General features: G+C 40.7%; 13 protein-coding genes and 1 long non-coding RNA gene across 19 annotated transcripts in view; 3 read left to right on the top strand and 11 right to left on the bottom strand.

The window, feature by feature from the left end:
• Positions 1 to 3,610, top strand: part of LOC137609370 (ornithine decarboxylase-like) — a 3,696-nt gene extending 86 nt beyond the window's left edge. Inside the window, exons 2-6 of the mRNA XM_068336353.1 lie at positions 107 to 280; positions 393 to 565; positions 637 to 853; positions 2,471 to 2,554; positions 3,428 to 3,610. Of these exons, the coding sequence (XP_068192454.1) occupies positions 107 to 280; positions 393 to 565; positions 637 to 853; positions 2,471 to 2,554; positions 3,428 to 3,610 (831 nt within the window). The remainder of the gene's footprint in view (positions 1 to 106; positions 281 to 392; positions 566 to 636; positions 854 to 2,470; positions 2,555 to 3,427) is intronic.
• Positions 3,611 to 15,176: 11,566 nt separating this feature from the next.
• On the top strand, positions 15,177 to 19,250 carry LOC137609371 (ornithine decarboxylase-like). The gene is made up of 9 exons (XM_068336354.1): positions 15,177 to 15,289; positions 15,462 to 15,583; positions 15,709 to 15,882; positions 15,995 to 16,167; positions 16,239 to 16,455; positions 17,187 to 17,270; positions 18,065 to 18,227; positions 18,682 to 18,803; positions 18,993 to 19,250. The coding sequence occupies exons 1-9, from the start codon at positions 15,259 to 15,261 to the stop codon at positions 19,248 to 19,250; spliced, it is 1,344 nt and encodes a 447-aa protein (XP_068192455.1). The 5' UTR covers positions 15,177 to 15,258.
• A 14,171-nt stretch (positions 19,251 to 33,421) lies between these two features.
• LOC137610074 (uncharacterized) lies at positions 33,422 to 40,581 on the top strand. The gene is made up of 3 exons (XR_011038407.1): positions 33,422 to 33,497; positions 38,863 to 38,932; positions 39,707 to 40,581. It is a non-coding gene; the product is annotated as an uncharacterized lncRNA (long non-coding RNA).
• A 5,956-nt stretch (positions 40,582 to 46,537) lies between these two features.
• LOC137609372 (ornithine decarboxylase-like) lies at positions 46,538 to 54,947 on the bottom strand. The gene is made up of 8 exons (XM_068336355.1): positions 54,846 to 54,947; positions 54,549 to 54,722; positions 51,139 to 51,311; positions 50,829 to 51,045; positions 50,217 to 50,300; positions 49,062 to 49,224; positions 47,478 to 47,593; positions 46,538 to 46,801 (listed from the first exon to the last, which is right to left on the bottom strand). The coding sequence occupies exons 1-8, from the start codon at positions 54,945 to 54,947 to the stop codon at positions 46,538 to 46,540; spliced, it is 1,293 nt and encodes a 430-aa protein (XP_068192456.1).
• A 2,670-nt stretch (positions 54,948 to 57,617) lies between these two features.
• On the bottom strand, positions 57,618 to 62,125 carry LOC137609373 (ornithine decarboxylase-like). The gene is made up of 9 exons (XM_068336356.1): positions 62,104 to 62,125; positions 61,806 to 61,864; positions 61,507 to 61,680; positions 61,226 to 61,398; positions 60,915 to 61,131; positions 60,228 to 60,311; positions 58,366 to 58,528; positions 58,077 to 58,198; positions 57,618 to 57,875 (listed from the first exon to the last, which is right to left on the bottom strand). The coding sequence occupies exons 1-9, from the start codon at positions 62,123 to 62,125 to the stop codon at positions 57,618 to 57,620; spliced, it is 1,272 nt and encodes a 423-aa protein (XP_068192457.1).
• Positions 62,126 to 64,556: 2,431 nt separating this feature from the next.
• On the bottom strand, positions 64,557 to 75,497 carry LOC137609796 (ornithine decarboxylase-like). 2 transcript variants are annotated; one of them, XM_068337097.1, is made up of 10 exons: positions 75,255 to 75,497; positions 73,555 to 73,595; positions 73,248 to 73,375; positions 72,953 to 73,126; positions 72,691 to 72,863; positions 72,383 to 72,599; positions 69,458 to 69,541; positions 68,068 to 68,227; positions 67,292 to 67,407; positions 64,557 to 65,870 (listed from the first exon to the last, which is right to left on the bottom strand). In XM_068337097.1, exons 2-10 carry the CDS (start codon positions 73,583 to 73,585, stop codon positions 65,616 to 65,618), a joined length of 1,338 nt encoding a protein of 445 aa, XP_068193198.1. In that variant the 5' UTR covers positions 73,586 to 73,595; positions 75,255 to 75,497; the 3' UTR covers positions 64,557 to 65,615. The 2 variants fall into 2 exon arrangements, with proteins under 2 accessions (XP_068193198.1, XP_068193197.1); XM_068337096.1 differs by having other exon boundaries at positions 68,065 to 68,227.
• A 12,185-nt stretch (positions 75,498 to 87,682) lies between these two features.
• LOC137610257 (ADP-ribosylation factor-like protein 4D) lies at positions 87,683 to 92,728 on the bottom strand. Its single transcript, XM_068337779.1, has 3 exons — positions 92,591 to 92,728; positions 90,112 to 90,755; positions 87,683 to 88,534 (listed from the first exon to the last, which is right to left on the bottom strand). The coding sequence occupies exons 2-3, from the start codon at positions 90,553 to 90,555 to the stop codon at positions 88,370 to 88,372; spliced, it is 609 nt and encodes a 202-aa protein (XP_068193880.1). The 5' UTR covers positions 90,556 to 90,755; positions 92,591 to 92,728; the 3' UTR covers positions 87,683 to 88,369.
• An 8,863-nt stretch (positions 92,729 to 101,591) lies between these two features.
• On the bottom strand, positions 101,592 to 106,254 carry LOC137609512 (transmembrane protein 106A-like). Of its 4 annotated transcripts, XR_011038346.1 has the most exons (9): positions 106,126 to 106,254; positions 105,166 to 105,339; positions 104,884 to 104,947; positions 104,459 to 104,612; positions 104,197 to 104,337; positions 103,686 to 103,768; positions 103,509 to 103,552; positions 103,116 to 103,169; positions 102,393 to 102,416 (listed from the first exon to the last, which is right to left on the bottom strand). XR_011038346.1 is itself a non-coding variant. In XM_068336583.1 (8 exons), the coding sequence occupies exons 2-8, from the start codon at positions 105,335 to 105,337 to the stop codon at positions 102,302 to 102,304; spliced, it is 744 nt and encodes a 247-aa protein (XP_068192684.1). In that variant the 5' UTR covers positions 105,338 to 105,339; positions 106,126 to 106,254; the 3' UTR covers positions 101,592 to 102,301. The 4 variants fall into 4 exon arrangements, 3 of the variants coding, with proteins under 3 accessions (XP_068192684.1, XP_068192686.1, XP_068192685.1); XM_068336583.1 differs by lacking the exon at positions 103,686 to 103,768 and having other exon boundaries at positions 101,592 to 102,416; XM_068336585.1 differs by lacking the exon at positions 103,686 to 103,768 and having other exon boundaries at positions 101,592 to 102,416; positions 106,002 to 106,137.
• Positions 106,255 to 107,641: 1,387 nt separating this feature from the next.
• nbr1b (NBR1 autophagy cargo receptor b) lies at positions 107,642 to 129,788 on the bottom strand. 2 transcript variants are annotated; one of them, XM_068337393.1, is made up of 24 exons: positions 129,435 to 129,788; positions 126,545 to 126,607; positions 126,384 to 126,402; positions 126,253 to 126,275; positions 125,080 to 125,268; positions 124,535 to 124,612; positions 124,122 to 124,383; positions 123,815 to 123,869; positions 123,412 to 123,537; positions 123,042 to 123,245; positions 121,102 to 121,261; positions 120,836 to 120,919; positions 120,477 to 120,662; positions 119,568 to 119,684; positions 118,507 to 118,582; positions 118,309 to 118,419; positions 116,781 to 116,957; positions 115,462 to 115,734; positions 114,672 to 114,849; positions 114,325 to 114,579; positions 113,895 to 113,980; positions 113,636 to 113,714; positions 112,701 to 112,794; positions 107,642 to 111,662 (listed from the first exon to the last, which is right to left on the bottom strand). In XM_068337393.1, the coding sequence occupies exons 1-24, from the start codon at positions 129,534 to 129,536 to the stop codon at positions 111,489 to 111,491; spliced, it is 3,171 nt and encodes a 1,056-aa protein (XP_068193494.1). In that variant the 5' UTR covers positions 129,537 to 129,788; the 3' UTR covers positions 107,642 to 111,488. The 2 variants fall into 2 exon arrangements, with proteins under 2 accessions (XP_068193494.1, XP_068193495.1); XM_068337394.1 differs by lacking the exon at positions 123,815 to 123,869 and having other exon boundaries at positions 124,118 to 124,383; positions 129,435 to 129,787.
• Positions 129,789 to 130,853: 1,065 nt separating this feature from the next.
• On the bottom strand, positions 130,854 to 133,606 carry g6pc1a.2 (glucose-6-phosphatase catalytic subunit 1a, tandem duplicate 2). Its single transcript, XM_068336357.1, has 5 exons — positions 133,383 to 133,606; positions 133,147 to 133,256; positions 132,962 to 133,067; positions 132,779 to 132,924; positions 130,854 to 131,362 (listed from the first exon to the last, which is right to left on the bottom strand). The coding sequence occupies exons 1-5, from the start codon at positions 133,598 to 133,600 to the stop codon at positions 130,854 to 130,856; spliced, it is 1,089 nt and encodes a 362-aa protein (XP_068192458.1). The 5' UTR covers positions 133,601 to 133,606.
• Positions 133,607 to 138,365: 4,759 nt separating this feature from the next.
• Positions 138,366 to 165,813, bottom strand: LOC137609378 (sodium- and chloride-dependent GABA transporter 3-like). Its single transcript, XM_068336366.1, has 14 exons — positions 165,729 to 165,813; positions 165,140 to 165,277; positions 164,229 to 164,340; positions 159,904 to 160,036; positions 147,170 to 147,304; positions 146,182 to 146,285; positions 145,611 to 145,735; positions 145,369 to 145,481; positions 143,716 to 143,853; positions 143,496 to 143,598; positions 140,968 to 141,068; positions 139,192 to 139,281; positions 138,583 to 138,753; positions 138,366 to 138,461 (listed from the first exon to the last, which is right to left on the bottom strand). Exons 1-14 carry the CDS (start codon positions 165,811 to 165,813, stop codon positions 138,366 to 138,368), a joined length of 1,644 nt encoding a protein of 547 aa, XP_068192467.1.
• Positions 165,814 to 207,951: 42,138 nt separating this feature from the next.
• Positions 207,952 to 232,924, bottom strand: LOC137609379 (sodium- and chloride-dependent betaine transporter-like). The gene is made up of 11 exons (XM_068336367.1): positions 232,732 to 232,924; positions 223,877 to 223,988; positions 222,614 to 222,746; positions 216,855 to 216,989; positions 215,898 to 216,001; positions 215,379 to 215,503; positions 215,137 to 215,249; positions 213,486 to 213,623; positions 213,266 to 213,368; positions 209,134 to 209,223; positions 207,952 to 208,034 (listed from the first exon to the last, which is right to left on the bottom strand). The coding sequence occupies exons 1-11, from the start codon at positions 232,922 to 232,924 to the stop codon at positions 207,952 to 207,954; spliced, it is 1,329 nt and encodes a 442-aa protein (XP_068192468.1).
• A 4,987-nt stretch (positions 232,925 to 237,911) lies between these two features.
• LOC137609380 (sodium- and chloride-dependent GABA transporter 3-like) lies at positions 237,912 to 260,679 on the bottom strand. Its single transcript, XM_068336368.1, has 14 exons — positions 260,550 to 260,679; positions 250,018 to 250,152; positions 249,429 to 249,566; positions 248,873 to 248,984; positions 248,085 to 248,217; positions 247,225 to 247,359; positions 245,330 to 245,433; positions 244,724 to 244,848; positions 244,495 to 244,607; positions 241,313 to 241,450; positions 241,093 to 241,195; positions 239,459 to 239,559; positions 238,146 to 238,316; positions 237,912 to 238,052 (listed from the first exon to the last, which is right to left on the bottom strand). The coding sequence occupies exons 1-14, from the start codon at positions 260,677 to 260,679 to the stop codon at positions 237,912 to 237,914; spliced, it is 1,779 nt and encodes a 592-aa protein (XP_068192469.1).
• Positions 260,680 to 273,341: 12,662 nt separating this feature from the next.
• On the bottom strand, positions 273,342 to 281,153 carry LOC137610064 (sodium- and chloride-dependent GABA transporter 3-like). Its single transcript, XM_068337490.1, has 10 exons — positions 281,024 to 281,153; positions 280,576 to 280,710; positions 279,504 to 279,607; positions 279,007 to 279,131; positions 278,777 to 278,889; positions 277,030 to 277,167; positions 276,810 to 276,912; positions 275,697 to 275,797; positions 274,397 to 274,567; positions 273,342 to 274,303 (listed from the first exon to the last, which is right to left on the bottom strand). Exons 1-10 carry the CDS (start codon positions 281,138 to 281,140, stop codon positions 274,163 to 274,165), a joined length of 1,248 nt encoding a protein of 415 aa, XP_068193591.1. The 5' UTR covers positions 281,141 to 281,153; the 3' UTR covers positions 273,342 to 274,162.
• Positions 281,154 to 288,358: the final 7,205 nt, after the last annotated feature.

The raw sequence follows: 288,358 nt of genomic DNA on the forward strand, positions 1-288,358 counted from the left end.
GGACACTTTCTTGACTATGAATCTATCATTATATGAAAGTATTGAGGGATGAATGTCTTCACATTTTAATTTTCAAAACAAATTATTTTGTCTTTATCCCATTTAGGACAGTGACGAGCCATTCTTTGTAGCCAGTCTAGATAGTCTGTATATGAGGCACCTCATGTGGGTCACTAAGTTACCTCGAGTCACACCTTTCTATGCAGTCAAGTGTAACAGCACACCAGCAGTTTTGAAGATGCTGAGAGCTCTGGGCACAGGTTTTGATTGTGCTAGCAAGGTATTATATGTTCTGTTTACTTTTTTCTCCATCCTCATCATAGAGGAAGATTGTTCCCCCAACATTTTCCTTCTCAGTTTGCTCATTTAATTTTTGTATTTTGTTTTAACAGGGTGAAATTAAACTGGCCCTGTCCCTCGGAGTGACTCCTGATAAAATCATTTACGCACACACCATCAAACCACCGTCACACATCAGATATGCCTGCGCTCATGGAGTGAATGTGATGACTTTTGATAATGAGGATGAATTATTTAAAATTTCTCATTGTCATGCCAAAGCCAAGTAAGTGAAACACTGCTAATATTTTGCTCTTTGAGTGTAGATTCATGCAAGTCTTTTGAATCGTGTTCCAGACTGGTTCTCCGCATTGCAGTGGATGATTCCAAATCCCTTCTACCACTCAATTCAAAGTTTGGAGCCAGCCTGGAGACAGTTGATAAACTGCTGGAACGTGCTAAAGAACTGAGCTTGGAGGTCATTGGCGTCAGCTTTCATGTTGGAAGTGGGTGCCTTGACAGTTTGGCATTCACACAGGCCATAGCAGATGCCCGCCATGTGTTTGACACTGCAGTAAGTCATTATCATAGGAAATTAACACTACAAATAAAAATGCATTTGAATGTTTCACACGTATAGTTATTGATCTGTTTTACTGTGATGAGTTAGGGTTATAACTGGGGTGACTTAGTTCAAATTATTAATGTCATGTATTACAAATTCATTCGTTTTTATGTTCCGCCGCTGCATCCGCCGCAGTGGGACACGGGGAGCTGGAGCGTATCCCAGCTGGCATAGGGCGTGAGGCGGGGGACACTCCGGGCATGACGCCAGTGCACTGCGGAGCCACACACAAACACGAACACACACACACACTCCTACGGACAATTTGGGACAAAAATTGTTTTACTTAATGTGACGGAGCGGTAGAGACCGCTCCGTCCATCTCCGTTCTGCGCGCCTCTCTCCCTCACCCAGGAGAGCGACCGCAGCAGCGCTCATTGTTTCCTGACAGGACCGCAGGAGCGCGGTCCCGCTCAGACTGTTGTCATTACATTCTCGGGTCAAACTGTCGCGGTAGTGCGTTCGAGGGTGCACACTCGGCGCCTACGCGTTCTCCACACCACCCACACAGAATGTGATGAGACACTCACCTGAGGATGCTGCGTTAGTCCGTATCCGGTTCAGGGGCCAAACGGAGCCACTACCTGGGGTGTGGCTTAAATCGCGTAAAGTGGGGCGCGGTCAGGCCAGCCGGTACCTGGACTAAACCATTTTGTGGATTACTGGATTGTTTTGTATTTTGCAGGCTTGTGATAAATGTTTAAACAGCCATATGATGGGCATTTATGTTTTATTCTGTTCTGGTTTATTTTGTAAAGCAGGTTTTTCCGTTTCGGGTGTATTATGTCGTATAGTGTAAAATCAACCCCATTTAATTATTGTTGGTTTGCCAGGGGAGGGGCATGGGGTATTTAAGGAAAGCATTTCTGCTTTATGGGGGAGAGTTGAGAGTTGGAGCTGGGAGTTGAAAGTTGAAAGGTGGAAGTTGGAAGTTGGAGTCTAGCGTTTTTGAATGTTATGCATGATTGCCACTGGTAGTGTCAGTTTTCTCTGTATATACTTTCTTTTTGTTGTTGCACTAGGTTTTTGTTTTTGGGAATTCTGATCTGCACTGTAAATATTTTTTCACTGCTTGTTGGTGAAAAATAAAAACCCCACCAAAAACGGATCTTTTGCGGCTGCGCCATCAATTTTCCCCCCACTACATTCACGGACCCGTGACACTTAAAAAACGTGAGCTGGTGAAATGGAGTGATAACTCCATCAAACTGCAGCAGTAAAAAATATGAGATCAATGGTATACAGTATTGTTTTATGCAAGGAGTTAATAATGTGATTCTCTAACAAAGACTTGTCTAAGCAGTACTCCTGCACTACATCAGGGCAGGATATTAAGGGTGACAGCACCTCACTAGTTAACTCGTGACCACCCCCAAGCACCACACACCAAATGTACCTGTGTTCGTCATCACATAACATTCAGTTTGTCAACATTTCTTCATGACCAAAATGATAAAAAGCTTAATTTACCCAGTAATTTGGATTTCTATTCTTTAAAGGTCATGTTTGATCAACTTGTTAAGACAACTGCATTTTTACTTTTGTTTTGTTTTGCTTTGTTAACAGAATTTACTGGGCGTCCAAATGAATCTCTTAGATATTGGTGGAGGATTTTCTGGGAGAGACGACCACCAAGTGAATTTTGATGAGGTAAAACTAAATATTATGCAAAACAAAAGACATAAATATGTGAAGAGTGGTGATGAAGCTACATCCTCTTTTTTAAATTTTTTTTATTTTATATACTGATTTGATCCCTGAAGGGAAATTAAGAAAGCACACTCTAGTTAGTGGTTCAAACGCATGCATGCTTACATATTAGTGAGTGCAGGCCCCTATAGCACACACACACACACACACACACACAAACACACACACACACACACACACACACACACACACACACACACACACACACACACACACACACACACACACACACACACACACACACACGGGGGTCTGTAGGCATGCAAGGGGAGGTACAGTGGCGTGCAGCTCCTTCATGGTGCATCCCAAATGAGAAATTTGTAAAGGTGGCGGCGCCTCGCTCAAGGGCGCCTCGCTCAAGGGCGCCTCGCTCAAGGGCGCCTCGCTCAAGGGCGCCTCGCTCAAGGGTGCCTCGGCAGTGTTCTGGAGGTGAGCTGACACCTCCCACTGTAAACTCACACTCCAGGTGTTTTTGGGCAGCAGCGGGAATCAAACCGCCAATCTTGAATCATAGGACGACAGACCCGCTCTAGCGCACGCTCTACCACTGAGCCACCGCCGCCCCCTTATGCTCACTAATGACGAATAATTCATATTTTAATAAAACATCCAAACTGGACAATATAAATTTTATTAAAATCATTTTCATCCTTTATAATTACAGATTGTACTGCATACAAACAAATGGAAAGTTGTATAATCAGTGAATTATGATTTTAACATAATATATTCACATCCCGGTCCTTGCGACATGAAGAGAGTGTAGAAAATGAATGAATAAATGAATGAATGAATGTATTCTTGTCCTCTTAGCTTTCAGATGTCATTAATGCAGCACTCGATAAACATTTCCCAGCTGACAGTGGAGTGAAGGTTATCGCTGAACCAGGTCAATACTTCGTGGACTCAGCCTTCACACTGGTGATGAATGTTATTGCCAAAACAGTCATCACAGATGATGTGGATAAACATTGTGGTAATGTATACCGGATTTGAAGCATATGATACATCTTCTAATGTTGGTAAATTCAAAGTGTGGTTTTCTATTAATTATACAGGGTGGCTGATAACAGAAGGATGCACAACATGTAACTACTAGAGATAAACTAATCCTCAGACAGCCATGCTGTTCAATATAGAGACCACCAAATCTTGATTTACAGGGCTCTCATTATTCATGTGGTGATGTTTTTTAAACTGAGTTATCAATTTTGGTGTTCTCTCTTTTGTAATTTTGAATTTAGTCTTCAAAGAACCAAATGTTTTTGAAATAGTTGTTTTTGTACATTATATCATTTTGAATTATTTTACCAGACATGAAGAAAACCACACCAAACAGAATGATGATGGACTTTGTCAATGATGGAGCATTTGGGTCCCTTGGGATTTTGAAAATTCATCCTAAATATAAGAAGTTTGAACCCTTCCTCCACAGGGTAAATATATAATATATAATCCCTGTCACCACAACACAGTAATGAGGTGTAGAATGTCAATATGGACGTAAGTGCTTGAAAAATCTTGTCTCTAAATTAAGACCAATGACCCAGCTTGACCTCTACATGTGAATATTATGGGATTGAGAAAACAGGAGAACCAATTTGATTTGTGGTTTTAATGTCATCACTTTCATTTACAGGCTGTGGAGACCAGTGAGCAGAAATACCTGTCTGTTCTCTGGGGTCCAACCTGTAACATTCATGACAAAATAACTGAGAGTTGCTGGCTTCCTGAGTTGCACATTGGAGACTGGCTCCTGCTCGACAACATGGGTGCTTACACCCTTTGTATGCGCTCTGACTTCAGTGGATTTGAAAGAACACGCATTTACCCTGTGGTGACAGCTGAGACTTGGCACACCTTAAACCTCTCTCACACCTACAACATTATACTGTCATGATCTGGTAGAAATCCTTTAAGGCTGATTTTTCTGATTGGGTTGTTTGACACTAATTATTATTGATGTAGTTCAGACACTGGTTGGGTCCCCAGTAAGATATATAAAGTTGCTAGATTTAGTGTATTATAGATGAATGGAACATTTACTCTGTGGTCTCAGATGAGATATGACACACCTTACAACTCTCTTTCCTTAAACTTTGTAATCAGGTAACCTGACAAAAATCCTTAAAAACTCAATTTACTGTGATTAGATTTAAATTAATTCTAACAATAATTACAGCATTCGTGATGATGGTTTTATTTTAACATCCTGCTTCAAAGTGGTGATGTATTGTAATTGTCTGTGTTCGTCAATTTGTCTGTCCGTCCGTCCGTCCATCCGTATATCCGACTGTTCGTCCGTCCGTCCGTCCGTCCGTCCGTTCGTATGTCTACCAAAACATCATCAATGTTAAAAAACATGGATTTCTATGGTCTTACTCACACTGTCCTTCTCCATATGCACTAGTCTATGCACTACCCTACCCTGAAAGTAGTTCAGGGTAAGTCGTGGGATGTTGCAGTCTCTGACTTTTTTGAAATTATTTTTGAGCTATTTTAAATTCTGTTTGGGTTTTTGGTCAGGTCTGTGCACAGCTTCCATTTTGTGTAATAGTGAAGCAATCTTTATAGACAAAAAGAGAAATTAAATGATAGTGAAAGTAATTCCTCTGCAGCAGGAGTAGAGGTGGGGAGATTTATTAACAGAAGTGAATTGAAATCAGTTTGTGGTTATAGAGTACAGAATTCATACATTACACGGAAGCAAAGAATTATTGAGTCAATCAGATGATATGATATATGTAAATTTATGACCTAGAAAATTAAGGGTATCTGTTTAATTGTATCCTTCAATTTAAATTATTGCATATTCTAAAAAAAACTTTAAACTTTAATCATATATGTACTGAAAATCAACTTTATTGATCCCCATAGTGAAATTTCTTCTTTTCACTTGTATCTAGTGTTAGTATATGTTGTTAATCAATTTACTGTGATTAAAAAGCACTAGCTTTGATTGATAAATTAATTCTAACAATAATTACAGCATTAATGATCATGGTTTTATTTTAACATCCTGCTTCAAAGTGGTGATGTATTGTAATTGTCTGTGTTCATCAATTTGTTCGTCCGTCCGTCTGTATGTCCGTCTGTTCGTATGTCCGTCCGTTCGTATGTCTACCAAAACATCATCAATGTTAAAAAACATGGATTTCTGCTTGGAGGGATAACATTAAGTTTGAACATTTCAAGAGCATGTTGATATCTTTTGACAATGTAATAGAATGTGTAACTGTTAAAGTGTCTGTAAAAAACTGGTTAATTCTTGGATAAACACTGTCTGCTGGAATAGGTGAATATGATCATAATATTCTTGTGAAGAAAACTGGCAATGTCAAATTCTTTTTTTGACTGTCTACATATGATGTTACCAAACCTTGTTGTCCCTAGGAAGAATGTAAACATGGTCATGCTCTAGGTTATATTTGGGACAAAGACTAATATATGGAAGTGGATAAGAGTATGAACGCCTGTCAAAATTCAATGTATGAACTGGTTGAAAACATTTAAGGTCTCAGTTGTTGACTACATATTGTAATGAGAGAGATGATTGTTGATTCAGGGGGACAGAAATTTCACAAGCCTATTGGCTTCCACCTGTCAGCCCTGTTTTTTGCAGATGTTGTTGATGTTGTAAATGTGATGAAGGTGTGAAGTCTGTTATATTAACTTGTCCGAAATAAATAAATAAATAAATAAATAAATAATTTTTCAATCGTTGCTGATAGGAAGATGAAACAAAAAGCAAATTACTCGGACAGCAAAGAGGATGAAACTGAGATGATGACCTTGACCTTGAGGAAAGTAGGTCAAGGTCAAATTTCAACTTTTGTACACTCAGGAACCGAATAAGACAGAAAGATGAGGGGTAATGCCAGTGTGAGTAAGACCATAGATCAAAGCTAGTGCTTTGATCTACCTATGTGCTACCTTTGATCTATGGTCTTACTCACACTGGCTTTCTCCATATGCACTAGTCTATGCACTACCCTACCCTGAAAGTAGTTCAGGGTACGTCGCGGGATGTTGCAGTGTCTGACTTCCTTGTTTGATATTATTTTTGAGCTATTTTATATTCTGTTTGGGTTATTGGTCAGGTCTGTGCACAGCTTCCATTTTGTGTTATACTGAAGCGATTTTTATAGGCAAAAAGAGAAATTAAATGATAGTGAAAGTAATTCCTCTGCAGCAGGAGTAGTGTTGGGGAGATTTATTAACAGAAGTGAATTGAAATCAGTTTGTGGTTATAGAGTACAGAATTCATACATTACACAGAAGCAAAGAATTATTGAGTCAATCAGATGAAATGATATATGTAAATTAATGACCTACACAAAATAAGGGTCTCTGTTTAGTTGTATCATTCAATTTAAATAAAATTTTGAATTGTACTGAACCATAACCAATAACTTTAAGTAATCATATATGTCCTGAAAATCAACTTTATTGATCCTCATAGTGAAATTACTTCTAATCACTTGTATCTAGTGTTAGTATATGTTGTTAATCACATGAATAGTATACTGTGTATATGTGTACTGGCCCGTGACACACACATCATCCTTTTATCAAAATTTCAATGCTTTCTGAGGGGGAAATTGCTTTGTGTTACAGTTGCTCCGTTGCAGAACATAAGGACGAAGAGTAACGATAGATGATTTACAATTAAGAAAAAAGAGCAAAGGAGATCATAGATAAATAAGAGACTAAATAGCATAATATATAAACATATGTACAGATATACACATTTACTGCCACTTCATTCCTCCTCATCACTGCATGTCAAAGTGAGGCATTGTACAGCTTGATGGCCACAGGTAGGAAAGATTTCCTATGGTGTTCCATATTTCTACATAGAAAATGTAGCCGCAAGAGGGCACAAGCCAGTGTCTTATTGTGCCGGTCCCAAGCCCAGATAAATACAGAGGGTTTTGTCAGGAAGAGCATCCGATGTAAAACTTTTGCCAAATAAAAAATGCGAATCAGATTTATGATTTCCATACCAGATCGGTCAAGACCCCGGTTAACCAAGTGTTGCTTTCTCCAGCAACACATGGATAAAGCTGAAGCAATTTCAGGGAATGTGTGGCAGAATGTCAGTGAGATTTTCTTGCTGACAAAAAAGGAGTTCCGGTTCCTGAGTGGGAACATTCTCTTGTGGTACTTCCTCAGGATTGTCTTCGTGTTCGAGGAGAACCTCAGTTGGTTCAGATTATTTTCTGCTGTCATTGTCACTGTTTTCTTGCACACTGTTCACCAAAGCTTTTGTGTGTCACAGAGAAAACACAAGGATTTTGGACTGTCAGCTTGTTTCATGATTGTTAGCTGGTGCTTAGTGCACTGCTCAATGCAGTTACCTTAGTTTAATTTACTTTACATACATGTGCATTTACTGATTAGAAAAAGATAAATATGCTATACTTTGAAAGTAGGAGAAGATCAAATGTAACTCAGTGAGTGGAACCACTATGAAAATAATCTGTGTGGTTAGACAATCAGACCCTCTAATTGTCACCTTGTCTCAGTACTCTGATCCAATTAGAGCTCAGATGTTAAATCGGTCTGCCCATAAATACTAAGCCTACAATGTGAGGAGCAGGAGATCTGTTTTTTGGGGTTTTTTTTAGCTCTGTCTTTAGTCTTCATTTAAGCAGAGTTGTGTTGGAGGTACAGGCAGAAGCAGGGGGGTGGGGAGGGGTGCGTTGAACACAAGGAGAATATTTTTGTTCAGAGTCAGAGGCTCTTTCTGCCTCTTACGGCCCTGCTATGCATACTGTAGCTTTTGAAGGCTTTATCTTTGTTTTTTGACAACGAGAGCCTTGGACCCAATATGAAACACTGAAAAATGTGTTATGACGATCACAGAAATCAGGCTACACCTGATAACTCAGAAGAGTTAGCCTGCCCTAGCAGGTAGTACAGCTCATTGTCATGAAAGGAAGAAAGAAGATTACAAAATTTGTGAATGACTCCTTCTTCTTCTTTTCCTTTCGGCTTTTCCCTTCAGGGGTCGCCACAGTGAATCAGTTGCCTCCATCTAACCCTTTCTTCTGCATCTTCTTCTGTCACACCAACTACCTTCATGTCCTCTTTCACTACATCCATAAACCTCCTCTTTGGTCTTCCTCTAGGCCTCCTGCCTCGCAGTTCAAAACTCATCATCCTTCTACCAATATATTCACTATCTCTCCTCTGGACATGTCCAAACCATCTCAGTCTGGCCTCTCTGACTTTATCTCCAAGACCTCTAACATGTGCTATCCCTCTGATGTACTAATTCCTGATCCTATCCATCCTGGTCACTCCCAAAGAGAACCTCAGTATCTTCATCTCTGCTACCTCCAGCTTTGTCTCCTGTCTTTTCTTCAGTGACACTGTCTCTAGACCAAACAACATCACTGGTCTCACCACAGTTTTGTACACCTTTCCTTTCATTTTAGCTGAAACTCTTTTATCAAACATCACACCTGACAATTTCCTCCACCCGTTCCATCCTGCCTGTACACACATCTTCACCTCTTTTCCACACTCTCCATTGCGCTGGACTGTTGACCCAAGGTACTTAAAATCCTCCACCTTCTTGATCTCTTCTCCCTGTAACCTCAGTCTTCCACTTGGGTCCCTCTCATTCACACACATGTACTCTGTCTTACTACGGCTAACCTTCATTCCTCTCCTTTCCAGGACAAACCTCCACCTCTCTAGCTTCTCCTCCACCTGTTCCCTGCTCTCACTGCAGATCACAATGTCATCTGCAAACATCATAGTCCATGGAGATCCCTGTCTAGCCTCATCTGTCAGCCTGTCCATCACCATAGCGAACAAGAAGGGGCTCAGAGCTGATCCCTGATACAGTCCCACCTCCACCTTGAACTCCTCTGTCACACCTACAGCACACCTCACCACCGTCATACAGTCTTCATACATGTCCTGCACTGCTCTAACATACTTCTCTGCCACTTCAGACTTCCTCATACAATACCACAGTTCTTCTCTGGGCACCCTGTCATAAGCTTTCTCCGGATCTACAAAAACATAATGCAGCTCCATTTGGCCTTCTCTCTACTTCTCTATCAACATCCTCAAAGCAAATACTGCATCTGTAGTACTCTTTTTTGCCATGAAACCATACTGCTGCATTGTATGGCTCATTAGCTTAATTCCCCTGTAGCTGCTGGAACTCTGCACATCTCCCTTGTTCTTAAATATATCCAAAAGCTGTTGAGTCAATCCACTGGATGTTAAGAAAGTTCTTGAAGACGTTTCATCTCTCATCCAAGAGACTTCTTCAGTTCTAAAGAACTCAAGAACTTTCTTAACATCCAGTGGATCGACTCAACAGGTTTTGGATGACCTGGATGACTGAGAAATACACAGACTTCTTAAAAATAGGCACCAGCACACTTCTCCTCCATTCCTCAGGCATCTTCTCACTATCTAAGATCCTGTTGAACAACCCAGTCAGAAACTCTACTGCCACCTCTCCTAGACACTTCCATACCTCTACAGGTATATCATCAGGACCGACTGTCTTTCCACTCTTCAACCTCTTCAATGCCCTCCTCACTTCATCTAGACTAATCTTTGCTACATCATGGTTCACAACAGTCACCTCTTCTAGTCTTTATACTCTCTCATTTTCCACGTTCATCAACTCTTCAAAGTACTCTTTCCATCTTCCCATCACACTACTGGCACCTGTCAAGAGACTTCCGTCCCTATCCTTAATCACCCTAACTTGCTGCACGTCCTTCCCATTGTGGTGGAAAGTTTTTAATACAATAAAATAATACAATAATATAATAAAATAATATCATTTCATAGAACCAAAGATCTGGATTGTTGTGTGTGTCAAATTATTCAGCGCTCGTGAAGGTGGCCCCAGGATGTCTCAAGGTCATGAAGATGTTGCATGAAAATAATTCCTGTTAGACCATATTTGGAAATGCTTGCATGACTGTCGGTATCCTTGGAAGTAGTTAGACACTGACAGAAGCAGCAAGCCAGATCATTTCATACACTGTACTTGAAATTAGAATGTATGTTTCTGCACAGGGTCATCTAAAGAATGTCTTCAGCAGATCCTCACAGGGCTCACGTGACTGATTATATTATGTCATCAAATAGTTTTGTGAAACTGTCGACTTGATACTTTTGGTAACGTCTGGAGGTCATGACGTACCAACTGAAAGCCCATAAAGAACTGGTTGAAAGCAGATGTGCCGAATTAATACCTCCCCCTAGTCACGCCTTTAGAGTATATAAAGAGATGTGATCCATTTCCTAGTTTGTACTTGAAGTTTTTCCTGTACCCACAATATTTTGTAACAACGCCTCAATGGACCATTCATCATCTCCAGAGTTCTCATCATACTTAGATAAGTATTTGTTAAACTTGTCTGTTTGTTGAACCTGTCTGTCAATATCATCGATGTCATCGGGATTCCTCTTTGCTGAGACTGTTTTTTCTGGGATATTGCTGCCATTCTGTGCGAAGCTTCAGAATAAACTGTTGGACTATTCCTGCTCTGGTCTCAGTCTGTGCTGTACTTGGGTCCTACCTCAGACCTGTTACAGTACAATCTGGCCATAAATGGATCCAGCACAGATTGATCACCAGATCTCCCGGATGGAGGACATGCTTAACCAGCCAGTTGCGAATTCCGTTGCGGCTACTGCAGAAAACCAGCAGGTTCTGGCACAAGTTCGGTGTGATGTGGCAAGTCTCCATGCCCGCACCCAGGCCCTGGGGCTCACACCGTCTGACTCACCGGGCCTCTCGTGGCCTTCTGGTTCCCACTCCATCGCCGCCCTCCTCGATTCTGGGGCTGATGGGAGTATCATGGATGAGAACCTCACTCTTCAGCTGGGACTACGCCCGGAGCCGCTGCCGTCGCCCATTGCAGCCAGAGCCCTGGACGGACATGTGCTGGGGAGGGTAACTTCTCAAACCAACCCGGTGCGCATGCTCCTGCCAGGGGGGCACGGTAAGAGCATCCAGTTTCTGCTTCTGTCCACACCTAACCAGCCCGTCATTCTGGGGTACCCCTGGCTCCGCCTGCACAATCCCAACATTGGCTAGAGGGGGCCGAGGTGCCATTCATTGTGTGGACTGATCACCGCAATCTGGAATATATTCGCTCTGCCAAGAGACTGAACTCAAAACAAGCCCGCTGGTCACTGTTCTTTGACAGGTTTAATTTCACGCTGTCCTATTGGCCGGGCTCCCGTAACACCAAGCCAGATGCACTATCACGCCGGTTTCCTGAGAGCCCGGATGAAAGACCTGAACCCTCAAACATTATCCCAGCCTCCTGCCTCGTCGCTTGCGTCACCTGGGAGATCGAGGAGAGGGTGCGGGCAGCCGCTGACGATCAGCCCGGTCTTGGTTCCTGTCCTCCTTACCGCCTGTTTGTTCCAGCTAGGCTACGTTCCGATGTGCTCCAGTGGGGGCACGCCTCCTGGCTCACCTGTCATTCAGGCATTCAGCGCACCTGTGATGTCCTGCAGCAGCGCTTTTGGTGGCCTTTGCTGGTGGAGGATGTCCGTGGCTACGTCAACACGTGTCCTGTTTGCAACCAGAGTAAGACCCCTCGTCACCCACCAGCCGGCCTCCTGCACCTCCTGCCTGTCCCTCATCGCCCTTGGTCACACATTTCCCTGGACTTTGTTACCGGTCTACCCCCCTCCAGTGGTCACACTGCCATCCTAACAGTGGTAGACCAGTTCAGCAAGATGGCACACTTCATTCCCCTTCCCAAGCTTCCTCCTGCCAAAGAGACTGCCAGTCTGGTCCTCTGACACATCTTTCGGCTCCATGGTCTGCCCACCGACATCGTCTCCGACCGGGGCCCCCAGTTCACGTCTATCTTCTGGAAGGAGTTTTGCAGTCTGCTGGGGTCCTCAGTCAGCCTCACCTCTGGTTTTCACCCCCAGTCCAACGGGCAGACTGAGAGAGCTAACCAGAACCTGGAAACCACGCTTCGCTGCCTCACTGCTGACAATCCTGCTTCCTGGTCTGACCAGCTCATCTGGGTGAAATATGCCCACAACACCCTAACCTGACCACCCCCGTGTCTTTCCCCCTTTCAGTGTGCCTATGGGTATCAGCCGCCGCTCTTTGCTAACCAAGAGAGGGAAGCTGCCTGCCCGTCGGCTCAAGCCTTTGTCCGTCGTTGCCGGCGCACCTGGGAACGAGCACGCACCGCCCTCCTGAAGTCTGCTGACCACTATGCTGCTGCCGCCAACAAGCGCCACAAGCCTGCTCCCGCCTACCAGGTCGGCCAGAGGGTCTGGCTCTCCACCCGTGACCGGCCCCTCAAGGTGGAGAGTCGCAAGCTGGCTCCCAGGTTTGTGGGGCCCTTCCCCATCACTCGCATCATTAACCCGGAAGCGGTCTGCCTGCCGCTTCCAGGGTCCATGAAGATCCACCCGACATTCCACGTCTCCAAGATCAAGCCTGTCCGGGTGAGTCCTCTTGTTCCCCCTACACCACCCCCTCCTCCTCCTCAGCTTGTCGATGGTGGTCCTGTGTATGCTGTCAAGCGCATCTTGCGCTCTCGCCGCCTTGGACGTGGTATGCAGTATCTGGTGGACTGGGAAGGTTATGGTCCGGTTGATCGTTCCTGGGTTCCAGCCCGGTTCATCGTGGATCCTCTGCTCATCGCAGACTTTCACCGCCTGCATCCAGACCAGCCTGCTCCGTCCTCCATCCTGTCCCCTGGGGGACCTGCTGCTGATGGACCTGCCGACCCACAGGAAGATGGTGGCTCAGATGTGGACGCTTCCTCCAGCTCGTCTTCCTCTTCTACAGATGAAGATGTGGACTCCGCTGTCTCAGAGGAGTTTTAGCCCCCCTCCGGCCTACCCCCTCCCTCCCGGTTCAGGCTAGGACGTCTGGAGCCGTCCCTTGAAGGGCGGGGGTCCTGTCACAATCCGCTCCTGGTTTTCCTCTCATCTGCCCAGCTCTACCTGGCTTCCACTCCCACCTCATCAGTGCAACTACCTTCACCTGTGTTTCCTCACCTGATTATCACCTGCCTGTTCAGTACATATACCCTCCCATTTCTCTCGGTCTCTGCCAGATTGTCTTTGTATCATGCATAGCTCTCTCGCATTTATCTCCAGACTGCTCCCTCGGTTTCGACCCTGCCTGTGATTGACACGTCTTCCTCGTCTCTGCCCCGGTAATCTGACCAGTCTTCTGTCTTTGACTGCCCTGCCTGCTCGTTCCTTGTCTGCTACCTGTCAGCTGGGATTCCTCTTTGCTGAGACTGTTTTTCTGAGATATTGCTGCCATTCTGTGCGAAGCTTCAGAATAAACTGTTGGGCTATTCCAGCTCTGGTCTCAGTCTGTGCTGTACTTGGGTCCTACCTCAGACCAGTTACACATCATGTATGTGTATGTAAGATGTTTACGCCTAATTCCGATGAACACGATCAAGCTCTGCACAAGTCACATAATGAAGAATTTTATCAAATATGAGGATGCATCTAGTGGCTGGCGAGCTGATGACATTGCTGCTCTTATTTTTCATTTCTCGAGAAATATTGTCTGGATAAAGTTATCTGAAGTGGAGATACACAAAGAGACCCTTTTCATTATATTGCTGTCACTGCCACGAAATAGCCTGTGTTATACACAATTGAGGTGGTGCAACATCTAGGAGTGTGTTTATCTATCTATCTATCTATCTATCTATCTATCTATCTATCTATCTATCAGCCGTTTTGTTCTGTGACATCTATAAAAGGTGTGAACGTGGGGTTCTTTTGTGCCAGTGACAATTAAATGAGTCGGGTTGATGCCACTCGCAAGGGCCGGTTTTTCTCCCATTCGATGGAAGTTATAAACGCCTCAGTCCTGAATGCTACATTGGTGGCACCTGTAGAACCTGCTTACAGTATTATGAGATGTATTTATGCAAGTTTGCCTAAGTAGAACATCCCTGAAGGCCTTGCTGTGAAATGCATGGCCCGCTACCAGAAAGCAGGATATCTGTACGCATAGTTAGCACGAGAATACACATAGATATTTGACCTTGATAATTATTACATTGTTAAATTACAATTACTAAATGCCACTGGCTCAGACAATTTCTGCATAAACAAACTGTATCAATGGATATGGATAATTCTGGGATAACTTAAGGGCAAGATGTGAATTTTATATTTTTCTTACTACTATCTTTTGTTACTTGCAATGTCTTGCCATTTGCGTTTCAGTGTATGAGATGTTGTAGTAGTGTCCACTCTATTGGCAGATAAGCAATGATGCCATAAAAACTCAAGCATTTATAAGAAAAAATCTTTTCAATAGATTTACACTGTGGTGAAATCTGCATGAAAAGGTTGACGTTAGTGAACATAAATTAAGTAAAAGATAGCTGCAATATTTTTTGTTTTCCTCTTTTGTTTGTACAAAAGTAATTAAAATGAAAATCAAACACATTATAAAATATTTTAACACACTTGTCCTTCAGCTGGACATGAGCTTCATGAGTCAGTACCTTATTAGATTTTTAAGGTATAATGTTTGTTATTGTAGGTGGAGGGAGTATAAAGGTGTGAATGCAGGTATTGATTGTCAGACGTATTTCCAGCTTCAAATTGACGTTTTCAAGCTACAACAGATTTTAAAGATGTCAAAAACGGAGGATCGGATGGGTCATGGTAAGACAAGCAAAATACTTATCAAAGCTTATTTTGTAAAGTAATAAATGATGTATACATTTAGAAATAAGACAGGGGAATATGTGTGTGTTTTTATTTCAAGATCCAGCATTACAGTATAAACTGATGTTATTTATGCTACGGTTTTGTCATTTCTTCTCATCTATTGCAGACCCATTAACTACAAACACATCTGTCGTACACAATTTGTCTCCAGAAGATTGTGACATTGACATTTTAAACAAAGGAAGAACCACAAATGATTTTATAGATGATATGATAAAACATTCAAAGGTGAGTACCACAGACATCTACACACTTTCTTGACTATGAATCTATCATTATACGAAAGTATTGAGGGATGAATGTCTTCACATTTTAATTTTCAAAACAAATTATTTTGTCTTTATCCCATTTAGGACAGTGAAGAGCCATTCTTTGTAGCCAGTCTAGATAGTCTGTATATGAGGCACCTCATGTGGGTCACTAAGTTACCTCGAGTCACACCTTTCTATGCAGTCAAGTGTAACAGCACACCAGCAGTTTTGAAGATGCTGAGAGCTCTGGGCACAGGTTTTGATTGTGCTAGCAAGGTATTATATGTTCTGTTTACTTTTTTCTCCATCCTCATCATAAAAGAAGATTGTTCCCTCAACATTTTCCTTCTCAGTTTGCTCATTTAATTTTTGTATTTTGTTTTAACAGGGTGAAATTAAACTGGCCCTGTCCCTCGGAGTGACTCCTGATAAAATCATTTACGCACACACCATCAAACCACCGTCACACATAAGATATGCCTGCGCTCATGGAGTGAATGTGATGACTTTTGATAATGAGGATGAATTATTTAAAATTTCTCATTGTCATGCCAAAGCCAAGTAAGTGAAACACTGCTAATATTTTGCTCTTTGAGTGTAGATTCATGCAAGTCTTTTGAATCGTGTTCCAGACTGGTTCTCCGCATTGCAGTGGATGATTCCAAATCCCTTCTACCACTTAATTCAAAGTTTGGTGCCAGCCTGGAGACAGTTGATAAACTGCTGGAACGTGCTAAAGAACTGAGCTTGGAGGTCATTGGCGTCAGCTTTCATGTTGGAAGTGGGTGCCTTGACAGTTTGGCATTCACACAGGCCATAGCAGATGCCCGCCATGTGTTTGACACTGCAGTAAGTCATTATCATAGGAAATTAACACTACAAATAAAAATACATTTGAATGTTTCACACGTATAGTTATTGATCTGTTTTGCTGTGATGAGTTAGGGTTATAACTGGGGTGACTTAGTTCAAATTATTAATGCCATGTATTACAAATTCATTCGTTTTTATGTTCCGCCGCTGTGGGACACGGGGAGCTGGAGCGTATCCCAGCTGGCATAGGGCGTGAGGCGGGGGACACTCCGGTCAAGACGCCAGTGCACCGCGGAGCCACACACACACACGAACACACACACACTCACTCCTACGGACACTTTGGGACAAAAATTGTTTTATTTAAAAAACGTGAGCTGGTGAAATGGAGTGATAACTCCAACAAACTGCAGCAGTAAAAAAAAAATTAGATAAATAGTATACAGTACTGTTTTATGCGAGGAGTTAATAATGTTATTCTCTAACAAAGACTTGTCTAAGCAGCACTCCTGCACTACATCAGGGTAGGATATTAAGTGTGACAGCACCTCACTAGTTAACTCGTGACCACCCCCAAGCACCACACACCAAATGTACCTGTGTTCGTCATCACATAACATTCAGTTTGTCAACATTTCTTCATGACCAAAATGAGAAAAAGCTTAATTTACCCAGTAATTTGGATTTCTATTCTTTAAAGGTCATGTTTGATCAACTTGTTAAGACAACTGCATTTTTACTTTTTTTTTGTTTTGCTTTGTTAACAGAATTTACTGGGCTTCCAAATGAATCTCTTAGATATTGGTGGAGGATTTACTGGGAGAGACGACCACCAAGTGAATTTTGATGAGGTAAAACTAAATATTATGCAAAACAAAAGACATAAATATGTGAAGAGTGGTGATGAAGCTACATCCTCTTTTTAAAATTTTATTTTATATACTGATTTGATCCCCGAAGGGAAATTAAGAAAGCACACTCTAGTTAGTGGTTCAAACGCATGCATGCTTACATATTAGTGAGTACAGGCCCCTATAGCACACAGACACACACACACACACACACACACACACACACACACACACACACACACACACACACACACACACACACACACACACACACAAGGGGGTCTGTAGGCATCCAAGGGGAGGTACAGTGGCGTGCAGCTCCTTCATGGTGCATCCCAAATGAGAAATTTGTAAAGGTGACGGCGCCTTGCTCAAGGGCGCCTTGCTCAAGGGCGCCTCGGCAGTGTTTTGGAGGTGAGTTGACACCTCCCACTGTAAACTCACACTCCAGGTGTTTTTGGGCAGCAGCGGGAATCAAACCGCCAATCTTGAATCATAGGACGACAGACCCGCTCTAGCGCACGCTCTACCACTGAGCCACCGCCGCCCCCTTATGCTCACTAATGACGAATAATTCATATTTTAATAAAACATCCAAACTGGACAATATAAATTTTATTAAAATCATTTTCATCCTTTATAATTACAGATTGTACTGCATACAAACACATGGAAAGTTGTATAATCAGTGAATTATGATTTTAACATAATATGTTCTTGTCCCGCTACTTGCGACATGAAGAGAGTGTAGAAAATGAATGAATGAATTAATGAATGTATTCTTGTCCTCTTAGCTTTCAGATGTCATTAATGCAGCACTCGATAAACATTTCCCAGCTGACAGTGGAGTGAAGGTTATCGCTGAACCAGGTCAATACTTCGTGGACTCAGCCTTCACACTGGTGATGAATGTTATTGCCAAAACCGTCATCACAGATGATGTGGATAAACATTGTGGTAATGTATACAGGATTTGAAGCATATGATACATCTTCTAATGTTGGTAAATTCAAAGTGTGGTTTTCTATTAATTTTACAGGGTGGCTGATAAGAGAAGGATGCACAACATGTAACTACTAGAGATAAACTAATCCTCAGACAGCCATGCTGTTCAATATAGAGACCACCAAATCTTGACTTACAGGGCTCTCATTATTCATGTGGTGATGTTTTTAAACTGAATGAATACAGAATGTATTGATTAGCAAATACTTTTATACAATTCCAAATTGATTTATATTCTTTTTTACCAAGTTGTACTCTGTTCGAATACAAAGAGAAACCATTTGTTATTTTTCTAAATGATCAATTTTGGTGTTCTCTTTCTAATTTTGATTTTAGTCTTCAAAGAACCAAATGTTTTTGAAATAGTTGTTCTTGTACATTATATCATTTTCATGTATTTTACCAGACAAGAAGAAAACCACCCCAAACAGAATGATGATGTACTTCGTAAATGATGGAGCATTTGGGTCCCTGGCAATTATGAATAATAATCCTAAATACAAGAAGCTTGAACCCTTCCTCCACAGGGTAAATATAATCCCCGTCACCACAACACAATAAATTTCAATCAATTTCAAGTGCTTGTAATTCTTGTCTCTAAATTAACCTCAATGAACCAGCTTGACCTCTACATGTGAATATTATGGGATGGGCAGACTGAGATAACAGGAGAACCAATTTGATTTGTGGCTTTAATGTCATCACTTTCATTTACAGGCTGTGGAGACCAGTGAGCAGAAATACCTGTCTGTTCTCTGGGGTCCAACCTGTAACATTCTTGACAAAATAATAAGTTGCTGGCTTCCTGAGTTGCACATCGAAGACTGGCTCCTGCTCGACAACATGGGTGCTTACACCCTTTGTATGCGCTCTGACTTCAGTGGATTTGAAAGAACACGCATTTACCCTGTGGTGACAGCTGAGACTTGGCACACCTTAAACCTCTCTCACACCTACAACATTATACTGTCATGATCTGGTAGAAATCCGTGAAGGTTGATTTTTCTGATTGGGTTGTTTGACACTAATTATTATTGATGTAGTTCAGACACTGGTAGGGTTGCCAGTATGATATGTAAGGTTGCTAGATTTAGTGTATTATAGATGAATGGAACACATTTACTCTGTGGTCTCAGATGAGACATGACACACCTTACAGCTCTCTCACCTTAAACTTTGTAATCAGGTAACCTGATAAAAATCCTTAAAAACTCAATTTACTGTGATTAGATTTAAATTAATTCTAACAATAATTACAGCATTCATGATGATGGTTTTATTTTAACAACCTGCTTCAAAGTGGTGATGTATTGTAATTGTGTTCATCAATTTGTCCGTCTGTCCGTCTGTATATCTGTCTGTTCGTCCGTCCGTCCGTTCGTATGTCTACCAAAACATAATCAATGTTAGAAAACATGGATTTCTGCTTGGAGGGATAACATTAAGTTTGAACATTTCAAGAGCATGTTGATATCTTTTGACAATGTAATAGCATGTGTAACTGTTAAAGTGTCTGTAAAAAACTGGTTACTTCTTGGATAAACACTGTCTGCTGGAATAGGTGAATATGATCATAATATTCTTGTGAAGAAAACTGGCAATGTCAAATTCTTTTTTTGACTGTCTACATATGATGTTACCAAACCTTGTTGTCCCTAGGAAGAATGTAAACATGGTCATGCTCTAGGTTATATTTGGGACAAAGACTAATATCTGGAAGTGGATAAGAGTATGAACGCCTGTCAAAATTCAATGTATGAACTGGTTGAAAACATTTAAGGTCTCAGTTGTTGACTACATATTGTAATGAGAGAGATGATTGTTGATTCAGGGGGACAGAAATTTCACAAGCCTATTGGCTTCCACCTGTCAGCCCTGTTTTTTGCAGATGTTGTTGTGGATGTTGTAAATGTGATGAAGGTGTGAAGTCTGTTATATTAACTTGTCTGAAATAAACAAACAAACAAATAAATAAATAATTTTGCAATCGTTGCTGATAGAAAGAGGAAACAAAAAGCACATTACTCAGGCAGCAAAGGGAATCAAAGCACATAGGTGCTTTGATCTACCTACCTATGTGCTACCTTTGATCTATGGTCTTACTCACACTGGCTTTCTCCATATGCACTAGTCTATGCACTACCCTACCCTGAAAGTAGTTCAGGGTACGTCGCGGGATATTGCAGTGTCTGACTTCCTTGTTTGATATTATTTTTGAGCTATTTTATATTCTGTTTGGGTTATTGGTCAGGTCTGTGCACAGCTTCCATTTTGTGTAATAGTGAAGCGATTTTTATAGGCAAAAAGAGAAATTAAATGATAGTGAAAGTAATTCCTCTGCAGCAGGAGTAGAGGTGGGGAGATTTATTAACAGAAGTGAATTGAAATCAGTTTGTGGTTATAGAGTACAGAATTCATACATTACACGGAAGAAAAGAATTATTGAGTCAATCAGATGATATGATATATGTAAATTTATGACCTACACAAACTAAGGGTATCTGTTTAGTTGTATCCTTCAATTTAAATTATTGCATATTCTAAAAAAAACTTTAAACTTTAATCATATATGTACTGAAAATCAACTTTATTGATCCCCATAGTGAAATTTCTTCTTTTCACTTGTATCTAGTGTTAGTCTATGTTGTTAATCACATGAATAGTATACTGTGTATATGTGTCCTGGCCTGTGACACACACAACATCCTTTTATCAAAATTTCAATGCTTTCTGAGGGGGAAATTTCTTTTTGTTACAGTTGCTCCGTTGCAGAACATAAGGACGAAGAGTAATGATAGATAATTTACAATTAAGAAAAAAGAGCAAAAGAGATCATAGATAAATAAGAGACTAAATAGAATAATATATAAACGTATGTACAGATATACACATTTGCTGCCACTTCATTCCTCCTCATCACTGCATGTCATTGTGAGGCATTGTACAGCTTGAAGAACACAGGAAAGATTTCCTATGGTGTTCTGTATTATATATAGAAAATGTAGCCGCAAGAGGGCACAAGCCAGTGTCTTATTGTGCCGGTCCCAAGCCCAGATAAATACAGAGGGTTTTGTCAGGAAGAGCATCCAACGTAAAACTTTTGCCAAATAAAAAATGCGAATCAAATTTATGATTTCCATACCAGATCGGTTAACCAAGTGTTGCTTTCTCCAGCAACACATGGATAAAGCTGAAGCAATTTCAGGGAATGTGTGGCACAATGTCAGTGAGATTTTCTTGCTGACAAAAAAGGAGTTCCGGTTCCTGTGTGGGAACATTCTCTTGTGGTACTTCCTCAGGATTGTCTTCATGTTCGAGGAGAACCTCAGTTGGTTCAGATTATTTTCTGCTGTCATTGTCACCGTTTTCTTGCACACTGTTCACCAAAGCTTTTGTGTGTCACAGAGAAAACACAAGGATTTTGCACTGTCAGCTTGTTTTATGATTGTTAGCTGGTGCTTAATGCACTGCTCAATGCAGTTACCTTAGTTTGATTTACTTTACATGTGCATTTACTGATTTAAGAAACATAAATACGCCATACTTTCAAAGTAGAAGATCAAGTGTAACCCGGTGAGTGGAACCAAGTCTCTGCACAGCCTTGCAGTATCTTTAAGTATTTAAGTGAGCCATCATGTCACAGACTATGGAAATAATCTGTGTGGTTAGACAAGGCTCACCAATATCACGCCACACAAAGAGCCTTCAGGCTCTCTAGACGATGCATGTGACCTCTAATGAACCTGAAATCACGGCTGTCTGGGCCTGTCCCTATCATAATACATTAATCCCACAACTCGTAAAGTGAGGGACCCCTGCCGTGGACTATGCCATGGTTTTATAACCACTAAGGAATAACGCCCCCTAGTCTCCTCTCCAGCACTTGACTCATTGTCTCAGTCCTCTGATCCAATTAGAGCTCAGATGTAAATCGGTCTGCCCATTAATATTAAGCCTGCAATGTGAGGAGCAGCAGATCTGTTTTTTTGTTTTGTTTTTTTGTTTTAGCTATTTCTTTAATCTTGATTTAGGCAGAGTTGTGTTGGAGGTATAGACACAAGTAGGGGGTGGGGTTGGGTGAAAAAATGTCTTGAACATAAGGAGAACATTTTTGTTCAGAGCCAGAGGCTCTTTTTGTTTGTGTGTGTTTTACACACTGGCAAATCCTCACCATTATCTAATTTAAACTCCTGCAGTTACTGTTGGCTCAGCAGGAGGTGCCCACCATGTGAGCGGTGGTCAGACACATGGATGCCTTGTGAGAGGAGGATGAGAAGAGGAGGGAAGGATGAGTCACTAATTCCTCTCACATTTGCAGTCCTTTTTCATTCAAGCAGAACTGTTGCTCCTAATTTTGCCTCACTGTTCACAAGATTCAAAAAGTAGTTTACAGTAGGTGCATTCATACAGTACAGCTTGTAGAAACAGTTATGTTATCAGTACAGGCTGTTGTAATTCAACTCTTGAAACAAAATGTTTACTATAAACATTTAAATATTAACAAGATTTAATATTTAGAATCTCTGCCGAATCATCATTTACTAGACTTTATCTGAGATCTGAGCCATAACTGAGCAAACTCAAACACGGTAGCAAGTAGAGTCAAACTGCTAAACAATAATATCTTCTATAGAGAACTACCTGCTAAAAGTAATATTATTTATTAGACCAATAAAGTCTGGGGAAATACTCTGAAAGTCCAAATGCAAAGTCTATATCCAGATAAAGCATATAGTTTTAAAGTTTCAACTTCACACATGTACATTAGAGTTCCAGCCTTATTTGTATATTCAGACAGCAAACTATAGACACAACAGCAAAAAAATGTCAAACTGCTCATATTTGTTTGTGCTGTGGACTCTGTCGACTTTATTTTCTTTCCTCTACCCAGTGATCTTCTGTTCTTTAGAATTTGAAAGGTTACACTGCCACCTACTGCCCTGCTATGTACACTATAGCTTTTGCAGGCTTTACATAGCTTTATGTCTGAACATTTCAAAAGAAAAAGAAAAAGACTTGATTTTATCACAAAAATTCTCATATAAATAAGGTCTTAAATGACCTTTTCCGGAAATGTTAGCATCTAACTCAGAGAATGAAGAAATGGAAAATAAATTGTGAAAGCTCTGCCAGTTTTGTAGAAATAAACAAAGGTGATATAAAGACAGGTTTTATTTGCAATGTTGTTGCCTGTTCTCTGTATAAAAAAAGATTCAATTTTTACAGTGGTTTGCAGGAAGCACAGACTTGGCAGATTTACAGTGTATAAAGATCTATGATGAACTCTACAATTACCACAAACCCCGAGATTTCCCCTGGAAAGACAGAGAGCCTATAAATGCAGTGTTGGCATTAACGCTGTGGTGATGTCTACAGTCACTGAAATCTGGTTGTCTCAGAGCTGTTAAACTTAATCCTGATATTCCACGTGTGTTCAACGGAGCCTCCACCTGTGTTTTCTTTCTTTTTCTCTCCTCTCCGCATCTCCCATCCCAGCAGGACCAAATGTACACATTTTATGGGGTGATGAATAGCCTCACAGAAGGTTCATAAACAGTAACCGTTCACAGAAGGGCGATCGCTGTGCATCATCAGCATGATGTATGAAACATTTTCAGTCCACACACACACACACACACACACACACACACCGAGCACAAATTGAGCAAGATTCCGTGAATGGCTACTTCTCGGATGCCACGAGACGAAAGCAGTCATGGGGAACCCGGATACCACGTGCTGCAGCTCCACACAGTTTAGGAGAGAATAGTGGGAGCAGAGGTCTGATAAATCACATGCACACAGGAACTAATCAGGAACAGGCATTGTTACCCACACTGAAAGAGCACTTTTTTTTGGTCACACCACATAGACACCAGATCAGATTACAGATTATGTTTGGCACACCTCAGATTGACAAAATCCCGTATATACTATAGAACATTGATTTAAAATGTATGACATGCCTCTGGGAAGTGTAGCTGTACTACCAGCTCTGTGAGACTTTAACAAGCAGGTATCAAATGGATAATAATGGCCCATGAAGGGTATGTTTTGTGTAAAGCAAGCCATTACAAATTTTTACCACACATAAATTTGAAGTTATAGTTTAGTTTTATGCAGGCAAACCTCTGCTGAAACAGGTTGTTTGTGTTTGAACAGTAGCCTTTGCATTCATGTGATTGGCTGACATGTCCCTTGACATAATTTAAAGCAGGATGCCGATTTTACCAGTTCTGAAGTCTTCTCTGAAGCCTTCTTGTTTTCTAGGTGCTAAAAATGAGAAGTTTTAAGTAAAGATTTTTAACCAACTGCAGCGGTGTGAGTTTTTTTCTGGCATGATGCAGTTAGATGTAATGTTTCTGGCTATCAATCATTCATAAGTGGTAGAAAGCACCAGAATAGCAAAGAGAGGACTTTGCTTAGCAACAGCTCAAATGGACATCCTCTACTCACTACATATATTTGTTTATCTTTCATTTCACTTTTAACCAGTTTATAATCAATTCAAGTATCTGAAAGGTCATGTTGATAAATGAGTATAAGAAAAAAATGACAATATAAGAATATAAAACATACAGTTTTGTGCATACGATTATCAAAAATCTGCTTTTGAATCTTCTGTTACATAGCAAATCAGCAAAAATAAAGTACAATAGTCCTGCGCTGTCTTTTGATTTTAAAATGCACGGAAAGTAATTAGGGGAGTATTTTCACAGGTGATGTAAAACAAGGAAACAAGAAACAGTATATTGTGTGAAAAAGACTATGAAAATGATTCCAGTACATTAAATTGTTACTCACTGTAACATTTCCATTGGACAAAATATTAAATAATATATGCAATGCATATTTTTTGAAATATTTTTTACCGCAGGAAACATTTTGTAATTAAATTCTGATGTCAGGGTGGCAAAAAAACACAATATGTTTGAAATTGTCATTACTTGACTGAAGAGGAATGCTGTGGTATTTTGCTGAAAAGGTAGAGAATTTGTTTCACTGAAGGATTCTTATTGCGTGAGATCTGAGCTTCTTAGTTCCTTGTTTGGTAGCTGATTGGGCAGCTCATTAATTTTAGTGCAGGAGTCCTTCTCTGCCCTCCTTACATGGATGCTTAGTAGGAAGGACCTCTTTTAATATGTGGTTCTGAGACATCCGATCGAACTGTTTCAGCCACGGCCAAACAATCATGCTCCTAATGCTTTGAGGTTCGCTGACATAATGGGGACACTGACACACTGCCTGTGTAGAGGTTAAGCTCTGTGAGTGATGTCTAGTTATATAATGGTGTTGCTGCAGAGTAATTTTCCTCTTTTGTACTGGATGCCAACAAACGTGAGTCAGGCACTTCTTATTTTCTAAATCTTTGCCAGACAAACTTTATACATGTTGCACAATTTCTGAGGTGAAGGAGTACTGACTTTAAAATATTGAACCTGGTTGAGTAGAATGCCTTGGCCTCAGTCTGGTTTATACATCAGTCTTGTGGAAAATGAACCTCTGTCATCCAAACTGTCTAGACTATCGTTATTATATTCACTCCTGATTGAACAAGCAGATGAGTGCACAGGACAACACACACACACACAGACACACACACATGCGCGCACACACACACACACACACCCGCGCACACACATACAAAACCCGTGAAGTTGGCACGTTGTGTAAATCGTAAATAAAAACAGGATACAATGATTTGCAAATCCTCTTAAACATATTCAATTGAGTACACTGTATAGACAAGATATTTAATGTTCGAATTGAGAAACCTCTTTTTTTTGCAAATAAGCATAAACTTAGAATTTAATGGCAGCAACACATTGCAAACAAGAACCAATGAAGTCAGAGTCGGCAACATCCCGCGACACGCCTGAAATCAAAATTTTACCCTGACCTACTTGCACAGGTCAAAGATCAATGCTAGTGCTTTGACCTACTTTCATAGATCAAAGCACTAGCTTTGATCTAGTCTTACTCATGCTGGCCTTCTCCCTCGTCTTTCTATCTTATCTGGTTCCTGAGTGTTTTCTCAAGGTCAAGATCATCATCTTATTTTCATCCCTTTTGCTGCCCGAGTAATGTGCTTTTTGTTTCATCTTTCTATCTGCGACAGTTGCGAAGATATTTGGTGGACTAACGGTCTAACGGAAGAACAAACGAACACTGACAATTACAATACATCACCGCATTGAAGCGAGATGTAAAAGCTGTCACAGGGGCACTTTTACCACTGTGTTACATTGCCTTTCCTTTTAACAACACTCAGTAAATGTTTGGGAACTGAGGAGACCAATTTTTGAAGCTTTTCAGGAGGAATTCTTTTCCATTGTTGCTTGATGTGCAGCTTAAGTTGTTCAACAGTCTGGGGCCTCCGATGTTGTATTTTACGCTTCATAATGCACGACATATTTTCAGTGGGGGACAGGTCTGGACTACAGACAGGCCAGTGTACTACCCGCACTCTTTTACTATGAAGCCATGCTGTTATAACACGTGCAGACATTGACTTGGTATTGTGTTGCTGAAATAAGCAGGGGCTTCCATGAAAAAGATGCTGCTTCAATGGCAACATATGTTGCTCCAAAACCTGTATGTACCTGTCAGCATCAATGGTGCCTTCACAGATGTGTACACAGATGTGTAAATTGCCCATGGCTTTGGCACTAATACATCCCCATACCATCACAGATGCTGGCTTTGGACCTTGCCCGGATGGTTCTTCTCCTCTTTGGTCCGGAGGACAAGACAACCACATTTTACAAAAACGATTTGAAATGTGGACTCGTCAGACCACAGAACACTTTTCCACTTTGCATCAGTCCATCTTAGATGAGCTTGGGCCCAGCGAAACCGGCTGCATTTCTGGGTGTTGTTATAAATGACTTTTGCTATGCATAGTAGAGCTTTCATTTGCACTTACAGATGTAGCGATCAACTGTAGTTACTGACAGTGGCTTTCAGAAGTGTTCTTGAGCCCATGTGGTGATATACTTCACACAGTGATGTTGGTTTTTGATGCAGTACTGCCTGAGGGATCGGATGTCACGGGCATTCAGTGTTGGTTTTCGGCCTAGCTGTTTACGTGCAGTAATTTCTCCAGATTCTCTGAACCTTTTGATGATATTACAGACTGTAGATGATGAAATCCCTGAATTCCTTGCAATAGCTTGTTGAGAAATGTTGTTCTTAAACTGTTCGACAATTTGCTCACGCATTTGTTCACAAAGTGGTGACCCTCAACCCATCCTTGTTTGTGAATGGCTGAGCATTTCAAGGAAGCTACTTTTATGCCCAATCATGGCACCCACCTGTTCCGAAGTAGCCCGATCACCTGTGGGATGTTCCAAATAGGTGTTTAATGAGCATTCCTCAACTTTCTCAGTCTTTTTTGCCACTTGTGCCAGCTTTTCTGAAACATGTTGCAGGCATAAAATTACAAATGAGCTAATTTTTGTAAAAAATAACAAAGTTTACCAGTTCAAACATTAAGTATCTTATCTTTGCTGTGTATTCAATTAAATATAGGTTCATAATAAGTATGTCAGTACGTTTTCAGCACTTAAACTTAAGGTTGATTGAGATGGAAGGGATGATCCTGGTTGACGACCCTGTGAAGCTGGTAAATGGTTTACTCAGCTGAACACCTTTACTAATTAGTTGCACTGAAACAATATTTTAACGTATCACTTTTATCTACACACACAACATCACACAGACCCTACTATACTATGCTACCAGATGCTTTTATATCTTTCCTTGTTTGAGACCATAACAAACACATATCATGCTATGAAAACAATTACACTGATCAGTGTGTTCTGCTGGATTTGCTGTGTCATTGCTCTCAGCTGTAATATGACGCTGAACATGAACCTCTACACCAAAGAAGAACAGTGTACTCTCATTGTAGGAAGAAAAACTCTATTGATAAACAGTGCTTTCATGCAGAATATTGACCCCATTTCCCAGCAAGTCTCCCTACAACTTTGGTGAATACAGGTTGTACTATATTACACTCCACAAAAATATAAACGCAAAAGTGCTGTGTTCATATTTTTGTTGAGTGTATAACAGTTCCGGTTGGTAGCTGAGTGAAGTTATAAGCATCGTGTTGAAACGTGATTCAAACCTGACAAATTTCTGATTAACTTCTCTCAGTTCATTCTCTACAACAACTAATATACAAATGTGTCTTTTTCTACTCATGATCAGAGATCATGCTGATACACAAATTTTATAATCTAGGTCACAAACTGTGAAATTCTTGTTAGAAATAATAATCATAGTTTAATTGCACACAGCAAGTGATAATAGTTACTGTACCTGCAACTAGCAAAAAGTGGGTCATCCTACTGAAGATGTTCACGTTGTTCCTCAAGTAGTTTCAGAGTAATTTGTTGATCTCAAATGTAACTCTACTTTTGAAGTAATTCAAACACAATGTTTTAAAGGCTTTTCCCCAATTTTCTCCCAATGGTTGCTCCATTGATGCACATATGATTCTGTGAATGTTTGTTCAGGTCAGTCCAGGGATGGCTTTCTCCACATTGTTCTAATTGCAGCAGATACTATTTACTGCTGCTCAAGTTACATTTAAATGTATTTACAGCTGCTTCGCAGTGCTTATTATACATAGTAGCACTCTGCAATTTACTGCCTCTGTGTCCAATATCATTTTCATGGCTCTCTGTTTATGTTCCTGAAGCTGAAAAATGAAAATGAAGTACTGTAGAGTGAGTAACGGTCATATTTTTCCTCATCTCTTCACTGCTGATCATGTTTTGCTCATATGTCTTCATCTTTAGGTTCTGGATTAAAATCATGTTTCCAATTGAGGTTACCCATAAAAAAAAAGAGAGATCATTCAGTTTTAGAACTCCCTATGATTTATTTAAACAAAAAAAAAAAGAGTTGTACACAAAGAAAGAATTCTTAACACTCATGATGGTAGTACTTTTTGGGTATATACCAATATATGAAAATATATCAATACAGCATGTCCTGATAGATATGGGATTGTAATGGAAATTAACAAATTTATTTTGTTCATTTTACTATAACTCCTTGTCCAAATCTTTATAGTGTTGCAGATGATGAAATCCTGCTAGTCAAGAAGATAGACTCCTCACATATGAAGAAATGCGAATGTGAGAAGGAAATACAAGCAGTTTAATTTGTGGTCACTCTAACAAGAAACACAAACTAAATCAATAAACATGTGGAGTTTTACAATGCCGAATCAATGTCACACACTCCTGTTTTTGTTCCTTGGAGGCAACTTCTTCTCAGATTCAATTCGATTAAAGGGTTCACAATGTGGTCGGGTCAATCCAGCTAACCACTGACATCCTTTTCCTAACGAGGTCAGCAGCATGTCAGTCAACATTTTTATCTTTCTGTACAACGGGATCTCGGAACTTTTAAATGATTTACAGGGACACTAAGTGCACATAAGCAGTGCCATGAAAAGCTATGGCATGCTTTATTCAGGAGCACCACAAAAGTTGAAACATCTCTCCTAACCACAGATTTCAAGTGTCCAAGGCCATGAGAAACAAACACTAAAGTGCATAAAAACAGACTGTCTTCTTTTCTTCTCTTTCTCTGTCTGCATAATTTGTGTGGTTTGTGATTGTGTGTGATTTGTTGCCCAGACAGGATTCTCTGCTCTCTTTGCCACAACAGAACTCTCCTTGTCTGACTCACCTGGCAGAAAAGGAGATGAGGAGAAGTGGAATGTCTTGACCAACAGCACACAGACACTGAACATAATACAGACACACTCCATTGTCCTCCAGTGCACCGTCTTTCAGGACCAATTATGTTCTAACATTACCTTCCCTGTGATCATGTCATTAGCTTCCCGCCCCTTTGGTGCCAATGCAGCTTTTGTTGCTACTTGACGCATATTTTCACGTCTGTGTGGTGAGAAAAGAGGACTGTACACATCTGGAGTCACCTATCTCCTAGAATGAATAACTACTGTGTTTTAAAGATACCATTTGTGTATGTCTATTATTGGAACAACACATCATCAGTAGGGTAAACCTTACCTGTCTCACGACGGGCGGCTGCCTACTGATGACCGGGTTTAAACCAACAGACTGAGGACTCTGTTGTCTGAATGTTAAGACTAAAGGGTTAGCTTTGACTCAGTTTAAATTGGACTAAGGGCACTTCCTTCTGATGTTAAAGATTAGGGGTAGTGTAAGGGTATTAGTGGTTATAATAAGGGTTATCTCAAAGTAAATGCACATAATCAAAAAGATGACATAACACAAAAAGGCAGGTTGTGTTTGGACAAAACAATTATGTGTCAGAAACAGGCTCAGCAATGGAGATCAGCCAGAGTAGGTCAAAGTTCCAAGAAATGGCAACAACAACAACAACAAAGAGAAAGTGGACCAAAGTGAGATGTAAGTGAGTAATGTACATATCAGGCACATTATCAGAACCTCCTGTACTGCCACAACACATGGTACGGACATATTTGTGCACAAAAATAGAGTACAAATGAGCTGTCACTTTTGTTGCTGGGTATAAGCATAACTGTCATTAGAAACATGGACTGCAGCTAGCCTTTATTTTATGTTATTCATTTATTTATTTACTTATTTTCAGACATGTTATTACAACAGACTTCACACCTTCATCCCATTTGCAACATCAACAATATCCCCCCCAAAAAAGGGCCTGATGGGTAGAAACCATTAGGCCTGTGAAAATTCCTGTCCCCCAAAATCAACGAACATCTCTTTCATTACATCCTGTGAAGCCGTGATGTCATTGTCAGCGGCAAAGGGGGTGAAAATTTGACCTTAAGAAAACTAGGTCAAGGTCAAATTTCAACTTTTGTACATTTTTTTGCACATATCTCAGGAACCGAATGAGTTAGAAAGGTGAAACAAAAGGTGGCAAGGGGATGAACATTATATTACAACCTCAACCTTGAAAAACTAGGTCAAGGTCAAATTTTCACTTTTATACCATTTTAGGTACACATCTCTGAAACCTGATGAGATATAATCACAAAACAAAAAGCAACATTTTCAGGAAGCCAGAGGCATAAAAATGTGATGATGACCTTCACCTTTGGAAAACTAGGTCAATGTCATACTCGGTAATACAATATAGAATTCTATGCTGCGACTGTTACGAAAGTAGGCCGGGGTAAAGTTTTTAATTCAAGGGTGTCGTGGGATGTTGCAGTCTCTGACTGCCTTGTTACAATATGTTTTCAACCATTTTATACATTGAATTTTGACAGACGTTCATACTTAATATTTAATATTTCAATGAATGATTGTATCACACAAACAAACACACACACATACACATGCATGCGCGCATACACGCAAACAAAGAAACACTATACGAGCTTGTGAGGACTTTTTGTGTACAGTATGAACTTAGTCGCTTTAGGCAGCTATTCAAAATTTCCTCTTGTGACTTTTAAGATTCCTCCCAGCGTATGCAGAATGCACATATTATCCACTTAAAAAAGCTCTACATACAAGAAAAAAAGGGATCACAAGATTGTGCAACGATTGACGTATAATAATAGGATTTTTTTTCTTTTTCTTAGCTTCAGGCAGGGTCACTACAACGTTAAATGCAATGTCATTTTTTTTCAAGTGAAGTTCTTTTTTCCGTAGAAAATGAGAAAGAAGGAGGAGTTGTAATTAAGAGGAGAGCGGAATGCTAAGAATAGCTAAAACATCAATTTGGAGGAGAAATAAACAAGTGAGGGAGAATGCAAAGGGGAAGCAAGGGGGAAAGGAAGAAGACAAGAGGATGCTGGGGGGAGAATACATCACATACAGAAAGAGAAAAAGAGAAAAGCAGGGAAACCACAAAGGCAGAGCGGATGGATGGAAAATGATTTAGTGAAAAGAGAGTGAGAAGCACTGAAGGAGAGAAGAGAGATGGAAAGAAAGACATGGAGGGAAGTGAAGGAAGGACTATTTGGACATGACAAGAAGTAGATGAGGAAATTATGAAAAAAAAGATGGAATGGTCCGTTTTATGTGTTTTACTAGATAATGTTAGCTGGACCATGCTAGCATTAGCCACTGACTGGATAGGAATCAGGATTCATTGCTTTTTGATTTGATTCATTTCAGGCAAAGGAGAGGACATAAAGTTCAAACGAACATTTGCTTTTGATATGCTGCATCAGATTGTTGGTTCAAGCTAATTTGCATCTGTTGTCCCACAGAAACTCTTAACAAAATAAACAAAAACACAAAAAGACACAAACAGTGCAGAAAGAATCTTAAGCAATTATACAAAATGTCACCAAAATTACAAGGTGGCCAAAAGCAGCATCTGAGATCACATTGAATAGGATTTAGGAGTCACATCTCTCATCCATACCAAATACTATACTTTGAATGACATGTGTCTCCACTGAAGGTTAATAAAGTTCCCTCTGATGGCTTTTACTACTTTTATTTATGCCAATTCTGGCTGTAGTTTCATCATTTTGTTCATTTTATCTAAGTGTAGCTTATTTTTTTCAAAGAAATGCTGGTTTTACATCCCATTTTTGAGCTGATCTGCTCTTTTATGTCTGCTAATTACTTTTGTTACTTGTAGTCCTTTTAGCCAGACATGAATCAGAAGGTGGGTTTTTTGATCTCTGGTTCTGGCTTCCTGTCTAGTTATGCTCCATCAGCTTCATGTATTAAAATGCACATTATGAGGGAACACATTAAATTCAGACATAAAATCTCACAATAAGCAACAGAGGAAGTAGGAAGGGGAAGAAACCCCCACACACTCCTACATCATCCTTAGTCCGTCCTTTTCAACAAGAGCAAAAATAACTCTGCTATGTTTGTGTACAAGATCAACTTTTCCTTCATCCCTCCAATTCCAAAAATATCATTTCCCAACAGTGTTTAGACCGAGGGCGGGAAGTCACTCGTGTCTCTCTGTGATTAGACCCCTCCGAGGCTCCACTGCAACAAGATAATAACTGGGTGTGATCGTAATGCTTGTGTGTGTGTGTGTGTGTGTGTGTGTGTGTGTGTGTGTGTGTGTGTGTGTGTGTGTGTGTGTGTGTGTGTGTTTGTGTGCGCGCGTGCGTGTAAATATTTCAGTCCCCTGCTGTCAGACCCTGTGGCAGAGTAGATTACATTAGTGCTGACAGGAGAGAAAACCAACTGTAGAGATGGAGTTATCCTCCCAGGACCTTCAGCTGCAGAACCAAGGGTAATAAAAGTCCCTATGCTAAACAGTATTGTGAGAAGATAAGAAATAGAAATAAAGGGTTGTTTCTCAAAATGTTAGCATTTCTGAGTGACACTTTCACTTTGATCCTTTTGATGGTACTTGGTGGAATATGACAAGAAGAACAAATTATGAGTCAGGATTCTTTTTTTGCCTTTCAGCCCATGCAGTGAGACAGGAGACATGATCAGTGAGATGTTGGTTCTTTGTTAGTGGATTGGTCAGTTGATTGGTTGGTCGAATCGTTCATTGTTTCGTCAATATCCCAGCAAACCCTGCCAACCTTCTAAATCTGCCACCATAGCATGTTTTTTGAACATACAGCACATAAGAAACATTTTTGTCCAACGTGGTTAAGCAGACCTTCAAAATTAGGTTATAATCAAGTCAAATGAACATTTATTAACTTCATAATTGATTAATTTCATTATGTTAACAAATAATACACAAAATTATTCCGCAGTTTGGAGTTTGCATTTCTTATGGGTAATCAATCAATTCATTTGTGTTGCTGTTGTGTGTGCAATTCACAGAATGCTTGAATGTGTGAAATTAAATGTGCAGACTGTACCTAAAAAGAAAACAACAACAAGCAATCCAGTTTGGGTGAAAACAACCAGCGAAACGGAGCTTACCATAATGCATCAGTTATCAGAGTGTCACACAAAAATGTGTCTGGGTGTGTGTGAGTTTTTGTGCTTATTTATGTAACATGCTCCCAGTGGAACAATGAAAATTGAAAAAGATGGATATTTACTTTTTGTTGAAACACAGTTTTTGTTGTGATTTACTTTTACCATTAGTGAAGGTGTTTAAACAAACTAAGCAGAGTTCCGTGGAAACAGAGGAGCTATTAGTGTATTCTGAGTTTGTCAGCTTTGCCACAACCAGACAGGATGTTGTAAACAGAATCTGTGTCACCAGGACAGACTTTCTAAAAGTCTGAAGTCCTTTGGAATGATCCCTGTTATGGTCAGCACTTTGCTACCCCAGCTTGTTACTTACTGACTTTGCCCACTAATGTGTGTCTCATATCCAGTTTGTTAAACCCTCCCATCACTGCCTAGCATGTGTTTAACACAGGAAGAAAAACATCACCATGTTAAACTAGTCAGAAGCAGAGTAGGGTGAGTCATGGTGTCCCCATAGTAGGACCTGTGAATTTGCACAAGGTATGTGTTGTCAGACTGAACTGTAGTTTTTTTGTCTGTGATACCAGTGGTGTGAACAGAGACATGCAGGACATACACAGACAGATGGTGGATAAAGTCTTTAAGGTCTTTGTGTCGACTGAACTCAGGAGACTAAATACTAAGCAGTACTGGACACATTATGAGTAATACACACACGCACACACACACATACCGAGGTCACGTCCTTTATTTTATAGGTGACTCATTAATGCAATAGACGTCTCTTTATGTCACCCCCCTTGTCTCGTCTCACACCCTTGTTGCCACCCTCACACCTTCTGTTCATCCTGTTTATTCTACGCTATGCTGGCATGACCTCTTACCTGTACCACACAACCACACATAGACAAACACCCTGACTGACCATCTGAGCCTCATCATTCTGTCCTTTCCTCTCAGAGTTCCCCTTGGGTTTGTGTTCCCGTATGCCATCCACATCCACGTCTTCTCCTCCTGTGTGCTGGTTGCACTAAATGCTCTCAGGTTTAGCGCAGAGGATCATCTTCATCTTCTTGAACATCACCATTGCCACCATTGCCACCATTGCCAACGACCGTTAACAGTTGACCAATATACAGGCTTTGCGTTTCAAGTCTTTGTATTCTGTATGTACCACGTACGTATGTGACATACAAAAAAGAAATTTGGTTAGGTGAATAAATTTATCCAGACCAATATGACACAAGATACTTGCTTCTGTGTACATCTGGAACCAGATCCAGAAATCAACAGCTCAGGCAGAGAAAAATGACAGCCTCTATTAAGATGAAATATAAAGTTTTAAAAAGAAAAATGCAAATTATAGACTGTAAAAAACACGTGCACATGCATACATGTACAATGCATTTACTCCTACACACGCACACGCACACGCACACGCACACGCACACACACACACACGCACACACACACACACACACACACACACACAACACACAAATCATGTCCATGTCTTCTCAGAGGCCACGATGCTGATGTTTTCTAATGGAGTTCTGACATTGATGCTTACTGTGTGCTGTGTGCTTGTGATTCAATAAAACAAACAACACTCAGTCAGTTCAGTTCAGATGGCCTAATGGCAGAGACACCAATGTTTAAATTCCATAAACAAGTGCTAAAACTTAGAGAAAAGAACTGAAAAGGCTAGCAACCATATGACAGTGAGGCAGTGACTGGAAGTTTGTTTTTATGGTGATGCTCTTACATAGCAATATAAAGCAATAAATCCCTGGTGTGAGAAGTCTTTTCAAACAGCGGTAAACCATTCATTTCATTTGTGTGTCTGGATGAGATGAAAAAGCATGTGATAAAATGTCTGTGTGTGTGAGGTTGTGCTGCCACAGATATGGGATGAAATAAAATAAATCAGGAAACCGAAATCAACAGCCACCAGGGGAAGGATCACCACATAAACACTGAGGATTTAAGTTTAGCTGGAGGGCCAGTGTTTGCCAGCCCCAACAGCATAAACACAGTCACTCAGTCAGCAGTGCTATAAGTTATAACCCAAACAATAGGAACACAAAACACACGTCAGAAAATACATTTGCAGATGCTGCCACACGCTTCCTCCAACATGTTTGTCATTGTCCACGTGTTAGCTGAAAGGAAATTGCTTTGCTTCATTTTGTGTGTGTGTGTGTGTGTGTGTGTGTGTGTGTGTGTGTTTGTGTGTAGTTCTACATGTGAGTAAATTCCTGTGTTTGCCTGTCTAAAATAACATGAAATAGAAGTCAAAACAAAAAACAAAAAAGTCACATGGGCAAACATTCCAAGTAGCACAGTCTCATGATGGCCCTAAACTAAGACCTGTGCCTTGAAGACTGTGCTCTATTCTTTCTTATTCTTTCAAAATAGTTTTTCTTCAATAATTGCTGAATAGCTATCTGTGTCTCATCATTGAATTAATATGAAAAATAAAAATTCCACGAATTTTAGCAAAGAACATCCTGTCGTTAGGATCTAGACCAAAAGTTATTTGTTACCGACTGTCAAACCAACCAAACAGAAAACAGGAATAGAAAAGGTGAAAATTTGATTTATTTTGATATTTTTAGAGTGGGTATCTTAATTGTTTTAGGAAGAAAAATAACTAGTAGCTTTTATAAATTAAAGACAGATTTGTTCCTTTGATACCTTACTCCCTTTCTTTCCATTTCTTCCTCTAATATGGTTGATGTCAAGCAATTGATAGAAAGGATTGATGTTTAATGAAAGGATTGATGGTTAAATGAATGGATTGATGGTTAGGTAAAAGTTAAGCTGTATAGTTTACTTGTCGTTATCATTGATCCTTAGTCTAACGCATGCCTCACTGCACCATTTAATGTCTCTTTCATTTCCTCTTTATCCAGCTTTGCATCTGTCTCTGTTGTCATTCACTCTAATGTCATCATTGAAATCACTCTCTCAGTGGGAAAGCTGCTATACGTGGTTTTCTTTTCTTGTTCCAGTCAGTACACAAGTTGCAGTGTTTTTGATCAGTTGGAGGATTTTTATAGATTTATTAGTGCATCCCAAAAATAACGAGTTACCAGTGTTCTCATTTGCGTGCGTCCTGTGTCTTTGAGGCACACTTTTTGACAGGGACGCAAGATCACAAGACAACATGCGTCACTGGGATGCAAGTTTTAAATACTTACAATAAAAAAATCAAAGCTACCTTTTATGTGATATAATATTGAGAAAAAGTGCACTTCCATTCAACAAAAATATTCACAATTCATCCATTTCTCCACTTAAATTTCAAACTCAGAAATCTCCATTATGTTTTGATTTTGTGCGAGTTTCTTGTCACGAGACTCATCTGTTTGATTCCGGCACGGTGGCGCAGTGGGTAGTGCTGTTGCCGCAAAGCAAGGCGGTTCCAGGTTTGCGTCCTGCTCTGTGTGGAGATTGCATGTTATGCCCATGTCTGCATGGCTTCTCTCCGGGTTCTCTGGCTTCCACCCACCTCCAAAAACATGTGCTTCAGGTTAATTGGCTGTTCCAAATTTTTTTGTTTGTTTGTCTCTTTGTGGCTCAAAGGACAGATCCTGATCAAAGATTACTCCTGGGATTTGTTTTACACTATAACTATAGGCTAAAGTGATCCATTTTTTTGGTGTTGCCAAATTTCTACAATCTTCCATTATAATCAAAGGAATCCCTGAAAGGTTGTCCTTAATGGAGTAATGTCCAGATGATAATGAGGAAACAAAAGCCTGTAAATTGTTCCCAGCACAGAGGCACCACTTTGCTTTAAAACACTTGTCTTTGCATTTGGAGCTACTTTGATTTCTTTCGTGGTTTTCTCCGAGTTGTTTGACTTTGATATGTGAAAGAGTAACAAGCCAGGTTCATACTGGGAGGAAGAAAGAGAGACATCAGAATCAATGCATCACAGACTACAGAAAGAGAGCAAGGGGATGTAGGAAGGAAAGTGATGAGATCAGATAGTGAGATCTTCTCACGGGACAGTGACCCAGTTTACTATTTCCATCCATGCATCTATTCATCGATCTGACAGTAATGACATCAATGACTGCAAGAAAGGAAATAGAAAAAGTGGAAGTCATTGCAGTGAGACAATAGACTCACTCGTACTTTACTGAATCGGTCTTAATGAAATGTAAATGTGTTATAGCTTTGTGTTACATTTTGGGTTTGTCAGCCTTTAATGATAAGATATTTGAGGAGTTAAAAAATTACATTACTGAACAAAACCAGCAAATACATTTACCTCTACTCAGAAATTGTATAGCACCGGATATAATTGTTTTTGAGACATGATAAGATAAAGAATTGTAGGCTTTAGGCCCAGCATGTAAGTGAATGCATGAATGAACCCTGACAGGTTTCTGTGACAACAAATTCATGTTTGAGATGTTTTGTTTAAAAGGTTTTTACAATCACATGCATGAAATATGGAAAATGTTTTTAAAAAAATGCTTGATCATAAATGTTTTTTTGTTTTATTCACCTGCAACTAAACATTAGCTAAGAGTAGCTGAAGTTTAAGCTGAAGCATTGTGGGAGAACGCTTGCTAAAGGACTGAAAGATGACTATGGTTATTGACTGTCTGCTAACAAGATGAAGTAGGGTATAGCCTGTGAAACAGTGCATTAGAATTTAGTGGTGGATTATGGGAACTGACCCGTCTTCCTCTTTGCAGGTAAAATGGGAAGTTTCATGAAGTGGATTTACATGTGCTGGAAATTATGGCCATATTTGACCCAATGCAAGTGAGTAATCCTGCAGAATTGGTTTCAGTTTGCGACACAACATATGGCGACCCCCGGGTTTGATCAGCTTCTCCCTGTTAGTCTGTATGTGACGGAGGAATGACAAGCCATAGCCCAGATCTCCACATTAAGCTTTTCATACCTTAAGGCAGGGGTGTCAAAGTCAAATACAAGGAGGGACCAAAAAAAAAAATTGCTAAGGGGAACACTGGTTCAATATTTATTAAAACGAATTGAAATGAACCTATTGAACCAAAGAGCTAACACAGCGTATATCATTTAATGATTAAATGAATATAGCAATATTTTGTTATGGCTCTGTCAGTAACCTCAAGGAGAAAATTTTTTAACCTGCAAACAGCAAAAAAATAAATGCCCTTCAAAAACAAAACGTGTTCCTTAATATCAAGATGAATGCATAAATACAATTACATAAAAATAAAAATAAAATGTATTACTGTGTTGCTCTGATCCTACCAATCACTGCTTTCAAATAGTAAAATAAAAATAAATAAATGAATAAATCAAATCAGTTGGATCGTTTCTCCTGGCTCTTATCTGCAAAAGTCCATTTAACTGAAATAAATATGACATAAAATTAAAAAAATCTATGGCAAACAGACAAAACGATACTTCCTTCAAAAAGACATCACGTCTTGTAGAAACAAAAGTAACCATTCAATTGAATTTAAAACTGAAAATACGTTACTGCTCTGTGATGCTCACTTTTCTGCAGGCTGACCCTGATATTTGATGGTGTCTCATCTTTGGTAGAAGTTCATCAATGTTCAGGGTCAGGCTCTGAGCTGAGGAAATCCCCAGGATGGAGTGAAGGTGTTTATCTGAAATGGCTCCTGTGTGATGTTTTGTTCAGCTTCATCAGAGAGAACAGTCGTTCACACAGGTATGTGCTGCCAAACGTAGAGACTGTCCGAGCAGATTGGATGCACAGCTGGGGCATTGGGTCGGGGATGAAATGTGCAAAGTCCACAGAAGACACACAGGTTTACCTTTTACCACTCTGAACATACACTCTCCCACCTGGCTTGAAACCCCCTGCTCTCAGCGTCCACCTTCCTTTTAAGAGTAGACTAAAAACCCTCTTTGATAAAGCTTACAATTGAAGTACACACCCCACTAGATATGCTGCTATAGGCCTAGGCTGCTGAGGGTATTTTTCTCCATCTATCCCGTTAAAGGGAGATACTCTGGAGCTTCTGTCACTTCTTTCTTTATCTTTCTATGCTCCTAGAATGTATTACTACTGTCAAATCACACTCTTTGCCTGCACAATACTGCCGCTGTCTTTGTGCCACTGTTTCACAGGTGGAGAACGCGGATGGAAGACAGGATATCCAAAGGCATAGAAATCCTGCCCCCAGCGACAGCGCACTATGGACATTATACTCAAACTGGCCTATCTGCCACTCTCTCTCTCTCTGTCTTTTCCTTGACCTATCTCTGTCCCCAGTGTATTTCTCTTTCCCAACCAACAGGTCAAGGCGGATGACTGCCCTCCACAGCCTGGGTCCTGCCCGTAGTTTCTTCCTCAATGAGGGAGTTTTTCCCCACAACCGTCGCTTATGTTTGCTCTGGAGGGCATTGTTGGCATTCTATCTGTAAAGTGCTTTGAAATGTCTTCAGATGTGATTAAGTGCTATATAAATAAAACTTGATTGATTGATTTTAGCCTTTTTTGAGGAGAGGAGTAACTAAATTCAACCTTTGCTCTGACTGCTGATAAACAATGAAGCCAAAGCCCACTTGATGCCGTGCTGTGACTTCCACTATCGTTGCATTGTGGGGAATGTAGTGTTGGTGCACGCAAAACACCAGTGGGCGGATGTGGCCTGGGAGCTGGTTCTAATAGTTATTAAAAATCATCCAGGGGGCCATAAATAATCCGCCACGAGTAATGACTTCGACATACAATATGTGCCTTAAGGAGTTTGAGCATACAGTAAAGGCATTAGGTCTGCAGTCTTAGATACTGGGACCAGAAAGGGTGGATGCCTAAAATTTAAACCTTGGACTGTCAAACAAAAAAGACTGTTTAACCTCCTCTAGACAGTGCCTCCATTTATCTAAAACCAAGACCACAGCCAGTAACCCAGCATCAGGCAATGGGAGAAAAATTGCAGGGATGCAATTTCCCTCTCAGACGGTTCTTAGGAGGAACTCCGCCTCAGAGTCAGAGCCATTGACCTCAACCACAAACTACAGGAAAGGATCAGGGTAAGAGGGTTTGTGGTGGCAAACAGTTGCTGGAGAGCACTGAATGCTGTTTCTGCCTTAGCTGCCTAAGGGGTGGAGGGTTTTAATTAGCTTGGGGATACAAACTGGCAATAATATCATATAAAATTGGCCAATTCAACAAAAGGCTCTAGCTGCTTCTTGTTGATGGTTTTACTCACACCTTCTGAATGATGAAACCAAGTTACGTGGAAGTCACATTTTTTTTATCCTTGACAAAAAGAACATATATTTTCTTGGAAGAAACAGACCTGCAGCAACATCAAATTGCTGAGGAAACCATCATAACTCCATCTGAACAAGTCAGATTTTCTAAAAAATTTGATAAATCTTCAAAACTTACCAACAGGCCACCATATACAGTCAGTGGTACCTCTACTTAAAAAATAAATTGGTTCCGGAAGAAATTACGTAAGAAGAAAATTTCGTAAGTAGAGACGCGTTTTCCATGCAAATGCCCTAATCTGTTCAAAGCCCCCAAAAATTCCGACATATTTTATAAAGCATAAAAATGCATCAAAACATGTATAAAATACATGTTACAATTAGATTATTACAAAATAAATGAGAGCTGTGCATAAATTAAAAAACAAAGAATAAAAATGGTCATTTACCTTTTAACTGCTGTCCCCATTGTTTTTTTGTCCTCTTTGGTTCATGCGCTCCTGCCTCACCATGCAGAACAACAGAGTGGATTCCAGTCCTCCTTCTGAACTTCTCCAACCACCCATGTAATGCCTTAAACTCCTTAAACTTCCTTTTGTTTCAATAACGTGGTGATTGTAGATGCATTTCGGTCATATTCTTTGCCTGATCAACCAAACGCATCCCTTTCTCATGCTTTTCTATGATCTCTTGCTTTGTTTGTATGGACGAAAATACTCTCTTTTCTTCTTTTCTCCATCACTTTCTTGGGGTCCATAGTGAATACTCAAAAAGTTATTATATTTGCGCAAAACTATCAGAACACCTCCTGGGTCAAGAATTTCGTAAGTATAAAATTTCGTAAGTAGAGACATTCTTGAGTAGAGGTACCACTATACTCTGCAGGTACTCCACATGCACAATATGACACATTTTGCACTTAATAGTTTAACTTTTGCAAGGGAGGTCTTGTGTGTGCAAAATTATGTGATTCGAAGAAGAATTACTTGGGTGAAGTTTAATATTTTCTCAACTTTTTTTTCAGTACCTCATTAGAGAAAATAATGATTTCTCACAGGGGGAGATTTTCATACTTATTTTCCTGCAAGAATATCTTGCTTTTTATGTTCATGCTTCGATAATAATACATCATCCATCATGTTAAGACTCAAGAGAAAATGAGAATAAAGAATAATGTGAGATCTAATCCCGTGGGTAACAACATTTATGCAAATGTTTTCTAATTAGTGTATTCTGCCACCACTGAGGCGCAGGCCCTCCTGCAGATAATAGAAAATTTGACATTACCTGATACTAAAGGTGACTCCAGACAATAAAAATTGTCATATTACATGTGTCGTGTAGTGATGTTATTAGAGGGACTGCAGGGAATGAAAACAGAAAGAGTAATAGCCTTCACAAAAAGCCAGACAATAACACCACAGTGATTAATAAGTATAAAACCTCTCTACAACCAGTCTAATGTTTAATAAGTAGTCTGATGCTCAGACTGTAAATAGAAGTAGAAATATATTCTTCATGATATACTTAAAATAAAGGCATTGGTGTTGTATTTAATGCTGAACAGAGTTGATTAACAATTCCATTTGGGTGACAGCAAAGCTAGTGACGAGTCATTCACCGAAAAAGGGAAGGATTTTAATCACCATGCCATTGAAATGCAACCCAACAGAATTCTCAAAGAGCAAACAGTGGCGAGGAAAAACGCCCTTTTAACCGGCAAAAACCATGAGCAGACTCCTGGAGCATGGCTAATGCCATGCCGCTATTTGTTTTGAATAATTATTGTTAGTAACCTTTGCTAACTTTCGGAAACACCCGCTGTACAGTCTATGAGCTGACCGTAACAGCATAATTTTTGTAGTAAAAATACGAAACTTGTAATGGATATAATGAATTAGATATTCATACCTTTTCAATTTTAAAATCTAGCCACATGTGTCTGCTTGGACAAAATCTGACCCTTAGATGTTGTACCCTTAAACAGGGGAAATGATAGTGAGAGAACTGAGGAAAACCACACGCAGCTCTGTCCTTCACTTATTATATTGAACCATTTTTCACATCATACTAAATTTACTCATATTTAACAAAAACAATAATACATTCAATAATCCAGTGTCAGTAACACAGATATCATTAGAAATATACTTTTGTTTTAAACTAAATTATTTCATGGCCAGCATATTATGAAATATGTTTTTAGCTTACCAAATTTCTTGTAATGACACATGAATTGCAAAATTAGCATTTTATCCTCAATGTAGAAGTGCTAGCTAGCAAACCTGGAAAGGCAAACAGTCCAATATGGTGGCACCACGATGCCACCTCTAGCTTAAAACTTAACACATGAAACTCTTTAACCAATAAAACTAAAGGAAATATGTCCTTTCTACCAACTAAAATCACACTAACACAAAAAAACCAAACCCACACGCAGCTCTGTCGTTCACTAATTCTATAGAACGAGGCAGCAGAGCATGTCTCCCCCTATCAGAGCCCTGAGGCATTACCAACAGATCACTGAACAATCGATCTAACTAGACACAGCTCTGAGGCATCACCAGTATATTACCGAATAATCGATCTCCTCATGTGAAAAAAAACCAACATTAACAGTATTAACAACGTTAACAAGGAATGATGGCATTGCCCTTGTATATTAAATTAACTATGGGGTGAGTGATTCACACAAAAACTTTGAATATAATTTAAGTATACTATGTACCTATGATACTTGTATTGAATCAAGTTTTTGTTGCACTAGAATCTAGACTTTAAGACAAGTAACACTTGCAGCATTTTTACCCAGCTGAATAAATAACGACATGCTTGGTAACGTCTTTTGGTAATATCAGTGGGCTGGTGTACTTCAGTGTTGTGAGATCAAATATAGACTGTTTGGTGCACATGGGCATCAAAAGTGACAGTAACCACGAAGGGCACCAAACACCTCTGTGAGTTTTAAAGAGAGAACATTAAAGGGAGTCTGCCTCCCAGCTGTACTTGTCAATGGAGCTACTGTGAATTTAAATGAACTAATTATTATTAACAACACTTACAGTATGTAGTCATAGCCCAAGGGGTTCCTAAAGTTTGGCAGCTTGAGATCCACATGGTATAAATTGAAGTCTTGGCTTTTGGCCCAGGCATGAATGGAGTTTTCGCTATGTAGGATTCATTGTGTTTTTCACACTTTGGTATAACTTCATTTTTATTCAAGGTTGCCTACCTAATTAAACTTTTTGAGACTCTTGATCCACCTGCTTGTCTGTCGTGCTTTTGGGTTCACCACCAGTGTTGTTTGAGCCGTGACATTTTACAAACAAACACCCCAAACACCAAAGTCATGCCTTTGTCCTTGATTAATTTTATTAAAGCTGTGAACAAATTCATTGACTTTTTTTGAATCTGGAATAAACTCACTTACTGACCATCAATATGGTAACAGCATAGAAAATCTCGTACCACACATAAGGCTGGTGATCTATTTATTTTTTTAAAAATATATTACATGTGATGAAAGGGTCTAACATGTGCATGCAGGTAATGAAGAGAGAGAGCAGGTTAGCTACAGCCAAGCATCACATCAGATGTTTTGACCCTCTCACAATGACAATGTTGTGTGTGACTGAAAAATTATGCTAATGCTTTAGCTACATGCAACCATATTTTTACACAATTCTGCCATGGTATCCACACATGGACCAGACTGGATTCCCAAAGAAATGCAAGAACATGTACAGATAACAATGCATGGTCACTGAGGATAAAAATGACAAATGCTTTGCAGACTGACTTCTGTGCTCTGGAAAACTTGGCGCCAAGAAGAAAACTCTAAAAGAACCCTGATACTATGTCAAAAACTCCTCACTGAAGGATCTTTTTTGGCAGATTATCAGTTCAGATCAGCCCTGAATTCAAAACACACCATCTATGTAGAGACATGCTGATAAAATTCTATCATATGGCCAGCAATAGTTGTGATGCTGTATTTATTGTTTTGCTGCCATGGTGAACTGTGGTTTCTCAAAGAACCACTTGAACCGCTCTTAAAAGTAGCCACAAAAACATGGCTTTTCATGCAATGATTAAGCCAGATGAGCAAAAGTGCTTACCATCATCACTTTGTTACTCTGCCTGCGGCATATATCCACCCATCCTTGAAAATAAGCTGCTTTGGATCTGGGCACAAATTCCCTGAAGAGTTTTACCACAGCTTTGAACGTGGACAGTGTTCAGAGCAGAGGTTCACTTATGAAACGGATTTAGATCTCGAGAAACCAATCTTGATTTCTTTCATGTGGCCTTTTTCCACAGTCACACAAACATGGCTATACAGATGCTCAAAATCTTTCCTGTGTGCATTTTTGCTCATGTATTGAATATCTACACAGGGATGGATGAGTGATTCCCAAATTGTGGTAAGACGGTAGAGGTAAATGTGTTCATGAGTGGGTTACTTCACAGATGTAACATAGCTGCTCTGCATGATTCAGGCCTGTATAGAGACTCTGGATGCATTTGAGGTTCCATGACTGATAGACTGACAAAGAGATGGAAAGTTTTAATGCTTTACAGACAAAGAAAAAACTATTGTGTTTTGTTAGACCGAACTCATGGCACTTTGTCAGCATAGCTCTTGTTTTTGAAACTGTTTGCATGTGTGCAAACAGTTTCAAAAACCTTGAACCTTCAGTGTGAAAACAATCACTGAAGGTTCAAGTGTTGAAGAAAAAGAGGAAAAGAGAGGGGGGGGGGAAAGAAAGAGGTATTGGTGTAATAAATTAAAGCACAGAAGTGCTGTTTTTCATTACATTTAAATGTTGTCAGGAAACTCAAAGGTGTTCTTCCACTTCATATATTTACATGGCTTCAACAGTCTCTCCATCCTATCCTTTAAATCAGTCAAAAGATGGTGATGGGGGGCGAAGAGAGGGACAAAATGATGGAGGAGAGGCAAGAGAATGGAAGACCCGCAATGCAGAAAAAGTGACTGCAGACGAGATGATTGCAGTCACTCGTCTTCAAGATAATGGATAGATGGATTCTAGGCAGAATGTTTATAAATTATGAATTTTTTTCTTATAAAATAGTTATTTCTAACAGCTGTGGAAATAGAAGCTGACCAACCAATGAATAATTTTTGGCCCATGTTTTATCTTCATGCCAATATTCCATGTTGGCTCACACAGAAATATTATCAGTGGTGTTGTGAGAGAGTTTTAAGGTGTGCCAAGTCTCAGCTGCTACAAAAGAAAAAATGTGTGTTCTTTCAAATCCATTGAAGTCAGTAGATAAACAAGTAGAGTAGGCACCAATGTTGTCAAAAATAAGCCAATCCCCAATGTGCAACTCAGGTAACCAGTAGGTGTTAGATAATTTGTCTTTACTGCCACAGGTTGGACCCCAGATAGTAGTCTTGTATTTCTCCTCACTGCCCTCCACAGCCTGGAAACACAAACATAAAATATAAAAGTTGCTGTGTGTGTAACTAAGATCAATAAAACGAAGTTTACCGGTATTACCAATCACATCTACTAACTGGGTGTGGCAACAAGTTGATGTGGAAAAGAAGGTAAATTAAAGAAGGGGCGTCTTGTGAACACATGTAGAATGAATTATATATATAACAAGGCAGTCAGAAACTACAACAACTCGCCACTTACCCTGACCTTCTTCCAGGGTAGGTCATGGTACCCTATAGCTTTGACCTTTCGGGGTAGGTCAAAGCTATGCACTAGCTTTGACCATAGATCAAAGCTAGTGCATAGGTAGATCAAAGCACTAGCTTTGATCTATGGTGTTGCTCACACTGGTCTTTCTATCTTATCCGGTTACTGAGTGCACAAAAGTTGAAATTTGACCTTGACCTAGTTTCCTCAAGGTCAAGGTCATCATCTCATTTTTCTCCCCTTTGCTGCCTGAGTAATCTGCTTTTTGTTTCATCTCAGTATCTGCAACAGTTATGAAGATATTTGGTGGGCATACAAATGGACGGACACACAAACACCGATAATTACAATACATCACCGTTTTGAAGCGGGATGTAAAAATAGTTTTCACTAAATTAGGCTATAATAACTCAGGATTGGCATTTATTTGTAGCAAGAAGGTTGATATTTACCCTGTGGAGGTATGGTTCAATTTTGGCATTGCCATTGATAATGCAACTCAAAGAGCCATGTATTCCATCATTAATGCAGTACATCATTCTTCTGTTGCATCTCTTTTTCTCACCATCTGGAAAATACATTAAAATGAAGACAGTTTGTACAACATCCACCAATGTAAACAAACATTAATTTTAAAATTACATGCATGCTTGACGTGTCCTGTACAGGTATTTAGTCTGCCTGCAGTGAGCCCTACAAATTCAGTGAGTTTAATTTCATGTTGTTGCAGTTGTGGTCTAATAAAATGATAAATAATAATATATTCAATAAATTATAGGTGACATGGTGGTGCAGTGGGTAACACTATTGTCGCAAGGAGCGAGTATTGAAGATGAATGAATAAATAATTTATCCTCACATCACTACGAATCAAAACAAACTCACAATGAAGAAACTTATTGTAGAAAAATGATAAAGGGCACCATGGGTAAACATTCTCAAAGTCCATGTACACTCCTGTGATCATCTCTGACCAGAACGAATTCTGGTGTACCAAGTGTTTTCTGAATAAATGTCTTATTACATTATTTTTCTTTAATTGTGCCTGAAGTTTTTAATTTCTCTTATAAATATCCATCAACTCAACAATTAATTTGTTAATCTGTATGATATTTATTCCCCGTTTCCTTTAGGAGGTAGAGAAAGTTAGCTTGTTACTGAAATATCTGGGGTCTGACAGAACAAATTCCATGCTGCGACCATCATTGATCATATGAGCTCCAGCAAAAGACTCTGCATACTTAAAGCTCCAATTTCCAGTTTAAATACACATCAAGTCATTAAAAAAAGATACATATATATTTAAATCAGAACATAACAGCTCTCTTTATATAGAAAATGGAAGGCAATAGTATAAATCCCTGATGACCAGTCATTACAAAGTGCAACTCTTGTGATGAAACTGTATGTAAAGAGGTCTATAATGCTTAAATGTAATGTTTACAATAATGCTACTACTGTATTAGCCATGTTGACTATGCTAAATCTGTTAAACATACTGTTAAAAAAGTGTAAAGGTAGCTATTTATCAGGTTGCTTTATTGCTAATTATTACAAGTTTCCTAATGAGGACGAAAATACTGAATGAATAAATAATCATTTTCTCTCCACACTCTCTCACATTTTGTTTCTGTGTGTGATTAAGCTTTTTTTTTTAATCAATTCAGCACATGGTGTGTGTCCTTGCCCCTGTCTGAAATATAAACAGGGTTTCTAAAGCATAATACCTTCGTAGGAGTCTAGAATTGTAAAATGAGAACTATTTATAGATTATCAAACTTTTTTTTAGAGAACAAAGCTGAAAACTGCATGATAGCACAGAAAGCAGGTTCTTTGGAACCTGCTCATAGTTGAACCCTTTGAACTATGATTAGGCCATCTCTTCATGAAACAGCTCTGCTAACCCGAATGTACCCTAATGAAGAAGAGCGCTAGCATGCATCTAGCATCACCACAGTATACATAATTTGAGAGTAAGTGTATGATAACTGAAAGACAACGTTCCAATAGCTTCAAAGTAATTTTCTGTGATTTACCACTTTGTTCATCCACATCATGTGTAATGACCCTTTTGCCAATGACGTTCGTCACCAGCGTGAAGGATGATTCCACGTAGTATCGGCCTGGTTCAGCAATAACCTTCACCCCACTGTCAGGTGGGAAATATTCTTCTAATGCTGCATTAATGACTTCTGAAAACTAGGAAGAAAAAAGATAAGTTTTTTATATTGAATCATTTAGCAACACACAAATTTGTCAAGTAGGACAACACTGTGGCCTTCCTGTTGAGTTCATGTACTGTCACATCACTTAAACAGTCATTTGTCAACACATCACAGTATCAATATCCACATACAAATCAGCTAAAATGGGAAACTGTACAGTTACTTCAAAAAGGTTGTTTTGAAATTTGTGATTGGAAGCCATTTGTTTTCTTGATCTCAGATTGTGGGTGGTTGAACCCCAGTTTCATTCCCACTCTGTTGCATTGGGATTTATTTTCCAGTAAAACTGAAAACTTTCAATAAAGATTTTAAAGTTATTTATTATCATAAATAATATGTTAGTGTGTGTATTAGTTTGTATAAACTTCTGTGAATGACAATTATTATTTAAGAAGTAAATTACTGTATATTTTGTTAAATGTGACATTTGTTAGTACGTGTGTTTAGATCTAATCTGTCCAGGATTCTAATAAAATCAAATGAATGATTAAATGAATGTTTACACTAATAAAGCCATACATTACACATAATATAGAAATATAAAGACTATTAGTTAAAGGTTGAGTGTCAAATGTAGTTGACATTAAACACACAGTAAAGTCACTGGCTCTTCTATTTACAGATAAGGATTTGGTTGAAATAATAATTATGAGCATGCATTACAAATATTAAGCCATAATATTTTTCTGTAGTAGTTTGAAGTTACTTAATTTGAATAGTTTTCAAAGTTTATCAGGTCTTCACCAACTTAAGTCACAGTCATAATTTCACGTTTCCTAGTTGCAATCGATTTAAAACAATACACTCCTGCTGAATCGGCAGGACGACACAAGGAAAGGAAATGAGATTTGTCAGGAAAAGTTCATCAAAAGCTGAACAAGTCAAGTCACTAATGATGAAGTTGTGGTTACACTGAAAGTATTCATGTATTTACTGTTTGCTTTTTCAAAACATGTTGTGTTTTACCTTTTCAAATTTCTCTTGGTAGTCATCCCTCCCACAAAATCCGCCACCAATATCCAAGACGTTGAACTGGAAGCCCAACACATTCTGAAAAACAATGTGAACAGGTCAGAGTAGCCGTAGCTGAGGTACACAAATACTCTTAATACAGGAGCAAAAAAATGTTGAGCCTATCAGTGTTAGTTGTTTAGTAGGAACACAAATACATTTGCTGTATGGACACAACCCATTTACTCTGGAGCTGTTTGACTTTAGATCTTGCCCTGACAAAGTGCTTCTGTATGTTTTGACAACTGTACTACTGTGAGTCCTTGTTAATCTGCATATTACAGCACTACATAACTGTCTAAGATGGTATGAAAAATCTGTTGTTTTCTTTTTGTTTGGCTGCTTGGTTTGCTGCAGGTTGCTCTCTGAATTAATATATGTTTTTGGGGTAGCTATGCTTCATTTTGAAGCATCAATACATCCTAGAAAACACAGACTTCTACAAGGAATAGCACTACTGTCTAGAGATTCAGCTCAACTGTGCAAATCATCACAACAAAATAGATCGATGACTGTAACCAATCATACTTTTCAGTGTGGTTTTAATTTCCTGTGACAATGACTTACTGCAATGTCAAAGGCATGCCGGGCATCTGCTATGGCCTGTTTGAATGCCAAACTGTCAGTGCAGCCAGTGCCAATATGAAAGCTGACACCAATGACCTCTAAGCTCAGTTCTTTAGCACGTTCCAGCAGTTGATCAATTGACTCCAAGCTGGCACCAAACTTTTTACTAATTTTGTATAAGGCTTTGGAATCATCCACTGCAATGCGGAGAACGAGTCTGGAAGACGATTCATAAGAATTGCATGAATAAATTATCATAGGACAATTTTAATCTAATTTGGAAGGAAAATATTAGCAGTGTTTTACTTACTTGGCTTTGGCATGATTTAGAGAAATTTTTTGCAGTTCATCCTCATTATCAAAAGTCATCATATTCACCCCTTGAGTGCTGGCATATCTGATGTGTGACGGTGGTTTGATGGTGTGTGCATAAAGGATTTTGTCAGGAGTCACTCCGAGGGACAGAGCCAGTTTAATTTCACCCTGTTAAAACTCAACAAGTCTAAAATTAATACACTTGGACAACTAACATTTTAAATAAAGAAAACTGATTATTTTTATGTTACATTACAGCACCTTGCTAGCACAGTCAAGACCTGTTCCCAAAGTTGTTAGCATCTTCAAAACTGCTGGTGTGCTGTTACACTTGACTGCATAGAAAGGTTCGACTCGAGGTAACTTAGTGATCCACATGAGGTGTCTTGTATACAGATTATCTAAACTGGCTACAATAAATGGCTCCTCATTGTCCTAAAAGAAAAAGGTAACAATTTTTTAAACAAATCTCTCAAATATCTCACAGGATATTCAAAAAATTATAGATTACAGTTCGGAGAGTGTTCTGTTGTCTCTGTTACTCACCTTTGCAACAATCTGTTTTATTTTATCACTGATGAAATCATTCATTGTTTGTAACTTCTCTAAAATATCAACGTCACAATTATCAGGAGAAAAATCGTGGACGACTGATGCATTTGTCATTGATCGTGCTGCAGAGGATGACAAGACATAAAATCTTTATAAACAGTATGTCCTTTCTTGTTTATAGCTATTTGTCAAAATAATATAATAGCATTGATAGACTCATTTTTCTCACTGATTACTTCACATCAAATGGTCCAGTAAGAAACATTTTGTCTTACCACAGACCGCGTGATCCTCCATTTAGTATCCTTGAAAGTCTTTATTTGAAAAGAGTCAGTGAAGAATTTTAACTGGAAATAAGTGTGACAGTCAGTTCCCACATATTTATACAGAGTCCACCCCTTGTTTGAATAATATCAACACATCACTTTGTATCTCCAGTTATTTTCCCTAACAATTAAACATATTACATTAATTACACTGAGATAAACTGATTAAATGTTAATCAGTCAGAATGGAAAAACTATCATTCTATTTGTCACTCTAAAAGTCATGTAATTGTGTTTTTGTACTGGTGTGTTTCTAGTGACCATGTGGAAAAAGGTCATGACTTGCCAATGTTAATTTTTCTAATTTAAAATTTTTCTAAATATTACCATTTTTGGAGAAAAACATTTGTAATCATTAGTGTCACTGATGTGATTAAAAACTTGTGTGAAGGGTGAAGCACAAAGTGCATTTTGTTTCTCTTCTCATTCCTCCGTAGGCTGTGTTTTGCATGTGTCGGAAAACTGAACAGTAAATGACTCGCAGGTCCGGCAACAACATACGTACATGGTTAAATACTCACACACGAGGCTGGTAGCACAAAAAGAACAAACCCAGCTCAGGTGAATAAATTATTCTTCAAGTACCAATGATGAAATTTTTTTTTCCAGTTTTCTCATGTTTGTTCTTTCTACACCCTATTCCTAGAGATGTTAATAATTTTAAAATTACTTTGGGTATTCATGTATCATATTCACAAAAAAGCTTCATGATGGAGATTATTTTATTTAATTGTCAGGATTATTTCTGTCACATCTCGACGGTCCTTTTAAAAGTAATAGTGTTTTCTCATGTTACTTATGTCAGGGGGATACTCTTTTGCAAGTTTCAATGTCCCTCACTCGCCTTTCAGGTTTTTCTTTATGATTTGTATCAAGACCTTCATTGACTAAAAATCAGCTATAATAAACAGAAAAATCATTTTTTCTTTGTCTTAATTTCCAGAAGAAAAAACAAAACAATATAGCAAACAAAAGAAAACAAAGAAAACAAACATGAAACTAACTAACTAACTAAACTCAGGCAGCTCATAGTGTTAATACCCTTTAAAGTTAGACTTTTCTCTCCTCCATCCTTATAATGCATTGGACAACCACAAACAAGTTCAAAAAGCTGTCATCTTACCATTCAACAAACAAACGTGTACATACAGTTGTGGATTCAATATTAAACTGTTTCGTCATTGAACGTCATAGCCTTGTGGAATTGTCAAGGCTGATTTGAAAAGAATTGTAGCTAGGTTTCACAGTTTCTGCTTAATTTCCTGTGTGTCTTGCCAATCCTGCACATTCTTTATCGATATGTTTCTTCCCTTCCCTTGTTTCTGTATTCATTCATTCATCTTCTACTGCTTTGTTCGCTGTCGCGGGTCGCGGGGAACTGGAGCCTATCCCAGCTGGCTTGGGTGTGAGGTGGGGGAAACTCCAGGCGCAACGCCGCGGAGTCGCACATAGAGACAGACGACTACGCACGCACACATCCTTACTTATGGTCATTTTGGGACCGGCCAGTTAACCTGAAGCGCATGTTTTTGGAGGTGGGAGGAAGCCAGAGAACCCGGAGAGAACCCACACAGACACGGAGAGAACATGCAAACTCCACACAGAGTGGGACTCGAACCTGGAACCACCTTGCTGTGCGGCGACAGCGCTACCCACTGCGCCACCATGCTGCCCATGCCGTGCCGTGTTTCTATATTTCTGTCAAAATAGGTTCTAGCAAGAAAATCTCAGCGTCCACATTTATGGACACATTAGTGATTAAGATGGGACATCGCAATAATGAAGGAAGATCTATGGGATTGTTTAGCAAGCAAACATTGTGAAAGAACTATAAACAAGTTTTATTCATATTGTTACCTGTTGTACTTCCTGTAGTTCAGCCTGTGTTGTACGCCTGTTGTATTGCCTGTTTACCGTGGGTCAGAGAGGACTGCAATTTCATTTGTGCTGTATATCGTGCATATATGGTACACTTGACAATAAAGCTCATTTGACTTTGACTTTCCATTAGTGTCAAAATTCCGTCTTCATGGATTTTTACCAGATCATGACAGTATAATGTTGTAGGTGTGAGAGAGGTTTAAGGTGTGCCAAGTCTCAGCTGTCACCACAGGGTAAATGTGTGTTCTCTCAAATCCACTGAAGTCAGAGCGCATACAAAGAGTGTAAGCACCCATGTTGTCGAGAAGAAGCCAGTCTTCGGTGTGCAATTCAGGAAGCCAGCAACTCTCAGTTATTTTGTCACAAATGTTACACGTTGGACCCAGAGAACAGGTCAAAGTCATTTCATTTTCATCCCCTTTGCCGCCCGAGTAATCTGCTTTTTGTTTCATCTTTCCATCTGCAACGGTTATGAAAATATTTGATGGAATAATTAACTGATGGATGGACTAACAGACGGACGAACGCACAAACACTGACAATCACAATACATCACCACTTTTGAAGCAGGATGTAATGTGCAAACTGAGAATTAAAACAGTGAGGAAACAATCTTGAGGAAAAAAGTAAACAGAACATATAATACCTTGCTAGCACAATCAAAACCTGTGCCCAGAGCTCTCAGCATCTTCAAAACTGCTGGTGTGCTGTTACACTTCACTGCATAGAACGGTGTGACTCGAGGTAACTTAGTGACCCACATGAGGTGCCTCATATACAGACTATCTAGACTGGCCACAAAGAATGGCTCTTCACTGTCCTAAATGGGAAAAAGAGAAAATAATTTGTTTTGAAAATTAAAATGTGGAGATTCATCCCTCAATACTTTCATATAATGTTAGATTCATAGTCAAGAAAGTGTCCAGATGTCTGTGATACTCACCTTTAAACCAAGATGTTTTATCTTACCATCTATAAAATCATTGGTAGTTCTTCCTTTGTCTAAAATGTCAATGTCAAAATCATTATGAGGCAAATCATCCATGACGGATGCATTTGTAGTGGATGGGTCTGCAATAGATGAGAAGAAATGGCAACACGATAACATTTGTAGCATCAAATTATACTGTAAAGGTTGGACCCTGATAAAAAAACAAACATTGACCTGTCTGATTCCTAAAGCCATACGGCATTTATTAATTCACAAAAAAAGCTCTGATAAGTATTTTGCTTGTCTTACCATGACCCATCTGATTCATCACCTTTGACATCTTTAAAACCTGAAGTAACTTCAACACGTCAGTGAAGAATTTCAAGCTGAAAATACATCTGATAATCGATGCCTACATTCACACCTTTATACACTCCCTCCACCTACAATAAGAAACATGACACCTTAATAATAATAATGATATTTAAGAATTAAGAATTACTGACTCATCAAGCAGAAGTTAGGCAGAAGGACAAGTGTGCTAAAATGTTTGATAATGTATTTGATTTTCATTTTGATTACTGTGAACAGACAAAAGAGAAAAAAAGAATGCAGGCCTCTTTTACTTAATTTATGTTCAGAGATCTTAATCTTTTTATGCATAGAGTTCACTACAGTTTAATGCTATTGACATGCTGAGTTGTGAACTGCCAGGCGGGAGGCCTAGAGGAAGACCAAAGAGGAGGTTTATGGATGTAGTGAAAGAGGACATCAAGGTAGTTGGTGTGAGAGAAGAGGATGCAGAAGACAGGGTTAGATGGAGGCAATTGATTCACTGTGGCGACACCTGAAGGGAAAAGTCGAAAGGAAAAGAGGAAGCAACAACAACAACCACGCCAAACATGAAGTTTCGTTACTTAAGTGTATTGGCAATATCACTGTCTAATAGAGGTGGAGAAAATCTCACACACACCAGATGTCATCAAATTCTTCTTCCATTGTTTACCACTCCGTAATGTGTTACGCTCTTCCTTCTGGTGCCTTGCTCTCGCGTCGCGAATATGACGTCAAGGTCCGCTGTATCCCATCGGAGTGTTTGGAGCTGTTCAGACTGCAGACGCATCTGTCCATAGCCGACACGAAACTACCTCCAGAATGTGGTTTCAATCCGTCCCGCAAAAATCAGATTTCATGTGGTATGGGACTGTTCAGACTACAAACGATATACGCGACATCAATCTGGATGGGCTAAAAATCAGATATAGGTGACTAGTCAGAACAAGGTCTAAGTGTCGTGCTATCTATGTTTTTGTAAGAAGATGTTATTTGTGGCCATTTCTTTTGTTTAAATGGAAATTCCCACCACAACATAATACTGGGTCTACTGTAAGCAGTTAGTCATATTCAAGTTCCTTCATATGTTCCTTCATATGATTAAAAAGAAATGTTGTAGTGACGTCATTCTTAGTTTTGAATATGTAAGGATCTTTTTCTTCTTAGCAGCACTGTGGTTATATTAACTGCTATATTCGTGACACGATTATAGATATAATTGTGTGATAATAATTTTTTTTATTTATTTTAGTCTAAGTTGACATCAAATTTAATGTAACTCTGCTTGTCTTACCTGTGTTGTGTGTAAACTTCTTCGGAAGAACTAACCAATGTAGGAATATTTATATAACACGTTAGGAAAAGTGAAAATAAGGGGGAAAAAACAAAAAACAAAACATGGATCAGACCATGTCCGTGATCAGTACTCTACAATAACATGTAACCATACATCAGTCAGATCAACAAAAAAGATTAAATCATTTCGCATTTAGTGAAGTGAAGAACATTGTAAAAACAGAAAATGCTTATGTCCATCTAGACAAGACGTTTGTTTTTCCTTGCAGTTGTCAAAACTGCCACCTTGGCTTTGTCTGTTACAGTTCATCTTCACAATGATATTTGAAAGGAATCATCTCGAGCTTCTAAACTGATTCAAACTTATCTCTGATTATCAATTTACCACACATTACGTATGTGTGATGATCTGCATCTGCCATGTTCTGTTTTGCCTTTTCCATACGTTCCTGACTTCCATGTATGTTCTGTTTTCACTACCACGTTCGTTATTCTTTGCACCTGGTTTGTTCTCCCCTGATTGTTCCGTTTGCTCTTTAGCCAATCCGTGTTCAGTTCTTTCCCATTCTTCACTTAGTTAATTAATTAATCTTCAGCTCCACATAAACCTAGTTTTGCACCCTGGTCTATTTAAGCTCCTTCATTTCAGTTAAGCACTGTCGCAGTGTAGATTTGTGTTTGACTAATCATTATTTCTTGACCATTTCACTTACGACCATCGAGTTTTGCCTTGCCTTATTTGTGATTTTCCAGATTGTGACCTCTGCCTGTTTTGACCACGAATTTGTCTTTTATGCCCCCGTGAATGACCTGGACCTGTTTGTTGCATTACGTTTTTTGCCTGCAGTCTTTGTACCGTCTTTGTCCTGAACTTCTGGTTTTGACCCCTGCCTGTTCCTGACTTTGGACTAATTAAAAGTTTATTATTAATTGACACTTTGACTCTCGCGCCTGGTTCCTTTGGAATCCATGACAGTATTATTTAATTTCATACTCCTTAATCCCCTCCATTATTACAATAAATACAAATATCGAAATCATACAAGGTGTCACTGGCAAACCAAGCAGGATTTAAAATATATCAATAATAATATAGTACAGTGGTATCAAACAGCCAAATCAGAAAATCCCCCTTAAAGGATTTCTACCAGATCATTACAGTATGATGTTGTAGGTGTGAGAGAGGTTTAAGGTGTGCCAAGTCTCAGCTGTCACCACAGGGTAAATGCGTGTTCTTTCAAATCCACTGAAGTTAGTGCGCAGACAAAGAGTGTAAGCACCCATGTTGTCGAGAAGAAGCCAGTCTCCGATGTGCAACTCAGGAAGCCAGTAACTCTCAGTTATTTTGTCATATATGTTACAGGTTGGACCCCAGAGAACAGACAGGTATTTCTGCTCACTCGTCTCCATTGTCTGTAAATGAAAGTGAGGACATTAAAGCCACAAATCAAATTGGTTCTCCTCGTTATCTCAGTCTGCCCATCCCATATTATTCACATGCAGAGGTCAAGCTGGGTCATTGTGCTTAATTAAGAGAGAAGAATTTCAAGAACTTATGTCCATATTGAAGAAAACACATCATTATTGTGCTGTGGTGACGGGGATTATATTTACCTTGTGAGGGAAGGGTTCAATCTTCTCATGAGCATGAGCAATATTTACAAACGACAAGGAACCAGATACTCCATCATTTACGAAGTACATCATCATTTTGTTTGGGGATGTTTCCTTAATTTCTGGTAAAATACATCAAGATAATATAATGTAAAATAACAACTACTTCAAACACATTTGGTCCTTTGCAGACTAAATTCAAAATGAGTTTGAATTGATAGAGAAAAAATGTATTTATCAGTTAGGATGAGATGACTTAATGTCATTCTATTTAGAGAATTATGTTTACCGCTAGGTTTATCCACATCTTCAGTGATGACAGTTTTGGAAATGACATTCATCACCAGTGTGAAGGCTGATTCCACAAAGTATCGGCCTGGTTCAGCGATAATCTTTACTCCACTGTCAGCTGGGAAATGTTCATCGAGTGCTGCATTAATGACTTCTGAAAACTAAGAGTAAACATATACAAAAAAATTAAAGCATTACATGCATCTTTCCATGTGTTTCTATAAAGTACAATCTATGTAATTATACATGATGGATGAAAACCATTTCACAACATTTAATATTTCAATCTTAATATTTTCTTAATGGTCCCCTATTATGTTTTTTTTTCTAATTCATGTCATTCATCTGCCAGATGTCGGGCTACACTGTATTTGAAATGTCTTGCCCCAAACTGATCTGTGGTCCTCAATATCTTTGATTGAATATTAATAAAATGACTTCCACCCAGAAACCCTCCATGTTAATGGGTGTGCTTCTGACCTCTCTCTCTATCAAAACTTCCCTCCCCCCTCAGTTTCACGTGCATTTTGTTTACAAGCACCACCCGATTCACACGTGCTACCGTCCACTTCTTAGTCTGGAACTTTCAGTAACTTTGTTACTACGTATTTTGCTCTTATTCTACTCGTGTTCTTCGCTGTTCCATGATATAACTGCTGATATTAAGCAGAAGCGTAGAGCTGCTTTCTCAGTCAGCTGAACGTAACTCGTGACTCATTGTGTAAACACATGAGACTGACCCTAGACAAAGACCCAATGTTACCAAATGGGACAAAAATCAGTGGAGACAACAACAGATGATTACAGATAGGTGGTAATTTAAACTGTGTTTCCTCTTCTAATTGCATAGACAACGAGATATTGCTAACAACATGGGGGAGCTAAGGTAACGCTAATGAAACAAGGGATGTTACTGGAGAGGTGGCAGAGGGATATGCCTTACGCGGACATACACACACACATACACACACACACACACACACACACACACACACACACACACATACACACACACACATATGACTGAAGCTGAGGTAACTAGTTAGCCAAATGCTTGCTGACTTCAACAGCTTGTGAGGAACTTTCAGTGTGTAGTTCTGAGCAAGGTCATTGTCACACATTGCTACCGCAGCCTGAAAACAAACTCCATCTCGGGGATGACCACGCCCTTATCTGGGTGGACAATTAAATATGACTCAGGATAGGTCAGTTAATCTGTCAATCACACCTGGTGTGATGTCACACACATCGCTTTATGAATCGGAGCGTATTCGATGTGGATTTTTCATTTTTTAATATATCTTTTGATGCAGGAAGCGTTTGTTTTCCAGATTCTAGGGTTTGATAGGGTTAGGGAGAACCAATGTGCATATGTAGAGACCTGAAAAAATGTGTTTTTCATAATAGGACCATAATAAATAATTCACCACTAGTAAAAGGAAGAGGGTGTCGCTAAATTTCCAGTGTACACATATTTATGTCTATTTTGTTCTGTATATATTCTTAGTGTGGCATGGCGGTTGCCAACGGGTGGCGCTGTTGACACACAACAAGGCAGTTCTTGGGTCGCGTCCAGCTCTGTGCAGAGTTCTCTCCATATGGGTTCCCACCAGGTTCTCCTGCTTCCTCTCACCTTCAAAAAAGTGCACTTCAGGTGAAGTGGTCGGTCTCAAATTGCCCGTAGGGGTGAGTTTGTGGGTGCGTTTTGTCTGTCTATATGTGGATCCGTGGAGCATTGGCGTTGTGCCCAGAGTGTACCCTGCCTCACGATCCCTGTCCGCTGGGATCGGCTCCAGTAACCCCACAACAGCGGAAGAAGTGGTATTGAAAATAAATGAATGAATTTATTCTTAGTTTTACCTTGTTAAATTTCACTTGCTGGTCGTCTCTGCCAGAAAATCCTCCACCAATATCTAAGAGATTCATTTGGAAGCCCAGTAAATTCTGTACACAAACAAAAAGCAAACTAAAGGTAAAAATTCAGCTGTTTGAAAAAGGTTGATTAGACATTGCCATGAAAGATCAAAAAATAGCTAAATGAAGCATTTTACCATTGGAATCATGAAGTAATCGTAACAAAATGGATTTCAAGTGAGGATGAACAAATGTACACACGTTGCTTGGGTGTGGTCACGAATTAAATAGTGAGTAAATAGTACTTTTTCATGATAACTCCTGTCCTGATGTCGTGCTTCAGTATGAACAAACACTAAAAGTGTTCAAACATGACAGTAGTACTACTGAGACAAGGTTTTTGTCAGTTGGAACCTTAAAGATCAAGAGAAAAAAAAAGCACATGTAGAAAAAAGAAAAAAAGCGACGTATCATCAAACTCTTACATTTGTTTTTTTGCTTGTTTTAACATTGCAGTAAACTTTTGCATTTCAGCAGTTCATGTTATGCAAAATTAACATTAATAAGTTGAACTCAGTTGTATCACCTCAGTTCTAACCATAATCATCACAACAAAACAGATCAATGGTTATATACGTAAAACATTCAAATTAAGTTTTCTGTTCATATAAATTTCCTGTGATAATAACTTACTGCAATGTCAAACACATGTCGGGCATCACCTATGACCTTCTTGAAGACCAAATTGTCAGTACACTCACTGCCAACATGAAAGCTGACACCAATGACCTCTAAGCTCAGTTCTTTAGCACGTTCCAAGAGTTTATTAACTGTCTCCAGTCTGGCACCAAATATTGAATGGTGTGTTGTCATGGATTTGGAATCATCCACTGCAATGCGGAGAAGTAATCTGGAACACAAATTAAAAGACTTGAAAGAATCAATACTCAAAAGACCAATTTACATGTAATGTGGAAAGAAAATATTATCAGTGTTTCACTTACTTAGCTTTGGCATGAATTACAGAAATTTTTTGCAGTTCATCCAAATTATCAAAAGTCATCACATTCACTCCATGAGTGCAGGCATATCGGATGTGTGACAGTGCTTTGGTGGTGTTTCCATAAATAATTTTATTAGGAGTTGCACCGATGGATATGGCCAGTTTAATCTCACCCTAGCAAAAAAAAAAATTTTTAAATCAAATGATCAAAATGGGACGTAAAATGAAACAATCTTCCTCCATGGTAAAGATGGATAAAAAAGAACACAGAACATATAATACCTTGCTAGCACAATCAAAACCTGTGCCCAGAGCTCTCAGCATCTTCAAAACTGCTGGTGTGCCGTTACACTTCACTGCATAGAACGGTTCGACTCGAGGTAATTTAGTGACCCACCTGAGGTGCTTCATATACAGACTATCTAGACTGGCTACAAAGAATGGCTCTTCACTGTCCTAAATGTGGGGAAAGCAAAGCAATTTACATTGAAAATTAAAATATTCAGTAATTGGTCTTTCAATACTTTCACGTAATCAAAGATTCATAATCAGGAAAGTGTCCAGATGTCTGTGATACTCACCTTTGAACCAAGATGTTTTATCTTACCATCTATAAAATCATTTTTGGTTCTTCCTTTGTCTAAAATGTCAATGTCACAATCATCCGGAGGCAAATCATGTGAAACTGATATGCTTGTAGTTACTAAGTCTGTAATGGATGAGACGAAATGACAAAACCATGTAACATTATAGCATCAGTTTGTACTGTAGGGCTGAACCATGAAAAAAAGCATTCACCCTGTCTTTTTACAGCCATACACTTAATACTTCTTAATTAAAAGCATTTCATTTAGTATATAAGTATTTTGCTTGTCTTACCATGATGCATCTGATCCTCCATGGTTGATATCCTTGAAAATCTGTAATTGCCTGACAAGAGTTAGTGAAGAACTTCAGTGACAAACTGGAAATACGTCTGACAATCTATATCCGTATAGACTCATCTATACACTCCCTCCCTCTACAATAAGTAACACGATACCTTACGAATCCAAGTAGGTATTGATATATGAAGCATAAATCATCCAGATGGGCAAGTATGTTGATTCATGTTTGACTGACATGTTTGATTTTCATTTTAATTACTATGTACAGACAAAAGAGGAAAAAAAGGATTGCAGTAACCTTTTTTTAAAATTTATGTTCACTGAAGTTAACCCTTTCATGCATAGAGTGTACAGTGTAAAGCTAGTGAAAAGATGTTTTTTTTTCTTTTTATTAATGCAGGAATTTTGACAATAAAGTAGCATATCAACCAATAGAGTGGACATTATTATATCATATCAGACATAGAAATACAGTAGAAAAGACATTGCAGGTAAAAAAAAAAAATTACAAAAAAGGAGAGTGAAACAAAGTTGGTTGATAGACAGCGGGAAGTTTCTCATAGTTTTTAGTTTAAGCTGTCTATAAAGAGTATTGATTTTATATTGAGAGGAAATTATGATAAAGATAAATCACATGTCCATTGAACTGTACATCATACATCAGTGTCTAAATTTCAACAAATCATGTTAAAATTAGCCGATTAATGAAAATACTTCATCTGTAGGGTCTTTTTTGGGCTGTGTAGGTGAACATTTCAGGTAAGGTTTGATAGGCCCAATCAGGCAGTTGATGGTTCTACCCTTGATGCCTGAATTTACTTTTAATTATATAAATAAGTGTTTTTGCTTTCAAGATAATGATAAATGAGGTGGAGACTGTTCACAGAAAAAGAAACAATACAAATAACAAATTTCACAGAACAAATTGTTCAGTATACCTTTGTTGGATGTGTATTTCTTGAAAAGAAAAGGAAGCCTCTCCTAAGAAAAATACAAGGTGTTGGAAGCTTGTGCTTATCAAGGGAGTACAAGTGTCCTGACCACAGTTACAGTGACGCAGGCTGCAATAAAGTTAGTTCTTGCAAGCCGGTCATCGAAGCATGACGTGAATCTGTTGTGTAGGATTAGATGTTCATATCCCTCTAGAGATTAATACTTACTGCAACAATGAGATTCTATGGAGTTCAAATGAGTGATGGCATCCTCTGGGTTGTCAAGTGGGCGCCGAAGGATGTTTCGCTGATCAGTCCACAACACCTCAAGAGGGTTCAGCTGTGAGTCCCAGTGTCCCAGGTTCAGTTCAGTTCACTTGAAGGCCCAGATCAGATCGCTTCTTTTCATTCACAGCCATTGGCACCCCTATCAGCAGCCCTAGAGAGGTCCCTAACCACTTTCCAGAGGGCCTTCCCTCACACTCCAATCTCCCTGAGTAGTCTGGATGCTGAGGTGAGTTCAAATCCTCCGCAGCCTACCTCCACTGGGTGTTCTGTCCGTTTCCAGCCTTGTTATTTAACATCTGCATACCTCAGCTTCTTCCACTCATAGGCCTCCTCCCATGCACTCTCCCAAGATACTGTGAGGTCTATGATGTCAAAGAAGCTTGAGGGACGGTGACCTCAGAACACACTGTTAGGTGGTGTGACAGTTTGAATCATACTGTTTGAATCATACCTCCATAGAGTTAATATCAACTTTTTTGCCTTAATCATCTACATTTGTGCTCATCCCCTGGATTCTTGTTTTTCTGCAGACAAGTTATGGAACGTTCTTTTCCTCCTACTTTATTTGGTAACAAATGTTAATATTAGTCAGAGAAAAAATGCAATTTAGGTCAATTGATCATTTCTAAATTGAATGTAGCTGTTAATGTGTGCATGATTGGTTGTCAGTCCTTCATGTGTTTCCATGATGTGATGGTGTCCGGAGTGTACTCCACCTCTCAAACATTAGTCAGATCTATTTATAAAAGGATGGATGGATGGATGGATGGATGGATGGATGGATGGATGGATGGAAAATTGTGCCTAGGTTTTTCACAAAAGTACGTAAGAGAATTAACTGGGGGTGGCAGTAGCTCAGTCCACTAGGTCTTGGCTTGGAGACCGGAGGGTGGCTGGCTCAAGACCATTGTTCACCTACTGAGCACTGCCAAAGTTGCATTGAGCAAGGCACTTCATTTTGACCATCTCTTTCTCCGCCAACTTCCATACTTACTTACAGGCTGTGTGTGTGTGTGGGTGTGTGTGTGTGTGTACGTGTATGTGTGTATGTGTGTGTGTGTGTGTGTGTGTGTGTGTGTGTGTGTGTGTGTGTGTGTGTGTGTGTGTACGTGTGTGTGCTCTGGCCTTTATAGTGTAGAATATGCAGGCATCTGAAAAAAAACTGGGACACCCTATTAAATGATCTACTTTTTATTTTCGCATATCAATGTACAATCTTGTTTTGATTTCTGGAAAAGACAGTGATTTTAACATAAACAACAACAAATAATATTCTTTTACTCAACAAACAAAAGAAAATGAACAAAAATGCATCTTTTAATGGAAGAAGAAGCTAGGACACCCTACCCCCTAATAACTAGCGTTGCCCTCTTTGACTGAAAGAACTTCATTTAGACATTTCTTACAGTAAGTCCAGTGACTGTAAGATCCATGCATGTATACAAAATCACCATAATATAGAACAGGGGTCGGCAACTTTAAACGTTCAAAGAGCCAAATTGATTGAAAAAAACTAAAATGAAACCTGTCACGGGCCACAAAAAAATCATAAGCCTTATATGAAGGCAACACAGGCTGTAAGTGTTTCAAACAAGTATTACCTATATTAGCCTACTATCAAATTGAGTAACTAGGCTACAAGTGCATAGTGACATTCATGATTAAATGTTTATTTTCGATGTAGCGCATCCTGGAGAGAATGCCGACTCCCGATCTACAACATAAACATAGCAAAGGCAAGTCACCTTTTTGTCTCGAAAGAGAGGTGCAGCAATTCTGGAAAAAAAACCCCCAAAAACTTTAATGTTAGTCTTTGTTAGATGGACTATTGGACACAGAGCCCCAGAGTTGCCCAGTTGGTCTCCTGTCAAACTACCAGAACTTTTATTCTGGTCGAGGTGGAAAATCAATGAAGCAAATGTTACAAAAGAGGTTTTACTAATCAATTGTGAGGAAATCGATCCTGAGGTTCTCTCGCAAAGAATTACAAAGAACATTCCAGCGTATCAACTTTTAAGAGTTTCATTGTGCTCTTCCTTAAGGGAGGGCTTGATTATTACCCTATCATTTGCCAAACAAGTATCATTTGCGACGTGTCTATTATACAATCAAGTGTGATGTGCCCTATGTGGTCATTTAACATGATCAGTAGTAATCAAATAAAGCATGATCAGTAGTAATCAAATAAAGCAAAATGTGTAAGCATGAGATGTGAAAATTATGGAAATATCCTAAATCTTTTAGCTGAAGTCGCTCAAGATGCAGTGCGAATTAGAGAGCATCATTAATTATTGTTGGAGGTTTGAGACAGGTTTAAGGTGTGCCAAAGCTCAGCTGCCACAACAGAATAAATGTGTGCTTTTTCAAATCCATTGAAGTCAGTGGATAAAGAAGTAGAGTAGGCACCCATGTTGTTAAGAATAAGCCAATCCCCGATGTGCAACTCAGGTAAGTAACAGGTATCACATATTTTGTCCATACTGTCACAGGTTGGACCCCAGACAGTAGTCTTGTATCTCTGCTCACTGTCCTTCACAGCCTGTAAGAAAAGAAAGTTTAACAAAGTTTGTGAGATGTCATGTTATTCTTCATATTTAATTTCATATCTATTGACAGGGACATTACATTATTATAAATCAGTTGACTGGTTTTATGCAGCGTCAGGATGAACTGGGTGTGGCAACAAGATGATGTGGAAAGGTGGGAAAGTCAGTGGAGGGTTGTCTATCAGACAGGTGTAGAGCATGAATTTGTTTCAGGAAGTAGACTTTAGGATTGGTAGATGGACATAAATAAAACAGGAACAGACACATTTTTTAAAAGTCTTCACTGTTTGAGTTTTAAATCACTGGTATTATTTAAAAAAAACAAAAGTAAAAAAGATATTACCACTAAATTATAATTTAGATAGTCACTATTGGTGCATGTTGTGTCTGCGTACTGAGCCCCCTCCACTTCATTCTGCTGAACCACAACTGCACACCAACTTCCAGCTCCAACCTCTTCATAAAGTTTGGAGTCGACACAACTGTAGTGGGTCTCATCAACAACAGCAATGAGACAGCCTGGAGAAATGAGATGAGGTGCCTGGCTATGTGGAGAACACGCAGGAGATTGTTGTGGACTTCAGGAGAACACGCACCCAGCATGCTCCAATAACCATCGACGGTGCTGCAGTGGAAAGGGTCAGCAGCACCAAGTTCTTGGGTGTGTACATCTCCAAGGACCTGTCCTGGGACTGCAACACCGCATCACTGGCCAAACAAGCCCAACAGCACCTCTACTTCCTCTGCAAACTGAGGAGATCAAGAGCCCCATCCCCCATCATGCTCACCTTCTACAGCGGCACCATTGAGAGCATCTTAACAAGCTGCATCACTGTGTGGTACAGCGCCTGCACCGTTTCCTGCCACAAAACTCTACAGCGCATTGTCAAAGCAGATAAAAAGATCAATGGTGTCTCCCTTTCCCTCACAAACGTCTATAACACCCACCTCAACCGCAAAGCCATCGCGATTGCAGGTGATCCCACCCAACCCTCTCACAGCCTTTTCAGCCTGCTGCCATCAGGTAGGAGACTGCAGAGTCTGCGAGCCAGGACCAAGGAAAGTTTCTGTCACCAGGCGGTCAGGAGGCTCAACTCCTTCCCTGTTCTGCCCCCTGCCACAACCCTGAACTCTACTCTCACCCTGTCCTGCCCCACCCCCCCAAGCACCAGACAACAACTCTGTCTCTTTCCGCACCCCGCCAACTCAGAGACTGCGCACACGTCACTTCCCCCTTAAGGGATTAGAGAAAAATTTGTGTATAGAAATGTTTACCGTCCTGTTTTGTGTCACACTTTGTGTTGTTTGCACCATGTGTCTGAGAGGACTGCAATTTCATCAATGTATGTCGTCCATGTATGCTATGTTTGACAATAAAGCTGACTTTGACTTTGACAAAAGGGCTGATATTTACTCTCTTAAGGTGTGGTTCAAATTTGAAATTGGGATCCAGAGAGGCATTCAGATTTCCATACACTCCATCATTCATGTAGTACATCATCCTTTTGTTGCATTTTTTTCCCACATCATCTGAAAAATACATAAAAAGGTTTTTTTAAAAATGTTAGCAAAAAATGTAATTTCACAAAAATAACTTGTCTCTGTGCTATTTGTTAAATGTCTTTCAAGGGCGTGTTATTAATACATTTTTGCAATGCTTCGGTCATCTGTAAGATTATTCTGTTATTCCCAACCTATTGTGTATTCTTAGTAACTTAACTATTCATAATATTATAAGTCGTATCACTACGTATCACGTAGCCACAGTTACAGGCTTTATGATGACCGTCAGTGACTCAAGGTTTTTTATTATAGCAAGGTACCGCTGTTCTTTGAAAAAGGCTAAATAGATCAAAAAAATAAATATTACCTTTCTGAAATCACTGTTGCCTGCTGAACTGAACTGTAGCAAAGAATGGCTGCCCTCATGAAAACATTACTGTACTTTTAGGCAATTTCAATCTCATGCAATGAAGTCTGTAAGTCAGTAAGACTCTGGGAGCCAGGATTTGGCCATTTTGTCATAAAACAAAAAAAAAGAGGAATCTTAATGAAGCCCTAGCATGTAGCACATCAGACAACTGACTTTTGTTATCACCTACCTTGTTTACAAAGTTACAATACCACCACATTATGAAAACTTTAGGAGTTAGTGTATGATAACAGATTGGCAAAATTCCAATTTACCACCTTGTTCATCCACGTCATCTGTAATGACCTTTTTCCCAGTTATGCTCATCACCAGTGTGAAGGATGATTCCACGTAGTATCGGCCTGGCTCAGCAATAACCTCCACCCCGCTATCAGGTGGGAAACATTCTTCTAATGCTGCATTAATGACTTCTGAACACTAGGAAGACAGAAGCACAATAATTTTAAAGCAAATTTCACACACACACACACACACACACGCACACACACACACACACACACACACACACACTCACACACACACACACACACACACACACACACAAACACAGGTGTGACTACGATAATTAGTCCACTACAATGAACAATCGAATTTCTTTGTTAGCATAATGGCAGAAAAAACTAACAAACAATTTAATATAAAGCTGAAGGTGTGAAAGGACTGAACCAACTGTGTAGATGGTCTTCACACAACAGTACACATATTCTACATGGACATCTGTAAAATACCCACAGCCAAACATACAACAATGGTAAACATACAGAAAACATCTAAACTTGCTCAGGGCCGAAAACATATCATGTCAACCATTACTAGGACCCCCCCCCCAAGCAATTTGTATCAAGTAAATTACTTTGTCTGGGGTTCCACAGGGACCAGTTCTTGGTCCATTGCCCCTCAATCTGCATCCAGTTGACAACAACATAAAGGAAGATATCATGTCCTACCATGACATACTGTGTATACAGTATTTTCCGCTCTATAAAGCGCACTGGACTACAAAACGTTTTTTATATAAGACACACTGATTATAAGGCATATCTGATTATAAGACAAACTTTCAATGAATGGCCCATTTTAAATTTTTAAAATTTTTCACATATAAGGTGCACTGTTGGTTTTTGAGAAAATTTAAGGCTTTTAGGTGCGCCTTATAGTGCAGAAAATACTGTATATATCTCTTCTCTGATTTGAATCCTATCAGCAACATGGTAGACTGTATTGAAGACATCAATTAGTGACCGTTGAGAAACATTTTGCATCAGAATATAGACAAAATTCAGACACTCATAGTTGGCACTGAAAGTAACAAAAAATATTCCAAGGATTCTGATGTGCTCATTCTACATCACTATCCCTAACGCACATTTTTAATAATATGACCAACATCACAAGGACAGTATTTTTATCAATTAGGAACACTATGTGCAAGTTGTCTGGCTAAAACCAGCCCTGCCTCTATAGAGTACAATGAATGAAATTACAGTCTGAAGGAAAAATAGCTGACAAAATTTCATATTTCCAACGTTTCAGGGCAAAAGATTTTATCAAAAGAAAAATAACTCAACCACTGATGGAAAAGATGAAGCTACATTGTCAGCTTTCTTATATAGTATTTATCTCTGGGGGTTTTTTCTTTTTTTTTACCTCATTAAATTTGTCCAAACTTTCTTCTCTCCCGAAATATCCTCCACCAATATCCAAGACACTCAACTTGAAGCCCATCATATTCTGAAAAAAAGAAATAAATTTAGAGCAGCTGAATAGTTATATCAGACCGAGTCATACCAATGCACTTTCATTTGTGTGATTCTTAGTACAGTGATACCTCTACGTAATAATGTTTCTACTTATGAAATTTTCTGCTTACGAAATTTCTCAGCAGGAAAATATTACCTCTAGTTACGAAAGAAATTTCGACTTACGTAATGTAAAAACACAGTATCGGCTGATACTTGATTCTCCCACAGGTTCCTGAACGCAACATTCTCATAGCTGCTCTGCCATTGGCTATTACCTATTACGTATCTTCCTGGCATCCCATTGGCTAAGAGGGATGTCACTCCATCTCTGTGTGGAGCTAGAACGGTCCTTATGCAGTGTGTCGGCATTCAGCACTCGACCCGTGAGGTAGTCTGATAGTTTTGAGCAAATATAATAACTTTTTGAGTACGTATTCGCTATGGACCCCAAGAAAGTGACGGAGAAAAGAGGAAAAGAAAAGACGAAGAAAAGAGTTTTTTTTGTCCGTACAAACAAAGCAAGAGATCATAGAAAAGCGTGAAAAAGGGATGCGTTTGGTTGATCTCGCCAAAGAATATGGCCGTAATGCATCTACAATCACCACGTTATTAAAACAAAAGGAAGTTTAAGGAGTTTAAGGCATCGCGTGGGTGGTTGGAGAAGTTCAGAAGGAGGACTGGAATTCACTCTGTTGTTTGGCATCGTGAGATAGGAGCACATGAACCAAAGAGGGCAAAAAACAATGGGGACAGCTGTTAAAAGGTAAATGACTGTCATTATTATTCTTTATTCTTTGTTTTTTACGTTATGCACAACTCTCATTTATTGTGTAATAATCTAATTGTAACATGTATTTGTTACATGTTTTGATGCATTTTTTATGCTTTATAAAACATTTATGTCAGAATTTTTGGGGGCTTGGAACGGATTAGGGCATTTGGAAAACGCGTATCTACTCACGTAATTTTCTACTTACGTAATTCCTTCCGGAACCAATTAATTTTGTAAGTAGAGGTACCACTGTATATATTATTGCACTGATTTCATACCAGTGCAATAATTTATTTTTTGACCAATATCTATTATAAGCATTGAGATGTAACAATTGGAAGAAGCATGTTGTAAATTAGGTTACCATAACATCACATGTACATAAATTAGTTTCACCACAAGAGCAATGAAGAAACGATGAGGAAAATTATATTTGATGATGAAAGTCATAACTACATTTGGTGTGTGCTGCTTTTCAGTACATGAACTAACCGGAGCAATGTCGCCTTACTTTAGCTACTGCACATTTTAAAGTGTTGTACTTTGGACCATCTAAAATGATGACTCTGCAATGATTCTTTCAGTTCAAATTAGTCTTTCAGAGTTTATAGCATTAGAGTGCTTTAGAACTCATAGACACATCTGGAACACATGCTTTTAAACAGACTTTAAACTTCTGTGAAATTACTATTATTATGTTAAAAAAAATGTGTTGAAAAAAAATGTACGTGTTTTTCTCAACTACAGTAATCCCTCGCGCATCTGTGGATCAACACGCGCGGCTTCACTACATCACTGTTTTTTGGAAGGTAGTCACGTGATACCGTACGTGCATCCTATAGGCTGATGACATCAGGAAGTGCGCTACGTTCAGTGAGTCTCGGAACGCAACTTACTTCCGTGAGACACAAAAGTGCTTTAAACAGTCTACAGTATAAGAGTGTGGGAAAAGGGAATTCAGATAAAAGGTGGTTTAATATCCTGGAAAGCATTAACGAGGGATTACTGTATTTTATTATTATGTTACATCAGTATTTTATACTTATTTGTTTTTGGCAGCAAAACCCAGCCTCTCACATGTAGTTAGAACCCAAAACCCGTAACTTCAGAGAAGTGGTTGAAGATGAGACAAATATGGTTAAAATGAATGAATGAAAATATTTTCTAATGCAAGAAAGTGTGAACAGACAGCAAGCCTAATGTACAGTACAATCACTGATTGTGTTGGTGAATCACATCAACAACACAATGGTTGATTTGTCCTGCTATTTTTTGCTAAATTTGTTAACAGTTCTTTTTAAAAAAAAAAATTCTATTTTGAATGGTAGTCAAATGCTACTATTTTTCAGAACCACTAATCTAATGTAATTAATCATTTTTTGCTTTATTACAATAAATTCAGAAATAATTAAGGGACAAATGAAAAACATTTCCACCACCATTCTTACTAACTGGTAAGAATTTAATTTCCACTTCAGGAATGCAAACCCTTATCTTAATTAAGTTGGCTATGATTTTAAGTTGTTGGGACGTTCAATATATCACTGAGAAACTGTTTGGTATAGTTTATGGTAAAAGAAAGTATGAGTATTACAAACTGTGCAGATAATCTAACAGCAGGTTTTCAAGTTGCTACAGATAACTATGCTGTGATTGTAGTTAAAACCATGGGAACACTGATTTCACTCTGCAGATTCCTTATCTGAATTTATAAATTATTCTTATTGTGTGACTTTCTTTGCGTATGTCACATATCGCCCTGGCTATCAGACCAGTCCAGATTTTCTGCTCATAATTTTATGTATTAAAAGGTTATGCATTTTGCATGGCTGACCAACAGGGGCCACTTCTGGCAAATCGGATCAGGGCCATAAAAGTGCCATCACTCTTTGAGGCATGTGGACCAATTACAAATGTATTGTGTGTGCAAGGACAGGGCTACACAAAATTTTCTGCATCTGTTAATGAGTTAGCCAAGCTCTAATTGCACATCATCACAACCTGTAAACAAATGTAAACATACTTTTTCAGTTTTATTTTGTCATGATAATAACTTACTGCAATATCGAAGGCCTGTCGGGCATCTGCTATGGCCTGCTTGAATGTCAAACTGTCACAGCATCTGTTGCCAACATGAAAGCTGACACCAATCACCTCTAAGCTCAGTTCTTTAGCACGTTCCAGCAGTTTAGCAACCGTCTCCAGGCCGGCACCAAACTTAAAATTGAGTCTTGTTAAAGATTTGGAATCATCCACTGCAATGCGGAGAACCAATCTGGAACAGGTTTCATAAGAGTTGGATGAAATAAAACTCAAAAAACAGTGTACATGCATTGTAGAATGAAAATATGAGCAGTTCCACTTACTTAGCTTTGGCATGATTTAGAGAAATCTTTTGCAGTTCATCCTCACTATCAAAAGTCATCATATTCACTCCATGAGTGCAGGCGTATTTGATGTGTGACGGTGGTTTAATGGTGTGTGCATAAATGATCTTATCAGGAGTCACTCCGAGGGACAGGGCCAGTTTAATCTCACCCTGTTTAACATGTTTAAAATGAGCATTGAAGAACGAGAACAATATTCTGAGTAAAGAAGACAGATTATTTGTTAAATGAAATACAGCACCTTGCTAGCACAATCAAAACCTGTGCCCAGAGCTCTCAGCATCTTCAAAACTGCTGGTGTGCTGTTACACTTGACTGCATAGAAAGGTGTGACTCGAGGTAACTTAGTGACCCATCGGACGTGTTTCATATACAGACTATCTAGACTGGCTACAAAGAATGGCTCTTCACTGTCCTAAAAGAAAAAGGACATCTATTTTCAAATTGCAAAAGTAAATAATCTCAAATATCTCACAGGACATTCATAACATTATAGATTATGGTGAGATGAGTGTCCCGATTTCTCTGTTACTCACCTTTAAACCAAGTTCATTTATTTTATCATCTATGAAATCAGGAATTGTTTTTCCATTGTCCAAAATGCCAATATCACAAAACTCAGGAGAGAAATCTTTCATGGTGGATGCATTTGTAGTTAATGGGGCTGCAAATGATGTTGAGAAGACACAAATACGTAAAAAAGGAATGTCAGTTTGCACTCTAAGACTGGATCAGGATAGAAGCATTTTATTGTCTATAACTATTTGATAACTATTGATCGCATTCACAAACAGATTCATACTTGTTACTTCACATTGGAAAAAAAATAAATTTATGTCTTACCATGGCTCTTCTGATTCTCCATATTTGACATCCTTGAAATTCTAGAAAGTTCAGAAAGACTCGTTGAGTAATTTCAGCAAATACAGCTGGAAAAAAGGTATGACAGTAAGTTCCCCTTGTATTTGTACGGGTACTGCACCCATTGTTTGAAACTTAATTTTGTAATATCAACTTGGAAATTCAATTTTCCATGTCAGTTAGAAATGTGTTTCTGTAGAACAAACTGAACTGGAATTCTGAGATTTTTAATTTAATCTGATAATCAAAAAATGACCATTATGATAATACAAAATTATAAAATGTCATTATTTAGAGTTTAAAGTAAATTCAAAATGTTTTTTTAATAAGTGTAAAGGATGGAATGTTCTTTTTGTCAATTTTGAAATATTATATGGTATGACCTGACCTCAAAATAAAAAGAAAATTGCAAAAACTACAGGAAACTTTAGGGACCTTTCCAGATTAAACTGACTGGGGTTGCCAATCAGGCCTGGTAGTTCATTAGATGGGGCTTGTCTAGGTACAATGCGAACTGTGTGTTGCCAAGGAGATAGCTATTACTGTTTGGTAGTCTTTGGCAACCCAAGAACCTGATGAATGGGTGATGAGGAAAGATTTGGAAGGGAAGACAGGCTGTCTCAGAAAAAATGGTCACTGTGCACGAAAGCAAAACAGGCATAAAATAATCAACCAGCAGGACACTGAGTGATGTGCAAATAGGGCCTTCACCAAAGCTCAATAGTTCTTTATAACTGATCAAACCTAATGTGAGGGTTTCTCCATGCGGGATAGGAGTCTAATCATTACCCATCACTGAGTTTGGCTTTGTATGAGATCTTACCTTACAACAGACATGTGTGATCACCTTAATCCAAAGACCAGATGTGAAATACTTGAATGAACCTAGAAACACATTACCATTTTGAGAGTATAGGAGTGTGTAATGTAATGTAAGTATTTTCCCTGAGTTGATTAATCATCAGATTCAAAGCTGAAGCAGAAGCCTTCATTCCAATTTCATTCCTCCATCTGTTGTGTTTTGTATGTACAGACGACTGATTAGGACATAACCTGTTTTGTGTGTTGACAGCAGGACGAGAACAAATACACCCCAGGAGTGTAAATCATTTAAAGGGCAATTATAATAAATGACCCCACTTTTCTTATGTTCATTCCCACTTAATGCCATCTCAGGCAGTCATGATTCACATTTGAAACACATGTTACGATGGATATGGTTGATTTCAATAGTCCGGGTACGATGCCAGTGTGCCATGGAGCCACACACAAAGATAGACAACCACACACACACACACACACACACACACACACACACACACACACACACACACACACACACACACACACACACACACACACACACACACACACACTCACTCCTACGGGCAATTTGGGACTGCCCAATAAACTGAAGCCCGTGTTTTTGGAGGTGGGAGGATGCCGGACAACCCACGAGAGAACCCACGCAGACACAGGGAAAACGTGGGTATATAGTATATATATAAAAAATATAAACATATATATAGAGAGATTTACTTATATTCTGTATATGGGAAAGGAAACAAATTAGACCAGAAGACTCTGCACCATTCTGCATCTATTATTTTACAACAGACAGTTGCAATATAAAAGATGATACATAATGAGCAAAGAGAAGGACGGTCAGCATAAGTACATACCTTCACCACAGCAAATCAGTCTGGGAGTGCGCCAATTCAAACTCCAATAAGCTGTTGGCAGAATGGATATCGTCAGGGTTTTCAAATTCAAAGAAGTTTTAAATGAAAAGATCAAGGTCTGACTAAAATGTAATAGTTCCTTCTTTCGAATATTGAAGTTTCATGAACTTTCATCAAAATTAGTTTAGGAGTTTACGAGAGATTTAGATAAATTCTGGGAAAATATCCTCCTGTCTTTCAAATTTAAATGACTTAAAAACATCCTGGATGTCCTCCTTTATTTGGATGCTCTCCTGTATTTCATCAGTTCATCCTTGCAATGTGAGTCATTCTGCCATCCATATTCATGAGTCAAGTAATTATGGATAATTGTATGACTTCGTGTGATAACTGTATGACGAAAGAATAAAGTCACTTAACATTGAAATCCATCATTATCCGCCATTCTGCTACAAAAACCAACACAAGATTAGAAGCTTTTTTCTTCTGCTCGTCTAATGGACTGTTGTATCGTTACTTTTTGGATGAACTTGTGTTGTTCTCTTTTTGATGCCATCTCTCATTTAAAATGATCCTTAAAGCTGGAGACTCCACTCAACCAGTCAGGCATCAAAACCATCAAAAACCACGTAGTTCTGTATAATTACTGATTACTATTCTGGAGGAAGGAGGCAGTGAGTCAATTGATGTCAACTGATGTTGACTCACTACTCTGCTTTGTACAGCGCTCAGGAAATTATAGGAATAAATGGTAACTGCATAAATTGTGTCAATTGAAGATACCTAAAAGAAAGGTGTTACAAACATAACCAGGTTAATGAAAACATGGTGTTTTCCCTATGAACCTGAGTGAAGAGGGAAAAGAGAGAAGTAAGACAGGGTTAGATTGTGGTTAAAGATTTGACATTTGATTCAAATTTGGTCCTGATCCCGGCCTTGTAGTGAATCCAACTTGAATCTTTACTTGCCATAAAAGAGAGGTTAACCCTGAACCAAAAAAAAAAAAGTAGACCACATACCATTGCTGGATGAAATCCTGATTTTATCCAGATCATTCTGAATAAGGTGTTTATGGGTTCTATTTAAACAGAAAGCAGAGGAGGCGTTGGGGAATGTGTTAGTTATTCTTTCATTCACTCATTCATCGTCTACCGCTTTATCCGCTGTAGTGGGTCACAGGGAGCTGGAGCCTATCCCAGCTAACTGAGGGCGTGAGGCGGGGGAAACTCCGGGCGCGACGCCAGTGTACCACAGAGCCACACAGAGAAACAGACATGCATGCATGCACACATTCACACCTATGGGCAATTTGGAACGGCCAGTTAACTTGAAGCACATATTTTTCAGAGGTGGCAGGAAGCCGGAGAATCAGCAATTATTCCATTAATTACACCAATAGATTCTAAATCCATTTTTCTATGATTCTAAATTCTACAATTAGCTCATAAAGGAAATTTAAATGATATTACAGTTTATTTAGCATTATTTTTTGTGTAAACACTGACAGAGAAACAAAGAAAGGACACGGGTAAGAGACACAGTTCAACCTACACCAATGTAAAGGAATACGAGAGTGTGGTGACGCACAAACAGGATATAATGAGAGAAACAAGACTCTTTCGAAAAATTTAAGATTCAGGCAGGAAAATAATCAAGAATGAGTTGCTCCGGCAGGCTAAATAGTTTGAATGTAGATGGTTTTCCTGTCCCTTCTGCTGACTCACTAATCCTGCTTCTTATCGTTCCGACAGGCGAGTAACAGCAGCAGGGGGTAGCCTCAAATCAAGATAATTGGATTGACTGAGCAGTGGCATTGGAAAACTAGAGATTTAACAACCCATTTGGCTTAGTAAATGTCATTGTATATTTCTCCAAACCACAGATATGTTTAAATATCACATGTTAATAATGTGGAAATATGTGATTTTAACATTTATATTGTACCTAGGCTGTGTTTAAGGTCAGGTTGGTTTAAGTACAACAATGTTATGTAGAGGGTAAGAAAAAAGAAAAACAGACCTGGAATATTTTCTAGTGTCTTGCTCAAAAGAACCTGTGTTTTCCCTACAGCAAGCCTGAACCAATGTGTGATGTTGTAATGACATATCCAAGCAAGCCACAACTGGGGCTTTTCTTATGCTACAAATGTAGGAAGAATTTAACATATGTTTAACATAAACATAAAACGGACAGTAAATGATTGTTCATAGCATTTTAGCCCACCATTTAGAGGCTGCTGTGTTATATAGTATGTGATACCTCTTTAGTTTACTAGCTAGGCCCATTCTGAGGTTGGTCAGTCACAAAAGGTTCTTAAATCAATCCGGTTTTAGACACCAAGGTGTCACCCCTTCATCTTCCCCACCCACTCAGTCATTTGCAAAGCAATTGAGTGTAGACGTCATTGTAAAAGTGTTGAAATGACACTATGAAAAATTTACATTTAATACAGCTGACCACCACACAACTATGAGAACAGTCCTGGATTTATAGATCATAGTACGCTACAGACGACACTCTGTAACAACATAGCATAGCATAAGAAATTCTGAACCACTATTTCCAGCAGCAGTGGTCAAATTTGCATCAAAACAAGAGACCTACCATTTTATCCATAATAACACAAACCACTTGAAGGATTAGCTCTCCTTATCTCCTAAAAAACATACCAAAATATGGAACATGTCGTGAAACCAACTACCTTCACAATTTATGTTTCATTTTGTTTCATTTGACGACTAGTTTAGTAGTAACACCTATAACATTAGGCTCTTTGTGTACAGTAGATGTAGGGATTATGTGTTGGGGGGAGGGGATACGATCTAATCTTCAGTGTCTGCAGCTCTGATTTTGTGGATTAAGCAGCCGTGGGGTTGTCACTGTTATACCATCACAGTAGTTATCAATGCTCCATTGATTGCTCTACAATGAGAAGAGATCACAGGAAAATTGCAGAGAGAGCATTTGTCTCAACAAAGCAAAAATATTTGATAGGTGGAGATAAGCATTGTCAAAAGCGCTTCTTGATTATGTTAGGTTATGTAGAGTGTGTTGTCGCATACTGCGTTTCAAGTGATTTCCCATGATCTCTCTGTCTACTTCCTAAATATACACATACATGAACTTCCCATTTATGTCTACAATTACGTTAAAAAAAAAAAAAGTCAATATCCCGATGTTACTGGTCACAAAGCAGTATGAATACTGTAAGTGAATAGTGGGTTTTAGAGTTCCAATTATTTTATTGACAAGATGAACATAATTAGCTTAGCATCAAACAAGACCATTATCGAAAAGGATAGCCTATCTTCTGTCATATTTGACCAAGCAGCTGTTTCAGATAGGCGGAATATATGGATTGGTCCCATAAGTTTTTATGGCCAATCTTTATGTAGAATTTTGATTTTAAATTTTGAGTGTACAAATCCAGACATGACAAGAATGTGGCTAAAATGGTAAAAGACAAACAAAATAGGCCAACTAGGACCAGCTCACAAACAGCCTTGCTAAGAATGTAAAATGAAGTAGGGTTTTTATATTCATTACCAATTGATTCACCAGTAAAGAACATGCAGTTCAGTTTTTAAAAAAATGATAAATCACTCGTAAAGTTGATGGACCATAAGATTATTAACATAACATTTGTGTTCACATTTCTGTATTGAGATTTAAAATGGTTGCATACTATTATAGATAAAAGGCTAAATTAACACAGCTAAGACAATGTAATCATGGGTTAACTCATAGTAGGACTTAAAATCACATGCATTTAATGTTCACATGTTTAATTATAAAATTGGTTTATCCATGAGAAAAGTATGGCTCTGACCCTGATGATGAGCCATGGGTTTGAAGTTCACAATCATTTACCTTTATTTAACAAGCCATGACATTACAGGAAATTCCTTGTTTCTCGCAAACTTTTTTCCTCACCCTGTAGTGGAATATCACACTTAAGCTTTACATTGTTGACCAAAGTGTGTCATGGATCAGCTATGATGGTTTACCATAGTGCTAACAAATGAATCACACCATAAGACTCAGGTTTTAAGACTGATATTTTAAGACTGATTTTTTTTATTTCTATACCTATTTATAATTTTCTATTTATATATTATTGATGGGTTATTTATTAATCTTTCTATTTGGTGTTGTAATACTTTCTATGTGCTGGTGCTTTCTGTGTGCTTTTTCTGTGTTTTGTGTACTTACTATGCTGTGTGCAACAGAGAAATTAATTTTGCTGACGGAACCTCCTTAAGGGACAAACACAGTTATACTCTACTCTATATAAATATGAATATATATATACACACACATCCTTGTGTTGTGTGTGTGTGTGTGTGTGTGTGTGTGTGTGTGTGTGTGTGTGTGTGTGTGTGTGTGTGTGTGTGTGTGTGTGTGTGTGTGTGTGTGTGTGTGTGTGTGTGCATGCGTGTTTGTGTGTGTGTGTGTGTGTGTGTGTATATATGAATTGAGAATTTGGTGAATTTTTTATGAAAATGAATGACATCATAAACTGTGCTTGAATTCACACAGGTACCTTAGTATTCAAGACAGCAAATATCATGTCAACTCTGACACAGCAAATATTTGAACTGATTCACCAAGAGGGAACAGACTTTAGCCTGTGGCATAGAATCCTTACTTTCTATGGATCTCCTGTTCTGAGGGGTTAACTCTCCATGTTAAATAGATAATTGTTTGTTTGAAGCATACCCCAACCATAATATTACCTTTATTTCTACCATCGAATATTCTTGAAAGGTCAAACCTATCACCTTCGACTCCTTGTGTTCTTCACACAAATATTTACACAAACCCACAGGCTAGAACAACTAAACCTGATTGTGTCGCAAAGAGAGCACATACAGTCTTATGATGTCTTAATTTTGTTTGGAAAATTACCTCCACTAAGGACATTATGCTTTCACCAGTCTGTCAGCAGGACTGTTCAAAACTCCTAAATTTGTGTGTGTTAGGGGTAGCCAATGAAGAAATCATCAAATTTGTGGATTAAGTGACATATTGATGGACTTCCTATAACATTGTGACATAGCTGTGATCATTGTGAAGTACTCATTCATCATTACCCACTTGACAGTTTCATGAAGCTAAGTCTGTGTGAGGTGAATCCATTATTTTGAAAAAAGAGGTGCAATGTTGATGCTCCTCATCCCTACAAGCCTGGGATTAGGGTTTATTCATTCATTCATCTTCAGCCGCTTATCTGCATGGAGGATCACAGGTCTGCTGGAGCCTCAGCTGGCTATGGGTGTGAGATGGGGTGCACTCCAGATGGGATGCCAGGTCATTGTAGACACAAAAGTGGACACAGTGGTTAAGAAAATGAATGAATGAATGATTATTAACTTGATACATTTTTCCATTCTTTAGTAATCGGCAGTAGAACATAGGCTGGTTTCGCAAAAAAAAAATGTTTTGACAAAAAAAGGTGAGAAAAGCAGAATGACTATTTTGATACAAATATTTTCTTTTTTATATAAAGAATATTTTATTTAAATACGTAAATACGTTCAACATTTACATTTAACTAAACTGTACGATTTTTTTTTTTTACCTTTGCAGCTTCAGTCAATCTGTTGAGCTTCGCGGCAGCTCTCTGGGATTAAGTGCTTTCAGTTAAGGGGGTGAGATTCAAGCTCCATCCGTTCATCTTCTCAGTCATCTGTACACATGTTCACAACACTCTTACTCTGTGAACTAATGCAAGACATGCTCTGTACGAGTGTGAACTGCCTGAATTTCTCCAACTCCTAATGTTTTGCCATTTTCTCTCTCGGCTCTTCCCGTTTTCTTCTTACAAAGTATATGGTGATCTCTCTCCCACAAGCAGCAATCCTGCCACCTTCAGGGGATCAGTTTGTCCTTACAGTAGTGTAGAACTATGATAGTGGTGGAGCCCATCCCCAGCTGACTCTTCACACAGACATCGATGCTCACAATCATACCGGCGTATAAATGAACATGTCCAATTCAACTAACTGGCATGTTTCTGGAAGCGGGAGAAAGCCGGAGGACCACCCACGCAGACACCGAGAGAATGTCCAAACTCTTGACAGAAAAGACCTCGGGGAAATGCAACTAGGACAACTGTTGCTGCGAAGCAATGGTGCTACTTACCGCGCCACTATACTACCCAGTTGTGTGAATGGGTGAGTGAAGGAAGGAAAAAGAGAAGAGAGAGAAAGAAATAAAGGCAAGGAGAAGGAAGATGATTTCAGCAATCGTGCAATGACGGGTGTGTTTATAACACCAACAACTCACACTAATAAATATTACACTGCTCAATAATCACTTCACCATTGCATCAGACCTAATGGCTTACTTTGTGCAGTTTGCTGTGTAACCAATAGATCAAACCACAGCCTGGAAGAAGACAAATATTCCGTTTCTATTTGTGCTGTAAGGAACCACACCTTGATCACTCAAGAGAGTTGCAGCTGGATGCACCCATATGTTCTTCAGGAAAAGCAGAGCAATGAAAGAACATTCAATGTTTTATTTATAAACTAAGGCTGGTCATAAAAATGGGACGAGCTTTTTATCTCATTAAACAATGAGATCAGATAGGCTGGGTGGCAGAATTACGCAATTACGCAGCCTTGTTGTCCCAGTGTTTGCTTTGGGATATCACCCCCCCCCCCCCCACAATCTGAGAAAGGGTACCAAGCCCCAAGAGACATACACAGCCTCAATACAAGAGCTGCTGACCTGAGAAGGAAGATTGTGACCCAAATGGAAACCTGGAGCTTCCGACAAATACCTTCTGTCAAGTACCTTCAGAAGATCTGCTACAAGATGTGAATGCTGCAATAAGAACCATCCCCACAGGGAACATAACTGAGACCAACAAGCTGATCCACAGTACAACAACAGTAATCCTCGAGATGGTGGGATATAAGATCAACAAAGGGCATAACAAACAAGACCCTCCATGGAAGAGACGGTTAGAGGCCAAGATAAAGGCGACACGGAGAGAAGTCAGCCAGCTAGCTGAGCTACAGAAGGGGAACATGGTGAATAAAGGGGTACCCAGGAAATACAGCAAGCTCTCCATACCTGAAGCACTCGAAACTGCCAAACAGAGGCTAACGGCTCTGGCTACCCGACTGAAGAGATACACCAAGGAGATTGGGGCCAGGAGAATAAACAAGACCTTCTCCACTCAACCAGCAAAGGTGTACTCTCAGTGGCAGGGAAAAATACTGCCACCATATGGAAAGAGAAGCATCACACAACACCGATGCCCAGTGGCTAGTGGACCTGAGGACTGACCACAGCTGCCTCCCAGAACAAGAGCCAGTAACCATCTCAATGGCAGACATCCAAGAAAGAGTGTCAAAGATGAAGAGTTGGTCAGCACCGGGCCCGGATATGATCCATACATACTGGCTAAAGAAGCTGACAGCACTCCATGAGCGTCTAGCAGCACAGATGAACCCATCCAACTACCGGCCAATAAGCTGTCTCAATACAACATGGAAGCTCCTGCCAGGCATAATGGCGGCTAAGATGAGTAGGCACATGGATCAATATATGAGCGGGGCACAGAAAGGAGTTGGTAGTAACACCAGGGGAGCCAAGCACCAGCTACTGGTGGACAGAGCAGTACACAGAGACTGTAAGAATAGGCAAACCAACTTGTGCACCGCCTGGATTGACTACCAGAAAGCCTATGACTCAATGCTACACACGTGGATACTGGAATGTCTGGAACTGTATAAGATCAACAGGACACTAAGAGCCTTCATCAAGAACTCAATGGGGAAGTGGAAGACAACCCTGGAGACTAACTCCAAGTCAATTGCCCAAGTTAACATCAAGTGCGGCATATACCAAGGGGATGCACTATCACCACTGCTGTTCTGCATAGGCCTGAACCCCCTCAGTCACATCATCACAAAGAGTGGCTACGGATACCGATTCCGAAGTGGGACAACAATCAGCCATCTCCTCTACATGGATGACATCAAGCTGTATGCCAGGAATGAGTGAGAAATTGACTCACTGATCCACACCACCAGGATCTAAAGCGATGACATAGGGATGTCATTCGGATTAGACAAATGTGGCCGGATGGTGTCAAGAAGAGGCAAGATGATCAGAACTGAAGGGGTTGACCTACCAGGGGGCAGGATAGAAGACATCAAGGACAGCTACAAATACCTTGGAATCCCACAGGCTAATGGCAACAATGAGGAGGCCGCAAGGAAGTCATCCACAGCCAAATACCTCCAGAGAGTAAGGCAAGTCCTGAGAAGCCAGCTGAATGGTAAGAACAAGGTCCGAGCCATCAACATGTATGCACTGCCGGTCATCAGATACCCCGCTGGGATCATAAGCTGGCCAAAGGAGGAGATAGAAGCCACAGACATCAAGATAAGAAAGCTCCTCACCATGCATGGAGGGTTTCACCCCAAGTCCAGCATCCTGAGGCTGTACACTAAGCGGAAAGAGGGAGGCCGAGGACTAGTGAGCATCAGGGCCACTGTCCAGGATGAGACATCAAAAATCCAAGAGTACATCATGCATGGAGGGTTTCACCCCAAGTCATTTATGCTCTCGCGGGTCACATAAAATGATGTGGTGGGCCACATGTGGCCCCCGGGCCTTGGGTTTGACACATGTGCCCTAGATGATAATTTACATTTGTTTTCCAGTTCCCATGCAGCAGACTTGTTTCTAACTTCTGGGACAAAAATGACTTGATTGTGTGTCTGTTATCTCAGCATACTAAAGAGCTGCATTTGGGTAGATTTCAGGCTATGTTATAAGAACGGTTACACAACATATTTGATGTGTCACCTGTGACATAAAACTTACTGGTAGTTGTTGTTGTTGTTTTGGTTTTTTCTCCACAAAAATGGGAAGGTGGACTTGTGCATGCAGCCGACAGAATTCCTGAGGAAACTGAGAAAGCCTTCCTAAAATTGCTCAAAGACACTGGTGGGGCTCCTCCTCTATTCACAAATTTGTCAACCAGTGATACAGTTTCTGGCCCCGAAGTGCTTCTATAGATCACGTCATTCAAAACTGACAAGTAAGTCTTTTCCTGATGTATTTTCTTTCTTTCTTGACAATATATTTATCAGAAGCAGTTCACTGTATCAGTACAGTCAATTCAGGTTTACTTCATATTTCTTATTACTTAGTTTTATCAGGCCATTCATGCAAAGGTTGGTGCACCATTCAAACTCATGGAGTTGTATTGGACTGGCTATGCCAGCCCTAAACAAAGTAACCGTCAACACACACACAGACAGCAACATAAGTATGGAAGTGTTTCTGTAGCTCAGTGGTAGTCTGGCAGTGGTTGTACTAATAACATCTAAAAAATAACATCCTCATGTGTAACACATTGAACTGAAGTGAACGCGACTGTTCTGCAGAAGAGAGGCTTACTGACTTGAATAAAATGAGGTTTGTGTCACGCTAATTCGTGCTTAATGGCAATGTTAGTGAGATGCCAGGTGATCCCAACTCACAAACAGAAATGCCACGTAGGTACTTCCCTAGGTGTATCCTGGTTACATCAGTAGTACAGAGCGACTGCAATGCGGATGCATATAAAGACAAGTAACTCTGCATTGTTGAATTCACACCCATTCATTTCTCCTTGGGTACCGTGACCTGAAGCTAGTTAGTTAAGTTTTTTTCTATTTTAAATCAATGTGTATTCATTTAAAGCAGGGGTGTCAAACTCATTTTCCCCGAGGGCCACATACACATAATGGCCCTCAAAGGGCCAAATACAACTTATAAGTGAAACTACATGAAAGTCAATGTAATGTAAAATAAATGTAACTACTCCTTAATGTTAATAACTTAGAATTTATTACTTATTCAAGTTACAAACATTACAGTTGCGCAAAAAATGTGTTTGCTTTTTGCGCCGTTATATTTGTCAGGTTATGAAACCCTAAAAACTCCATCAATCAAGAATCTATCCAAGTGAACAAAGAAAAATAATATCAAACACAAGTTAGGACATTAACTTTCTTTTCTTTCGGTTTTCTTTGGCTTTTCCCCTCAGGGGTCGCCACAGCGAATCAGTTGCCTCCATCTAACCCTGTCTTCAGCATCCTCTTCACTCTTCTCTTTGAACTTTGTTCAAAACGTTTTTGTCAGAGTTAAAATGGGCTTAATTATTTCATTTTAGGAAATAGTTTTGTTCAAAGCACTTTGAACTATTTATTTTTAGAAAGTGACTTTTTATGCACTCGCAAGCTACATAAAATGATTGTGGTGGGTAACATTTGGACCCCGGGCCTCAAGTTTGACACATGTGATTTAAAACAGCGGTCTCCAACCTTTTTTGCGCCACGGACCAGTTTCATCTAAGCCGATATTTTCAAGGACCGGTCTTCATTTGCTCGATAATAGTTAATGATGCCAGGACAGCTGTAATCTAATAATAAATCATCCGCAGTGGTTTAATGTAAAATGCAGATATCAACAGATAGTAAACAACCGCTCCACCATCATCCCGGTCCCCAAGAAACCCTCCACCACAGGACTAAATGGCTTCCGGCCTGTCGCTCTGACATCTGTGGTCATGAAGTCCCTTGAACGCCTCGTGTTGAGCCACCTGAAGGACATCACAGGACCCCTGCTGGACCCCCTGCAGTTTGCCTATCGGGCAAACAGGTCAGTGGATGATGCAGTCAACATGGGACTGCATTTCATCCTGGATCATCTCGACCACCCAGGGACATATGCACGGATCCTGTTCGTTGACTTCAGCTCGGCGTTCAACACCATCATCCCTGAGCTGCTATCCTCCAAACTTCACCAGCTCACAGTCCCCTCTGTCATGTGTCAGTGGATCACCAGCTTCCTGACAGACAGGACACAGCAGGTGAGGCTGGGGGCGATCACCTCAGACACTCAGACAGTCAGCACCGGTGCCCCCCAGGGTTGCGTCCTCTCTCCGCTACTCTTCTCCATCTACACCAACGACTGCACATCTACGCACCCAGCCGTCAAACTCCTGAAGTTTGCAGATGACACAACTGTCATTGGACTCATCCAGGACGGGGATGAGTCTGCATACCGACAGGAGGAGAGACAGCTAGTGGACTGGTGTAGTCGCAACAACCTGGAGCTGAAATGCTCGAGACTGTGGAGATGACAGTGGACTTTAGGAAGTTACCCTCCCCTCTGCTCCCCCTCACCATCGCAAACAGCCCTGTGGACTCGGTGGAGAGCTTCAAGTTCCTGGGGACTACTGTTTCCCGGGACCTGAAGTGGACTCTCCACATCAGCTGCATCCTCAAGAAGGCCCAGCAGAGGATGTACTTTCTCAGGCAACTAAGGAAGCACGGTCTGCCACAGGAGCTGTTGGTCCTGTTCTACACGGCAGTCATTGAATCGGTTCTGTGTTCCTCCATCACAGTCTGGTCCGGTGCTGCCACCCAAAGGGACGGGGACAAGACTACAAAGGACAATCAGGTCTGCTGATAGGAAAAAACTGGGACCTCCCTGCCCTCCCTCCAAAAGCTGTACTCCTCAAGAATTAGGAGTCGGGCAGGGAAGATCATGTCAGACCCAACACACCCTTGACACCGTCTATTTAAAAGTCTATCCTCTGGGAGGCGCTACAGAGCCCTCCTCTCAAAATCAACCAGACTTAAAAACAGTTTCTTCCCCCAAGCCATAAGACACTTGAACAATAAATGTTAATTATTTGTCCCCAAATCCCTGCAACATGCACTCAGCACCTGCACATTGTGCCCCCCCCCCCCCCCCCCCACCTATAATATTTAAAGTATTTAGAATAGTTAAGTTATGAATGCAGTTTGAGACACCACCTGCCGGAAACAAATTCCTCGTCTGCTTTCAACAAACGATGGCCAATAAAACTGATTCTGATTCTGATTTTGTCATAAATTGACAATCAACATTTCTGTTAACTAAATAATCTTAAGAAATAATTATATTAAAAACTCAATTCAAGTGACTGCACTGATGAGGTTTATTTTGAAATATAGCGACATACAATCGGTGCATTCAACGTAGGAGATATACTGATCATTTCCAATAAAAGGGTGGACACATCAATCAAATAATAATAATTAAAACAATGAGAATTAGTGGTTGGGGACCGCTGATCTAGGGGTAACGGGAGACAATGACACCTGAAGTGTGTTCCGGACGTTCGGTCGCGATTTGGTACCGGGTCGCGACCCGGTGGTTTGGGACCACTGACGTAGACGGATGCACAGAGAATTGGGAAATTTTTCAAAGTAAAACATCTTTCAGACAGAAATAAATAAAACGGAAGTAATGTAAATTATTTTCTCTTTCTGTGCGGCCCAGTACCAAATGGCCCACGGACCGGTCCGGTCCGCAGCCCGGGGGTTGGGGACCACTGATTTAAAGGAAGAGACGTGTATACTACTACATCCAAATTTGCTAGACTTTATTCATATTTTGACATTTTAACAAAAAAGAGAAGAAATTAAAAAAAAACAACTTGTATGAACTTAACCAAACAGATGACCCTGACTGACAGGGACAAGATGAAGAGAGAAAGCAATCAAAAAGTTGCACAGCTAATGCCATGTTGGCATAACTAACTTAATGTTGGGTAGTTATTATCCTTAAGTAGTAAGTCTTATCTGAATCAACAGATCTGTTGTCATAAGGTGCCCCAGTGGGTATTTAGGTAAACATCATGCAACACTATCATCTAGAGTAAAGCGTGACAATGAAAACTAAAGGAACAGGAACTATAAAAGGGCAATCTACAAGTTTGGACAAGTCCTCGTACAAAATATCCTTCAGTATCGGAGTGTGTGCATCAATGTGGGTCCATCATGCTGTATAGTGCAGGATTTCCTCTGGTATTCATTCTACTGCTGCAGGCGTCACCGCTGTTGTCCTTTAAGGGTGGAGATACGGCGAGCGCTCTTAAGAGCAGGCACAGCCCCAAAGCAAGCAGGTCAGCCTAAACGTCTACAGAGTGCAGGATGGTGACAAGCTTTGTGCAGCATCACCCACTGAAGTTCAAAAGTGTCGCAGATATGTCTGCTGGGTAGAGCTTCAGACTAGTGGTTGAGTACAGGTAAGTCGCTGCTTGATCCTTTGCTTCATCTCTTCTTCTTGGTGTGTCGGAGTACCTTCTTCCTCTTCAGGATCATCTCATAGAGTTTCTCCAGGCCAGGCTGCAGGCCCTGGCCGTCCAGAGCTGAGCAGCCCTCAGTGTGGTGCAGCGTGGATGAGTTCAGCTCGTGCAGAGCGAGCACCTTCTCTACCTGAAACACAAGACAATGACGGAGGGATTCCCAGTCAATTAAAAGGGATTACCTTTAAACAAAGAATCAATGCACAATCAATGGACCAAGGACATAAATGCTGATCTGTGGAGACTAATTTATGGGCAAATTCTCAACATTTGGGTTGTTTTTCCAAAAATGGGTCTAAAGTATAACTTTTTTAGTAAGTCTAAGAGAGAGTATTTCCACTGAGGTTTAGCAAACCAAGGAACCTTTAACCATTTTGACTGAACTTTTTAAAGCAGTTCTTCAACTAGAACATTCAAAGTTTAGACGAAAAAATAACAGAGAGCTGATCAGTCCTTCAACACAAACACACACCCTGAAAACAAGCAATCACTTGTTGCTTTGTGTGTGTATATTCAGGCCTGTGACTGTCATCTGGATGATGAAGACACCTCTCCGAGTTTTGCTGATGAATCAAGAAACAACAAGTCAAAGTAGTTGCTGGCTGGGAGCAGGACAGGTGTACAGCCATATTGTCAGACGTACGGAGGGGTAACAGTATCTAGCGATGCTTGGAAAACCACAAAGTCATCGGTTAGGATAGACACTCAACTACAGTCAGATTTTAAAACAATATTGTTGTTTTATACCATCATGTCTGCATGTGATCATATACTGTTGGTTTCTATGTTGGACAGTTTTGTGGTTTTATCTCTATCTTTTTTCTTTATAGTAATGGTGTTTTGAGTTTCTTTGAGAACTGATGATGGTTCATCGCTGTGATGTCTTTTCATTGCTGTCAGAGACGTCCAAGACCAGAATGTAGACGAACACTTGTCCGTACTATATCCTCAAGATCAATGAAAGAGTTGAAATCAATATACAGACAAGTAAAGAGCATGAAGGAGCTCCACTCGGCAACATGCCAACTGGCTCCTAACGGCACCAGTGTTCTGATCTACTCACAAGTGAGCTCAGGACAGCTTTTGAACTTGAGAGTGGGCTGGGTAAAGCTGAGGTAACACCTGGTTTACATGATTCAGTTTGATCAGGTAACATCTAGGAAGGATTATTACAGCAGTCATATGAACATGCTTCGGGATTGGATTTTGGGATTGTTTGGTCTGAAAATGGACAAATTCCATTTAAAGATTGATATTTCAATATCTTGTTTTTTCTTCATCGTGCAGATCAAACCTCAAAACTACAGTATTTTCTGCACTATAAGGTGTACCTAAAAGCCTTTAATTTTCTCAAAAATCAACAGTTAATCTTATAATCCAGTGCGCTTTAAAATAGGCCATTCATTGAGTTCTCAGATGAGTTGTTAACTCTTAGCTGTAACCTCAATCCAATGTGCCTTGTATGTTAATTTTTTTTTGAAATGGGTCATTCACTTAAGGTGTGCCTTATAATCCAGTGCACCTTATAGTGAGGAAAATACTGTACTTTAATGTTGAATGCTAAAAGACGAACTCAGTAAACTAAGAAAATGCAACATTCAGCAGTTCTTTTTTTCATTCATATTTACCCATAAAAAAAACTCTTGTATTTGTAACTTTTCAGCTCTATAGAAAACAACATTGAGGCATTAATCTGAGAGTAACTACCTCTGTAGCTGGCATGGCTCCATCCCGGTCCTGCTTGTTTGCCAGAACGAGCACTGGCACTCCCTGGTTCTCTGCCAACCGGGTGATCCTATGGAGTTCCACTTTTGCCTCTTCCATGCGCTCCACCTCGGCTGCATCCACTACAAACACCAGCCCATCCGTCCTCCTGGTGTAAGACTTCCACAAAGGCCTCAGTTTTTCCTGGCCTCCTACATCCCACACCTGGAACGTGGTGATGGTGGTTTTGGAGTTGCCAATATTGACTTTAATCCGCTCCATGTTGAAACCTTTGGTGGGGATCGCCTCCACAAATTCCTGCAGCTTGAGTCGGTAAAGGAGAGACGTTTTCCCTGCAGAATCCAAACCAATCACGACCACATGTAAAGACTGGAAACTGGGAAGGAAAGGCGTGTTGGGGGCAATGTCTGTTAACTGGTTCCCCATGTTAAGGTCCTGTTAAATGAAGTAATCCCTCTAAATAGTCTGATCCGCCTGGATCCTCGTGCTGTGTCCCCGGCAGTAAAACCCTGTTGAGAAGCTGTGATCGTGGCAGACAGACGGGAAACCAGTTCACACTCCTGGTCTCACTTCAAAGGTTGGTTCAGGAAGACAGTGGGGGACAAAGAACTGTATTCACTGAGCACCTGGGGGAGAAAGGAAAGGAGGGGGGCATGAGTAAGCAAATTTAAGATCAGCAGTGGGATGTCAGTATTTGGATGAGGTGAAACTGATTCCTAGTTCACGCAAAAAAAAAGTTCTGGTGAGGAATTTTTCTTTTGGATTCCAAAACAATCCTGTCTTTATACAATAATGTTTTCAAAATCATACTGAAGCACATAGATCTGCTAAATGCATTGAAATCAGTGACGTGTGGTGAGGTTCATGGCTGGTGAGGCACTGTCTTCATCATAATCAGATTTAAAACATGAACCTTCAGTGTAGCTTATTCACCATTTAGTAAGCAACAGTGATCAAGTCTTATAGCAGAATTATAGACATACAAACTGACACACAAATAAGCACATTTGATTAAAAAAATGTTATGTTGTTGTCTACATGTTTGTTTATATGTTACGTTTACTTATAAATGAAGTCAATGCGCAGCTCCTTTTGACCAAAAGCATAGAAAAAAATTTGAGTAGAGATATGTAATCCTCCATTTTTATAGTAAGGCAAGGTGAGTGGAAAAAACGAATGGCTGCACTCGACTTGCTGACAATAGATTGGAGCTTGCTGTCTCTTAATCTGTGGCTGAGGAGGCCCAAGAAGAAATCCTGGGATCACCAACGTCCCCTACCATGAGGCAGGAAACATGTGTGCCTCACTTAGTGCTTCTTCCCAGCCGTTTTAGGATTGCTCAACTCAAGAAAGACGTTACACACATACAGTTGTTGACAAAAAAACACTGTACATTACATACATTAGCTAAACTATGGAAATTTAGTTCATATAGCAAACGTGATTGAACATTTTAATAGCGACATATAGAGAGATAACATTATGGTGTTACTATTTATCTACCAGCACAGCTAGCCAAGCCATTGCACAATCCATGGTGAGGCTCGACTGGCTGGTGCCTCACCACAGGTCTCTTCTCAGTATTCAGCGGTAAATGTGAAAATTCAACAATCTTGAGTAAAAATAATCTCAAATTGGTGGCGTTAAATAGAAAATAACTTCATAATAGTCATAACTGGATAAATATAATGATTTAATTCTGTCATTTTCCCTTTTTCTTTTCTTTCATGATGGCAGGTGAAGCCGTACTTGATTTAGTCAACCATCCTGTGGAGATGCTGACCCATAATCTTTCCAAAAAAATAATAAAATAAAATACATTTTTTTTAAAAATTACAAAACAGGATTTGTAGAAAACTGTTTAAAGGGTAAATTATGATCCCATCATGGCTCCTATGTGTATAGAGTTTGGTGAGGACGAGTTTGCTTAAATTTGAGTTTAAAGATCACATTTCAAAGGAAACAAGACTACGTATCGTGGTTGGATTATGTAACATCGTTGTCAAAACTAAACAGACATGATGCACACAAAATAAATTCAGATGGACAGATAGTCAAAACAAATCTTCCGCTGCTCCCATCATTATTATATAACAGTTATAAACGGTAGATTCTATTCAGGCTTGACCCGCAAGAAAAAAAGTCAGCACAGCAGCTATAACCATGTTATTACACATCAGTCAGTTTGATCCGCTGTGCATGAACGACTGGGCTGAATGAGTGAGAACTGGACAGACTGGGATCACAATGAGACCCAATAACAAGCTCACACCGCGAGCAACGACTAGTCAAAAACATGTTAGCAGATGGGTTTTGTTTTCTGTTTGTCTAAGATGACCGTAGCTCCACTTTAACTCCCGAGGTGGAATATTCAAAGAAAAAGTCGTTGGTCCGGTGTCACAAGTAGAACCCACTCCGACAAAGTAAACATGTTTAGACTAAACTGGTTTCCATGTCTCACCTGGGGTCTCAATAAACCCGTCGGCATTGTTGGAAAATGACGATTCTGCAAACAAAATTAAATAAATAAAGTAAACTAAATAAACGGTAGTTTAAACAGAGCGCGTCCCGACTTGACTGTCCCCTTAGCCGAACTGACCAACTCTGACAGAACGCTCGGGGCAGCGCCGGCAAAACTCCTCCCCTTTATGACGCAACAAGTCGGGTCCTTCTGTGACCCGCTCTATCCAGGCTCTGATTGGCTCGCTCTTTTCCCGGCTCCCTGTGTTGCCAAGTTTTTTTAAAATCAGTAGAGGGTCTTTAAAGATTGAAAAACTTAAGTTTTAAAATATAGGAAGTGATAAAAAAAATGCCTGCGCCAATTATGGTGAGTGAAGCCACTTGTAAATGGTTTAAATATTGAAATCAGTCCGTTTGGGCTGGTTGGTTGACCGGTTTGTTTAGCTTGTTTATCTCGTATCTGGCAAGAAACAAACCCACTGACGTCACCACCCAACAAATACTTCAGACGGTCGTCGGAATGCCGAGCCAATCAGAGGCGGAGCAGAGCAGGTCACGGCGTGGCCATAGTAGGATTTGTACAACAGGCAATGTGACGAACACAAGTGGAACGCTGCTCTTCACGCTAAAACATTCCTGACATTTCACCGCGTTTCACATTTTTTCCGTAGAACCTGGAGCCGTTCTTTACTGATGTGCATATTTTTGTCCATTATTATGTGTCACGAAAACACATGGAATTTTACAGTAAACCTAACTTTAAAAGTTAGAAACACAAAAATACGAGCGATAAATTTGAAATACTAAGTTCAAATAATATGCCTGACTTTTTATTACTATTTTCAGGTGACTCCTGACTACATATTTAAAATGAAATAAAGCAAAATCAATAATCGCAAAAGTATAAAGTTTTTTTTCCTAGAAACTGCACAACCTCATGACTAGTCGTGATTGTACTGACAGACATCATAGATCTGCAGATGTTATCGAGCTGCTCATGACGGACAGTAAAAAAATGTGTTAAACAATGTAAATGAAATGAGAGCTGAAAATTCCTGCATGACTTGTTTGAATTTTTTAGCCATAGACCAACAGATAATACAGTATAACATTATAACCTCAACCCCTGGCCCCTAAAGTGTTACCAAAATTTTAAACCTAAGTTAAAAAAAACAAACAAATTCCTCAAAATTCCTAAAATCCACTTCACCAAATCCAAAAAAATTTCATCTTTCACAGTAATAAATATGATTTTTAACTAAATCTGATACTTTTAATGGAAACTATTTCCCACAGAGCATGACCACATCAGTGAAATGATATTGCCTATATGCAAACTATAGTAGAAATCTGGTTTGTGTCATATTATATGAAATAAACCAGAGGGGAACAGAGATAAGGCCAGACAAGACTCACCTTTTTGGATGTCTGTGTAGGTTCTCAGTTATCCAGGTCCTGGTAATCCAAAGCGGTTTAAGTCAATCCACTGGACGTTAGGAAAGTTCTTGAAGACGTTTCGTGTCTCATCCGATTGAGTTCTTCGGTTCTGAAGGTGGCTGGTCTTGTCCCACCTTATAAGCCCGTGGGGTGTGGTCCATGCTACTCAAATTCCAACGACCGTCGTTGAAACCCGTCTGGCTCCTCAACAATTGTTGATGGGGGTGTCAAAGGGGGGGTCGTTGAAATGCGAGTTTCACCTTTGTATGCTAATCAGGGTCAATAACATGACACATATCACCTGGGTTAATCTGCTGAGACAATCTTTTTGGGAGTTTCGAAACGATGTGACTGTAATTGGGAGAAAGGCAATGTCGCAGACTACCCCCCCTGTTCAGAGATGGCTTCTCCACGTGGATGGTTTCTTTCAATCCTCTTTCACTTCTATAGAACACCCTCAACGACATGACAAACCTCAACCCTGACCAGATCTGCCAACCTTTGCACCTCTGCCTAAACACCAACTATTTACAATACAGAGGAAAATTATATAGGCAGAAATACGGATTTTCCGTGGGCTCGCCGGTGTCTCCTATCGTGGCCAATTTTCACATGGAAGAGGTGGAACACAAGGCCCTTACCTCGTTCAATAGAACAACACCACGTGGGTTAAGATCAAAATCCACGAGGTGCAACCTTTCACCGAATACATCAACTCGGTGGAAAACAACATCAAGTTCACCAGAGAGGTGTAAAGAACAACAGTTTGCCCTTTTTGGATTGCGAGGTCGGCATGAAAGATGACAGAAGTCTGTATGTTGGGGTATACAGGAAACCAACACACACGGACTAATACCTGCTTTTTGACTCTCACCACCCACTGGAGCACAAGCTTGGCATCATCAGGACCCTGGAAGACAGGGCTGATAAGCTACCAACCAGCACCCAAAACCAGGTGAAAGAACACCAAAACTTGAAAGGGGCACTGAAAACCTGTGGATATCCTGAATGGACCTTTGTGAAAGCTCACACAAGATCTAGAAAGGAGAACAACCCGGTGAGGACGGAAGCGAGCAAGCGTAATAATATAGTGATCCCATATGTGTCTGGAGTGTCGGAAAAGCTGAGGAAGATCTTTAACAAACACAAGGTTCCTGTGTATTTTTAAGCCGGGCAACACCCTCCCATTTACAATGTCCTTTTGAAACTCCCAAAAAGATTGTCTCAGCAGATTAATCCAGGTGATGTGTCTCATGCTAATGACCCTCATTAGCATAAAAAGGTGAAATTCAAGTACATAACAGACAAAAGAAGAAATGGCTTCATCACTAAAAAAAATATTGTTTCTTGTTAGCATTTTGAAACTAATGCAAGAATTATACCCAATTTTAGGTGATAAGGCAAAAATAAGTTTTCATACTTACTTGTAAATGTATGTATGCATGTAAATCATATTCATTTCCATAAATCATATTTATTTCTATATATCTATAAATCCTGTTTTTTTTCTTCCCAGTTTATGAGGAGCTCAAAAAAGATCTGAACGATACCTTCGTGAAGTCCTAATGAAATAACTAAGCTAAGCACATTTTTAAAATTACTTCGATAGTTTTCAATGACTTGCAAAATCAAGAATTTGCAGAGATGGTCCATATAGACAGTCAAAGAGGAAGTCATTTCTCATTTTATAGAATACTAGTGCTCTCTGCTGTTTGGAGGAGGAATAGCAATAATGGGTGGCAAAGACCCTGGAAGGAGGTGATATGCTGCATCAGATCACATTTCAGACACTTTACTGAAGTCTGGAAGCGCAAAAAGGAGCTGAGGACAGAGAGGAGTGAATGGTCCAATCACAGTTCAAAGATTTTTATTGTCATGCTGCCCAATGCAAATGCAATACAAACACAAACCAGAAACTAAGACACGGGTTCTGGATTGAAAACCAAAACTACTATCTAAAAGAGCAGTGATTAAAAAAAAAATCATATTCAGAACTAAAATTGCAGTAATGCAGTGAATTTTTCATGTTTTTTTCAGTAACATTTATAACATAACAATACCAATCATTTTCATTTTCATTTATTGATTGACACTTAAAGCTTATTTACGCAGAAAGTAACAGTCACTCCAAAATCTCAAAAGATCTGTCTTTGCTGTAGAGTCATCCTTCTGGAAAGGTTCACTGAAATCGTGTGAGGACTCTTTGAGATATCTTTGGACACAAACAGATTAACAGGTGGACTGTATGGGTGTGTCACTTTCATCTTGATGAGTTCTGTCTGATATTTGACACTGAGAGTCCATGAGATACATTGAATAAATAAAATGTCCAAACACACAGTCACACATTCAGTGATTGTTGTTGTTGAGCTACAGGAATCTTGTCATTGTGTTTCACACCAGCTCCCCAGGAGAGCGTTGTGTTGCCTGGAAACTCCACTTAACAAGGTCAGAGATGGTAAAGAGAGACGGACGATCAGCCGTCAGCAGTCCTCCACTGCTGCAGCTTCACCTCCAGGACACACTTCAGGTACGTAAACACTCACTGCTCACCCCCACATGGTCTGAATCTACACGAAATACTCCAGGATTAACTTGTGAAAATGATAGGTTTCATAAACATAACCTAAACATTCAGATTTGTAGTTGAACCTCTGCCACCAGAGTTGGGTGCAGATATGTGATCATCTATAATTATGTATACAACATGTTTCAGTAAGTTATATTTCTGTGAAATGTATGAAATTAGATTAGGAGACAGATCAGGATCATTTTTTTCTTCCTCCTGTTAACTTTAAAGGAAACACTTAGAGAGACCCTCTATAGCTGGACCAATCAGGGAACTGTTTTCAAAAGACGGCTTAAAAACAGCTGCTAATAAGGTCCATCTGAGACATCAGTTATTTAAATATGCTGTATTACATTTCTGAAAGCTGTTGTTTTACTAGACAGACGCCTCAAGTCAGGTAGCTGATATCGTTACAGTAATTTCAATTTAGAATAAACGTTCATGTGGCTCTGCGTTGCACTGGCATCGCACCAGGAGGGTGTCCTGCCCCATGCCCCAAATCCGCTGGGAAAGGCTCAAGCAACCCTGCAAACCATGACAGTGGAAGAAGCAGGTACTGAAGATGAATGAATGTTTTGCAGAGGCCCAGTTGAACAGCAGATTGAGATTATGAGTTGATGAAATGTTGAAATCACCAATCGGACATTCAGAGACACTCATAGAGGGTCATGCTTGTCTGTCCAGGATATGGTCTATTTTTACTATTTATAAATCATCTCATCAAAAACAACCAGACAGAATTTAATAAAATATAAACACTTGGTTGGAGCTTGAAAGGTTTTTATCTCATAACTAGTTATCTCAAGGGCAGCAAACTGGTGCAATGGGTAGCGCTCTGACCTCGCAGCAAGAAGGTTCTGAGTTTGATTCCTTTCTGTACAGTTTGTATGTTCTCCCTGTGTCTGCATGAGTTCTCTCCAGGTTCTCCAGCTTCCTTCCACCTCCAGAAACATGACATTTACATGAATTGGTCACATGAAATTGTGACCAATATGTGTGTGGGTGTTTGTCTTTCATGTGGCCCCTCAATGAGCTGGAGTCATATCTTGGGTATACCCAGCTTTTCACCCATTGCCAGCTCCTGCAGATTTGTGACCTTCAAGGTGGATAAGCAGCTATAGATGAAGAAGACGGATAGATGGATGGGTGGATGGATGGATCGTTTCTTCAAATGTGTTTGTTTGCATTTTATCACACATTTTAATTTGTTTAATTTTCATTTCAGTTGTTTCACTTTCACCAGTGATAGAGACCGTAGTCTGTCCTCAAGTAGTAATAAAGTCATGTCTTTTTATACAAATCATCTACTTTCTACTGTGTCAATAAAAACATGTGTATATATTCATCTATTATTTATTTATTTATTTATTGTTTGTTTAAAGTCAACTATGAAGAAATATTTCATTAATGGATGTTCTTGTTAATAGTATGTACTTCTACACTGTGTGGATAGCATGTCTAGATGGTTTATTATTGATGAGTAGAAATTTGCACTGGTTTGATCTTTTTAACGATGTGTCGGCGGAGGAGTCGTCTCTCGTGTTGCCTTCCAGATCAGTTTGCTGATACAGGATTAATTATGGATTAATGTTATCTGTGAGGGTTAGAGATTATGGTTAATGTGTGGTAAGAGATTAAAGGTCTAAAGCCTATTAAAGGCTATTCTTCAACCTTTGGTTCAACTGTATCATTGAAACAGGTATGTACTGCTTTCTATATCTGGTTTACGTTCGTTGTGAACCCATAAGCTGGATCACAATAATCACATTAATAATTATCATTAAGTCTATAAGATGGGTCTTAATGGAAGTTGTAGCGACAGAGTGTGGGTCAGATGACCGGAGATCTGTAGTCAGGGGAGCTGATGGCTGAGGTTGGGAACGTATCAGGTTGTTCTATTATCAGATCAAGCTATAGACAGATAAAGGAAGAGGGTGTGCTTCTAAATATTCTTTTGGTTTGTCATCAACTGTCCCTCATGAAGTGCTAAAATCAGCAACTTGGTAGTAAGTTTGAGCTTTAAATATTTTTGTTTTGCAGATGTTTTTTTTTTTTTAAAATTCACTATTATTGCTGTTCATTAGCTGTGACATAAACTATCAAATAAATTCAAATATATTTTGTTGTTTACCAGCCAGTGTCTTCAGACGCAACAACAGTTTGAGTCGATGATGATTGTGAACATGGATCTGTTTGTGTCTCCAACCGCTACACATCAGCATGTCGGCGATGCACTGGGAGGCCAGACGACGTCAGAGCGCTCTAGACCGCAGGACGGCCAGAGACCAGCAGCAGGTAAATAATAACAATAAAACGCACAAACAAAGAAATGAACAAAGAAATAGATATGTGAATGCATGAATGAATGAATGAATGAATGAATGAATGAATATTATAATGTACTGATCTATAAATCAGTGGGCTACAAGATGATGGAATCAGGTACATATTCTCCACTAGCATGCTTAAACAAACACTTGTCATCACCCCATGCCAGTGAAAGGCAATGCCAAAGCACTTACAGGGTCACGTAGTGGTGGCTGGTCTGGGTGTGAGCAATCACTAAAGGTCGATACGAGTCAGGGTCCTGTTCAGTCTGTGGTGGATGATTGGTGGAACTACAATCTAATGGGTTAAACTAATAATGGAACTTTCTCAATGGATGGAAAAACTTAATGTGTTATAAAGTCAGATAAACTGTGGTACTGATAGAGGTCCAGTCCTCTGGACGTCTACTTCATTATTAAACAGCAGGACTGATGGAAACCCAGAATGGACATGTGACACCCCAGTGTGAGGTCTAATTGGTTTCCTGTGTGAATCTGTCAGGCTTTATCCTGTTTTAGATTTCCAGAAGGTGCCAGATAGACATTTTTTCCCCCATTTTTTCACTTGTCTTTTATTACATTACAAAAAACAACCTTTTTTAGGGCAGGTAAATGCCACATTTTAGGTAACTGACCAAGAGAAGTCATCTCTACTGTAGGTTAGCATTTATTTACTTCAACTGCTTCCTGATTTCAGAGAATTTGAAAGTTTTTCTTCCACAAAGTTGAATTTTGCTGACGAAGCTGAAGGGTTAATGTGATAAGTTCACAAACCAATATAATGGGATACTAGTGTGGGTCACTGGGACACACTGGGCTGCAGCTCAGATGTCTCACTGGATATTTTCTGTTGGGGATCTCAGAGAGCCTTTAGCTGAATTACAGCAGCAATTAGAGCTTCCAGTAACTGTTTTTTAACCGAATAGAAATCCGAGCCAGTATATCTATGATATCATTTTGACCCATATCACACATAGTAAGGAAAGGAAATGTAACTGGTGGAAGTGTGCAGCTACTGAATACTGTTTTAATTGTGTAAATTAACATGTGAAACAAAAGAACATGAATCACTGCCGTCTTGTTTAATATTCTAAAACAAAACCTGCCAAATTTGTCTTCTCTGTTTATTTAATGCATTTTTTATTGTTTATTTCACCTGACCTCCATTTACAGCTGCAGCAGACAGATGCAGAGACCAGCAGGAATGTGAACCAATCAAACGCAAGTAAAGAACCAACAGGTATCAGATTCTTAATGCGAATGTATTCCAATGATGCCCCCTGGCTTTACTTCGATGGTACAGCTACCCAGACAGGCTTCCACAACAGTACATTAGTGTATATATATATATATATATATATATATATATATATATATATATATATATATATATATATATATATATATACTGCGTTACGTATATATAGTACATATAAAATGCAGTAGGAGGTTCTTGAAGTCATTTCCTTAAATTTTCAGAAAACTGCCAATGTTTGTTATTAGAAAGAGCCTTGGATGGAAGCATGTACACTAGCAAGCACCCTTCTAGTTAATTACTTGCTATCTACTTCGCGTAAACAGGATTGGAAGGGGATACAGCCAATAATCCACAGATGTTCCACAGACCTATTGGTTGGTCCGCTTTGGAAATGATGCAGGTTTGCTAGGTTTGCATCATGTGATTCATGTCTTTTTTCAGCTGAAGGCCGCTGTCCCCACTGTCAAGGGGAGCTGAAGACACCTGTCCATCACAGCGCCAAGCTGCCCAACCGGTACTCGGTAAGCATCAGCTGGTCCCTTATTTGTCTGGATTGTTACTTTACGTCCCCTTATGCATGGTGCTCGTACTGAATGTACAGTCAGTACTTCTGTCTAACTCATGTGTACCTCCAGGCTTTGCAGTACAAACAGCAGTGGTGAGGAAAACGAGTGAAGCTCTTCATCGCAGCCCTCACTGGATTACTGGGCTCCATCAGTGTGAAAATATCTTGATCATATGTTAAGGGTATGAATGTGTTTTGTTATTTATCAAAAATGTCATTATATGCCATCCATCCATCAATTTTCTTCATCTTGTCTGGGGTCGTAGTGGCAAGCAGGGTAAGAAAGGCATTTCATACATTTGTCTCCTGAGCAACACTGTCCAACTCCTTCTGCTGTCTCCACCCTGAGACCTGCCCTGATTAGTGGTATAACATGACTAGGTAGCACAATACTTTCATGCTACCCATGCTCCTATCTGATATTAGGTCATAGTTAACATCAGCCCAGCTTTTTGTCTTTGAACCCGAGAGATCATCAGACTTATAACAGGTCTATAAATCATAAATAATTAGTTAAATATCGAGGGCTAAGGTTAGTGAGGGCAGGTGCTGATGTGAGAGTGCATCCCTAGCAATCAAACAGATGCAAGAGCATAAGTCAGGGTGTCTTTCCAGCCCCATTTAGTGAAATTAACCCTACATTTTCTCTGCTGTCAGTTATGTTGGTGCTTCATCAGATGTTTGCCTGCTTCCTGCCGGAAACAAGGTTTATCAATATATTGGCTAAATTATTGGGAAAAAAATCTAGGAAAAAATTGAGACTTTTCTTCTGATATTCCACTAACACCATGTGTCACTATGTAAATCCATCAGAAACAAAATAGAAAAATAACAACTGGATTGTGTTTCAGCTTTTTATTGGAGACTAAACACAATCATGTGAACGTCGACACTCTGGTAGCATCCACAGCTCAATGTGCAGTAACAGTAAAATCATTAAAAAAAGCATTTATCGATGCTTTTCATTTGTTTGCATTGAGCACAAAGCAGCGCTATGCTGAACAAGCTATGGTGCAATTTTCATTTAGACAATATATTAAAACAAATTTTCACAAGATAAACCAAAACTGACTCATATTAGACACAATTACTGAGCATTGATTTTAAGACACTGATGGACAACATTTTTTGGTCTTTGGTAACGGGAGGGAAGGGGGGTGGCAATTCTGCTCCATCAGTACAGCAGGACTGGATATGGTTAGTCACAGTGGGGTGGGCTGGTAGAAATTGTGTAATTCATTTGTAGATGTTGGGGTAGTAAATGGTTACTGACGTCTGTCAGGGTTTCCTCCAGCATTCACTTTTATGTGTTACCCTGTCAAACATGGGGGGACAGGAGCATTTGAGCCCCATCCTTCCTCCGTTCATTCATTCAGATCTAATGCAAGGTTGAAAAAGTCCTCTTTCATTCATCTTGTCGTAGTGCATTGTCATTCATTAGAACTGTTCAAATATTTTAGCACAGCTGTGGAAAAACAATAAAAAGTAATTAAAGGCTCAGCTGTTCCACATCATCGTGGCTCCTCAGTGATCATTCGTCCGCTTCCATCCGTCCATCATGACGGTTGCACTACGCGCGGTACGGTGCTGTTTGCACCACAGTTAATAAACTCAGATGTCTCCAGTGAGAGCTGCTCATAGTGTGTCAAGTAGTACACCGTCATAGACGTCCTGCGTTAAGAAAACATTGTACAAATACATGCTGTTAGCGAAAAAAATAAAACATGAAAGTCAGATGAATGTATGTTGTGCATATCTTGTAGCTTTCTAGTACACGTTTCATGATGAAATGATACTCACATTCCTCTCCCAAATGGTTATTTAAATGCAACATTTTGGAAAAAGGACATGAATTATCAGTAATGTTAACTAATCAAACTAATTCTGAAATCACATTTAAAAAATATTTATTTACACTGAACTCTTAACAATCTGAGGGCATTAACATGATTTTCCATCCATCCATCCATGGGGAGAAATGGAACCTAGAACCTTTTTGCTGTAAGGCGACAGCGCTACCCTCAACGCCACTGTGGTAAACACACTTTTACGTATTTATATTCATTCATTCATTTTCACAACCGCTTCATCCGCTGTCGTGGGTCACGGGGAGCTGGAGCCTATCCCAGTTGACTGAGGGTGTGAGGCGGGGGGAACTCTGGGGGTGACGCCAGTACACCACGGAGCGACACAGAAACGCACACAAACACGCACACACAATATTTTTAGCATTCTTACAAAAATAAACCGACTGGATTTTTTCTGCTGTAACTTGAAACAGTTTTCTCAATTTTTGAACAGTGACTCCACACATTTGAGAGCATCCTCATGTCTATGAAAACACATTAGTGACCATATAGTGAAACTCACTGTAAGTGCAAGTAGAGGATGTGGACAGGCAGGGTAGATTTCTCACAGTAGTTCCTGCAGACAAGAGTTAGAAAACAGTCACTGACCTACATAGTATTTATACATGAATCTGAGTTCTACTGCAGTAAGATTGTATAAAATATTGCTTTTTTTGAAGTGACTGAGTAAATGTAAAATGCCGACATGCTCCTATTTCCCCATAATACTTTTGACAGACTAACAACAGACAAGATGACAATGTTTGAAAAAAAAAAAAAAAAAGGAAAGGAGCAGTGCTGAGCAGGACATGTTACTTAAAATTTGGAACCAGTTAGCTGCATCACGCATCAAATCAGTCCTACGTCTTCCTCAGTACCCAAACAAAGCAGAGACAGAGTGACGCTGTTAGCTTACATTATGGCTATGTCCGTCAGCTTGATGGGGAGCAAGAAGGAGACCTGGAAGAGGGAAAACAAAAGCATATCATTAGTATCCCTCACCGTGAAGTGTTTACACCTCCTACAGCTTACACTCATTAACATCGCCATTATAATGAGAGAACTTCTGGAGATAAGAAGGTCTGCAGACTACCTGATATCATTTAACCCTCATTTGTGATGTTGGTAGTGGCTGAGGTGATGGAGCCGGCACCAGCTGGAGGTCAGGCTTATTATCTATTAACAGTCGCATATTGGCTAACATTAGCAAACAATTCTCATCAGTCACTCCAGGAACACGTCTCTCACTTTAGGAGTTGAGAAATCCCTCTGGAGAATTTTACTTGTAATTTGAGATATAAATTTTAGTAATATTAATTTTACTGTTCATCCTGCATTTATTTATTCATTACAGTGCATGACTTAATAAGCATGACTGTATACACACTCTACATCACACTGTTGATTGTATGATCCAGGATCAAACCAAAGACTTGATCAAGTCCACTTCTCTTTCATTACTTGTGGGAACAAAATTAAATAAAACAAGAGCAGGTTTTATCTTGATAAACAATAAACCATCTTTGTTTTGCTAAAACAGAGTATACAGGTACAGTTGGTCGTGCTTCGATGATGCTCTGCTGCTGTGACGTTGTGACACTCACCGTTGCATTAGACAGAGGTTTGACAGAGGTGACGTTCCTAATGGTGACTGTTCCCACCACCAGGTCAAAGATCACGGCCTGAACGGACAGATTGTAGGCCTGCACTGCCACATAGTTGTGGTTGGTGATGTTCAGGTCGTGCTAAAAAAAACACATTTGTGATTTTGTTACATGAAGGACACCCACCTCTCATCATAGATGTTCTAGTGTTATTAAAGATTATAACGATCAAAATATTTCCGTCCACTCCCTCTCTACCTACCATGATGTGTATTTGTATACTGCTGTTCCTGAAGTAAACAAGGCTCGACTTAATGGTGAATGGAGAAAGAAGGACGTAGCGAGGGAACAGGAAGAACAGCACCAGGAAAACGACTAGGAGGCAAATCCCAACAGACATGAAAACATACCGTTTCCTGCAGGAGACATAAACAGATCAGACATCCAAACATCATCGATCCTCAGCAAGTCCAAGACTCTCAGCTCAGACTGTCAGGTTACAGAATGTCTTAAAGTATTCCTCTTGTAGAGATAAATAGTGAGGAATCACTATTCATCCAAAATTACATCACAAATCAAGAATCACACTCATATGTGAGTGTGTCCAATGCAGGATGAACAACGTGTCGGCCACGCCACTGGTGTTAATGACACATTTCCACAGATGTTCAATGTGTGGATTCTTACGTGTGTCTGGGCTTCAGCCTCTGGTCCGTACAGGGGATGACTGACACCAGCTGGCTCTGTTGATCTATAACACATATGGATGCCCTATCAGAGGTGTCCCACAGGGAGGGGGCTCATAAGAATACAACACCTCTGTTCACCATTTTCAACTAATCAGTTTCTGTATCGATAACAGAAAACATTGGAAGCATCACTTGTGCTTTAGTTACCACTAAAGTCTGACCTAAATTAAAATCTATGTTCCAAATAAACAATACACGTGTGTGTATGTGTCCCCGCTACCTCTGGGTATGACTCCAGCACCCCTGCAGGTGGGACAGTCCACTGTATCTGCTGCGCCACGTCTTCCCATGAAGCCTCTCTCCCTGTCATCCTTCTCTATTATGGCCTGGTTGTCGTCTCCTCTGCTGCGCTGCCATCCTTCACCGATGTATTTACCGACAACAGCACCCATAGCTGAAAAAGCACAAAACATTCAGAACCATTCATTCATTCATTTTTTCTAACCGTTTCAACCGCTTGCACGGAAGATTATATTATTACATTGTATAGTACTGTACACATGTTCGAATGCTTTTTACCCACACAGACACATTCTATTTCTATTTTACTTTTGTAAAGTTTTCCTCAATTAATTTTGCAAAATTATTTTCAATTTTCAATATTGAATCAGTTTGCTTGTATAAAATATGCTGGATAAAGTTACACTTTAGCCAATTTAATAATGGTAATTATCATGTAAATACACTTGCAGTACCAAGCCAAAGAACCATTCATGTGTAATATGTTTATTGAAAAAGGCTGATAAAGATTTTTTTTTGTTATAAACCAAATAAACAAAAACAATTTAAGGTTTGAATAATGTGTGAATATGCAATTATTTTAAAACATTTTAAATACGACTTCTTCAGTGTTTATAGTTCAACAAGAGCTGCTAACGTGACGTCACCCGCAGAGTGACGTCTGCACAAACTACGCACTTTGTTTAATCAGGGTTTATCTCCATTACGCGTAACACGTTCACGTTTCACACGTAGGAAACACGATGAAAACATGAATACCTGCGCGACAGGTGTGGAGTCGCTCACGGCGCCCTGAGGAAAAAAGTTCACACTCACTCTCACGTCCCCCAGACTCCACGTTTTCGTTAGTGGTGAGGAAACAGGGTGGAACCGGTTCTGTCCGACACCCCCCCACCACCCCCACCGGGCCTCTCCGCCCGTGGAGCTGCCCCCCACTCACCTCTGTCGGGGCGGCTCAGTCTGAGGACGGCGTCTTCCTCCAGCGTCTACCACCGACTCATCTTCGCCTGTCTTCAGGCTCGTGCGACTCGCTGACAGCTGCTCGACCGGATACGACACAAAAGCACTTCCTGTCGCGGCTTTCAAAATAAAACTTCTGTCATAACATGTCTGCTGGTGAAGGAGTCAGAAATGAGTGGGTTCTGTGCTGCTGGAGCCCCTCACTGTAAAGTTGATGGGAAAAGTCTCTGCCAACTTTCCTTAATTTTTTTTCTGCTTCTCAATGACATACAAACGTCCTCTTGATTCTCCTTTAAATGATCGCTTAATCTAATGTACAAAACGTCTATAAACTGTGGACAGCTGATGAAGGAGTCCATTGCAGTCACTTTTTATTAGACAGGTCACATTTTGTATGTGGTGAGGCTGCGACAAGACTTTATACTGGCTCAGGCTTACTAGACATGCGTTGATACGATTGATCACTGACTGTGGACACTTCATACTGAACTTCAAGTACCTTGGATTCTGTGCCGCCCCACTCTTGCTCCAGACTGGAACCCGGATTTCTGACTGAAAACAAATGGTGCAATTCTTCTGCTTCTGCTGCGACCACGGATTCAGGCGTGACTGACTCTTCCTGGACACGTCTGAGTGTGGGGGCTCTTGGTGCTTTGACTCCATTCTCCGTTCACTCTTTCTGAAGTTCCTGAATCAGCTTCACTTGACCATCTTCTGAAGGCTGCGGTCATCCCTGCTGCTTGTAAACCTTTTCTACCAAACTTAGTCCTTCTAGTCAGCTTTGTATGAACAGGCTTTGATGCAGCTGTCAACAGCCAGCCCCGTCAGTAATAAATCATCTGTAGCTTTCCTTCATCAGTGGTTAAACTGTTGAGTCAGAAGTCAGTTGATTTTGAAACGTGTTTTCAATTTATTTCACCTTAACATTGAAAAAAGATTTGTTCACATGTAATGCATGCGCAATATACAGTTGTCACCTTCTGAAATAACTAAAAAACTTTGCAGATGGTCTGATGCCTCTGACCTATACTCTGCTATTTGAGGAAGTAAAGAAAATCACAAATGAGACTTTCGTTGTTTAGTGACAAAGAAAGTAGCAGTCAATTTTGGCAGCAAGTGTGGGTGAACTGAACGATATTACACAAGTGTAGTGACTCCATTAGTGGCACAAGTGGAATTATGGACGCTAGTGATAGTATGGAGTAGGGTAAATGGAAGATCCCGTTCAATCTGCTGTGGGACTGAATCAAGAGGCAGATCCAAGATTTATGGTTGAATTTCACTAACATTATGAGATAGAATTCTGAACAGTTTTCTGGAAGGATGGGACATGGAATATCCGGCAAAGCTAGACAATCGTTGAATTATTCTTGTGGGAAGCGTGTTCTCTACTGTGTGCCATTTTAACTGAAAGCGTACTTCCTTTTTACCATTTGCCCATCCTTTAATACTCGTGATTTCATTTCACTGTAAAAGAAAAATAACAGGAAATCCTCATGACTGTAGTGAATTTAATCAGAGACAGAGTGATTTGTACATCATAACAATGCTCATAAAGTGCAACACAGAAAAAAAGCTCAAGAAATCCAGCTTTTCTCTTCCTCCTTCCATACATCTCTTGTATTCATACTAATAAATTAAACTATTCCACAAAACAATCCCTCATGGAACACATACACACTAATTTTAAAGGAAAACAGCCTAAAGTACAGTGTGCAACACATTTCAGCAAGTGCACATCAGTTATAATCCATTCATCATACAGGAGTTTGGATCAGAGAAACACTGGTTTCAGTAATTACCTGTGGGTGATCTGGATGCCATGACTGTAATGAACCACAGTAAAAATAAGGTAACATATACATGCAATGGAAATCATATCAAACAATATATTCTTCTGAAGTTTCCAAGAATTTTTAATTTGACAGAATTTGAAGATAAATGAAACTTTACTCACATTTTCATTGTCAATTGCAGTTTTTAAACACGTCAATCTCAACTTTGTGCCTACTTTTGGAAAACTTTGGTTAGTTAAACTGAGCACGCATGAATGAAATATCCAATTCAAATCTCAATCATCATTCTGCCTGAATCAAGTTTGTCAGGAGATTAAATATTTGGTTTATGACCGAGCAGCAAAAATTGAAATCTCTCAGTTAAGCTTCCACTTGCAACCTAAAGCAGTAAGTAATAGTTTGACATTATGGGTTATACGCTCATTGGTGGTTGAAGAGTGGTTTCAATATCATCCAACTCTCAACAGTAAATACCAAATGTCAAACTTTAAAGTCATCACAAAGACGCTGTGTAATTGTGCAGTTTTGCGGAACAAAAAAGCAGAATTAGAACCTTTGCAGGTTTTGATGAATCAGTGATTAATGAATTGCAAATGCACAACATGAATCATAATCCCACAACAAGGGCTGTCTCATTAAATTATGTCTTCAATTCTAACACCAAATCCTTCAAGTCCACTCATTGGCAAACAAAAAGACAATATTCAACCAACACTAACACACATACAGCAGAGCAAATTTAACCACCACAGTTAGCCTAGAAATACAACATCTACAGCTCTATTTTATGTATCTCCAAACAGCCTTCAAGCACTCAAAGCAAAACACCTTAAAGAATCTTAACTTAAACACATGAAATAAAATGATAGTCATTGCTTCCATCATGGAGGATCTTCATATACTCATACATTTGTAAAAGAGGAAAATAAAAATTCACATTGTTTTTTTTCCCCCCACTTAGAGTCTGGAATAACCTTCTAGGCAAACGACTCTACGTGTTCTAAATGTACTTCATCCAAAGAAGTCCATTTCCTTCAGGAGCATCAGTTCCTCCACCTGTTCTCTTAGAGGAAGCAAAGCACAGATGACAGGAATGTAAAATGACACAAACACATGAGCTCTGCTGAGAGGGTTCAACTTAACTTTGGACATCAAACTCAGCTCGATACTTGAAGAGGTGATGTCAAAGGCAGGCTCAGTACGCTTCAAACAAAGAATCTAATGGACAGGAGTAAAGTTCCCATTGGCTGATGGCCAACGCCTCCATCCAACAACACTGCTTACTGCTTTTAGGAAACATTCTTATTAACACCAAGAGGCTAAACTTAAAATTCATTAGGAGTGTGTCCTAATGAATTTTAGGAATGTGAAAACCTATAAATACTCCAGTGTTTTGGTCACAAGATAAAATGTAATATAAAAATAAGGAACGATGATGATATTTAACCCAAAATGAACATTGATAACCACTTTACAGCAAGCCGTACAGTATTTTCCGCACTATAAGGCGCACCTAAAAGCTTTTAATTTTCCCAAAAACTGAAAGCGCACCTTATAATCCAGTGGGCCTTATTTGTGAAAAAAGTTCTGAAATAGGCCGTTCATTGACGGTGCGCCTTATAATAAGTGCGGAAAATACTGTAATGCTCATGATATACTTGCTTTTCACCAACATTAATGTGTGATAAGAGGCTTTAACACAAATAACAATGTTCTCTAGCCTGCAGTGTGATTAAGGGCTTATCACAATACCACTTCATATCACAAGTGAAAAGAACTGATGCATACAATGCCTGGAAATTCATATGAGAAACTTAAAAAAAAAGACATCACTACAAGGGAATGTAAACGTCAATAAGATTAGTACCTGAGGCTCACACACACATCACACTTCACACAAATCAATCACCACAAATCAGTCCTGCTCATTGATTTGAAACAATGCACACAACAGACACAGTCCTCTGTCCTCTGTGTCTGTTGATGCTTGATTGTTTTTGAAATGTTACGTTGAAATATTAAGATTCTTCATTTGCACACATCCAGTTAAGTACATATTAGTCCCAATTTTATTGCCAAATAAAGTAGCAGTGCTAATAAGAACAATTACTATAATTTTTTAAAATCATTTAAAGTCAAAAAAATTTTGATCCTTGTTTATTTTCATTTGAAGATACTTGAAGAATTTCAAATATTGGTTCTTTTGTGATTGGATCTTGTTATGTCACACTTCCCTCAAGGACAAGTTGGAGACTTAGTTTTCTTTGGGTTGTAAATGTTTTTCTTTTGCAATTCCTTCAAAAAGGTTGACCATGTGATGAACTGGCGACTTGTCCAGGGTGTACCCTGCCTCTTGCCCTAAGCCAGCTGTGATGGGATAGTTCTCTCTGTTTGATTCCACAGGGAGGAACTCTGAATTCTGCTCTGGCCCTGGACCTGAACCAGGTTCCTACCTCCACCTTGGAGGAAAGACCCAAATTTGTCGCAAAAGACTTCAATCACAGGCAAAGTGAAAAAGAAAACACGCTCTTAATAAAAACATTTGAATATAAATTTAAGATTACTTAAACGAATTATGAAGTTTAAAATTACTTCAGGTTTAGGTAAGTTTATGCCTGCATAGCAAAACTTTAATGAAGGGTCCAACCACTGAAAAATCTTGTATACATTACCAAAAACTTTCACACGCATTCAATGTAAGATATCAATGATTATTTAAAGACTCGTATCTTTCTTTCTGTTCATGAGCTTTGGATGGAAACAACAGACATCCCAAAGGAACACCATGCTCACACAAACATGGTCAAAAGCAAGTTTATCACCGCTCTGCACTGTGTGGTAAAAACACATCATTAGATTCAGCGTAGATTTTTTCTCCAGCACCTGAACACACGCTCTGACCAAAAGTTAGATACCAAACCAGTCTGTGGTGTCTTCACTGCTCCTCAGTTCAGATATTAGTGCTAAATATTATCCAGTAACTTTATACGTCTTCACTGTCCGGGACAAAAGGGTCAAACAGGAAGGTGCTATGTGTAGCATTTAATGCTAGAAAAACCACAATCACATTTTGTGGGTAATGTTGTGTGTTCCATTAGTTAACAGCGTGGGAGTGGACTGCAACGTTTCGGCACACCTTTCGAAACGTTGCAGTGAGGCTCATTGGGTATGTGGTCGTCTTTGAGGGAAATGCTAAATGCTACACATAGCTTCTCTGAGACTGAAGGAACATGTCTGCTTTTACATCTGTCTTAAATCCATAATAAAGACAGCTGCTGTGGCACGCTCAAGGCCTCAGCTGAAAGTAATACTACAGACAGTAGGTGTTGGATGGTCGAACAGATATCCCAGAGTTTGATGGAATGTCACCTTATATGGTTCAGAGAGAGGACCGTTCAACTGGACCATTCAGAAGAGAGATAGGCAGGAGGAGGAGGTTAAAAAAGGTTAATGAGCAGAAAATCATTTCTCTCTTTCTGTCTTTCCTCTTTTCTTTCAAATTATTTTCACTCCGTCTTCCTACACTCTTTCCTCTCCCCCCCCCCCGTCAGTAGCGCGTGGAGTACCAGTCATTGTCCGTCATCTGAACCAGCTCGTTGACCACATCTAACAGGTTGTAGTTGTATTTGCTCAGCAGCCGCTGGTTCAACGGCCGGTCCCCGAACCCCATCTCCACCAGCACAGCCATCATGGTGTCCTGGGTGGACGCGTCCACTGGAGGCTGCAAAAGAACAACACCTCAATCCATGAATCCCACAATTTCTAAGAATGGCGTATCTCTAGATTATTGGATTATCTCTGTATGAACCAGAATACAGCGCAACTTTACAGTGGAAGTGTTTTTACATTCTTCCACTCGAGCTATACAACACCATGTCTCTGATGTAAGTCAGAATAGCTGTTGGCCATGTCTGGCCAACTGCCTTATTACCCTCAGAAGCATCTTTAGCAGCAAACACATCTACTTCTGTAGTACTGGCTCTTGTGTTAACATAGATTTTGTCAGATTTGAGGCTAATGCTCCAAGCCCTGTTTTATACTGTTGAATTTAGAGATATTTGTCCATCCAGTCAGCTAACTGTCTACTATGATCTACAGTAGCAGGGTGTAAGACATTATTGGGGTTTCAGGTGAAGCAAAACTGTGTATTCTTCAAATACAAGGCTAACATCAGCAGCCCTGAACAAATTCTATTGGGTTTGGATGTGTTTCTTCTGTAGATAACCACAACAACTCCTACTCGATAAAGTCGGTCCAAAAGTGCTTTTCTGTTGAAAATGACCAACAAGTCTTGTAAAGAAGCTTAATACTTACTTCAGCAACCTATGCTAGCATAACTTTGTTTTTGTATTGTGTTACACATTATGGAATAAAGATCTGATCATAGCCAGCATACACCCTCATGGACATCTGGCTGCTCTGCGAAAGTCAGTCTTCCTGAAGCTAAACGTTAGATGAACCGTCCTGTTCCGTTGGATGTGGTAATATTTATATTCCAGCAGGCTCCTAGACTACTTTTTTGTTTTCAAAAGTGAACTAAAATACATCCCTAATCTATGTCTCCTTATGGCCAAAGGAAAAGTTTGCAAAGTTGACCGGATTGGACTCATTGGGCTTTGAGATTGAGCAGGGTCAAAACAATCACAGTATTGGAAATTCCAAAATTTCACATTAAGAACTTTTTGAACTTCCCACAGAGGTAGACATTAACTCTGAAATGAAGATAGTGAAATTAGTGAGATAGAAAGTCTTTGCTGACCTGCGTAGGGCCTTGTCCAGTGAACAGGGCTTTGTAGGCAGAGGCAGCAACTGACAGAGCTCCTTTCATCAGGCCGCTGGTGATGCCTGGGTGTCTAAGGATACACAACAGAACCTACATTCAAATTATGGAAACATTGGAATCATGTTTAAAAGATAAAATGACTCCTCCAGCCACCATTGTGGTAAAATTCTTTGTTTTCCCCAAAAATAGCGGGATTGTAGGAAGCTGTAAAGCAGCTGTCTATTCATGTATTCAAAGACGTTTAAATAAATCCACTGATCTTTATAAAAGTTTTTTGAAGACGTTTCACCTCTCATCCAAGAGGCTTCTTCAGTTCTGATAATCAAGAAATACTGATATGGCCGTCTAGTCCATGTTTACGCTCTACTTTCAGTCATGCAGGCATTACATGATAAAATATATTCACAAGGGGCAACTTCATCAGTATCAGTCTAATTCAGGAGCTCCGGATTGGAGATTGTTGGACGACTAAAGCCTCAACAAAATAACCACTTCAGAAAATAAAACGGTACTCAGAGCACATAGCGTACATAGAAGGCTGAGTAATCCTCCAGATCCGTTAAGCTTTCAATGCCCGAGTCCTCCATCAATGTTTGTGGAATTTTATTAAGCAGCTATTAGGTAACTGATCCTGTTATGATGTGAAACGTATAAATTTCTTTTATAGGTTGTTTCTATTTTTTTTGGAAAACCTTTTGTCATTAATTCTGCTCACAAACCAACCAACCAAGGGGACATCAAGTTTCCACCATAAGTGGACACACTCTTGATGATAAAGTACAGTATATGTGTAATTTTATGTGTCAAGTTGAACTTGACACAACAACTTTCTCTTATTTTTGCCATTTTCTTTAATCAAAGGGCCTTTTTTTGAATTGTTGATAGTTCGTTACAGTGTGTGCATGTTTGACCTGGGGTCTTCGGTGTTTTCTTCTTCCTTGTCTTCAGTAGTTTCAGGTTCATCTGTGTGTGGCTGTTCAGGACCAGAACCTGAGGGACAACAAAACACCTCATTTTCCTTGGCTCCGTCACATATTCGTATTCAAATAAAACTCACTCTTGACATAGATATCTCTCAGCATCTACCAAATGTTTGTCGGAAACAAGTTAATGAGGATAAGCTAAAAGCTACCACGCTGAATTAGCAATGTACTGTACTAATGCTCTCACCCTCTTCGGTTTGATACAATTCAGGGTCCTTTGTGTCCTCCCCGGATGCAGCAGGGTCATCATCTGTTTCTCCACGGCTCTCTGGACTATTCAACATAAAGAAGAAGACAATTGTTAGTTATTTAAAACTAGTACAACTAACAGCAGTGCAGCCAAAAACACCTATTATACACAAAACAATGATTAAACGATGATTATAATATTAGTGTGCTGACTGATAGAGAGCTTTCTCACATGGTGTTATGACATTCACCTGACATTTAATATGAGAAAACCAATGAGCATGTGGTCAGCTACAACTGCAAGATATATGGATGGTGATGCTTCCTAAATATCTTCATTCTGGATCAGGTTCCACGTCCGTTCAGCCTGTTCTTAGGATTTAAGAATGTTCACAATGTTGTGTTTTTATGCCACCCTTCACACTAACCTGGGTGTGAAGACGGATTTGGGCGGCGCCACCACTTCAGGCATCAGAGGCTCGTCATCCAGCGTCTGAGACGTACAGAGCATGTCGTTGGCGCTGCTGGTACCTGACATCCCCGTCCCCAGAGCCGCTGCTGCTGCTTCATCCACCTCACTCAGCTCCCCCTCTGTGGTGGCGTTGCCTGAGTGGTCAGGGGATGCAACCTCTTGGTCTGTGAGACTCTTGGGTGGGATGTCACCCGGCTGGGACAGGGCAGAGCTGCAATGGGAGAAGGTATAATGGAGGGCGTTGACTAAAGTTTGTAACAACAATGAATAAATAAATTAATATGCGTACAACAGGTCATGTACCTGTACATGGACTCCCCCAGGGGCCGACTGGTGTCAAAACAGTCAGGGAGGATAATGATGTAATCCTCTGAAGAGGTGGAGGAGGAACGACTCCTGGTCCCTTCTCTCTTCTCCTCTCCCTCTTTCTCCTTCCCCTCCTGTGGGCCCTTCTCCTCCCTGTAGGACGCCTGACCTTCATCTGTGATGGGATTAAAGAAATTGATAATAGGACACACCGCAAAAAAAAAAATCACCAACAGGGTTACAAAACTCAACACAATTTCTTTGAAGTTTAACAATAAATTAGAGACTGAAGATAAAGAGGTTTATTCTGTGCTAATTAGTAATAGCAGACTGGAATGAAAAACATGTTGATGCAACAGTAAATAGCAGTAAATGATGATCAAAGATTGTGAATTTCTCGTTCACAGGGTGAGATTATGCATAATCTGAAAAATTCATAAATTTCTCAAAAACTTAGTTATAGATGTAAATTAAATAAAACCCACATTGAACACTGAAGGGTATTTATGAGTGTGAATCTGGATAAGTATCCAGGAAAAGGCAAAATACAAAGATAGTTTTAATTTACTCATTAACTGCTCCCAAAATGATTTCATGTAGTTATTTTGCAGTTTTGACTGTTTTCTATTTTTATGTATTTGATAAATTAAATCTCTACATAATTAGAGTACATGAATACTTTCTGAATTTTATCAAATAGTCACATTAAATGACAATATATGCACTGTTTTTTCCTCAGAAAAGTGCTGTAATCATGGACTGGAACTCATCTCATACACTCCGTCACCTGTCGATTTGCGCTCCTGCAGCGTGGAGGCCCTGGGCGGAGCGTGGAGCAGGATTGGTACCGAACTGGGACCAGGACCCAGGGTCAAGGTCGCAGACTGGGGAGCAGACAGGGAGGCTTTCAGCGGGGCAGAGAGGGACGCTTTGAGCACAGCGGGAGGTTTCAGGGCATTCTTAGAAGTGCTGGGGCTGCTATCCGGGCTTTTCTCTGTCTTCACTGTTTTACTCTTCACACAGGGTGAGGACGAGCCTCCCTGAGCAGCCGAACACACAACTGAGAGCAAACAGAAAGCCCACTGTTACAGCCTGCTATCAGGTTAATCCATTTCTGTTACACAATTCAAACACAGAACCTGAAGAATATTTTAGACACAGCAGATTTAAGCCTTTTTGACACAATGGGTTAAAGCTAAAACTTTCCAAACTGGGAAGAAACGTTAATCTTTTAGTCCAATCGTATTAGGTCCGTGTCTGTTTTTGCTAATGGATGCTGTTATTCATGTGCCATTCCTGTGTGTATCGTCCATAGATATTATCACACTGTGCAGCTTGTAACTGCTTGTAGTTTATTGTCACTATTAAAGGCAAAGAACTGGACTTAGTGACTCAATGATTTCTAATAGGAGTCCTGTCGCGGCTAATACTTAATTAGCTACTTATCTTTGCCAACAAAAACCCAACAGATGGAATGGGGGTGGTTTCTGGAGTAGCAGTAGTGAATCAGTGTCTGCATGAAAAGAGTGAGCCAGCAAGGAGGTGAGATGTGACATACTGACAACATATTATGTGTGCAACCCTCATTGATATAGATTTAAAATGCAACTAGTAGAATTTACCAACCAACTCGTACCAGTAGAAAATCAACCAAAAATTTCCCTAGCATCATATCATCTGATTAGTGGACAAGATGACCTGTCATGTAACAGGGACGGTAAACTGTCATGTTAATATATTATTTATAAAGTGCTGCTGGACGCATATATCAGACTTTTCACTGAACCCTAAGGCTGCTCTGTTATGCATCATGTTTACTTTGATTACACACACATACTGCAGCGTTGTTGTTCCAACCTTTTGTTATCCAGTGCGAATAATCAAAGGCGGTTCATTAGCATGCTGTAGAGTGGTCTTAGTGTCAAAGAGTCTTATGACTGATATGTTCAGTTAGATAACTGTCATGTGACATTTTTTCCCCAAAATTATCAACTTTAGGAAAAATGTCACTTTATTTACTTGTAATACTAGATGGACATCTTCATTTTTTTTGTACTCCAATCCTTGTATATCAAAGTTTCAGACCTGTAATGTCTGCAGACTGACCTTGACCCGCCCTGGAGCGGGACCCTCTCAGAGGGGCGTGGTCAGGTGCCTCCTCCAGCGTCATTGAGCGAATGACAGTCTCACAAACAAACTGAGTCCCACTGATGTCGTCCTCCCCTTCCTCCTGAGCAGGTACTCCCTCTGCTTCTGCTCCAGATCCGGCCCCATGAGGGACGTCTAGGGACCAGGAACAAGATGTTAGGAGAAATACTTGAAAAATATTTTCTCCAAGGGGATGATTAAAGTGTGTTTCTTGTTCTTATTCTTGACCCAAACTGACTGAGAGCAAATATTGGCGACTACAGCTATAACTAAAGTTGTGGGTGAAATGTTCTTTTAATGCTTGTGGTTCATCTGCTTGATTGTCATTGAAATCCAATTGTATTCAAGAGGATAAAGATTTTCCAATCGTGCTCCCAATCTGGCTGCTCGTCCCCCAGCCAACCCACTCCGACCTCTCCCACCCACACAATCAACCCCCATTAGGATAGATTATCCACCAGGGGATTGAACCATCGGACCCTAGGAAGACCAGAGTCGTTTATCGACACCGTCATAGATATTGAGATTAGTTTTGTTTAACTGAATTAACTCAGGCAGGTTGATCAAGAATGTGAAAAGCTAGAAAGCACTCACAGAAAGCAAACCGCTGCGAAAAACCTCTTTCTCCATTATGTAATTGCGACTAAAAGCACTAATCCCATGAGAGTGATATATTAGACCCAGCCAACAAGCCCTGATAAATGAGAAGAGTTGACTCAGGAAGGGCATTTGGCATAAAAACTGATGGAAAAATCTGTTCCTGAACAGAAGCAAATGAAAGAAGAAGACCATGAAAACCTTCCTCTACGATCTGAAATAGCATCGGTATGATTATTAGCATTTTAGTAATTCCAGATATATTTTACTGATGGTTATTTTCTTAGGAATCTACAGTAGATCAGCAGAACCATCAAATGTGATACCAAACTGAATCTTAGCTCAAGTACCGAATCATTATAATTATGATAATTTGTTATTTAACAGTTACTATATAACTTTTTTTTTTTTTTGTGTTATTTCTATGAGCCCATAAATTCAAAATATCACCAGATCCAGAATTTTAGCTGAATCCCTCTAATATTCAGATCAGAATGAAGTGAGCCTAGTCTTATAGGGATGTTTATGTCATTTTTGTTCACCCATTGTCGGAATTATCCTTAAAGTTGGAATATAACTCCTTCAAATGCTCTTTTCTCTCTGTGGCAAAGCACCACTGAAAATAATTCTAGATTTTGGTGATACCTGCATCACCAGCAAAATCATTTCTGTTTGAGCCAAAACAAACTTCCATATATTTTCACACCTTTTTGACTCACTCTGCTAACAGAGAAACAAACTGACCAATAACCCGACCACCCATCATGTCAACGCCAGAAGGAACCGCAGCTGAACTGAGAATTATCTTCTGAAGCAAATTTTTTCATCAATGAGGACCTCAGGTTTTCAGATTAAAATTAGTGTCAGGAATCTAAAAAAACTCCTTTACCCATGATGCTATTGATGGCTTCAGTCTCTTCCTGGATGAGACCCAAAGAGGGACTGCTTTTGTCCTGTACGTGGCCCTCTTGAGGCAGAGGAGACATGCATGGCGTCATATCTGCACAAACAGGAAGTCAAGTTTTTTGATCAGTCAGGCATTGACCTTCAACGACACGTAAGCAAATCTATCTGGAGCTCTTCTTACCAGCAGGGGTGTTGTTTGGGACACTTTCCAACTCCTGAACAATGTTGATGTCCAACAGTTCAAAGGACAGAAGATCCTGAGAGATCAGAAAAAAACATGGTGAATTCAGGACGCTTCTGGTACGGGGAAAACGTTTTCCCGTACAGCATCACAAAGTCAGCTCCAGTTTCCTTGTGACCACAACAACTTGATGAAAACGGACAATAAATCACAAGAAAATCAGTGATACACCGATTAAAGAGCTAGTGGTTTTCTCTCTTTTCCTACAAAAATGTTTGGGTTTAGGACTGTGGGTTAGAAAAATGAAAGAAACATTTGAAGATGTTTAGCTTTGCCTCTGAGAACTGGACATCTAATGATTTATAGACGGTTGCTATTTAACTAAATTACAAAAATAAACAAATAGATTTGAGATGAATCATCAAAATTACACATGAATGAACTGTTCTGGCACATGGCGACCCAGTGTCAGAACAGAACGTATCGCCTTACTGCCAATGCTGGGTTTTCATCCTCTAACATGGGCTTCACAACACAATCATTGTGAAGTGAAGGCAGCAGTTTGTCTTTAGTTTGAACACTAGACTCGTGAAATGTTGACTATCATTACTAATGACAGCATCATAGCTCATTCTAGTTAGAAAACACTATTAAAAGCAGGTCAGTTCTAATGCTTAGTTTACCGATTTAGAACTTTGCATATCCATTTTATCTTTATAATGAGTCCGTTTGTACATGGGAGTACATTTTGCCTTTAATATGTACTTGAAAAGTTAAATTTTACTCATGGAAAATATTTACACTGTGTATTAGTACAGTTCTACATTAAAAAAAATCATATCTTTGAGCAGTTCCACACATTGACATAAAAACATTTGCATCTTGCACCTTACCTTGAGCTCTTGCACTATTGTGCCTTGTAACTTGTTAATACAGAATTAGATCCATCTCAATTAATCAAGTCTGTAGACGTTTTGAATCTTAAATTACTTAAATAGAAACCAGAGAGTTCAGAGACTTCACATTTTGTAACAAAGTATATACTAATTGCAGAGAATTACTTGTGCAGTGAGCAGGTCAACAGAGGGGATGTAGTATTCTTCTTGGTCCACCGACATTTGTGGCTGCTCTCTGGAAGCTGCACAGGCTTTCCCATCCTTTGCTACTGGGTTCTTACCCTGCAGACAGAGTCAGATCATTTGAGTTGTACATTGTAGACCTACAGGTCTACAATGTATGTCAGTATGTACTGTCCTGTAAGTAGTTGTTTAAAATACATGTTTATTCACAGCCATTGACTCATTGATGGCCATTGACACCAATTTTATTCCAACCGTTGACTGCAACTGACAGTCAATAAGACGTCAATTATATATTTTGGGGGGGGGCTGGGAGAGTTCCTCCATCAATATCATACTTCTACACTATTGTAGTGATGAACTAATCCCCCCACAGGTGGCAGCAGTGCTGTTTTTGGTGAGAGATCAGTGTATATTATAGGAGAGGAGAAAATAGTGAACGTCGTGAGTTGGACAAATTCAGGCAGCTCACATTCGTACAGAGCATGTGTTTCAGTAGTTTGATGACAAAGTGAAAGTGTTGACGTTTTATAGAAGGAAACCACTGTTGAGATGTTAAGACGCAAAAAAAGATTAGCGTTAAAGTCATTGTTCTTTTTGACACAACTTTTCTCTGTTTTTTGAAGAACTAGAGCCTTAGGTGAAGCCAGCTTATGTTCAACTGTATTTTCTGACGAAAGAAGAGAGTCTACTCTTTCTTTTGATAGTTTTAGTGTTTAACATAGTCATCAAACAGGTATCCTGTGGATCTTGAAAGATCGGTCAAAATTCTGGCAGTATGGGGATTTCTGCTCTGAAAACGCCTGGTGGCCAGTGAGTTAATGTATTTATTTTATTATCTATTTTCCATCACAGCAGTCCCGCCATCCCAAATCCACTTATTCCTTCTACCTGGGGTGTGACACAAGGAGACACTAGTATCCCGTCTGCCATCATGGGTGCTGGGGCAAGAGGATCGACCACAATGCTGCACCAAACCCTGGGTCCAAACTGCTCTCCAGCGTGGGCCAAACGCCAGTGGGAGGTGTAGGAGCCCTCCACAGAGGGAGCACATAGTGCTACATTCACTATTCCAACCTGCAAACAGGGAAAGAATCATTAAAGATTTAGAGAAAGCAGATACACTGGTGTACGGTGCAGATGAGAAAAAATATATATTGTTAACAATATTCATGTGTGCTAGAGGGAGAGAGAAAGAAATCTGGTTCAAAACATTAAAAAAAACAACACTTCTCATGGGGACATCTCACCTGACCCGGCTGAAGGAAGGGGACAGACACTTCTCTCCAACGATCCCCGGACCCCACGGCCAGGTTTCCCCACATGAACTTGAGCTGCAGGAAGGAAGCAGAGTGAAATATGATGCCGACTTCTGACGATCTTTTTACACTTCTTGTTTAACACTAAATAAGGAGACAAGACGTTAAATTGCTGTAGTGAAACACCTTCTCCAGTCTGACAGCTGTAGAGAAACATCTTGTGATGTACAAAACAGTACTTATTTCTTAGTCTGTACCTTTGTTTCAGTGCTCCAGCCGATTGTTCCAGTGTTCCTCATTTTCCAGTATTTGATAAATTTGGTCCCGGGACGCAGTCGGGTTCCATCAGGAAGGTTCTCATCCAGAAAAGCAGCTGTCATGGCTGGAACCACTAATGGACAGGGACGCTTTGGACGCCTGGAAGCAAAATTATGTTCTGGATCAGTCTAGTGCTCTTTAATTTATTATTTTTCAAATTCTTTTATCAGGTGTTGCATCTCAGAATATTTACTAGACATTATAAAACCTGAAGTGTTTCAGAGTTAGATTTCAACTAATTATTACGTGGAATTCCACCATGTGTTATTTTAAACCAACCACATAATTGTTTTTGATTAAGAATTTTCTTTTACTTTTAGCTATTGATTTCTCTATTTAGTTCTCACTTTAAGCCTACTTAAACTATTTTTTCTGTTATATATAGCGAACCAACAATCCACTACTTTAACTGGTATTTTTAACCATTTATACACAATATTTTAAAAATACTTTGAAACTATGATCCTTATCTGTTGCAGTTGATTCACTGCAAAAAAAACATTTCTATGTTACCTTAATATTTACTTTAAATTAAATTTGTAATAATTTTATTTAATTATGTACAGCATTTCCCGCACTATAAGGCGCACCGGATTATAAGGCGCACACAATAAAAAATAAATACAATTTATTTGATAAACTGCAGCGGCTGTAGTTGCACAATCCGTCCACTAGGTAGAGCCGCGCTGCTCAGGCAGTCATGATTGAATTAATGACTTCCTGACTACCTTTGAATGGCCCCTATTGTTATGTCAATATGCCATCTTAGAAAGAAGTCAACACGCATATTAAAAAACCTTACATTAAAAACTGATTAAATGCATTACGAGTGCAGTCAGTGCGAACAGAGCGGATTATTTCCTGATCTGAAGTTCGAAGCAGATATTTGAGCTCCGACGTGTCGTCTTCATTTATTAATTAAATATTGTTTCGATCAATCGGTAGTCCAGTTGGAGGTGAGGTGTAGCTATTTGCTGCTGTGTGTCCTAAACAATTTTTTAACTAGTTTTTAATGTCAGGCTGATAATTTACTGGCAAATGTGACGCTGTTTTATTCCTAGAACTGACTTTAACGTCGGTGTCTCACCGCCGTGAATCTCACCGCACGTCGCTGCAGACAGAATACACAAGCCTGAATGCACCCCTCCACCGCCCGCCCAGAGCTATCAACTACATTTGTAAATCAATGCAGCACATCAGACACCTTTGTCTAGCAGTGACTCTGCTCTTGAAATTTCAGAAAAGGCTGGAAGTTCAGCTTTGAGGGTCTTTATTCACCTTTATGCCAGTTTCTCCGTGTGTTTCCACAGACTAACAGAATGGACCGTCACTAGATTCCAGCACAATGGCATTTTTAAGACCAATTAAGTTTAAAGTGGGTTATTTCCGACGCCAAATAGTTAGGAAATACTGAGATCAGTCAGTCAGTCAAACTTTATTAATAGAATTTTTGAAAGTTCCTTATGTTTCTCTACGTAATCATCGGTGCTCCTACAGTCTGCTCTACCGTCTGAGAGCAGCTCAGTCAGAGACTTCGGTGACGCCCCTTGACTACCGTTGTTAGGGGGCGTGGGCCCGAGTGCGTTGTGAGAGTGCGCCTCTGGTGGCGGAGTGCGGTATGACTGGCGGCCAGACTGCCGGCTTTTTTTCAGCGATTATGTTTTTAACCAATATTAATATGAATATTAATCCATATATAAAAAACACCGGATTATAAAGCGCACTACGGGTTTATGAGAAAATTTTAGGCTTTTAGGTGCGCCTTATAGTGCGGAAAATACTGTATTTATATTTTTCTTGAAGAACTTCTCAGTCTATCTATTTTTGCAGCTGCTTGTAATCACTGCCATGATGACAGATCACTGTGTCAATAACTTACTCAGGACTGTGCTGGGTGGCACGAGGCTGCAGAAGGACAGGAGAGGAGCTTCCATCTCCATGGGAGGAGCTCCACTGTATACCCCGCCTCTCCATCCTTAGCTGTTTCCTGATTTCTTTTACCTCTGCCTTTAGAAGACGTTTCTCTGCTTTCAGTCGCTGCTTCTCAGCCTTCCGAAAACTGCGATCACCTCGCCTGTAAAACCTTGGAGAAATAATACCTAATTAGATGGAGATGATATCGTAGTGGACGGCATGTTAGTAGAGTGTCAGCCAAGGCAGAATCAATGATTGCAGAAGGTCTATACGATATAAAAAAGAAATAAAAGTCAGGGCAGCGTTACAAGTAAGTAAGTATTGAGGTGTCGTACCTGCTGTGGTCTGGAGCAGGTGATCCATGCTCAGGGATGGACAGAGGAGTCCTGGCTCTCACCAGGTTGTGGCTTGGGTCATGAGAGAAGCTGCAGGGCTCACATAGGGTGCATGAAGTACAGACACTGAGCAGAAGAAGAAACAGACAAGAAAAGAAGGAGAAAGTAGCTGGAGTCAGACTGTTCACACACACACAGCAACTGACTAGAAGTTTCCTCCCAAAAAATTTCTGCCAAGGTCACATAACACCTGAATGCTGTATGAGCAAAATCCATGTCAATCCAGGATGATTGTAAAGGACTAATCCTGTGTTCCATGGTCTTGATTACATCTGCATTATTCCTTGTGAATCTGAGGTTTGAATATAAGAGGCTCTTTTCCGGCACCCTGGAGTAAATTTACCTCAGAGGCTGAGAAGTATGATGACTCAATGACTGGAGAACAACCTCTGAGACCCCTTTGAAAACAAGAACCAAAGCTTTTGTTTGTCTACCGTGTCAGTGGGATGATTTCCACGATATTCAAAAGGTCAGCCAACAACAGCAACAACAACAACAACAACAACAACAGCCAAACAAAGTCTGAGTCTACACCTCTCACTCAACACAGCCTCTTCCCTTTTCCATCAGAACAGACTATGTGCTGAAGAGGTGCTGGAAAGAGTTAACCACATGAAACGACTTATGGTTAGCTGCTGACACATACCTACACTGGTATCCTCCTCCAGTGGTCTGCCCCCTGCAGGAGGAGCAGGGAGGAGTGGAAGAGGATGGAGCTCCAGGCAAAGCGGAGGAGGAAACCTCAGGGACCTGCTGAGCCTCCGCTCCTCCTCCTGCTTCCCCTCTACCTCCACCCCCTCCTCCTGCTCCACCTCCTCCTCCTCCTCCTCCGAGGGGCTTGTGTATGCAGCATTGTCCAGAGAACTCCCGGCAGATCTTCTCAACCGCCTCACGAACCACCTGGTCTTTAAACTAGAAGAGAGGGGGGAAAAGAGACTCAGGAGATGAGGAGAGAGTGCTCACTGATGAAGTGTTTCTGAAGTTCTCATCATTTCCTGAGTCAGTCACCAGAAGCCAAACTCATGCTGAAAGATGCTTCTCATCTCAATCAGACTGCTCTCACCTTCTCCATGTAAGAGGTGAACCAGGCTGGAGGAGTCTTGTCTTCTTCTTTGGTCCCCTTTACCTCTTTCATGATCACCTGTTCAACAGAAAGAATAAATATTCCTTAAGTAAAACCATTATATCTTATATTATATCTTTACACAATGTCACAAAGTTTTGGGTAATGTCACACATACGTACACTGCTAAATATAGCATGTGTTATTTATTTGAAACATGGACAACATTCAGGGTTACATCCCATTGGACACCTCATCCTCCCCCAAAGGTGACTAATGAGCTAAATTCATGGAAAACAGAATCAGAAATATGGTTACAAAAATGAAGCTTGGATGAGACCACACAGCTGTATGGGTTGTATCAACTTTCAGTGAGTTCCAGGTAAAGACCAACAAATTAAAAAATTGTATATTTTGTAAAATTTGTAACTGCACCGGTATTGAAGCCCAGCGGTGAGTTTATTTTCACACTCATCATTAACATTTGAGGCATTATGACTGAAAATGGACAAAAAAAATGTTCGGTTCAGTTGTTCTGGTCTTACCATGCCCTGCTCTGGAACCACAGCCTGGACTTTACGGCTGACAACCTGGGCCAAAGCAGGACAGTGCTGTGGGGGCCTGAAGCCCCTTTTGGGCTCCGTCCCACTAGCCTTAGTGGCGGCCACCCTTGCAGGTTGGCCCCGAGTCTCGTACACATTCATGTGTAGTCGGTTCCCCTGCCTGGCTGCACTCTGGAAAACAAACTATCAAGTTAGTCACCCTGAATGGATCTCAGTTTTGTTCCTATAACAACTAAATAGCTTTATGACAGTGTATGTATATAATTACAAGAGAAACACTGCAGGATCTTTAGATAGAGTAAACTAAAATAACTGCGACTGGTCAGAAAAAGAGGAAAAAATAAAATAATGGATATATAAAAAGCAATTCATTTGAAGTAAATCCAAGAAAAGACCAGTACAGACAACTACAACTATGTGTTTGGTTGGTTGGTTGGTTGGTTGGTTTGTTGGATTACACATATTTTCGACTAAATTTGGCAGAAGGATGCAGTGTGGGCCAGGAAGGACATTGTAAAATGTTGATCCGAATCAAAGGAAGATCCAACAGTATTTCTATGACTTTCCTTCGCATCATGAGAGAAGATAATTTACTCAAACTTCACAACTTTCTACATACACTTGCAAAAGAATAAGCCACATAAAGAAAGTATTAAATATTGTAATTAAATATTGAATATAGTCATGGCAGACTTAATGACTCGACAGCATGTCATTCATGTTTATATACCGAGTTAAGGATTAAGGTTAAGACTGTATTGGTGACGAAGGCTCGGCTGATAGCGAAGCAGTTTTTGCTGTAATCCCATCCGCTATAGTAAACAGTATTTAGTAATGTCTTGGCTCCATTCTCCTTGTAATATAAGAAATCTGTGGACAACAGAAAACTTTCTAAATTTTCCTTAAGATCTTCTTTTGTTACATACGAAAATGATAGAACCCAAACATCATTGGTTGGTTTGTACTTTGCAGCAGGATTTTGTTTTACCTACTACTGCCAGGAGTTTACTGCAGTGCTACTGCACCGATCTGAATCTGATGAGCAATTATCCCTCAACCAAAATCACGTAAAAAATGCCTTGTCTACAATGAACTTGAACATTTGGCATTTTCATTACAACACAATTTCTAAATGCAAAAATAAAATCAACTTGCCTTCAAAGCCTCCTCATAATCCCCTGAATAAAGCAGAAACAATTATAAACATTAGATTAATATGCAACTGTCTCCAAATGTTAGATTGTGTCAGCCTCATTTAGAATATAAACTTGTGATTGTTTCCTTACCTTGGCTGTTTATGGACACCTGAAGAGGAAAGGGAAAGAAACACAACTCCTTTTATATTTAGCCTTGAGAATACATATCATCTGCAAAAATGAGCTATAATGATGATTTTACGTGACATTATCCAGTCTAACTACTAAGGGTAAAAAAGAAAGACTCCCACCTCTTCATTCTCCTCATCAAAATAAGTCAGCTGAAGATTGCAGAGTCCAAATGAGCGCTTAACCTGTAACAAACACACAAAAAGAAGGATAAAGAGTGATGGCAAGCTGGCATTTCTGAATGACACGTGTGAATATCAGCCACAACAGTTATATAGATGCAGAACTCTGCATTGTGACTCCTCTCTTTGCGACTCTCTGTTTCTCTTGCTTCAACAAGAAACAATGAGTATTATATTTATTAGTCAGAAACTATTGTAAATGGAAAAACCATAAATTAAGTGAGGTCTGCTGTCTGACTCAGCAGCACTCAGACAGATGAACTCTCTCAGGCCACTGAGGCCAAGAGAACAACCATAAATCCAAAGGTGTAGGTCTCCCAGCTATAATCCGACTTTCCTGACAGCAGCGATTCACAATGTCACTGATTAAAAGATCTTCCTGTTGTTTGCTTTCAGAGCTTCCAGTAGCTGCAGGTTGAGGGTTCAGTACTCTAAAACTCATTCCAACGCAGGAACCTGGAATAATGTCATCTGAAATTCAAGACATGGGGTTCCACTTACGAAAAATAAATGAAAAACAAAAGAATTAGACTTGAGTCACTAACGGCCTTGTTCTGGCATCAGTAATGCTGCAGGTTCTTCATAAACTCATGTCCAGGTATTATTAATGGAATAATGAAGTCAATAAAAATTAGAGCTACTGATTGGAATGTTTATCATCTCATAGCTTGTGATTTAATTTGCCTGCCAAGTGATTTCCAATGTTCTTCCCTCCATTGAGGCAATTAAGCTCATCCTAAATACTGACAGTCAGAAAAAGAATCTGTGCGAACGCAACGGCCAACACTGCCCCACAACGCCATGTTCATGGCAGAGTCATCATCCAAAGTGATTCATAGTAGCAAAAATAAAGTTCTTGAACAGCACTTAGTGAGCCTTCCTGTTGGCTGTGTCTGGGCCCTTTACAAATATTACATAATTGTCTAATTATAATTATTTGAGTTAACCACAATTATTTTGCACAACGAGAATGGTTTCCACTAATCAGTAGGAAAACAGCTGCATCAAATGGAAATGTCATACAGTACTTCCATCATTATTACTGTATCATGTCATTGTCATCACGAACACCGTTTGTTATTTCAAACAGAGAAAAGCTAAAGCCATGCTGTGTGACTCCAACATACTGGTAATATATTTGAAGCAACCCTCACTTGTGTTCATGTTACCAGCAAAATGTATTCTTTATAAATTGTTTGTAATCCAATAATCCCTCATGAACAGTTTCCATAAATCAGCACTAGCACAAGTTTTAGTTTCCTCATCCAACATGAAATGTTAATTTTAATGACAACTGAGTTATTAGAATTAATCAAACCCTGTCATCCCTCATAGCGTTTCTGTATCATGTTGTTAAAACACTGTGCCAATGTTCAGTTATTTCAGCAACAATTTCTATTACAGCCTACATTTACATCAGAGCTCTGTCTCAGAACGCCAACATGTTCACCACTGCTGACCCAGGCAAAAAAAAAAAAGTCAGTTCCAATAGTTAAAAATCATCTAAATGAGACACAAGGCTTTGAGATGCTGTTTTGTGGAGCCGTGAAAACAATCAGCGGTATGTCTGGAGGAATAAGACTGAAGCTGATGCTGTATAGAACAGTCTACCTACAGTGAAACATGGTGGTAATTCAGTGATGCTCTGGAGCTGGAAACCTGCAGCCTGTAGATTGTCAGATGGATTCCATCAAGCATCAGGAAATCCTAGAAGAAACACCTCCATCTGTGAGGAAGATGAAGCTTGGAGGTTCCAGAAGGATGATGATCCTAAACAGACCTCAAAGTCAAACCAGGCTTGGTTCCAGAAGAAGTCCTGGATCATTCTAGAGGCCGTCACAGTCACCTGATTGAATCCACAGAAAATCTCTGGTGGGATCTGAAGAAGGTTGTCTGCAGCAGGTAAACCAGGGATATTCAAGAATTGAAGGTGTTTGTTCACAAGAAATGGGATAAGATTCCTCAGGAACGCTGCCAGAAGCTGGTGTCTGGATGTGCATCATATTAACAGATACGGGGTCTCTACTAAGAACTGGAGACGCTCGGAATTAAGGCTTGAATCATTTCCAGACTGTAGTAGTTAAAGTTGCATTTTGTGCTATATTTTGAAAAAAAAACAACAACACTTGCAATACCTGTAATCATGAGTTATGCAACCTATTTTTGTCTGATTTACTAAAGCATCTTGTTATTGTGTTAATAAACCTCTTATTCATCTTGATTTGGATGTAACCATGACAACTGAATAGTAATCAGGCATTCTAAATAACAGGGGGAAAATATAAACATGACTGATATTTATCAGGTTACACTAACATACACACCTATGAATACTGGAGTGTGTGTTTTCATGCTGTAGCTCCATTCAGTCTGCATGCAGGGGAGGCTGGCTGCTAGCTACTAGCCGCAGTAGCAGGATTCACCCACATTTTAATTTGGTTATGGACCCAGGAAACAATAAATGGTGGATTTGCGATACGAACAGCTAAGACTAGTTAACCAAAACTGGTATATAGTGTTTCTATGACAACAAACCACTAAAATATTTCCTAGGCGGTCTGCGGTGGACTCTCCCGGTCCTCTTTCGCTGCTGTCACTGACGGATGATCCACGTTCACGGCTAACGCGGCTCACGACACGACGGTGACACCACAGCGTGTGGATAGCACCCATAACAGCAAACCTTAGCATATCAGGAGCATTTCATACAGTTTGGCAGCTCTACTAGCTGAGCCAGAGCTGCTGGCTGGGCTCCGCCCGGACACACCAGCCCGGCCCCATCACGGTGACAGCGGGATGTGTGCTGGTGCTGGAGTGCGGCCTCTCTTACCATGGCCTCCATCGACTCCCAGCTCTTGGTCTCGGATCCCGACAGGAGGAAATTTTTGGAATTTCCCCTGAAATTCACCCTCAGGTTAATGTAGAAGTCCATGACGTCGATCGTCTCCCCCTTAACGCATATTACACTCGACGGACACGGAGCTTTTTCCCCCACCGCTGAAGCCTATTTGGGTTAATCTCACCAATTCGCTCCACTGTAATTTATCCGATTGGGGATGAGGCGTATTTTGTGTTTACATCAGCGCCCGTGGCCACGCCCACCTGCACCATGTGTCCGGAAATAAAGTCCCCTACTTCCGCCTGAGTGGAAAATAAAAGCTGGAGGCTCTTCAGAAGACAGGACTTCCTCTGTGATGGGAGCTGACCTTCATCCATGTCAACACAGTACCGCAATGATTTAAATTCATTTATAAGACATGTAATTAAAGTTATTAATGTGCAATCAGTCTATTTCTTCGTTTGTTTAAGGGGTTGCCTCAAAGAAACTAACAGATTTTGCACGCATGTGTAACAGTGTAATAAATGAACTTCACATTTTTTTGTGAATTTCCCCAAATCTTTTGCTTGTTTACATATGTGATTTATATTCTTCCATTACTCGTTTTGTTAATGCTTTTAATGAGGCATTTATTGAGGTTGCACACGTTCAGATTTTTTTTCCACATTGGAAGTCTGGAAAAGGGGTTTCGGGTTCGGGGCCTTTCTGCATGTGGTTTGGATGTTCTTCTCATGTCTGCGTGGGTTCTTCTCTCCGTTTTACTTCCACCTCCAAATAACAAGCACTTGAGGTGTTTTGGTGTGTTACAAATTGTCCATAGGTGTGAGTGTGTGTGTGTGAGAGAGTAATTGTTTGTATTTCTTGTGGTCCTGCGATGCACTGGCAGCGTGTCTGAAGTGTTTCTCCATCTCATGTCCTTAAGTCTGCTGGGATAGGCTCCAGCAAACCCCATGACCCACAGAAGTGGAGGAAGCGGATAGGAAGATGGATGAATAACTATATAAATAAAATACCCCAGAATTGTCAAATGGTGCCAGTTAGCACCACTCGATGGTGCTAACTGACTTATTACATTGCCATAGGGGTGACAACTTTTTCCCAGCCCTCGTGTGATGTGCCCTATCTGGTATGTTACGGGTATGTTTCCTGAGGAGTTAAAAACTTCTAAAAGGATCTGTCATGTACTTATTCACAACTCTATGCATGTATTCACACTATATGATCATAAGAAGTGCTGCATTAGTCAAGTGTTCACACAGTAGTCTATGATGTACTGAAATTTGAATGAAAACTGCGTAGCCTGTGTTAGATATACATTTATTTAATTGCTTGGATTTTCATGCTGGAAGTCTGTAAGATAGTAAAGTTCATTTCATTCATTTCATTTCATGCAATATAATTGCGTTTGACTCAAAAGAGCTTCTGCCCCCTGTATCCCAGGGCGACCGTGACACAGTGGGGGACGATAACCACAGTAGCCAGAGGAACTGTAGCACTTTTACAGAATGACAGCAGATAGAATAGAGCTCCAATGTGCACAGGTGGCCTAAAAGCAGAGTCAAATAAATGCAACATCACCAGCGTTGCACTTAAACAGATGAACCTATAGATGGTGCCCTCAGCCCCCTTTGCAAACACGACTTTGTGTGGACAGTGGAGGCCCAGACCCAGACCTAACAGGCTTCCAGTGTTTCTGAATAAGCTGGCCAATGGACTGGTGTCGACACTGACCCACTCAGCTCGGTGGCACCAGCACTGTGCTTTCTCCACACTCCAGAGGAGATCAATGCCCACCAGCTGGAGGAGCAGGTACAAAAGGAGAGCAAGGGAGAGAAGGAGCAGAGAAGTGAGCAGGTAAGAACCCAGGCCTGCCTCATGGATCTGCTGCGTCCTGTTCATAGATTCTGCCACAAGAATGCCTGTGAAGAAAAAAGTTGTTTTTATTTAATCTGTTATGGTAATCATTCAAACTATAGTAGAGGATAAATTCAGAGATTGCTCATTCTCTGGGAAAGAGTTGTTTTTAAATACATTTCTTAAGACATAATCATCACAGAGCCGTCCCTCATTGAGAATGACTTTGTAAGTTCCTTTGAACTGTTTTAAGGTGTATTTTTATTTCTTAAATTGTTTTTACATTTCTTCTCACTGACGTAGTAATAAGGTTCTGAAAAGTGGTTCATTAGTAAAAAAAATCTTTGAATTATTATACTGCTGACCAATAAACAACAAACAAATAAAAACAAAAACTGTGCAAGTAATAGACACAGGCAAAAAACCTCCTTGATGAAGGTTAAAATATACAGTAGATTGTCAGCTCTATACCTCAGACAACCAAGACAAGATAAAATCTTCTTCAAACCTATTTTTTTGTCATTGAGGTAACATGCTGTGATGTGGTTTTTGACTTTAAAAGTCATGATTTCACTCACATAACTAATAAGTTATCTTAGCACTACTTATATTAGATTTTCTTTGCAGAAATGGGGTTCTATATAATCCTGTATTTCCTTCCACTTAACTAATGGCAGTTACGTGGAAGGAAATACATGTAACATTGAGCAGAATACTCATTGTCAGAGTAAAACACTTCTAAGAAGCCAGAATGATAAGAATGAATGATAAGAATGATCAGCTGATAAGCAATAATTGAATTAGAGAAAGATGACAACTGAGTTTTCAAGAAATCATGTTGCAATGTGGTCACTTTTGATATTCAGTATATTTTGGGAGAAGGGTGATCACAGATGTCAACAACAAAAGTTCAAATCTGGCCACTAATTGAAGGACTTGGAAGGACCAAATAGGCAGATTGCTCTTGTGAACACCATTACTTATGATATGCACATTCAGAATTGTTGAAAGAAAACTAAAAATATGTCAGATCTGATATTTTACTGGTTACTGGTTATTTTTGGTTTATGAACCAAAAATAGCAGTACATTCAATTTTGAACGCACCAGCATTCTGTGAAGCATTTGGTGGCAGATTAAGGAGGTTGGCAGGGTTTGCTGGGTTATTGATGAAATAACCAAGCAAGCAAGGAAGCAACCAATCAACCAAGGATAGATCCTGTCTAAAAAAAAGTGAACTATAAACTTTAATTGACATTTGCATCTCATACTATCTATCATTTAAATAGTGTCCTACTTTTCACTTTGCGTGGCAGAAACGGTCTTCTATATATTACGCACACAAAGAGAAAGACCTTTGGTAAACAATGAACCAGAACAGTTCAATAAAAGGTTCAATAAAACTAGATTAATACCCCCGATGCATAACAATCAGTTCTTTCATGACGTTTAACATGATCCAGAGGTGTGCTCTGTCCTTACCTATAACAACTCCTGTGATGACCTGATGTGGGAAATGAGCAGCGACAAAGACCCTGGAAAGGCACACACACACCTGCACACACCAGAAGAGCGTCCATAGTGAAACACGCACACACCTGTTGGACAGATACAAGTTATTGGTCTGACTACGTGAGGGGGTTACACAGCTGGAATTAACCTCACCATCTCCTGATCTGATGCTCTTCTCTTTTCAATGCTATGGTGAGGAGTGAGGACATCATGGTGTAATACACTGCGGCAGTCCCCATGGCATGACCAGATGGACTTCCTGTCAAACACAAAACTTATGTCCAAACCATAGTTGACAGTGATTAAACTCATATGTCACTCCTGAATCGTGGTCCTACCTGGGCCAGTCTCACAGGTCATGGGGAACTGTTCTATCATTGGCTGAGAGGAGTTTCTATAGTAATCTGTCTCCTGAACCCACCAATAGGGCCTTTCTCCAAAAAGAAGCCTTAATGATAAATTGCATTGTACTCATCATCATCATCATCATCATCATCATCATCATCATCATCATCATCATCATCATCATCATCATCATCATCATCATCATCATCATCCCAGCTTCAGTACGTACCATTTTAGCATCAGGTTCACCCAGTCTCCCACGACTGCCACCCATACCAGTTTGATGGCTTCTGCTTGCCTTACGTGGAACCATATAGGGAACAACAGGAAAAAGGTGTTCCGTAGGTCTGTTGCCATAGAAACAGACAGGAAGTACTTTTGATTGTGGCTGAAGTGGGTCTGCAGGTAGTATGTACTGCTCACACCGGAACTATGGAGTAAATCCATTACCCCTGCAAGAAAGGATGTGCGGTATTAGTGAGCAGTGAGGCTGTGTTTTCATTGCTGGTCAGTTACTTAGATAGTTGGTGAGTTAGCAGGACTCAAACATGTTAACAGATGAAATGTTGTACCCCTTGAAATAGAGACCTATCTGCTGTGTGCAGTTGGCTGCTGTGTTTGCCTCATTTTTTGGGGTGTTTGTCAAATTCAATAAGAAAACTGTGCCGGACAGGGAACAGTTGGTTGGAGAGCAGTAAGAAGTTTTTAGTAAGAGACAGAAAAGAAAGACAGTTTTTCCAGGACCTTAAGTCAGCATACTATTGTGTAAGAAAAACCTTAGTGTCCACTAGATGACTGGACCACAAGGAGATAGCTGTAAGCTATCTTTAAACATTAAACCACAGGATAACTAATAATAGCGCAACTTGCTGTATAAATATGATATATAGTATATAATATAAAGTAAAGTAAAATATTAGCAAAACATACATTCGGAAAAAGAATCATACTTACAGAATTTTGTAATGAAATCCCACGTTACCACATCTACCTGTTCCCAAACTCTGTTTGGATGTTGTCTTTACAAACCATGAGACAGAGTCAGGTGCTGCTGAAGACAGCAGCTTTATCCTTGTTGTGTTTGGCGTGGGTGTGAGTCCTTAATTTAAGAGATTTTGGCTGTTCTGCTTTGAGAGCTACAGCTTGTGATATGCATTTAAAGCCTGTGTGTCTGGCCATAAAGTGTTTCACATTACGCAGTATTTGTAAAGTTGTTGCCTGAGATTATGGGTCTGTGTGTTCTGAGTCAAGCACAAGGTGTCTTTTATACTCAGATGATCATTTGGTTCTCAGATTTGGACTTTGGACTGGAGAAGCACCAACAGGAGGGAGGGGGCACAGACAGAGACAGTGAATGAAGAGGGTTAACATTAGGATGGATAAATTTACTAGTGTGTTTTTAGCACTAGATAAACCATCAAAGTCTAAAGAAGACTCTACCTTACGTAATGTATTGAAAAGTCCCAAGAGTAAGGAGTGGAATAAACAGTGTTTTGTTTTTTTCTGCTCAAAGATAATCTTCTGCACAGAAGTGGAACTGCACAGAACCTGTCGACTGAATAGTTTGTAGATTTAATGTGATTTTACATTTTATTTGTATGTAATAAATGTGCAGGTGTTTATTATATGACAAATAATTTTCAGGGTACATTGTGTGTTTATTTGTCATCCTTAGTTAACCACAGTTTATTGGTTCTCTACAAACTGTCCAATGGGGACATGCAGTACACACTTTCAGCAGTGCTCCTTAGTTCATTTTGCAATTTTCAAACAATACATCAACATGAAAATCATTTTGATCATTTGTTAATGAGGATCATCAAGGCAAACTTTATAGTGAAACTTACAGAAGATAAGGTTAATGAAAAATGTTTACGCTTCTGGGAAGAGCAAATCCACAAGTGATGGCAACAACATAGATAGATAGATAGATAGATAGATAGATAGATAGATAGATAGATAGGTAGGTAGGTAGGTAGGTAGGTAGGTAGGTAGGTAGGTAGGTAGGTAGGTAGGTAGATAGATAGATAGATAGATAGATAGATAGATAGATAGATAGATAGATAGATAGATAGATAGATAGATAGATAGATAGATAGATAGATAGATAGATAGATAGATAGATAGATAGATAGATAGATAGATAGATAGATACTTTAATAATCCCGGAGGAAATTAATTTATTAAAAAAAAAAAATTACTGCTTGTTAACTATTTTACTTATATCAATTTGTTTTGAAACAGGTTTAGAAGCAGGTTCAAACCATTTGATAGAGAGATAGATAGATAGATAGATAGATAGATAGATAGATAGAGAGAGAGAGAGAGAGAGAGAGAGAGAGAGAGAGAGAGAGAGAGAGCTGTGAGCAGCATGAGATTAATTTTGTGGATAATCCTTAAATACCTCTTTTCACGTTGCAAGCTGTTGTGTTGTGTGCGTGACACCATTCACCTTTGCAGCCACAAGTTTCCACTGTGACACAGGATCAGGACATGTCGTGATGTATCTCATGGCTGAGGAAGAACACACGTATGCATGCATGTCCACGTGCAAACGCATCTGCTGACCTGCAAACATACGCGTGGATACACACAGACTGCGTCTGATGGAACATCTAGGCAACATCCCTCTCCACTCCACCCACCTCGCCCTGTCTGAGTCTCCAGCCTTCTCTTTCTACTCCAGCATCTTCCTCATCTTTTTCCTTTTTGACGGTTCATAAATGTCTCATTCTCCTGCTGTGCCATCTTTCGGTTTTGTTAGAAACCTGCCAAGCCCATCTTTTTTCCCCTTTCCTCTATCTTTACATACAAACTTTTCAATAAAATATATAAATTATAAATTATTAAATTAAATTAATTAAATTTTAAGAGAACAGAAAAGAAAAGGAATTTGCAATTCCAATTTTTGTTATATGGTGGACACCTACTCTGATGCTCTGGAAAATGCATTGAAGAAGTTCACATGACATGCTGTACAGTACATCTGCAGTATATGCATGTGTAGCTTGGAAAGAATTACAATCCAATCTCTGTTTCTGTCTACTATTAAAGTTTGTTAAATCATATTTAAAAAGACTCGAGTATGATGTCAGCCCAAAGTCATCCACCACTGTACCGAATCTAACATTGTTAACTTGTCTTGCTCCACAACCCCTGCTCAATTTATTTATTATAGTTTTAATTCAGCTTTCCTGTTTTCACTCTCAGCCACACAGGCTCCACTTTTTTCTGATACACTGACCTCATTATGTCCACCAACACTTCCAATCACTTTCTTACTTTCTTGTAGTGGATGTATGTACAGTAGCTAATGATCCATGAACCATATGGTTACCTAAACATTGCTACAGGTTCACTTGATAGAAAATTGGCTCCCATGCCTGCTTAGAACTGACAGAAAATATGTTCACTTCTTTTGGTTTGTATATGATGAAAGTGCCAAAGAATCCACCAAATTAAGAGTACATGCACATTAAATTTACTCTTACTCTGACAACTTCCTAATAATGTGAATGATGAACACATCTTAAAGTTTGTATAATTCTCACTTGCTGATTATATTGTCAGGATAGTGCCTAGCTGTAATTATTCTAAAAATGTTAAAGTGGGCATTTTATTTGGAAGCAGGTGTAGCTGCTTTACCAGCTGCATTGCTCTGACGAAGATGTTACTTTTTGTGTTATTTTTTCAATAGCTTTTTTTTTGGTAACATGTCTACAATAATGTGACAAACACAAGAGACACACTATGATCAAAAGCTCAATCTTTGTAAATGTGACTTTGTGTTTTGAAATTATCATTATTTAATGATCTTAATAGACGTCAAGTGCATGGTAATAATACCATAATAATACAAAGACTAAAGATTTTGTTCAGGTTGTAGTGAAAAATATTTTGAGCTTTGTGCGACTTTACATTTAAGCCGTGGATATATTGTGAACAAAAATAAGGAAAATGGGTTTCAGCAGAGTTGGATATGTATCTGATTCGTAAATGTTGTGGTTGTCTTATATATAGCAACAACATTTAAAATATGGATGAAGATTCAAAACAAACAGAATGTTCTGCAACTGAAATTTCCATACAACCTGATGCAAGATGGCAAATACAGTTAAATATCCCACAAGCCTAGTGTCACAGCCCAGCTTGTAAGGTGAAAGAGAAGCAAGATTACCAGTTGTTGGTGAAAACAAGATTATTTATTTAAGTTTGAAGGTTGATTACTCATCATAATGAACATTTGGGGAGAGTGCTCTAGGTGACATATTTTCATAAGTCAAATACATCAGTGTAGGGTAGGTAAGAAGATGGTTATTAGGTATTAAGTCTTCAAGGAACTGAGTTGGTGGTACAGCAGGGTATCTTAATTTGTGCACCTGTGGTTTAAAGGGTGAAGGGCTAAAGGAATCTTACAGTTGTCAGAGTGTTCTCTCCATGCCGCTCATATTAAAGAGATCTGAGTTATCGCACAATTTCTGTGATTCTTCAGAGAATTAGTAACCTTCAACGTTAAACAAAAAGGAAGACCTTCCCTGACAGAGCCCAAACAAACTAAAAAAGGCAAACATAAAACCAAAGAAAAACAAGACACCGTTGACCTATAAGAAATAAAATATGACAACAAAACCTGTCTTGAGTAAAGTGATGGCCAGTAAAACCCAAATGAGAGAATATAGAATCCCTAATTCCAATGTGGCAAACAAAGAGTTCATCATGTGCCCAAGGATAAAGTAGTCACACCCCAAGGACAAATGGGATTGAACAACACAGTTATAAAAGCCAGCATGCAAAACTGTATTCAGTCAAGGATAGCTGCCTGACATCTGACAGGCCAAATTCTAAACATCTCGCCTTCATGCTGCATCCACAGGATTCTTGGTTTGGTTGGGACACTGCACCGATATGGTCCCAGTGATCTCAAAAGAGAAAGAATGGTCTAGCAATGTCATTGGGTATAACCAGTCACACGGACAATACCACACCGTTTGATTACCTTACAATATCTTAAAAAGAATACAAGGAAGCAGGACAATGGATGTAACACCATGCTATCCGATGTGCTATAACTATGGCAAGTATTAACAAGGTACATTGCACATATCTATGAAATGTAAATTTGTTTTGCTGAGAAAAATAAAATGCAGAAACATTACGAGGTCTTCCTTCAATTCATTTCATTTTCATTGTAATTTGTGTCATGAAAAGAGACTTAGGTTGTTTTAATATCTGGTTCATTCAGGAGATTGTCCTCATTGGTCTCCGAGTTGGCAGGATCACGAGCAGGATACCACAGAACCAACAGACGCTGAGTGTATCCAGGACAGAGTAAAGAGACAAATAGCCAATCAGAAATATGATAATTACATGTAAAAAGCAAAAAGTAAACAAGAGGAAAAACAGTAAGCAGTATCTGATGGTGCTTTTACCTCCTTGAAGGTGCCATTAGTAGTCCAGATCTTAACAACAGCCCAGATGGGTACTGGAACTGCAGTAAAGCAGGCCATGGTCCAGCCTAGACCATAGGCCCAATCTGGGTATACATAACCACGGGTGGATGTCAGGGCCTCGTAATTCAGGAATGTGAAGATTAAGCAGGTCTTGAAAGAATATCAGAGGAAAAATCAAGTTCTTGTGAGGACAAACATAAACTCTGTGAAGTCCCCTGTCTTCTCTAATTTATTTGTCATAAAATTACCACAATCCCAATTCAGCCATTAACCCTGCCCCATGAGTCTCATCAGTCAATGTTAGGGTCTGTTTTGTTGACACACAGGTGCGGGGTAAGGTGCTACAGATTTAATATACACAAGTATTGGTTTTGGGCAGTACGGTGGTGCAGTTGGTAGCGATGTTGCCACACAGCACGCTGTTCCCAGTTTGACTCCCCCTCTGTGTGGAGTTTGTATGTTCTCCCCGTGTCTGTGTGGGGTCTCTCCGGGCTCTCCGGCTTTCTCCCTTCCCCCAAAACATGCAGCTTAGATGAATTGATGATGCCAAAATTGCCCATAGGTTTGAGTGTCTGGCTGTCTGTTTACGTGTGCCTCCGTGATGCACTGGCGTGGCACCCGGAGTGTACCCTGCCTCACACCTCCACTCAGCTGGGATAGTCTCCAGCACCCGATGACCTGCGACAGTGGGTATTTGACAATGAATATGTGAATGAATGAAATACTAGTTTCTTAAGAGTCTACTGCAACTTCAGATATGTATTGTTGACATACCAGACTTAACACCTTATTTTGGTGTGTGTCAGTGGTCTCTTGCTAAATAGATACAGTTATAACACTGTTTTAAGGCTGTTTTAAGGCTGAATTATGCATTTTTGTGTCAAAATTGAATATGGTGCCCTGACATTTAATCAGTGACGTGCGGTCAGGGGAGGCAGGTGAGGCACAGCCTCACCTGCCATCATGAAAGAAAAAAATGGAAAATGTAATAAATAAATTAAATGCTAATATTTATCCAGCGATGTGTATTATAAACTTACTTTCTGTTTAATGTCACCAATTTTAAGTTAGTTTTACTTAAAATCGCTGAATTTCACATTTACCGCTGAAATACTGATCAGAGACCTGCAGTGAGGCACCAGCCAACCGAGCCTCACCATGGATTGCCCAATAGCTCAAATAGCTGTGCTGGTATGCTACACAGTGAGACAGTAATGCTATCTCTCCATATGTTGCTATTAAAATGTTCAAACACGTTTGCTCTATAAACTAAATTCCTGTAATTAAGCTAATTTATATAATGTAGTGGGGTTTTTTTGTCAACAACTGCATGTGTGTAACGTCTTTCTTGAGTTGAGCGATCCTGAAACTGCAGTTAAAAGGCACTGGGTGAGGCACAAAAATACCCGGTCGCATGGATAGGGAGCGCTGGTGATGCCAGGGTTTTGTCTTGGGACTCCTCAGCCGAACAATAAGTGAATGCAGGCTACGATCAAGTGCAGCAATTATTTTTTTCCGCTCGCCTATTCAAATGGAAGATTACACATTACAAACTGAAGGAAGATACGGACAATTTCTCCAAACAAGTTATTGATGCGTTTGTTCAGAGGGAGCGGCGCATGGACTTTATTTACAAGTAAACCTGAGATATTAACAGGTAGATAACAACATTACATTTTAAAAAAATCAAATATGCTTATTTGTGTGTTAGTTTGTATGTGTAAATAATTCTGCAATGAGACTTTAATATAACCCACTCATTGCTGCTAATTAAATGGTGAATAAGCTACACTGTAGGTTCATATTTTTGTAAATCTGATCACGTGATCAAGCCCACACAAGAGAAATGACCACAACCACAAGACCATTGTATAATCAACATGTTGGACTCATCTGTTATTAGACCATCAATGACTGGTGATTTGTTACAGGCTCTTTTTGGGTTTTCCTTTTTATAGGGAAATACATTATCTGCATTGTTGTTCCATTACCCATTGAAACTATGACATAAAGGCAATTGTATTTGGCAGCGAGGTGGCTCTTTAACATTGTGACATTCATCTTATACGTGCCAGGTTTTATACAAATAATATGATTTTAGTAATATCTTCAGGTACAATTAGACAGAACAAAAATAAATATATGTGCAGAGATAGCTAGATCCTTCTGGTTTGAACATTATGATACCTGGAATAAGCTACGCCTCAGAGCAGGACAAAAGCCACAATATGAATCCTGATGTACTGTACTATAGAAGCTTTTTGTCGTTGTTGTTTGCTTAAGACTTATCTAAATTAGGAATGATTGAGAGACTTGTACACATGACAAACATGCTGTTGAGTCTTTCTGTAGTTTGTAGCTTACCATGCAGATTAGTGGGGTGATGTAGCGCCAGCACAGTTTGAATAGAACACACGGTCTTTGTCCTGTCATACGTTCGACTACATCAGACATCCGTTCAGCGCCTGTATGATGAGCACACTTAAATGTGTACAATTTAAAACATTTAAGAGCTACAAAGTTTCAGATTGTACTACAATCTCCTGTTTTCAGTCATTACACTGGATCTACAGTAGACTGCAGTATGTTGGTCATCTCCACACAGATTTCAGTTTTAGCCAACAAGACAACTTCATTGTGAAGACCATTATGTGCCAGAAGACATCATCACTGTACTGAGACCTTGGGTCCAAAGGCGTCAGATAAACATGTAGCGGTATGAAAAGTGTTAGCCCTATCCTTGTTTTCTATTTTTTGCATGCTCTTCTTCTTCTTCTTTTCCTTTTGGCTTTTCCCTTCAGGGGTCGCCACAGCGAATCAATTGCCTCCATCTAGCCCTGTCCTTTGAATCCTCTTCTCTCACACCAACTACCTTCATATCTTCCCTCACTACATCCATAAACCTCCTCTTTGGTCTTCCTCTAGGCCTCCTGCCTGGCAGTTCAAAACTCAGCATCCTTCTACCAATATATTCACTATCTCTCCTCTGGACATGTCCAAACCATCTCAGTCTGGCCTCTCTGACTTTATCTCCAAAACCTCCAACATGTGCTGTCCCTCTGATGTACTCATTCCTGATCCTATCCTTCCTGGTCACTCCCAGAGAGAACCTCAGCATCTTCATCTCTGCTACCTCCAGCTCTGCCTCCTGTCTTTTCCTCAGTGACACTGTCTCTAGACCAAACAACATCGCTGGTCTCACCACAGTTTTGTACACCTTTCTTTTCATTTTAGCTGAAACTCTTCTATCACACATCACACCTGACACTTTCCTCCATCCGTTCCATCCTGCCTGTGCACGCTTCTTCACCTCTTTTCCACACTCTCCATTGCTCTGGACTGTTGACCCTAAGTACTTAAAATCCTCCACCTTCTTGATCTCTTCTCCCTGTAACCTCACTCTTCCACTAGGATCCCTCTCATTCAAACACATGTACTCTGTCTTGCTGCGGCTAACCTTCATTCCTCGCCTTTCCAGGACAAACCTCCACCTCTCTAGCTTCTCCTCCACCTGTTCCGTGCTGTCACTATTTTTTGCATGTTCATTGCAGTTAAATGTTTCAGATCAACAAACAAATACAACTATTTGTCAAAGACAACAAAAAGGAGTTCTTAAATTAATGTTTTCATTATCATGGGGAAACAATCAAAACCTATGGTAGGATACTTGTTTCCATTTACAATGCAATTTCCCCCTGGAATTAAGAAAGTATCTATCTATCTATCTATCTATCTATCTATCTATCTATCTATCTATCTATCTATCTATCTATCTATCTATCTATCTATCTATCTATCTATCTATCTATCTATCTATCTATCTACCTACCTACCTACCTACCTACCTACCTACCTACCTACCTACCTACCTACCTACCTACCTATCTATCTATTACAGCAAGTCTTCCAGAAGACCCAAATTGCCTCATACCCTCCATCTCACCATGACATCTATCTGTTGAACATCTTTTGGTCTTGTTCACTTTGTCAGGCAGGTCTGATAGATAGACAGATAGATAGACAGATAGATAGACAGATGGACGGACAGCTTTCGATACCTAAGATCTGGATAGCCGAGAACCTACACAGACATCACATATGTAAAAGTAAAATAGAGAGAAATTGATTGACTCTCAACCCTTCTGCTACATACAGTCACTCCCTGTACCCAAAGACAAAAAGTCATTTTATGAATTTGAAATCTCTGTTGATCGGGAAAACATCTCCTCCATGGGGTTAAACAAAATCAAAGTAAAGTGTGAAAATCTTGGAGTGTGTCAGAGACTTCCTCTTGTATTTCAGAAGGCCTTTCTACAAAGACTCTACATTTATAGCCAACTCCAAAGGATTCACTGGTCAATTGATCCTCAATGCTATGACTGACAAAAACTTGAAGGGCAGCAAACTTTGTTTTCCAGGATCCAAGAAGATCTCTTTCATCTTCTTGCAGGTCCGGAAGTTAAGTCTTTGTTAAAAGACTTAACTTGGCCTAATCAGTGAAGGTCAGGGTAGTTAAAACACTCGAGGCGTTGCTCTGACATAACGTCAAGTTATATAATCTATCTAAGTAATTCGTGAGAGGGTCGCTAGTGAGGGGTGTTAGTGCGGAATGTGTGGGGATGATATGGATGACATCATGTTACATAAATTATCTTGAAGGTTCATAGGGAAGGCAAGGCCACCAATCAGTTTTTGACAGAAGATGTGGTTGTATTTTTTAATGTCTCGCATAAGTAAATTGTTGAAATTATTTCAATTAAAATGTATCTCTATTAACTTATATATGCATTGACAGATAATAAAAATTGATGAAAGCACTACATGAAAAACCTTCTCAAAAGTACATTTGGTAAATGACAGGAAATACAACAATTTGAAACGATAGCACTTACCAAAAGCCCAGCCAACCGCCACACATTCGATCAGACACAAAAACAATACACCTGCTCCATTTACAGCATAGTAGTCAATCAGCTGGAACAGGTATATGCCCCCCTGGTCAACACATAACAGATTCACATACAGAATGCTGTGCCACCTTAAAAGGCTGCTCTAGAATGGAATATGTTGAGTTCTGTTGTGTTAATAAGTCAACACAGGGTGGTGGAGTACCTGAGAGGTGAAAATGGTCTGTATTAGGAAGAAGGCTGAGCAAAAGATGATGAGGAAGATTTCTCTGCGCCAAGGTCTGCGCATTTGTGTTGGGAACATGTCAATCACAGATGCTGTTATGGTTTCCAAACCTGCAAACTAATACAAAAAAAACAGAAAAAACAAATAACTTTAGAAAGCCTCAAACCTGCAGCGTGAAGATACTGGCTGGGTCCTCATTACCACCCCATATAGTTGCTTTCATTTTTCAGAATGAAAGATGTCAAGAAATATTCATACTTGGTGTATGATAATTCTGCATATGTGCTAAAGTGTTTTTCACTTATTGTGATTCTTTTTGCTCATTTATGTCTCTTGTTTTTTTGGTTACAGCATTATAAAAAAACTTGCCCCCCCAAAGGTTAAGTCTTACTGCCATCATCACTGTTTGGTCTCTTGATGGTCTCAGTGGGTTTCTCCTTAGAAACTCAGCTTCATGGCTAACCGCATTCATTCTTGTCTAGAGCTTTTTAAACTTTGGTATGTATTTTTCTATAACGAATGGGACGAATGGAAATTGTATACCTGTGTATAAATTTTTATTCTCTTAATTTAGTTATAGAGGGCGGCACGGTGGCGCAGTGGTTAGCGCTGCTGCCTCACAACACGGCGGACGCGGGTTCGAGTCCCGCTCTGTGCGGAGTTCGCATGCTCTCCCCGTGTCTGCGTGGGTTCTCTCCGGGTTCTCCGGCTTCCTCCCACCTCCGAAAGCATGTGCTTCAGGTTGATTGGCCGGTCCCAAATTGACCATAGGAGTGAGTGTGTGTATGAATGATTGTTTGTTTCTATGTGGCTCCGCGGTACACTGGCGTCGTGCCCGGAGTGTCCCCCGCCTCACGCCCTGAGACTGCCAGGATAGGCACTGGCTACCCCGCGACCTGCGTTAGCGGATTCAGCGGGTTGGAAGATGAATGAATGAATGAATTTAGTTATAGATCTGCATTCTTAAATTCTCATTCTGACATTCGCTATGGTTTTTTTTCCTGGAGCAGTTCAACTAAAAGGAAAACCGATCCCCCCCTTGGCAACAGTAAAACATGTATCAATATACCACCTGACTCATAATAATAAGTAACTGTAAATAAGATAAAATGCTGACATGTGTATGTCGATGTGTGTGTGTGTGTGTGCATGTGTGTGAGTGTGTGTGTTCGCTATAAGGCTGTAAATACACAGTATGTGGACACACACACACACACACACACACACACACTCACACACACACACACACACACACACACACACACACACACACACACACACACACACACACACACGTACACGTACACATAGGCTACATAAAAGCCTGACCGAAACGGAGCTAACCAGTTAACCTAATGCTAGCTGACTTCAGAGGTTAAGGTTAGGGAGGACCCCTATGTATATGTAGAAACCTGAAAAAATGTGTCATTAAAATGACCCCTTTAACAGAGGGCAAGATAGAAAAATATGATTCTTGCTGACATTGAGTTTCAAAATGTTGGGCAGAGCATAAAAGAATAGATCTGATTTGGGGTGCTTGTTATTGAAACACGATGGTCAAATGTACGAGTTAACAGGAAAAAAGATAGAAAAAAGCATATTAATGGCTGATACTGACTACCAGCATATTACCACTGTGTCCAGCCCCAACATAAGGAGCATAATAAAGAAGCAGACAGCCCACAGCTGAGGCAGGGGCATCATGGCGACAGCCTGAGGAAAAGCGATGAACGCCAGTCCAGCACCTGGAGGTCAGAATAAACAATTCACTTGATGCCTTGCATTACGTTTTTGTCACTTATTAACAAAACTGTAAAGGTAGACTCAATTGTAATGTCTAACATATTAGATATCATATCAGTTTGAAGTCGCACCTGATTTGACAACCTTGTCAACAGGAAGTCCCATCTTCTCTGCCATGAAGCCCAGAACAGAGAAAACTACAAACCCAGCAACGAAGCTGGTGCAACTGTTGAGCAGACACAACCAGAGACTGTCCCTAGACACACACACACACACACACACACACACACACACACACACACACACACACACACACACACACACACACACACACACACACACACACACACACACACACACACACACACACACACACACACAGATGCAGTCATCCTGAATTTCTTCGAGAGTCTATTATTTTTGAACTAAGATATAATAACACAAATGTACCTTTGTACACTCAGAGGATGCAATAAGAGAGAGAAGACAGAGATCGTAACTTATTTTTGAATGAAGTGACACTAACTGGGTGATTTATGCAAATAGACACAAATAATGACCAAAATTTGATGCAGCAGTCCAGGTATCTAAACCAACCCTATTTTCACAGCGTTGGAATCATTCAAAAAAGAAAATGAATGTTGGGAAAAACATTAAAAACTAATCATCCACAATGTCTTGTCAACTGATCTCCTGACTTACTTGTAACAGTTGTTCTTGACTTTGTTGTAGCTTCCCAGTGTGATTAGTGTTCCTCCAACAACACCATATGAGAACAATACCTGAGTACAAGCGTCCAACCACACCTAATTAACAAAGATGAGAAATCGCATGTAATCAAATCGCATGTAATCAAGTCTTCTTGTTGTTATCATATAGGACAGCTCAAAATATTTGGGACATGAGTAGTAAGTGAACCCAGGCTGCTATGTACTGTACATTGTGTGTGTGCTCACACCACTAAGCTATCTGCATTTTAAAATTAATATGAATGTTGAATTTGTTCATTGGGGCAAAAATAACATAAACTGATTAAGAGAACATGTTTTATAGAGATAATTATGCGAGGTAGTGCTGCCTGCAAAAGTCTTGGTTAGACTGAATACATGAGAGACACACCTTGGCTAGCAAACCTGGAAAATTTGGGTGATGTATCTGTTACTTTTCATTTGTGTTAAAATAAAGACCCTCATCAAACATCATAGTCTACGCTGTCACTAAGCAGAACACAACAGAACGTATACACAATAGCAGAGACAATAACTGCTACAATGACGGAGACAATATGGGAGCAGATTCCACAAAAGACTTGAGAAAGTGTGGGTAAAAAAAAAACAAAGCTGATCTTTCTACTTCCAGAGAGTACAGAAGCAGCAGTACATCAGTCCAGTAAGTCTTGGACTGGGACCGGAGGGTTGCCGGTTCAAGTCCTGTGCAGGTCAAAAAATTTGGAGTGTGAACTGGCAGTGGAGACATTCCAGTTCACCCTGTCAGCGCTGCTGATGTGCCCTTGAGCAATGTCTCATTGCTCATTGGGCACACCAAAACGTAGCAATATATGTGTATGTGTGTGTGTGTGTGTGTGTGTGTGTGTGTGCGTGCGTGCGTGCGTGTGTGTGTTCATATATTTATTTTTATTTTATTTTTTTGACAGACAACTGCAGTACAGTATTTGTCCCAAGGTTCTCACCTGAAGGTCAGTCAGACGAGACAGATCTGGATAAAGGTAATAGACAACACCTTGCCAAGCTCCAGGCAGAGTCATTCCCCTGACCATCAAGATGGCTAGCATCAGATAGGGGAACAGAGCCGTGACATACACCACCTGGAATTTAGTGATTGCTTAGTATGTGGGAGGCTATATCAAATCACGGCATTAGATTATACAAACATCTTATTGTTGTAACTTCATTGAATAGGAGTAAATGTTCAAAGAAACTAACCAATAACAAAAGATAAAAGATAATAAACGTAATAACTAGTGCTGTCAGGCAATTAAAAAATGTATCTAATTAATTACAGGCTTTGTAAGGCCAAGCATATCAGTAAACTGATTAGGCCAGGTGCATTTCTCAAAAATACAATACAAATACAGTTAAATAAAATGAAGTTCAGAAATAAAATAAGGCTGAGTCTCAAATGGGCACATAAGCAATCAAAATGAATACTAAAGCTGACTCAATACATTCATTCATTCATTTTCATGTACCGCCGCTGTATCCGCCGTAGTGGGTCATGGGGAGCCGGAGCCTACCCCAGCTGGAACAGGGCGTGAGGCGGGGGACACTCCGGGCACGACGCCAGTGCACTGGGGAGCCACATAGACATACAAACATGCACACACACACACTCCTAAGGGGCAATTTGGAACGGCCAATCAACCTGAAGTGCATGCTTTTCGAGGTGGGAGGAAGCCAGAGAACCCAGAGAGAACCCACGTGGACACGGGGAGAGCATGCGAACTCCGTTCGAGCGGGACTCGTACGCGGACCCGCTGTGTTGTGAGGTGACAGCGCTAACCACTGCGCCACCGTGCCACCCCTGACTCAATACAGCAAATAAATAAAATAACATGCATCTCAATAAGGCAACATCAATAGCAAGATGCCAACAGCTCAGTGGTTCTTCTCCATGTTGGAGGTACCGAACCCTGCAAGTTTCATATGCTCACTCACTGAACCATCCTTTAGTAAATCTTTTTTTTTTTTTTTTTTTTTTTAATTTAAGACACAAGTATATGTTTTACTGGTGTATTTAATGAATTGTGTGACATCTCGGATCTAATAGTTCCTATTTGTTTTCTTTCTGTTAACATATCATATCATTCCAGATCCTGTCTCATCTTCAATCAGTTCATTCCCTGCACCCGCCGTTTCTCCACACTCCTGCAGCCACTCCTCCAATCTGTCTCCACACTACAAATGCCAGCTCAGCCTTCTGCCAGATTGTTTCGTGTTCGCCCTGACTCTCCAGCCTTTGATTCCTGCCTGTTATTCCTGTTACTGACCCAGCCTTTTTCCCCGGACTCTGCCTTTCGTCGATCCCTCCTTGGATTTGTCTGCCTGGTTTTGCATTGCCTTCCTTTGTACGACCTTGTCTGATTTTGGACTCTGCCTGTTCATCTGTCGTTTGGATGTTAGACTGATTACCCGGTATCTGACCTGTGTCTGAATAATTAAACCTTGCCCGCTACTCTGTTGTGCTGTTGTGCACGACTGGCAAGGGTTCCCCTTGCCAGTCGTGTTCAACCCTGTGACAGAATTGTGCATTAATGTCACCTTTTTCAAAGAACAAAACCAAGACAGTGCATGAACTCACATGAAATGACCTACCTGCAAATCAGTGTGACTTCTGCTGTTGTTATTGAGAGACCAGTTCAGATATACGTGGCTTCACCTTGGCAAGTGCTACTCTTATGCCATTTTCACAGCAAAGTCTCTTTTGTTTTCCAAGCAGCTTAAGGAATGTTCCTTTATTTCTGCCAGTGCGAGACTAGAGTTGCTCAACTTGACATCGCAAATCATGCAGAACGCTGACTCCCATCACGTTCCATTATACAGTACACATAAATTCACGTTGCACATATTTGTCCGACCACTTTCTTTTTTTTGCTCAACATAGTTACTATGAATTAAAATATTAAGAAAGCAATCAGATGACGTACCATCATGACAGGCATAAATCGACTACTGAGTGCGCAAAATCCCATGTAGCACAGGTAGGCTAATCGATGCAGCATGATCATCTGCAGCCAGTGATGGCTAAGGGGGGCGTGTCATCACGAATTGACACGATGTGCCAAACATACACAGTGATCCGTGTATGTTCAGCAAAAACACCTGACACAATGTGTTGGGTGTTTTGTCTTGACCCCCGTCTCCGTCGAGCCCCTGAGACCGACTCACTGAACCCCTAGGGTTCGATCAAACCCAGGTTAAGAACCACTGCAACAGGCATTTCCTGTAACGTTAGGGTAAGCTAACGTTACAGGAACTGACAATAGACAACTCTGTCCTTGACATGTTTTGCATTTAAATGATACATTAGGCTGGAGCTGCTTCAGTGATATGAAAATTCTCTTTTACAAAAGGTACACATTGTGGTGCTGAAGAATTGGAGTCGAAGGCGGAGTATTGAAGGGAGCAAAAACTTTACTGCTGAACATTTGAGCAAGGTAAGAAAAAAAGTGTACAACACATTAACCCGTCCGTGTAGGAACCAACAATCTACACCCAAAGTACCTGGGTGAATTATGTAACCCCACTACACAAGCCCCCCCAGAATTCACCCACACACAAAATCCCCTTCCCGGGGGGAACCACAGGCTGACCCCTGCGGGTGCGAAAAACGGGGGTTGAGGAGGGAGAAGTGCCAGGCTCGGCAGGGCTGACGAGGAGCGAGGTTGTTGGCGGGCGGGGGAACAGGGGCCGTCCCCGGCGCGGGGCCTGGGCCAACTCCAACGGCCGGGAAACATCCATGTGAGCCGGTTTAACCCTATCGACAAACACAGTCTTGGTCCTACCGCCGATGTCCACTGTCAAGCCCTTAGCACTTTGTCGCAAGACCCTGAACGGCACATTGTAGGGGGGCAGCAGGGGTCCTTGGTGGGCGTCATGGCGAACAGACACAAACTCGGCCCCCTGCAGGTCGGGGGGCACCCGGAAGGTGGGGGCGCCGTGTTGCGAAGTGGGGAACGGTTTCAACGTCCTGGCGACCTCCAGTATGGAGGAGCGCTGCTTGGCTGTGGACCACGGGGTGGTGGCGTCCAGGATGAAGTCCCTCGGGAATCTCAGCATCTGGCCGTAGACTCTGCAAATGAGGACTGTAGGTCCTCCTTGGGGCGCACCATAGGCCGAGCATGACCCAGCGGAGCTTATACACCCAGTCGCCGTCGGTCAAACTGGCGCGTAGTGCCGCCTTCATGGACCGGTGGAAGCACTCACATAATCCGTTGGCTTGTGGGTGGTAGGAAGTGGTCCGGTGCAGCCACTGCGTTCCACAGCTCCGAGGTGAACTGCGAGCCGCGGTCGGAGGAGAGGTCGGACGGAGTTCCAAAGCGCGCGACCCACGTGGAGATGAATGCAGGGGCCACGTCGGACGCCGCTGTCGAGGAGAGGGGGACGGCCTCGGGCCAGCGGGTCGTCATGTTCACCATGGTGAACAGGTAGGTGAAACCGTGGGAGGAGGGAAGGGGGCCCACTAGGTGGACGTTGACGTGGTTGAATCTCCTCTCAGGGACCGTGAAAGGCTCAAAGGGGGCCTTTGTGTGGCAGTGTACTTTAGCGTGTTGGCAGACCATGCAGGAATCGTGTGCTCGGAGATGTATGACAGCTGGCGCTGCTGTCGAGCAGACCACGGTTCAGCCACCTTGGACATTGAGAACGTAAGGGGTTTGTGGTCTACGAACGCCGTGAAACACCGGCCTTCCAGCAGGAAGCGAAAATGGTGGATGGCCAATAAAAGACCCAGGAGTTCTCTGTCAAACGCACTGTACTTGCGTTCCCTGGGGGTTAACTGGAGGCTGAAAAAGGCTAGGGGCTGCCAGGTGCCTCCGACCCACTGTTCGTGCACAGCACCGACAGCGTAGTCCGAGGCGTCGGTCGTGACTGCGACTGAGGCCCCAGGCACCGGGTGAGCCAACATGGCGGCTTGGCTCAGCGCCGCCTTGGTCGTGTTAAAGGCGGTCTGCCGCTCATCCGTCCAGTCGATGGCCTCGTTGGGGGACTTGTTCTTCAGGGCCTCGTACAGCAGGTGCATGGTGTGCACCGCTCGGCGAATGAACCGGTGGTAAAACGTCACCATGCCGAGAAACTCCCGGAGCGCTCAGGCTGTGTGTGGCCTGGGGAAGGCAGAGACGGCTTCCACTTTCGAAGGGAGGGGGACGGCGCCATTTTTGTCAATGAGGGGTCCGAGAAAGTGAATGGAGGTCTGCCCAAAAAGACACTTGGCCAGGTTGATGCGCAAAGTCCATCAGCCTTTGGAATGATTGGGCCGCATTCTTAAGCCAGAATGGCATATGCGTGAACTCAAACGGTCTAAAGGGCGTGACCACCGCCGTCTTGGGAATGTCGGGGGGAATTGGTGGTAACCACGCACCAAGTCAACTTTAGAGAAGACGACCTTACCCGCCAGGTGTGCTGAAAAATTTTGGATGTGGGGGACCAGGTAGAGGTCCGGTGTAGTAACATCGTTGAGGCGACGGTAATCGCCACAGGGTCGCCAACCGCCGTCTGGCTTTGGCACGATGTGAAGGGGTGAGGCCCAGGGGCTGTCCGAGCGTTGGATTATCCCCATCCGCTCCATATTAGCGAATTCTGCCTTGGCGATCGCCAGCCTCTCCGGATCGAGCCACCAGGCTCTAGCATAGATGAGAGGGCCCTTAGTGTCAATGTGGTGCTCGACTCCATGTTTGGCCGTTGCGGCGGAGAAGGTGGGTTGGGTCAAGTTGGGGAACTCGCTGAGGAGGTGCTGGTACTTGTCCACCTCCGAAAGAGAACTGGAGAGGCCACTGTATTCTGCCCCGTCGCGGACGCACGTCAACAAGGAGAAGGTCAGTGCATCCACCAGGCGGCCATTTTGACGTCCACGAGCAGCCCGTGAACACACAGAAAATCGGCGCTAAGGAGGGGAAAGGAGATGTGTGCCGTGACAAATTCCCATGTGAACCGCTGGCCCCCAAAACACAGTCTAACAGTTTTTGTGCCATAGGTGCGAATCGGGGTGTCGTTGGCGGACGTCAATGGCGGTCCGTGGGCCCCGCCGGCAGTGTCACTCACCGTTGATGGCAGGACACTCCTCTGAGCACCGGTGTCGCAGAGGAACTTACACCGTGAGATAGTCTTTGATTAACAGTGACCGGGTCGTGGCGCCCGCGCTCACGGCCTTCACGGAGCGCGGGCCATAGCTGCAAGGGGCGCGGCACTGCTTCGCCTTCGCGCCGAAGCGTGCGTGGAAGTAGCACAACCCCGGGTCAGAATAGCCAGTGGCGGCGGGGGCGTTTCTGTCAGTCTGTGCACTGGCGTACGTCGGGTGTGTGACTGCGTGTCGGGGTTGTGTGACTGCGCGCCAGGGCCAACACATCAGGGGTGAAACGCTGTGTAGCTAAGAAGAAACGGTCAGCTTCCTCTGCTAGAGCACGGGGTTCCGTAATGGTCGTATTGGCGAGCGCCATCTGCACGTGCGGCGGCATGCGCCTCAGGAAATGTTCAATGAAGAGGAAATTTGGTTCTTCCTCCCCCAGTAGGGCTAACATCATTTCCATGTGTTCTGAAGGTTTGCTGTCCCCCAAACCTTTAATGGCAAACCTTTAATGTAGTGGGGTTACATAATTCACCCAGGTACTTTGGGTGTAGATTGTTGGTTCCTACACGGACGGGTTAATGTGTTGTACACTTTTTTTCTTACCTTGCTCAAATGTTCAGCAGTAAAGTTTTTGCTCACTTCGATACTCCGCCTCCGACTCCAATTCTTCAGCACCACATCGGTGACCCCGACGTCAGTCTTGACGAAGTTTCTGAGACAAATCCGAACATGACGCTATCATCCTGAAATTGCCGGAGTTTTGGGAGACGTCCGCCACAGCATGGTTCGCCCAGGAGGAGGCTCAGTTCGCCCTCCACGGCGTGGATGACGACGCTACATGCTACTACCACGTCGTCGCGGCCCTAAGGAGCTCTACTGCAGCCAGGGCAGTGTGTTTCATCACATCCCCTCCTGCAAGTGATAAGTATCCAGTATTAAAGGCATACCTCCTCAAAACTTTTGAACTGTCATGACCTGAGAGAGCCAGGTGTTTGTTTGCCATTAAAGGTTTGGGGGACAGCAAACCTTCAGAACACATGGAAATGATGTTAGCCCTACTGGGGGAGGAAGAACCAAATTTCCTCTTCATTGAACATTTCCTGAGGCGCATGCCGCCGCACGTGCAGATGGCGCTCGCCAATACGACCATTACGGAACCCCGTGCTCTAGCAGAGGAAGCTGACCGTTTCTTCTTAGCTACACAGCGTTTCACCCCTGATGTGTTGGCCCTGGCGCGCAGTCACACAACCCCGACACGCAGTCACACACCCGACATACGCCAGTGCACAGACTGACAGAAACGCCCCCGCCGCCACTGGCTATTCTGACCCGGGGTTGTGCTACTTCCACGCATGCTTCGGCGCGAAGGCGAAGCAGTGCCGCGCCCCTTGCAGCTATGGCCCGCGCTCCGTGAAGGCCGTGAGCGCGGGCGCCACGACCCGGTCACTGTTAATCAAAGACTATCTCACGGTGTAAGTTCCTCTGCGACACCGGTGCTCAGAGGAGTGTCCTGCCAGCAACGGTGAGTGACACTGCCGGCGGGGCCCACGGACCGCCATTGACGTCCGCCAACGACACCCCGATTCGCACCTATGGCACAAAAACTGTTAGACTGTGTTTTGGGGGCCAGCGGTTCACATGGGAATTTGTCACGGCCCACATCTCCTTTCCCCTCCTTAGCGCCGATTTTCTGTGTGTTCACGGGCTGCTCGTGGACGTCAAAATGGCCGCCTGGTGGAGGCACTGACCTTCTCCTTGTTGACGTGCGTCCGCGACGGGGCAGAATACAGTGGCCTCTCCAGTTCTCTTTCGGAGGTGGACAAGTACCAGCACCTCCTCAGCGAGTTCCCCAACTTGACCCAACCCACCTTCTCCGCCGCAACGGCCATAGTTTCACTATGGACATGAAACTGGCCTATCTGCCACTCTCTCACTCTCTCTCCGTCTCTTTTACTTGACCTATCTCTTTCCCCAATGTATTTCTATTTCCCAACCAGCAGGTCAAGGCGGATGACTGGCCCTCCAGAGCCTGGGTCCTGCCCGGAGTTTCTTCTCAATAAGGGAGTTTTTCCCCACAACCGTCGCTTATGCTTGCTCTTGAGGGCATTGTTGGTTTTCTATCTGTAAAGCGTTTTGAAATGTCTTCAGATATGATTAAGCACTACATAAATAAAAGTTGATTGATTGATGATTGACTTGCCACTCACAATTAATTGCGTTAATTTTTATAGTGCGTTAATTTGCAGCATAATTAATTAATCTAATTAACGCGTTAAAGCCACAAGAGGACACAAGCCAGTGTCTTATTGTGCCGGTCCCAAGCCCGGATAAATACAGAGGGTTGCGTCAGGAAGGGCATCCGGCGTAAAACTTTTGCCAAATCAAAGATGCGAATCAAACCTATGACTTCCATACCGGATCGGTCGAGGCCCGGGTTAACAACGACCGCCATCGGCGCTGTTGACCTACAGGGCACCGGTGGAAATTGGATTACTGTTGGTCGAAGAAGGAGAGGAGGACAGTGCGTTCGCACGAAGAAAGAGAAGAGGAACACCAAGAGTATAGGACTAAGAGTAGGGACGTTGAATGTTGGAACTATGACAGGAAAAGGTAGAGAGTTGGTTGACATGATAGAGGAGGAAGGTAGACATACTGTGTGTACAGGAGACCAGGTGGAAAGGTAGCAAGGCTAGAAGTTTAGGAGCAGGGTTCAAGTTGTTCTATCATGGTGTAGATGGGAAGAGAAATGGAGTAGGAGTTATCTTGAAGGAGAAGTTTGTTAGGAATGTCCTGGAGGTCAAAAGAGTGTCGGATAGAGTGATGAGTCTGAAGCTAGAAATAGAAGGTGTGATGTTCAATGTTGTTAGTGGGTATGCTCCACAGGTAGGATGTGAGCTGGAGGAGAAGGAGAAATTCAAGAGGGCAAAAGCCAGAGCAGAAGACGAAATGGTGGAAGCTGAAAAAGCGGCGTTAAACTAGCAGCCCTAATAATAACATAACATAATAGGGCGACAGTAGCTTAGCCCACTAAGTCTTGTGCTGGGGACCAGTGGAATTTCGTAACTTGCCATCGTAGCCCGGCTGTTACAAAGTTGTTTTGCTTATGGCTTACAAACACTAATATTTCCCCCATTCAACACAGATAACTTGTGTTGAGGGAGAAAAATATCACCAATGCTAACTTCTTTACTTCTCTTGAACTGTCCAAGGCACTAAAGGCCCAGAAAACCAGCCCGGTTTGTCCAGTAAATAAGAGCAGACAAAAGCTTCCTCCATCTGTAGAGGAGCAAAGGGCCCTGGATACTAAAGAGATGCTGAAATGTGACAGTGCAACCATAACAGTCTATCAATGCTAACCAAGGAAAAATATCTTCATTCTAATCACAATCCACTCAGTTGTCAACATTACAAGTGGCCATGAGGCTAAACTGGATACTGGTTACATACAGTACCACAACAGAACCAAGTAGATGTGCTTCATCAAATGACGAGGAAATACTCAGTGAAAGCTGCTACATGAAGATTGCCATTGGTGGTGTTTCATAATATTCTTGATCTGGCTACCATAAATGCTTCAATCCTGTTCAAGAAATGCACCAATAACATGATATCACAGAGGAACCTCAAAATGGGACTCGCAAAGGAACTTTATTCAGGACACATGGAAGCAAAATGAGGACGCGAGAACCCTGGTTGGAGCAGCAGAAGTTGGAGAGGAGAAGGCAGTGCCAAGTGACGTGCAAGAAAAATAAAGCAAATTTGCAAGAAAAATAAAGCAAAGGATTATTGTGTCAAATGACATAAGGTAGTGGGAGCTGCACAAGGGTGGAACAGGTTACCTGTGTTGACTGTGAGTGATTGGGAGCCATAAGCAAACCATCTTGGCTTCTTAATCTTAACATCAGTGTCTCCAGCTGGCTGGCAGCCATCACAGAATTTTGGATTGTTCATAATAATTAATGATTTTCATTGTTCAGATCTAATGATGACACCAATGTATTCTGAAGCAGGATACATTTGTTTTTATTTCACTGTTACATTTGTTTTTATGTCAAAGTTCGAATTTGGATGTGCACAGTAATTGCAGAGAAGCTATGTTGTGTCAATTTAATAAATAAAACACACAATAATTACAGTTTTATTCCAGTGTCCTGATGTGTTTTTACCTATTCCACCAATTTATTCTTTTGGTACATGTGTTTTTTTAAAACCAAGTTATGACATTGCAAATTGTGAAAGCAGTCAAAATGTCTGCCTTGGGAGTTCTAGTGTTAAGGACACACCACAAAGGAGTTGTCCGCCGCTCTACCTTCCCCTCACCTGCATACCTACAGGCCCCATTGTGTGTGTGTTATGGGTCTGTACACACTATTTACTGTCCATGTATGCAACTAATTATCGATGTGTGCTAGAGTGGACAAATAATTTCCCTACGGGGATTAAAACAGTTGATTAAAATAAAAAAAATAAAAATGCCACTGGGCATCGGTGTTGTGTGATGCTACTATATATATATATAGTAGCATCACACAACACCGATGCCCTGTGGCATTTTTATATATATATATAAAAATGCCATATATATATATATATATATATATATATATATATATATATATATATATATAGTAGCATCACACAACACCGATGCCCAGTGGCTAGTGGACCTAACGACTGACCACAGCTGCCTCCCAGAACAAGAACCAGTAACCATCTCAATGGTAGACATCCAAGAAAGAGTGTCAAAGATGAAGAGTTGGTCAGCACCGGGCCCCGATATGATCCATACATACTGGCTAAAGAAGCTGACAGCACTCCACGAGCGTCTAGCAGCACAGATGAACCAGCTGCCAAGAGATGGGACGCACCCAGAATGGTTGACTGAAGGCAGGACAGTCCTGATCATGAAAGACCCACAGAAGGAATCTACCCCACCAATTACTGGCCAATAACCTGTCTCAGTACAACATGGAAGCTCCTGTAAGGCATCATGGCAGCTAAGATGAGTAGGCACATGGATCAATATATGAGTGGGACACAGAAAGGAGTTGGTAGTAACACCAGGGGAGCCAAGCACCAGCTACTGGTGGACAGAGCAGTACACAGAGACTGTAAGAATAGGCAGACCAACTTGTGCACCGCCTGGATTGACTACCAGAAAGCCTACGACTCAATGCCACACACGTGGATACTGGAATGTCTGGAACTGTACAAGATCAACAGGACACTAAGAGCCTTCATCAAGAACTCAATGGGGAAGTGGAAGACAACCCTGGAGACTAACTCCAAGCCAATTGCCCAAGCTAACATCAAGTGTGGCATATACCAAGGGGATGCACTATCACCACTGCTGTTCTGCATAGGCCTGAACCCCCTCAGGCAAATCATCACAAAGAGCGGCTACGGATACCGACTCCGAAGTGGGACAACAATCAGCCATCTCCTCTACATGGATGACATCAAGCTGTATGCCAGGAATGAGCGAGAAATTGACTCACTGATCCACTACACCAGGATCTACACCGACGACATAGGGATGTCATTCAAATCAGACAAATGTGGCCGGATGGTATCAAGAAGAGGCAAGATGATCAGAACTGAAGGGGTCGACCTACCAGGGGGCAGGATAGAAGACATCAAGGACATCTACAAATACCTTGGAATCCCACAGGCTAATGGCAACCATGAGGAGGCCGCAAGGAAGTCATCCACAGCCAAATACCTCCAGAGAGTAAGGCAAGTCCTGAGAAGTCAGCTGAATGGCAAGAACAAGGTCCGAGCCATCAACATGTATGCACTGCCGGTCATCAGATACCCCGCTGGGATCATAAGCTGGCCAAAGGGGGAGATAGAAGCCACAGAAATCAAGACGAGAAAGCTCCTCACCATGCATGGAGGGTTTCACCCCAAGTCCAGCATCCTGAGGCTGTACACGAAGCGGGAAGAGGGAGGCCGAGGACTAGTGAGCATCAGGGCCACTGTCCAGGATGAGACATCAAAAATCCAAGAGTACATCAGGAAGATGGCCCCAACAGATGAACTGCTCAGTGAATGCCTTAGACAGCAGAAACCTGAGGAGGAAGAGGAGGAGGAGGAGACAACATGGAGGGACAAGCCCCTACACGGCATGTACCACCGTCAGATAGAGTAAGTGGCTGATATCAAGAAGACCTACCAATGGCTGAATAAAGCTGGACTGACAGACAGCACAGAGGCACTGATCATGGCAACACAAGAACAGGCCCTAAGTACAAGGGCAATAGAGGCCAATATCTACCACAGTAGATCTGACCCAAGGTGCAGGCTATGTAAAGAAGCCCCAGAGTCAGTCCAGCATGTCTTAGCAGGGTGTAAGATGCTCGCCAGCTCAGCATACATGGAAAGGCACAACCAAGTAGCTGTGATAGTGTACAGGAACATCTGTACCCGGTATGGACTAGAAGTACCCAAATCCCAATGGGACATACCACCGAAGGTGGTTGAGAACGGCAAGGCTAAGATCCTGTGGGACTTCAGCTTCCAGACCGACATACAGCTACTGGCTAACAAACTGGACATAGTGGTGATGGACAAAGAGCAGAAGAGAGCAGTGGTGATAGATGTGACGATTCCAGCTGACGCCAACATCAGGAAGAAGGAACACGAAAAGATTGAGAAATATCAAGGGTTGAAAGAACAGCTGGAACAGATGTGGAAGGTTAAGGTTAATGTGGTCCCTGTGGTAGTAGGAGCACTTGGGGCAGTGACCCCCAAACTGGAAGAGTGGCTCCAGCAGATTCCTGGAACAACATCTGAAGCCTCAGTCCAGAAGAGCGCAGTCCTAGGAACAGCTAAGATACTGCGCAGAACCCTCAGACTCCCAGGCCTCTGGTAGAGGACCCGAGCTTGAGGATGACACACAGATACCACCCCACAAGGGTGAGAGGGACATTTTTTTTAAAAAACATTTATATATATATATATATATATATATATATATATATATATATATATATATATATATATATATATATATATATATATATATATATATATATATATATATATATATATATATATATATATATATATATATATATATAGGGGCGGCAGTGGCTCAGTGGTAGAGCAGATGTCCTGTACACAGATCGCCCCAACCATCGGCGGATCGAATCCCACTCCCGCCAGAACATCCTCGGAGGGAGTGTGAGCTGATGGTGGGATGTGTCAGCTCACCTCCCAGCCACTGCCAAGGCGCCCTTGAGCAAGGCGCTATCCCCCTTACAAGCTGCTCTATGTGTGTTGTTTGATGTGTGTACTAAATGCTAACTGCATGCTTACAGGCCCTCCTGTGTGCTGTGTTTCACGGGGCCTGTGTATACACTGATTGTCATAAACTAACACAAAAAACATGTAAAAATACATGAGTGACTGTAATTTCCCTGCGGTGATTAATAGTGTACTTCTTCTTCGTAAAGATAACAATCAATCATAAAAGATGTGAATATCAGTGTAGCGAGATTCAAATTTACCCAGGTATCAAACTGCTTCTTACATGACCAACTATGTGGCAGTACCGTCATTCTGACATCTTATCCATGTATTTTATGTGCATGTCCATGTAAAATAATAATTTCCCCTGACCTTTCCTGTAGAGCGGACTCCTTTCCAGATGCAGAAATAGCAGGCCATCCAACAAATGAGTTGACACAACAGCAGCTCCCATTGTACTGTACCAATTACCTCGATTCCTTCAGACATAGATAGCACTTCTCTCCTGTGTGGGACCACCGGATACAGTGATGATTAGATGCATAAGGAGCTACAAGATATAACCTTATTTGCTTGATCTGTCCCTGTTGTTGTGGACTGCAAAATTTAAATATTTTAAATCATGGTATTATTTGTATGTTTCTGTCAAAAAGGACAGGTATGAAAACTAAGCTGTTTTTGTATTAGTTTTATTTCAGTTGTTTGAAGCCACTTTGTCCTGAATTATCTAAGGTAAGATATCATTTCTTTGTACAGTTTTTATGACACAGTATAATGTGTCATGACTTTATACAATTTTGTGTTACAACTTTTAGATTGACACTTAATACTAAGTGTCAATCTAAAAGTTGTAACACAAATGAGAGCCATTTTAGAATTGTGCAGTCATTGAACTGTAAAAATTAAATTTGAGTAAAACAAAGCATGTTTGTGGGATATTTTTTCTGCCAATCTCATCAGTCTTACTATTTTCTTGATATTCTATCTGATACTGTTCTATATTTACCTGATAACAAAGCAGAGCAATGGTTCATATAGTATCACAGCTGGGGAACAGGATAACGAAAGAAAAAACACGACGGATTCAATTGCGTGATAAGAAAGGGTCAAGCATATAGAGAATCAGAAAACATATTGAAAGAACAGCTGGAACAGATGTGGAAGGTTAAGGTTAATGTGGTCCACATTTGGGGCGGCAGTGGCTCAGCGGTAGAGCAGACGTCTTGTAGACAGATCGCCCCAACCATCGGTGGATCGAATCCCGCTCCCGCCAGGATGTCATCAGGAGTGTGAGCTGACGGTGGGAGGCGTCAGCTCACCTCCCAGCCACTGCCGAGGTGCCCTTGAGCAAGGCACCGTCCCCCCCACAAGCTGCTCAATTGGGGCGCGTTCCAGAAGCCGCTGCCCGTCACTCTGCCTCCCTGATGTGTGTGTTGATGTGTACTAACTGCATGCTCGCAGGCCCCTTTGTGTGCTGTGTTCAAGGGGCCAGTGTATACATTGCTTGTTAAAAAAAGAACTAACACAACTGCATGTATTGAGTGACTCAGTAATTTCCCTACGGGGATAAATAAAGTATACTTCTTCTTCTTCTTATATGCATATATTCTATTTTTGAAAAAAAGAAATCGAGAGGGAAACCTTATTAATTGCACATACAGTATATATATATATATATATATATATATATATATATATATAAATTGTCCCTCTCACCCTTGTGGGGTGGTATCTGTGTGTCATCCTCAAGCTCGGGTCCTCTACCAGAGGCCTGGGAGTCTGAGGGTTCTGCGCAGTATCTTAGCTGTTCCTAGGACTGCGCTCTTCTGGACTGAGGCTTCAGATGTTGTTCCAGGAATCTGCTGGAGCCACTCTTCCAGTTTGGGGGTCACTGCCCCAATTGCTCCTACTACCACAGGGACCACATTAACCTTAACCTTCCACATCTGTTCCAGCTGTTCTTTCAACCCTTGATATTTCTCAATCTTTTCGTGTTCCTTCTTCCTGATGTTGGCGTCAGCTGGAATCGTCACATCTATCACCACTGCTCTCTTCTGCTCTTTGTCCATCACCACTATGTCCGGTTTGTTAGCCAGTAGCTGTCTGTCGGTCTGGAAGCTGAAGTCCCACAGGATCTTAGCCTTGCCGTTCTCAACCACCTTCGGTGGTATGTCCCATTGGGATTTGGGTACTTCTAGTCCATACCGGGTACAGATGTTCCTGTGCACTATCACAGCTACTTGGTTGTGCCTTTCCATGTATGCTGAGCTGGCGAGCATCTTACACCCTGCTAAGACATGCTGGACTGACTCTGGGGCTTCTTTACATAGCCTGCACCTTGATCAGATCTACTGTGGTAGATATTGGCCTCTATTGCCCTTGTACTTAGGGCCTGTTCTTGTGTTGCCATGATCAGTGCCTCTGTGCTGTCTGTCAGTCCAGCTTTATTCAGCCATTGGTAGGTCTTCTTGATATCAGCCACTTACTCTATCTGACGGTGGTACATGCCGTGTAGGGGCTTGTCCCTCCATGTTGTCTCCTCCTCCTCCTCTTCCTCCTCAGGTTTCTGCTGTCTAAGGCATTCACTGAGCAGTTCATCTGTTGGGGCCATCTTCCTGATGTACTCTTGGATTTTTGATGTCTCATCCTGGACAGTGGCCCTGATGCTCACTAGTCCTCGGCCTCCCTCTTCCCGCTTAGTGTACAGCCTCAGGATGCTGGACTTGGGGTGAAACCCTCCATGCATGGTGAGGAGCTTTCTCGTCTTGATGTCTGTGGCTTCTATCTCCTCCTTTGGCCAGCTTATGATCCCAGCGGGGTATCTGATGACCGGCAGTGCATACATGTTGATGGCTCGGACCTTGTTCTTGCCATTCAGCTGACTTCTCAGGACTTGCCTTACTCTCTGGAGGTATTTGGCTGTGGATGACTTCCTTGCGGCCTCCTCATGGTTGCCATTAGCCTGTGGGATTCCAAGGTATTTGTAGATGTCCTTGATGTCTTCTATCCTGCCCCCTGGTAGGTTGACCCCTTCAGTTCTGATCATCTTGCCTCTTTTTGATACCATCCGGCCACATTTGTCTGATTTGAATGACATCCCTATGTCGTCGGTGTAGATCCTGGTGTAGTGGATCAGTGAGTCAATTTCTCGCTCATTCCTGGCATACAGCTTGATGTCATCCATGTAGAGGAGATGGCTGATTGTTGTCCCACTTCGGAGTCGGTATCCGTAGCCACTCTTTGTGATGATTTGACTGAGGGGGTTCAGGCCTATGCAGAACAGCAGTGGTGATAGTGCATCCCCTTGGTATATGCCACACTGATGTTAACTTGGGCAATTGGCTTGGAGATAGTCTCCAGGGTTGTCTTCCACTTCCCCATTGAGTTCTTGATGAAGGCTCTTAGTGTCCTGTTGATCAGGTATGGAGAGCTTGCTGTATTTCCTGGGTACCCCTTTATTCACCATGTTCCCCTTCTGTAGCTCAGCTAGCTGGCTGACTTCTCTCCATGTTGCCTTTATCTTGGCCTCTAACCGTCTCTTCCATGGAGGGTCTTGTTTGTTATGTCCTGTGTTGATCTCATATTCCAGCATCTCGAGGATTACTGTTGCTGTGCTGTGGATCAGCTTGTTGGACTCAGTTATGTTCCCTGTGGGGATGGTTCTTATTGCAGCATTCACATCTTCTAGCAGATCTTCTGAAGGTACTTGACAACTTAGCTTCGGTATTGGTCGGAGGCTCCAGGTTTCCATTTGGGTCACGATCTTCCTTCTCAGGTCAGCAGCTCTTGTATTGAGGCTGTGTATGTCTCTTGGGGCTTGGTACCCAATCTCGGATTGTGGGGGGGGGTGATATCCCCCCGCTGGCCTGGCGTCCTGCCTCCCCCTTGCTGTAGCATTGTTGTAGTATTTCATCGATCTCTAGTTGTGACAGCAGTTTTCGGTTACGGATGATGGAACACTGGGCTAACAGCTGTTTCTTTGTTAGCCTTGATTGTGGGTTTCGAAGCATCCATTGGTCCCACATCCGCCCCATATATCCCCTCTCTCTGGGATTACTCGTGTCTATATTCTCCCTTGATGTCGTCACCTCTGGCCCCAGGGATGCAACTAACTGTAGCCGTTGGCTGTCTTAAAATTACGTATCTCACAATAGATGATCCAATAACCAGAGTATGCCTGTCAGTCTTCTGCCTAAGATGTAGGGGGAGAGGAGCGCCCTAGCCTACACCTGGCTGGGGGTGTGGGGCTGCTTTCTCAGTCAGCCGAACGTGACTCCTTGGCTCATTGTGTAAACACATGGGCTGATCCTACTGAGACCACTGTTAAACATCGCAAAAAATTTGTTTGACAGGACGTAATTAAAGCTGTTTCTTGACAACCGTCACAGACAATGAGAAATTGCCTGCAAACAACACCGGGGAGCGAAGCTGACTCCTTGAAAATCATATGGTCAAAATTAAAATAAAAAGTACAACTGAGTTGATTTGTCAAACAAAATCTATTATTTTGTAAATCTTTTTCTATCCAAAATGAATTTAAGTGTAAATATCCTGCTCTACTAGATGTATTTTACTGCAGTCTAAGTCTTCTTAACACAACTCTGTACTTATTATTATTACAGTAGTGTAGTTAATCTTTCAGTTTGCTTATTTTTTACATTGTATTTTTTAAATTTGATGTAGTAACACTGACTCACTCCCAGAACTCCGAGACTGAAGACATGGTAAGGTTTCCAGATGTCCATTTTACTGTCAGATTATCACTTTGAATTGCAGTCATGTTTGCATAGGTGATGTCCACACATTGCTCTGTTGATGTAAAGACACATTATTAAAGTTCAGAGACTACGCTTTCAATCAATATGGATGTATTTTTATCAGCTAGACTTGTAAAGCAGCAGTGAAGAATAATTTCTTCTTCAATACCTTACCCAAAGATCCTTCAATATTCAGTCACTGTTAAGGATGACTCATCCAAATTTTTTTTTGTTTTGTTTTGTTTCCCCTAAACTATGTCCATTTGCTTTGTATTCTGTCATCTTGTATAACGTATTGCTCTGTATTCTTAGCAAGAAACCAGCTTTTATGATATCAAAAGAGCATCCTTAATAACTATTGACTTACAACTTACAACTTTTACAGTGTTTTCTAGTTTATAGAAGAGAAGTCCATGGATATGTTTTTATTATAACATGCTCACAATAAAATGGATATTTGTTTTAAATATTGGTTTGAATGACTTGACCCTCTTCTACCACATACGTATTTGCTTTCACAAGATCAAAAATTAATCACAGCCACCAACAGATTATTATACATAAGAAATATTTGATTTATGACTTTAAGAGAAAAAACATGGATTTTTGAGGTTAATTAATTTTTGAGGTTAATTAATATTATATATATGCAGTTCATTTGTACGCTAGATGTTGCATGCATGGCTGTCCTGGCAGATCACGATTCAAAGCTCCATCTGTTCATCCTCTCCATGATATCCGTCACATTTTTATTTATATATAAACGGTTAACTTAAGTGATTCCATGCATAATGTTGGAACACCGAGCTCTGTCCTGACATAAGCATAGCATGGTGTTTAAAGAACCTGACCTGTGTTCCAGGGATTGCTGCAGGTTGCCCAGGGCAGTGGGTCTCTGAAAGAGTTGATGAAGTAAAGAAGTGCCCAGGCCAGGATTATGATGTACATTCTGAAAATCAGCTGGATCATGATGAGCGAATAGCCAACCCCTGGAGGGAGAGAACATCCACAACTATTTGAGGACTGATAAATATGGTGCACAATAGCAGAGATAATAATAAATAAAGCTGATAAAAAATTATTGCAGACCAGATATGCTGACTGCCAAATTCAACACCTCATCAAAAGCAGGTTCTTTCCATTTCATATTATTTTTCTCAGACATCAATCCAACACAATTAATTTTCAGATGTAATATATGTGTAGTTATTAAATGTCCTCAGTTTGAATGCTCACTGTGTGCAAAAACACAAACACACAATTTATACATACATTCATTCAATATCTGAAATTAATAGTTTGTTTCATGTTTGTGAAGACTGACTGTTTTCCTATTTATAATTAATATTTATTCAATGTAGAAAATCTCATACAAGAGATTAAGAACATAATTTCCAAGAGAATCCCTATAAAGAACTCAAGGAAAAATAATCTGATTACCTTGTGCTAGTGGGCAGAACTTGATCCAGCAGGTCATGGAACTTTCCTGCGCATACTGACCAATCACAGTCTCGAGCAGAAACATCGGCAGTCCACAGAGCAGAGCAAAGAAACAGTAAGGCAAAAGGAAGGCGCCTGCACACACACAAATAAATACACCTCAATATTTGGAGCAGCCCAGTCATAAAGAGATGTAGAGCACAACAATTACAGCTGCTATATTAACACAAATGTGTCAAATTATGTCTTCTTTATTTACAAAAAGAACTTTCATTAAACAAGTACTGTTTTCATTCAATTATTTTCTGTGCCACCTATATTGTGAAAGGGGAGAGGGGATTCTCCAACAAAAATGATCGCTCGTTCTAGATGAACAAAACTATATTCATGTTTCCTTCGTTTCCAATCAGCGTTTATCTCACTTCTCCCAGAGCAGAGACAAGTCATAAAAATGGCTTCATATTCATAAGATGTTTCTATGGCTAATGAAGTACTATCAATTGCCTTAGGATGTGTCTTCTCCATTTACAAGACACACTTAGACTTTTATTTATACATTTGTGTCTCAATGTCATATATAAACTGACAATTATCTTAACGTCACCTGTTTAGGACCCGATGGAACATGTTAAAATATTTTGCGTGTGTCAAACATACATGAATTTAATTAATTCCAGCACAATGAAGTCTTTGAGACAAAGGAAGCAAAGATGTGATGTAAAAAGATTGCTGAAGCAAAAACTGGACAGAATGGCAGATATCATCTACAGCTGGAGAGCAGACAGATTAGTTATCATAGCCAGGAAGCAGACAAGACCTGATAAATTAGACTCCAGGGCCAGGCAGCTAGGCTTAAATCTAGGAGGTGGAAAGCTACTGAAGGAGGAGACAATTAACTCATTGGCTGCCAGCCCGTTTTCACAACAGAGATCCCCATACTGCCAGCGATGGCAGAGAAATACTAACCTCTTTGAACGCCAGCTCTTAGTATGGAAGGAGGCGAAAAACCATTTAATTCCTGTTCTTTTAAATGCATGCCAAACCACTTCCCAGCCACAGTGACCTGATATCATTTCTGAACCTTATCAAACATTTACGGTTTTAAGTGCAATGACTGGTAGCGCAGTGGCGCCAACAACCATGTTATAGTTGTTGGTGACCGCATAACTCGACGTACATGACAGATGCTCGTAGGCTCATCTTTAACTCCAGGAGTGGAACTTTATTCACTTTCATTCACAGCCTGCATTAATGTAGCCACAAGAGGACACAAGCCAGTGTCTTATTATGCCGGTCCCAAGCCCGGATAAATAGAGGGTTGCGTCAGGAACGGCATCTGGCATAAAACTTTTGCCAAATCAAACATGCAAATCAAACCCATGACTTCCATGCTGGATCGGTCAGGGCCCCGGTTAACAACGACCGCCATCGGGGCTGTTTACCTACAGGGTGCCAGTGGAAATTGGACTACTGTTGGTCGAACAAAGAGAGGAGGAAAGTGTGTTCGTAGGAAAAGAGAGAAGAGGAACGCCACGAGTATATGACTGAGAGTAGGGACATTGAATGTTGGAACTATGACAGGAAAAGGTAGAGAGTTTGTTGACATGATGCAGAGGAGGAAGGTAGACATACTGTGTGTCCAGGAGACCAGGTGGAAAGGTAGCAAGGCTAGAAGTTTAGGAGCAGGGTTCAAGTTGTTCTATTATGGTGTAGATAGGAAGAGAAATGGAGTAGGAGTTATCTTGTAGGAGTTTGTTAGGAATGTCCTGGAGGTAAAAAGAGTGTCAGATAGAGTGATGAGTCTGAAGGTAGAATTAGAAGGCGTGATGTTCAATGTTGTTAGTGGGTATGCTCCACAGGTAGGATGTGAGCTGGAGGAGAAGGAGAAATTCTGGTTGGACTTGGATGAAGTGATGCAGAGCATACCTAGAAGTCATTGGTGCAGACTTCAATGGACATGTTGGTGCAGGAAACAGAGGTGATGAGGAGATGATGGGCAGGTTTGGTTTCCAGGAGAGGAACGCAGAAGGACAGATGGTGGCAGACTTTGCAAAAAGGATGGAAATGGCTGTAGTAAATACTTTCTTCCAGAAGAGGCAGGAACATAGGGTGACCTATAAGACTGAAGGTAGGAGCACACAGGTAGACTACATCTTGTGTAGACGGCATAACCTGAAGGAGATAAGTGACTGAAAAGGAGTGGTACGTGAGAGTGTAGCCAAACAGTATAGGATGGTGGTGTGTAGGATGACTCTGGTGGTGAGGAAGATGAAGAGGGCAAAGACAGAGCAGAGGACGAAATGGTGGAAGCTAAAAAAGGAAGATTGTTGCATGACTTTTTGGAAGGAGTTAATACAGGATCTGGGTGGCCAAGAGGTGCTTCCAGATCACTGGAAAACTACAGCTAATGTAATCAGGGAGACAGGTAGGAGAGTACTTGGTGTGTCATCTGGAAGGAAAGTAGATAAGGAGACTTGGTGGTGGAATGAGGAGGTACAGGAGTGTATACAGAGAAAAATGGTTGGCTCAGAAAAAGTGGGATACTGAGAGGACTGAGGAGAGTAGACAGGAGTACAGGGAGATGCAGCGTAAGGTGAAAGTAGAGGTGGGAGATGCAGCGTAAGGTGAAAGTAGAGGTGGCAAGGCCAAACAAGGGGCTAACGATGACTTGTATGCTAGGTTGGACAGTAAGAAGGGAGAGACTGATCTATACAGGTTGGCAAGACAGAGAAACAGATGGGAAGGACGTGCAGCAGGTTAGAGTGATTAAAAAAAGGGATGGAAATCTATTGACAGGGGACAGTAGTGTGGTTGGAAGATGGACAGAGTACTTTGAAGAGCTGATGAACGAGGAAAATGAGAGAGAACTAGAAGACTAGAAGAGGCGACTGTTGTGGACCAGGAAGTAGCAAAGATTAATCAGGATGAAGAGAGAAGAGCATTGAAGAGGATGAATAGTGGAAAGGCACTCTGTCCTGATGATATACCTGTAGAGGTATGGAAGTGTCTAGGAGAGGTGGCAGTAGAATTTCTGACCGGGTTGTTCAACAGGATCTTAGATAGCGAGAAGATGCCTGAGGAATGGAAGAGAAGTGTGCTGGTACCCATTTTTCAGAACAAGGGAGATGTGCAGAGTTGTGGCATCTACAGAGGAATGAAGCTGATGAGCCATACAATGAAGTTATGGGAAAGGGTAATTGAAGCTAGACTAAGGGCAGAAGTGAGCATTTGTGAGCAGCAGTATGGTTTCATGCCAAATAAGGGTACTACTGATGCAGTGTTTGCTTTGAGGATGTTGATAGAGAAGTACAGAGAAGGCCAGAGGGAGCTGCATTGTGTTTTTGTAGATATGGAGAAAGCTTATGACAGGGTGTCCAGAGAGGAACTGTGGTATTGTATGAGGAAGTCTGGAGTGGCAGAGAAGTATGTGAGAGCGGTGCAGGACATGTATGAGGACTGTAAGACAGTGGTGAGGTGTGCTGTAGGTGTGACCTTCATTCCTCTCCTTTCCAGGACAAACCTCCACCTCTCTAGCTTCTCCACCTGTTCCCTGCTCTCACTGCAGATCACAATTCCATCTGCAAACATCATAGTCCATGGAGATTCCTGTCTAACCTCGTCTGTCAGCCTGTCCATCACCATAGCAAACAAGAAGGGGCTCAGAGCTGATCCCTGATGCAGTTCCACCTCCACCTTGAACTCCTCTGTCACACCTACAGCACACCTCACCACTGTCTTACAGTCCTCTAACATACTTCTCTGCCACTCCAGACTTCCTCATACAATACCACAGTTCCTCTCTGGTCGCCCTGTCATAAGCTCTCTCCAGATCTACAAAAACACAATGCAGCTCCCTCTGGCCTTCTCTGTACTTCTCTATCAACATCCTCAAAGCAAATACGGCATTTGTAGTATTCTTCTTTGGCAAAAAACCATACTGCTGCTCACAAATGCTCACTTCCGCCCTCAGTCTAACTTCAACTACTCTTTCCCATAACTTAATTGTATGGCTCATCAGCTTCATTCCTCTGCAGGGGAACAACTCTGCACATCTCCCTTATTCTTAATGATGGGCACCAGCACACTTCTCTTCCATTCCTCAGGCATCTTCTCACTATCTAGCTTGCCGTCCTGTCATAATCAGCCCAATATGAAAGCGTAAAGTGTTTAGAACGTGCAAGTTTGTACAAAACAATGTATAAAACTGTCTACCAATTTGCTTAATCAGAGTTATTGGCTCATGTGACGGAAATGTCTTTTGTTGGTTATTTACAGTCTATGTATAGGTTAATGTAAATTTGGCAAGGTGAATGCATTCCGTATTGTACAGGAGACAAGGTACAGAGGGGATTGATTGACAAGGGTTTACAGCCAAGTAGCACACTGAACACAATGTGCTGTTAAAAAAAGAATGCAAAGTTGTCAAAAGTCAAAAAGTGAACCACATTATAGCGAGGGACAACTGCATTTTTCGCAATGACTGATTTTCATTTGCTGTAGTATCAGCTGACCATGTTCCAAAGGACTCTTCAGTGGCGACCAATCCCCAAGTTTGCAGCCCAATGAGACACAGACAATGAACACATATTGAGGCAGTCACATCCTCTGAACCGCTTTACTCAACACAATAACCACACATGCAGGGAAAACTTCAGAGAAGGAACCAACACTTTCATCAGGCTATATTGCCTTGAAGGAGAAAGTGTTGACTCAGTTGCCCAACCCAGACACTCCCAATATTTACACAAAATTACAGTATGTTGAATTCGTTAACCAGAAATGCAGGTTGAAAACCAACAAGTACGGGACAACAATCCTAATCTCATTTCACACATAAATATTGGTGGTTTGGTTTGTATTTATTAAAGTACCCAGATCTCATGGTGAATCTCTTTGTCACATATTTCATTTTTGATCTGCAATTTTAGTCCATGGTTTATATCTGATTGACCGGTAATCTAAATTAAACCATGTTCTCCTGCAGAGGGGAAAGTGTAGCATATATCCTCAGACTGACACAGTTTCTATTGAATTGCTGCTCCTTTCAGACACTCAGTGTTTGATTTGTCTTTTTTAGGTCTTGTCTAACTATTCAAAATGAAGAAATCAGTGAAAGATATTCACCTTTACATACCAAGACCTTATGAGTGATTCAAATGGAATGTGTCATGATATAAAACATCATCTAGCTCACCTCCTCCATTTTTAAAGCACAGGTAAGGGAACCTCCACACATTTCCAAAACCCACCACGTTGCCTGCAGATGTGAGAATATATTCCCTTTTCCTCTTCCACTGCTCCCTTTTTTCAATGATGTTCTCCATCACTGCGCTACCTCCTAGATCATTTATCAGTTCTACAAGTGAATACAGTGCACATCAGCTCGAGTAAGACTAAAGTTGACATATATTTGAATAATAGACCCAAGGCAGTCCTATTTATTTACAGTATGTGTTTTCTTGCAACAGTAATGAAGACGGGGTGGGGTGAGGATGTAAGTTATTAAGAAGAATAAAGTTATCTTGAGCAGGAAGTACCACAAAACATGTAGTCTTATAAATATTTCTGACTGTATGCAGGTTAAGAAATGTCACACAATACATGCATTTCAGTTAATCATTTTAGAATATTTTCAGTATGTTATTTGAAGGGTGATGAGTGTTGTAGAACGTGAGAGAGAGAGAGAGAGAGAGAGAGAGAGAGAGAGAGAGAGAGTGTGTGTGTGTGTGTGTGTGTGTGTGTGTGTGTGTGTGTGTGTGTGTGCGTGTGTGTGTGTGTGTGTGTGTGTGTGTTTTACAGCCAGTTGACACACAATGATATAGCAGATGTAAATAAGGGGCAAATCCGTGTCAATCAGCCAACTGACTGTATTCATTGAACTGTATCGAGGTAACTGCTTTGGATGCATTCCACCTCTGTCCAGTTCTGATCTGAGGGTTGGAAGCTTGGATTGCCGGGTCCGTGGAGTCCCTCAGCTTGAAGTGGAGCCGCACCTTCTCCTTTTTGTACTCCAGACTGTGCAGGCCCTCTTGGAGTTTGGTTGTGATAGCTGAGGACATGTTCTTGTCAGAGAGGTCCGCAGTGTATATCCTGCCGAGGCTTCTCACAGGTGCTTCTGCCAGTAGGGGAATTCTTTCACCTGCCACAGTGAAGACGATGTTATAATTTCTGGTCCCTTTCCGAATCGACAGGCTGCGCGACTTTGATGGCTTGAGGGCGTATGTGATGAGCTGGTGGGGAACTGATCCGAAGGCATTTGCCAGGTCAAGCTAAACTACATGAAGGTCTTCTTTGCTTCGTTTGGCTGTCTGGATCTGTTCCCAGATCACCGCTGAGTGTTCTACACAGCCAGGGAATCCTGGGACTCCTGCCTTTTGGCAGCTGGTGTCAACATACTTGTTTGCCAGGAAGTAGCTCGTCAGCCGTCTGGCCAAGATGGAGAAAAAGATTTTCCCCTCCACATTCAGCAGAGCGATGCATCTGAACTGGCTAAGGTTTTGTTAGTCTTTCTCCTTTGGGATGAAGGTGGTGACTGCTTGACACCATGACAGAGGGATGGACCCCATTTTCCAAGCCACAACAATGAGCCTCCATAGCGCCTTCAGGAGCCCAGGGCAGTTCTTAAATACCCTGTATGGCACGCCATTTGGCCCAGGTGCTGATGCTGATCGTGCACGTTCTACTACTTGCTTGACTTTTGCCCATCTGGGTGGGGACGTGTCGAACTCTGTGGAGGGCTCAGGTGGGCGAGGTACATGGCCTGGCGATCCCATAGGCTTTGCTCTCAGGTTGTCGCTCAGCTGAACTGCAATGTGTTGCTCCAGTTCCTTCTTTGTGACCTGTAGCATTGTGGACTTATTGTCCTCCAGGAGGCTGCGGGCGAATTTGAAGGGGTCCCGGAAGAAGCATATCCTAGCCTTCTCCCTGCGGCTTCGCCGCTTCTTTATCCTTTCCGCTCTCCTGAGGTGTGCAAGCCTTTCCTTGATCTTGTTCCAGAGGTTCTTCAGGCCCTCTTTTTCCTCTGCCTCAGCTTTCCTCCATGACTTCCTTAAGAGGCGTCGCTCCTTTACCAGCCGGAAAATTTCCCTTTCCCGCCTTCTGCTTTGTTTAGGAATGTGCCTCTTCACAGGCTTGTCTCCAAATCGGTTTCTCCCTTCGTCATCGATGAGATGGCCGAGGAAGTTCAGTTTGGAGGTTGCGTTGCCCTTTGGGGAGTTCTGAAGGATGGTGAGTGTGTTCTTGTCAAAGTTTCTCCATGCTTTGGTCACTTGACTTGTGGTTTCTGTGCATACTTCTCCGGAGAGACTCTCACTGGCTCTGTGGTTACGAGGTTGTTCTCCTGTTGTGGGGGGCTCTGGTGCCCCAAACTGGCTGTATTTATTTATTCAGTTTATCTTATTCTTTCCAGACATGTTATTACAACAGATTTCACTTTTATCAGTGTTGGACCATCAGCAACAACATCTGAAAAGAAAAACAAAAGGGTTGACGGGTAGAAGCCGTTGGCTTGTAAGGTTCCCGTCCCCTTAATCATCAAGATCTCTCTCATTGCAGCACATTGTCAACCAATACATACATCATACATTGCATGTCACAAATCAATTTCAGTTATTTTATTCTGGTACACTGTTGTTTTAATCCGTTCATTCAGTACAATAGGCGTGCATCTTTGCACACGTCTTTGTCAGTTCTTGAGAAGAGTCCAAATTTTGTTAATGTTCATGTAGTTTTCCATTTCAAGGGTTGTTTCTGGACAATTTTATGGTTTACTCAGCATTCCTTTCCACTTTCGTAGCAGTCATAACATCTTGCATGTGCTCAGTTACAGCACAAAGGTTACAGTGACATTTGTGTCACAGGCATGACAACATGAAGTTTAATTCGCCATAAGAGTGCAGTCCTTTAACCATCATTCACGCCAGGAATATAACCTTGCAAAATCATGTTTTTAAATGTTTTTTAAAGGCAGTTAGAGTTCCCATACTCCTAATTTCATTATCAGTTTATTCCAATGTTTGACGCCAGTGAACAATAATGAAAATGTTTTTAATGTTGCTCTTGCTTTTTTCTGTACAAATGCTGTGTTTTCTCTTAGTTGGTAATTGGATTCATTAATCTGTATTTGTGATTGTGTATTTCGAGGTAAATAGTTATTGGCTGCTTTATACATAAGTTGTACAGTTTTATAGCTTATGATGTCATGTACTTTCAGTAGTTTAGATTTAATAAATAAGTGGTTTCTGTGTTTCCCCATACTTCTACACAGTAGTTGAGATAGGGCAGGATTAGTAAACAATATATTATATGGAGTGCCTTCTGATTTAATAATTTTTGAGTCTTCCAGAGTATGGATACACTTCTGGCTAACTTTATTTGCAGTTGTCTTAAATGAGGTTTCCAATTTAGTATCTCATCAATAATCACTCCTAGCATTTTAAATTCATTAACCCGTTCAATATTTACTTCATTCACCTTAATAATACTTTTTTGTTTGCAGCTTTTCTTCCCAAATAGCATATACTTAGTTTTTTTTAGGTTCAAGGATAATTTGTTTATATCAAACCATAATTGCATCTTGTCTAATTCCTCATTTACTGTGAGTTAGTTTATTTATATCATTACCTTTGCAAATGTTACAGGTCCAGGTATTGAATCCCGTAGACAGATAAAAGATTCTGTAAATTAAAGAAAATAATGAGGACCGGCAACTTTGTCTACCGTCAGCTCAGCTTCTCTCATCCGAATGAGGAAGTAGCGAAAGTCCGTTAACAAGACGATACACAACGGGAAACCAACGAGCGTCCTGCCCCCTGCTGGCAGCACTGAGGTGCTGCAGAAGCTCATGAAACAAACAAAATTATACTTACACTGTATTTTTTTTTTTACCAGACAGACATAGGTGGTCCTGGAATGCATTAATTGTGAGTAATGAGGGATTACTGTACTACCAGACTTTAAAAATTGTATGGCACCGGGCGTATATTCCCTTCAAAAACACATATTCCATTCCAAATTTCCTGTCTTTTCAATTCCCAAACACTATCTTTTTATCTTTTTGACACTTTTTCTCCTTTTTAGACTTTTTAATAAAGCCTATAGTTAATCCATCAATTGCCATGCTAAACACAAAAGTACTAGTCCGTAAAACTTACCGGAAACAATTACACAGTGGTGGGCAGTCGGGGCCAGCAAGGCCTTCTCTGCTGGCCTAACCAGAAACCATGATGATATTTATGATAAAAGTTAATTAGGTTCTAATTTTCCTTAAATATATATAAAAACATTGGGATATAATATGACATGGGCCAGCGCTGGGTCAGTGTTCTATTTTTAGGTTAGAGAGCTTTTATCCAATCAGAACTCAGCTACCTTGTGTTGCCAGGTTCAAACTGGCAGGTTGAATGAAATCTCTCCAAGGCCTTCAGAAGCAACAATTTAGGCGTCTGTGCACTGAGTGAACAGGCACATATAGTTAATAGACAGATGCGATGGCCTTCCAGCAGGCCTCACGTTGACCTTTCATGTACAAGTCCTGTGATTGGACACTCACTTCTGAAAAGGCATCGCCATGCTGACGCTAGGCCAACGCACATTTGAACAGAAGCTCTTGTGAGACGAGGCTCCGATCCGTGAACGAGCCAACCTGTTCTAGCTAACAAATTCTTCCTGAGGAAAAGAAAGGTGAATGCATTTATCTTTAAATAACCCTTTTGAACAGCTGTTTTGGTGAGTACAAGCATTTTATTCATTTATTTTTTCATATTTGTTTTAATATAATTTTATTTTGTTGGTATCAAATCAATCATAAAAAATAAAATGACAAATTCAGTAATCCCTCGTTACCCATGGTTAATGCATTCTAAGACGACCCAAGGATAGAGAAATTCTGCTATATAGTGACCAAATATTTATTTCATTATTTACAGTATTTTAAATCATTTATGCACCAGAGACATGTGATGAGGTTCACGGCGGTGAGGCCGCAACGTTAAAGTCAGTTCTACAAGTCAAACAGAGTGTCGTATTTGCCATTTAATTTGCAACCTGACATTAAAAACTGGTTAAATTCATTACGGTTATACCACTCAGTTTAAACAGGGCGGGTTATTTCCTGATCTGAAGTTTGAAGCAGATCTTTAAGCCACAACGATCGTCTTCTTTTATTAATTAAACCTTGTTTTGATTGGTAGTACAATCTGAGGTGAGGGTCAGCTGCTCGCTGCTGCACTGCGTGTCCTAAATGATTTTTAACCAGTTTTTAATGTCATGCTGCTATTTAAACCACCTTATGTCTGTATTACCTTTTCCCACGCTCTTATAGACTGTTTAAAACATTGTTGTGTTAAAGAAAACTTGCAGGGGGAACCATGAGTCTTGGAACGCAGGGAATACACGGATGCTGTCAGCCAATAGCATGCATGTACAGTATCACGTGACCACCTACTAAAAATCAGCAATGTAGTGAAGCCGCGCATCTTGAAGTGCGAGTCAGCGTGGGATTACTGTATACTAAAAATGAAAAAAATTCTCGCTCTTCTGCAATGTGTGTAAATAATGTGGCACATTTGCGAAGCTGTATGATTGTAGTGGAAATACACAGAGACTCGTTTCATTATATCTCCATTGCATCACCTCATTGCGGATTTTTGGTATGCAGTCACATGAGTCAAAAAGATTATTTATTTATTTATTTATTTATTTATTTATTTATTTATTTATTTATTTATTCATTTATTCATTCATTCATTCATTCATTCATTCATTCATTCACGTTCCTTGCCAAAGCTGCTGACGCCAGTTCCAGTTTAGACCAGGATAGTCCAATTCCCTTCGGGGATTATAACAGTATATAAAATAAACAAGAAAAAAAACAAGAAAAATGGGATTCAGCAGAGTTGAGCATGTATCATATTTGTAAATGTTGTGCTTGTCTTACATATAACAACAAAATTTAAAATTTGGATGAAATTCCCAAAACAAAAACAAACAAAATGATCTGCAATTGAAATGACCATACAGCCTGGTGCAAGATGACAACTGCAGATAAATATCCCACAAGCTTAGTGTCAAAGCCCAGCTTGTAAGGTGAAAGAGAAGCATGATTACCAGTTGTTGGTGAAAACAAGATTATTTATTGAAGTTTGAAAGTTGATTACTCATCATAATGAACATTTGGGGAGAGTACTTTATATGAAATACTTTCATAAGTCAATTACATCTCTGTAAAAGTTTGTCTTTGAGGGATTGCCACATTACTTATGTAACAGCATGGAGTGTATAGGGTTATTTGTAAGTTAATGGGACACTCTGGAAGAAATTAGGACAGGGCATGTCAGAAGCTGGTTATTGGTGTTTAAGTCCACAAAGAACTGAGTTGGTGGTAGAGCTGGGTATCGTAATTTGTGCATTTGTGGTTGAAAAGGTAAAAAGGCTAAAGGAATCTTACAATCATCAGAGTGTTCTCTCCATGCTGCTCGCATTAAAGAGATCTGAGTAATCGCGTCATTTCTGTGTTTATTCAGAGATTTAGGAACCTTCAACATTAAACAAAAAAAGGAAAAATTTCCCTGTCTAAAAAAGGAAAACATAAAACTAAAGAAATACAAACCACTGTTGACCTGTAAGAAATAAAATATGAAGACAAAACCTGTCTTGAATAAAGTGATGGCCAGTAAAACCCAAAGGAGAGAATACAGAATCCCTGAATCCAATGTGGCAAAAAAAGAGTTCCGTTTGTGATTTGAATGAATCGGCACATATAGCTATGGGATTGAACAGTTATAAAAGCCAATGTGCAAAATTCTAATGAGTCAAGAAAAGCTGCCTGACATCTGACAGGCCAAATTCTAAACATCTCGCCTTCATCCTGCATCCACAGGATTCTTGGTTTGGTTGGGACACTGCACCGATATGGTCCCAGTGATCTCAAAAGAGAAAGAATGGTCTAGCAATGTCATTGGGTATAACCAGTCACACGGACAATACCACACAGTTTGATTACCTTACAATATCTTAAAAAGAATACAAGGAAGCAGGACAATGGATGTAACACCATGCTATCCGATATGCTATAACTATGGCAAGTATTAACAAGGTACATTGTACATATCTATGAAATGTAAATTTGTTTTGCTGAGAAAAATAAAATGCAGAAACATTACGAGGTCTTCCTTTAGTTCATTTCATTTTCATTGTAAATTGTGTCAGGAAAAGAGACTTAGGTTGTTTTAATATCTGGTTCATTCAGGAGATTGTCCTCATTGGTCTCCGAGTTGGCAGGATCATGAGCAGGATACCACAGAACCAACAGACGCTGAGTGTATCAAGGACAGAGTAAAGAGACAAATAGCCAATCAGAAATATGATAATTACATGTAAAAAGAAAAAAGTAAACAAGAGGAAAAACAGTAAGCAGTATCTGATGGTGCTTTTACCTCCTTGAAGGTGCCATTAGTAGTCCAGATCTTAACAACAGCCCAGATGGGTACTGGAACTACAGTAAAGCAGGCCATGGTCCAGCCTAGACCATAGGCCCAATCTGGGTATACATAACCACGGGTGGATGTCAGGGCCTCGTAATTCAGGAATGTGAAGATTAAGCAGGTCTTGAAAGAATATCAGAGGAAAAATCAAGTTCTTGTGAGGACAAACATAAACTCTGTGAAGTCCCCTGTCTTCTCTAATTTATTTGTCATAAAATTACCACAATCCCAATTCAGCCATTAACCCTGCCCCATGAGTCTCATCAGTCAATGTTAGGGTCTGTTTTGTTGACACACAGGTGCGGAGTAAGGTGCTACAGATTTAATATACACAAGTATTGGTTTTGGGCAGTACAGTGGTGCAGTTGGTAGCAATGTTGCCACACAGGACGCTGTTCCCAGTTTGACTCCCCCTCTGTGTGGAGTTTGTATGTTCTCCCCGTGTCTGTGTGGGGTCTCTCCGGGCTCTCCGGCTTTCTCCCTACCCCCAAAACATGCAGTTTAGATGAATTGATGATGCCAAAATTGCCCATAGGTTTGAGTGTCTGGCTGTCTGTTTACGTGTGCCTCCGTGATGCACTGGCGTGGCACCCGGAGTGTACCCTGCCTCACACCTCCACTCAGCTGGGATAGTCTCCAGCACCCGATGACCTGCAACAGTGGGTATTTGACAATGAATATGTGAATGAATGAAATACTGGTTTCTTAAGAGTCTACTGCAACTTCGGATATGTATTGTTGACATACTAGACTTAACACCTTATTTTTGTGTGTGTCAGTGGTCTCTTGCTAAATAGATACAGTTATAACACTGTTTTAAGGCTGTTTTAAGGCTGAATTATGCATTTTTGTGTCAAAATTGAATATGGTGCCCTGACATTCAATCAGTGACGTGCGGTCAGGGGAGGCAGGTGAGGCACAGCCTCACCTGCCATCATGAAAGAAAAAAATGGAAAATGTAATAAATAAATTAAATGCTAATATTTATCCAGCGATGTGTATTATAAACTTACTTTCTGTTTAATGTCACCAATTTTAAGTTAGTTTTACTTAAAATCGCTGAATTTCACATTTACCGCTGAAATACTGATCAGAGACCTGCAGTGAGGCACCAGCCAACCGAGCCTCACCATGGATTGCCCAATAGCTCAAATAGCTGTGCTGGTATGCTACACAGTGAGACAGTAATGCTATCTCTCCATATGTTGCTATTAAAATGTTCAAACACGTTTGCTCTATAAACTAAATTCCTGTAATTAAGCTAATTTATATAATGTAGTGGGTTTTTTTTGTCAACAACTGCATGTGTGTAACGTCTTTCTTGAGTTGAGCGATCCTGAAACTGCTGTTAAAAGGCACTGGGTGAGGCACAAAAATACCCGGTCGCATGGATAGGGAGCGCTGGTGATGCCAGGGTTTTGTCTTGGGACTCCTCAGCCGAACAATAAGTGAATGCAGGCTACGATCAAGTGCAGCAATTATTTTTTTCCGCTCGCCTATTCAAATGGAAGATTACACATTACAAACTGAAGGAAGATACGGACAATTTCTCCAAACAAGTTATTGATGCGTTTGTTCAGAGGGAGCGGCGCATGGACTTTATTTACAAGTAAACCTGAGATATTAACAGGTAGATAACAACATTACATTTTTAAAAAATCAAATATGCTTATTTGTGTGTTAGTTTGTATGTGTAAATAATTCTGCAATGAGACTTTAATATAACCCACTCATTGCTGCTAATTAAATGGTGAATAAGCTACACTGTAGGTTCATATTTTTGTAAATCTGATCACGTGATCAAGCCCACACAAGAGAAATGACCACAACCACAAGACCATTGTACCATCAACATGTTGGACTCATCTGTTATTAGACCATCAATGACTGGTGATTTGTTACAGGCTCTTTTTGGGTTTTCCTTTTTATAGGGAAATACATTATCTGCATTGTTGTTCCATTACCCATTGAAACTATGTCATAAAGGCAATTGTATTTGGCAGCGAGGTGGCTCTTTAACATTGTGACATTCATCTTATAAGTGCCAGGTTTTATACAAATAATATGATTTTAGTAATATCTTCAGGTACAATTAGACAGAACAAAAATAAATATATGTGCAGAGATAGCTAGATCCTTCTGGTTTGAACATTATGATACCTGGAATAAGCTACGCCTCAGAGCAGGACAAAAGTCACAATATGAATCCTGATGTACTGTACTATAGAAGCTTTTTGTCGTTGTTGTTTGCTTATGACTGTCTAAATTAGGAATGATTGAGAGACTTGTACACATGACAAACATGCTGTTGAGTCTTTCTGTAGTTTGTAGCTTACCATGCAGATTAGTGGGGTGATGTAGCGCCAGCACAGTTTGAATAGAACACACGGTCTTTGTCCTGTCATACGTTCGACTACATCAGACATCTGCTCAGCACCTGTATGATGAGCACACTTAAATATGTACAATTTAAAACATTTAAGAGCTACAAAGTTTCAGATTGTACTACAATCTCCTGTTTTCAGTCATTACACTGGATCTACAGTAGACTGCAGTATGTTGGTCATCTCCACACAGATTTCAGTTTTAGCCAACAAGACAACTTCATTGTGAAGACCATTATGTGCCAGAAGACATCATCACTGTACTGAGACCTTGGGTCCAAAGGCGTCAGATAAACATGTAGCGGTATGAAAAGTGTTAGCCCTATCCTTGTTTTCTATTTTTTGCATGCTCTTCTTCTTCTTCTTTTCCTTTTGGCTTTTCCCTTCAGGGGTCGCCACAGCGAATCAATTTCCTCCATCTAGCCTTGTCCTTTGAATCCTCTTCTCTCACACCAACTACCTTCATGTCCTCTTTCACTACATCCATAAACCTCCTCTTTGGTCTTCCTCTAGGCCTCCTGCCTGGCAGTTCAAAACTCAGCATCCTTCTACCAATATATTCACTATCTCTCCTCTGGACATGTCCAGACCATCTCAGTCTGACCTCTCTGACTTTATCTCCAAAACTTCTAACATGTGCTGTCCCTCTGATGTACTCATTCCTGATCCTATCCTTCCTGGTCACTCCCAAAGAGAACCTCAGCATCTTCATCTCTGCTACCTCCAGCTCTGTCTCCTGTCTTTTCCTCAGTGACACTGTCTCTAGACCAAACAACATCGCTGGTCTCACCACAGTTTTGTACACCTTTCTTTTCATTTTAGCTGAAACTCTTCTATCACACATCACACCTGACACTTTCCTCCACCCGTTCCATCCTGCCTGGACACGCTTCTTCACCTCTTTTCCACACTCTCCATTGCTCTGGACTGTTGAGCCTAAGTACTTAAAATCCTCCACCTTCTTGATCTCTTCTCCCTGTAACCTCTCTCTTCCACTTGGATCCCTCTCATTCAAACACATGTACTCTGTCTTGCTGCGGCTAACCTTCATTCCTCGCCTTTCCAGGACAAACCTCCACCTCTCTAGCTTCTCCTCCACCTGTTCCCTGCTGTCACTATTTTTTGCATGTTCATTGCAGTTAAATGTTTCAGATCAACAAACAAATACAACTATTTGTCAAAGACAACAAAACTAAAAGAAAAAGGAGTTCTTAAATGAATGTTTTCATTATCATGGGGAAACAATCAAAACCTACGGTAGGATACTTGTTTCCATATACAATGCAATTTCCTCCGGGATTAAGAAAGTATCTATCTATCTATCTATCTATCTATCTATCTATCTATCTATCTATCTATCTATCTATCTATCTATCTATCTATCTATCTATCTATCTATCTATCTATCTATCTATCTATCTATCTATCTATCTATCTATCTATCTATCTATCTATCTATCTATCTATCTATCTATCTATCTATCTATCTATCTATCTATCTACCTACCTATCTACCTACCTATCTACCTACCTACCTACCTACCTACCTACCTACCTATCTATCTATTACAGCAAGTCTTCCAGATCCAGAAGACACAAAACTGCCTCATACCCTCCATCTCACCATGACATCTATCTGTTGAACATCTTTTGGTCTTTTTCACTTTGTCAGGCAGGTCTGATAGATAGACAGATAGATAGACAGATAGATAGACAGATGGACGGACAGCTTTCGATACCTAAGATCTGGATAGCCGAGAACCTACACAGACATCACATATGTCAAAGGGCAGCAAACTTTGTTTTCCAGGATCCAACAAGATCTCTTTCTTCTTCTTGCAGGTCCGGACAATGCTTTGTTAAAAGACTCAACTTGTCCTAATCAGTGAAGGTCAGGGTAGTTAAAACACTCAAAGTGTTGCTCTGACATAACGTCAAGTTATATAATCTATCTAAGTAATTCGTGAGAGGGTCGCAGGGGCGTTAGTGCGGAATGTGTGGGGATGATATGGATGACATCATGTTACATACATTATCTTGAAGGTTCATAGGGAAGGCAAGGCCACCAATCAGTTTTTGACAGAAGATGTGGTTGTAATTTTTCAATGTCTTGCATAAGTAAATTGTTGAAATTATTTCAACTAAAATGTATCTCTATTAACTTATATATGCATTGACAGATAATAAAAACTGATGAAAGCACTACATGAAAAACCTTCTCAAAAGTACATTTGGTAAATGACAGGAAATACAACAATTTGAAACGATAGCACTTACCAAAAGCCCAGCCAACTGCCACACATTCGATCAGACACAAAAACAATACACCTGCTCCATTTACAGCATAGTAGTCAATCAGCTGGAACAGGTATATACCCCCCTGGTCAACACATAACAGATTCACATACAGAATGCTGTGCCACCTTAAAAGGCTGCTCTAGAATGGAATATGTTGAGTTCTGTTGTGTTAATAAGTCAACACAGGGTGGTGGAGTACCTGAGAGGTGAAAATGGTCTGTATTAGGAAGAAGGCTGAGCAAAAGATGATGAGGAAGATTTCTCTGCGCCAAGGTCTGCGCATTTGTGTTGGGAACATGTCAATCACAGATGCTGTTATGGTTTCCAAACCTGCAAACTAATACAAAAAAAACAGAAAAAACAAATAACTTTAGAAAGCCTCAAACCTGCAGCGTGAAGATACTGGCTGGGTCCTCATTACCACCCCATATAGTTGCTTTCATTTTTCAGAATGAAAGATGTCAAGAAATATTCATACTTGGTGTATGATAATTCTGCATATGTGCTAAAGTGTTTTTCACTTATTGTGATTCTTTTTGCTCATTTATGTCTCTTGTTTTTTTGGTTACAGCATTATAAAAAAACTTGCCCCCCCAAAGGTTAAGTCTTACTGCCATCATCACCGTTTGGTCTCTTGATGGTCTCAGTGGGTTTCTCCTTAGAAACTCAGCTTCATGGCTAACCGCATTCATTCTTGTCTAGAGCTTTTTAAACTTTGGTATGTATTTTTCTATAATGAATGGGACGAATGGAAATTGTATACCTGTGTATACATTTTTATTCTCTTAATTTAGTTATAGAGGGCGGCACGGTGGCGCAGTGGTTAGCGCTGCTGCCTCACAACACAGCGGACGCGGGTTCGAGTCCCGCTCTGTGCGGAGTTCGCATGCTCTCCCCGTGTCTGCGTGGGTTCTCTCCAGGTTCTCCGGCTTCCTCCCACCTCCGAAAGCATGCGCTTCAGGTTGATTGGCCGGTCCCAAATTGACCATAGGAGTGAGTGTGTGTATGAATGATTGTTTGTTTCTATGTGGCTCCGCGGTACACTGGCGTCGTGCCCGGAGTGTCCCCCGCCTCACGCCCTGAGACTGCCAGGATAGGCACTGGCTACCCCGCGACCTGCGTTAGCGGATTCAGCGGGTTGGAAGATGAATGAATGAATGAATTTAGTTATAGCTCTACATTCTTAAATTCTCATTCTGACATTCGCTATGGTTTTTTTTCCTGGAGCAGTTCAACTAAAAGGAAAACCGATCCCCCCCTTGGCAACAGTAAAACATGTATCAATATAGCACCTGACTCATAATAATAAGTAACTGTAAATAAGATAAAATGCTGACAGGTGTATGTCGATGTGTGTGTGTGTGTGTGTGCATGTGTGTGAGTGTGTGTGTTCGCTATAAGGCTGAAAATACACAGTATGTGGACACACACACACACACACACACACACACACACACACACACACACACACACACACGCACACGTACACGTACACACAGGCTACATAAAAGCCTGACCGAAACGGAGCTAACCAGTTAACCTAATGCTAGCTGACTTCAGAGGTTAAGGTTAGGGAGGACCCCTATATATATGTAGAAACCTGAAAAAATGTGTCATTAAAATGACCCCTTTAACAGAGGGCAAGATAGAAAAATATGATTCTTGCTGACATTGAGTTTCAAAATGTTGGGCAGAGCATAAAAGAATAGATCTGATTTGGGGTGCTTGTTTTTGAAACACGATGGTCAAATGTACGAGTTAACAGGAAAAAAGATAGAAAAAAGCATATTAATGGCTGATACTGACTACCAGCATATTACCACTGTGTCCAGCCCCAACATAAGGAGCATAATAAAGAAGCAGACAGCCCACAGCTGAGGCAGGGGCATCATGGCGACAGCCTGAGGAAAAGCGATGAACGCCAGTCCAGCACCTGGAGGTCAGAATAAACAATTCACTTGATGATTCACTTGATTCACTTGATTCACTTATTAACAAAACTGTAAAGGTAGACTCAATTGTAATGTCTAACATATTAGATATCATATCAGTTTGAAGTCGCACCTGATTTGACAACCTTGTCAACAGGAAGTCCCATCTTCTCTGCCATGAAGCCCAGAACAGAGAAAACTACAAACCCAGCAACGAAGCTGGTGCAACTGTTGAGCAGACACAACCAGAGACTGTCCCTACACACACACACACACACACACACACACACACACACACACACACACACACACACACACACACACACACACACACACACACACACACACACACACACACACACACACACACACACACACACACACACACACACACACACACACACACACACAGATGCAGTCATCCTGAATTTCTTTGAGAGTCTATTATTTTTGAACTAAGATATAATAACATAAATGTACCTTTGTACACTCAGAGGATGCAATAAGAGAGAGAAGACAGAGATCGTAACTTATTTTTGAATGAATTGACACTAACTGGGTGATTTATGCAAATAGACACAAATAATGACCAAAATTTGATGCAGCAGTCCAGGTATCTAAACCAACCCTATTTTCACAGCGTTGGAATCATTCAAAAAAGAAAATTAATGTTGGGAAAAACTTTAAAAACTAATCATCCACAATGTCTTGTCAACTGATCTTCTGACTTACTTGTAACAGTTGTTCTTGACTTTGTTGTAGCTTCCCAACAACACCATATGAGAACAATACCTGAGTACAAGCGTCCAACCACACCTAATTAACAAAGATGAGAAATCGCATGTAATCAAATCGCATGTAATCAAGTCTTCTTGTTGTTATCATATAGGACAGCTCAAAATATTTGGGACATGAGTAGTAAGTGAACCCAGGCTGCTATGTACTGTACATGGGGTGTGTGCTCACACCACTAAGCTATCTGCATTTTAAAATTAATATGAATGTTGAATTTGTTCATTGGGGCAAAAATAACATAAACTGATTAAGAGAACATGTTTTATAGAGATAATTATGCGAGGTAGTGCTGCCTGCAAAAGTCTTGGTTAGACTGAATACATGAGAGACACACCTTGGCTAGCAAACCTGGAAAATTTGGGTGATGTATCTGTTACTTTTCATTTGTGTTAAAATAAAGACCCTCATCAAACATCATAGTCTACGCTGTCACTAAGCAGAACACAACAGAACATATACACAATAGCAGAGACAATAACTGCTACAATGACGGAGACAATATGGGAGCAGATTCCACAAAAGACTTGAGAAAGTGTGGGTAAAAAAAAATCAAAGCTGATCTTTCTACTTCCAGAGAGTACAGAAGCAGCAGTGGATCAGTCCAGTAAGTCTTGGACTGGGACCGGAGGGTTGCCGGTTCAAGTCCTGTGTAGGTCAAAAAGTTTGGAGTGTGAACTGGCAGTGGAGACATTCCAGTTCACCCTGTCAGCGCTGCTGATGTGCCCTTGAGCAATGTGTCATTGCTCATTGGGCACAACAAAACGTAGCAATGTATGTGTGTGTGTGTGTGTGTGTGTGTGTGTGTGTGTGTGTGTGTGTGCGTACGTGCGTGCGTGTGTGTGTTCATATATTTATTTTTATTTTATTTTTTTGACAGACAACTGCAGTACAGTATTTGTCCCAAGGTTCTCACCTGAAGGTCAGTCAGACGAGACAGATCTGGATAAAGGTAATAGACTACACCTTGCCAAGCTCCAGGCAGAGTCACTCCCCTGACCATCAAGATGGCTAGCATCAGATAGGGGAACAGAGCCGTGACATACACCACCTGGAATTTTAGTGATTGTTTAGTATGTGGGAGGCTATATCAAATCACTGCATTAGATTATACAAACATCTTACTGTTGTAACTTCATTGAATAGGAGTAAATGTCCAAAGAAACTAACCAATAACAAAAGATAAAAGATAATAAACATAATAACTAGTGCTGTCAGGCAATTAAAAAATGTATCTAATTAATTACAGGCTTTGTAAGGCCAAGCATATCAGTAAACCAATTAGGCCAGGTGCATTTCTCAAAAATGCAATACAAATACAGTTAAATAAAATGAAGTTCAGAAATAAAATAAGGCTGAGTCTCAAATGGGCACATAAGCAATCAAAATGAATACTAAAGCTGACTCAATACATTCATTCATTCATTTTCATGTACCGCCACTGTATCCGCCGTAGTGGGTCACGGGGAGCCGGAGCCTACCCCAGCTGGAACAGGGTGTGAGGCGGGGGACACTCCGGGCACGATGCCAGTGCACTGGGGAGTCACATAGACATACAAACATGCACACACACACACTCCTAAGGGGCAATTTGGAACGGCCAATCAACCTGAAGTGCATGCTTTTCGAGGTGGGAGGAAGCCAGAGAACCCGAAGAGAACCCACGCGGACACGGGGAGAGCATGCGAACTCCGTTCGAGCGGGACTCGTACGCGGACCCGCTGTGTTGTGAGGTGACAGCGCTAACCACTGCGCCACCGTGCCACCCCTGACTCAATACAGCAAATAAATAAAATAACATGCATCTCAATAAGGCAACATAGATAGCAAGATGCCAACAGCTCAGTGCTTCTCCTCCATGTTGGAGGTACCGAACCCTGCAAGTTTCATATGCTCACTCACCGAACCATTCTTTAGTAAATATATATATATTTTTTTTTTAAATTTAAGACACAAGTATACGTTTTACTGGTGTATTCAATGAATTGTGTCACATCTCGGATCTAATAGTTTCTGTTTGTTTTCTTTCTGTTAACATATCATATCATTCCAGATCCTGTCTCATCTTCAATCAGTTCATTCCCTGCACCCGCCGTTTCTCCACACTCCTGCAGCCACTCCTCCAATCTGTCTCCACACCACAAATGCCAGCTCAGCCTTCTGCCAGATTGTTTCGTGTTCGCCCTGACTCTCCAGCCTTTGATTCCTGCCTGTTATTCCTGTTACTGACCCAGCCTTTTTCCCCGGACTCTGCCTTTCGTCGATCCCTCCTTGGATTTGTCTGCCTGGTTTTGCATTGCCTTCCTTTGTACAACCTTGTCTGGTTTTGGACTCTGACTGTTCATCTGTCGTTTGGATGTTAGACTGATTACCCGGTACCTGACCTGTGTCTGAATAATTAAACCTTGCCCGCTACTCTGTTGTGCTTTTGGGTTCCCCTTGCCAGTCGTGTTCAACCCCGTGACAGAATTGTGCATTAATGTCACCTTTTTCAAAGAACAAAACCAAGACAGTGCATGAACTCACATGAAATGACCTACCTGCAAATCAGTGTGACTTCTGCTGTTGTTATTGAGAGACCAGTTCAGATATACGTGGCTTCACCTTGGCAAGTGCTACTCTTATGCCATTTTCACAGCAAAGTCTCTTTTGTTTTCCAAGCAGCTTAAGGAATGTTCCTTTATTTCTGCCAGTGTGAGACTAGAGTTGCTCAACTTGACATTGCAAATCATGCAGAACGCTGGCTCCCATCACGTTCCATTATACAGTACACATAAATTCACGTTGCACATATTTGTCCGACCACTTTCTTTTTTTTGCTCAACATAGTTACTATGAATTAAAATATTAAGAAAGCAATCAGATGATGTACCATCATGACAGTTATAAATCGACTACTGAGTGCGCAAAATCCCATGTAGCACAGGTAGGCTAATCGATGCAGCATGATCATCTGCAGCCAGTGATGGCTAAGGGGGGGCGTGTCATCACGAATTGACACGATGTGCCAAACATACACAGTGATCCGTGTATGTTCAGCAAAAACACCTTACACAATGTGTTGGGTGTTTTGTCTTGACCCCCGTCTCCGTCGAGCCCCTGAGACCGACTCACTGAACCCTTAGGGTTCGATCAAACCCAGGTTAAGAACCACTGCAACAGGCATTTCCTGTAACGTTAGGGTAAGCTAACGTTACAGGAACTGACAACAGACAACTCTGTCCTTGACATGTTTTGCATTTAAATGATACATTAGGCTGGAGCTGCTTCAGTGATAGGAAAATTCTCTTTTACAAAAGGTACAAATTGTGGTGCTGAAGAATTGGAGTCGAAGGCGGAGTATTGAAGGGAGCAAAAACTTTACTGAACATTTGAGTAAGGTAAGAAAAAAAGTGTACAACACATTAACCCGTCGGTGTAGGAACCAACAATCTACACCCAAAGTACCTGGGTGAATTATGTAACCCCACTACACAAGCCCCCCCAGAATTCACCCACACACAAAATCCCCTTCCCGGGGGGAACCACAGGCCGACCCCTGCGGGTGCGAAAAACGGGGGTCGAGGAGGGAGAAGTGCCAGGCTCGGCAGGGCTGACGAGGAGCGAGGTTGTTGGCGGGCGGGGGAACAGGGGCCGTCCCCGGCGCGGGGCCTGGGCCAACTCCAACGGCTGGGAAACATCCATGTGAGCCGGTTTAACCCTATCGACAGACACAGTCTTGGGCCTACCGCCGATGTCCACTGTCAAGCCCTTAGCACTTTGTCGCAAGACCCTGAACGGCCCATTGTAGGGGGGCAGCAGGGGTCCTTGGTGGGCGTCATGGCGAACAGACACAAACTCGGCCCCCTGCAGGTCGGGGGGCACCCGGAAGGTGGGGGCGCCGTGTTGCGAAGTGGGGATCGGTTTCAACGTCCTGGCGACCTCCAGTATGGAGGAGCGCTGCTTGGCTGTGGACCACGGGGTGGTGGCGTCCGGGATGAAGTCCCCGGGAATCTCAGCATCTGGCCGTAGACTCTGCAAATGAGGACTGTAGGTCCTCCTTGGGGCGCACCATAGGCCGAGCATGACCCAGCGGAGCTTATCCACCCAGTCGCCGTCGGTCAAACTGGCGCGTAGTGCCGCCTTCATGGACCGGTGGAAGCGCTCACATAATCCGTTGGCTTGTGGGTGGTAGGAAGTGGTCCGGTGCAGCCACTGCGTTCCACAGCTCCGAGGTGAACTGCGAGCCGCGGTCGGAGGAGAGGTCGGACGGAGTTCCGAAGCGCGCGACCCACGTGGAGATGAATGCAGGGGCCACGTCGGACGCCGCTGTCGAGGAGAGGGGGACAGCCTCGGGCCAGCGGGTCGTCCTGTTCACCATGGTGAACAGGTAGGTGAAACCGTGGGAGGAGGGAAGCGGGCCCACTAGGTGGACGTTGACGTGGTCGAATCTCCTCTCAGGGACCGTGAAAGGCTCAAAGGGGGCCTTTGTGTGGCAGTGTACTTTAGCGTGTTGGCAGGCCACACAGGAATCGTGTGCTCGGAGATGTATGACAGCTGGCGCTGCTGTCGAGCAGACCACGGTTCAGCCACCTTGGACATTGAGAACGTGAGGGGTTTGTGGTCTACGAACGCCGTGAAACACCGGCCTTCCAGCAGGAAGCGAAAATGGCGGATGGCCAATAAAAGGCCCAGGAGTTCTCTGTCAAACGCACTGTACTTGCGTTCCCTGGGGGTTAACCGGCGGCTGAAAAAGGCTAGGGGCTGCCAGGTGCCACCGACCCACTGTTCGTGCACAGCACCGACAGCGTAGTCCGAGGCATCAGTCGTGACTGCGACTGGGACCCCAGGCACCGGGTGAGCCAACATGGCGGCTTGGCTCAGCGCCGCCTTGGTCGTGTTACAGGCGGTCTGCCGCTCGTCCGTCCAGTCGATAGCCTCGTTGGGGGACTTGTTCTTCAGGACCTCGTACAGCAGGTGTATGGTGTGCACCGCTCGGCGAATGAACCGGTGGTAAAACGTCACCATGCCGAGAAACTCCCGGAGCGCTCAGGCTGTGTGTGGCCTGGGGAAGGCAGAGACGGCTTCCACTTTCGAAGGGAGGGGGACAGCGCCATTTTTGTCAATGAGGGGTCCGAGAAAGTGAATGGAGGTCTGCCCAAAAAGACACTTGGCCAGGTTGATGATCAGGCCGTGCTGGTTAAGTCTCATGAAGAGGTCCCGGAGATGGGTCAGGTGTTCTTACTCTGAGGGGCTAGCGACAAGAATGTCATCTAAGTAGACGAAAACGAAAGGCGTGTCCCTTAGCGCAAAGTCCATCAGCCTTTGGAATGATTGGGCCGCATTCTTAAGCCAGAATGGCATATGCGTGAACTCAAACGGTCTAAAGGGCGTGACCACCGCCGTCTTGGGAATGTCGAGGGGACTTGGTGGTAACCACGCACCAAGTCAACTTTAGAGAAGACGACCTAGGTGTGCTGAAAAATCTTGGATGTGGGGGACCAGGTAGAGGTCCGGTGTAGTAACATCGTTGAGGCGACGGTAATCGCCGCAGGGTCGCCAACCGCCGTCTGGCTTTGGCACGATGTGGAGGGGCGAGGCCCAGGGGCTGTCCGAGCGTCGGATTATCCCCATCCGCTCCATATTAGCAAATTCTGCCTTGGCGATCGCCAGCCTCTCCGGATCGAGCCACCAGGCTCTAGCATAGATGAGAGGGCCCTTAGTGTCAATGTGGTGCTCGACTCCATGTTTGGACGTAGCGGCGGAGAAGGTGAGTTGGGTCAAGTTGGGGAACTCGCTGAGGAGGTGCTGGTACTTGTCAACCTCCGAAAGAGAACTGGAGAGGCCGCTGTATTCTGCCCCGTCGCGGACGCACGTCAACAAGGAGAAGGTCAGCGCGTCCACCAGGTGGCCATTTTGACGTCCACGAGCAGCCCGTGAACACACAGAAAATCGGCGCTAAGGAGGGGGAAGGAGATGTGGGCCGTGACAAATTCTCATGTGAACCGCTGGCCCCCAAAACACAGTCTAACAGTTTTTGTGCGATAGGTGCGAATCGGGGTGTCGTTGGCGGACGTCAATGGCGGTCCGTGGGCCCCGCCGGCAGTGTCACTCACCGTTGCTGGCAGGACACTCCTCTGAGCACCGGTGTCGCAGAGGAACTTACACCGTGAGATAGAGTCTTTGATGAACAGTGACCGGGTCGTGACGCCCGCGCTCACGGCCTTCACGGAGCGCGGGCCATAGCTACAAGGGGCGAGGCACTGCTTCGCCTTCGCGCCTCTGTCAGTCTGTGCACTGGCGTACGGCTGGTGTGTGACTGCGTGTCGTGGTTGTGTGACTGCGCGCCAGGGCCAACACATCAGGGGTGAAACGTTGTGTAGCTAAGAAGAAATGGTCAGCTTCCTCTGCTAGAGCACGGGGTTCCGTAATGGTCGTATTGGCGAGCGCCATCTGCACGTGTGGCGGCATGCGCCTCAGTAAAAGTTCAATGAAGAGGAAATTCGGTTCTTCCTCCCCCAGTAGGGCTAACATCATTTCCATGTGTTCTGAAGGTTTGCTGTCCCCCAAACCTTTAATGGCAAACAAACACCTGGCTCTCTCAGGTCATGACAGTTCAAAAGTTTTGAGGAGGTATGCCTTTAATACTGGATACTTATCACTTGCAGGAGGGGATGTGATGAAACACACTGCCCTGGCTGCAGTAGAGCTCCTTAGGGCCGTGACGACGTGGTAGTAGCATGTAGCGTCGTCATCCACGCCGTGGAGGGTGAACTGAGCCTACTCCTGGGCGAACCATGCCGTGGCGGACGTCTCCCAAAACTCCGTCAATTTCAGGATGATAGCGTCATGTTCGGATTTGTCTCGGAAACTTCGTCAAGACTGACGTCGGGGTCACCAATGTGGTGCTGAAAAATTGGAGTCGGAGGCGGAGTATCGAAGGGAGCAAAAACTTTACTGCTGAACATTTGAGCAAGGTAAGAAAAAAAGTGTGCAACACATTAACCCGTCCGTGTAGGAACCAACAATCTACACCCAAAGTACCTGGGTGAATTATGTAACCCCACTACAAAATCACTGCTTTATTGTTGATAGTTCCGTCTGTGTTCTTTTCATAAATAAACTTTCTGCCCAAAGGTCTGAGTGGGATTGCCTCGCTCTCCTGTGTTGCGTCCATCTCTGTTGTCAGTCACCCTGCTTTTGACTAGTGGCGCAGGTATGAAGTGACGTCACTGCAGCCTACAGGTCACTCAAATGGCCAAATTTAAAATGCTCGCGCATTGACATGGAAATCCCGCCCCCAATTCAGCGACTAGTTTCACTATGGACATGAAACTGGCCTATCTGCCACTCTCTCACTCTCTCTCCGTCTCTTTTACTTGACCTATCTCCTTCCCCAATGTATTTCTATTTCCCAACCAGCAGGTCAAGGCGGATGACTGGCCCTGCAGAGCCTGGGTCCTGCCCGGAGTTTCTTCTCAATAAGGGAGTTTTTCCCCACAACCGTTGCTTATGCTTGCTCTGGAGGGCATTGTTGGTTTTCTACCTGTAAAGCGTTTTGAAATGTCTTCAGATATGATTAAGCACTATATAATTAAAAGTTGATTGATTGATGATTGACTTGCCACTCACGATTAATTGCGTTAATTTTTATAGTGCGTTAATTTGCAGCATAATTAATTAATCTAATTAACGCGTTAAACTAGCAGCCCTAATAATAACATAACATAATAGGGCGACAGTAGCTTAGCCCACTAAGTCTTGTGCTGGGGACCAGCGGAATTTCGTAACTTGCCATCGTAGCCCGGCTGTTACAAAGTTGTTTTGCTAATGGCTTACCAACACTAATATTTCCCCCATTCAACACAGATAACTTGTGTTGAGGGAGAAAAATATCACCAATGCTAACTTCTTTACTTGTCTTGAACTGTCCAAGGCACTAAAGGCCCAGAAAACCAGCCCGGTTTGTCCAGTAAATAAGAGTAGACAAAAGCTTCCTCCATCTGTAGAGCAGCAAAGGGCCCTGGATACTAAAGAGATGCTGAAATGTGACAGTGCAACCTTAACAGTCTATCAATGCTAACCAAGGAAAAATATCTTCATTCTAATCACAATCCACTCAGTTGTCAACATCACAAGTGGCCATGAGGCTAAACTGGATACTGTTACATACAGTACCACAACAGAACCAAGTAGATGTGCTTCATCAAATGACGAGGAAATACTCAGTGAAAGCTGCTACATGAAGATTGCCATTGGTGGTGTTTCATAATATTCTTGATCTGGCTACCATAAATGCTTCAATCCTATTCAAGAAATGCACCAATAACATGATGTCACAGAGGAACCTCAAAATGGGACTCGCAAAGGAACTTTATTCAGTACACATGGAAGCAAAATGAGGATGCGAGAACCCTGGTTGGAGCAGCAGAAGATGGAGAGGAGAAGGCAGTGCCAAGTGACGTGCAAGAAAAATAAAGCAAATGTGCAAGAAAAATAAAGCAAAGGATAATTGTGTCAAATGACATAAGGTAGTGGGAGCTGCACAAGGGTGGAACAGGTTACCTGTGTTGACTGTGAGTGATTGGGAGCCATAAGCAAACCATCTTGGCTTCTTAATCTTAACATCAGTGTCTCCAGCTGGCTGGCAGCCATCACAGAATTTTGGATTGTTCATAATGATTAATAATTTTCATTGTTCAGATCTAATGATGACACCAATGTATTTTGAAGCAGGATACATTTGTTTTTATTTCACTGTTACATTTGTTTTTATGTCAAAGTTCGAATTTGGATGTGCACAGTAATTGCAGAGAAGCTATGTTGTGTCAATTTAATAAATAAAACACACAATAATTACAGTTTTATTCCAGTGTCCTGATGTGTTTTTACCTATTCCACCAATTTATTCTTTTGGTACATGTGTTTTTTTAAAACCAAGTTATGACATTGCAAATTGTGAAAGCAGTCAAAATGTCTGCCTTGGGAGTTCTAGTGTTAAGGACACACCACAAAGGAGTTGTCCGCCGCTCTACCTTCCCCTCACCTGCATACCTACAGGCCCCATTGTGTGTGTGTTATTGGTCTGTACACACTATTTACTGTCCATGTATGCAACTAATTACCGATGTGTGCTAGAGTGGACAAATAATTTCCCTACGGGGATTAAAACAGTTGATTAAAATTTAAAAAAAAAAAAAAAAAAATATATATATATATATATATATATATATATATATATATGTGGGATGTGTCAGCTCACCTCCCAGCCACTGCCGAGGCGCCCTTGAGCAAGGCGCCATCCCCCCTACAAGCTGCTCAATCGCGTTCCTGAAGCCGCTGCTTGTTACTCTGCCTCCCTATGTGTGTTGTTTGATGTGTGTACTAAACGCTAACTGCATGCTTACAGGCCCTCCTGTGTGCTGTGTTTCACGGGGCCTGTGTATACACTGATTGTCATAAACTAACACAAAGAACATGTAAAAATACATGAGTGACTATGTAATTTCCCTGCGGGGATTAATAGTGTACTTCTTCTTCTTCGTAATGATAACAATCAATCATAAAATATGTGAATATCAGTGTAGCTAGATTCAAATTTACCCAGGTATCAAACTGCTTCTTACATGACCAACTATGTGGCAGTACCGTCATTCTGACATCTTGTCCATGTACTTTATGTGCATGTCCATGTAAAAAAAATCATTTCCCCTGACCTTTCCTGTAGAGCGGACTCCTTTCCAGATGCAGAAATAGCAGCCCATCCAACAAATGAGTTGACACAACAGCAGCTCCCATTGTACTGTACCAATTACCTCGATTCCTTCAGACATAGATAGCACTTCTCTCCTGTGTGGGACCACCGGATACAGTGATGATTAGATGCATAAGGAGCCACAAGAAATAACCTTATTTGCTTGATCTGTCCCTGTTGTTGTGGACTGCAAAATTTAAATATTTTAAATCATGGTATTATTTGTATGTTTCTGTCAAAAAGGACAGGTATGAAAACTAAGCTGTTTTTATATTAGGCATTTCAGTTGTTTGAAGCCACTTTGTCCTGAATTATCTTGGTAAGATATCATTCCTTTGTACAGTTTTTATGACACAGTATAATGTGTCATGACTTTATACAATTTTGTGTTACAACTTTTAGATTGACACTTAATACTAAGTGTCAATATAAAAGTTGAAACACAAATGAGAGCCATTTTAGAATTGTGCAGTCATTGAACTGTAAAAATTAAATTTGAGTAAAACAAAGCATGTTTCTGGGATATTTTTTCTGCCAATCTCATCAGTCTTACTATTTTCTTGATATTCTATCTGATACTGTTCTATATTTACCTGATAACAAAGCAGAGCAATGGTTCATATAGCATCACAGCTGGGGAACAGGATAACGAAAGGAAAAACACGACGGATTCAATTGTGTGATAAGACAGGGTCAAGCAAATAGAGAATCAGAAAACATATATGCATATATTCTATTTTTGAAAAAAAGAAATCGAGAGGGAAACCTTATTAATTGCACATACAGTATATATATATATATATATATATATATATATATATATATATATATATATATAAATTGTCCCTCTCACCCTTGTGGGGTGGTATCTGTGTGTCATGCTCAAGCTCGTGTCCTCTACCAGAGTCCTGGGAGTCTGAGGGTTCTGCGCAGTATCTTAGCTGTTCCTAGGACTGCAATCTTCTGGACTGAGGCTTCAGATGTTGTTCCAGTAATCTGCTGGAGCCACTCTTCCAATTTGGGGGTCACTGCCCCAAGTGCTCCTACTACCACAGGGACCACATTAACCTTGACCTTCCACATCACATTTTCGTGTTCCTTCTTCCTGATGTTGGCGTCAGCTGGAATCACCACATCTATCACCACTGCTCTCTTCTGCTCTTTGTCCATCATCACTATGTCCGGTTTGTTAGCCAGCAGCTGTTTGTCGGTCTGGAAGCTGAAGTCCCACAGGATCTTAGCCTTGCTGTTCTCAACCACCTGTGGTGGTATGTCTCATTGGGACTTGGGTACTTCTAGTCCATACTGGGTACAGATGTTCCTGTACACTATCACAGCTACTTGGTTGTGCCTTTCCATGTATGCTGAGCTGGCGAGCATCTTACACCCTGCTACCACATAATGGACTGACTCTGGGGCTTCTTTACATAGCCTGCACCTTGGGTCAGATCTACTGTGGTAGATATTGGCCTCTATTGCCCTTGTACTTAGGGCCTGTTCTTGTGCTGCCATGATCAGTGCCTCTGTGCTGTCTGTCAGTCCAGCTTTATTCAGCCATTGGTAGGTCTTCTTGATATCAGCCACTTACTCTATCTGACGGTGGTACATGCCGTGTAGGGGCTTGTCCCTCCATGTTGTCTCCTCCTCCTCCTCTTCCTCCCCAGGTTTCTCCTGTCTAAGGCATTCACTGAGCAGTTCATCTGTTGGGGCCATCTTCCTGATGTACTCTTGGATTTTTGATGTCTCATCCTGGACAGTGGCCCTGATGCTCACTAGTCCTCGGCCTCCCTCTTTCCGCTTAGTGTACAGCCTCAGGATGCTGGACTTGGGGTGAAACCCTCCATGCATGGTGAGGAGCTTTCTCGTCTTCATGTCTGTGGCTTCTATCTCCTCCTTTGGCCAGCTTATGATCCCAGCGGGGTATCTGATGACAGGCAGTGCATACATGTTGATGGCTCGGACCTTGTTCTTGTCATTCAGCTGACTTCTCAGGACTTGCCTTAATCTCTGGAGGTATTTGGCTGTGGATGACTTCCTTGCGGCCTCCTCATGGTTGCAATTAGCCTGTGGGATTCCAAGGTATTTGTAGCTGTCCTTGATGTCTTCTATCAGTCTCCAGGGTTGTCTTCCACTTCCCCATTGAGTTCTTGATGAAGGCTCTTAGTGTCCTGTTGATCTTATTCAGTTCCAGACATTCCAGTATCCACGTGTGTGGCATTGAATCGTACGCTTTCAGGTAGTCAATCCAGGCAGTGCACAAGTTGGTCTGCCTATTCTTACAGTCTCTGTGTACTGCTCTGTCCTCCAGTAGCTGGTGCTTGGCTCCCCTGGTGTTACTACCAACTCCTTTCTGTGCCCCGCTCATATATTGATCCATGTGCCTACTCATCTTAGCCGCCATGATGCCTGACAGGAGCTTCCATGTTGTACTGAGACAGGTTATTGGCCGGTAGTTGGATGGGGTAGATTCCTTCTGTGGGTCTTTCATCATCTGGACTGTCCTGCCTTCAGTCAACCATTCTGGGTGCGTCCCATCCCTTAGCAGCTGGTTCATCTGTAGTGCTAGACGCTCATTGAGTGCTGTCAGCTTCTTCAGCCAGTATGTATGGATCATATCCGGGCCCGGTGCTGACCAACTCTTCATCTTTGACACTCTTTCTTGGATGTCTGCCATTGAGATGGTTACTGGTTCTTGTTCTGGGAGTCAGCTGTGGTCAGTCGTCAGGTCCACTAGCCACTGAGCATCGGTGTTGTGTGATGCTTTTCTTTCCCATATGCCCTTCCAGTATTTCTCCACCTCAGCTCTTAGTGGGTCTGGCCGGATGCTATTTCCCTGCCACTGAGAGTACACATTTGCTGGTTGAGTGGAGAAGGTCTTGTTTATTCTCCTGGCCTCTATCTCCTTGGTGTATCTCTTCAGTCAGGTAGCCAGAGCTGTTAGTCTCTGTTTGGCAGTTTCGAGTGCTTCAGGTATGGAGAGCTTGCTGTATTTCCTGGGTACCCCTTTATTCACCATGTTCCCCTTCTGTAGCTCAGCTAGCTGGCTGACTTCTCTCCATGTTGCCTTTATCTTGGCCTCTAACCGTCTCTTCCATGGAGGGTCTTGTTTGTTATGTCCTGTGTTGATCTTATATTCCAGCATCTCGAGGATTACTGTTGCTGTGCTGTGGATCAGCTTGTTAGACTCAGTTATGTTCCCTGTGGGGATGGTTCTTATTGCAGCATTCACATCTTCTAGCAGATCTTCTGAAGGTACTTGACAACTTAGCTTCGGTATTTGTCGGAGGCTCCAGGTTTCCATTTGGGTCACGATCTTCCTTCTCAGGTCAGCAGCTCTTGTATTGAGGCTGTGTATGTCTCTTGGGGCTTGGTACCCAATCTCGGATTGTGGGGGGGGTGATATCCCCCCGCTGACCTGGCGTCCTGGCTCCCCCTTGCTGTAGCATTGTTGTAGTATTTCATCGATCTCTAGTTGTGACAGCAGTTTTCGGTTACGGATGATGGAACACTGGGCTAACAGCTGTTTTTTTTGTTAGCCTTGATTGTGGGTTTCGAAGCATCCATTGGTCCCACATCCCATAGATGATCCAATAACCAGAGTATGCCTGTCAGTCTTCTGCCTAAGATGTAGGGGGAGAGGAGCGCCCTAGCTTACACCTGGCTGGGGGTGTGGGGCTGCTTTCTCAGTCAGCCGAACGTGACTCCTTGGCTCATTCTGTAAACACATGGGCTGATCCTACTGAGACCACTGTTAAACATCGCAAAAAATTTGTTTGACAGGACGTAATTAAAGCTGTTTCTTGACAATCATCACAGACAATGAGAAATCGCCTGCAAACAACACCGGGGAGCAAAGCTGACTGCTTGAAAATCATATGGTCAAAATTAAAATAAAAAGTACAACTGAGTTGATTTGTCAAACAAAATCTGTTATTTTGTAAATCTTTTTCTATCCAAAATGAATTTAAGTGTAAATATCCTGCACTACTAGATGTATTTTACTGCAGTCTAAGTCTTCTTAACACAACTCTGTACTTATTATTATTACAGTAGTGTAGTTAATCTTTCAGTTTGCTTATTTTTTACATTGTATTTTTTAAATTTGATGTAGTAACACTGACTCACTCCCAGAACTCCGAGACTGAAGACATGGTAAGGTTTCCAGATATCCACTTCATTGTCAGGTTATCACTTTGAATTTCAGTCATGTTTGCATAGGTGATGTCCACACATTGCTCTGTTGATGTAAAGACACATTATTAAAGTTCAGAGACTACGCTTTCAATCAATATGGATGTATTTTTATCAGCTAGACTTGTAAAGCAGCAGTGAAGAATAATTTCTTCTTCAATACCTTACCCAAAGATCCTTCAATATTCAGTCACTGTTAAGGATGACTCATCCAAATTTTTTTTTGTTTTGTTTTGTTTCCCCTAAACTATGTCCATTTGCTTTGTATTCTGTCATCTTGTATAACGTATTGCTCTGTATTCTTAGCAAGAAACCAGGTTTTATGATATCAAAAGAGCATCCTTAATAACTAGTGACTTAATCTTTTACAGTGTTTTCTAGTTTATAGAAGTCCATGGATATGTTTTTATTATAACATGCTCACAATAAAATGGATATTTGTTTTAAATATTGGTTTGAATGACTTGACCCTCTTCTACCACATACGTATTCGCTTTCACAAGATCAAAAATGAATCACAGCCACCAATAGATTATTATACATAAGAAATATTTAATTCATGACTTTAAGAGAAAAAACATGGATTTTTGAGGTTAATTAATTTTTGAGGTTAATTAATATTATATATATGCAGTTCATTTATACGCTAGCTGTTGCATGCATAACTGTCCTGGCAGATCACGATTCAAAGCTCCATCTGTTCATCCTCTCCATGATATCCGTCACCTTTTTATTTATATATAAACGGTTAACTTAAGTGATTCCATGCATAATGTTGGAACACCGAGCTCTGTCCTGACATTAGCATAGCATGGTGTTCAAAGAACCTGACCTGTGTTCCAATGATTGCTGCAGGTGGCCCAGGGTAGTGGGTCTCTGAAAGAGTTGATGAAGTAAAGAAGTGCCCAGGCCAGGATTATGATGTACATTCTGACAATCAGCTGGATCATGATGAGCGAATAGCCAACCCCTGGAGGGAGAGAACATCCACAACTCTTTGAAGACTGATAAATATGGTGCACAATAGCAGAGATAATAACAAATAAAGCTGATAATAAATTATTGCAGACCAGATATGCTGACTGCCAAATTCAACACCTCATCAAAAGCAGGTTCTTTCCATTTCATATTATTTTTCCCAGACATCAATCCAACAGAATTAATTTTCAGATGTAATATATATGTAGTTATTAAATGTCCTCAGTTTGAATGCTCACTGTGTGCAAAAACACAAACACACAATTTATACATACATTCATTCAATATCTGAAATTAATAGTTTGTTTCATGTTTCTGAAGACTGACTATTTTCCTATTTATAATTAATATTTATTCAATGTAGAAAATCTCATACAAGAAATTAAGAACATAATTTCCAAGAGAATCCCTATAAAGAACTCAAGGAAAAATAATCTGATTACCTTGTGCTAGTGGGCAGAACTTGATCCAGCAGGTCATGGAGCTCTCCTGTGCATACTGACCAATCACAGTCTCGAGCAGAAACATCGGCAGTCCACAGAGCAGAGCAAAGAAACAGTAAGGCAAAAGGAAGGCACCTGCACACGCAAATAAATACACCTCAATATTTGGAGCAGCCCAGTCATAAAGAGATGTAGAGCACAACAATTACAGCTGCTGTATTAACACAAATGTGTCAAATTATGTCTTCTTTATTTACAAAAAGAACTTTCAATAAACAAGTACTGTTTTCATTTATGTATTTTCTGTGCCACCTATATTGTGAAAGGGGAGAGGGGATTCTCCAACACAAATGATCGCTCGTTCTAGATGAACAAAACTATATTCATGTTTCCTTCATTTCCAATCAGCGTTTATCTCACTTCTCCCTGAGCAGAGACAAGTCATAAAAATGGCTTCATATTCATAAGATGTTTCAATGGCTAATGAAGTACTATCAATTGCCTTAGGATGTGTCTTCTCCATTTAGAAGACACACTAGCTTCTCCTCCACCTGTTCCCTGCTCTCACTGCAGATCACAATTCCATCTGCAAACATCATAGTCCATGGAGATTCCTGTCTAACCTCGTCTGTCAGCCTGTCCATCACCATAGCAACAAGAAGGGGCTCAGAGCTGACCCCTGATGCAGTCCCACCTCCACCTTGAACTCCTCTGTCACACCTACAGCACATCTCACCACTGTCTTACAGTCCTCATACATGTCCTGCACCGTTCTAACATACTTCTCTGCCACTCCAGACTTCCTCATACAATACCACAGTTCCTCTCTGGGCACCCTGTCATAAGCTTTCTCCAGATCTACAAAAACACAATGCAGCTCCCTCTGGCCTTCTCTGTACTTCTCTATCAACATCCTCAAAGCAAATACTGCATCTGTAGTACTCTTCTTTGGCATGAAACCATACTGCTGCTCACAAATGTTCACTTCTGCCCTCAGTCTAGCTTCCACTACTCTTTCCCATAACTTAATTGTATGGCTCATCAGCTTCATTCCTCTGCAGGGGCACAACTCTGCACATCCCCCTTGTTCTTAACGATGCGCACCAGCACACTTCTCCTCCATATCTATCTTGCTTGCCATCCTGTTATAATCAGCTAAATGTGAAAGCGTAAAGTGTTTGGAACGTGCAAGTTTGTACAAAAAAATGTACAAAACTATCAACCAAGTTTTTTAATCAAAGAGTTATTGGCTCATGTGACAGAAATGTCTTTTGTTGCTAAGTTAAAGTCTATGTGTAGGTTTATGTAAATTTGGCAAGCTGAATGCAATCTGTACTGTACAGGAGACACGGTACAGAGGGGATTGATTGACAAGGGTTTACAGCCAAGTAGGACACTGAACACAATGTCAAAACCCAGACAATGAAAAACGTAGAACACATATCGAGGCAGCACATCCTCTGAACAGTTTTACTCAACACAATAACCACACATGCAGGGAAACCTTCAGAGAAGAAACCAACACTTTCATCAGGCTATATTGCCTTGAAGGAGAAAGTGTTGACTCAGTTTCCCAAACCAGACACTCAATATTTGCACAAAATTATGCTGATTTTATCAACCAGAAATGCAGGTTGAACACCAACAAGTACGGGACAACAATCCCAACCTCATTCCACAGATAAATAATTGTTTGGTTTGGTTTGTATTTATTAAAGTACCCAGATCTCATGGTGAATCTCTTTGTCAAATATTTCATTTTTGATCTGCAATTTTAGTCCATGGTTTATATCTGATACACCGGTAATCTAAATTAAACCATGTTCTCCTGCAGAGGGGTAAGTGTAGCATATATCCTCAGACTGACACAGTTTCTATTGAATTGCAGCTCCTTTCAGACACTCACTGTTTGATTTGTCTTTTTTAGGACTTGTCTAACTATTCAAAATGAAGAAATCAGTGAAAGATGTTCACCTTTACATACCAAGACCTTATGAGTGATTCAAATGGAATGTGTGATGATATAAAACATCTTCTAGCTCACCTCCTCCATTTTTAAAGCACAGGTAAGGGAACCTCCACACGTTGCCAAGACCCACCACGTTGCCTGCAGATGTTAGAATATATTCCCTTTTCCTCTTCCACTGCTCCCTTTTTTCAATGATGTTCTCCATCACTGCGCTACCTCCTAAATCATTTATCAGTTCTGCAAATGAATACAGTGCACATCAGCTCGAGTAAGACTGAAGTTTACATATAATTGAATATTTGACCCAAGGCAGTCCTGTTTATTCACAGTATTTGTTCTTGCTTTTTTCTGTGCAAATGCTGTGTTTTCTCTTAGTTGGTAGTTGGATTCATTAATCTGTATTTGCTATTGTATACTTTGAGGTAAATTGTTATTGGCTGCTTTATACATAAGTTATACAGTTTTATAACTTATGATGTCATGTATTTTCAGTAGTTTAGATTTAATAAATAAGGGGTTTGTGTGAGCTCTATAATGTTCATTGCGAATAATCCTTAAGGCTATTTTCTGGATCAGAAATAACGGTTGTAAGCACTTTTATACGTGTTTCCCCATACTTCAGCACAGTAGTTGAGATGGGACAGGATTAGCAAACAATATATTATATGGAGTGCCTTCTGATTTAATAATTTTTGGTTTCCAATTTAGTATCTCATCAATAATCACTCCTAGCATTTTAAATTCACTTACCCGTTCAATATTTACTTCATTCACCTTAATATTAATTTTGTGTTTGCTGCTTTTCTTCCCAAATGGCATATACTTAGTTTTTGTTAGGTTCAAGGATAATTTTTTTTATATCAAACCATAATTGCATCTTGTCTAATTCCTCATTTACTGTTTGAGTTAGTTTATTTATATCATTACCTTTGCAAATGTTACAGGTCCAGGTATTGAATCCCGTAGACAGATAAAAGATTCTGTAAATTAAAGAAAATAATGAGGACGGGCAACTTTGTTTACCGTCAGCTCAGCTTCTCTCATCTGAATGAGGAAGTAGCGAAAGTCCGTTAACAAGACGATACACAATGGGAAACTAACGAGCGTCCTGCAGCACTGAGGTGCTGCAGAAGCTCATGAAACAAACAAAATTATACTTACACTGTATTTTTTTTACCAGACAAACAATAAATGAAAGCTATGGTTCAAATTAAAATGTAGTTAAGAAAATTACCAAAATAAAAGCATTCATCACATAACATCAAATGTGACCATACATTTTGTATATGTCACACAAAGGATAGTTGTATCATCTGCATGAAGTATCATTTTAAGTACATTTGAAACCTTACATAAATCATTTATGTAAAGTGTAAATAATTTTGGACCCAACACTGACCCCTGTGGTACCCCACACACGTCTAATGTTTTTGATGTCCTTCCGCCCAGACTAACATATTGGGACCTTTCATGTAAATAACTCTTAATCCAATTTAGTACTGTACCCCTAAAGCCAAATCGTTCCAGTTTCTCAGTTAGAATTTTATGATCAATTGTGTTAAAAGCTTTTTTGAGATCAATAAATATTCCTATGGAGTACAACTTTTGGTCTATGGCATCAGTAATGTGTTCTATTGTTTCTGTCAGCGCTAATGCAGTCGAATGATCCTTCCTGAAGCCATACTGACTACAGTCAAGGAGATTGTGCTTTGTTATGAATTTATCCATTCTGTTATTGAACAGCTTCTCTAGGATTTTTGATAACTGTGGTAGTATTGAAACAGGTCTGTAATTTGTAAATTCACAAGCATCCCCATTTTTATACAGTATATCAGAACCACTTTTGCAATTTTCATTTTGTCAGAACCCCCCCCCCCCGTTTGAAATGACAAATTACATTTGTGTGTAAATGGTTGCGGAATTAAACAGTTTATAAGAGTGTAGGAAAAGGTAATACAGATATAAGGTGGTTTAATATCAGTATGAGGAGGGTTCATAAACATTTAAATTACAGTAAATAATAAAGTATATAGTCCATCACTAGATTGTGGCATTTTGCTTTTCATGGGTGGTCCTGGAATGCATTAATTGTGAGTAATGAGGGATTACTGTACTACCAGACTTTAAAAATTGTATGGCACCGGGCGTATATTCCCTTCAAAAACACATATTCCATTCCAAATTTCCTGTCTTTTCAATTCCCAAACACTATCTTTTTATCTTTTTGACACTTTTTCTGCTTTTTAGACTTTTTAATAAAGCCTATAGTTAATCCATCAATTGCCATGCTAAACACAAAAGTACTAGTCCGTAAAACTTACCAGAAACAATTACACAGTGGTGGGCAGTCGGGGCCAGCAAGGCCTTCTCTGCTGGCCTAACCAGAAATCATGATGACATTTATGACAAAAGTTAATTAGGTTCTAATTTTCCTTAAATATATATAAAAACATTGGGATATAATATGACATGGGCCAGCACTGGGTCAGTGTTCTATTTTTAGGTTAGAGAGCTTTTATCCAATCAGAACTCAGCTACCTCGTGTTGCCAGGTTCAAACTGGCAGGTTGAATGAAATCTCTCCAAGGCCTTCAGAAGCAACAATTTAGGCGTCTGTGCACTGAGTGAACAGGCACATATAGTTAATAGATAGATGCGATGGCCTTCCAGCAGGCCTCACGTTGACCTTTCATGTACAAGTCCTGTGATTGGACACTCACTTCTGAAAAGGCATCGCCATGCTGACGCTAGGCAAACGCACATTTGAAGAGAAGCTCTTCTGAGACGAGGCTCCGATCCGTGAACGAGCCAACCTGTTCTAGCTAACAAATTCTTCCTGAGGAAAAGAAAGGTGAATGCATTTATCTTTAAATAACCCTTTTGAACAGCTGTTTTGGTGAGTACAAGCATTTTATTCATTTATTTTTTCATATTTGTTTTAATATAATTTTATTTTGTTGGTATCAAATCAATCATAAAAAATAAAATGACAAATTCAGTAATCCCTCGTTACCCATGGTTAATGCATTCTAAGACGACCCAAGGATAGAGAAATTCTGCTATATAGTGACCAAATATTTATTTCATTATTTACAGTATTTTAAATCATTTATGCACCAGAGACATGTGATGAGGTTCACGGCGGTGAGGCCGCAACGTTAAAGTCAGTTCTACAAGTCAAACAGAGTGTCGTATTTGCCATTTAATTTGCAACCTGACATTAAAAACTGGTTAAATTCATTACGGTTATACCACTCAGTTTAAACAGGGCGGGTTATTTCCTGATCTGAAGTTTGAAGCAGATCTTTAAGCCACAACGATCGTCTTCTTTTATTAATTAAACCTTGTTTTGATTGGTAGTACAATCTGAGGTGAGGGTCAGCTGCTCGCTGCTGCACTGCGTGTCCTAAATGATTTTTAACCAGTTTTTAATGTCATGCTGCTATTTAAACCACCTTATGTCTGTATTACCTTTTCCCACGCTCTTATAGACTGTTTAAAACATTGTTGTGTTAAAGAAAACTTGCAGGGGGAACCATGAGTCTTGGAACGCAGGGAATACACGGATGCTGTCAGCCAATAGCATGCATGTACAGTATCACGTGACCACCTACTAAAAATCAGCAATGTAGTGAAGCCGCGCATCTTGAAGTGCGAGTCAGCGTGGGATTACTGTATACTAAAAATGAAAAAAATTCTCGCTCTTCTGCAATGTGTGTAAATAATGTGGCACATTTGCGAAGCTGTATGATTGTAGTGGAAATACACAAAGACTCGTTTCATTATATCTCCATTGCATCACCTCATTGCGGATTTTTGGTATGCAGTCACATGAGTCAAAAAGATTATTTATTTATTTATTTATTTATTTATTTATTTATTTATTCATTTATTCATTCATTCATTCATTCATTCATTCATTCATTCATTCACGTTCCTTGCCAAAGCTGCTGACGCCAGTTCCAGTTTAGACCAGGATAGTCCAATTCCCTTCGGGGATTATAACAGTATATAAAATAAACAAGAAAAAAAACAAGAAAAATGGGATTCAGCAGAGTTGAGCATGTATCATATTTGTAAATGTTGTGCTTGTCTTACATATAACAACAAAATTTAAAATTTGGAGGAAATTCCCAAAACAAAAACAAACAAAATGATCTGCAATTGAAATGACCATACAGCCTGGTGCAAGATGACAACTGCAGATAAATATCCCACAAGCTTAGTGTCAAAGCCCAGCTTGTAAGGTGAAAGAGAAGCATGATTACCAGTTGTTGGTGAAAACAAGATTATTTATTGAAGTTTGAAAGTTGATTACTCATCATAATGAACATTTGGGGAGAGTACTTTATATGAAATACTTTCATAAGTCAATTACATCTCTGTAAAAGTTTGTCTTTGAGGGATTGCCACATTACTTATGTAACAGCATGGAGTGTATAGGGTTATTTGTAAGTTAATGGGACACTCTGGAAGAAATTAGGACAGGGCATGTCAGAAGCTGGTTATTGGTGTTTAAGTCCACAAAGAACTGAGTTGGTGGTAGAGCTGGGTATCGTAATTTGTGCATTTGTGGTTGAAAAGGTAAAAAGGCTAAAGGAATCTTACAATCATCAGAGTGTTCTCTCCATGCTGCTCGCATTAAAGAGATCTGAGTAATCGCGTCATTTCTGTGTTTATTCAGAGATTTAGGAACCTTCAACATTAAACAAAAAAAGGAAAAATTTCCCTGTCTAAAAAAGGAAAACATAAAACTAAAGAAATACAAACCACTGTTGACCTGTAAGAAATAAAATATGAAGACAAAACCTGTCTTGAATAAAGTGATGGCCAGTAAAACCCAAAGGAGAGAATACAGAATCCCTGAATCCAATGTGGCAAAAAAAGAGTTCCGTTTGTGATTTGAATGAATCGGCACATATAGCTATGGGATTGAACAGTTATAAAAGCCAATGTGCAAAATTCTAATGAGTCAAGAAAAGCTGCCTGACATCTGACAGGCCAAATTCTAAACATCTCGCCTTCATCCTGCATCCACAGGATTCTTGGTTTGGTTGGGACACTGCACCGATATGGTCCCAGTGATCTCAAAAGAGAAAGAATGGTCTAGCAATGTCATTGGGTATAACCAGTCACACGGACAATACCACACAGTTTGATTACCTTACAATATCTTAAAAAGAATACAAGGAAGCAGGACAATGGATGTAACACCATGCTATCCGATATGCTATAACTATGGCAAGTATTAACAAGGTACATTGTACATATCTATGAAATGTAAATTTGTTTTGCTGAGAAAAATAAAATGCAGAAACATTACGAGGTCTTCCTTCAATTCATTTCATTTTCATTGTAAATTGTGTCAGGAAAAGAGACTTAGGTTGTTTTAATATCTGGTTCATTCAGGGGATTGTCCTCATTGGTCTCCGAGTTGGCAGGATCATGAGCAGGATACCACAGAACCAACAGACGCTGAGTGTATCAAGGACAGAGTAAAGAGACAAATAGCCAATCAGAAATATGATAATTACATGTAAAAAGAAAAAAGTAAACAAGAGGAAAAACAGTAAGCAGTATCTGATGGTGCTTTTACCTCCTTGAAGGTGCCATTAGTAGTCCAGATCTTAACAACAGCCCAGATGGGTACTGGAACTACAGTAAAGCAGGCCATGGTCCAGCCTAGACCATAGGCCCAATCTGGGTATACATAACCACGGGTGGATGTCAGGGCCTCGTAATTCAGGAATGTGAAGATTAAGCAGGTCTTGAAAGAATATCAGAGGAAAAATCAAGTTCTTGTGAGGACAAACATAAACTCTGTGAAGTCCCCTGTCTTCTCTAATTTATTTGTCATAAAATTACCACAATCCCAATTCAGCCATTAACCCTGCCCCATGAGTCTCATCAGTCAATGTTAGGGTCTGTTTTGTTGACACACAGGTGCGGGGTAAGGTGCTACAGATTTAATATACACAAGTATTGGTTTTGGGCAGTACAGTGGTGCAGTTGGTAGCAATGTTGCCACACAGGACGCTGTTCCCAGTTTGACTCCCCCTCTGTGTGGAGTTTGTATGTTCTCCCCGTGTCTGTGTGGGGTCTCTCCGGGCTCTCCGGCTTTCTCCCTCCCCCCAAAACATGCAGTTTAGATGAATTGATGATGCCAAAATTGCCCATAGGTTTGAGTGTCTGGCTGTCTGTTTACGTGTGCCTCCGTGATGCACTGGCGTGGCACCCGGAGTGTACCCTGCCTCACACCTCCACTCAGCTGGGATAGTCTCCAGCACCCGATGACCTGCAACAGTGGGTATTTGACAATGAATATGTGAATGAATGAAATACTGGTTTCTTAAGAGTCTACTGCAACTTCGGATATGTATTGTTGACATACCACAACTTAACACCTTATTTTTGTGTGTGTCAGTGGTCTCTTGCTAAATAGATACAGTTATAACACTGTTTTAAGGCTGTTTTAAGGCTGAATTATGCATTTTTGTGTCAAAATTGAATATGGTGCCCTGACATTCAATCAGTGACGTGCGGTCAGGGGAGGCACGTGAGGCACAGCCTCACCTGCCATCATGAAAGAAAAAAATGGAAAATGTAATAAATAAATTAAATGCTAATATTTATCCAGCGATGTGTATTATAAACTTACTTTCTGTTTAATGTCACCAATTTTAAGTTAGTTTTACTTAAAATCGCTGAATTTCACATTTACCGCTGAAATACTGATCAGAGACCTGCAGTGAGGCACCAGCCAACCGAGCCTCACCATGGATTGCCCAATAGCTCAAATAGCTGTGCTGGTATGCTACACAGTGAGACAGTAATGCTATCTCTCCATATGTTGCTATTAAAATGTTCAAACACGTTTGCTCTATAAACTAAATTCCTGTAATTAAGCTAATTTATATAATGTAGTGGGTTTTTTTTGTCAACAACTGCATGTGTGTAACGTCTTTCTTGAGTTGAGCGATCCTGAAACTGCAGTTAAAAGGCACTGGGTGAGGCACAAAAATACCCGGTCGCATGGATAGGGAGCGCTGGTGATGCCAGGGTTTTGTCTTGGGACTCCTCAGCCGAACAATAAGTGAATGCAGGCTACGATCAAGTGCAGCAATTATTTTTTTCCGCTCGCCTATTCAAATGGAAGATTACACATTACAAACTGAAGGAAGATACGGACAATTTCTCCAAACAAGTTATTGATGCGTTTGTTCAGAGGGAGCGGCGCATGGACTTTATTTACAAGTAAACCTGAGATATTAACAGGTAGATAACAACATTACATTTTTAAAAAATCAAATATGCTTATTTGTGTGTTAGTTTGTATGTGTAAATAATTCTGCAATGAGACTTTAATATAACCCACTCATTGCTGCTAATTAAATGGTGAATAAGCTACACTGTAGGTTCATATTTTTGTAAATCTGATCACGTGATCAAGCCCACACAAGAGAAATGACCACAACCACAAGACCATTGTACCATCAACATGTTGGACTCATCTGTTATTAGACCATCAATGACTGGTGATTTGTTACAGGCTCTTTTTGGGTTTTCCTTTTTATAGGGAAATACATTATCTGCATTGTTGTTCCATTACCCATTGAAACTATGACATAAAGGCAATTGTATTTGGCAGCGAGGTGGCTCTTTAACATTGTGACATTCATCTTATACGTGCCAGGTTTTATACAAATAATATGATTTTAGTAATATCTTCAGGTACAGTTAGACAGAACAAAAATAAATATATGTGCAGAGATAGCTAGATCCTTCTGGTTTGAACATTATGATACCTGGAATAAGCTACGCCTCAGAGCAGGACAAAAGTCACAATATGAATCCTGATGTACTGTACTATAGAAGCTTTTTGTCATTGTTGTTTGCTTATGACTGTCTAAATTAGGAATGATTGAGAGACTTGTGCACATGACAAACATGCTGTTGAGTCTTTCTGTAGTTTGTAGCTTACCGTGCAGATTAGTGGGGTGATGTAGCGCCAGCACAGTATGAATAGAACACACGGTCTTTGTCCTGTCATACGTTCGACTACATCAGACATCTGTTCAGCGCCTGTATGATGAGCACACTTAAATGTGTACAATTTAAAACATTTAAGAGCTACAAAGTTTCAGATTGTACTACAATCTCCTGTTTTCAGTCATTACACTGGATCTACAGTAGACTGCAGTATGTTGGTCATCTCCACACAGATTTCAGTTTTAGCCAACAAGACAACTTCATTGTGAAGACCATTATGTGCCAGAAGACATCATCACTGTACTGAGACCTTGGGTCCAAATGCGTCAGATAAACATGTAGCGGTATGAAAAGTGTTAGCCCTATCCTTGTTTTCTATTTTTTGCATGTTCTTCTTCTTCTTCTTTTCCTTTTGGCTTTTCCCTTCAGGGGTCGCCACAGCGAATCAATTGCCTCCATCTAACCCTGTCCTTTGAATCCTCTTCTCTCACACCAACTACCTACATGTCCTCCCTCATTACATCCATAAACCTCCTCTTTGGTCTTCCTCTAGGCCTCCTGCCTGGCAGTTCAAAACTCTGCATCCTTCTACCAATATATTCACTATCTCTCCTCTGGACATGTCCAAACCATCTCAGTCTGGCCTCTCTGATTTTATCTCCAAAACCTCTAACTTGTGCTGTCCCTCTGATGTACTCATTCCTGATCCTATCCTTCCTGGTCACTCCCAAAGAGAACCTCAGCATCTTCATCTCTGCTACCTCCAGCTCTGTCTCCTGTCTTTTCTTCAGTGACAGTGTCTCTAGACCAAACAACATCGCTGGTCTCACCACAGTTTTGTACACCTTTCTTTTCATTTTAGCTGAAACTCTTCTATCACACATCACACCTGACACTTTTCTCCACCCGTTCCATCATGCCTGGACATGCTTCTTCACCTCTTTTCCACACTCTCCATTGCTCTGGACTGTTGACCCTAAGTATTTAAAATCCTCCACCTTCTTGATCTCTTCTCCCTGTAACCTCACTCTTCCACTAGGATCCCTCTCATTCACACACATGTACTCTGTCTTGCTGCGGCTAACCTTCATTCCTCTCCTTTCCAGGACAAACCTCCACCTCTCTAGCTTCTCCTCCACCTGTTCCCTGCTGTCAGTATTTTTTGCATGTTCATTGCAGTTAAATGTTTCAGATCAACAAACAAATACAACTATTTGTCAAAGACAACAAAACTAAAACAAAAAGGAGTTCTTAAATGAATGTTTTCATTATCATGGGGAAACAATCAAAACCTACGGTAGGATACTTGTTTCCATATACAATGCAATTTCCTCCGGGATTAAGAAAGTATCTATCTATCTATCTATCTATCTATCTATCTATCTATCTATCTATCTATCTATCTATCTATCTATCTATCTATCTATCTATCTATCTACCTACCTACCTACCTACCTACCTACCTACCTACCTACCTACCTACCTACCTACCTACCTATCTATCTATCTATCTATCTATCTATCTATCTATCTATCTATCTATCTATCTATCTATCTATCTATCTATCTATCTATCTATCTATCTATCTATCTATCTACCTACCTACCTACCCACCTACCTACCTACCTACCTACCTACCTATCTATCTATTACAGCAAGTCTTCCAGATCCAGAAGACACAAAACTGCCTCATACCCTCCATCTCACCATGACATCTATCTGTTGAACATCTTTTGGTCTTTTTCACTTTGTCACGCAGGTCTGATAGATAGACAGATAGATAGACAGATGGACGGACAGCTTTCGATACCTAAGATCTGGATAGCCGAGAACCTACACAGACATCACATATGTCAAAGGGCAGCAAACTTTGTTTTCCAGGATCCAAGAAGATCTCTTTCTTCTTCTTGCAGGTCCCGACAATGCTTTGTTAAAAGACTCAACTTGGCCTAATCAGTGAAGGTCAGGGTAGTTAAAACACTCGAAGTGTTGCTCTGACATAACGTCAAGTTATATAATCTATCTAAGTAATTCGTGAGAGGGTCGCAGGGGCGTTAGTGCGGAATGTGTGGGGATGATATGGATGACATCATGTTACATAAATTATCTTGAAGGTTCATAGGGAAGGCAAGGCCACCAATCAGTTTTTGACAGAAGATGTGGTTGTATTTTTTAATGTCTCGCATAAGTAAATTGTTGAAATTATTTCAATTAAAATGTATCTCTATTAACTTATATATGCATTGACAGATAATAAAAATTGATGAAAGCACTACATGAAAAACCTTCTCAAAAGTACATTTGGTAAATGACAGGAAATACAACAATTTGAAACGATAGCACTTACCAAAAGCCCAGCCAACCGCCACACATTCGATCAGACACAAAAACAATACACCTGCTCCATTTACAGCATAGTAGTCAATCAGCTGGAACAGGTATATGCCCCCCTGGTCAACACATAACAGATTCACATACAGAATGCTGTGCCACCTTAAAAGGCTGCTCTAGAATGGAATATGTTGAGTTCTGTTGTGTTAATAAGTCAACACAGGGTGGTGGAGTACCTGAGAGGTGAAAATGGTCTGTATTAGGAAGAAGGCTGAGCAAAAGATGATGAGGAAGATTTCTCTGCGCCAAGGTCTGCGCATTTGTGTTGGGAACATGTCAATCACAGATGCTGTTATGGTTTCCAAACCTGCAAACTAATACAAAAAAAACAGAAAAAACAAATAACTTTAGAAAGCCTCAAACCTGCAGCGTGAAGATACTGGCTGGGTCCTCATTACCACCCCATATAGTTGCTTTCATTTTTCAGAATGAAAGATGTCAAGAAATATTCATACTTGGTGTATGATAATTCTGCATATGTGCTAAAGTGTTTTTCACTTATTGTGATTCTTTTTGCTCATTTATGTCTCTTGTTTTTTTGGTTACAGCATTATAAAAAAACTTGCCCCCCCAAAGGTTAAGTCTTACTGCCATCATCACTGTTTGGTCTCTTGATGGTCTCAGTGGGTTTCTCCTTAGAAACTCAGCTTCATGGCTAACCGCATTCATTCTTGTCTAGAGCTTTTTAAACTTTGGTATGTATTTTTCTATAACGAATGGGACGAATGGAAATTGTATACCTGTGTATAAATTTTTATTCTCTTAATTTAGTTATAGAGGGCGGCACGGTGGCGCAGTGGTTAGCGCTGCTGCCTCACAACACGGCGGACGCGGGTTCGAGTCCCGCTCTGTGCGGAGTTCGCATGCTCTCCCCGTGTCTGCGTGGGTTCTCTCCAGGTTCTCCGGCTTCCTCCCACCTCCGAAAGCATGCGCTTCAGGTTGATTGGCCGGTCCCAAATTGACCGTAGGAGTGAGTGTGTGTATGAATGATTGTTTGTTTCTATGTGGCTCCGCGGTACACTGGCGTCGTGCCCGGAGTGTCCCCCGCCTCACGCCCTGAGACTGCCAGGATAGGCACTGGCTACCCCGCGACCTGCGTTAGCGGATTCAGCGGGTTGGAAGATGAATGAATGAATGAATGAATTTAGTTATAGCTCTGCATTCTTAAATTCTCATTCTGACATTCGCTATGGTTTTTTTTCCTGGAGCAGTTCAACTAAAAGGAAAACCGATTCCCCCCTTGGCAACAATAAAACATGTATCAATATACCACCTGACTCATAATAATAAGTAACTGTAAATAAGATAAAATGCTGACATGTGTATGTCGATGTGTGTGTGTTTGTGTGCATGTGTGTGAGTGTGTGTGTTCGCTATAAGGCTGAAAATACACAGTATGTGGACACACACACACACACACACACACACACACACACACACACACACACACACACACACACACACACACACACACACACACAAACACACACGTACACGTACACACAGGCTACATAAAAGCCTGACCGAAACGGAGCTAACCAGTTAACCTAATGCTAGCTGACTTCAGAGGTTAAGGTTAGGTATGACCCCTATATATATGTAGAAACCTGAAAAAATGTGTCATTAAAATGACCCCTTTAACAGAGGGCAAGATAGAAAAATATGATTCTTGCTGACATTGAGTTTCAAAATGTTGGGCAGAGTATAAAAGAATAGATCTGATTTGGGGTGCTTGTTATTGAAACACGATGGTCAAATGTACGAGTTAACAGGAAAAAAGATAGAAAAAAGCATATTAATGGCTGATACTGACTACCAGCATATTACCACTGTGTCCAGCCCCAACATAAGGAGCATAATAAAGAAGCAGACAGCCCACAGCTGAGGCAGGGGCATCATGGCGACAGCCTGAGGAAAAGCGATGAACGCCAGTCCAGCACCTGGAGGTCAGAATAAACAATTCACTTGATGCCTTGCATTACGTTTTTGTCACTTTTTAACAAAACTGTAAAGGTAGACTCAATGCTAATGTCTAACATATTAGATATCATATCAGTTTGAAGTCGCACCTGATTTGACAACCTTGTCAACAGGAAGTCCCATCTTCTCTGCCATGAAGCCCAGAACAGAGAAAACTACAAACCCAGCAACGAAGCTGGTGCAACTGTTGAGCAGACACAACCAGAGACTGTCCCTACACACACACACACACACACACACACACACACACACACACACACACACACACACACACACACACACACACAGATGCAGTCATCCTGAATTTCTTCGAGAGTCTATTATTTTTGAACTAAGATATAATAACACAAATGTACCTTTGTACACTCAGAGGATGCAATAAGAGAGAGAAGACAGAGATCGTATCTTATTTTTGAATGAATTGACACTAACTGGGTGATTTATGCAAATAGACACAAATAATGACCAAAATTTGATGCAGCAGTCCAGGTATCTAAACCAACCCTATTTTCACAGCGTTGGAATCATTCAAAAAAGAAAATGAATGTTGGGAAAAACTTTAAAAACTAATCATCCACAATGTCTTGTCAACTGATCTCCTGACTTACTTGTAACAGTTGTTTTTGACTTTGTTGTAGCTTCCCAATGTGATTATTGTTCCTTCTACAAGACCATACGAGAACAGCACCTGAGTACAAGCGTCCAACCACACCTAATTAACAAAGATGAGAAATTGCATGTAATCAAATCGCATGTAATCAAGTCTTCTTGTTGTTATCATATAGGACAGCTCAAAAGATTTGGGACATGAGTAGTAAGTGAACCCAGGCTGCTATACAGGTATACTGTACATGGGGTGTGTGCTCACACCAATACGCTATCTGCATTTTAAAATTAATATGAATGTTGAATCTGTTCATTTGGGGCAAAAATAACATAAACTGATTAAGAGAACTTGTTTGAAAGAGATAATTATGCGAGGTAGTGCTGCCTGCAAAAGTCTTGGTTAGACTGAATACATGAGAGACACACCTTTGCTAGCAACACTGGAAAGTTTGGTTGATGTATCTGTTACTTTTCATTTGTGTTAAAATAAAGACCCTCATCAAACATCATAGTCTACGCTGTCACTAAGCAGAACACAACAGAACATATACACAATAGCAGAGACAATAACTGCTACAATGACGGAGACAATAGGGGAGCAGATTCCACAACAGTCTTGAGAAAGTGTGGGTAAAAAAAAATCAAAGCTGATCTTCCTACTTCCAGAGAGTACAGAGGCAGCAGTACATCAGTCCAGTAAGTCTTGGACTGGGACCGGAGGGTTGCCGGTTCAAGTCCTGTGTAGGTCAAAAAGTTTGGAGTGTGAACTGGCAGTGGAGACATTCCAGTTCACCCTGTCAGCGCTGCTGATGTGCCCTTGAGCAAGGCACTGTCTCATTGCTCATTGGGCACAACAAAACGTAGCAATATACTGTATGTGTGTGTGTGTGTGTTTATTTATTTTAATTTTATTTTTTTGACAGACAACTGCAGTACAGTATTTGTCCCAAGGTTCTCACCTGAAGGTCAGTCAGACGAGACAGATCTGGATAAAGGTAATAGACAACACCTTGCCAAGCTCCAGGCAGAGTCATTCCCCTGACCATCAAGATGGCTAGCATCAGATAGGGGAACAGAGCCGTGACATACACCACCTGGAATTTTAGTGATTGTTTAGTATGTGGGAGGCTATATCAAATCACTGCGTTAGATTATACAAACATCTTATTGTTGTTACTTCATTGAATAGGTGTAAATGTCCAAAGAAACTAACCAATCACAAACGATAAAAGATAATAAACTTAATAACTAGTGCTGTCAGGCAATTTAAAAAAAAATCTAATTAATTACAGGATTTGTAATTAATTAATCTCATTAATCTCATTTTAATCTCATACCTGCTAAAGGCCCCCAAATAAAGAATTTGAATTCTAGGACATTACAAAATTGTAGTGCATGACAAATCAACAGAATGCACCAAGAGAAAATTTTAAATCCACATTTTTATTGGTTAAATGTGCTTTATAAATGAAATTCAAAAGAAAAAAGGCCAAGCACATCAGCAAACTGATTAGGCCAGGTGCATTTCTCAAAAAGGCAAGAAGAATACAGTTAAATAAAATAATAAAATTCAAAAATCTCAAATAGGCACATAAGCAGACTCTCAATCAAAATGAATACTAAAGCTGACTCAATACATTCATTCATTCATTGTCATGTACCGCCGCTGTATCCGCCGTAGCGGGTCACGGGGAGCTGGAGCTTATCCCAGCTGGCATAGGGCGTGTGGCGGGGGACTCCCCGGGCACGACGCACCGCGGAGCCACATACAAGACATACAAACACACACACACACACTCTCCTACGGGCAATTTGGGACCGGCCAATCAACCTGAAGCGCATGCTTTTGGAGGTGGGAGGAAGCCAGAGAACCCGGAGAGAACCCACTCGGACACGGGGAGAGCATGCAAACTCCGCACAGAGCGGGACTCGAACGCGGACCCGCCGTGTTGAGAGGCGACAGCGCTAACCACTGCGCCACCGTGCCACCCCTGACTCAATACAGCAAATAAATAAAATAACATGCATCTCAATAAGGCAACATCAATAGCAAGATGCCAACAGCTCAGTGGTTCTTATCATAGTTGGAGGTACCGAACCCTGCAAGTTTCATATGCTCACTCACCGAACCCTTCTTTAGTAAAAAGAAAAAATATTTTTTGTTCAAATTTGAGACATAAGTATATGTTTTACTGGTGTATTTAATGAATTGTGTCACATCTCGGATTTAATAGTTCCTATTTGTTTTCTTTCTGTTAACATATCATATCATTCCAGATCCTGTCTCATCTTCAATCAGTTCATTCCCTGCACCCGCCGTTTCTCCACACTCCTGCAGCCACTCCTCCAATCTGTCTCCACACCACAAATGCCAGCTTAGCCTTCTGCCAGATTGTTTTCTGTTCGCCCTGACTCTCCAGCCTTTGATTCCTGCCTGTTGTTCCGATTCCTGTTCCTGACCCAGCCTGTTTCCCTGGACCCTGCCTTTCGTCGACCCATCTTGGATTTGTCTGCTTGGTTTTGGATTGCCTTCCTTTGTACGACCGCGTCTGGTTTTTGGTAGTGATGGGCAGATGAAGCCCCATGAAGCATTAAAGCCTTTCATCCCAATCGGTTCACGGTGGTTCAGAGCTTCATGAGGCTTCATTTGCTCTGGTACGACATCTACTGGATGGTAAAATATCAGGTGGCAAACATTTATTGTTTATATATATATATATATATATATATATATATATATATATATATATATATATATATATATATATATATATATATATATAAATGTAGCCACAAGAGGACACAAGCCAGTGTCTTATTGTGCCGGTCCCAAGCCCGGATAAATACAGAGGGTTGCGTCAGGAAGGGCATTCGGCGTAAAACTTTTGCCAAATCAAAGATGCGAATCAAACCTATGACTTCCATACCGGATCGGTCGAGGCCCGGGTTAACAACGACCGCCATCGGCGCTGTTGACCTACATGGCGCCGGTGGAAATTGGATTACTGTTGGTCGAAGAAGGAGAGGAGGAAAGTGCATTCGCACGAAGAAAGAGAAGAGGAACACCAAGAGTATAGGACTAAGAGTAGGGACGTTGAATGTTGGAACTATGACAGGAAAAGGTAGAGAGTTGGTTGCCATGATGCAGAGAAGGAAGGTAGACATACTGTGTGTCCAGGAGACCAGGTGGAAAGGTAGCAAGGCTAGAAGTTTAGGAGCAGGGTTCAAGTTGTTCTATCATGGTGTAGATGGGAAGAGAAATGGAGTAGGAGTTATCTTGAAGGAGGAGTTTGTTAGGAATGTCCTGGAGGTAAAAAGAGTGTCGGATAGAGTGATGAGTCTGAAGCTAGAAATAGAAGGTGTGATGTTCAATGTTGTTAGCGGGTATGCTCCACAGGTAGGATGTGAGCTGGAGGAGAAGGAGAAATTCTGGTCGGACCTTGATGAAGTGATGCAGAGCATGCCTAGAAGTGAGAGAGTTGTCATTGGAGCAGACTTCAATGGACATGTTGGTGCAGGAAACAGAGGTGATGAGGATGTGATGGGCAGGTTTGGTATCCAGGAGAGGAACGCAGAAGGACAGATGGTAGTTGACTTTGCAAAAAGGATGGAAATGGCTGTAGTGAATACTTTCTTCCAGAAGACGCAGGAACATAGAGTGACCTATAAGAGTGGCGGTAGGAGCACACAGGTAGACTACATCTTGTGTAGACGGTGTAACCTGAAAGAGATCAGTGACTGCAAAGTAGTGGTAGGTGAGAGTGTAGCCAAACAGCATAGGATGGTGGTGTGTAGGATGACTCTGGTGGTGAGGAAGATCAAGAGGGCAAAGGCAGAGCAGAAGACGAAATGGTGGAAGCTGAAAAAGGAAGAGTGTTGCATGACTTTTAGGAAGGAGTTAAGACAGGCTCTGGGTGGTCAGGAGGTTCTTCCAGATGACTGGACAACTACAGCTAATGTGATCAGGGAGACAGGTAGGAGAGTACTTGGTGTGTCATCTGGAAGGAAAGTAGATAAGGAGACTTGGTGGTGGAATGAGGAGGTACAGGAGTGTATACAGAGAAAGAGGTTAGCCAAGAGGAAGTGGGACACTGAGAGGACTGAGGAGAGTAGACAGGAGTACAGGGAGATGCAGCGTAAGGTGAAGGTAGAGGTAGCAAAGGCCAAACAAGAAGCTTATGATGACTTGTATGCTAGGTTGGCCAGTAAGGAGGGAGAGACTGATCTATACAGGTTGGCAAGACAGAGAGACAGAGATGGGAAGGACGTGCAGCAGGTTAGGGTGATTAAGGATAGGGATGGAAGTCTATTGACAGGTGCCAGTAGTGTGATGGGAAGATGGAAAGAGTACTTTGAAGAGTTGATGAACGTGGAAAATGAGAGAGAACAAAGACTAGAAGAGGTTACTGTTGTGGACCAGGATGTAGCAAAGATTAGTCAGGATGAAGTGAGGAGGGCATTGAAGAGGATGAAGAGTGGAAAGGCAGTCGGTCCTGATGATATACCTGTAGAGGTTTGGAAGTGTCTAGGAGAGGTGGCAGTGGAGTTTCTCACTGGGTTGTTCAACAGGATCTTAGATAGTGAGAAGATGCCTGAGGAATGGAGGAGAAGTGTGCTGGTGCCCATTTTTAAGAACAAGGGAGATGTGCAGAGTTGTGGCAACTACAGAGGAATAAAGCTGATGAGCCATACAATGAAGTTATGGGAGAGAGTAGTGGAAGCTAGACTAAGGGCAGAAGTGAACATTTGTGAGCAGCAGTATGGTTTCATGCCAAAAAAGAGTACTACAGATGCAGTATTTGCGTTGAGGATGTTGATAGAGAAGTACAGAGAAGGCCAGAGGGAGCTGCATTGTGTTTTTGTAGATCTGGAGAAAGCTTACGACAGGGTGCCCAGAGAGGAACTGTGGTATTGTATGAGGAAGTCTGGAGTGGCAGAGAAGTATGTTAGAACGGTGCAGGACATGTATGAGGACTGTAAGACAGTGGTGAGGTGTGCTGTAGGTGTGACAGAGGAGTTCAAGGTGGAGGTGGGACTGCATCAGGGATCAGCTCTGAGCCCCTTGTTGTTGCTATGGTGATGGACAGGCTGACAGACGAGGTTAGACAGGAATCTCCATGGACTATGATGTTTGCAGATGACATTGTGATCTGCAGTGAGAGCAGGGAACAGGTGGAGGAGAAGCTAGAGAGGTGGAGGTTTGTCCTGGAAAGGAGAGGAATGACGATTAGCCGCAGTAAGACAGAGTATGTGTGTGAATGAGAGGAACCCAAGTGGAAGAGTGAGGTTACAGGGAGAAGAGATCAAGAAGGTGGAGGATTTTAAGTACTTAGGCTCAACAGTCCAGAGCAATGGAGAGTGTGGAAAAGAGGTGAAGAAGCGTGTACAGGCAGGATGGAACGGATGGAGGAAGGTGTCAGGTGTGATGTGTGACAGAAGAGTTTCAGCTAAAATGAAAGGAAAGGTGTACAAAACTGTGGTGAGACCAGCGATGTTGTTTGGTCTAGAGACAGTGTCACTGAAGAAAAGACAGGAGACAGAGCTGGAGGTAGCAGAGATGAAGATGCTGAGGTTCTCTCTGGGAGTGACCAGGAAGGATAGGATCAGGAATGAGTACATCAGAGGGACAGCACATGTTAGAGGTTTTGGAGATAAAGTCAGAGAGGCCAGACTGAGATGGTTTGGACATGTCCAGAGGAGAGATAGTGAACATATTGGTAGACGGATGCTGAGTTTTGAACTGCCAGGCAGGAGGCCTACAGGAAGACCAAAGAGGAGGTTTATGGATGTAGTGAAGGTATATATATATATATATATATATATATATATATATATATATATATATATATATATATATATATATATATATATATATATATATATATATATATATATATATATATATATATATATATATATATATATATATATATATATATATATATATATATATATATACACACACACAGGCAAACCTCGGTTTCCGACCACAATTTGTTCCGGAAGGCTGTTCGAATAGCGATTTGTTCGAATTCCAAATACAATTTTCCCATTTCAAATAAAGTAAATTGTCTTAATCCAACCTATTTTGAAGCAGGATACATGTCTTTTTATTTCACTGTTACATTTGTTTTTATGTCAAAGTTCGAATTTGGATGTGTAATTGCAGAGAAGCTATGTTGTGTCAATTAAATAAAAAAACCATACAATAATTACAGTTTTATTCTAGTGTCCTGATGTGTTTTACCTATTCCACCAATTTATTCTTTTGGTACATGTGTTTTTTTAAAACCAAGTTATGACATTGCAAATTTTGAAAGCAGTCAGAATGCCTGCCTTGGGAGTTATAGTGTTAAGGGCGCACCACACAGGAGTTGTTCGCTGCTCTACCTTCCCCTCACCTGCATGCCTACAGGTGCCATTGTGTGTGTGTTATGGGTCTGTACACACTATTTACTGTCCATGTATGCAATTAACTACCGATGTGTGCTAGAGTGGACAGATAATTTCCCTACGGGGATTAAAACAGTTGATTAAAATAAAAAAAAATAAAGATAACAATCATAAAAGATGTGAATATCAGTGTAGCTAGATTCAAATTTACCCAGGTATCAAACTGCTTCTTACATGACCAATTATGTGGCAGTACAGTCATTCTGACATCTTATCCATGTACTTTATGTGCATGTCCATGCAAAAAAAATGTATTTCCCCTGACCTTTCCTGTAGAGCGGACTCCTTTCCAGATGCAGAAATAGCAGCTCACCCAACAGACGAGTTGACACAACAGCAGCTCCCATTGTACTGTACCAATTACCTCTATTCCTTCAGACATAGATAGCACTCCTCTCCTGTATGGGACCACCAGATACAGTGATGATTAGATGCATAAGGAGCTACAAGAAATAACCTTATTTGCTTAATCTGTCCCTATTTTTGTGCACTGCAAAAATTAAATATTTGAAATCGTGGTATTATTTGTATGTTTCTGTCAAAAATAACAGGTATGAAAACTAAGCTGTTTTTATATAAGGCATTTCAGTTGTTTGAAGCCACTTTGTGCTGAATTATCTTGGTAAGATATTGTACAGTTTTTATGACACTGTATAATGTGTCATGACTTTATACAATTTTCATGGCACTTAATACTAAGTGTCAATCTAAAAGTTGTAACACAAATGAGAGCCATTTTGGAATTGTGCAGTCATTGAACTATATATATATATATATATATATATATATATATATATATATATATATATATATATATATATATATATATATATAAAACATTATTTTTACTATTTTTACTAATTAACTCTACTGTATATTCTCCCTCGATGTTGTCACCTCTGGCCCCAGGGATGCAACTAACTGTGGCCGTTGGCTGTCTTAAATTTACGTATCTCACAATAGATGATCCAATAACCAGAGTATGCCTGCTTCTGCCTAAGGTGTAGGGGGAGAGGAGCGCCCTAGCGCTGGGGGCTAAGTGTGGAGCTGCTTTCTCGGTCAGCCGAACGTGACTCCTTGGCTCATTGTGTAAACACATGGGCTGATCCTACTGAGACCACTGCTCGACATCGCAAAAAATTTGTTTGACAGAACGTAATTAAAGCTGTTTCTCGACAATCGTCACGGACAATGAGAGATTGCCTGCTAACAACACCGGGAAGCGAAGCTGACTGCTTGAAAATCATATGGTCAAAATTAAAATAAAACGTACAACTGAGTTGATTTGTCAAACAAAATCTGTTATTTTTGTAAATCTTTTTCTATCCAAAATGAATTTAAGTGTAAATATCCTGCAATGCTAGATGTATTTTACTGGAGTCTAAGTCTTCTTAACACAACTCTGTACTTATTATTATTACAGTAGTGTAGTTAATGTAATAGTAGTGTAGTTAATGTGGTGTAGTAGTCAGTTTGCTTATTTTTTATATTGTATTTTTTTAAATTTGATGTGGTAACACTGACTCACTCCCAAAACTCCGAGACTGAAGACATGGTAAGGTTTCCAGATATCCACTTCACTGTCAGATTATCACTTTGAATTTCAGTCATGTTTGCAGAGGTGATGTCCACACATTGCTCTGTTGATGTAAAGACACATTATTAAAGTTCAGAAACTACACTTTCAATCAATATGGACGTATTTTTATCATTGTAAAGCAGCAGTGAAGAACAATTTCTCCTTCAATATTCAGTCACTGTTAAGGATGACTCATCCAAATGTTTTTTTGTTTTGCTTTGTTTCCCCTAAACTATGTCCATTTGCTTTGGATTCTGTCATCTTGTATAACGTATTGCTCTGTATTCTTAACAAGAAACCAGCTTTTATGATATCAAAAGAGCATCCTCAATAACTATTGACTTGCTCTTTTACAGTGTTTTCTAGTTTATAGAAGTCCATGGATATGTTTTTATTACAACATGCTCACACTAAAATGGATATTTGTTTCAAATATTGGTTTGAATGACTTGACCCTCTTCTACCACGTACATATTTGCTTTCACAAGATCAAAAATTAATCACAGCCACTAATAGATTATTATACATAAGAAATATTTGATTTGTGACTTTAAGAGAAAAAACATAGGGATTTTTGAGGTATATACTCATATATTAATATTATATATATGCAGTTCATTTGTACGCTAGATGTTGCATGCACAAGTGTCCTGGCAGATCACGATTCGAAGCTCCATCTGTTCATCCTCTCCATGATATCCGTCACATTTTTATTTATATATAAACGGTTAACTTAAGTGATTCCATGCATAATGTTGGAACACCGAGCTCTGTCCTGACATTAGCATAGCATGGTGTTTAAAGAACCTGACCTGTGTTCCAGGGATTGCTGCAGGTTGCCCAGGGCAGTGGGTCTCTGAAAGAGTAGATGAAGTAAAGAAGTGCCCAGGCCAGGATTAGGGTATACATTCTGCAAATCAGCTGGATCATGATGAGCGAATAGCCAACCCCTGGAGGGAGAGAACATCCACAACTCTTTGAAGACTGATAAATATGGTGCACAATAGCAGAGATAATAACAAATAAAGCTGATAATAAATTATTGCAGACCAGATATGCTGACTGCCAAATTCAACACCTCATCAAAAGCAGGTTCTTTCCATTTCATATTATTTTTCCCAGACATCAATCCAACAGAATTAATTTTCAGATGTAATATATATGTAGTTATTAAATGTCCTCGGTTTGAATGCTCACTGTGTGCAAAAACACAAACACACAATTTATACATACATTCATTCAATATCTGAAATTAATAGTTTGTTTCATGTTTCTGAAGACTGACTATTTTCCTATTTATAATTAATATTTATTCAATGTAGAAAATCTCATACAAGAGATTAAGAACATAATTTCCAAGAGAATCCCTATAAAGAACTCAAGGAAAAATAATCTGATTACCTTGTGCTAGTGGGCAGAACTTGATCCAGCAGGTCATGGAACTTTCCTGCGCATACTGACCAATCACAGTCTCGAGCAGAAACATCGGCAGTCCACAGAGCAGAGCAAAGAAACAGTAAGGCAAAAGGAAGGCGCCTGCACACACACAAATAAATACACCTCAATATTTGGAGCAGCCCAGTCATAAAGAGATGTAGAGCACAACAATTACAGCTGCTATATTAACACAAATGTGTCAAAATTATGTCTTCTTTATTTACAAAAAGAACTTTCATTAAACAAGTACTGTTTTCATTCAATTATTTTCTGTGCCACCTATATTGTGAAAGGGGAGAGGGGATTCTCCAACACAAATGATCGCTAGTTCTAGATATACAAAACTATATTCATGTTTCCTTCATTTCCAATCAGCGTTTATCTCACTTCTCCCAGAGCAGAGACAAGTCATAAAAATGGCTTCATATTCATAAGATGTTTCTATGGCTAATGAAGTACTATCAATTGTCTTAGGATGTGTCTTCTCCATTTACAAGACACACTTAGACTTTTATTTATACATTTGTGTCTCAATGTCATATATAAACTGACAATTATCTTAACATCACCTGTTTAGGACCCGATGGAACATGTTAAAATATTTTGCGTGTGTCAAACATACATGAATTTAATTAATTCCAGCACAATGAAGTCTTTGAGACAAAGGAAGCAAAGATGTGATGTAAAAAGATTGCTGAAGCAAAAACTGGACAGAATGGCAGATATCATCTACAGCTGCAGAGCAGACAGATTAGTTATCATAGCCAGGAAGCAGACAAGACCTGATAAATTAGACTCCAGGGCCAGGCAGCTAGGCTTAAATCTAGGAGGTGGAAAGCTACTGAAGGAGGAGACAATTAACTCATTGGCTGCCAGCCCGTTTTCACAACAGAGATCCCCATACTGCCAGCGATGGCAGAAAAATACTAACCTCTTTGAACGCCAGCTCTTAGTATGGAAGGAGGCGAAAAACCATTTAATTCCTGTTTTTTTAAATGCATGCCAAACCACTTCCCAGCCACAGTGCCCTGATATCATTTCTGAACCTTATCAAACATTTACGGTTTTAAGTGCAATGACTGGTAGCGCAGTGGCGCCAACAACCATGTTATAGTTGTTGGTGACCGCATAACTCGACGTACATGACAGATGCTCGTAGACTCATCTTTAACTCCAGGAGTGGAACTTTATTCACTTTCATTCACAGCCTGCATTAATGTAGCCACAAGAGGACACAAGCCAGTGTCTTATTATGCCGGTCCCAAGCCCGGATAAATACAGAGGGTTGCGTCAGGAAGGGCATCTGGCATAAAACTTTTGCCAAATCAAACATGCGAATCAAACCCATGACTTCCATGCTGGATCGGTCAGGGCCCCGGTTAACAACGACCGCCATCGGCGCTGTTTACCTACAGGGTGCCAGTGGAAATTGGACTACTGTTGGTCGAACAAAGAGAGGAGGAAAGTGTGTTCGTAGGAAAAGAGAGAAGAGGAACGCCACGAGTATATGACTGAGAGTAGGGACATTGAATGTTGGAACTATGACAGGAAAAGGTAGAGAGTTTGTTGACATGATGCAGAGGAGGAAGGTAGACATACTGTGTGTCCAGGAGACCAGGTGGAAAGGTAGCAAGGCTAGCAGTTTAGGAGCAGGGTTCAAGTTGTTCTATCATGGTGTAGATAGGAAGATAAATGGAGTAGGAGTTATCTTGTAGGAGTTTGTTAGGAATGTCCTGGAGGTAAAAAGAGTGTCAGATAGAGTGATGAGTCTGAAGCTAGAAATAGAAGGCGTGATGTTCAATGTTGTTAGTGGGTATGCTCCACAGGTAGGATGTGAGCTGGAGGAGAAGGAGAAATTCTGGTTGGACTTGGATGAAGTGATGCAGAGCATACCTAGAAGTGAGAGAGTTGTCATTGGTGCAGACTTCAATGGACATGTTGGTGCAGGAAACAGAGGTGATGAGGAGATGATGGGCAGGTTTGGTATCCAGGACAGGAACGCAGAAGGACAGATGGTGGCAGACTTTGCAAAAAGGATGGAAATGGCTGTAGTAAATACTTTCTTCCAGAAGAGGCAGGAACATAGGGTGACCTATAAGACTGAAGGCAGGAGCACACAGGTAGACTACATCTTGTATAGACGGCATAACCTGAAGGAGATCAGTGACTGAAAAGGAGTGGTACATGAGAGTGTAGCCAAACAGCATAGGATGGTGGTGTGTAGGATGACTCTGGTGGTGAGGAAGATGAAGAGGGCAAAGACAGAGCAGAGGACGAAATGGTGGAAGCTAAAAAAGGAAGATTGTTGCATGACTTTTTGGAAGGAGTTAAATCAGGCTCTGGGTGGCCAAGAGGTGCTTCCAGATGACTGGAAAACTACAGCTAATGTAATCAGGGAGACAGGTAGGAGAGTACTTGGTGTGTCATCTGGAAGGAAAGTAGATAAGGAGACTTGGTGGTGGAATGAGGAGGTACAGGAGTGCATACAGAAAAAAAAGGTTAGCTCAGAAAAAGTGGGATACTGAGAGGACTGAGGAGAGTAGACAGGAGTACAGGGAGATGCAGCGTAAGGTAAAAGTAGAGGTGGGAGATGCAGCGTAAGGTGAAAGTAGAGGTGGCAAGGCCAAACAAGGGGCTAACGATGACTTGTATGCTAGGTTGGACAGTAAGAAGGGAGAGACTGATCTATACAGGTTGGCAAGACAGAGAAACAGATGGGAAGGACGTGCAGCAGGTTAGAGTGATTAAGAAAAGGGATGGAAATCTATTGACAGGGGACAGTAGTGTGGTTGGAAGATGGAAAGAGTACTTTGAAGAGCTGATGAACGAGGAAAATGAGAGAGAACAAAGACTAGAAGAGGCGACTGTTGTCAGGATGAAGAGAGAAGAGCATTGAAGAGGATGAAGAGTGGAAAGGCACTCTGTCCTGATGATATACCTGTAGAGTTTTGGAAGTGTCTAGGAGAGGTGGCAGTAGAATTTCTGACCGGGTTGTTCAACAGGATCTTAGATAGCGAGAAGATGCCTGAGGAATGGAAGAGAAGTGTGCTGGTGCCCATTTTTAAGAACAAGGGAGATGTGCAGAGTTGTGGCATCTACAGAGGAATGAAGCTGATGAGCCATACAATGAAGTTATGGGAAAGGGTAATTGAAGCTAGACTAAGGGCAGAAGTGAGCATTTGTGAGCAGCAGTATGGTTTCATGCCAAATAAGGGTACTACTGATGCAGTGTTTGCTTTGAGGATGTTGATTGAGAAGTACAGAGAAGGCCAGAGGGAACTGCATTGTGTTTTTGTAGATATGGAGAAAGCTTACGACAGGGTGTCCAGAGAGGAACTGTGGTATTGTATGAGGAAGTCTGGAGTGGCAGAGAAGTATGTGAGAGCAGTGCAGGACATGTATGAGGACTGTAAGACAGTGGTGAGGTGTGCTGTAGGTGTGACAGAGGAGTTCAAGGTGGAGGTGGGACTGCATCAGGGATCAGCTCTGAGCCCCTTCTTGTTTGCTATGGTGATGGACAGGCTGACAGACGAGGTTAGACAGGAATCTCCATGGACTATGATGTTTGCAGATGGAATTGTGATCTGCAGTGAGAGCAGGGAACAGGTGGAGAAGCTAGAGAGGTGGAGGTTTGTCCTGGAAAGGAGAGGAATGAAGGTTAGCCGCAGTAAGACAGAGTAAATGTGTGTGAATGAGAGGGACTCAAGTGGAAGAGTGAGGTTACAGGGAGAAGAGATCAAGAAGGTGGAGGATTTTAAGTACTTAGGGTCAACAGTCCAGAGCAATGAAGAGTGTGGAAAAGAGGTGAAGAAGTTTGTACAGGCAGGATGATACGGGTGGAGAAAAGTGTCAGGTTTGATGTGTGATAGAAGAGTTTCAGCTAAAATTAAAGGAAAGGTGTACAAAGCTGGTGAGACCAGTGATGTTGTTTGGTCTAGAGACAGTGTCACTGAGGAAAAGACAGGAGACAGAGCTGGAGGTAGAAGAGATGAAGATGCTGAGGTTCTCTTTGGGAGTGACCAGAAAGGATAGGATCAGGAATGAGTACATCAGAGGGACAGCACATGTTAAAGGTTTTGGAAATAAAGTCAGAGGCCAGACTGAGATGGTTTGGACATGTCCATAGGAGAGATAGTGAATATATTGGTAGAAGGATGCCAAGTTTTGAACTGCCAGGCAGGAGGTCTAGAGGAAGACCAAAGAGGAGGTTTATGGATGTAGTGAAAGAGGACATGAGGGTAGTTGGTTTGAGAGAAGAGGATGCAGAAGACAGAGTTAAATGGAGGCAATTGATTCATTGAGGCGACCACTGAAGGGAAAAGTCGAAAGGAAAAGAAGAAGATTCACAGCCTGTATGACAAGCTCTGCCATGTCAGCGTCTGGTCTCACCACACTGTCCTGTATCACTCCACCCACTCGTCACTCACATCAGCACAACAGTATAAGTGCGCGGCACGATATACTACATCCTCTTTTCTCAACATAAGAATTAGAGGATTTATAGTGTATGTTCTCCATTGCATGTTGAACATCCTACAATTTAGGTGAATTGTTCAGTCTAATTTGTCTGTCAGTGTGACTGTGACTCTGACTTTATTTCCAAAACGTCTAACATGTGCTGTTCCTCTGATGTACTCATTCCTGATCCTATCCATCCTGGTCACTCCCAAAGAGAACTTCAGCATCTTCATTTCTGCTACCTCCAGCTCTGCCTCCTGTCTTTTCCTCAGTGACACTGTCTCTAGACCAAACAACATCGCTGGTCTCACCACAGTTTTGTACACATTTCCTTTCATTTTGGCTGAAACTCTTCTATCACCTGACACTTTTCTCCATCCTGCCCGTACACGCTTCTTTAAATCTTTTCCACACTCTCCATTGCTCTGGACTGTTGACCCTAAGTACTTAAAATCCTCCCCCTTCTTGATCTCTTCTCCCTGTAAACTCACTCTTCCACTTGGCTCCCTCTCATTCACACACATGTACTCTGTCTTACTGTGGCTAAACTCTCCAGCTTCTCCTCCACCTGTTCCCTGCTCTCACTGCAGATCACAATTCCATCTGCAAACATCATAGTCCATGGGGATTCCTGTCTAACCTCGTCTGTCAGCCTGTCCATCACCATAGCGAACAAGAAGGGGCTCAGAGCTGATCCCTGATGCGGTCCCATCTCCACCTTGAACTCCTCTGTCACACCTACAGCACACCTCACCACTGTCTTACAGTCCTCTAACATACTTCTCTGCCACTCCAGACTTCCTCATACAATACCACAGTTCCTCTCTGGGCGCCCTGTCATAAGCTCTCTCCAGATCTACAAAAACACACTGCAGCTCCCTCTGGCCTTCTCTGTACTTCTCTATCAACATCCTCAAAGCAAATACTGCATTTGTAGTATTCTTCTTTGGCAAAAAACCATACTGCTGCTCACAAATGCTCACTTCCGCCCTCAGTCTTACTTCAACTACTCTTTCCCATAACTTAATTGTATGGCTCATCAGCTTCATTCCTTTGCAGGGGAACAACTCTGCACATCTCCCTTATTCTTAATGATGGGCACCAGCACACTTGTCTTCCATTCCTCAGGCATCTTCTCACTATCTAGCTTGCCGTCCTGTCATAATCAGCTAAATATGAAAGCGTAAAGTGTTTAGAACGTGCAAGTTTGTACAAAACAATGTATAAAATTATCTACCAATTTGCTTAATCAGAGTTATTGGCTCATGTGACAGAAATATCTTTTGTTGGTTATTTACAGTCTATGTATAGGTTTATGTAAATTTGGCAAGGTGAATGCATTCCTTATTGTACAGGAGACAAGGTACAGAGGGGATTGATTGACAAGGGTTTATAGCCAAGTAGGACACTGAACACAATGTGCTGTTAAAAAAAGAATGCAAAGTTGTCAAAAGTCAAAAAGTGAACCACATTATAGCGAGGGACAACTGCATTTTTCGCAATGACTGATTTTCATTTGCTGTAGTATCAGCTGACCATGTTCCAAAGGACTCTTCAGTGGCGACCAATCCCCAAGTTTGCAGCCCAATGAGACACAGACAATGAACACATATTGAGGCAGTCACATCCTCTGAACAGCTTTACTCAACACAATAACCACACATGCAGGGAAACCTTCAGAGAAGGAACCAACACTTTCATCAGGCTATATTGCCTTGAAGGAGAAAGTGTTGACTCAGTTGCCCAACCCAGACACTCCCAATATTTACACAGAATTACAGTATGTTGAATTCGTTAACCAGAAATGCAGGTTGAAAACCAACAAGTACGGGACAACAATCCTAATCTCATTTCACACATAAATATTGGTGGTTTGGTTTGTATTTATTAAAGTACCCAGATCTCATGGTGAATCTCTTTGTCACATATTTGATTTTTGATCTGCAATTTTAGTCCATGGTTTATATCTGATTGACCGGTAATCTAAATTAAACCATGTTCTCCTGCAGAGGGGAAAGTGTAGCATATATCCTCAGACTGACACAGTTTCTATTGAATTGCTGCTCCTTTCAGACACTCAGTGTTTGATTTGTCTTTTTTAGGTCTTGTCTAACTATTCAAAATGAAGAAATCAGTGAAAGATATTCACCTTTACATACCAAGACCTTATGAGTGATTCAAATGGAATGTGTCATGATATAAAACATCATCTAGCTCACCTCCTCCGTTTTTAAAGCACAGGTAAGGGAACCTCCACACATTTCCAAAACCCACCACGTTGCCTGCAGATGTGAGAATATATTCCCTTTTCCTCTTCCACTGCTCCCTTTTTTCAATGATGTTCTCCATCACTGCGCTACCTCCTAGATCATTTATCAGTTCTACAAGTGAATACAGTGCACATCAGCTCGAGTAAGACTAAAGTTGACATATATTTGAATAATAGACCCAAGGCAGTCCTATTTATTTACAGTATGTGTTTTCTTGCGACAGTAATGAAGACGGGGTGGGGTGAGGATGTTATTAAGAAGAATAAAGTTATCTTGAGCAGGAAGTAACACAAAACATGTAGTCTTATAAATATTTCTGACTGTATGCAGGTTAAGAAATGTCACACAATACATGCATTTCAGTTAATCATTTTAGAGTATTTTCAGTATGTTATTTGAAGGGTGATGAGCATTGTAGAATGTGAGAGAGAGAGAGAGAGAGAGAGAGAGAGAGAGAGAGAGAGAGAGAGAGAGTGTGTGTGTGTGTGTGTGTGTGTGTGTGTGTGTGTGTGTGTGTGTGTGTGTGTGTGTGCGTGTGTGCGTGTGTGTGTGTGTGTGTGTGTGTTTTACAGCCAGTTGACACACAATGATATAGTAGATGTAAATAAGGGGCAAATCCGTGTCAATCAGCCAACTGACTGTATTCATTGAACTGTATCGAGGTAACTGCTTTGGATGCATTCCACCTCTGTCCAGTTCTGATCTGAGGGTTGGAAGCTTGGATTGCCGGGTCCGTGGAGTCCCTCAGCTTGAAGTGGAGCCGCACCTTCTCCTTTTTGTACTCCAGACTGTGCAGGCCCTCTTGGAGTTTGGTTGTGATAGCTGAGGACATGTTCTTGTCAGAGAGGTCCGCCGTGTATATCCTCCTGCCGAGGCTTCTCACAGGTGCTTCTGCCAGTAGGGGAATTCTTTCACCTGCCACAGTGAAGACGATGTTATAATTTCTATAATTTAGTCTCTCTCCTTTGGGATGAAGGTGGTGACTGCTTGACACCATGACAGAGGGATGGACCCCATTTTCTAAGCCACAACAATGAGCCTCCATAGCGCCTTCAGGAGCCCAGGGCAGTATTTATTTATTCAGTTTATCTTATTCTTTCCAGACATGTTATTACAACAGATTTCACTTTTATCAGTGTTGGACCATCAGCAACAACATCTGAAAAGAAAAACAAAAGGGTTGACGGGTAGAAGCCGTTGGCTTGTAAGGTTCCCGTCCCCTTAATCATCAAGATCTCTCTCATTGCAGCACATTGTCAACCAATACATACATCATACATTGCATGTCACAAATCAATTTCAATTATTTTATTCTGGTACACTGTTGTTTTAATCCGTTCATTCAGTACAATAGGCGTGCATCTTTGCACACGTCTTTGTCAGTTCTTGAGAAGAGTCCAAATTTTGTTAATGTTCATGTAGTTATCCATTTCAAGGGTTGTTTCTGGACAATTTTATGGTTTACTCAGCATTCCTTTCCACTTTCGTAGCAGTCATAACATCTTGCATGTGCTCAGTTACAGCACAAAGGTTACAGTGACATTTGTGTCACAGGCATGACAACATGAAGTTTAATTCGCCATAAGAGTGCAGTCCTTTAACCATCATTCACGCCAGGAATATAACCTTGCAAAATCATGTTTTTAAATGTTTTTTAAAGGCAGTTAGAGTTCCCATACTCCTAATTTCATTATCAGTTTATTCCAATGTTTGACGCCAGTGAACAATAATGAAAATGTTTTTAATGTTGCTCTTGCTTTTTTCTGTACAAATGCTGTGTTTTCTCTTAGTTGGTAATTGGATTCATTAATCTGTATTTGTGATTGTGTATTTTGAGGTAAATAGTTATTGGCTGCTTTATACATAAGTTGTACAGTTTTATAGCTTATGATGTCATGTACTTTCAGTAGTTTAGATTTAATAAATAAGTGGTTTGTGTGTTTCCCCATACTTCAGCACAGTAGTTGAGATAGGGCAGGATTAGTAAACAATATATTATATGGAGTGCCTTCTGATTTAATAATTTTTGAGTCTTCCAGAGTATGGATACACTTCTGGCTAACTTTATTTGCAGTTGTCTTAAATGAGGTTTCCAATTTAGCATCTCATCAATAATCACTCCTAGCATTTTAAATTCATTAACCCGTTCAACCCGTTCATTCACCTTAATATTAATTTTGTGTTTGCTGCTTTTCTTCCCAAATGGCATATACTTAGTTTTTGTTAGGTTCAAGGATAATTTTTTTTATATCAAACCATAATTGCATCTTGTCTAATTCCTCATTTACTGTTTGAGTTAGTTTATTTATATCATTACCTTTGCAAATGTTACACATCCAGGTATTGAATCCCGTAGACAGATAAAAGATTCTGTAAATTAATGAAAATAATGAGGACGGGCAACTTTGTATACCGTCAGCTCAGTTTCTCTCATCCCAATGAGGAAGTAGCGAAAGTCCGTTAACAAGACGATACACAACGGGAAACCAACGAGCGTCCTGTCCCCTGCTGGCAGCACTGAGGTGCTGCAGAAGCTCATGAAACAAACAAAATTATACTTACACTGTATTTTTTTTTTTACCAGACAGACATAGGTGGTCCTGGAATGCATTAATTGTGAGTAATGAGGGATTACTGTACTACCAGACTTTAAAAATTGTATGGCACCGGGCGTATATTCCCTTCAAAAACACATATTCCATTCCAAATTTCCTGTCTTTTCAATTCCCAAACACTATCTTTTTATCTTTTTGACACTTTTTCTCCTTTTTAGACTTTTTAATAAAGCCTATAGTTAATCCATCAATTGCCATGCTAAACACAAAAGTACTAGTCCGTAAAACTTACCAGAAACAATTACACAGTGGTGGGCAGTCGGGGCCAGCAAGGCCTTCTCTGCTGGCCTAACCAGAAACCATGATGATATTTATGATAAAAGTTAATTAGGTTCTAATTTTCCTTAAATATATATAAAAACATTGGGATATAATATGACATGGGCCAGCGCTGGGTCAGTGTTCTATTTTTAGGTTAGAGAGCTTTTATCCAATCAGAACTCAGCTACCTCGTGTTGCCAGGTTCAAACTGGCAGGTTGAATGAAATCTCTCCAAGGCCTTCAGAAGCAACAATTTAGGCGTCTGTGCACTGAGTGAACAGGCACATATAGTTAATAGACAGATGCGATGGCCTTCCAGCAGGCCTCACGTTGACCTTTCATGTACAAGTCCTGTGATTGGACACTCACTTCTGAAAAGGCATCGCCATGCTGACGCTAGGCAAACGCACATTTGAAGAGAAGCTCTTCTGAGACGAGGCTCCGATCCGTGAACGAGCCAACCTGTTCTAGCTAACAAATTCTTCCTGAGGAAAAGAAAGGTCAATGCATTTATCTTTAAATAACCCTTTTGAACAGCTGTTTTGATGAGTACAATCATTTTATTCATTTAATTTTTCATATTTGTTTTAATATAATTTTATTTTGTTCGTATCAAATCAATTATAAAAAGATAAAATGACAAATTCAGTAATCCCTCGTTACCCATGGTTAATGCATTCTAAGACGACCCAAGGATAGAGAAATTCTGCTACATAGCGACCAAATATTTATTTCATTATTTACAGTATTTTAAATCATTTATGCACCAGAGACATGTGATGAGGTTCACGGCGGTGAGGCCGCAACGTTAAAGTCAGTTCTACAAGTCAAACAGAGTGTCGTATTTGCCATTTAATTTGCAACCTGACATTAAAAACTGGTTAAATTCATTACGGTTACACCACTCAGTTTAAACAGGGCGGGTTATTTCCTGATCTGAAGTTTGAAGCAGATCTTTAAGCCACAACGATCGTCTTCTTTTATTAATTAAACCTTGTTTTGATTGGTAGTACAATCTGAGGTGAGGGTCAACTGCTCGCTGCTGCACTGCGTGTCCTAAATGATTTTTAACCAGTTTTCTAATGGCATGCTGCTATTTAAACCACCTTATGTCTGTATTACCTTTTCCCACACTCTTAAAGACTGTTTAAAACATTGTTGTGTTAAAGAAAACTTGCAGGGGGAACCATGAGTCTTGGAACGCAGTGAATACACGGATGCTGTCAGCCAATAGCATGCATGTACAGTATCACGTGACCACCTACTAAAAATCAGCAATGTAGTGAAGCCGCGCATCTTGAAGTGCGAGTCAGCGTGGGATTACTGTATACTAAAAATGAAAAAAATTCTTGCTCTTCTGCAATGTGTGTAAATAATGTGGCGCATTTGCGAAGCTGTGTGATTGTAGTGGAAATACACAGAGACTCGTTTCATTATATCTCCATTACATCACCTCATTGCGGATTTTTGGTATGCAGTCACATGAGTCAAAAAGATTATTTATTTCATTCATTCATTCATTCATTCATTCATTCATTCATTCATTCACGTTCCTTGCCAAAGCTGCTGACGCCAGTTCCAGTTTAGACCGGGATAGTCTAATTCCCTTCGGGGATTATAACAGTATATAAAATAAACAAGAAAAAAAACAAGAAAAATGGGATTCAGCAGAGTTGAGCATGTATCATATTTATAAATGTTGTGCTTGTCTTACATATAACAACAAAATTTAAAATTTGGATGACATTCCCAAAACAAAAACAAACAAAATGATCTGCAATTGAAATGACCATACAGCCTGGTGCAAGATGACAACTGCAGATAAATATCCCACAAGCTTAGTGTCAAAGCCCAGCTTGTAAGGTGAAAGAGAAGCATGATTACCAGTTGTTGGTGAAAACAAGATTATTTATTGAAGTTTGAAAGTTGATTACTCATCATAATGAACATTTGGGGAGAGTACTTTATATGAAATACTTTCATAAGTCAATTACATCTCTGTAAAAGTTTGTCTTTGAGGGATTGCCACATTACTTATGTAACAGCATGGAGTGTATAGGGTTATTTGTAAGTTAATGGGACACTCTGGAAGAAATTAGGACAGGGCATGTCAGAAGCTGGTCATTGGTGTTTAAGTCCTCAAGGAACTGAGTTGGTGGTAGAGCTGGGTATCGTAATTTGTGCATTTGTGGTTGAAAAGGTAAAAAGGCTAAAGGAATCTTACAATCATCAGAGTGTTCTCTCCATGCTGCTCGTATTAAAGAGATCTGAGTAATCGCGTCATTTCTGTGTTTATTCAGAGATTTAGGAACCTTCAACATTAAGAAAAAAAGGAAAAATTTCCCTGACTAAAAAAGGAAAACATAAAACTAAAGAAATACAAACCACTGTTGACCTGTAAGAAATAAAATATGAAGACAAAACCTGTCTTGAATAAAGTGATGGCCAGTAAAACCCAAAGGAGAGAATACAGAATCCCTGAATCCAATGTGGCAAAAAAAGAGTTCCGTTTGTGATTTGAATGAATCGGCACATATAGCTATGGGATTGAACAGTTATAAAAGCCAATGTGCAAAATTCTAATGAGTCAAGAAAAGCTGCCTGACATCTGACAGGCCAAATTCTAAACTGACAGGCAAATTCTAAAGGATTAATAGTTTGGTTGGGGCACTGCACCGATAAGCTCCCTGTGATCTTAAAAGAGAAAGAATGGTCTAGCAATGTCATTGACGAGAACCAGTCATGTGGACGATACCCCACAGTTTGATTACCTTACGATATCTTAAAAAGAATACAAGGAAGCGGGACATTAGATTTAACACTTCAGTATGGTATCCAATGTAGCTATAACTATGGTAAGTATTAACAAGGTACCTTGCACATATCTATGTAAATTAGTTTTGCTGAGAAACATTAAATGCAGAAACATTACAAGGTCTTCTTTCAGTTCATTTCATTTTCATTGTAATTTGTGTCAGGAAAAGAGACTGAGGTTATTTTCATCTCTGGTTCATTCAGGAGATTGTCCTCATTGGTCTCCGAGTTGGCAGGATCACGAGCAGGATACCACAGAACCAACAGACGCTGAGTGTATCCAGGACAGAGTAAAGAGACAAATAGCCAATCAGAAATATGAATAATCACATGAAAACACCCAAGTAAAGTAGGTGTTTTTACCTCCTTGAAAGTGCCATTAATAGTCCAGATCTTTACAACAGCCCAGATGGGTACTGGGACTACAGTGAAACAGGACATGGTCCAGCCCAGACCATAGGCCCAGTCTGGGTATACGTAACCATGACTGGATGTCAGGGGCTGGTAATTCAGGAATGTGCAGATGAAGCAGGCCTTGAAAGAATATCAGAGGAAAAGTCAAGTTCTTGTTAAGGACAAAGAGTAGGTCTGTGAAGTCTCCTGTCTACTTTGCAGTAAAAAATTTTCTTCATAACTTATTTGTCATAAAACTATCACAATCACAATTCAACCTTTAACCCAGTCACTGAGCCTCATCAGTCAATGTTAGGTCTGTCTTGTTCACACACCAGTGCAGGGTAAGGTGTCAGAGATTTAAAATACACAAGTATTGGCTTCGGGCAGTACGATGGTGCAGTGGGTAGCGCTGTCGCCACACAGCGAGGCGCTGAATGAAATATTGGTTTCATCGGATTCTACTGCAATTTCAGATATGTATTGTTGACATAGCAGACTTAACAATACTTATAGATTTTGTGGTCTCTTGCTAAATAGATACAGTTATAACACTGTTTTAAGGCTGATTTATGCATTCCGCTGTTAAAATTTAATATATTTCGTCTGTTTTGATTGAATATGGTCTCTAAGCTTCAATCCAAGCCTACAGAAAAGAAATTACCATAACCAAAGTACCATTGTATAATCAACATGTTAGACTCATCTGTTATTAAGACCATCAATGACTGGTGATTTGTTATCATGGTCTTGTTGGGTTGTCCTATTTATAGGGGAGTAAATATCTGCAGTGCCGTCCCATTACCCATCGAAACTATGAAGTGTAGGAGTAGGACAAAAAACAGGATTGGGCTGATTAAGTCATGACGGCAGTTTCATTTGGGAGCGAGGCTCTTTGAACAGTGAAGAGGTGATGAGAACTTGAGACAAATCATTTTAACATTGTGACATTCATCTTTCACATGTCAGTTTTTCCACAAATATGATTTTAACCAAATGTCAGGTACAATTAAAAAAACAAAATAAATTAATAACTAAACTAAAAAAGTAACTAACTAAGATTTAGTTAGAGATAACTAAATCTTTCTGGTTCAAAAATTATGATACCTGGAATAATCTACGCCTAAGAGCAGGACGAAAGTCAAAATATGAATCCTGATGTACTGTACTATAGAAGCTTTTTGTCATTGTTGTTTGCTAATGACTGTCTAAATTAGGAATGATTGAGACACTTGTACACATGACAAACATGCTGTTGAGTCTTTCTGTAGTTTGTAGCTTACCGTGCAGATTAGTGGGGTGATGTAGCGCCAGCACAGTTTGAATAGAACACACGGTCTTTGTCCTGTCATACGTTCAACTACATCACACATCTGCTCAGCACCTGTATGATGAGCACACTTAAATATGTAAAACTTAAAAAATGTAAGAGCTGCAAAGTTGTAGCTTGTACTACAATCTCCTGCTTTCGGTAATTACACTAAATATAAAGTAGGTTGTGGAGTATGTTGGTCATCTCCACATAGATTTAAGATTTAACCAACAAGACAACCTAATTGTGAAGACTATTACTGTATATGCCAGAGGACAGCATCACTGTACTGACACCTAGGGTCAAATTGCGCCAAAGATAGACATACAGTGGTGTGAAAAGTGTTTTCCCCTTCCTTGTTTCCTATTTATTTTCATGTTCATTGAAGGTAATTGTTTCAGAGAAACAAACAAATTTAAATACTTGTCAAAGATAGCAAAAATAAACACATAAGGAGTTTTTAAATTAATATTTTCATTGTCATTGGGGAAAATCCAAACCTACAGTGGAATTCTTGTTTCCATTTATTACAGTAAGTCTTGTGGGTCCTAAAGCAGCAAAACAGCCCCAGACCATCATACTACTGCCATATTTTACCATTGTTATTGTCTTTATGATCTATGATCTTAGTCCTATTTCTGAAATGTTGTATAACGTTTACACCAGATATAATGGGACACAGACCCTCCATCTCACCATGACATCCATCACACCTTGACATCTAGCTGTCTGTTTGTCTAGCTAGCCAGCCAGTCAGACAGCCAGCCAGACCGACAGAAAGGCAGGCAGGGAGACAGATAGATACATAGATTAGAGATTAGAATAAGGAGCAAACACTTTTTCACACCACAAGTTACATTTTAAAGTGAAGGTGGTGGACACTAGAGAAAAGATTTGAAATTTCTCCACTCTTATCCCTCATTGCTTCCAACCTTAAAACAAACAGGCCAGAGGGCATCTTCAGGAGCATCACACAAGTTGAGTAGAAGGCCTCCTAGACAAAAGCATCCTTCTGTCCTTCTATTGTATGAGGCCTGGCTTGTAAGAACCATTTACCAAAGGCCACCTGTGTGGATATCTAAATAGCACTGTAAGGGTTGACTAGGGTTTAGTTTTACATGTTTGGAGTGTGGCCATGATAAAAAAACAGATCTCTTTTATCTTCCTGCAGGTCCAGACAATGCTTTGTTAAAAGACTCAACTTGCCCCAGTCAGTAGAGGGCAGTGTAGTTACAACATTCAGAGCGCTGCTCTGACATAATGTCAGGTTATGAAAGATGTTGAAGTCATTTGCTAGATTGTTGGAGCGGTGTTGGTGGGGAATGTGTGGGGAAGGGATGGGTGACATCATGTTATATAAAATATCTAAATGAAGGTTCATGGGGAAGGCAAGGCCATCAATCAGTTCTTGACAGAAGATGTGGTTGTATTTCTCCAGTCTCGCAAAAGTTGTTGAAATTATTGCTTAAAAATGTAACTGTTAATTTTATATATGCATTAAGAGATAATCAAAACGGATGAAAGCATTACAGTACATGAAAAACCTTTGAAGAGCTCATTTGGTAAATGACAGGAAATACAATAATTTTCAACAATAGCACTTACCAAAAGCCCAGCCAACTGCCACACATTCGATCAGACACAAAAACAATACACCTGCTCCATTTACAGCATAGTAGTCGATCAGCTGGAACAGGTATATGCCTCCCTGTTCAACACATAACAGATTCACATACAGAATGCTGTGCCACCTGAAATGCTGCTCTAGAATGGAATATATTGATTTCTGTTGTATTTGATAAGTCTACACAAGGTGGTGTAGTACCTGAGTGGTGAAAATGATCTGTATTAGGAAGAAGACTGAGCAGAAGATGATGAGGAAGATTTCTCTGCGCCAAGGTCTGCGCATTTGTTTTGGGAACATGTCAATCACAGATGCTGTTATGGTTTCCAAACCTGCAAACTAATACACACAAGAAAACACAGACATAAATTACTTACAAATCCTCAAACCTGCTGAGTAACGATGCTGGCTGAGTTCTCATTACTATCGTATATAATTGCTTTAATTTTTCAGAATGAAAGATGTCAAGACAAATTGTCATTATTTAGCTCATTTATTGTTCCCCTCTGTCCTGCCTGATGTTCTGTTTCTCATGTTTGTGGGATTCATGGCTATCGTCTTTTAGGTTACAGCATTATTAAAATCTTGACTCCCAAAGGTTAAGTCTTACTACCATTACCACTGCTTGCTCTCTTGGTGTTCTCATTGCATTTTTGCTTAAAGACTAATGGCCTACCAGAGACGCTGCAGCCCCACCATTCAGTGACCATTATTTAGCGTGCAGTCAGTGTGCATTGTAGGTCCTCTCGGAAGAGGACCTACAGTGTACCCTGACCGCTTTTGCAAAGGCATACAAACAGCTTGTTGGATGGATGGATAGATAGATAGATCATTTATTAATCCCGATGGAAATTCAGTATATCATTTGCTCACAATAATTTCATAAATACACATAACAGTAGCATGATATAGACAAAAAGACGTTAAGCATAGAGCTACTTTCTCAGTCAGTTGAACGTGACTCATGGCCAATTGTGTAAACACAAGATGGCTGATTGAACTAAGACCTGCCTGTAAATATATAGCGGAAAATATTTGTGGATTTTTGGAGAAAAACACACAATGTTTGTAAACGGGACAGAAATCGGTAGAGACGACAACAGATGATTACGGACTGGAGGTAATTAAAGTTTTGTTTCCCAACAATCATCATAGACAATGACAGATGTCTGCCTAACAGAGACTGGGGAGCTAAGCTAATGCAGTCAAATAAAACATAGGACGTTACCAGAGAGGTAAGCTGAAATATATGTGCTTTTCCTTGTATTTGTGAAGTTTCAGGCACAACTCGGATACATGCCACATACAGAAGTACTCCGATGACACCGCGATAGTGGCTTGTATCCGGGAGGGTGATGAGGGGGGGTACAGGGCATTGGTGGCTGACTTCGTGGAGTGGTGCCAACAGAACCAGCTCCAGCTCAACGTCTCCAAGACAAAGGAGATGGTTCTGGATTTCCGGCGGGCACCTCCCTCTCCACAGCCGGTGATCATCAAAGGCAGTGAGGTGGAGGTGGTAGAAAACTATAAGTACCTGGGACTGCAGCTAGACAGCAGACTGGACTGGTCACTCAACTCCAACTGTGTGTACAAGAAGGGGCAGAGCAGGATGTACTTCCTAAGGAGGCTGGCCTCCTTCAACATCTGTCCTAAGCTCCTTCTCATGTTCTATCAGTCCGTAGTCTCCAGTGTGCTGTCATACGCCATTGTGTGTTGGGGTGGGGGGGCCAGGAAAAGAGATATGGACCGTCTGAACAGACTCATCCGCAGAGCGGGCTCAGTGGTCGGGCTGAGCCTGGACTCTGTGGAGACGCTTCTGGAGAGCAGGACCATGTCTAAAATTAAGGCCATCATGAACAACACCAGGCACCCCCTACACACCACCTTCTCCCAGCAGAGAAGCACCTTCAGCGGCAGACTGCTGTCACACAGCGCCTCCACAGAGAGGCTGAGGTCCTCCTTCGTGCCCCGTGCCATCAGGGGGTACAATGACTCTCTCAGGAGGAGTGGGGGGGAGGTGGTGAGGTCAGCACGGGGTTGAATATGGATTTAATTTAATTTAATTTAAATTTAATTTTATACTGTTGTATATATATATATATATATATATATATATATATATATATATAATTTATTTATTTTTATACTGTTTTATATTTTAATTCAATTTTATACTGTTTAGATTTTATTTTAAACTGTTTATATTTTAATACTGTAATATTTTTAAATTTTATACTGTTTATATTTTAGTTATAGTTTAGTATATAAGTCCTGTTAGTGCTGCACGTGCCTGTCTGTTAGTGTAATGTATGTCTTGTGGTATGTCCTGTGATGTCAGTGTTTCCTTTTCTCCTGGTGTTTATCCAGTATTATTTGTTATGCAATGCCTGAGCAGTGGATATATGCAATTTCCTCCGGGATTAATAAAGTATCTATCTATCTATCTATCTATCTATCTATCTATCTATCTATCTATCTATCTATCTATCTATCTATCTATCTATCTATCTATCTATCTATCTATCTATCTATCTATCTATCTATCTATCTATCTATCTATCTATCTATCTATCTATCTATCTATCTATCTATCTATCTATCTATCTATCTATCTATCTATCTATCTTTGGCTGTGGAACGCCATCCCTAAACTATCTCCTTCTACTAACTCAACGTCACAGTGAGGTGGAGGAGGACGAATGAAAGCTAGGACATTAAAAAGTGTACATACTGTACCTGTGTATACATTTTTATTCTCTAATCTATTGTCTATTTATTACAATTTCTTTTTAGATTTTCATTCTTAAAACCTCCTTGTTCAGGCATTTAGGGTTTTTTTTTGTTGAGCAATACAACTGATCCAAAAAGCGATCCCCCCCTCACCATCAATAAAGTATTTATCAATATACCACTTAACTTATACTCAAAAGCAACTGTAAATACAATAAAAATGTGCCTGTGTGTGTGTGTGTGTGTGTGTGTGTATATATATATGTATATATATACACATATACATATATATATATATGTATATGTATATGTATATGTATATGTATATGTATATGTAAATATATATATATATATATATATATATATATATATATATATATATATATATATATATGTATGTATATGTATATGTAAAGCCCTGAAAAATTTGTTTTTCAGTTTTTCATAATAGGACCCCTTTACCAAAGGGGAAAAATAGAAAAATGTGATTTTTGCTGCCATTCAGTTTAAAAATTTTGCCCACAAAATAAAGGAAAAGATCTGATTTGGGGTGCCTGTTAATAAAACACAATATCCCGATTTACAAGTTAATAGGAAAAAAGATATAAGAAAGCATATTAATGGCTGGTCCTTCCTGACTAACAGCACATTACCACTGTGTCCAGCCCCAACATAAAGAGCATAATAAAGAAGCAGACAGCCCACAGTTGAGGCAGGGGCATCATGGCGATAGCCTGAGGGAAAGCGATGAACGCCAGCCCAGCACCTGGAGGTCAGAATAACAGTTCACTTTTATTTTTTGTCATTTTTAAACAAAGCTGTAAAAGTAGATTTGATTCTCATATATAACATACTAGATATCATATCAGCTTAAAATCACACCTGACTGAACGACCTTGTCAACAGGGAGTCCCTGCTTCTCTGCCATGAAGCCCAGAACAGAGAAAACTGCAAACCCAGCAACAAAGCTGGTGCAACCATTGAGCAGACATAGCCACAGACTGTCCCTAGACACACACACACACACACACACAGACACACAGACACACACACACACACACAGACACACAGACACACACACACACACACACACACACACACACACACACACACACACACACACACACACACACACACACACACACACACACACACACACACACACACACACACACACACACACACACACACACACAAAGTTATCGTGAAGTTCATTGGGAGTCTATTATTTTTTAACTGATGTAATATATAATGGTTTACATGTACCTTTGTAAACTCAGCAGATGCAATAAGAGAGAGAAGGAGATAGAAATTGTATCTTATTTTTGAATGAACTGATATTAATCACCGGAGGTTGATCTATGCAAATAAGGAGCAACATATGATGCAGCAGTCAAGGTACCCTAATCAACCCTATTTTCACAGCGTTGGAAAAAACCTTAAAAACAAATCATCCATAATGTCTTGTCTACTGATCTTCTGACTTACTTGTAACAGTTGTTCGTGACTTTGTTGTAGCTTCCCAGTGTGATTAGTGTTCCTCCAACAACACCATATGAGAACACTACCTGAGTACAAGCGTCCAACCACACCTAATTAACAAAGATGAGAAATTGCATGTAATCAAGTCATCAGGACTGAAGTACGAGCTTTTTGAAATTTTATTTTTCTAGCGAATCTCTTGCTCAAAAGATTTGGGACATGGGTAATAAGTGAACCCAGGTTGCTATGCACTGTACATGAGGTGTGTGCTCACACCACTAACCTATCTACATTGTAAAATTAATATGAATGTTAAACCTGTTCACTTGGAGCAAAAAAAAAAAATCTGATTAAGAGAAAAACATTTATGTCAAGACTTTGGCAGTGGGAAAAGGGTGCAGAAAGAGACAGATAATTACGCTGGGTAGTGCTGCCTGTGTGATGCCCACTAAGTGTATCATCACATTAGTGTGATTATTTTATTTGTGTCTAAAGTTGTGAAAGTGTCTGTTTTATTTATTCTTCTAAGACCCAGTTTGTGTGATTTAATTTATTTCTTCATCCCAAAAACAATACAACTTTGGTCACCAGGGGGCAGTGGTGGGATCACAGGTTAAACCTGTACCTGTCCGTATGACGTGCACGCTAGCCAGGCTCCCTTCATAACCGAGAAGGAGCTTCGGTGAAAACGCTACACTACTCCACTGTCTCCTTCATTTATAACATTTCAACCTGTTTTCCAGGTGGGTAATCCTTCACAACCACACAAAGATATCACCTGATGTTTATGTCGCTTTTGGTAACGTTTGTGCATTGATTTGGGTCGAATTTATGTATAAAACAAGCTAGTAGAGATTCCAGAACTTCTGTTACTGTGTGTACTGGGTCTCGTTAAAATGGCGTCTCCCCACGTGTTTATTGTTGAAATGTCTTGTGAACCAGTATGATATATTGGATGTATTTTGGACTGATAATGAATGTTCTATGAACATGTAAATGTGAATGTCTAGATAGACAGTGAAAGATACAGTGTTATGGATGCTGGGTAAAATAATTCAAATTAAAGGACAAATGCAGACAGTATTGGTTAGAGAGGGAATTTATTGTGAAATGTGAATGATTGTGAATAAAAGATAACCGAGAAGGAGCTTCGGTGAAAACGCTACACTAATCCACTGTCTCCTTCATTTATAACATTTCAACCTGTTTTCCAGGTATCATATATCTGTTGTTGGGTGCCACATCCTGGTACCTGCAACACCTGCAAAAGTCTTGGTTAGACTGAATACATGAGAGACACATCTTCACTAGCAAACCTGGAAAGTTTGGGTGATGTATCTGTTACTTTTCATTTGTGTTAAAATGAAGACCCTCATCAACCATCATAGTCTACGCTGTCACTGAGCAGAACGCTGAATATACACAATAGCAGAGACAATAACTGCTACACTGACAGACACAATGGAGGAACAGATTCCACAACAGACTTGAGAAAGTGTGGGGAAAAAAATCCCAAAGCTGATTTTCCTACTTCCAGAGCGTACAGAGGCAGCAGTGGATCAGTCTACAATGTCTTGGACTGGGACTGGAAGGTGGCCAGTTCAAGACCTGTGTAGGCCAAAATGTTGAGTGTGAACTGGCAGTTGAGCACAACAAAAACACAGCCTTTTTTTTTGTGGGCGCTAAATTTTAGGGGCAACGGCCAGAAACCTGTAACGTGACCAAGAACTGTCAAGCGGGACAGACGCACCCATTCGTCTGTGCGTCATTCCGCACAGATGTCACTTTTCAAAATAAAGCATCCTTAGACCCGGTACCTGATTGCGAGACATTAGGTACCAGGCGGCACAGAAATTTTGATTTTCTTTTTTTTTTAATTGATTAAAAACATTAGTTCTCACCTGAAGGTCAGTCAGACGAGACAGATCTGGATAAAGGTAATAGACAACACCTTGCCAAGCTCCAGGCAAAGTCACTCCCCTGACCATCAAGATGGCTAGCATCAGATAGGGGAACAGAGCCGTGACATACACCACCTGGAATTTAGTGATTGCTTAGTATGTGGGAGGCTATATCAAATCACTGCACTAGGTTATACAAACATCATATTGTTGTTACTCCATTGAATAGGAGTAAATGTTCAAAGAAACTAAGGCCCCGTCCACACCATAACGGATTTTTTTAAAAACGGAACTTTTTATAAAAGCATCGAAAACGATTTGCGTCCACACGACAGCATTTTTAAAAAAAAATCTCTGTCCACACGTAAACGCACCAGTGCGTTTTCAAAGACGCCTATAAGCATGCCAAACCATGTGGTGGCAGTATTGAGTCAAATTTTATCCAATAGGAATCCTCCGTGTTTTGTTGTCAAAACACACGGGCCCATAAATATGACATCACAGCTGTTTTCGTCGCAGGCAAGACGTCAGCGTTTTTAAAAAGTCGCGGATACGCCGTCCACACGACAACGCAGACCCAGCGTTTTTAAATAAATCCACCTCGGCCAGCGTTTTTAAAAAGTTGCGATTTTGGAACATCCGTTATCGTGTGGACGGGGCCTAAGCAATCACAAAAGATAAAAGATAACAAACATAATAACAATCAATCATAAAAGATGTGAATGTCAGTGTAGTTATATTCAAAATTACACAGCTATCAAATTGCTTCTTATATGACCAATATGTGGCAGTCGTGTTATTCTGACGTCTTATCCATTTACTTTATGTGCATGACCATGTAAAAATTTATTTCCCCTGACCTTTCCTGTAGAGCGGACTCCTTTCCAGATGCAGAAATAGCAGCTCACCCAACAGACGAGTTGACACAACAGCAGCTCCCATTGTACTGTACCAATTACCTCTAGTCCTTCAGACATAGATAGCACCTGTCTCCTGTGTGGGACCACCAGATGCAGTGATGATTAGTTGCATAAGGAGCTACAAGAAATAACCTTATTTGCTGCCTCTGTTGTTGTACACTGCAAAATTGAAATATTTTAAATCAAGGCAATATTTGCATGTTTCAGTCAAAAATGAGTTAGGAAGACTAAACTGTTTCTATCTCAGGCATTTCAGTTGTTTGAAACCACTTTGTCCTGAATAATCTTGATATCATTACTTTATACAGTTTTCATGACACAAAACAACACAAAAGAGAGCAATTTTAGAATTGTGCAGTCATTAACTGTAAAGATTTTTTTTTTTAAAAAAAAGCATGTTTCTCGGATACTTTTTTTCCAAAAAAGAAAGTTAACCTGTAATGAAAAAGAAGACTGTCAAGTAAATCAATATCTCTATTCTTTCATTGCTTATTCTTTCATTGCTTTATGATCGTCTGACTGAAAATAAAATAAAAACAAAGTAGAACTATCCGACTGAGTTGATTTGACAAACAAGATCTGTTAATTTTGAAAAACCTTTATTATCCAAATGAAAGTTTCGGATAAACACAACCCCATGCTTATTATTAGTATTGTAGTTTATCTTTCAGTTTGATCATTTTTTATATTGTAGTTTTTTTTAGTTTGATGTAGTAACACTGACTCACTCCCAGAACTCGGAAACTGAAGACATGGTGAGATTTCCGGATGTCCACTTTGCTGTCAGGTTATCACTTTGATTTCCAGTCATGTTTGCAGAGGTGATGTCAATGCATTTCTCTGTTGATGTAAGACAATTTATTAAAGTTCAGAGAGTACATGTGCAACTGTTTCGCTGTGGCGACCCCTGAAGGGAAAAACGGAAAGGAAAAGAAGAAGAAAATCCTCACAATAAAATGGATATGTGGTTTAAATATTGGTTTGGATGACTTGACTCTCTTCTAACACACATTTTCTCTCACAAGATCACAAATGAATCACAGCCAATAATAAATTATTACACATAAGAAATATTTGATTTATGACTTTAAGAGAAAATATGTGGATGTTTTGAGGGATATATGCATATATTAATATTACAAATATGCAGTTAATTTGTACACTAGATGCTGCATGCTCAACCGCCCTATAAGGCAGATCACGTTTTTATTTATATATTACACCGGAACACCAAATTCTGTTGTGACATACTGTAAGCATAGCATGGTGTTTTAAGAACCTGACCTGTGTTCCAGGGATTGCTGCAGGTTGCCCAGGGCAGTGGGTCTCTGAAAGAGTAGATGAAGTAAAGAAGTGCCCAGGCCAGGATTAGGGTATACATTCTGGAAATCATCTGGACAATAGTGAGCGAATAGCCAGTCCCTAGAGGGAGAGAACATCCACAACTCTTTGAGGACTGATAATTATGGTGCAGCTATCCTACATTTGTTAATGCATTTGTTTGAAAATAAATTATTGCAGACTAAATATGCTCACTTCCAAATTCAACACCTCATCAAAAGCAGGTTATTTTTATTTCATGTATTTGTCTCCAACATTAACCCAACGCATTTAGTTTTCAGGCGTAGTTGATAAAATGTCTTCAGTTTAAATGCTCAGCATACTGTATATAAAAACACAGACACACTACATATACATACCGTACATTCATTCAATATTTGAAATTAATAATTTGATACATGTTTGTGAAAAGTGACTATTTTCTTACTTATAATTAATATTTATTTAATGTAGAAAATCTCATACAAAAGATTAGGAATATAATTTCCAAGAGAACCCTTATCAAGAATTCAAGGAAAAATAATCTGATTACCTTGTGCTAGTGGGCAGAACTTGATCCAGCAGGTCATGGAGCTCTCCTGTGCATACTGACCAATCACAGTCTCGAGCAGAAACATCGGCAGTCCACAGAGCACAGCAAAAAAACAGTAAGGCAAAAGGAAGGCACCTGCACACAAAAATAAATACACCTCAATATTTGGAGCAGCCCAGTCATAAAGAGATGTAGAGCACAACAATTACAACTGCTATATTAACACAAATGTGTCAAATTATGTATTCTTTATTTACAAAAATGAACTTTCAATAAACAAGTAGTGTTTTCATTTATCTATTCTCTGTGTCACCTATATATTGAAAGGGGAGAGGGGATTCTCCAACACAAATGATTGTACGCTCCGGATGAACAAAAATATATTCATGTTTCCTTCGTTTCCAATCAGTATTTATCTCACTTCTCCCAGACCAGTCATAAAAACGGCTTCATAACATGTTTCTATGGCTAGAGAAGTACTATCAGTTGCCTTCCGATGTGTGTTCTCCATTTACAAGACACACTTAGACTTTTATTTATACATTTGTTTCTAAATGTCTCATATAAAAACTGAAAATGATCTTAACATCACCTGTTTACGACCTTGATTGAACATGTTAAAATATTTTGCGAGATTTACATTAATTCCAGCAGAATGAAGTCTGTACTTTGAGACAAAGGAAGCAAAGATTTGATCTAAAAAGATTGTTGAAGGCAAAACTGGATAGAATGGCAGATATCATCTACAGCTGCGGAGCAGACAGATTAATCATCATAGCGAGGAAGCAGATAAGACCTGATTAGCTGTTAGGGCCAAGCAGCTAGGCTTAAATCTAGGAGCTGGAAAAGCTGGTGAAAGAGGAGACCACCTCATTGGCTGCCAGCTGTTTTCAGAACATAGATCCCCATACTGCCAGCGATTTTAGATTTGGCAGTGTATTCCAGTTTCTACTTTGAAGAAACCAGAATACAAAACATGTTTTCAGTCATTAACTTTTTTTTGTTAAGTCCAGTACATAACTCTACATGTGTTAATTCATAACTTTGATGCATTCAGTGAGAATCTAAAATGTAAATAGTCATGAAAATAAAGAAAACACATCGAATGAGAAGGTGTGTCCAAACTTTTGGCCTGTACTGTATAATTGTGTTCAAAATCTACATTTGACAAATATATATTTTTTATTTTTATTTTTTGCTGTCACAGCTAAAATTAACCTAATGAGTTCCACTAAAGTTTTCTGGGGTCCAAGGGTTGCAGTGAAGGGGATGCGATTCGAAGCTCCATCTGTTCTTCCTCTCCATGATATCCGTCATCTTTTTCCATAATCCCGACACTCTTTCTCCCCGAACTACCACAATCGTGTGTGCTGCCTGAATTTATCCAACTCCCAATGTTTCACCATTGTCTCTGTTTTCTTCTTATAGAATATATGCTGATCAAGAAACATGATGTTGACCTGCCACCAGTCCACCTCAATATCATGGAAATGGAAACAAGATCCCCATCAAGGAACAAAATGGTTAACACAGTTAAACAGGCAAGACAACATTGGCCCTAGGACCAAATGGCATCCCAGCTATATGATAAAATCCCCAGGCATCGTCCCACACCGATGGAAACTGATGAGCGGCATGGGAGAAGGGAAATGTTCCAATAGCAGGGTGAAGGATAGAGGGCATATCAACCCTCAAGGAAGAAAACTCCTCAGTCATAGGTCAGATTTGCTAAATCAACCTGCTAAATAAGGATATTTTCTGGCACTGTGGTGCAAAAAAATCTGAGTGTCTTGCAGAGAAACACTGTCATCAATATACAGCAATACAGAAGGCAGGAATATGGTTCTGAGGCTGTGTGGAGTATGGCTCATCATAAATTCAGACTGCCAAGAAGGACAAAAAAATCATTCCTTGATCTTGCAAATCGACTTGGGTTAGTCCCTTGTGGTGTTGTAGGGAGCATTAAACTTCTTTCAGGTCTCCTGGGAACATTATAAGGCTCTTCAACACATGCTTTAAGGACTTCCAGTTCCATGCAGGGCACTGCCATCACATGGCAGCTGCTGGAGAAAGGTATTATGGCAGGTTTCACTATTTCACTGCTGGCCCTCTCCATGGTAATGGAACTCATTATCTAAATGTATGGAGATCAGTGCATGGACTCTACGGGCTTCAATTACCTGCATAAGTATGTTTATTGATGGCATAACAAACATATTCATTCACTCAACATCAGTACCTGCTTCTTCTACTGTCATGGGTCGCAGGGTTTGTGGCGCCTATTCCAGCGGCATGAGGCAGGGTACAATCCGGGCACGATGTCAGTGCAACGCAGATGACAAAGATAATACCCAAAAAAGCAAGCACCAGTGGCTGAGACAACTGAGATGACATTTCATTGACAATGGACTCCACATTACTCCATTCAATACCAACACTATGAAACTACTGTTTGCTTTTTCATTAAGTTAACTTCTTCTTCTTTTCCTTTCGGCTTTTCCCGTCAGGGGTCGCCACAGCAAATCAGTTGCCTCCATCTAGCCCTGTTCTTTGCATCCTCTTCTCTCACACCAACTACCTTCATGTCATCTTTCACTACATCCATAAACCTCCTCCTTGGTCTTCCTCTAGGCCTCCTGCCTGGCAGTTCAAAACTCAGTATCCTTCTACCAATATATTCAGTATCTTTCCTCTGGACATGTCCAAACCATCTCAGTCTGGCCTCTCTGACTTTATGTCCAAAACCTCCAACATGTGCTGTCCCTCTGATGTACTCATTCCTGATCCTATCCTTCCTGGTCACTCCCAGAGAGAACCTCAGCATCTTCATCTCTGCTACCTCCAGCTCTGTCTCCTGTCATTTCCTCAGTGACACTGTCTCTAGACCAAACAACATCGCTGGTCTCACCACAGTTTTGTACACCTTTCCTTTCATTTAGCTGACACTTTCCTCCTCCTGTTCCATCCTGCCTGTACACATTTCTTCACCTCTTTTCCACACTGTCCATTGCTCTGGACTGTTGACCCTAAATACTTAAAATCCCACCTTCTTGATCTCTTCTCCCTGTAACCTCACTCTTCCACTTGGGTCCCTCTCATTCACACACATGTACTCTGTCTTACTGCGGCTAACCTTCATTCCTCTCCTTTCCAGGACAAACCTCCACCTCTCTAGCTTCTCGTCCACCTGTTCCCTGCTCTCACTGCAGATCACAATGTCATCTGCAAACATCATAGTCCATGGAGATTCCTGTCTAACCTCGTCTGTCAGCCTGTCCATCACCATAGCGAACAAGAATGGGCGCAGAGCTGATCCCTGATGCACTCCCACCTCCACTTTGACCTCCTCTGTCACACCTACAGCACACCTCACCACTGTCTTACAGTCCTTATACATGTCCTGCACAGCTCTAACATACTTCTCTGCCACTCCAGACTTCTTCTTACAATACGACAGTTCCTCTCTGGGCGCCCTGTCATAAGTTTTCTCCAGATCTACAAAAACACAATGCAGCTCCCTCTGGCCTTCTCTGTACTTCTCTATCAACATCCTCAAAGCAAATACTGCATCTGTAGTACTCTTCTTTGGCATGAAACCATACTGCTGCTCACAAATGTTCACTTCTGCCCTTAGTCTAGCTTCCACTACTCTTTCCCATAACTTAATTGTATGGCTCATCAGCTTCATTCCTCTGTAGTTGCCACAACTCTGCACATCTCCCTTGTTCTTAAAAATGGGCACCAGCACAATTCTCCTCCATTCCTCAGGCATCTTCTCACTATCTAAGATCCTGTCCCAGTCAGAAACTCTACTGCCACCTCTCCTAGACACTTCCAAACCTCTACAGGTATATCATCAGGACCGACTGCCTTTCCACTCTTCATCCTCTTCAATGCCCTCCTCACTTCATCCTGACTAATCTTTGCTACTTCCTGGTTCACAACAGTCACCTCTTCTAGTCTTTGTTCTCTCTCATCTTCCACGTTCATCAGCTCTTCAAAGTACTCTTTCCATCTTCCCATCACACTATTGGCACCTGTCAATAGACTTCCGTCCCTATCCTTAATCACCCTAACCTGCTGCACGTCCTTCCCAACTCTGTCTCTCTGTCTTGCCAACCGGTATAGATCAGTCTCTCCCTCCTTACTGTTCAACCTAGCATACAAGTCATGATAAGCCCCTTGTTTAGCCTTTGCTACCTCAACTTTCACCTACCGCAGGTGTCTTTGATGGTGCAGAATGTTTCGTCAACATTGTGGGGTTTGTTGGGGAGAAATCTTATCAGCATACAGCACTGCACTTCAGAGTCATACATACAAGATTTATGTAAATTTGGGAAGCTGAAGGCATTCTGTATTGTACAGGGGACATGGCACACAGGAAATTGATTGACAAGGGTCTACAGCAATCAGGACACAGAACACCATGTGCTGTTAAAAAGAAGCCTGCAAAATTGCACTAAAAAAATACAGAGCAAACAGTGAACCACATTATAGCGAGGGACAACTGCACTTTTCTGATTGATTTTTATTTGCTGTGGTATCAACTGACCATGCTCCAAAGGATTCTTAAGTGGCGACCAATCCCCAGGTTTGCAGCCCAATGAGACACAGACAATGAAAAACCTGGAACACACGTCGAGGCAGTCACATCCTCTAACCAACTTTACTCAACACAATAACCACACATGCAGAGAAAAGGAACCAACACTTTCATCAGGCTATATTGCCTTGAAAGAGAAAGGGTGAGTACTGGTGTTGACTCATTTTCACAGCCTGGACACTCAGCCCAGTAGTTACCCAAAATTATGTTGATTTTGTCAACCAGAATTGGAGGTTTAATATCACCAGGCACAGGACAACAATCCCAACCTCATTCCACACATTAAGATTCTTTGATTTGGTTTGTATTTATTAAAGTACCCAGCTCTCATGGTGAATCTCTTGGTCAAAGATTTCATTTTTTATTTGCAATTTTAATCTATGAAAAATGTCTTATTTTCAGAAGATCTCAAGACTTGTGTTAACTCTGTAAACAAATCCAAATATAAATGTTAATGTGTTGCTCCTCTACTCTGTTTTTTCTGCCAAACGAGGTGATTTTGTGGGTTGATCATTGAAAACAGTACTGGTACTTGTAGATGTGCTGAATAAATACGTTCGTTCAATTTATTTTCTTTCAATGTTCAGGGGTCGTGTTAGGAGAATGTTTTGCTTGTTGCAAACTACCGCATTTCTTCACTGACTAGTTGCCTTCCATTGTCAGAGAAGAGTTCATCAGGCACACCATGTCTAGCAAAAACAGATTTCAAAGCAGTTATGATGTGCTTGCTTGTTGTATCGCATAGTTTTATGATTTCAGGGTACTTGGAAAAGTAGTCCACACAGAGAATATATTCAGCATTATTGAAATGGAATAAATCCATTCCCACCTTTGACCAAGCTCTCTCTGGGACTGGATGGGATATCAAGGGCTCTCTTGGATTTTGATTTCTGTGTTTGTTGCACACTGCACATTTCTGTATCAAATCCTCAATCTCTTTGGTCATCCCTGGCCAGAACAGGATATCTCTGGCCCTTTCCTTACTTTTCACAATTCCCATGTGAGATTCATGAATTTTCTCCAACAGCTCTTGTCTCATCTTTGCTGGCACAATCAGTTTTGAATTCTTGAACACAAGTCCATCAGAGTATGCAAACTCCTCCCTGAATGTCCAGTACTGTTGTAGTTCCTCTGGAACTTGTCTCTGTGACTCAGGCCATCCATTCTGAATTGCAGCTATAAGCAGTCTCAGCGTCTCATCCTGTCGTGTGGCCTCTTTGAACTGATCCAGCTTCTCTTTCAACACTGGTAGCTGTTGGGCTATGTAGCTCACCTCAAACTCCTTCTCCTGGGAGATCTGGGAGATCTTTCAAACTGGCTCTGCTTAATGCATCTGCAATGTGCATTTCTTTACCAGGTTTGTAAGTCACTTGTAGGCTGTATTTTGAAGCCTCATTAACATCCTCTGCAGCCTGGCTGGTGCCTTGTGAAGACTTTTTAAAGATTGTCTCTAAGGGTTTGTGATCCGATTCAACCTGCACAGATCTCCCATACAGGTATTGGTGAAATCTTTCACAGCCAAAAACAATAGCAAGCAGCTCCTTTTCAATTTGGGCATATCATTTTTCACAATCTGTTAGTGACCTGGAGCCATATGCTATTGGATGTCCTTCTTGTAAGATTACTGCTCCCAGACCACTTGTGCTCGCATCGACCGAGAGTGTGACAGGCTTTTCAACGTCATAATATGTCAGTACTGGTGTGTTACTCACAAGTTCCTTGAGTCTTGAGAAGCTTTTTTTTGTTCGTGTTCCCAGTGCCAGATAGTTTCTCTTTCCAGTAGCTTCCTGAGTGGTGCAGACTCTTCTGAGAGATTTGGGATGAATTTGGCGACATATTGCACCATTCCCAAGAACCTCTGCAGTTCTGTTTTGTCCTGTGGCTCTGGTATTCCTTGTATGGCTCTCAATTTTTCCATGTCTGGTTTCAGTCCATCTTTGCTCAATACATGTCCGATGTAGCTGATTTAATTGAGTCCAATTTTGCATTTGTCCCTGTTGAGTTTCATGTTGATGCTTCTCAGTCTGTCCAGCAGCTTCCTCAATCTGTCGTCATGTGACTCTTGGTCTTCACCCCACACCAGAATATCATCAACGACATTCACCACTCCTTCAAGTTCTTCTAGAAGTTGTTCCAAGCACATCTGAAAGACTTCTGGTGCTGAGGATATGCCAAAAGGAAGTCTCTTAAATCTGTACCTTCCTAGCGGTGAGTTGAAAGTGCAGAGTTTGGAGGTCTTGTCATCCAACTCGAATTGCCAGTAGCCATGATTGGCATCCAAAACAGTGAAAACCTTTGCGTTAGGCATTTCTGCTACTACTTCCTCCAATGTCTTGAGAGGATAGTGTTCTCTTCTTATCGCCTTATTCAAATCTTACGGATCAAGACATATTCTAATTTTGTGTGGTTTCACCACGGTCACCATGCTGCTCACCCAATCTGTGGGCTCTGTTTGTCTCTCTATGACATCAAGGCTTTCCATTCGTTTCAGTTCTTTCTCAATGTCTTTTTTTAAAGTGACTGGAACTTTCCTTGGCGGATGTATCACTGATGAAACTTCAGGATCTACTTGAATATGGTGACTTCCAGGCACACAGCCTAGTCCTGTGAATAAATCTTCGTATTCACACAAGATGTCTGTCTATGTTTTTCTTGACACTTCATAGATCCTTTTCACCATCCCCAGCTCAACACTAGACTCGCCTCCCAGTATTGCTCTTACTCCTTGCTTTATCACTTTAAATATTATCTCATACTGCCTGTCTTTGTATGAGCATTTAATGGTCTTCTGCCCCAGTGGCTTCTCTTTCTGTCCGAAAACGCCCAGTAGCGTGAAGCTTGACTTTTGCAGTTTGTCATCACTCAGTTTCAGCTTTTCTAATTCACTCTTGGACATGATGTTACAGTCAGCACCTATATCTATCATCACAGTTATTTGCTGGTCGTTGACATTTACAGTCTCTTTCCAGACATCCCTGCCACTTTTTACAGCCACTTTGTTCACATGCTTGTCTTTTTCTTTAACATGTACTATCCCAATGAACATGTCATTTTCGTCATTACTTGCCATGTCACATTCTACACCTTGTATTTTCCGGCGGTTATTAGTCTGTCCGCGACTCATGCACATTTTGACGTAGTGATTTTTACTGTGAAATTTGTTGCAGGTTTGACCATATACTGGGCATTGTCTTGATTCATGTTTATACCCGCATCTTCCGCATCCTGCATGTGATCTTTCCTTCTTTGTTTGAGTTTGTGGCCTGTCCTTCTTTTGCCTGTGTATTGTTTGAACTTGCACCTCATTCTCTTCATGTAGCTTTTTAAGCTGGCTTCGGCTAACTTCTGCTGCGCGGCAAATATCAACAGCTCTTTGTAGCGTTAGCTCGGGCTATCTCAGCAATCTGCCTCGGATCTGATCATTTGTAACACCACAGACGACTCTGTCTGTGATGTGTGACTCTGTTAGGTCTCCAAATTCACTGTCTCTTGCTTTATTTTTAAGATCTGTGACGTAAGCATCAATGGATTCAGCATTGCCTTGCACTCTGGTATTAAACAAATGTCTCTGGTATGTCACATTTTTTCACGGTTCACAGTATATTCTGAACAGCTCTTTTAAGCCTTCCAGTCCATCGACATCTTCATTGAACTCAAAAGTATTGAATACCTTGAGGGCATCGTCTCCTCCGACGTGAAGAAATGTGGCGCACTGTACTTTTTCCGACTTCTCGGAGATTCCGCTTGCAATGAGGTAAATCTCGAACTTTTGTATCCATACTCTCCAACTTTCTGCAAGATTGCCGTCTAAATTTAATGTCCCCGGAGGTCTTTGGTGGTCCATCTTTCCGTCTTTTTAGACAATTTCTGACACCATGTTATATATCAGACCGTGAGGCAGCGTGAGTTACAACATAATAATGTTTTTATTTAACTCCCCTCGGTACCTGTCAACCATAATGCTCTTAGTGTTACAGCCTCACCTACTGGTGGCTTCCAGTATAACACACATACATGACAGGGGGGGTGCTGAAATGGTGGTTCGGTGTTGCTCATGTTAGAGGAAATAAATTTATTGAAGAAACATAAATGTTTTGTTTATTGTTACATTTAACAATAAACACTAAGCTGTAAATGCCCCAGTCTAAGACAACGTAATTGAGAAACAGTTTTTTTTTGTTTGTTTAGGTTTGTTGTTTGTTAATTTTTGTATATGACTTCTGACGTATTGTATAGTAAATGATAGAAAATACTATTGTGTTAGTAGGTTTATTTTAGTTACTTTATTTTCCGCACTATAAGGCGCACCTAAAAGCCTAAAATTTTCTCATAAACCCGTAGTGCGCCTTATAATCCGGTGCGTCTTATATATGAATTAATACTCATATTAATATTGGTTAAAAACATGATGGCTGAAAAAAAGCCGGCAGTCTGGCCGCCAGTCATACCGCACTCCGCCACCAGAGGAGCTCCCTCACAAGGCACTCAGGCCCACGCCCCCTAACAACGGTAGTCAAGGAGTGTCACCGAAGTCCTGGCTCTGACTGAGCTGCTCTCAGACGGTAGAGCAGACTGTAGGAGCACCGGTGATTACGTAGCAAAACATAAGGAACTTTCAACAATTCTATTAATAAAGTTTGACTGACTGACTGATCTCAGTATTTCCTAACTATTTGGCGTCGGAAATAACCCACTTTAAACTTAATTGGTATTAAAAATGCCATTGTGCTGGAGTCTAGTGACGGTCCATTCTATTAGTCTGTGGAAACACACGGAGAAACTGGCATAAAGGTGAATGAAAGATCCTCAAAGCTGAACTTCCAGCCTTTTCTGAAATTTCAAGAGCAGAGTCACTGCTAGATGAAGGTGTCTACTGTACTGCATTTGATTTACAAATGTAGTTGATAGCTCTGGGGGGGTGGCGGAGGGGCGCATTCAGGTATTCTGTCTGCAGCGACGTGCTGTGAGATTCACGGCGGTGAGACACCGATGTTAAAGTCAGTTCTAGGAGTAAAACAGCGTCATATTTGCCAGTAAATTAGCAGCCTGACATTAAAAACTAGTTAAAAAATTGTTTAGGACACACATCAGCAAATAGCAGCACCTCACTTCCGACTGGACTACCGATTGATCGAAACAATATTTAATTAATAAACGAAGAGGAACGTCGGAGCTTAAATATCTGCTGCGAACTTCAAATCAGGAAAAGATCCGCTCTGTTCACACTGACTGCACTCGTAATGCATTTAACCAGTTTTTAATGTCAGGTTTTTTAATATTGACTTTTTTCTAAGATGGCAAAGTGATCAAGTGATCAGGTTTCCTTGATGAGGCTCAGAATGGCTTATTGACATAACAATAAAGGCCATTCAAAGGTAGTCAGGAAGTCATGAATGCAATCATGACTGTCTGAGCAGCGCGGCTCTATCTAGTGGACGGATTGCGCAACCTCAGTCGCTGCGGTTTATCAAATAAATGTTATTTATTTTTATTGTGTGCGCCTTGTAATCCAGTGCGCTTTATAGTGTGGAAAATACTGTTTTTAGTTGCTGGTCTAAATAATCAGAAAAAACATTGACATTTTTAAAAACAGTAAATTCATTAAGAGTTGTGATACGTTTTCATAAACATTTGTAACTGTTCAATGGAAAAGTTAGTTCATGCTGCTATGGATTACATCTGATACATCGGTAATCTAATTTAAACCATGTTCTCCTGCAGAAGGGAAAGTGTAGCATATGTCTTCAGATTGACACAGTTTCTGTTTAACTTCAGCTTTTTTCAGACGCACTGTTTGATTTGTTATTTTTATGTTTTATCCAACTATTCAACATGAAGAAGTCAGTGATAGATGTTCATCTTTACATGCCAAGACCTCATGAGTGATGCACATGGAATGTGTGATGATATAAAAAATTTTCCAGCTCACCTCCTCCATTTTTAAAGCACAGGTAAGGGAATCTCCACACGTTGCCAAGACCCACCACGTTGCCTGCAGATGTTAGAATATATTCCCTTTTCCTCTTCCACTGCTCCCTTTTTGCAATGATGTTCTCCATCACTGCGCTACCTCCGAAGTCCTTTGTCAGTTCTACAACTGAATACACATCAGCCTAGAGCAAGACTGAAATTTACACATAATTTACTCTTTGACCCAAGGCAGTCATATTCACATATGTCTTTGTTGACATGGTAATGAAGACAGGGGGTGGGGTGAGGAAGTATGTTATTAATAAAGAACAATAAACAAGTTATCCTGAGCAGGAAGTATCAAAATACAGGTAGTCTTATAAATATTTCTGACTTAATGCAGGTTAAGAAATGTCACACAATACATGCATTTCATTTTTCATTACATGCAAATCATTTTGGATTATTTTCAGTATGAGATTTTAAGGGTGATGAGCATTGTAGAATGCGATAGACAGATAGAGTTTGTGTGTGTGTGTTTGTGTGTGTGTGTGTGTTTTACAGCCATTCATTCATTCATTCATTCATTCATTCATTCGTCTTACGAACCGCTTTATCTGCCGTAGCGGATCACGGGAAGTTGGAACCTATCCCACCTAGCTTAGGGCATGAGGCTGGGCAAACTCCAGGAATGACGCCAGTGCGCCGCAGAGCCACACAAAGACAGACAACCATGCACACTCACACACTACAGCCAATTTGGAACGGCCAATTAACCTGGAGCACATGTTTTACATGTTTTTAGGGGTGGGAGGAAGCCAGAGAGAAACCATGCAGATATGGGAAGAACATGCAAACTCTCCACAGAGCGGGAACCGCCTTGCTGTGCGGCAAGAGCATCCCGACTGGGCCACAGTGCCGCCAATTTACAGCCAGTTGACACACAATGATAGAGTACATATATTTAATACATCTAATACATTAATTAGATGTATTAATAATACATAATAATCTAATACACTATTTTATAAATCCTATCGTTAATCCATCAATTGCTATGCTAAAAACAAAAGTACTACTCCCTAAAACCAGAAACAATTACACAGTGGTGGGCAGTCAGGGCGAGCAAGGTCTTCTCTGGTGGCCTAACCAGAAATCATGATATTTATGATAAAAGTTAATGATATTTTAATCAATTTTAAAATGTCATATTAGTATATATAAACACTAGGATTAGAATAAAATATGACATGGGCCAACACTAGGTCAGTGTTCTATTTTTACTTTAGAGAGGTTTTATCCAATCAGAATTCAGGTAACTTGTGTTACCGGTTTAAATGAAATGTCTCCAGGGTCTTCAGAATCAACAATGCAGGCACAGACTGAATAGATGGATGGATGGATAGATACTCTAATAATCCCGGAGGAAATTGTACATAACAGACACATGCAGCATTAACAGGACTTATATACTAAACTATAACTAAAATATAAACAGCATAAAATTAAAATATAAACAGTATAAAATTGAATTAAAATATAAATAGTAAAATTAAATTGATGATCACAACTCTTTTTTTGCCACACGGATCATTTAGACCAGCAACTAAAATAAACCTACTAACACAATAGTATTTGTCACTATTTGATATACAATGACTCTGAAGCCACATACCAAAGTTCAAAAACAAACAAGCAAACAATAAACAAAACAAACAAAACGCTTGTAAACTATTTCTTGTTCGGATAAAACTGGCCTGTTTGAAGTTAGTGTTTATCTTTGGGCAGGAAATCAGCTTAACTCTGACAAAAGTTTGTTATCGCCATGTGCATTACAAATTAAATCAAAGGATGCATGCATCATAAAGTGATTATAACTTAATGCATGAATTAGTCAAGACTGCTCTAAATAGATTGCATGAACTGGTCCCAGAGAAGTGTTGTCAACATTTTAGGATATGTGTGGAAAAAGTGTTAACTATTCACACCTGGACTTTTACATGGACTTTTTAAGTTATTTCAATTGTTAGGGTATGTTTTCTGATGCTGCCAGCTTAGTTTGTTCAATTTGATCATTGTAAAACAGTTTAAAAACACTTTGTCCAGTCTCTTGGCCTTATACTGTACATTACTAAGTATGGAGTTACAACTGCCATCGAGGCTGCGGGATTGGCTAGTGTGTATGTATATGTACTCCTTATGTGTGGAATGGGGTTTGGATTGTTGTCACAGTGCCTATGATAACCCTAGATTGTGACCTGGTATAGTACAAGGTCCTTGTTAGTGTAAAACCTGCATCATCAGTTGATAAAATCAACATAATTTTGTGTAATTACTTGACTTATAATTACGTATAATGTAGTTACTGAATTAGTGTCCTATTTGGTCAACTCACCACCTGCAGTCACTTTTTTCCCTTCAGGACAAAGCAGCCTTATGAAAGTGTTGGTTCCTTTCCTGAAGTGGTAGAGCGGGCGGTAGAGCGGGTCATCCAGTGTTCCTAAGATTGGCGGTTCGATTACCCACTAAAATACGCACAAATGTGTCTTAAACTGTACCTTGTTTTTCACGTGGTTGGGCACTTTGTCCAAGTTAGTGGCTTTGTCTGCTTCTTATTTTAACGTTTCTCAGTCGTAAAAGAAAGAATCTCTTGCAGTTTCACCGTTTATTCTTTTATTTGCATAAACCCCGACAGCAGGTCAGTCATTTTCTAACCCGCTTAATCCGCTAACGCAGGTCGCGGGGGAGCCGGTGCCTATCCCGACAGTTTCAGGGCGCGAGGCGGGGGACACTCCAGGCACGACGCCAGTGTACTGCGGAGCACCCCGACAGTCATTCCATCTTAAAAAACCACATTTCTTTTTTACTTTGGCTTTGTGAGTAGATGTGTCGCTGCCAGTTCGAGTCACCGGGATAGGGGTTAGCATTGCGTTGCACAGCTAACCTGCACGGGGCGTATAGCAGTGCGCACACGCAGCACTGTCAATGCTATGATTGGCTGCATAGCATCAGTGAACCTCATCGTATTATTGGCTAGACACCTGTCACTCACTGAGTTACCATGTAAAATGGCAGAGAAAACAATTTTATTGGTCCAATTAAAGGGACAGTAAACTCATTTTTAAGTAACATATATTTTGTTTATCATTATGAAAAATAGAAGAAAATTTTTTTTTTAGATGTCTAGCATCATCCCTTTGGTCAGAAAACTTTAAAATTTGCACTGCAGCTTCCGCATCCAGTGATCACGTGGGGGTCATATGTCATTGGCGACATACTTCACTTCATTAGTCAGGGCAGCCATTAGAACACAGTGCGGTCACCGAAGCCATAAACCCGATGAAGAACATGGTTAGGTGAGGTGAACACAACAGGACACAGACACAAAGACAAGGATCTATCCTTCAGAATACCCTCTGGAAAGCCAGGAAGGAAATGGTAAGGAAAGGGTAAAAATGACCAAAGATCCAAGAATCTGCCTTGAGCACTTTACCTAGGATGATTTCCAAAGATATTTGAAGGTAAGATCATTTTCGGAAAACAACATAGTATTTATCAGGGATGAGCGAGTACACCACTATCTGTATCTGTATCTGTTCAACCAACTAAATTATCTGTATCCGTATCTGTACTCGGAATGGACGGGGCTTAAACCGGAAGTGTGTGTGGTTTCATGCGAAATGGGTGGGGCTTAAATCGCTACATTATTTTAAGTCTAAAATTGATATGGATTGATCACAAGTTATACGTACCGGATACTCGTATGAAACGAGTATCCGGCTCAACCATAGTATTCAGAATTCCCAAGGTTTCGTGGATAATTGATTCATGTCTGCAGCTACTGGAGATATTGTATAAATGTTTTTATTATCAGATTATCGTGCGATTATGGCACTTGGAAAAGTAAACAATATCAAAAGTGATCAACAGGTTATTTTACTGAGAAGATCTGTGAAACTGAAATAAAACATACAAAAACAGGATGTCAGGCCCTGATCCTTATACATTTGTAAATGCAAGACATATTAATATAAACTAGAGTTGTTATTAATTCCGTACAGTCTAACAGTAACGAATGGCAGCTAGCTCAATGCTAACATAATATGGAAAATCCACTTGACGGCTAGCGCTTAATCATTGGTAGTGTGATTAACTTTTCCATACACACAGTAAACCAAAACGGGACATTATAACTAGTTGGATAACTCCGTCAGAATGTGATTCAGATTAAGCCACCTGAGATGAGTCGCTAGATGTCCAAACTCTAAACTGAAGTCAGTCAGTCAGTCATCTTCAGATTACCACCGCTATATCCGCCACAGCGGGTAACGAGGAGCTGGAGCCTATCTCGGCAGCATAGGGCGTGAGGCGGGGGACACTCCGGGCACGACGCCAGTGCACCGCGGAGCCACACACAAAGACATACAACCAGGCACACACACACTCATTCCTACGGGCAATTTGGAACGGCCTGATCTGATGGTCTTTTTACCTCCTTGAATGTGCCATTATTGGTCCAGATCTTAACAACAGCCCAGATGGGTACTGGAACTACAGTAAAGCAGGCCATGGTCCAGCCCAGACCATAGGCCCAGTCTGGGTATACATTACCATGGGTGGATGTCAGGGGCTGGTAATTCAGCAATATACAGATGAAGGAGGCCTTAAAGGAGAAATCAAGTTTTTGTGAGGACAAACAGAAAGTCTGTGATGTCCATTGTCTTCTCTTTAGTAAACTCTTTTAATTCATCATTTATCGTAAAACTACCACAATCCAAATTCAGCCTTTAACCCTCCCACTGAGCCTCATTGGTCAAGGGTAGGGTTGCCTCAGAGCAGGAAGATCATGGGTTCAAACGCCAGCATTTCCAAGATGGCCTTCCTGTGTAGAGTTTGCATGTTTTCTCTGTGTCTGAATTGGTTATTGCTAGGGTACTGTGGTTTCCCCCCCAAATCATAAAAGCATGTGTCTAAGGACCTTTAAGTGATGTTGGCCCACAGTGGCAAGCGCACCCATGGTGCAGCAGCCCGACCAACTCTCCAACTTGCCTCATAATTGTGTTGTATGATTGTATCTTCTTTTCCTTTCAGCTTTTGCCTTCAGGGGTCGCCACAGCGAATCAGTTGCCTCCATCTAACACTGTCTTCTGCATCCTCTTCTCTCACACCAACTACCATCATGTCCTCTTTCACTACATCCATAAACCTCCTCTTTGGTCTTCCTCTAGACCTCCTGCCTGGCAGTTCAAAACTCAGCATCTTTCCACCAATATATTCACTATCTCTCCTCTGGACATGTCCAAACCATCTCAGACTGTCCTCTCTGACTTTATCTCCAAAACTTCTAACATGTGCTATCCCTCTGATGTACTCATTCCTGATCCTGGTCACTCCCAAAGAGAACCTCAGCATCTTCATCTCTGCTACCTCCAGCTCTGTCTCCTGTATTTTCCTCAGTGACACTGTCTCTTGGTCAAACAACATCTCACCAGTTTTATGCAACTTTCCTTTCACTTTAGACGACCTATTATTTTATTGCTTACAGTACTTTAAATGTTCATGAACCCTGCCCATGTCATGGTTCTGTTCGTTTGGTATGTTCCGCAGGTCTGTTGTTGTGTGAAGCTCATTGTCTCTTGACAGGTCAAGCTGTGACAGAGGGTGTGGCCGGCTCCTAGCAGCTGATGAGCCACACCAGTTCCCACTCTGCTCATCAGCCTCATCTTTAAAGAACCTGGCTTTTCCCTAAGAGGGTGCCAGATTATTCCATGCGTTTCTACTGATGCGAGTGTCTAGTGTTTCTCTCAGTTAACGGTTCTTTTCTATGTTTTTGGAGTTTTGTCATTTTTGCTCAGCTGCCTTTCGTTATCAAGCTCACCTGCATTTTTGTTTAGCCTGAGCAATTAAGCTGTTGATTTTTACTCGTGTGTCAGTCTCTGCTCCTTGGGGTCCAGACTTGAACTACCATTAACACCCTATACTTATATTAAACCACCCTCCATCTGTATTACGCTCTGAAACTCACGGAACGCAAGGCACTTCCAGATGCCGTCAGCCAATTGAATGCACATACGGTATCACATGATTACCTACTAAAAATCCATGATGAGGTAAATCCGTGCGCGTGAACGCGCAAATAAGTGAGGGATTACTTCACTATATCTGCAGCGCTGTCCCATTACCCATTGAAACTCTGAAGTGTAGGAGTGTTTAAGTTTTGTAATCACTTTAACATAGTGAGATTCATCTTATATGCGTCTGTTTTTCTACAAATAATACGACTTTAGCAATTTCTTCAGGTATAATTAAAAAGAAAAAAATAAATATGCACGCAAAGATAATGAAATCTGTCCGGTTCAAAAATTATGATACCTGGAATAAGCTACACCTCAGAGCAAGACATGAGAGTCGCATACTGTACAATATGAATCCCGATGTACTATAGAAGCTTTTCGTCATTTTTGTTTGTTAATGATTGTCCAAATTAGGAATGACTGCGACACTTGTACACATGACGAACATTCTGTTGAGTCTTTCTGTGGTGTGTAGCTTACCATGAAGATTAGTGGGGTGATGGAGTGCCAGCACAGTTTGAGTAGAACACATGGTCTTTGTCCTGTCATACCTTCAACTACATCACACATCTGCTCAGCATCTGTATGATGAACACACTTAAATATGTAAAACTTAAAAAATGGAAGAATTGCAAAGTTGCAACTTGTACTACAATCTCCTGCTTTTGGTAATTACACTAAATATACAGTAGGTTTTGCAGTATGATTTAAGTTTTAGTCAACGAGACAGCTTAATTGTGAAAATCATCATGTGCTGGAGGACAGCATCACTGTATTGAGACCTTGGGTCCAAATGCGTGGAACATATTGACATACAGTACAGTAGTCTCAAAAGTGTTTACACCTTATTTCGTATTTTTTCACATGTTCATTGTGATTAAATTTTCAGATCAACAAATAAATTTAAATATTAGTAAAATATAGCAAAAGAAAATGGAAAAAGGACTTTTTAAATGTTTTCATTGTGAAGGGGGAGAATATTTAAACCTACAATAGAATTCTTGCATCTATTTTTTAAACAAGTTTTGAAGTCTTGAAGTGTCAAAATGGCATTAGACCATCACACTACCAACACCACATTTTACTATTGTCTTTATGATCTTTCTATATCTATATATCTATGTACATGTATATATGTATATACTGTATACTGTGTATGTATGTGTACACACACATATATATACAGTATATATATGTATATATATATTCATACAGTGATACGTATACTTACGAAATTTTCTACTTACGAAATTTCTCAACAGGAAAATATTACCTCTACTTAGGTAATGTAAAAATACAGTATCGGCTGATACTCGAATCTCCCACAGGTTCCTGAAATCAACATTCTCATAGCTACTCTGCCATTGGCTATTACCTATTACGTATCTTCCTGGCATCCCATTGGCTAAGAGGGATGCCACTCCACCTCTGTGTGGCGCTAGATCGGTCTTCGGCATTCGACCTGTGAGGTAGTCTGATAGCTTTGCGCAAATATAATAACTTTTTGAGTACGTATTCGCTATGGACCCCAAGAAAGTGACGGAGAAAAGAGGAAAAGAAAAGACGAAGAAAATAGTTTTTTTGTCCATACAAACAAACCAAGTGATAATAGAAAAGCATGAAAAAGGGATGTGTTTGGTTGATCTCGCCAAAGAATATGGCCGAAATGCATCTACAATCGCCACGTTATCAAAATAAAAGGAAGTTTAAGGAGTTTTAGGCATTGTGTGGGTGGTTGGAGAAGTTCAGAAGGAGGACTGGAATTCACTCTGTTGTTCGGCATCGTGAGACAGGAGCGCATGAACCAAAGACGGCAAAAAACAATGGGGACAGCTTCTGAAAGGTAAATGACCGTCAGTATTATTCTTTATTCTTTGTTTTTTACGTTATGCAGAACTCTCATTTATTGTGTAATAATCTAATCGTAACATCTATTTGTTACATGTTTTGATGCATTTTTATGCGTTATAAAACATTTATGTCTGAATTTTTGTGGGCTTGGAAAGGATTAGGGGATTTGCTTGGAAAACGTGTCTCTAGTTACGGAATTTTCTACTTACGTAATTTCTTCCGGAACCAATTAATTTCATAAGTAGAGGTACCACTGTATATATATATATATAAACATATTGAAGTATCTAAATCAATTGTGAGAGGGTTAGAGGGGCGTTAGTGGGGAAGGTGTAGGGAGGGGATGGATGACGTCATTGTATCACGTGATTACCAACTAAAAATCCGTGATGAGGCAAATCCGTTCGTATATTATATATGTATATAGTGCTGTCAGGTGATTAAAAATTTTTATCTAATTAATTACAGGATTTGTAATTAATTTAATTAATCGGCTTTTAATCTCATACCTGCTAAAGGCCCCCAAATAGAGAATTTGAATTCTAGAACATTACAAAATGGCGACACGGTGGCGCATTGGTTAGCGATGTCGCTTCACAACACAGCGGGTCAGGGTTTGAGTCCCGCTCTGTGCGGAGTTCGCATGCTCTCCCCGTGTCCACGTGGGTTCTCTCCGGGTTCTCCGGCTTCCTCCCTCCTCCAAAAGCATGTGCTTCAGGTTGATTGGCCGGTCCTAAATTGCCCGTAGGAGTGTGTGTGTGCGTGTTTGTATGTCTTTGTATGTGGCTCCGCGGTGCACTGTCGTTGTGCCCGGAGTGTCCCCGCCTCACGCCCTATGCCAGCTGGGATAGGCACCAGCTCCCCGTGACCCGTTAGCTGGGCTTGCACTAGTATGACTAAGCCACTGTGGCTCAGTGTAAAATAATTGTGGAAGCCACAAAAAGCCACATTCTGTGTCCAAGACAGTGGTGCAGCACGCGGATGACCAACGCTCGTCGCGGGGGGGCGGGGGTCCGGGGGACCTCCCCCCGGAAATTTTTTAGAAAATGGGGTTGTTTTCCTCCATTCTGAGGGCAAAATCTTCTGTTCGGTTTACCTACAAAAATACACTAAAATCAACAGTTCGAGCTGAACTATCTTTATTTCTGTCCTACTTAATGCAGGTATAAATGTGAAATTCGACAATTGAAAACTTCCATTCACTATGTGAAGATGCAGTCATACAAAATATTACTCAATGTTTACTTGTAAGTTTTACTTAAACTAGAAGACATTTTAATTTTGACCACCACCAACACCATTGGTATGCCATAGTTTAAAAAGGCATGAAAAATAGCGAGTTGAATACACATTTACATGCATCGCTGGTTATTCCTGCTGGTCATAGGGAACAAAAGTCTAAGACTACAAACAAATATTGATAATATCTTTCATTTACCTTCTGATTGGTCTGTCACCACTCCTCCCCCCTCTCAGCATTCACCATTTGTTTTTTAATGAGGACTTTAACACAAACTCTACTATAAAACACTAGATTCTTTTCATCGATCGTCCTCACCTTGTCTTACACCAATTCGCGGGTTCAGCTTGTAAAAAAACAATATTTTTGTTTTTCGTTGGACGAGAGGAGGTCATGACCTGAGTGCATATTTAATGATCGGGAGCGTTCGGATCACATCGGCTGAATTCCGTCGGCATGCAGAAATAGCGGCGCTATTTTCGCTAGCGCCGCTCACCAGCGGAAATAGCCTAGCGGAAATAGTGAGCGCCAGTAGCGAGCGAAAAAGTTGTAAGTTTTAGCCTTTTTTCCGTAAAAATAAGAACGCCACTGTGGCTACACAGTCTAAAAACCTTGTAGCCAATCTGGAATTTACTTTGCCTATGGCGAAGTGGCGAATGGCTAGCGCAAGCCCAGTAATTATTATAATGAGAATTAGTGGTTGGGGTACCGCTAATCTACAGGTAACGGGAGACAATGACACCTGAAATGTGTTCTGGACATCTGGTCTACTCTGCAGTTTGGATTTCTTTACAGTCACTGCAGAAAATCCCGCTTCACAAAGAAATGGAAGTGGAAGGCGAACTCAGATTATTCTGCCTTGACTTTAATTCAGAACACTAGCGCAGTTGTGGGCGCTTAATTTAAGAGTAACAGCTGGTAACCTGTCACGTGACCGAGGCCTGTCAAGCGGCACAGACGCATGCATTCGTCTGTGCGTAATTCCGCACAGACGTCCAGTACCTAATGTCCCGCAACCCAGTCCCGGGTTAGACGAATGAAAGAGAGAATCGGGTAATTTTTCAAATTAAAACCTCTTTCAGATTCCGAAATAAATAAAACAGAATCAATGTCAGTTTTTTATTCTTTCTGCGCGGCCCCGTATCAAATGACCAACGGACCAGTACTGGTCCGTGGCCTGCGGGTTGGGGACCTCTGATCTAGAGCATTACGCTCTCAACATACAGGCCTACTGGTGGTTCCTAGAATCTACAAAAGTAGGACAGGGACTAGAGCCTTTAGCTATTTCTTTTCCACCCAACCGGTCAAGGCGGCTGGCCACCTTAAAGAGTTGAGGTCCTGCCCGCAGTTTCTTCCTCAGTGAGTGACTTTTTCCCCGCCACTGTCACTTATGCTTGCTCTGGAGGGTTCCATTGGGTTTTTCAGTCTGTTAAAACGCTTTGAAATGTCTGTTGCAATGATTAAGCGCTTAATAAAACTTGATTGATTAATTGACATTAGGCTGAGGTAGGCTGGCGGTCAACTCATCCCTTAAGGAGAGTCAAACCCAACACTTTAAAGATCACGGCCAGTGAACATTCGGGACTCTTCCTCAGAGGTTCGTTGCTGGATCTGTTCAAGAGTTTAGCGCTGTATGCTCACCAACTTTTGAAACTTGTGAACTTATTCAGTAAACTTTTCACACTACAACTTGTCTCATCATTGAAAATATACCTCTCAATCAAGATCATAGCTCTTAAGAGGATTTTCACTCAGAGAAAAATTATGCCAGATAGACTGCCTGGTTTACCACGTGAGTCTGTGTAAATTTTGCTTGATTACTTACAGTTAGGCACCACTTCAAAATAAATATAGTCAAGTGTTTTATACTGTGAAAAATTTGGTCAGGAAGGAAAATCTAGAGTCCCAGGTTAAACTCCCAGGTGGGAGTTGGCGTTCCCTACCTTAACAGGTTAAGGATTGCATTCGCAAACCAATCTTAAAAGATTCTAGAGATACCCTGGGTCAAGTCAGCATACTGTCCCTAAAAGATGGCCATATTTAGAGTGAATGTTATTCCTGAAGGATCTCGATGGACTATAACCTGAGAGAAGTGAGAAATAAGCACTATAGAAATAAGAGTGTAAAAGAGATTAATGGTATGACCCCTAAAGTCTAGAAAGAAGATCAGAAAATATTAGTTAGGTGGGGTCTGAGAGCAAACATGTCAGATAAAACTTGTTAAGGTGAAACAGGTAGAACCAGTAAACCAGTGATTCACAAAACGGCAGGGACCGAGTCAAAATTAGGTACCTGGGATGAAGTGTCATATCAGCTTGCCAAAATTAAAATCAACCAAACTCCAGGAAAAACTATTAGAAAATTAAACAAATGATCTGTAAACCTTATTGAAGAAGGTCTGATGAGATCATTTTCCGATTCCAGACCAACGAGCTCCCAAATGACAAACCCAATGAAAATAAAAGAACAAAAACATGAGGCATTTAAAACGAGTCTTAAGACAAATTTAAAAAAAAAAACTGAACAGAAAGATATTGGAAAAAATGGAAGACGATTTGAAATTCACTTGGGGTGTGGTCCAAGATTGTAATTCTTTGAGATTGTGTAGTAAAGAGCAAAACGCGCCCTTATCTCCTGTGCATGACGTTGTGAAATGGCGAGTGAAGGGCCCTCCCGGAACAGACAGAGCCCATGGAGAAGGACAATAGTTCTAAAGATAAGGATGAGATTTATTTTGAAAACAAGGGTAATATTCCGTTCAGGAACATGCCGATTCAAAGATTTATTTTCAACAACAAACACAAAATAAGTCATCGACCACAAATGTTGCCACATTTCCTTTAATCAGAAGCCCTGTGGCATATAACAGAGGGAGTGTTAACAATTGAAAAAGACAGAGAAACAGCTGATGCACATCAAAATCTACTTGAATTGCTGACAATAGTTTTGCCAAAAATCTGGTGGAATTAATTTAAAAAAAAACTCACAATGAACATAATAATTCATCACTTATTTAAAAGTTAAAGCATAATACCCTAGCTGTGCAGCAGCAGGATAAGTCACAATTCCTTTTTTCTCTCCTGGTCTTTTTCAATCTGCTACTTGCCATCAATCACACACACATCCCTTCAGAGTTGAGAGTAAAAAATTAACTTATGCCAGGAAGTTGATGGTGTGACTGTTGTACATTGTATTAATAAGCATTGGGCCCATCTTTGGAATACCGAGTTAATGAGTCATGGTTCTTGAACAATACTATTTAAATATTTTAATTTTTTTTTAAAATTGAAAGCATAGCGCAACATAATGATGGCAAAATCAAATAAATATTTGTTTTTTTATTTAAGGTTATTTATTTTACCATTACAGAGCTACAATGACCAGCAGACAGTGTAGTGGATTTGTATTAAATGAATACAAGCAACTGATTTGCACATCACATTAAATTAGTGTCACTTTATTGATGCATCCTAAACTAAATAATTATTAGTTTGAAATTTGTCTATTTTAAGTTATTTAAGGTTAAAAAAACCCAAAGCCATTGCTTTTGTGTTCCAGACGATAACAAGAGGACATTAAGAAACTAGGAATCACACTGTAAGTTCAAGAAGCTTTACATCTCCTACAACTCCATGATGTTTCTCGCACACCTGTTAGGTTACTCTTTTCTGACGATACATCTGTCCAGCAGGCAATATATTCTCTGTAATACAGGGATTGGACCCCAGCTGACAAGCGCTATGAATTCACTTAATTCATTTTCTATACCCAATACATCCGCTGTCTTGGGGTGCTGGAGCCTATCCTAGACGACTGGGGGCGTGAGGTAGGGGACACCCTGGATGCAATGAATACAAACAATACAAACCACTGTTGACCTGTAAGAAATAAAATATGAAGACAAAACCTGTCTTGAATAAAGTGATGGCCAGTAAAACCCAAAGGAGAGAATACAGAATCCCTGAATCCAATGTGGCAAAAAAAGAGTTCCGTTTGTGATTTGAATGAATCGGCACACAAAGCTATATTTAGCACAAGAATAATGCATTCACACCCTGGGGAAAAATGGGATTGAACAGTTATAAAAGTGAACATGCAAAATTGTAATGAGTCAAGAAAAGCTGCCTGATATCTGACAGGCCAAATTCTAAACTGACAGGCAAATTCTAAAGGATTCATAGTTTGGTTGGGACACTGCACCGATAAGCTCCCAGTCATCTTAAAAGAGAAAGAATGGTCTAGCAATGTCATTGACGAGAACCAGTCATGTGGACGATACCCCACAGTTTGATTACCTTACGATATCTTAAAAAGAATACAAGGAAGCGGGACATTAGATTTAACACTTCAGTATGGTATCCAATGTAGCTATAACTATGGTAAGTATTAACAAGGTACCTTGCACATATCTATGTAAATTAGTTTTGCTGAGAAACATTAAATGCAGAAACATTACAAGGTCTTCCTTCAGTTCATTTCATTTTCATTGTAAATTGTGTGAGGAAAAGAGACTGAGGTTATTTTCATCTCTGGTTCATTCAGGAGATTGTCCTCATTGGTCTCCGAGTTGGCAGGATCACGAGCAGGATACCACAGAACCAACAGACGCTGAGTGTATCCAGGACAGAGTAAAGAGACAAATAGCCAATCAGAAATATGAATAATCACATGAAAACACCCAAGTAAAGTAGGTGTTTTTACCTCCTTGAAAGTGCCATTAATAGTCCAGATCTTTACAACAGCCCAGATGGGTACTGGGACTACAGTGAAACAGGACATGGTCCAGCCCAGACCATAGGCCCAGTCTGGGTATACGTAACCATGACTGGATGTCAGGGGCTGGTAATTCAGGAATGTGCAGATGAAGCAGGCCTTGAAAGAATATCAGAGGAAAAGTCAAGTTCTTGTTAAGGACAAAGAGTAGGTCTGTGAAGTCTCCTGTCTACTTTGAAGTAAACTTTTTTCTTCATAACTTATTTGTCATAAATATCCCAATCATAATTCAGCCTTTAACCCAGTCACTGAGCCTCATCAGTCAATGTTAGGTCTGTCTTGTTCACACACCAGTGCAGGGTAAGGTGTTAGAGATTTAAAATATACAAGTATTGGTTTTGGGTAGTACGATGGTGCAGAGGGTAGCGCTGTCGCCAATATTGGTTTCATCGGATTCTACTGCAATTTCAGATATGTATTGTTGACATAACAGACTTAACAATACTTAAAGATTTTGTGTGTGTCTGTGGTCTCTTGCGAAATAGATACAGTTATAACACTGTTTTAAGGCTGATTTATGCATTACGCTGTTAAAATTTAATATATTTCGTCTGTTTTGATTGAATATGGTCTCTAAGCTTCAATCCAAGCCTACAGAAAAGAAATTACCACAACCAAAGTACCATTGTATAATCAACATGTTAGACTCATCTGTTATTAAGACCATCAATGACTGGTGATTTGTTATCATGGTCTTGTTGGGTTGTCCTATTTATAGGGGAGTAAATATCTGCAGTGCCGTCCCATTACCCATCGAAACTATGAAGTGTAGGAGTAGTATAAGAAACAGGGTTGGGTTGATTAAGTCATGACGGCAGTTTCATTTGGGAGCGAGGCTCTTTGAACAGTGAAGAGGTGATGAGAATTTGAGACAAATCATTTTAACATTGTGACATTCATCTTTCACATGTCAGTTTTTCCACAAATATGATTTTAACCAAATGTCAGGTACAATTAAAAAAACAAAATAAATTAATAACTAAACTAAAAAAGTAACTAACTAAGATTTAGTTAGAGATAACTAAATCTTTCTGGTTCAAAAATTATGATACCTGGAATAATCTACGCCTAAGAGCAGGACGAAAGTCAAAATATGAATCCTGATGTACTGTACTATAGAAGCTTTTTGTCATTGTTGTTTGCTAATGACTGTCTAAATTAGGAATGATTGAGAGACTTGTACACATGACAAACATGCTGTTGAGTCTTTCTGTAGTTTGTAGCTTACCGTGCAGATTAGTGGGGTGATGTAGCGCCAGCACAGTTTGAATAGAACACATGGTCTTTGTCCTGTCATACGTTCAACTACATCACACATCTGCTCAGCACCTGTATGACGAGCACACTTAAATATGTAAAACTTAAAAAATGTAAGAGCTGCAAAGTTGTAGCTTGTACTACAATCTCCTGCTTTCGGTAATTACACTAAATATAAAGTAGGTTGTGGAGTATGTTGGTCATCTCCACGTAGATTTAAGTTTTAACCAACAAGACAACCTAATTGTGAAGACTATTACTGTATATGCCAGAGGACAGCATCACTGTACTGACACCTAGGGTCAAATTGTGCCAAAGATAGACATACAGTGGTGTGAAAAGTGTTTTCCCCTTCCTTGTTTCCTATTTATTTTCATGTTCATTGCAGGTAATTTTTTCTGAGGAACAAACAAATTTAAATACTTGTCAAAGATAGCAAAAATAAACACAAGGAGTTTTTAAATTAATATTTTCGTTGTCATTGGGAAAATCCAAACCTACAGTGGAATTCTTGTTTCCATTTATTACAGTAAGTCTTGTGGGTCCTAAAGCAGCAAAACAGCCCCAGACCATCATACTACTGCCACATTTTACCATTGTTATTGTCTTTATGATCTATGATCTTAGTCCTATTTCTGAAATGTTGTATAACTTTTACACCAGATATAATGGGACACAGACCCTCCATCTCACCATGACATCCATCACACCTTGACATCTATCGGTCTGTTTGTCTAGCTAGCCAGCCAGTCAGACAGCCAGCCAGACCGACAGACAGGCAGGGAGACAGATAGATACATAGATTAGATTAGAGGTGTGGGTTTTCTCCGGGTTCTCCGGCTTCCTCCCACCTCCAAAAGCATGCGCTTCAGGTTGATTGGCCGGTCCCAAATTGACCGTGGTAGTGAGTGTGTGTGTGAATGATTGTTTGTTTCTATGTGGCTCCGCGGTGCACTGGCGTAATTTTATATATGCATTAAGAGATAATAAAAACGGATGAAAGCATTACAGTACATGAAAAACCTTTGAAGAGCTCATTTGGTAAATGACAGGAAATACAATAATTTTCAACAATAGCACTTACCAAAAGCCCAGCCAACTGCCACACATTCGATCAGACACAAAAACAATACACCTGCTCCATTTACAGCATAGTAGTCGATCAGCTGGAACAGGTATATGCCTCCCTGTTCAACACATAACAGATTCACATACAGAATGCTGTGCCTCCTGAAATGCTGCTCTAGAATGGAATATATTGATTTCTGTTGTATTTGATAAGTCTACACAAGGTGGTGTAGTACCTGAGTGGTGAAAATGATCTGTATTAGGAAGAAGACTGAGCAGAAGATGATGAGGAAGATTTCTCTGCGCCAAGGTCTGCACATTTGTTTTGGGAACATGTCAGTCACAGATGCTGTTATGGTTTCCAAACCTGCAAACTAATACACACAAGAAAACAGAGACATAAATTACTTACAAATCCTCAAACCTGCTGAGTAACGATGCTGGCTGAGTTCTCATTACTATCGTATATAATTGCTTTAATTTTTGAAAATGAAAGATGTCAAGACAAATTGTCATTATTTAGCTCATTTATTGTTCCCCTCTGTCCTGCCTGATGTTCTGTTTCTCATGTTTGTGGGATTCATGCTTCTCGTCTTTTAGGTTACAGCATTATTAAAATCTTGACTCCCAAAGGTTAAGTCTTACTACCATTACCACTGCTTGCTCTCTTGGTGTTCTCATTGCATTTTTGCTTAAAGACTAATGGCCTACCAGAGACGCTGCAGCCCCACAATTCAGTGACCATTATTTAGCGTGCAGTCAGTGTGCATTGTAGGTCCTCTCGGAAGAGGACCTACAGTGTACCCTGACCGCTTTTGCAAAGGCATACAAACAGCTTGTTGGATGGATGGATAGATAGATAGATTATTTATTAATCCCGATGGAAATTCAGTATATCATTTGCTCACAATAATTTCATAAATACACATAACAGTAGCATGATATAGACAAAAAGACGTTAAGCATAGAGCTACTTTCTCAGTCAGTTGAACGTGACTCATGGCCAATTGTGTAAACACAAGATGGCTGATTGAACTAAGACCTGCCTGTAAATATATAGCGGTACATATTTGTGGATTTTTGGAGAAAAACACACAATGTTTGTAAACGGGACAGAAATCGGTAGAGACGACAACAGATGATTACGGACTGGAGGTAATTAAAGTTTTGTTTCCCAACAATCATCATGGACAATGACAGATGGCTGCCTAACAGAGACTGGGGAGTTAAGCTAATGCAGTCAAATAAAACATAGGACGTTACCAGAGAGGTAAGCTGAAATATATGTGCTTTTCCTTGTATTTGTGAAGTATATTGAGCTGTTGGCTGTGGAACGCCATCCCTAAACTATCTCCTTCTACTAACTCAACGTCACAGTGAGGTGGAGGAGGACGAATGAAAGCTAAGACACTAAAAAGTGTACATACTGTACCTGTGTATACATTTTTATTCTCTAATCTATTGTCTATTTATTACAATTTCTTTTTAGATTTTCATTCTTAAAACCTCCTTTTTCAGGCATTCAGGTTTGTTTGGGTTTTTTTTTTAACAATACAACTGATACAAAAAGCGACCGCCCCCCCAGGCATCAATAAAGTATGCATCAGTATACCACTTAACTTGTACTGTAAATAAAACTGTAAATACAATAAAAATGTGCCTGTGTGTGTGTGTGTGTGTGTGTGTGTGTGTGTGTGTGTGTGTGTGTGTGTGTGTGTGTGTGTGTGTGTGTGTGTGTGTGTGTGTGTAAAGCCCTGAAAAAATGTGTTTTTCATAATAGGACACCTTTACCAAAGGGGAAAAATAGAAAAAATGTGATTTTTGCTGCCATTCAGTTTAATAATTTTGCCCACAAAATAAAATAAAAGATCTGATTTGGGGTGCCTGTTAATAAAACACAATGGCCCAATGTACAAGTTAATAGGAAAAAAGATAGAAGAAAGCATATTAATGGCTGGTCCTTCCTGACTAACAGCACATTACCACTGTGTCCAGCCCCAACATAAAGAGCATAATAAAGAAGCAGACAGCCCACAGTTGAGGCAGGGGCATCATGGCGACAGCCTGAGGAAAAGCGATGAACGCCAGCTCAGCACCTGGAGACCAGAATAAACAGTTCACTTTTGTTTTTTGTCATTTTTAAACAAAGCTGTAAAAGTAGATTTGATTCTCATCTATAACATACTAGATATCATATCAGCTTAAAATCACACCTGACTGAACGACCTTGTCAACAGGGAGTCCCTGCTTCTCTGCCATGAAGCCCAGAACAGAGAAAACTGCAAACCCAGCAACAAAGCTGGTGCAACCATTGAGCAGACATAGCCACAGACTGTCCCTAGACACACACACACACACACACACACACACACACACACACACACACAAAAACAGTTATCGTGAAGTTCATTGAGAGTCTATTGTTTTTTAACTGATATAATATATAATGATTTACATGTACCTTTGTAAACTCAGCAGATGCAATAAGAGAGAGAAGGAGATAGAAATTATATCTTATTTTTGAATAAACTGATATTAATCAACGGACGTTGATCTATGCAAATAAGGAGCAACATATGATGCAGCAGTCAAGGTACCCTAATCAACCCTATTTTCACAGCGTTGGAAACATTCAAAAAATTAAAAAGAACGGGCAAAACCTTAAAAACAAATCATCCATAATGTCTTGTCTACTGATCTTCTGACTTACTTGTAACAGTTGTTCGTGACTTTGTTGTAGCTTCCCAGTGTGATTAGTGTTCCTCCAACAACACCATATGAGAACACTACCTGAGTACAAGCGTCCAACCACACCTAATTAACAAAGATGAGAAATTGCATGTAATCAAGTCATCAGGACTGAAGTACGAGCTTTTTGAAATTTTATTTTTCTAGCGAATCTCTTGCTCAAAAGATTTGGGACATGGGTAATAAGTGAACACAGGTTGCTATGCACTGTACATGAGGTGTGTGCTCACACCACTAACCTATCTACATTGTAAAATTAATATGAATGTTAAACCTGTTCACTTGGAGCAAAAAAAAAAAATCTGATTAAGAGAAAAACATTTATGTCAAGACTGTGGCAGTGGGGAAAGGGTGCAGAAAGAGACAGATAATTATGCTGGGTTATGCTGCCTGCAAAAGTCTTGGTTAGACTGAATACATTAGAGACACATCTTCACTAGCAAACCTGGAAAGTTTGGGTGATGTATCTGTTACTTTTCATTTGTGTTAAAATGAAGACCCTCATCAACCATCATAGTCTACTCTGTCACTGAGCAGAACGCTGAATATACACAATAGCAGAGACAATAACTGCTACACTGACAGACACAATGGAGGAACAGATTCCACAACAGACTTGAGAAAGTGTGGGGAAAAAACCCCAAATCTGATTGTCCTACTTCCAGAGCATACAGAGGCATCAGTGGATCAGTCTACAATGTCTTTGACTGGGACTGGAAGGTGGCCAGTTCAAGACCTGTGTAGGCCAAAATGTTGTGTGAACTGGCAGTTGAGCGCAACAAAAATGCAGCTTTTTTTTTTTTTTGAGGGGGGGCGCTTAATTTAGGGGCAATGGCCGGAAACCTGTCACGTGACCGAGACCTGTCAAGCGGGACAGATGCACCCATTCGTCTGTGCGTCATTCCGCACAGATGTCACTTTTCAAAATAAAGCATCCTTAGACCCGGTACCTGATTGCGAGACATTAGGTACCAGGCGGCACAGAAAGTTTGATTTTCTTTTTTTTTTAATTGATTAAAAACATTAGTTCTCACCTGAAGGTCAGTCAGACGAGACAGGTCTGGATAAAGGTAATAGACAACACCTTGCCAAGCTCCAGGCAAAGTCACTCCCCTGACCATCAAGATGGCTAGCATCAGATAGGGGAACAGAGCCGTGACATACACCACCTGGAATTTAGTGATTGCTTAGTATGTGGGAGGCTATATCAAATCACTGCACTAGGTTATACAAACATCATATTGTTGTTACTCCATTGAATAGGAGTAAATGTTCAAAGAAATTAAGCAATCACAAAAGATAAAAGATAACAAACATAATAACAATCAATCATAAAAGATGTGAATGTCAGTGTAGTTATATTCAAAATTACCCAGTTATCAAATTGCTTATTGTATGACCAATATGTGGCAGTCGTGTTATTCTGACGTCTTATCCATTTACTTTATGTGCATGACCATGTAAAAATTTGTTTCCCCTGACCTTTCCTGTAGAGCGGACTCCTTTCCAGATGCAGAAATAGCAGCTCACCCAACAGACGAGTTGACACAACAGCAGCTCCCATTGTACTGTACCAATTACCTCTAGTCCTTCAGACATAGATAGCACCTGTCTCCTGTGTGGGACCAACAGATGCAGTGATGATTAGATGCCGAAGGAGTTACAAGAAACAACCTTATTCGCTGCCTCTGTTGTTGTACACTGCAAAATTGAAATATTTTAAATCAAGGCAATATTTGCATGTTTCAGTCAAAAATGAGTTAAGAAGACTAAACTCTTTTTTCTATCTCAGGCATTTCAGTTGTTTGAAACCACTTTGTCCTGAATAATCTTGATATCATTACTTTATACAGTTTTCATGACACAAAACAACACAAAAGAGAGCAATTTTAGAATTGTGCAGTCATGAACTGTAAAGTTGTTGTTTTTTTTAAAAAGGATGTTTCTCGGATACTTTTTTTCCCAAAAAGAAAGTTAACCTGTAATGAAAAAGAAGACTGTCAAGTAAATCAATATCTCTATTATTTCATTGCTTTATGATCGTCTGACTGAAATTAAAATAAAAACAAAGTAGAACTACCCGACTGAGTTGATTTGACAAACAAGATCTGTTAATTTTGAAAAACCTTTATTATCCAAAAGAAAGTTTCGGATAAACACAACCTCATGCTTATTATTAGTATTGTAGTTTATCTTTCAGTTTGATCATTTTTTACATTGTTTTTTTTTTTTAGTTTGATGTAGTAACACTGACTCACTCCCAGAACTCGGAAACTGAAGACATGGTGAGATTTCCGGATGTCCACTTTGCTGTCAGGTTATTACTTTGATTTCCAGTCATGTTTGCAGAGGTGATGTCAATGCATTTCTCTGTTGATGTAAGACAATTTATTAAAGTTCAGAGAGTACATGTACAACTGTTTCGCTGTGGCGACCCCTGAAGGGAAAAACGGAAAGGAAAAGAAGAAGAAAATCCTCACAATAAAATGTATATGTGGTTTAAATATTGGTTTGGATGACTTGACTCTCTTCTAAAACACATTTGCTCTCACAAGATCACAAATGAATCACAGCCAATAATAAATTATTACACATAAGAAATATTTGATTTATGACTTTAAGAGAAAAATATGTGGATGTTTTGAGGGATATATGCATATATTAATATTACAAATATGCAGTTAATTTGTACACTAGATGCTGCATGCTCAACCGCCCTATAAGGCAGATCACGTTTTTATTTATATATTACACCGGAACACCAAATTCTGTTGTGACATACTGTAAGCATAGCATGGTGTTTTAAGAACCTGACCTGTGTTCCAGGGATTGCTGCAGGTTGCCCAGGGCAGTGGGTCTCTGAAAGAGTAGATGAAGTAAAGAAGTGCCCAGGCCAGGATTAGGGTATACATTCTGGAAATCATCTGGACAATAGTGAGCGAATAGCCAGTCCCTAGAGGGAGAGAACATCCACAACTCTTTGAGGACTGATAATTATGGTGCAGCTATCCTACATTTGTTAATGCATTTGTTTGAAAATAAATTATTGCAGACTAAATATGCTCACTTCCAAATTCAACACCTCATCAAAAGCAGGTTATTTTTATTTCATGTATTTGTCTCCAACATTAACCCAACGCATTTAGTTTTCAGGCGTAGTTGATAAAATGTCTTCAGTTTAAATGCTCAGCATACTGTATATAAAAACACAGACACACTACATATACATACCGTACATTCATTCAATATTTGAAATTAATAATTTGATACATGTTTGTGAAAAGTGACTATTTTCTTACTTATAATTAATATTTATTTAATGTAGAAAATCTCATACAAAAGATTAAGAACATCATTTCCAAGAGAATCCCGATCAAGAATTCAAGGAAATATAATCTGATTACCTTGTGCTAGTGGGCAGAACTTGATCCAGCAGGTCATGGAGCTCTCCTGTGCATACTGACCAATCACAGTCTCGAGCAGAAACATCGGCAGTCCACAGAGCAGAGCAAAGAAACAGTAAGGCAAAAGGAAGGCGCCTGCACACACAAATAAATACACCTCAATATTTGGAGCAGCCCAGTCATAAAGAGATGTAGAGCACAACAATTACAGCTGCTGTATTAACACAAATGTGTCAAATTATGTCTTCTTTATTTACAAAAAGAAATTTCAATAAACAAGTACTGTTTTCATTTATGTATTTTCTGTCTCACCTATATTGTGAATGGGGAGAGGGGATTCTCCAACAAAAATTATTGTACGCTCCGGATGAACAAAAATATATTCATGAATCATTTGTTTCCAATCAGCATTTATGTCACTTCTCCCACAGCAGAAACAAGTCATAAAAACGGCTTCATAACATGTTTGTATGGCTAGAGAAGTACTATCAGTTGCCTTCCGATGTGTCTTCTCCATTTACAAGACACACTTAGACTTTTATTTATACATTTGTTTCTAAATGTCTCATATAAAAACTGAAAATGATCTTAACATCACCTGTTTACAACTTGATTGAACATGTTAAAATATTTTGCGAGATTTAAATTAATTCCAGCAGAATGAAGTCTTTTCTTTGAGACAAAGGAAGCAAAGATTTGATCTAAAAAGATTGTTGAAGGCAAAACTGGATAGAATGGCAGATATCATCTACAGCTGCGGAGCAGACAGATTAATCATCATCGTGAGGAAGCAGATAAGACCTGATTAGCTGTTAGGGCGAAGCAGCTAGGCTTAAATCTAGGAGCTGGAAAAGCTTGTGAAAGAGGAGACCGTTAACTCATTGGCTGCCAGCTGTTTTCAGAACATAGATCCCCATACTGCCAGCGATTTTAGATTTGACAGTATATTCCAGTTTCTACTTCGAAGAAACCAGAATACAAAACATGTTTTCAGTTATTTAACTTTTTTTTGTTAAGTCCAGTACATAACTCTACATGTGTTAATTCATAACTTTGATGCATTCAGTGAGAATCTAAAATGTAAATAGTCATGAAAATAAAGAAAACACATCGAATGAGAAGGTGTGTCCAAACTTTTGGCCTGTACTGTATAACTGTTTTCAAAATCTACATTTGACAAATATATATTTTTTATTTTTATTTTTTGCTGTCACAGCTAAAATTAACCTAATGAGTTCCACTAAAGTTTTCTGGGGTCCAAGGGTTGCAGTGAAGGGGATGCGATTAGAAGCTCCATCTGTTCTTCCTCTCCATGATATCCGTCATCTTTTTCCATAATCCCGACACTCTTTCTCCCCGAACTACCACAATCGTGTGTGCTGCCTGAATTTATCCAACTCCCAATGTTTCACCATTGTCTCTGTTTTCTTCTTATAGAATATATGCTGATCAAGAAACATGATGTTGACATGCCACCAGTCCACCTCAATATCATGGAAATGGAGATAAGATCCCCATCAAGGAACAAAATGGTTAACACAGTTAAACAGACAAGACAACACTGGCCCTAGGACCAAATGGCATCCCATATAAGCTATATGATAAAATCCCCAGGCATCGTCCCACACCGATGGAAACTGATGAGCAGCATGGCAGAAGGGAAATGTTCCAATAGCAGGGTGAAGGATAGAGGGTATATCAATCCTCAAGGAAGAAAACTCCTCAGTCATAGGTCAGATTTGCTAAATCAACCTGCTAAATAAGGATATTTTCTGGCATTGTGGTGCAAAAAAATCTGAGTGTCTTGCAGAGAAACACCGTCATCAATATACAGCAATACAGAAGGCAGGAATATGGTTCTCAGGCTGTGTGGAGTAGGGCTCATCATAAATTCAGACTGCCAAGAAGGACAAAAAAATCATTCCTTGATCTTGCAAATGGACTTGGGTTAGTCCCTTGTGGTGTTGTAGGGAGCATTAAACTTCTTTCAGGTCTCCCGGGAGCATTATAAGGCTCTTCAACACATGCTTTAAGGACTTCCAGTTCTCTGCTACCATGCAGGGCACTGCCATCACATGGCAGCTGATGGAGAAAGGTATCATGGCAGGTTTCACTATTTCACTGCTGGCCCTCTCCATGGTAATGGAACTCATTATCTAAATGTATGGAGATCAGTGCATGGACTCTACGGGCTTCAATTACCTGCATAAGTATGTTTATTGATGGCATAACAAACATATTCATTCACTCAACATCAGTACCTGCTTCTTCTACTGTCAGGGGTCGCAGGGCTTGTGGCGCCTATTCCAGCGGCATGAGGCAGGGTACAATCCGGGCTCGATGTCAGTGCAACGCAGATGACAAAGATAATACCCAAAAAAGCAAGCACCAGTGGCTGAGACAACTGAGATGACATTTCATTGACATTGGACTCCACATTACTCCATTCAATTCCAACACTATGAAACTACTGTTTGCTTTTCATTAAGTTAACTTCTTCTTCTTTTCCTTTCGGCTTTTCCCTTCAGGGGTCGCCAATGCGAATCAGTTGCCTCCATCTAGCCCTGTCCTTTGCATCCTCTTCTCTCACACCAACTACCTTCATGTCCTCTTTCACTACATCCATAAACCTCCTCTTTGGTCTTCCTCTAGGCCTCCTGCCTGGCAGCTCAAAACTCAGTATCCTTCTACCAATACATTCACTATCTCTCCTCTGGACATGTCCAAACCATCTCAGTCTGGCCTCTCTGACTTTATCTCCAAAACCTCCAACATGTGCTGTCCCTCTGATGTACTCATTCCTGATCCTATCTATCCTGGTCACTCCCAGAGAGAACCTCAGCATCTTCATCTCTGCTACCTCCAGCTCGGTCTCCTGTCTTTTCCTCAGTGACACTGTCTCTAGACCAAACAACATCGCTGGTCTCACCACAGTTTTGTACATCTTTCCTTTCATTTTAGCTGAAACTCTTCTATCACACATCACACCTGACACTTTCCTCCACCCGTTCCATCCTGCCTGTAAACGCTTCTTCACCTCTTTTCCAAACTTTCCATTGCTCTGGACTGTTGACCCTAAGTACTTAAAATCCTCCACCTTCTTGATCTCTTCTCTCTGTAACCTCTCTCTTCCACTTGGGTCCCTCTCATTCACACACATGTACTCTGTCTTACCGCGGCTAACCTTCATTCCCCTCCTTTCCAGGACAAACCTCCACCTCTCTAGCTTCTCGTCCACCTGTTCCCTGCTCTCACTGCAGACCACAATGTCATCTGCAAACATCATAGTCCATGGAGATTCCTGTCTAACCTCATCTGTCAGCCTGTCCATCACCATAGCGAACAAGAATGGGCGCAGAGCTGATCCCTGATGCACTCCCACCTCCACCTTGAACTCCTCTGTCACACCTACAGCACACCTCACCACTGTCTTACAGTCCTCATACATGTCCTGCACCGCTCTAACATACTTCTCTGCCACTCCAGACTTCTTACAATACCACAGTTCCTCTCTAGGCACCCTGTCATAAGCTTTCTCCAGATCTACAAAAACACAATGCAGCTCCCTCTTGCCTTCTCTGTACTTCTCTATCAACATCCTCAAAGCAAATACTGCATCTGTAGTACTCTTTTTTGGCATGAAACCATACTGCTGCTCACAAATGTTCACTTCTGCCCTTAGTCTAGCTTCAACTACTCTGTCCCATAACTTCATTGTATGGCTCATCAGCTTTATTCCTCTGTAGTTGCCACAACTCTGCACATCTCCCTTGTTCTTAAAAATGGGCACCAGCACACTTCTCCTCCATTCCTCAGGCATCTTCTCACTATATAAGATCCTGTTGAACAACCCAGTCAGAAATTCTACTGCCACCTCTCCTAGACACTTCCAAACCTCTACAGGTATATCATCAGGACCGACTGCCTTTCCACTCTTCATCCTCTTCAATACCCTCCTCACTTTATCCTGACTAATCTTTGCTACATCCTGGTATTACGATATAGTGAGCCACGTCAGGCAAGGCAGATGGGGATTTGGCCTTGGGCAAACAAGAACTACAGTAATCCCTCGTTACTTGCTGTTAATGTGTTCTACTCATGAAAAACAAAATTCTACCTGCTACCGCAGGTGTCTTTGATGGTGCAGAATGTTTCGTCAACATTGTGGGGTTTGTTGGGGAGAAATCTTATAAGCATACAATACTGCACTTCAGAGTCATACTTATAGATTTTGAAGATTTATGTAAATTTGGGAAGCTGAAGGCATTCTGTATTGTACAGGGGACATGGCACACAGGAAATTGATTGACAAGGGTCTACAGCAATCAGGACACAGAACACCATGTGCTGTTAAAAAAAAGCCTGCAAAATTGCACTAAAAAAATACAGAGCAAAAAGTGAACCACATTATAGCGAGGGACAACTGCACTTCACGCCTCACGCCCTGTGCCGCCGTGATAGGCTCCGGCTCCCCGTGACCCGCTGCGGCGGATATAGCAGTGGTGATCTGAAGATGACTGACAGTATATTCTGAACAGCTCTTTTAAGCCTTCCAGTCCATCGACATCTTCATTAAACTCAAAAGTATTGAATACCTTGAGGGCATCGTCTCCTGCGACGTGAAGAAATGTGGCGCACTGTACTTTTTCCCACTTCTCGGAGATTCCGCTTGCATAGAGGTAAATATCGAACTTTTGTATCCATACTCTCCAACTTTCTGCAAGATTGCCATCTAAATTTGATGTCCCCGGAGGTCTTTGGTGGTCCATCTTTCCGTGTTTTTAGTCAATTTCTGACACCATGTTATATATCAGACCGTGAGGCAGCGTGAGGTACAACATAATAATGTTTTTATTCAACTCCCCTCGGTACCTGTCAACCATCATGCTCTTAGTGTTACAGCCTCACCTACTGGTGGCCTCCGGTATAACACACATACATGACAGGGGGGGATGCTGAAATGGTGGTTCGGTGTTAGTCAGGTTAGAGGAAATAAATTTATTGAAGAAACATAAATGTTTTGTTTATTGTTACATCTGACAATAAACACTAAGCTGTAAATGCCCCAATTTAAGACAACGTAATTGAGAAACTGGGGTTTTTTTATTTGTTCGTTTGTTAATTTTTGTATATGACTTCTGACGTATTGTATAGTAAATGATAGAAAATACTATTGTGTTAGTAGGTTTATTTTAGTTACTGTATTTTCCGCACTATAAGGCGCACCTAAAAGCTTAAAATTTTCTCATAAACCCGTAGTGCGCCTTATAATCCAATGCGTCTTATACATGGATTAATATTCATATTAATATTGGTTAAAAACATGATCGCTGAAGAAAAGCCGGCAGTCTGGCCGCCAGTCATGCCGCACTCCGCCACCAGAGGCGCACCCTCACAAGGCACTCGGGCCCAC

The sequence above is a fragment of the Antennarius striatus genome, chromosome 16 (genome assembly GCF_040054535.1).
Source record: "Antennarius striatus isolate MH-2024 chromosome 16, ASM4005453v1, whole genome shotgun sequence".
In the NCBI taxonomy this organism is placed as follows: domain Eukaryota; kingdom Metazoa; phylum Chordata; class Actinopteri; order Lophiiformes; family Antennariidae; genus Antennarius; species Antennarius striatus.

Excerpts from the sequence above, each read along its gene's own strand:
- LOC137609371 (XM_068336354.1), top strand. The coding sequence starts at position 15,259 with ATGTCAAAAACGGAGGATCGGATGGGTCATG. Across the intron at positions 15,584-15,708 it reads ATATGATAAAACATTCAAAG|GACAGTGAAGAGCCATTCTT; the intron begins GTGAGTACCACA and ends TATCCCATTTAG. Across the intron at positions 15,883-15,994 it reads GTTTTGATTGTGCTAGCAAG|GGTGAAATTAAACTGGCCCT; the intron begins GTATTATATGTT and ends TTGTTTTAACAG.
- LOC137609372 (XM_068336355.1), bottom strand. The coding sequence starts at position 54,947 with ATGGATGATTTGCCTCATAATGATTTTGACATTGACATTTTAGACAAA. Across the intron at positions 50,301-50,828 it reads GGCATGCCTTTGACATTGCA|AATGTGTTGGGCTTCCAGTT; the intron begins GTAAGTCATTGT and ends ATTGTTTTTCAG. Across the intron at positions 47,594-49,061 it reads TGATGTGGATGAACAAAGTG|ATGGTGAGAAAAAGAGATGC; the intron begins GTAAATCACAGA and ends TGTATTTTCCAG.
- LOC137609373 (XM_068336356.1), bottom strand. The coding sequence starts at position 62,125 with ATGGAGGATCAGATGCATCATG. Across the intron at positions 61,399-61,506 it reads GTTTTGATTGTGCTAGCAAG|GGTGAGATTAAACTGGCCAT; the intron begins GTATTATATGTT and ends TTTTTTTGCTAG. Across the intron at positions 60,312-60,914 it reads GACATGTGTTTGACATTGCA|AATTTACTGGGCTTCCAAAT; the intron begins GTAAGTTATTAT and ends GTTTGTGTACAG.
- LOC137609796 (XM_068337096.1), bottom strand. The coding sequence starts at position 73,585 with ATGTCAAATATGGAGAATCAGAAGAGCCATG. Across the intron at positions 69,542-72,382 it reads GACAGGCCTTCGATATTGCA|AATATGATGGGCTTCAAGTT; the intron begins GTAAGTTATTAT and ends TCTTTTTTTCAG. Across the intron at positions 65,871-67,291 it reads TTGAACCACACCTTAAGAGA|GCTGTGAAGGACAGTGAGCA; the intron begins GTAAATATCAGC and ends CTTTTCTTACAG.
- LOC137610257 (XM_068337779.1), bottom strand. The coding sequence starts at position 90,555 with ATGGGGAACCAGTTAACAGACATTGCCCCCAACACGCCTTTCCTTCCC. Across the intron at positions 88,535-90,111 it reads GAGCCATGCCAGCTACAGAG|GTAGAGAAGGTGCTCGCTCT; the intron begins GTAGTTACTCTC and ends CTTGTGTTTCAG.
- LOC137609512 (XM_068336583.1), bottom strand. The coding sequence starts at position 105,337 with ATGGGTGCTGTTGTCGGTAAATACATCGGTGAAGGATGGCAGCGCAGC. Across the intron at positions 104,948-105,165 it reads TGCTGGAGTCATACCCAGAG|ATCAACAGAGCCAGCTGGTG; the intron begins GTAGCGGGGACA and ends TATGTGTTATAG. Across the intron at positions 104,338-104,458 it reads GTATACAAATACACATCATG|CACGACCTGAACATCACCAA; the intron begins GTAGGTAGAGAG and ends TGTTTTTTTTAG.
- nbr1b (XM_068337393.1), bottom strand. The coding sequence starts at position 129,536 with ATGGACTTCTACATTAACCTGAGGGTGAATTTCAGGGGAAATTCCAAA. Across the intron at positions 123,538-123,814 it reads CATACTTCTCAGCCTCTGAG|TGTCTGTACTTCATGCACCC; the intron begins GTAAATTTACTC and ends TCTTCTGCTCAG. Across the intron at positions 113,715-113,894 it reads ATTGTATCAAACCGAAGAGG|GTTCTGGTCCTGAACAGCCA; the intron begins GTGAGAGCATTA and ends GTTGTCCCTCAG.
- g6pc1a.2 (XM_068336357.1), bottom strand. The coding sequence starts at position 133,600 with ATGGATTTACTCCATAGTTCCGGTGTGAGCAGTACATACTACCTGCAG. Across the intron at positions 133,257-133,382 it reads GTGAACCTGATGCTAAAATG|GCTTCTTTTTGGAGAAAGGC; the intron begins GTACGTACTGAA and ends TTTATCATTAAG. Across the intron at positions 132,925-132,961 it reads GAGCATCAGATCAGGAGATG|TCAGACCAATAACTTGTATC; the intron begins GTGAGGTTAATT and ends CCCCTCACGTAG.
- LOC137609378 (XM_068336366.1), bottom strand. The coding sequence starts at position 165,813 with ATGTTTCTGCTCGAGACTGTGATTGGTCAGTATGCGCAGGAAAGTTCC. Across the intron at positions 146,286-147,169 it reads CTCGTCTGACTGACCTTCAG|GTGTGGTTGGACGCTTGTAC; the intron begins GTGAGAACCTTG and ends TTTGTTAATTAG. Across the intron at positions 139,282-140,967 it reads TCACCCCACTAATCTGCATG|GTCATCGGGTGCTGGAGACT; the intron begins GTAAGCTACAAA and ends CCACTGTCGCAG.
- LOC137609379 (XM_068336367.1), bottom strand. The coding sequence starts at position 232,924 with ATGTCCTCAGCTATCACAACCAAACTCCAAGAGGGCCTGCACAGTCTG. Across the intron at positions 215,504-215,897 it reads GTCAAAAACAACTGTTACAA|GGACAGTCTCTGGTTGTGTC; the intron begins GTAAGTCAGGAG and ends GTGTGTGTGTAG. Across the intron at positions 208,035-209,133 it reads AGTGCATCACGGAGGCACAC|ACCATTCTTTCTCTTTTGAG; the intron begins GTAAACAGACAG and ends TGACATTGCTAG.
- LOC137609380 (XM_068336368.1), bottom strand. The coding sequence starts at position 260,679 with ATGGAGAACATCATTGCAAAAAGGGAGCAGTGGAAGAGGAAAAGGGAA. Across the intron at positions 244,608-244,723 it reads TGACAAGGTCGTTCAGTCAG|GTGCTGGGCTGGCGTTCATC; the intron begins GTGTGATTTTAA and ends TCTGACCTCCAG. Across the intron at positions 241,451-244,494 it reads TGTTGGGGCTGGACACAGTG|TTTGCAGGTTTGGAAACCAT; the intron begins GTAATGTGCTGT and ends TGTGTGTATTAG.
- LOC137610064 (XM_068337490.1), bottom strand. The coding sequence starts at position 281,140 with ATGTCTGAAGGACTAGAGGTAATTGGTACAGTACAATGGGAGCTGCTG. Across the intron at positions 280,711-281,023 it reads GAGTCCGCTCTACAGGAAAG|GTGGTGTATGTCACGGCTCT; the intron begins GTCAGGGGAAAC and ends ACTAAATTCCAG. Across the intron at positions 277,168-278,776 it reads TGTTGGGGCTGGACACAGTG|TTTGCAGGTTTGGAAACCAT; the intron begins GTAATGTGCTGT and ends TGTGTGTATTAG.